This window comes from Alligator mississippiensis, chromosome 3 (genome assembly GCF_030867095.1).
Source record: "Alligator mississippiensis isolate rAllMis1 chromosome 3, rAllMis1, whole genome shotgun sequence".
NCBI lineage: Eukaryota > Metazoa > Chordata > Crocodylia > Alligatoridae > Alligator > Alligator mississippiensis.
The window spans coordinates 282,045,917-282,318,786 of NC_081826.1; the positions used below are offsets into that span (position 1 = coordinate 282,045,917).

Sequence of the window (272,870 nt, forward strand, 5' to 3'; positions counted from 1 at the left end):
CAGCGCTTTACTTTAAACTTGGTGTGCTCCCACGCTGAGCCCAGCACATGCCCAGAAGAGGCATGGCATTAGTTACATCTAGCTTTCCCAATGTCTGTATAGATTGAGCTTTTTAGTGGGGCTTTTTTGCCACTTTTATTTAATAGCTGGTTGAATCAGCTTTAGCTCAAAGGGCTGAAAAACCCTGTTAAAGTGCTGGATCTATGCAGCCGCTGCGAAGCCAGGCCAAACTGATGCACTGTTGCTTGCATTAAAGTGTATGTCTGTGTGTGCGTGTTGTTTTTTTCCCCCCCATGTCTGTCAGTGCCCTAAGTTGATAAAGTATATTAGAGGATGTAGTCTCTTCCAATTCAGCTTTCATGGTTTTAGTTTTATTCATGTACTGGTTTCACCTAGCACTAAGCACTGTTCAGACAAAAAATTAAGAGAAGATTGCCAGCCCAAATAGTTTAGCCTAAATATAAAAGACAACAGTTGGTGGCATGTCTAATGTGCTTCTCTTATTGAGTTAGGAGTGGGCAGGAGTGGGGATTGCTCAAACTGGGACAGGCAGCCTGAGTTTTCAGGACAGAGTCTAAAGGAATAGCCTGAGCCAGTGGTATTTGTTCACACTTTTGGGCCTGTGGACCAGATGAATGGGGTGGGGTGGGGTGGGGTGGGGCTGGTCTGTGGGCCAGATTGGGCCCCGTGCCACCCCTGTGCACTGGGATGGGGCCCTGGGACCCCATGCTGTCTCCACCTGGCTGGAGCCTAATCCCAGCCCATTAGGGCACTGTGGCACTCTGGGCATGTGGGGGCCAGGCAGAGGCAGTACAGGGCCCTGGGACCCTATTTTGACTGGGCAGAGGAGATGCAGATGCCCACACTGCCTTGATCCAGCTGGGATTGGCCTCCAGGGACTCTGCACTGTCCCTGTCTGGCTGGGATTGAGCTCTGGGGCTGCTATGCTGTGTTTACCTACCTGGGATCAGGCCCCCCAATTACCTCTGCCCAGCCAAGACTAGGCTCCAGGGCCCTGCGCTGCCTCTGCCTAGCAGGGATCAGGCACCACCCCAACCTGCCCCTGCACATCAGTATCAGGCCCCGTGCACCTGATCTAGTGCACAGGGCCACGACCAGCAGGGCTCCTCACAGATCTGTAGTGAGCCCCATGGGCCAGATTACATGGCTCCAAGGGCTTGATCTGGTCTCTGGGCCAGGGGTTGCACACCCTGGCCTAAGCTGCTGCTTCTTTGTACTAGCTTATGCTCTGAAAGGGTCTCTGAAGAGAGGAGAACCTCACCAGGAGATGCAGGGGACTCACAGGTATGGAAACCATACAACCAGTTCCACTGGGTTCATTGTGGTGCCTGCTTAGGCCACATTTGACATTCTGCTTGCTTGTTATGTGCTGCTCTGCTTGGAAATGCCTTATCCCAAGTGCAATATTTCATACATATTTTTGTAATTCATTCAAAACCTTTGCAGTTGTGGCAAGTAGCCACCCAGATAGATGTGTTTAGTCCAAAAAATAAGTGTTTGTAGATTATAAATAGCTCTTGCGCACACGGGGAAAGTATTCCAGAGAAACATGTTGGACTCATTGCCTGAAAGAAGAGCGAGTAAGTAAAGGCAGTGTAGGCCAATAACTATGTGCCAAGACATGCACTGCTAGGTTTCTTTGATAGTTTCCTCTCTTAGTCAGTAAAAAATGACTTATAATCATGACTGCCCCAATGTTGACTCTTTTTCTGTCATGCAGAGGTAGTATTTTAAATGAAGAAACTGACTCAACTTTTTGTGAGGTTTATTCGTACAGTTTCATAGGGGGAGAAAATCTTTCCCCAGACATCCCGTGTCTTTTTTTTTTTTACTTAATTTTGTTGCATCCTTGACCTGCTGAGAGGGGGAAGGCCATCACAAATGGTAAGGGGTGACATTTGCCAGCTGCAAGGGGATGGAAAGACTGAGGTCCACATCCTCCATTTAGGCATCTAATTCCTACGTAAGTGCCTAAATACCATTGGTTTCTGTGGGCGTTAAACCTGGGAGTTAACCTTTGAGGATCTATGTCTAAGACTTGTTCACATATACATAGAAACATGGAACTAGACTTGGATCTCATAAGTCATATTTGGCAAATCACACCCAATGTTCGTTCCCACTGCCCAGGAGTTAGTTGCATCTGAAAGTGGGGACACAAAGTACCTTATCCTTTTGTACACCAGCTGGTATCAAGGACCTGCACATTGGTTTAGGTGGCATAGTCCAGCATAAATTTTTACCATGTCTATGTCTTAGGTGCGATATCTTTTGTGGTAATCTTATAATTACTATATAAACCTTTCAAGAGGCAAGGATTTTTAGGGTGATATCTTTTATTGGACCAACTGTGTAGTTAGCATAAATTTAGACAAGCTTTTGAATGCAAGATGTTCTTCCTCAGGTCACCTTTGAGGATCTGTGTCTGAGAGACTTGTGACCTGAGGAAGAATGTCTTGCACTAGAAAGCTTATCCTAATTACAAGGAGAAGGACCTCTTGGAGGTGGGGGCACCACAGATCACCAGGAAAGTCAGGGAATGAGAAGAACCAGGTTTTCAAAGCCGGAGCCCCTTTTGAAGCCATGTTAGGACCATCTACAGGGGGTCCTTTCAGGAGAGGGCGATGGAATAAAGTGGCTTTTTGGAGAGCCCCAAGGAACTACTTTCTTGTTCCCCTTGAAAGGGGTGTTTGATCCTGCATGACAGGTAGGCCCTGCTGAAAGCAAGCCTCACTCAGGAGAGCCCCATAGAAGCAGTGGAGATTATACTCACTCATGCGCACACACTCACTCTAGGCACACAGACAGGACATTACTTGGTGACCATTAAATGTTGTTCTAGGAATTGTGTGCAGTGTTGGGGGCGAGCCCAGCTTTAACAGGCATAAAGCAAAATCACTGTTTGCGCAAATAAATTAATCTTACGGATAGAGAGCCCACTCTGAGTTTCTTCATACAAAGCACCCTAATCCTTTGTTGTGGCCTCCTAATCAGCCTCGCTGTAACAGATAGTGGTATCGCAAACTGGGGATTATGATACTTTCAGCTCAGCCTGAGAGCAGATGGAAATTAACTGTTTGAAGGGAAAGGTCCTTCTCAAAGGCAAGCTTTTGTATTTATCTTAACAACCCTATCTTAACAATTAGCACATCAATTAATGGCTTTTTCAAAGTGTGTTTTTGTTTATTTTGATATGAAGGAAATCTTTCCCAGGGTCTTCATGTACTCAAAAAACCCCCCAACAAAATCAATGCCCCAAAATACTGTTTGAAATCTCCTTGTCCACCACTGATTTTTGAAAATCGGCATGTTTTGAGCTAAGAAAGATTTTTTTTTCTTAAATCTGTAACTAATTTTCTCTTTATAAATTCCTTTAACCAACATTTTAAAGTTTTTTCTTGCCCTCAATCAGATATTTCAGGAATTTAGGCTGGAGAGAAAACAAAGGTCTTCAAATAGATTAAATGGATTACATTGCTTTTTCCATAAAGACAAAAGTTAAAGTACATGAACTACATTTACTACTGAATCTACAGGGTGGCAGAGAAATTCATTTTTGCAGAATGAAAGTTTGATAGTTACTAATTTTCAGATGATTTATAACTGGTTTATATTTGTAGGGGTCCATTGTTACAGAAAACAGCCTCTTGTTTCTGAGAGAACCAACAGGCTTTAATGGGAATGGACTCTTTGACTAAGGTAGTTTACAATCCTCTTCCCTTCTGACCCCTTGCTTTGAGATTTGATTGAATGCTGAGAGTGTTTTTGCAAGGAGTGGAGAGCAAATAAATAAGACATAATTGAGCTGTCACAAGTTGTAGAGTTATGGCTGTATTTTGCCCTGGCACTGGTTTTATGCTAGATTAATTCCAATAAAATGAGGTGAGTGAGCAGAATCCAGCTCATCTCTATGAAGACAGACATGTTTTACTGAAGGTCAGACTCTGTTAGCTTCAGTAACAGTTGACTTATTCATAATGCAAACAGGAAAACACTTGCACACTAATAAACTGGCAAGGCAATGTGTAGTGTGGAGATGAAAAGCACTTACTAATACTATTCCCTTGTTGTGAACGTACTGCACAGGGGGGTTAAGCTGTGACTTCTGCAGTCACCCTGTGTTCTCAAATACTTCAAACTTTCTGAATTAATCTGCTTTTCAGCCTAAATATCTCAGGTTTAGGTTTTCAATTTGGATAAAATCTTTTTGCCCATATTTTGAATTGCATGAGAAAAATAAATTTTTTAAAGTAGATTTAGAGGCTTTCCTTGTGTGAACCATCCTAACGAAGAAAGATAACAGACAGAACCATGGAAGAAGGTCACATAAGGGGGAAGACCATGGACAGATGCAGAATGTTTGCAAGTGGGCTGCAGGAGCAGCAACCTGCACTTCAGGGGTGGCTGCAGCCTGGTTCCCAGCATTTACCCTCTTTCTGGGCAGACCAGACCACAGCATTTACCTTCTTTCTGGGCAGACCAGACCACAGGAGCAGCAGCAGGGACTTTTTAAGTCCTTCAGGCAGGTAAGAATCTTCCCTCCAGCTCCCTTCTCTCCCTGCTCAGCTGCATATTCCCTTCCCTTCTCCCCACGCCCCTTCCCTGCCCAGTGCTGCTGCTGTCTTTGCCACTGTACCCAGCTGACTTGGGGGGGCATTGCTGGGGGTGCTCCACAGCCACTTCTGCACTGCTGCAGCTGGACTGCACATGAAGCCAGGCTTGGCTAGACAACCGTGGCATTGGGTGGCTTCCTTTCCTTTGTACCTGCTCCCAGGCCAGCAGGGAACTGCCCTGGGGGGACCAGGTAGGGAAGAACCCACTCACTCACCTGCTGCCGCTGCTGCTGTCCCTAGCTGAGACTGGTTCTGCATGGAGCCCAGTTAGAGTGGGCAGGAGCAGATCTGGAACTCCCCAGTGGGGAGCTGGAGACGGCGGCAGCAGTGGGTGGGAGAGTGGGGAATTCTTACTTGATTCCAGGATTTAAAAATAATTCCCTGGCTGCTTCTCCTGTGGTATGGTCAACCGAAGGGGGTGGGGTATGGAGCACCCCTGCATCACTGCACTGTCCTGAGGGAGACCCTATCTTGTGCTTTTTGAAAGACTGGGCAGCATGTAGTCGTACAGAACACAGACAGCAGTTTCAAGCCACAATCTGGCCATAATATGAGTGCTGGTTTTGTATATGTGGCTTAGAGCAGCCCTTTTACAGTGGAGTTTTGTAATGAGCCAGGCTTTTGACTGTGCAAATGAGGAGGAACTTCATGAAATGAGCACAGTACTGAGTTTGATTTTTTTTTTTTGCTTAAATGAGTAAGAACAAGTAAGAAATTACAGTTGCAAATTTATTCTGGCACTGTTGTTGTTTTCCATTTCAACGTTAGAAACCCAAAAGAATTGTTAAGCATCCTCAACCCCTTTACCACCATGAGCTTTGAATGCTTATCAACTAATTAGGTTCAAATTTCGAAGATAGCTGAGTCTAGATTTCCCACAACTTGTTAATATAAAAATATTTTTAAAGGTAAAACTGTCATTGCAGGGAACCTACAAAGGACAGAAGCATAGAGTTGAAAAAGACCTCAGATGTCATCTAGTCCAACCCCCTGCATGGATGCAGTAAAGAGATAGCATTGGGGATAGCGTGGGGGAGATCCAGTGTATAGAAATAAGAGATTTATGCAGTAACTCACTCCAGGCAAACTTTTGAAAAGTGGACACAGATGTTGGATGCTTCAGTTATTAAAAACCAGAAAAACAATAACCTCCCTCCTCCCAAAACCCCCCCACCACCTAGTGAAGATGGCCAGTGCATCAGTAATCACTTCTTAATGTCTGAGCCTAATTTTCATTTATCTTTAACTTATCTTTCATTTATCTTTTTTTTCAATATCCCTCAGAGAATAAGCATTATCAATATTCCTCAGGGGTCTATTTATTTGGCACTGCTTTTAGCTTTAAAAAAATCCATCAGCAGAATAAATTATCCATATGCCATATTTACAACTTTATTGTGATCTGTACAGTTGTATCAATCCATTACAATCTAAATCTGGTTAAAAGTTCTGTCATCCGACCAGAGTGGAAACTATAACATGGGGCCTATTGTGCACTACAAAGAGCGACCATTATTATATGTTTATACTTTTGTAAACACCCAGAGGACCAAATGAGATGAGGAGCCCATTAGGCTGCACAGATGCTAAGAGAGAGTCCTGGCCCTTAGAAAGTCTAGACTCCAGTAGACAAAATGGACAAATATTGGGAGGTTTATAATCCCCATTTTCCAGGCACTGAGCTATAATTTAGAGACATACCTTTTACAGATCTGGCCTAAATCTCTTGTCCAAGGTCACATAAGAATTCTGGAACACAGCCTGGAGGCGAACCCAGCATTCCTGCATACTAATCCAGTGCCTTCAGCTGCCACAGTTTCAAATATATATGCTGCCTGTGAGGGATTAATCTGTATTATTCTGTGAATGATGATTTCACAAGCAGAAATTAAAACCAGTTCAGAAACGAGCTGCCAGAGCAAAGTCCAAGCTATTAATTTTGGTTTGACACAGCCTATTCAGCTATATCTGGTCTTAACACCAAGCCTTGAACTCCAGTCACTAGACCATAGTGTGTAAGGCTCCCTAAATCCCTGGCAGTACACAAGTGGTAGCAAAATTCCTTCCTCATCTAAAATATAACAGTTTTTTCCACCATGCAGATGTGTGAGAATCTCCAGGACTGTGCTTCCTTTGGGTAAAACTTACACAAGAGCCATGCACACTATTAAGTGATGGGTACTTTAACTATGATACAGTTGGATGGAACATGGAAACTTAAGAACTTCTCCCAGGGACCTCATTCTATTAAGTGCAAGGCCTAGTTCCAAGGGGATGGTTTATCTTCCTGTCTGCACATGGCCAAAACCTTGTCAATGAGGGCAAGATTGATAAGAAGCACATGCGCACCTCAAAGGACATTGCAGACTAATAGTCAGGACATTGTGTCAAGATTTCACATTCTCCTGCTTTAATCTCTTATAACAAAATGGAATCCAAAACCCACCCCAGAGAAAACAAAACAGCTCTGTGTAGCATCATGCTCTGTCATGTGCATATCCATATTTATTTTTGGTGGATTAGAGCTAGTGTTTACCTATTTTCTGCCTATTCAGAAGTAATATTGTTTATGTGGATTTTAATAGACATTTATTTTTGTTAGTAATCTAAGATGAGCTCTGTAATTAACTGGGAAATGGAAAAAGTGTTCTTGTGTATTTCCTTTCAGTGGCTGTGATGGGCTCTAGAAGCAAGCTAGATGTTCTTCACTCAACATGTAATGCATCTTTGCCCAAAGATACCTAGCAGATGGGTGTGAAATGATCCTCGGTATATTTACTTTCATCATATTTACTTTACCTTCACTCACTATTAAAGGATCTTTAATGAAAGCGTCGCCAATAAAAGGCAGAAATAATTTTCCTTGAGCCTTAGCTGTTGTAATGTTATCAGAATGTTTATGGCAATAGTTGCTCCCTCTCTGCTGCTTGCTTGTTGTTTTAACATTTATTATTTGGTATATAGTAGCACTCAGTCACTTCAGGTAAAGATCATGCCTCATGGTGCCAGGCAAAGAGAGGAAAGTGTTTCCAGCTCCAAAAAACCTGCTGTCTTTGTCTTAAAACAACACAAGTTTCATGAAACAAGTAGGTAGATGGGGTAACTACACTTTCTCTGCCAAATATACTGCTCTCCCTTTATTCTCTATGTCCATTCTCTTTTTCTGTAGCTCTTCCCTTCTCTGCTTAACACTCAGCTTTATATCCCCCAGCGTGCATAATAACTTCTCAGCTTCACTTCCTATCAGGTCTCCTCAGAAAGGACATTTTTTTCTGTCTGTATTAACCTCTGGATGACATAAAATTAAACGGCAGAATTTAGCTACTTGTATTTTTCTCCTGTATTTTGCTATCCTCTCTTCAGCTTTCCCCCTCCTGTTCTCTCTCTTTTCTCCGCTTCTTTCTTTCTTGCCCTTCTTCTCTCTCCATTTATTTAGCCCTCCAATTCTTTTCCTTTTCTTATTTCATCTCTGCTGGCTCTCCTTTTCCCTAGCTATCTTTGCCATCTCTTTCCTCCCCATTCTACCAGCCATCTATTATTGCCTCCTTTGTTAGCCACTGGCTGCGAACAAAGTCCAGCTGACCTGCTTTGGCTGGTTATTACATAATGATATACTCAGGTTTCTCGTCCCGTTTTTCCCTAGCATCTAGTGCTGCTGCTGTCATAGACTTTGCATCTAAACATGTTGGGCAATTCCAACATTAGCCATGTGGGAAGGGTCACTTGGTGGTATAAACTTCTGGTCTGGAATGCTCCTTGGAACCATAAGTTCAATCTTTTTCTTTGCTTTTCTAAGACAAGGAAAGAAACACCTTCAACACCTGAAGTATGGGACTTTTTTCAGAGAAAATATAATATGCAAAAGAAATAGAATTGGCTTGTGTGCTTTTTCACAGATTCTCTGATACAGCAAGAAGACCTGAGGGTTTTTTTTCAACATGGTGTTTCTGTTTGTTTAAACATTCAGGTCTGTTCTGCCCTAATCTCCCCAGAAGGCTTTAGTGATGGTAACTGAAGCTCTGGCAGGATTACAACAGAGATACCAAGAGCAAATTAAACCAAACTGAGGGGACTGAGTGTTATTTGACTGTTAAAACATTTTTTAAAATCTAACACACAAAAATATCCCCCCCCATTTAAAGAATTGGCATACTCATTTCAGTAAGGGTAAAGAAAGTTAATGATCCACATATTTAAAGCCTTCCTTGAGACTTTCCATAAAAAAAACAAGGAAAAATACAAGGAAGACCATGCATGACTTTCATACTACATTTCAAGGTGTGTCTGCATGTATTCCTCTTTGTGCAGTGGAAATAATTACTTTTGTATACCATAAGCACTTTTAAACCTTCAATCTTTTAGGGCCAGCAAGTCTCATTCCATAGGTTTGCATAGTGCTTGGCACTATAGGCTCTGATCGAGGCCTTTAAGTGCTAGCATAATACAATAACGAACTAAGGTCTTGTGAGCGTGAAGTAGATGCAAAAGATTGCAGGGTATTTCCACTGAGCCAGGGTTTCTCTAGTATCCTCGCACATTTTACTTCTTTCCCAAGTGTGCAAGAGATACAATGGTTGTACTTTCCTATGCCAGAAATGGCCATCTGAAAGAGTGCTTATGTGAAGTTAACAGGGGTGTAGGTTGTAGCCTTGTCTGCCTATGTGAAGTTAAGGGATGTATGTGGTAGCCATGCTGGTCTGAGATGAAAAGAAATGCAAACATCTAGAACTCTTGGTTCCAAAATGATACCTTTTATTAAACCAACTGAGAATTTCTCAGTTAGTTTAATAAAAGGTATCATTTTGGAGCCAAGAGTTCTAGACTTTTGCATTTCTTCTATGTGAAGTTAAGCCTGTTTCTTAAACTACTTGTGAAATCCAAAAAATAGACTTTTGTATTGTCTGTTTAATCAATATTATCACTTATGCAGCCCTCTGTGGTAACTTGTCTATTCCTGCATGGACAACATTGAGGAAATTGCTGATATGCACCACTGCTTTGCTGAATTCCTCATCTCTGTTTGTTTTGAGAATACATATGACATTTTGGAGTAGTTTTATCAACTTTTATACATGCTTGGATTGTGCAAGTTAAAACCTAGGGTGCTGCGCTCCAAGACAACACATTTCTTGCACCAGAAAGCACTTTCTGCCTATTTACTGTACAAGGAAATGATTCCAGATTTTGCCTGCCTGGGGCAATTGGAACATTTCAGTGTTTCCTTAACTACTGACACACTTCAACACTTTTCAGGAAGTAACCCTTGTTCTCTTAATGGGCCTGGCTGCATGTCTATTAAAGAGGAGATGACGCAAAAAAGCCACATCTTTAAGGTAATAGGTGGAAATATGATTATTTGTTGCAAAGCATTGTACCGTATCAGCTAAACTTGTTTTTATATATGCCTGCTTGGATTTAAAATCTTGCAGATAACTAATCTTCATGCCTCTGTGTTGCAAAGATTTGCACACATGCTTAGCTTGACACATCCAAGCAGTCTTACTGCTACTAGTCCCTTCAGAGTGGGGCTTCACTATTTTTTAAAATAAAAAAAAGTAATATTACAAACTCTGCTACCTATGTGAGTGAAAGGTTGAAAAATAAGGGCAGATAGCAGAATGAGCAGCACAGGTACTGAATTACAATGCATCAATTTACTGTATGGAAGTTACAACAGTGACTTCTCTATTGTCCCAACTGACCTACTTACAATTACACCCCCCCCCCCCCAGATTAGAGACCTTCCCCCAGTGCCATGACATTTAGATATGGACTGGATCTAGTATAAAGATTGGGGTTGTTGTGGGGAGAGTTTGGGCCCTGGGCTCCTGTTATGAGCCTATTTCTTTAGGGAAAAAAAATCAAAACTTTTTGAGAAGAACCTAACAGCAAATGAAATACTCTGGCAAAGTGACTTACCTTCAAAGTTGGTATCATTACTGCTGTTTTACACCTGGGGAAAGAGAAGAACAGGAAAGGGACTGGTCCAGGATCTCCCAGTAGGCCAGAGGCAGCACTCAAACCTTAGGCTGCTTACAGACATTAAAAAAACCTTTAAAAAAGTGTTTTACTGAAAGAAACAGCACATTAGTTTGATCCAGCTGCTCCACAAAAGCCCCACTAAAGCACCTGATCTGTACAGATTTTGGGTGAGCTGGCTCCAACTAATGCAATGCCTCTTCAGGACATGTGCTGGGCTCAGCATGGGAGCGCACCAAGGTTGAAGTAAAGCGCCATCTTTTAAAACATCTGTAAGCAGCACCAGTCACCATGGCCCTAGTCTAGGGTTCTGCCTACAGACCTCATTGCCTCTCCTTACTGTAGGACTGCTGCTGTGGGGAAACACTCCTTGGTGTGAGCAGGGCTTCTCTTCATATTTAGGTAAAGGTGCAATGGGATCTAATGTGCCATCTACACAATCACATACCACATGTGTATGATGAGAGATGTGATTGTGGGATTGCATATTAGAGCCCATCAAGCACTATTGCTGGTGCAGGGAGAGACTGATCCTAGGATTGGGCTCCTCCTGTCCCCGGGAGAAGCAATCTCTTGTGGCTGGGAGCCTCCCTCAGCCTTACATTGCAGCCATGCCCCATAGCTGCCAGAAGGTGCACTACAGGGACCCAGCATCTGCAGCTACCAAGATCCTTGCAGCTGTGGGGCACTGCTGGGGCTGAGTCCCCTCAGCTGCAGGACTCCCAGCCCTGGCTGGGCATGGTGCACCCCTGTGCCTAGGAGCCCGGACACCTGAGGAGGCTCCCAGCCCAGAACCTGCTGCATGTACAAATTAAAGCTGGATAGCAACCAGGTTCAACTTCATAGCTGGGTGGACCTTTTATGGCCTGATACTTTCTGAGAGTCTGGACCTAGTTCCAGTTAATTGCACAATTAACCAATACCTACAAGATGTAGAGCAGAGGTTTCCCCAACTTTTTCTTCTTGCGGACCCCCTTCCAGCTGCCTGCGTACCCCTGCCAGGACGGGAAATGCCAATTACAGGCAGTCCTTGACTTACAACGTTTTGAGTTGCAACCTTTCACACTTACAATGTGTATAAATTGACACCCTGTTTCAACTTTCTGACATCAGTTTTGACTTTACAACACTTGATCCGACACGATGCCACATGAGAGAACAAGTTTGCTGCATCGCCCATCTCCCTGGAGAACATCTGTCCAAATTGCCTTGGGCACTTTCTTGAAGAAAGTAGACAAGACTCCAGAGAAACCTGCAGCCAAGACTCCTGAGAAGACTCCAGCCAAGAGCCCTTCAAAAAGTCCAGCAAAGTCACCTCAAAGAAATCCTTCCAAATTAATACGATTGCTATTTACAATATAAATACATTAATGTAGCTATGTTACTCATCTATGATTGATCGAGTACACAATTCTGGGTTATTTTTGGTGAAAATAGGGTATCCAGCCTTGGTTCAGCAACCAATCCCCCATTTATAACATTGTTTCCTATGGGAAAATCGTTTCCGAGTTACAATGTTTCTACTTAAGACTCAGTTTTCAGGACCCAATTGTGTCGAAAGTTGGAGGACGGCCTGTATCATCGTAACGACATACTAGAATGGCTCTCTGATTAATCTTACAATGACAATTCAATCCAGCGTGTCTCCGTTTCTCCCGCGTGCCCCAGAGGTGTCTCGCGGCCCGCGCCCGGGAGCCTGCTCCGCTCCCGGCCGGCTCGGCGGTGCAGCTCCGGCCCCTCCTGCTCCGCTCCACGCTCGGCTCTGCCGGGCAGCCGCCGGGGCGCCCGGACCAGCTCCGCTCCGGCTGGTGCCTCCCGGGGAGGCGGGACGCTCCGTGCGCCGGGGGAAGCCGCGGTCCCCGGGGCCGGGCGGGGAGCGCGGGCTGCGGGGACGGCGCCGCTCTCCCTGCGACCTCTTCCCCGTCTACCCCCCGCATCTGGCTACCGCAGTCTCCGCCGGCTCCGGCCACAGCTGGCTGCTGCAGTCCGCCCCGCGCTGCCACATCTGGACCGCCGGGGTTTCCCCCCACCCCCGCCTTCCATCCTCCCCCTGTTACCTCGGCCACATCTGGCGGCCGCATCCTCCCCCCTCACCCCCAGCGGGCCGCATCTGGCGGGCGCTGTCCCCTTGTCCCCGCCCCCGGGAACATCTGGCCGGGCGGGAGCAGGGCCGAGCGCCGCCGCCGCCGAGGCAGAGGAGCCGCCGGAGCCCCCGATGGTGCCGCGGCGCAGCCGGGGAGGTGCGAGGCGCCGCAGCCCGGCCCCGCTGCTGCTCCTGCTGCTCTTGGCGCCGGGGCCGGGGCACGCCTGGACCTACCGCGAGGAGCCGGAGCGCAGCGACAGGTGGGTGCCGGCGCGGGGCGGGCTCGGCTCGGCTCGGCTCGGCCCGGGCCGGGCTAACGCCGCCGCCGCTTCTTCCCGCAGGGAGGTCTGCTCCGAGAGCCACGTGGCCACCACCCGCTACCCCTGCGTGCGGCCCTCGGGCGAGCTCGCCACCTGCTTCAGGTCAGTGCGGCGGTGCGCGGGTGTGTGCATGTGTGTACAGGTGTGTGTATAGGTGTGTGCGCACGTGTGAGTATAGGTGTGTGCACGGTGCGTGCCGGGGGCCACCGCCCGGTCCAAGCCCCTCCCCAGAGCCGCCCCCGAGCACCCGCCTGGCGCCTGTCCGGGTCCGGGTCCGGGTCCGGGTCCGGGTCCGGGCCCGGGCAGGAGCAGCCCGCCGAGGCCGAGCATCCTTCCCCGGCTGCGCTTGACAGCGCCCGGCCCTTCCCCCGCCCAGCCTCCGACTGTTTGGACGGGAGGTCCCTTGCCAGGGCAGTGGTACTGTGCCTCCAACAGTGCTGCCTTAGGGTTGTTGGGGCCCTGGGCAAGAGAGTTATTTGGGGCCCCTTAGAGGCTTAATCTGGATGACCTATAAGCAAGCTGGACATTTTCGATTTCTATTTCACTTTGTCCTATCCATGAAACTGCAATGAAAGTTTCTTAATGCAATATCGATAATGCAAATATTCAGTGTAATTCAATTTTATAAAGTGTGTGGCCCCAGGCAGTCACCTGGTTTGCCCTTCCCTAAGGCTGCTATTGCCTCCAGTGTGCGGGCCCGAGGTGCAGCTGGCTGGCACTGCCTCCCCCAGCCGCTGGCTGAGTGCCCTGGCCAGCAGCCCCTGCCTTGGCCGGCTGGAGGCTGCTGGCAGGGGGCTGCTCTCAGCTGAAGGGCTGTTGGTCTTGACCGGCTTCATCTCTTTAACCCATGTGGGGGGTGTGCAAGGCCATCTGCTTCTGTATGCCTTGCCTGAGGTAATGGGGTGGGTAGGAGGTCATGCCTGTAGTTACTGATTAGAGGTGTCTGAATTCCCACTTGTTATGGGGTGGTTGGATGTGTGAGGGACGTCCTTTTCACTGCTCAGATTTGTACAAGAAAGTCTCCAAACCAGAATGGTCTCTCAAACTGGTATAACCTCACCTGCCTTGTTAAGGGAAGGGGAGCAGCTGTAGAAACAGACCCACCAAATAAGTAGGTACCTCCTCCCACTTCTAATATCTCTTGTTGAGTCCCTTACAGACCCCTGTGACAGGAGCTCCCTGTCCAGAGGTCAGTGCTGGGCGTGCGTGGGACGTACTGGATGGAATACAGCAAAGCACCTCGATGCTAGGGATCACCATTGTGGAAATTGATGATTGGTAGAAAGTGTAAAAACTGGTCTTTTTCTATCGGTGAACTGCTATTGTTCTTTTCACTGTGCTTCCTATTTAGTGTAAGTGTATAAATAGTTTGAATGTGCAGCTGTGTTCTGGGTACAGCTCAGTTGTGTTTCTTCCCTAAATGCATTGATGGCGTGGAGTGACGAAGCCTTGTGAGGGCAGAGCACTAGGATGTACATGACCTTTCTGAAGGTAAAATGCTGTGTCCCTTGCTCCAAGAGCACAAGGCCACACCTACTCTGCAGTCAATAACTGTCCATCCCAAGCTGTCCAGAATCGTGAGTTGGGCCCAAGTTATTGAGATTGTCTTCAAAATAAAGAGCAACTTTTGATTGCCTTCTGGTTTCTAAGGCTTTAGGGCTCCCTTGGGCCATGTTTTCAAGTTATCTCCACAACCACAAGAGTTCTTAATTCCTTTCTGTAAAAGAAAGTTGGATTCTCATGAAATATTTGTCTCCAAGAACTGGAGCACTATGTAACTGTGCCTAATATCACGGGACATGCAGAAGAGTCATGGCAATGCTGTGGAAGTTGAAGGGCACTGGGTAAGCAACTCCTTTATTTCAGTTTCTCTTAGCTGGTGGAATTCAGGTGTATGGGAAGTGGGGTAACATTAGGTCCCATGGCAGTGAGACCATGAAGAGCTGGTTAGGTTGCCCATTTTAACTTCCTGGGAGAATGCATCATCTTCTCTGGTGTGCTGCCTTTTGCCTTTTGTAATTAGCCCTGGATCACCAGTAGCAAATTGTATTGATATGGAATTCATGCTTAGTGCTCTCCTTCTTGGGCTCATCCCAAAGAGGTTCCTTTTTGATAGTGAGCTGTTCAAATTGTAAGTCCAGCTCCCAAAGAACAAGTTTCCATTTAAAACCTGGGAACATTTTCAGGTTAATGCTAATTGTGAAGCAGTATGGTACATATACTCCTAGGGAGCTGGCCAATGGAAGCTTGACGTGAGGTGTTTTGGTTGTAAGCATATGAATAAAAGCAGTTAAAATGTGGAAACTGAGTTTTAGTTTTCTGGGAAATTCTGACATGTCAAAAATTGGTCTTGTTCCAGTTTGGCATTTACTTATTTTCTGAGACACAGAAACTCCAGAAATTTTGGTTTGGGAAATTTTTTATTTCATAGTTCTAAAAAATCTATTCCAGGATTTTGATAAATATTGCTTATGAATTTTATTTTTGATATTTATGTTTTATCTCATGGTATGTTGGTAGTACATAATATAATATTTGAAATGTTTTATTTATAAATAATTGAGGGAAACTGCTACTTAGCTTATCACTCCTAGGTTAAAGGGGCTCTTGGTTGGAATGAAAGTCAGAGACTTCCACAAAACTATTGCTACGTAACATGTCAGTAACAGTACAATATGTGTTGTTACTACTGATGCCATCCAGTAACGTCAAAAATAAAAACTGAAAACATTTCATAAATTCAATACTAGGTTTTATAAATGGAATTAATTTTCCATTAATTTTCCATTTTATAAATGAAATTAATTTTCCAGAACAAAGAATTTGAAATATATTTTGTTTCTAATTTCAAAATATTTTTGAGGAATTTTCATTGAAACATATTTTCAAAACATTTCAATGAACATTTTTTTTTAAAATCTAATGAGTCTGTTTATTAATAAAGATAATCCAAAAGCAAGGCCAAGCCAATAGAGATGTTTTGGCATTATTTTCTTGTGGTCATAGTAACCTTGTACATAATTAGATGTATTTTTTTCTTTCGGTATGTGTACAGTCTAGCCCTTTGGCTCCGTTCAGCTATATGTTTTTTTAGATGTTGCCATTATTTATTTTCATAAGTGCATAGAGGAACAGAGGCAAAAAGTAGTTGGAGCTTGTACAGTGTGTTTTCAGTATGCATAGTATGCAAACTTTATAATGTAATAGCAAATAAAGTAGGATGTACCAGTAATTAGATCATTGTAGACAATACAATAAGCTCCAATCATTGTTAAGCGTTTAACACAACATTAAGACTTGACCTTGTATTTATGTATCCAAAATTCCAGTTGAAATAAATGGATATTTGCACTGCACAATTAAGATGGGTTCATTCTAGTGTTTAGATGTTTGGTTATGTGTAACTGCTAAAGCATTTATTGGTATGTCATGTTAAACAAGTATTGCTCAAGATCTCTTCTGTGTCTCCATTAGTTAATTTGTATTTGAGAAGTTATTTTACATATCTTGATTTGGCTGTTGCATTGGTCTGTACTCACATTCATAGTGATAGACCTAAGCACGCAGTGAACTTTTTTCACTGAGGATAACTTTTTGGGGGATAGTTTGCTTTCATTCATTTTAATTTCATTCAGAGATGTCCCAAGTTGTTTTCCTGTACTCTGGAGACATGATACATGAGTGAGTAGACTGTCACTCTGACCTATGATGACCTACTGCATGTTTCCATAAGAAGTAATAGCATATGGAATAGGCAATTTCTGTTTTATCTTGAGATAATGTAACTGTCTTCCCATAACAATACAGTTGTATTGTTGTGTGCTATTACTTCTGCAAATCTGGTTACTTTCAAGTTAAGAAGTCTGAGCCTGTAATTTAATCTAATGCCACAGTCATAGCAGAGAACATCATATTGCAGAAATGTATGGTGTAGTTGCAGTTGTTAGTTGTTAGTTTGTTGTTTAAAGACAGACAAAACCTGACCACATAGCATTTTTTTTAAGTTAGAGAAAAATATTACTTTAAGTTAAAAAAATTCTGTGATGAGGCTTGGTTTATCATAGATATATTTCAAAAAGATAGTATACAGGCTTGAGAGAGACATTTGCCTGTATGAGACTGTTTGCCAGGCACTACAATTATACAGTAATAGAAACTGCTGGCATAATAGAACTACAGTAGAAAAACACATTTTGGAAACAGATGGGAAATCAAGAATATTTGTGTACCAGAATCATGGAAACTGCTTGACATGCCAGAGACTTATTATGAGCTGTACTTTGTGAGGAAGGCTGTGAGAATAATTGAGTTTCAAGTTTGGTGGTTGAAGTGAAAGGCATATCCATTGTCTGGGGTCAGTTGAGACAAACAGTTTTGTTTTGTTTCCAGGTATTTTTAATAAAAGCATAAAGGATAAATTCACAAATCCAGCAAGAAGAGGGGGTAATGCCAGTGTCCCTGTATATCTTTATACTCAAAGTTTACACAGTCTCCTGGGAGGTGGAAGACCTTGGTTCAAATCCCTCCTCTGAATTAGCTTGAAAGGGCATTTAAACCTGTGTTTCTCCACTGTCCAGGTGCATAAGCTAAACATCTGCCCAGCAGAAGAAGGGACATCACCAGGTCCTTGTATCAGCTTTGAAATCTGGTCAGAACTCTTTTCTTTGGTCAAAACTATTAGTTGAAATAATCCTGAGTTAGCCATCCATTTTGTTTAATAAACAGTTTGTTGAATAATAAAAATCTTGTTTATGATGACTGGACTCTTTTCTAGAGGATACTGAGTGCTCTTTGGTCCCCACATCCTTCAACATACTAGAAGTAGAGGCTATGCCGTATCTAAAAGGGTTGGGAATTGTGGAACTATATTGAACCTTGCCTCAAATCAGTCATTTGAACCGGCATGACTAAACTGAACCCACCATACTTATAAGGCATCCATTTCTGGATCTGCTGTGTTCTTCCTTACTATTTTGTAGAGATAGTGATGCATATGTGATGTGGGAAGTATATTTACTGGTTAGAATTGGGACTGAGAATCTGGGTTCTTACTGTGTGACAAGAACCTTTGGAGTGTCCCAATGTTGAAGTGAATGGGAACTTTGCTGTTCATAGATTCATAGATGTTAGGGGCTAGAAGGGACCTTGTAAGATCGTCGGGTCCAGCCCCCCTGCACTTGGGCAGTAGACTCAGATGACAGCAGAACAGGGCCCTACATTTGTGTGTTCCCATTTACCTACCCATAAAATGTGTCCATGGGGTGTTGTAAGGCCTAACAAGTTAAATTTTGTCAAATGATTTCAGACTTTTGTTGGGGGGGAAAGTACTTTAGAAGTGCAAACCATTATCTTTATGGATAAGCTGTCTCATAAGTTTGGCAAAACTGAATAAACAGAATGCTGTGCCATAACCAGGGGCTGACCAATATTTATAATCTGGATTAAATATTAGCAATCACATATGAATAGTGTGATGAATTTTTAAAAATTGTTATCAGTTCCTTAGGTCCTATAGCATGCATCAGAATAGTTAGCATTTCCCTAGAAAAAAATGTCTGTACAGGTTAAACAGGACAGAATGGTTGTACAAAGGTGTAACAGGTTCCTTATCTTATAATTGTTTAACAGCTAAACATATTTAACAGAAGTCCATGTGGGATTATAGGTGCTGAATTCTGCCATGATACACTAAACTTTATAACAAATGTTAATTCAAACTGAAGGCTTATATGTATGCTTACAAACTAATTATTTATGCCAACTGAAGATCACCTTTAAGAAAAAAAAATCTGTTTTATTCTTTTTATTCTTATTGGTAGCCAAGTCCAATTTTTATAGACTGTATCCTTTTATACTTTCTTAAAGGATAAAAGTTATTGCAAGCAAGTTAGAACTGTGCAGTTCCACAAAGGGCAACACTTTCACTGATATGTCCCCTGAGACTCTCCTCAGTTCTTAGTTCCCAGCATCCCTGAAGACCATGTTGCATTGCTTTCCAGTTAATTTGACTACATACATTTTTGAAGCTTTCAGCCAGAAAAGGCAGAGGTGACATTTTATCTCAGGACACTTATAATCTTTCTAAGCAACTTTTCCAGTTTTGTTATCTTTCTAATCCAAAATAATGCTAGGTTTTAATTTCAGTGGAATTGATACAAACCCAGCTGTCATTAAAATATGATGCGGTAAACCAGGTAAACAGGACAAAAGAATACATAATCCCTGCTATTTTGTACAATAATATATGTTGGAAGTTTGCTGGGAATTCAAGAGCAGATTAGAAGTTCCTGGTTGTTTTATAGTATTTTGTTTTTATTTTAGAAAAGTAAACAGTCACAACATCTGTAACTCCACTTCTGCCAAGATACTTTCTTATGTTTCTGTTTCCATAAACTAAGAATTGTTACTTCACATGTAGTTTAACGTTAACATGCAGCGGGCTGAATGCTAGCTCTTTGGGACAATGATGTTTGTACTGTTCCTACATACTTTTGTGGCTGTTACTAGAAATCAGTAACAAATGTTATTTGGTTGTTGGTTTGAAAATCAGAATTAAATATCTTTGTTGTGTATACATTGTTTGCTGCTGTATAATAAAAACATTAGCTTGGGCCCATGTTCAGAGATATGCTGAGTTCTATGACATGGATTGGCATTTATAAATAGTCAGAATCTCTTTTTAAGATTTGGCCCATAATAGAAGACTTGCCAGCATAACACAGGAGCCAGGTTAGAGATTATACATCTCTGCTTCAGTTTGTCTGTAACATACATCTACACCCTTCATTCTGCCTGACTTCAGACTACCACAGCTGCTCATGGATTTCTCAACTACTTAATGAAAATGTGGTTCTATTATCTATGACTCTTTCTGCTGTCTTTCAATTTTTCTTACTATAGCTTGCCATCGTCAGGCTGAATTTAGTGCTTTTGAATCCAGACAATTTACTTTTTGTAGGAAAACAAAGCACATTACTTCTCCACAACAAAGATGCACCATAACAGTAGGAATACAATTTTCCATGCTACTCTGTCATTTTTCTCAATGGTTTTTCCCAATAGGAAGAGCTCCAGACCCATTCAATCCTTGACTTGGTGTCTTGGCTTTGACACGCATGAGTACTGATTGATGGCAGTTTGGGTAATGCAGTATGATGCAGACACTAGTCATTAAGGCCATATGCACCTTTTATGTAGACACCAAATTGCTGTTAGATGGTCAAGACTCTCCTTTGTTACTAACCTGAGCTGTCTTTTGGGGAATGACTAAGGTGCTGTCAGCACGCACAAATTGCACTATTTTAATTGTACTGAACTAGTTCAAGTGGTACAGCCGCATCAGTGTGGATTCAGTTCTGATACAAAGATGCTTCTGCCTGTACAGAAAGGAGAATAAGTGTAAGATGCCGTTATGTCTGTGTCCACACACTGTGTTGCATTGAGACAAATGCAATAATTAATGATTGCTTCTCTAATTAACATTGTGATACTGGTCCACAACTATGTGTCGACTTGGCCTAAACTTGCCAGTGACACCTAGCAACATAGTCTCCCTGTGTTTTATCTATTTTTCATTTACAAAATGTGGCCACCACCAAGCTCCAATTGCATGGGCAATTAAAATAAATAAATAACAATACTGCCCAGTAGATATGCTATTTCTGCTTAGTTTGGCTGGGTAGGTTTTGGAAAATCCCATATTTGTAGTATGTTGCTGTCTGTACCGAGGACATGTGACATTCTAGATAATCTTTTACTAGTCTTTTCTGACACCTGATAGTGTCTGACAAAGCAGTCTGCATCCTGTGAAAGTTTATGCCTTTCTATCCGAGTTAGCCTCTAAGGTGCAGCAGTCCTGCTTGACTTCAGACTGTAGCTAAAACTACCTCTCTACTGACACCTAGTGATCCTTTTGGATGGTATAAGTTTTGCCCATGAGGTGTTACTCCAGTGATAGCACCAGGCGTAGAAGTGTGTCTTATACATGACTAGTGCTCCTAGGCACTAGGGTGTTTATACATGTGTGCCAGGAGCGGGGAAGGGGGGCTTTTTAATTAGAGCGGCTCTGAGAGCTGCTCTGATTAAAGCATCCAGAGTGTCATGTGCATCAGCATCCTTCTGCTGAAAAGTGGCAGTGGAGGCACTTTAACTAAAGCTTGTTGAACAAGGTTTTGTTAAAGCACCCCCACCACCATTTTTCAGCATGGGGATGCTGATGCACATGATGCTGGAGTCTGCTGGAGCGCAGTAATTACCATGCTGCAGTAGGCTTGATTAATCAAGTCTGCTCTGACTTGCTGTAATTACAGTGCGTTGGAGCAGCCTCGCTGCACTGTGTAGGCGTGGTAATACAAGTTATAATCTGTAAAACTTGGGTGTTAAATTGGCCCATTACCTAGTATCTGAACATCTCAGAATCTTTATCAGTTTCATCCTCCTGATACCCTGTGAAATAGGGAAGTATTTTATCCTCATTTTAGAGATGGGGAGTTGAGGCACAGGGAAGCCTAGTTACTTGTTGAAAGTTACACACACGTTCTCTGGTAGATCAGGGGCTTCAACCTCACAAGGTCTTCTGAGTTGTAGTACTGGCAGTCCTTTCCCTTTGGGCCAGTCACAGATCAATGTGGGTAAGTAAACATCATAATGCTCCAAAAGTCTTTTTCTTTTCCTGCACAAATCCACTACAAAACCTTCTCTGCAAGAGCACTGATTCAGTGATGAACAATATACTAACCCTGGAGACAGTCAGGGAAAGCCAGCCTATGAACTTGTTAACACTTGTTAACTACTTCCCAGTATTCTCCTTATTTGTTGCATGGGTAAGAGAGTTTTTTTCATCGGTTCCTAAAAAAATTTGTATTTCCTAGAAAGGCAGTCTCCCTTAAGACCACAAAAGGTATCAAAATGTACTCTATGGTATGGATGAGCAGAAGATTTGGATTCTCTTTGAAATTAAGTTCATGGTACATAGTGTCATGAGTTGGGTTTGGTACAGAAGACTACGTGGTTGAGCATGAGATAAGATTTCCGTCATGCTCCTAGGGAGCAGTGGGAGCGAGTGGGGAAGAGCTCCTCAAAAGGGCCTTTTCTCTTGTAACAGTGGTTCTGAACATGGTGTGCATGCAAGGAAACCAGCAGCCACTTGGGAGGACAGTCGGGGTGGGAGGGTGAATATTTAGACTTTTCCTTGGTACAAAAATGTAATCAGCTATGTGCTGCAGTACAAGTGACCTCCCAGGTAGTTCACTGCTTTCCTAATGCAGCCATATGCCCCCATGCTTTTTATTTGCTAACATTTGCTTATTCTATATTTAAAAGAAAGCAAATACAAATGAATCATAGTTTTTTCAATAAGAAGGCTGACTGTGGACTTTTTTAAAGGAGCCCAAGGAAGACAGGAGACCAATTTCCAGTTAACTCAAATGGATTTAGGAACATCTAACTCCCTTGGCCAAGCTGCTGTTGCTGCAGTTTGATATTTTGCCAGATTGATTGAGGAAAGTAAAATTTCTGGGTCCCAGTGAATACATATTTTCAATAGCCCAAACTAATCTTTTGCATATAAAAGCAATGCCTTTTGGGGTTTATTTGTACACAACACTTCTTTACAAAATACCTCAGTATGGATACAAACAGTGGTAGTTTTTTGTCGCAGCTGGGCTGATGTTCTTAATTGGCGGGGACAAACGTTGCAGGGAGCTGTTGTCTTATGGGGTCAGGCCACTGCCATTCTTGGGGCTTCAGGGGCCCAATCCTGCCAGACTGTGGCCCCAGGTGACCTGGGGCACATGTCTGCAAGCTTGGAGAACTCCTCAATGGGGGTTCCCCACACCACACCTGCAGATGCAGGTCCTGGGGCAGAGCCAGGCAGCATGAAATGTGTCCCCTGCAGGGGTATTCCCAGGGCCTGCATCTGCAAGCCAGGAATAGGGAACCCTGTGTGGGGGTTCCCCAAGCTTGCAAGAGGTGTGCTCTGGGTTGGGGCCAGGCAGCCTGAAACACAGGCCTAGGGAATCCCTAACAGGATATTCCTGGGGCAGTTTATCACACCACAGGCATGCCGATGTTAAAAGCAGCAAAAACTAGGAATCATTGTGCTCACAGTTTGGGCATTTCTGGTGCAACAAGGGCCAAGGGCATCTTCTCCTGCCATAAAGCTTTTTATGTTGGGACAAGAGTGACATCTGTTTGCAGTCTATGAAAGCTTATGCATCTCTGATTCAGTCTATAAAGGATGTCTCTACTCTGCTTTATACCTCAATGTGAAGTGAGACAATATAATTAGGCAGGCAAGGTCCTTCTAGTGATATCCTTTATTAGACCAAGTGAGTAGGTGGGAAAAAAAGTTTTAGGCAAGCTTTTGGGCACAGTCACCCTTCTTCAGGCATAGGGAGTTTCTGCTGGTCTGAGACTCCAAGGACTTAGATCTGCAGCGACTCCCTATGGCTGAAGAAGAGTAACTGCACCTGAAAGCTTGTCTATAACTTTTTTTCCAGCTGCTCACTTTGTCTAATAAAAGATATCACTCAAAAAACTTTGCCTGTCTATGTCCTTAGACCAACACGGCTACAACCAAAAACCTACCAATATAATTAAGCACTTTCTGTGAGTTGTGTGATTACTGTGAGCAATGCATTGAAGCAGAAATTGTTACAAATAAAGGATCAGGTTTAGCAAATAGTTGTTCATGTAGACGGGAAGTTCTTGAGGTTCACATCAAAGGAATTCTCCAAATTTTAAAATTGGCGAGCTGTGAACTAACTGATAAGTGCCCTTCTTGGTGGCTAAACCCATAATGAAATCCAGGTGCACTGCATCCTGGTTTTGATCTGCAGCATATAGGGTTAAATATGAACTGACTTGCAGAGCATGTCATCTAGTACAAAGACTCCAGACCAACAAAATAGTAGCCCAAGGGCCTGCTTTATGTGATACAAAATATGTAATAAATGTAGGCCACTAGAGGGAATATGACTGTTAAAATTACACTGGGTATTATATATGCTTCCTAAGGTCAGATGCTTTGGTCCTTGAGAAAGCTGCTTAAACATTTCCTGTCTGAAATAAAGTAAGGAGGCAGTGTGATCTAGGTACTATTAGTATTATTAATAATATTTACATTACAGTAGGGTAGAGAGGCTCTAATTGAGATCAGGGAGTGTACATATACATAGGAGAGAGAGAACTGGAATTCAACCACTCCAGCAACTGCTACATCTTCCCTTTATAGCTTTTACAGCTTCCCCTCTCTTCCCCCCTCACCCCCAACTTTCTCTCTCCTTTACCCAGATGAAAAATCTTTTTTCCCTGCTGTAGGGTTGGGGGGGATGGGGGAAGGTGAGATTGTATCAGAGACGGATATTTGAATTGTCCTTCTTGACCTTTGCTCAGCCTGGTTTGCTTTGCTGTTCTCTGGTGTTCCTTACCATTAGAGAACAAAGGGCTAAGTATCATTCGCCTTCCCTAGGCAATGGATCTGCAACTCTTGGATGACCACCCACTGGCTTTCAAAGAAAACCCTCACTCTGATTCCACAAGTGATGGCAAGATAATTTAGAATTAAATGCAACTAAAAATTGTGACAATCATATAACAATAGAGCACCCTCTATGTTTTGTTTCTTATTTTATAACATGGGGAAAATTGTCAGCTGGTATACATTATTGGAGCTTCATTAAAGTTACATCAGGACTATGTTAAGGTATGAAAGAGATGTAGTTAGTCCTGTTAACCTGAAGGCAAGTAGAAGGGAGGGTAGATTTATACATTATATACCAGCCAAAGTAGATATAGATATAGCACATGGGATGAAGCAGTGAAGGTGTGAGAGCCAGTGAATCCATGGGGGAGTCACTAATGCTACACCAGCAGTTTACACCAGGTGAGGGGCTGATCCATATGTCTTGATCTTGGAAATCCTTGCTTATCTGAATTGATCTCTTGGCCACGGTTTAGCATTGTTACAGTCAACAGGAATTTAATCATTGACTTCAAAGTGTTTGGGATCAAGTTCCCTCTCCTGCCCCCACCACTCCATCAGTAAAGTTTCAGGGTTGGGAGTTTAATCTGAGTTAGTTCAATAGCCCTGATAAGATTTTTTCCCAATTGTATTTAATTGTGAACACTTCTATGTTAGCTCTGTTTCAGCTGGAACATGTTAGAATACCAGTGATTTGCATTGGATTCATTGGGTATTAATGTATCTATCAAGAATCACATAAGGAGCTGATCTCACAACCTTTACTCACATTGCTTATTCCTCTTACATGAGTAATTCCAGTTCAGGTACTATAACCTGTATTCTTACCTGTACAATTTCCTCATGTTGAGGAGGGCAGGATTGGGCATAAAGGTAAATAAATAGGTATTCATGGGGTTCACTCTTAGTCTGCTTTTTTTAAATTGCAGGTTATATTTTCCCTTTCCTGTCCATTTTCAATACCCATGTTTTAATTGAACCATTTTATAGCAGAAGCCATTAAGTATTTTGACAGTATTAGTTGCAAACATAGTTCTGTGGTTGTCCTTTGTTTTTCTTTTTATGCTATACCAATTATAATCAAACCAAATGGAGAACTGCATCTGCTGTTCTGGGGGGATCAGTTAGGATTGTTTCATATTGGAACAGAAAAAAGCCATTCACTTAATCTCCATATGGATGGTTCTATTTAAAATTTGCAGAAAAGAAACCAGTTTAGTTGCAGACAGTGATCTCAGAGCTAAGTTTTGTGTTCCGAATTAATTAAATGTTTTGAATATGGTCCAGGTACCAAAACATTATTATAGTCAAGACGTTAGCAGCAATCTAACAATTTCTTGTTATTAAAAAAGTTCTTAAGGATTTTTTGTTAAATATGAAGCCAGATGCATAAATGTCATTAGCAAGTTTATACTGACAGTTAAATTAGGTGGGGCACACAAAAATCATGTTCATTGTATTGGTATTAGCTGAAGTTCAATAGTAAACCCACATAAAAAGGACTGCCCCCCCTCCTCCCCCGCCCCCACTTTTCTTAATTGGGCTAGGACCTGAAGACATTGTGTATGCAATATTTCACATAGGCATGAAAAGCAAAGTCAAAGGAGTCATTTGAATTTTTAAAAAGGATTGTTGTTGGAGCATGAATGGGCTTATTATAAGTTAAATACAAGTTATACCAAAGGGGAAGCTTGAAGGAGTAGAGGAGAATATTCATGTTGGATTTGCAAGTATATAAAGGACAAAAGTCTTTTCTGTTTGGAAATTAGTGGTGCGTAGCCTCCAGTGTAAAACAGAAACATTCATGTTGGCTCTGTAGTCTCCATTAACCTCTGACTGAAGGTGAGGGCTGAAGATGTAGTTCTTTTAGGTAGTACACATTAAGTAATAAAATTTAATGATGAAACTTTCTCAGTTGATGCTAGATTGTACTTTAACAAAGAATTGCTGATATTTGCCTATAGGTCTTGAAAATATCCAGAAAGCTAGTACTTGTTGAGTGTGCTCATAATCTTTGTTTCTCCATTGCTTTATTAAAAAGAGCATAGGTGACTATTTAAAATAGAATAATGTCCTTGTTAATGTCAAAATTTAGCATGAAGCTGTAATTTTTCAGTGGAAAGCTAATATCCTTATGATTGTATTAAATAAATATATTGCTTGACATTTTGCTTATTCAGCAAGATAATCTTATCATCCTTGCTTGGCTTTTATTGTAAAATTTATTTTCATGGCTGCAGAAAGAAAGCAGGGCTGTTTCTGCAATGTTGTTTTCTGCAACTAGGGCAAAACATCTAGTTCAGAAATGGTTGCTTTTTGAGAGATTAAATTAAAATGACTTATGAGTAAAAGAGAAAATAGCTGGAAAGGAAGTTATTTTATCTGTATGATATATTGGTCGGAAAACAAGCGGGTGACATAGTAAACTAAGGCAGAAGGCAGGGTAGGCTGACACCTCAGAGACTGACTTGTTCAGCTATACAAGAGTTGTCTTGGGATCTTTTCCAAGTGCCATGGGATACCACAGAACAGTAGCACTGTTAGGTGTGCAGACATGATTCACAGAATAAACCCAGAGATTTCAAACTGTTATTTGTAGTGTTAAAAACAATCTGGTATGCTGTGGACTTTCTGAGTTCTTTACAAAAGAAGAATTGCTCTATTTTTCTGTAGTCAAAAAAGGAGTGAAAACAAAGAGCTAGCATTTTCCGAGGGGTGTTGTAAGTCTAATGAAGGGTGCTTTACATCTAAAAAGGCTGTGAACCACTGATCGAATGGCTGTATGTTGATAGGTTACACAGTGCGTGTGTACAGTTCTAGCCAGTGGTGTCCAACCTTTTCACCCCCCAGTCTGGATGGACAGTGCCAGGTCTGTCCTTGGGTCAGATCCAGTCAGTGGGCTCAGTCTGGTATGCAGGACTGGAGCAATGGGAGTGAGCATCCTAACCCTGATCTGCCCGATCTAGGTGCATGGGGGCGGGGGGAGGAGTGGAGTATTTCAGCCCTGATTTGGAGGTGTGGGTGGGAGGAGGAAATGGGGAGCAGCCTGGCCTGATCTACATGCACTGGGGGACAGGACAGGCTCTAACACCACTGTGTGGCCATGGCCCGGGTGAGGCTGAATTTGGTGGTGCGGCGCTTCCACCGTTTCTCTGCTGTCAAATTTTCCAACCAATGGGGATCCCTGTGGGCTGGGTGTCATGGCTCTACAGGCCAGATTTGGCCTACGGGCCAGAGGTTTAGCACCCCTGATCTAACCACTCGTTTCTGAGGCAAATATAAGACAAACAGTGCAAAACTAATTTGGGGCTATGTTTAACTTGTGATAGGTCTGAACCATCCAAAATGGGATGTCAGAGAGATTGAGATACTAGATTCACATGCAAGAAACAGGCTTAGTGTTGAAAAGTGTATTTGAGAGTTATTTATGGGAGCAACTGCCTTCTCTGTGCTAAAAAGTGTGGAGAGAGAAGAGGAAAGGGTTCAAAATGGAAGGTATGAAAAGGCTCAAAGGAAAGAAAGAGCCACAAAGTCAAACCCGGAAAGAGAGGTGGGAAGAACAGAGCTGCAAATCCAAAGGGAAGCAGGAGGTCATGACAGGAAGAGACCCTGATTAATAGTATCCTAAGCTGCAGAAATGTCAGTCAGGTTGAGAAGACTGCCAGGATAAGGTCCTGAAGACTCTGGTGAGACTAGCTTCTGTGGAGTGAGCAGGTGGAAAGCTGGGTCTAAGTGTCTGCACTAGTGAGTTGGGAGTAAAGAAATGATAAGAGCAGCTATAGTGTGCTTGCCCTGACAGATCTGGAGAGCAAATGGGAGAAGAGAGATTGAGCAGCAGCTCTAGGGAAAGTAGGGTCAAAGGTGATGTTTTTCAGGATGAAAGAGACCCGAGTAGCAAGAAACATTCCCTGAAAGGAAGGAAGAGGGGTGAAGTGTGGGCAAAGGACATTAGTTGGGGTTGGTGGGGGAGGTGGAGGATCAGTCAGAGGCCTAGAGAGCAATGACAACATAGTGATAATGCTACTTGCGTGAGTGAAGAATTCAGGAACGAGTTATACAGGCTATACATTACTTTGTGTATCATTTCAAACTTTGAGCACTTGGTTCCTCAGAGGGATGCATTCTCTCAGTTCCACTTGCCTTTGGTAGGAATAGGCAGAAACTGGCACCAGAGAGGATTGACTCCTGCGTTGGTCAGCACCTTCTCCTTTGAAATCGTGGCGTAACTCCTGTTGATCTCAATGGGAGTATCATCAGACCATTTGTCTGGCTCACTGGCTCACCCACCCTACAATTTAGAGTTGTCTCTGACTGCAGATAGCCTGGGGCAAACACATATTTATTGCATGTAGTAGCTTTCTGTAAATACACATCCATAGTAAGGAACATGTTGGTTAGTTGAAAAGTTAGGTAGACATTCAGTTAGATGCATAGACATTGCTTTGGTGTATAGTGTGTTCTGACCCAAACAGGTCACTGATTTTCCTTAACAAGAAGGCACACATTTTTCTAGAGCACCCCATTGATTTTGTAAACTGGAAACTTAGAGCTAGAATAAGAAACCACATTAGATTTGAAAACTGACATGAGTAGAGCCCATCAGAAAGTTGGGTTTTATTTCCTATTGGAATTTTTATTGGAAAAATTCCCATTTGAAATGTTTTCTATGGGAAATAATTCTTCTCTTAATCTTTTTTTTTTAACTTTCTCATGGGAGAACCATTTATTATCTGACTGTTTTCCAGTTAGAAAATGGAAAGAAATTATTGCAAAGGTTACTTTTAAAAATGAAAAATATTTCTTTCTCTACTTCCTTTTTGTTTCCTAACTTTTTCTAGCTGTGAAGTAGTAGGGAAGTGTTTTTTGGGGAAAATGTTTTTCCATAATTTTTTAAATTTTCATTGGGAATCCAGGATTTGCAATTGGGAAAGTTTTCTGAAAGGGATTTTTCTGACAAAGGTTTTCATAAAGATATTTTGGGTTTTCTGGTCAGCTTTTGTTAAATACCCTTGTTGTATCTGATCTTGAATTAGGCCTTTCTTGCAGATATTCTGGTATGCAGGTTTCTCTTTGAGCTCAATTAAACTTGCATGCATAAGTGTTTTCATAACTTGGTCCTTATTCAGCTTAATTTTACTTGATTTTTTTTTTTAATAGGAAGGCCACCTCTGTTAAACTACTGCATTTTTGTTCTCAGGAGCGGTTACTGAAGATGGTTTAAAGCCAGATTTTAAGCAGGTTTATAGTCATAGCTCTAGGCCCCCTCTACACATGTCGGTAAAAGATGATTGGATCTAATGCATGACTTGTCTCACAGGGGGGCCACACGTGCATGGCAGGAGGTGTGATTGTGGGATTGCGCATTAGATCCAGCCATGCCTTATTGCTGGTGTCTGATCCTGGGCTCCCCCTGCATCTGCATGAAGCAGGCACCCATGTCTGGGAGCCCTCTTTTCTGAGGTATGGAAGCCATGTGCAGCCAGGAACTAGAGTCCCTGCTGCTGACTGAGCTCTGGGATCAGGCTGCACCTCACATATGAGGTGTAGACAGAACCAAGGGTCTTGTGTGAGCCCTGGTGTGTGTTGCACCCCTGAGCCTTGGGGATCATGGCAGCCATGATTCCCCAGGGCTCCGGGGTTGCACCCCCACGTCTGGGAGCTCTGTCAGCTGGCGAAGCACCCAGCCATAGGGGAGACCTTGCTACATGTGCAAATTAAAGCTTGCTAGCAACCAGCTATACAGTTAGTACGTATTTTCAAGGTCTAACTCTATAGCTGGTTGGAGCTTTTTCTCGTGTAATAAGTATGTCGCACGTGTAGTTGGTCTCCAGGTAACTGTGTACTTAACAAGTTAACTGTGCAATATCTGTAGCATGTAGATGGGCCCTACTGATTTAATTGAAACTATTCCAGACTGAATCAGTTGAGGATTTCCCCTTAATTCTTTGTAATACTCTAAGGGGAAGAAATATGGAAACAAATTAAATGTGTTACCCCATGGATTCAAACTATCCATCTGACGTCAGAATGTTCCCTGGGCTGTGTTTGTGGGTCACATCCCGCTGCTGGGCCATGCTGTTTCTGCCTGCCTATTTAGAAAAGTGGGTTGGCTACCAGTTTCATTTAGCTTGTTCGAGGGAGGTTCATGATGCTGCCCTTCAAGACTTGCTTCACAGGTGGGCACTGTAATCTTCTTAGGCAGTATAGTCTAAGTTTAGGACTAGTAGGAGTTTGGGTCTACTGCCTTTTGTGGTGACTTGTTCTGTGTCCGGGGGCAAATCACTTACCATTTTGGGGCCAAATTCTCCCTTCTCCCTAGAGCTATGACTCCTTCAGTTAGAAGTGTTTCTGTATTTGTTCCTGATTTCTTTCTTATCTATAAAATGGAGGGATGTGTATTTGTCATTACCTTGTAGAGCAAGAAAACTGTTAAAAGTATATCTTTTTACATAGTATATTAGGTATAAAATGCTATGTAACTAGTAAGCATTTTTATTGCAGCAAAGAAGGTCCTTGTGAACTGAGTCTTAAAAAAATTGTTAAGACTTTTCTTATAATAATTACTATAATATCAATTCACTAAACTACGGCTGTTTCAGATAACAGAGGAAAATGCTCCATTTTTAAAAAAAATTTGGAATATAGTTGTCATATTCACAGAGACATAAATTATATTTTTGTGATTTGTTTTCTTATATTGCAAAACTATCCAGACTATTTCCATAGTGGGAATAAGCTAACGGTACATCACTGGAACATCTCCAGTGAAAATAGCTGTGGCTGAGTGAAAAAAATGTGGAAAACAAGTTGTCAGGGAAAATAATAGTGTTACACACAGACATGCACTTATTTACACATCTTCATTTGCAATGGAGTCTTCTGGGCATTTAAAAAGCATCAGAAAGGAGACATTTCAAGAATGACAGCTGACCTTCTGGTCATTAAAAATTAAAAGCTATGCCAGTAAAAAGAAAATTGTTTTACAAGGGTAGCAAATTGACCGACTGGAATAGAAATGAGGATGCCATTTTTCTGTGATCCACTCTTCCCTTGCCCTCAAGATCGTGGAGATCTTCTTTACTGCACAGGGCCAGGCATTGCTCTGTAAGACTATTTATTTTGGAAGTAAAGATTAAAACAAACACAACAAACCTGATTGTATTAAGAGAGCATTTTCATTGGCTCTTAGAAATATGACTTATTCATGATAAGGAAATTGTACAAAGTCTTACTAAAACCTGGGAGCAACCATAAAGTTACATCTTTGCAATGATTTAATATTTAGCAACTTAAAACCTACAGAATGTGGTATATAGATCTGTGTGTCTTGAGTAAGTTAGGCTGTAAATAGACGTCTTGTTTGAGATAGACCTGATAGTCCTGGGGTTTGACTCTGATCAGAACAGGCCTGGCACAGTCATTATACCCACACTGACCTTTAAACCTGCCTCACTGCTCCTCCATGAGATGTATGGCCAGTGCGTGCACACAGCTTGGTCAACTATTCCTGGAGTGACCTGCAATAACTGTACAGATGAACACAGCCATATCCTAGGGAAAAGTGTTAGCATGTTTTATCTTGTTTACATCTGAGGGACTTGAAGCAGGGCAGTGGATTTGTATGTCCATAGCATCCCAGGACAAATGTGACATCTATTAAAATCCAGTCTTGCAAACAATGATGGAGATAATAATTCTAAAAATAAATAAATAAAAAGATGGCATATACCATATTTCATGGTGTATGTCAGGCTTTGAAACCCAATTTTTGTGTCTTAAAAGTGAAACTTAACTTATACACCATGCCGCATCAAAAATTTGGAGACGGAGCTGGGCTTGGTTGGGTTCGGTGCTTGGCCCAGTTCCCTGCAAGTGGCACCACTCGCAGGGAAGGAGGCTGCACCAGCTGAGCACCAAACCCAGCCAAGGCCGTCCCCATTCCCTGAGAGCGGTGCCAGGCTTACAGGGGATGCGGCTGCACCAGCCAAGCCTGGCCCTATCTGCTGCAAGTGGTGCTGCTGAGTGCCGGGCCCGGTGCTGCGCACAGGGGACAGGGCTGGACTCAGCACTCCGCTGGCGCAGCCTCATTCCCTTGAGTGGTGCTGGGCTTGGCGTTTGGTAGCACTGCTTGCAGTGGTCCCATCTCCTGCAAGCCTGGCACCTCTCAGAGGGGACAGGGACAGGGATAGGGCTGGGCTCAGCACTCAGCTGGCGTAGCCTCATTCCTTGAGACAGCGCCACTCACAGGGGCTGGGGCTGCACCAACTGAATGCTGAGCTCAGCCCGTCCCTGTCCCTGTCCCCTTTGCTGCTTGCCGGGGATGGGGACGGGGCCAGGACCAGGCTTAGTGCTTAGCTGGTGCAGCTCCATCCCCTGTGAGTGGTGCCAGCAGTGCTATTCACAGGGGATGGGGCCATGCCAGCTGAGTGCCAAGCCTGGCCCTGACTTATACACCATGCCTATGAAGATCCTTATCTTTCAGATCAGAAAGCTGGGGGTCGAATTATACACCGTGCTGACCTATACACCGTGAAATACAGTAGCTCTTTTGTTAAGCATGATGGATATTTAGGGGAAGACTGCTTGATAACGGGTTATGAATATAAAACCTTATCCATAGGGATCCCACTAACTTAATGGGACTTTGTGCTATTTATTTAGTCTAAGGGTGGGGAGAGGGGAAATCTGCTACAAGTGCTTGCATCTTTCTAGGTTTCCTCTGCTTGCTTACTAGTTGTAATTGTGAAAGCCAAGTGCAACAGAAACCCCTCCAAAATATCAGTCGACATGGGGGTGGGTTTGTGGGGAATGGGGGGCCCCAAGCAGCCCCTTGCAGACTGGAACTCCGACAGCCTGCAAGGTGAAACCACGGTTTCCCATGTTTTTCTCCATTTTTAAAGTTTGTTTGCAACCTTTGCATATATTCTTGTGACTCACTTTTGGGTCATGACCCAAAAGTTGAGAAACACTGCCCTAGGCTACAAGAGGGATGGAGCCTGCTGGTGCGAAGGTTGGAGTGGGAAGTGGGAGAGCAGGGGCTGGGGGAGGGGAGATCTGAGACTGTGGGAGGGGGCAGGCAGGGGGGCAGGCCTAAGCAGGGGACAAGCTGCTTGACCTCCCCACGCCACCTGTCTGCCCACTGCCTGCCCCCGGTAGAGGGGGGGGGGAATTAAAGACGACTCTCCAAAAATTTGATTCTATACATGGAAAACTATAACAATTTATAAATTTTCCATGTTTAGAATCTAATTATTTAGGGGTTGTCTTCAATTCAGGATTGTCTTAGATTTGAGTAAATATGGTAATATGATCCTTACTCTTGAACAAAACCTGTGTGTTCACTTGACAAAGTGTTTGGGAATTGGGCCCTTGATGAATGGATGTAGCTGTACACAAAGATATTAGAAATAATGAACTAATAACTGAGAACCATCTCTCAATTTTGGGTCTCTTAGTGATTTATTTATTTTATTATTCTAGAAAGAAAATGTAAATAAATGTTTCCTAGGATACCTTTTCATCTTTCCTCCATGGCCTTTTCTTTCTTAAGTAAGCCTTTCTATTATGTCATTGTACAAAGTTTGACAATTAGAATTTTACACAAAAACCATTTAGTTGATGCAAGCATATTGTATTGGGCAGCCAAATGTACTGAAGTATCTGAAATACCAACCAAATCCTTCTGTTATTGGTATAAGCCAAGAAAATAACTTGTGACAAAATACCAGACACACAAAGCAAGGCCGCTTGTTCTCCTGCTTTACTTAGCCTAAATAGTTCATTTTCAGAAGGATTTTTGAGAGGGATGTTCTTCAGATTCAACGTTGAGACATCCCTGATTGTGGATACCTGTGAGATATTTGTCTGGGTCATTTACATTGCCATTTTGCTACTTTTGTATATGATGTCGATTCTGAATTTTCTTTTAGAAAAGTAAATGTGTCTAGATTATTGACAGTCACTTTGTCATTAGTAAGCCCCCATTCTGCCCTTAATTTTCCCCTTTTTAGTATATAGGACTGTATCAAAATCAGTGTGCCTCTTTAAAAAGGAGAAACTTACTGGTAAATTAGGACCCAAAGTGTTAAGAGTTGGATAATACCTGTTAATTAATGGGTTCCTCCCTCCATAAGGAAAGAATGTAATCTTTCCTGCTTAGAGGACTATTGGTGTTATGATGTTTGTAACTGTAAACTTGGGTTATAAGGAATATCTAGATAGATATAGGTACTAATTAAGCCAGGAAGTCTGTGTTAGGACAAATCTTGTATGATGTTATGCTTTGTGTGACCACACTGAAATCAGTGTGGTTACACAAGATGGGATTCATCTGGAATAGGGTGCAATGTGTACAGACACAGCTTTCCTTTTTTATTTTTATATATATATTTATTGTAGTGCTTATTTAGATAAGACTCTTTGTTAAAAAGACCAATTAATTTTGGTTGATCCTTCTGTTCATAAACCAGTTTATTTGTTGTAAGAAGAAAGTTTATAATTTAGCTCTCGGCTGCAAGCCTTTCTAGAATGTTAGCATCGTGTGCTTGGCTCGTTAAACTGTAGATATCTAATAACCACCATTAAATCTTTTGGCAAATATTCTTGGATTGATTTTTAACTAATAAAAAAACCCAATACAAACAATTACAACCCAATAAAAACAGTTACATTAGAAATCCTCACCCTTGCATTCCTTAGGGAATGACTGTGGTAGCTGCTGGCTGGGTCATCCAGGGGGAGAGGGTTGTGCAAAAGTAACCTGGTATAACTGTAGCTCAGAGGGACTGCTTCTTCCTCACCCTTTGTCTGGGCTGTGGTATGATGCAAGTTAAGCGAAAACCCCCAACTTAGTAAGAATCCCTGTGGTTCACACTCACTTAGACCTATCGGCTGCCTGTACATGAGCTTGGAGGTGGTAGTGGGGACGTATATTTAATTAGATTTGCTCCCAGATAGCCTTTCTAATTAAAATAGCTCACCATCACACGTATTAAGCCTCCCCCCCCCCCCCATTTCAAAATAGCTGACAGGGTGCTTTAACTAAAACTGATTTGACAAACTTTAGTTAAAGTGCCCACATGGCCTTTTTGAAATGCAGGGGTCTTAATACATATGATGATTAGAACATGGAGTAAACTCGATTAATTGAGTTTGCAACAATGTGTTCTATTTAGAATGCTAACGAGTACATTTGTAGGCATCCACTAGTGATGTGTGAGGGAGTGTAACTGGGCATCATTCATTGGCTGAGATACAGGAAAGTGGGCACATCTATATGTTCATGAATGAGCCATAATTAGAGTGCAATAAGTTTAGTACCTGTAATAACAGATACTAAGTTAACATGCTGTAATCAGCACTACCAGAGCTGTCCTGGGTGTGCAGAGCCTGGGGCATATCAGACTGTGCAGGACCAGCAGAGGGAGTGGGGTGGCAAGCAGCCAGACCATGGGGTGGGGGTGGAGGGGTGTGGTGAGAGGCCAGACCGTGGGTTGGGGGGGGGTGGTGGCAAGCGACTGGACCGCGGAGCCGGAAGCATGCAGCAGCTTTGGCAGGGCATGTACAGCACTGTCCGCAGGAGCCCCCAAAGCATGGGGCCCGGGGCAGCCGCCCCGCTCACCCACTCCTAGGGATGGCCCTGAACACTAATGCACATTAGCACAGATGAGCACTTTTTAAGTGATGTTAATGCACATTAAACTAAATCTGCTGCGAATTAGCATGGTTGTTGCCAGCCTCACTAATGCACAGTAGAATTAATCTGTGTATTAAATATCTTGTGTGCTAAATGATAGCAAGAAGAGCAAAACCATTTCTTGAGGTTAAACAATGACATCCAATTTCGTACTTATTATGTCATGTAGTTTGCCACACTCTAAACAGAAACTGTGCTTCTCCCTTCACAATGGAGCCACTGCTACTTTTCCATTATGTGAAATAAAGCATTTAACAGTGAAGCTCTTCCCACATATAACACCCATCCTCAGCTGCTAGCAAATAATTAGTCCTGAATACTGTTTTTTGATCATTGCAATAGCAATAAAAATAATTACCTAGGGTCAAAATCTGATCTTTTACAGTAAATTTAATCTGTAGCAAGTCCATTGGCTTTAGCTGAGTTTCTCAAGATGTATATATTGGTGGAAAAGGGGACAATTTGGTTTCTGGAATTCAAGTTTTTTGAAACAGTTCACAAGATTCTCTCAAGTTACAGGCTCAGATGCCTTCAAGATAAAGCAAGCTACCTGAAGTAACTCAGCAGTTATTTCATGTATAGGTTTAAAATTTTTTTTTCCTGTCTCCCCAAAGGTTTTTGAGTTATATTTGGTTTTGGCCTGTATAGGATTTTAAAGAGCTGGTTTGGTTGTCTGTAAGGTTTTTTTGTGCATGGGAATTGTGTGGTCAGCAGCTTCATAGTGTTTTTAAATAATGGCAAAGTAGACCTACATTCCTATGCAGTGTTGGACACTTAATAGACTAGTGCTCTTTTGGCTTTTCTTTGAGCCCTCTTCCATTTGTCAGCAGAATAATTCCAGTGGTGGTGGCACTCGTACCCAACACAAAAGGAATACAGTCTCTCCACTCCTGTGAAATATACCCCTCTATATATCCAGAGTTTGCAGTGGCGGCTCATGTTCAGCAGCAGATAAATTCCATGTCCCAGAAGTTACTTCCAGAGCTCCAACATAGCATCTTGTATCCTGCAAGCAGGACTTGCACTCTCTGTTCTTCAACACATGGATTTGTTTGGCCACTTTGAAACTCATATTGTCTTTAAGTTGTTCCAAAGTTTGTATTGTTGTAGTTGTTGTTATTTGAAAATGCTAATCTTACTTTAATACAATTTATTAATAGGGGAAAATAGTCTATTTTATCAGCAGTCTAGGGAGACTGGGTAAGTCTGTTAGAGGAAGAATCAAATAGATCCAGTAAGGGAGAGAGAATGCCACTGGTAGCAGAAGTGGGCAAGGTTATGCAATTGTATCTGTAGCTTTTAATATAAAATGGCATTGCGTTATGCGACCTGATATGATGAGATGAGTTGGGTAGAAAATTAAAGAAATAGATCTGACTGAAGAACAAGAAGCACAAAATCTGCTCAGAGAATGAGCCCCTGTTTCGCTTAATCAAAAGAGGCATTTCTGAAATGAACCAGCTGCCCCAGACATGCATAAACTGCTTTGGACATTCACAGATTATCCCGATTGTCTTTCATACGTAGAAAATCTGAACAGGGTTCTAAAAGCTTTGATTTCTTTCAAATAAAATTGTTCCCTTGCTACTAATGAGAGCTGCTGAGCTTTTTCAGAAAGCATTCCTTAGGAACCAGTCTTGCCCATATCAGTGGGGCTACTGGTGTGAGGAAAGGGGAAAAGACTGAGGTTTGTCTGCATGGGAAGACTGCAAGTGAACCATTCTAGTTTAACTGCTGTAAACCCCTGTGTCAGTACTTGTACTTCAGTCTAAGAGTGGCTTCTCTGGTTTAGCTTAAGTCAGCTGGGAGCCGGAGCAGCTTTAACATAAAACCAAAAGAATCTGCTCTTGCACTGTGTGTGTACCCCAGGATTTTATTTGGTTTAACTGTATCTGTTTAAAAACTAAATCTGTGCAAGCAAGGCCTGCCTTGTAAAAGCCTTTTGTCTTTAGAGAAACGAAGAAGATAATTTGGCTAATCTGCAGGTTGTGGCAGTTACATTGGCATGCTCCTATTGTGAGCATGGAAACAACTTTCCATGGTTTGTAACTGCTTTTGTTACCATTTGAACTGAAGATGGTCCATCAGGGAGTCCACTTCTTTTCTTATCTCTGTAATTTATGGTCCTGTTTTGGTGTGTAGTGATGAACATGCCCTATGTAAATCCCCAAAATCGGGCCAATTGTAAATCATTTAAGCTTATTTATAGAAAGGACCTGAATCTGAGCTCCCAAAAATCTCAGAGAATTTCAGATTTTGTTTCAAGCATCGTGTGTGGCTCTTATCTCTTTAGGGGCTTCTGATCCAAATCTGAAACATGCTGTTTGGGGCCATCTTGGTTGAATTAACTGAAGTCTAAAATCCTCTATCTTAACGAGCTGTACCAAATCTTGCTGAGCTTTCAAAAACCGTTACTATTAGAGCCTCCTGTCTATTTCCTAGAAGCACTAAAAAGAGAAGCTGCAGAAGCTGTAACAGGGAATTGTTTAGTGAAAATCTTTTCTCTCTTTTTACTCTTGATTAATGTGAAAATTGCAGTTTCACCTAGTTAGGCATTTGATTTAAACAATGATGAAATGGAAACTGAAAACTGATATATTTTTTTTTGGTCTTTTGATCATCCTTTTCTTCATTTATTTGGGCTCAGATTTTTTAGAATAATAATTCAAGTGCTGACATATAAAAAGGCACATGAAAAGTGTAAACCACAGGAATTTTTAATACCACTTTTTCCCTTCCCACAATGCTTTACTAGGGGCAAAATAGTAGGCTAGAGTGTAGAAGTACATGTGTTCACTTCCCAGTCACAGCAGAACATGGTATGGTTTCTTCTTTTCTCTAAATCTATCTAGTTATAGGTTTTGAGGGAGATGGTGTTATTCAAAAAATGTCAAAAATCTATCCTGAGCACAGTAATGGCTATTTGGCCTTCCTAGTTAAGACCTGTTAACTTCCATTCCCATTGACTAATAAGGAAGTCATTAGCTAGCTTCATGAGCCATCTTTGAGTCCTCAGCCTGAATGACCCAGTACTCATGTACAGTGAGTCAACTGTGGGTGTATCTACATGTTCATTAACGTGCCTTAGTTACTGCACATTTAGTTTAGTACTTGCTTAATGAAGTACTAACTAAATGTGCAGTAACTAGAGTTACTGCGCAGTAGTACCAGTACATGATTATTTTGTGACATTTACTGTGCAGTAGCCTAATAATACTGTGCAGTAGGCTATTAGCATGGTTTTTAACAGCTACGCTACTGCACAGTGTTATTAGGCTAATGCGCAGTAAGCATCTTGTGTAGATGTGCCCTGTATATGTAATATCAGGAAAACCCCCTTCTCTTTGACAGAAGCACAGGGGATAACATGAGAAATGGAACGAGAACATTCCTAGAAACTCAGCTGGAAAGGCTAGGTGTTGAAATTTTAATGAGACAGTTTTCTTAGAAGTGTTTTGACGGGGCTTGAACTGAAATTGTATTAACCAAAATAAAACCAGAGTGGCTTTAACCACCTACCTCAACTTTATCTCTTAACTCAGTTGCTCTAATTTTAGTCTTTTTTTCTTGTGATGTCAAAATCCCACTTATTCTTCAGTTGTCCACAGAAACGTCATCTCCTGTGCTTTGTGCATCTGCCATGGGACTTGGCAAACCTCTAGAAAAGTCAAGATCTAATATTCTAACATGCATTTCAAAGAAAGAAAAGGAACATTGGGTAAAGCCTCCTAAACAATTAAACCAAAAAACTGTTTTAAGGAAAAAGGTACAAAAACAGCATAAATGTATTTGTGTCCTACTTCACTTGTAGCACAGGGGAGACAAAACTAGTTAATAATTATTACACATGTACATGGTTAACATGGGTCTCACATAAGTTCAAGCATATGACTCAAGTAAACCTACTTGCCAGTTGTGCTTGTGCAAGTTCATGGCTGTTTAAGGCCTGAGGAGTTAATTTGTGCACACAGCAATGGCTTATTTGTGGAGGGAAAGTGAAGAAATCATCACTTCTAGGAGGGAAGCAGATGGTTCTAGAAAATTATTGTCCCTGTCCCAGGCACTGACACAGGAAGATCAGTGTGTTATTACCTTAAGACCTGGGACCTACAACACTATTATGTGGTTGGGGCAAGGCTTTCTTCTCTTCCAGAACAGAGATGTGCATAGGATTTTTGGATTCTCCTGGGAAAGATGATGTGGAGAGCTGCCAGAGTGGGGGGTCCAAAAGGAGACTTATTCAACTCTGCTGGGAAGTACAGCCCCAAGGAGATTTATAAAGACCTCTGTTGGGTTGAGGAGGTAAGGCTATGGGCTGAGAACACAAGGGCTAGAAGCATGTAACCCTAAGAAGCAGGGCTGTGAAACCCTGATCTAAAAGAGAGATTTTGGTTTGGAGGTGGTTAAGGGGCGAGGCTAGTAAATTTGAATAAATTTAATCAAGTCCAAAGAGCTGGACTTGTCTTAAAAACTAAGTCTGAGTGGACTACTCAAGACTTCAGAGGGAAACTGAGGTAGCATGGATATAGAGCTATCTTGAGCCTTATGGGGAAATGACTCTGCCTTGAGATGGCACCTGTCTATAAGCAGTTTGGAAAATTTGGTATATATTTGCTGAGCATAAATAGATTTCATAGATGTTAGGGCTGGAAGGGACCTCAAAAGATCATCAAGTCCAGCCCCCTGCCCAAAGGGCAGGAAGTCAGCAGGGGTCATAGGATCCCAGCAAGATAGACATCCAAATGTCTCTTGAAGGCATTCAAGGTAGATGTTTGAACTACCTCCGGTGGCAGGCTATTCCAAACCTTGGGAGCTCAGACAGTAAAGAAGTTCTTCCTCATGTCCATCCTGAAACGGTCACGGAGGAGTTTGTGACCATTTGATCTTGTCATCCCTTGGGGCGCTCTGGTGAACAGACATTCCCCCAGATCCTGATGAGCACCCCTGATAGACTTATAGGTGGCCGCCAGATCATCCCTGAGCCTGCGCTTTTCCAGGCTGAAGAGTCCCGTGGCTCTCAGCCTCTCATCGTAAGGTCTGTTTTCCTGACCTCTTATCATGTGCGTGGCTCTCCTCTGCACCCTCTCAAGCTTCTCCTTGTCCTTTTTGAATTGTGGAGCCCAAAACTGGACGCAGCACTCCAGCTGCAGCCTCGCCAGGGCCGAGTACAATGGGAGAATGACATCCTGGAATTTGCTTGAGAAGCATCTATGGATGCAAGCCAGCGTTTTGCTCGCTTTACTAGCTGCAGCATCACATTGAAGGCTCATGTTCCTCTTATGGTTAGTCATGACCCCCAAGTCCCTTTCGTCCGAAGTGCTAGCCAGTGTAGCACTGCCGAGCCAATAAGCATGCTACGAGTTTTTCCTCCTGTCACAACCCAAGGGTGTGATTTTGTTTGTGTGTACTTCGGCACTGCTAAATTATTTCCCGCCACTCGTAGCTTTCTTTGCAGGGTGCATTTCTAGGTTGCAAAAGAGAACTGCACGGTGCAAGGAGTTCCTGCCATTCGTATACAAATTTGTGTCCCACTATTGGCCAGTTCTAAATTATTCCCACATGGCAGCTAGCGATTGGCTTGCTAGCCGTATAAGAGGCTTGAGCGGTTTCTGCCCAAGTTGGAGGACTCCGAGGAGAACCCCGCAGGGGAGGATTCCACAACCATCTGGAGGAGGAGAACTTCACATCTCGTGAAGATCTCTAAGCACTGCGGAGCCTTTCGGACCCAGCGTGTATATTAAGAAGGCTATAGGGGTCTGATCAGCCTCTCGCCTCTCCCTGTCGCCGCCTGATCCCTCGACGTACCCTTCCCTGTGCACAAGTTCCACGGAGCCTAGCAAACTTTGTGTGAGTGTATCCAGAGCTCTGTCCGGGTTCGAGTCCTGCAGATTTATCTTCCCGTCGCCGAAAACCCATTGCGACGTACTCTTGTGTTTTGCATCTTCCCGTCGCCGAAAACCCCCTGCGACGTACTCTCGTGCCCTGCAGGTTCGAGTTTTGTTTTGTTTTGTTTTGTTTTGTTTTGTAACTGCAACTCAAGCAAGTTTTCCTGCCTGCACCGCGACCATCTTCAGTGTAAGTAAAATAATCTTAAATCAACCACTAAGCGTCCGTGCCTAATTCTAGCGTGCCGCCTGCCTTCCCTGACCCAGCGTGTCCGGGCTGCTGGCCACAGCCCACCGCGCAAAAAAAACCCTGAGGGCCTCGGACCGCTCCTGGCCCCGCACACCTCCCAAAGTTTGGTGTCATCAGCGAACTTGGCCAGTCTGCTTCAGACACCAATGTCCACATCATTAATGAAGATGTTGAAAAATATAGGCCCAAGGACAGAGCCTTGAGGGACCCCACTGGTCACAGCACACCACAACGTTTGAATTCCATCAACCACCACCCTCTGGGTCCACGGAGCCAGTTCCCCAGCCAGTGGATGGTGGAGAAGCCAAGGCCGCAGTTGACCAGTTTTGCCAAGAGGTGATCATGGGATACCAGATCGAAGGCTTTTTTTAAAGTCAGGATATATCATATCAATCACTTCCCCCTTGTCCAGGTGATAGGTCACCTGGTTGTAAAAGGAAATAAGATTGGTCAAGCAAGACCTACTTGTAACAACCCGTGCTGGGTATCCCTCAGGATGTTGCCATCAGCCAGTCTGTTGAGAATGGTCTCTTTGGTAACCTTTTCTAAGACCTTCCCCAGGATAGAGGTCAGGCTGATGGGCCTGTAGTTTGCTGGATCCACTTTCCTCTCTTTCTTGAAGATAGGCACCACATTGGCCTTTTTCCAGTCTTTGGGCACTTCACCAGAGCGCCAGGAGTTCTCGAAGATCCGTGCCAGGGGCTGGGCTATGACGCTCACCAGCTCCTTGAGTACCCTGGGGTGTAAGCTGCCAGGGCTAGCTGACTTGAAGGTATCCAGCCTCTCAAGGCTATTCCTTCACAAGGTCAGCATTGATGGAGGGTAAGGAATCTCCCTCACCCGGACCTCCCTGTCCCGTAATGGGCAGGGGCGTCCCTTGGAACTGGTGAAAGACCAACACAAAGTACCCAATTAAGAAGTTGGCTTTTTCATGGGCGTCGGTTGTCAGATGTCCTATCTGGTTTAGCCGGGGTCCAGTGTTGTCCTTGCTTTTCCTTTGGCTTCCCACATATCTAAAAAGACTTTTTATTGTCCTTGATACTTGTAGCCAGTTGGAGTTCAGTTGTAGCCTTGGCTTTCCTGGTTTGGTCTCTGCAGGTCTGAACCAGTGCAGAATATTCCTCCTTGGTGGTGGCTCCCATCCTCCGTCCTTTGTAGACCTTTCTTTTTTGACACAGGAGGTCCGCTAGTTCCCTGGAGAGCCAAGGGGGCTGCTGTGCCCTTTTGCTGCCTTTCCTCCAACATGGGATAGGCTTTGCTTGTGCATCAAGGATTGCTCCCTTGAGGAACAACCACTCATCCTGAACCCTCCTCCCCTTTGGGCTGAGGCCCTTTAGGACCTCACTGACAAGCCTCCTGAGCTTGTCAAAGTCAGCTTTCCTGAAGTCGAGGACTTCTATATTGCTGACTGACTTGCCAGCTTTACGGAGGATGGTGAAGGTGATCAGCTCATGGTCACTGTCACCCAGCTTCCCATCAATCACTAGGTCACTGATAAGGTCATCCCCCATTGCCAGTACCAGGTGGAGTAGTGCTTTACTTCTCATCAGCCCGTAGGCTTCTTGCATCAGATAGAAGTCATCTACACACGTGAGAAAACTTTGTAACCATTTGGATTTGGCCGAGCACTCTTCCCACGAGATGTCCGGGTAGTTAAAGTCTCTCATGACAACCATAGACTGGGAGCGTGTGGCCTCAGCCAATTGCTTGGCGAACTCCTGGTCAAGCTCTTGATCCTGGGTAGGAGGTCTGTAATAGACTCCCACCATTGTGTCCCCTGTGCTGTGTTCCCCATGGATTTTCACCCAGAGGGTCTCCAGTCGTCCACTCTGGATGACTGGTTGTTTGTTTTATATTTGCTTTACATATATCCTATACCAGTATTTTCCTGTAAGCATATTTATAATCTCTGGAATGCTTGTGTTTTTCTAACACTTTTCTCTGGTTGAGTGCCTTCTTTGAACACGTATACCCTGGGGAACAGGATAAAATAAATATTAGTCAAAACTTGGCAGGAATTGGTCCACAAATGGGACTAACCTATAACTTTTTGCTGCTCCATGATGTAAAGATGTATACTTCAAAAATAGCAGCTCTTTGGATATAAATTGAAACTATCTGAACCAGTGGAATATGTGAGCAAACTTAACCATATAGAGCAGCAGTTCATCTCTAGTTTGGTGTCTCATAAGTTAGAAATAACAGAAATGGGATAGCCCTTGGCGTATTTGTCTCTCACTAGATGACTGTAAGCCATCCGTGTGATGCAGCCATAAAAATGGTAGGTGTGATCCTAAGATTACCTTGATACTTGGGGCATTTTCATTAGAACTAAGGAAGGTACTAATGCCATTCTACAAATGCCTGCTAAGAACTTTGGATTATCTGGACTATCGTATACAGTCCTAGCAGGTATGTTTAACAAAGATGGTCTGAAACAGGTGAAGAGATGGGCTATTTGGGTACCCTAGGGAATGAAAGGCCCATTTTCTGAAAGGAAACTAAAAGAGTTTGGCTTGTTTAGGCTAGCAAAATGAAGGGCCAGAGGGGATATGACTGATGTGTATCTATCGGGGAAAATGCCAAGGCAGGAGGGAGGAGGAGGAGTAGTTATAGGCATCAGTTTGTCTCGTGAGATGATAGAATTATGCCAAGTGAGGCATCAGATCGCTGAGCATAATCCTTGCTTGAAAATAAAGTGAAGCGGGAATGACCTCCTCAGGGTGCAGACAGGGAAAAGTACCTTTTAAGTTAAAAGATAATGTTGGCATGAGAACAAATAGATATAAACTAGCCATGAAATAGTTTAAGTGAGAAATTAGAGGGAGATTCCTAATAATTTTAGCAATGTGCTTCCTGAACAGGCTGCCAGTGAGAGAAATGGGGCACAGAAACCTAATGGCTTAATGACCTTTCCGATGGAGCTGGACAGTCCAAGGAACAAATGAAGAAGTGGGGCTATACATTGGTTCAACCACTTGCGACTCTGGCACAAGAGTCTCAGACTATGTAATGCCTGCTGCAGTACCTGCTGCTTGAAGGCATGCATACGATGAAAGATCTTGCAAAGTACAGTAACCGAGCACAAGCATGCATAACAAAATGGCCAAATGTGTTGTACAAACACAAGGAGAGAATGGAGCTTAGTGTGTTTTATGAGAGGGATTTGATGACACGGTGCCTGGGATAACAGGAGGTAAAACTCGGTGACCTTGGGAGGTTCCTCCCACTCCTGCGTTCCTCATATTCTCCCATGGGGTTAAAGTAACAAAGTACGGTTATCCGTGTTTTACAGATGCAGAGAGTACAAAACTACAAAAAGTCTAAGGGTTTGTCTTCACTGCACGACTTGTGTGTGTGTTCATGTAGAGTGACTATGTTGTGAAAGTAACACTTGAGCTGCACAGATGGATTTTTATTAGTACCTGATTAGCTGTACTGCCTTGAGCTGCAGCATTTGCAACTCGCATATCAACAGCACTCAGAGTTCAAGTCATCCTTCTAATAAGTTATCTAGCTCAAGCCTAAACCATAACTTACCTTGAGCTAGAACCATTTGCAAATGGATAGTGTTAGGGTAGGTGCAACACAAGAGTGATACCTCAAATTAATACTGCAGTGTAGATAAGCTGCATATGACTTGCTCCAGCTCACGAAAGAAATGTTCAGCGGAGCAGAGAACTGAAGGGTCCTGGCTTAGTGCCCTAACACTGAACATCCTTCTTCTCTGGGAGTTTGCTCAGTTTCTTGATTTTGGTTTTGAATGTGAAAATCCTTATTTCTTGTGGGAGTGAATTCCATAGTTGTGGTCAACTTCCTGCGATAGTTGTCTCCTCATGAATCTCCCATGTCGGCTGACAGTGTCATCGTTGCAATGGAATAAACGTTCCTAGCAATAAAAAACACAGCAAGGGAAAAAAAAATATTTGCTTTATGGAAGAATTGTCTTAAAATATTTGGCAAAGTTTCTCATGAGTCAGTTATGTGGGTCCAGTTGAGGAAGAGCTTGTGGTATACACTGCAAAATGGGTTAAACCATATTTGAATCCTGGTGTTAAATTTTTCTTCTAGAATGTGTATCCTTTGTGCTAAAAGGATGATACATCTTTTTAAATGTGAGGACTGAATCATGTTGGTTTTTGGCATGAACTTATTTAAAGACTAAAATGAATTAGACCCTTAGTGTCATTTATGTATTTCTTTAAAAAATTACTTGATGGCTGCTTTTTTTTTTTTTTTTTTTTTTAACTTACCAGGACCCGTCCAGGACTAGACAGTGTGGAATATATACAAAGGAATATAGATGTTGACAGATGTGAAAAAACAAAGCAAAAATGCGCTTTAGTGGAAGAGGAAGCATGTTAATTTGACCCAGCTCCCCCGAGCCTGTGTAGATCAGGCACTTCAACATGGCTGTTTGGCTGATTCAATTAGTTATTAGATAAATGCCCCACTGAAGTCACCTGATCTGTACATATGTTGGGCGAGCCAGGTCAAACTAATGTGATGCCTCTTTTGGGCATGCACTGTGCTAGGTTCAGGTGCATGCCAAGCCTAAAGTGCCATTTTTTATGGGGGGTTGACATCTGTAAGCAGCCATAGATATTTTACATAAAGGTTACTGGTGCAAACTTGTCCCAAAGCCTGTTGGTGTCATGATTTTTCTCCTTTTTCCTCCAGCTAAGCAGAGTGAAAAAGTGAGTTGACTTGCTCTCCCCTCTGACTGTAGCTTGGTCATAGGAACTTGTCCAAGGAATAGTAATATGGACATTTTGTGGTACAGGAGAATGACCTAGAGATTGACTTTTCAATGACCCTTAAAATTTGAGTAACAGAGGAAACAGCAAGTTATGTCAAGTGAAGTTTGAAATGAATTTATGCTTGAGAACAGGTCAGTTGCTTATAATATGAAGAGTTTAATAGCACGGTGACAGGAGTGTTATTTCACAGACAGATGTAGCTGTTTTTTCAAGAGCCACTGGCTTAGGCCACTGATTTGTTTAACAGTACATGGAGGCTAAATGGGTTTCCTCTATATACTACAGCATAAAAGAGCCATCACCAGGATGGCTGAGGAAGTAAACTTATCCTTAGGCATCTCCTTATGTCTGTGTTTCCAAGCCAAAAATATGGAAAGTAACTTAGTAAATTAATGTACAAATGCAGATAATTTAGAGCTGAGTCAGTGGCCAGATGCTGAAGCTGGAGCTGTGCTTTTCATTGTGCACAAGAAATTGCTTAACCTTGAAATATTTTCTGATGAGTAATATCTTCTGCTGTAATGGCGAGCTAGGCCAACAGAGTAAAGTACATCTAAGAGAGTCCTGGAAATAAACTACAGTCAAGAACAGGGGACTTAAATTATTAGGCAGCAATATTCTCAAACAGTGTTGAATGTTATGTTGGAAGTTATGGCTTTATAATGTTTCTGTTTTGAAGTTTAGTAATAGTCCAAATCCAAATAGCCAGTTAAACTCCTAATTCAAAATGTCCAAGAGCCAATTAAATGCCAAATCCAAGAAATTTAAAGATTTTAATATTTTTATGTTGATGTTAATGGAGCTTCTCAAAGAGTAAGAGACTCTTCAGTGTAAGCAAGGGAGCAAATTTTGATCCCTAAACTATCTGAAGTCTTTCTAATTGTTTTACAGAGAAGAGACGGAGCTTGCACACCATTCTAGATGAAACGCAATGAGAAGTGGTGACTAATAGTGAGGAGGGAACAGAATAACAGACTAATCTTGCAGTAATACAGTCACAGGCCATGTACACACAATCATGGCTCAGCAACTTTAATGTGTATGATAATAATGAGAACTGAGCAATTCTGACTTCCCATTTCCAATCACTGGTGGAATTAAGAAGTAACATTTTATGTCATGTTTTAAATGGGAAATCTGACTAGATGATTATAGTGGTTCTTTTTGGCTTTAAAATCTATTAATTAGATATATAAAAAATATTAAAAAGTTAATGGGCTTTGAATTCACTTTACAGTATTTTTACAGAAAGTTGGGACACGGACATCATGAAGGGTATGCAGTGGAGCCAGTATTTTTCAAATTCATGTTTTCTTAATTAAACCAAATTGCTGTTTAATCCCTTTGTAGTAAATGGCCCATCTGCTGAGTTGCTGCATTGGTGGCTCTACTTGACATTAACAGCAGATATGTCTGCACAGCACCTCTGAACAAGTCAGGCTACTTTAAGGACATCAGCAGTTTTAACTAATACGTGCTGTTACTTAAGGCATTCTGATTCAGATCCAGATCAGTTTTCTGCTGTTGAATTAGAAAGTCTAATTTAAGAAAGAACAAAAATTCATGCATCCATTATGGCATCTAAAAGAAGAGCTCTGTGCAAATAGCCTATTAATGTCTCTAATTTAGGACTTAATGGATGCTGCCGCGCTTAAAATAAGGCAATGATCACATCTTTTCTTGATTTGGCAAAGGTCTTCAAAGGGGTACAGTTTGAGCAAGAATGGGTGGAGACTGCAAGAATCGTTAACTTGCTTGGAACATCCTGAAACTGACAAATCTAAAGGAAAAAACGGAGAGGATTCACATTCTTCAGGCTCCTACAGTGTATTGGGAGTGAAGAGTTCTCAGGCAACATGTCATCTTAGACATCTGTCAATTAAATTGGAGAGCTAAAAAGTAAAACATCTAGCATTTGGGAACCCTATGTGGGCTTGTGACATTTAGCTGTATCTATAATTTATGTATGGCTTATAATTAAACACTATTTTAATCTGTGATGGATGTAACTTTCTTCATCTTATTTAAAGGAAACTGAAGTAAAGGCCGGCACTGTTATAATAGTCTTCAGTTTCTATATTTAAAAAAATTCCTGTCTCTTGTTATCTAAATAGATACATCAGATCAGAACAATTAAGAGTAAATTCACTACTATATATGACAATTAATTAGGCCATTTTTTAGAGAACTCTGAGCAAAGTAGGACATTGGGGGCAGGGTGGGGAGGAAAGGAGGGGGCTCCCCTTTGGACAGCATCTGAATTCCCAGCTGGTGTAAAAAGGCATAGCTTCATCATTGGACCGTTTGGCCTAGTGCCATGGGACAGCTACTGCTTGTAACACAGCATAATGGAGCTTAATTGAGATCTGACTTTGCAAATAGTTGTGTGGTACATGTTATTTCTCTCTCACACATGCGCGCGCGCGCACACACACACACACACGTTTATACCAGGGACATAAAGCATTCTTGCTGTGGTCTCTCAACTGGAGCATGATAATGCAAAAACTAGTTATAGCATAGACAAACTAGCTGACTTAATATACCTATAAAAAGAAGTGTTGTGAACTTAAATCTCTAATGTCAATTAGTTTCTAAGTACTAATATATTTAATCTTAAAAGCAATTCTGTTTCATTCAGAAGGATCATCTTCCATCTCCTCTAATTTATATGACCTTTGTTACTGTGTCAGATGCTGCATAAAGGACAGTTGTACAGAAGCACATGGTTTTGTGAGGGTGTATGTATATATCGGTTATGTGAAAGTGTATATTATTTTCAATTACATTGCTAGAGGAAATGTTTCCATACTGTTGACTATGATGTGTTACGTAAATACTGTCTGGGTTAATCTGTTATGGAACATAACACTTTGGATTATCCATTAGGAAGGACCCCTGCGTTGGAGATAATGGTATACAGAGTGTGTGGGGTGGGCAGGGAGTTGTGAAGCGTTCTCAGATGTAAAAATTAACACAAGCCTACTTTTTAATTAAGCTAGAACAAGGCACCCAGAACAACAGCTTGTTACATTTAATTTTGGACAGTATCTACTGAGCATTATGAGCAGGTCATGTGGAAGACCCAGTTCATTGTGGGCCATTTCCTGGTTTCACGGCTGGTAGGGTCGGAAGGGACCTGAGACTGAATCTGCCAACCCCCTACCAACCCCCTGCCACGGGCAAGAAAGAATGCTGGGGTCAAACAACCCTGGCTACGTGATTATCTAGCCTCCTTTTGAAGCCTGCCAGGGTAGGAGGGAGCACCATTTCCCTTGGAAGTTGGTTCCAGGTCCTAGCCGCCCTGACTGTGAAGTAGCGCCTCGTGATATCTAGCCTGAATCTACTCTCAATCAACTTCTGGCCATTATTTCTAGTTACTCCGGGTAGTGCTCAGGGGAACAGGGCCTCTCCCATTGCCTGCTGGTCCCCTCTGGTAAGTTTATAGATGGCCACCAGATCCCCTCTCAGCCTTCTCTTGTGAAGGTTGAACAAGTTCAGATCCCATAGCCTCTCCTTATAGGGCCTGCCCTGCTTCCCCCTGACCATACAAGTGGCCCTTCTCTGGACCTTCTCAATGCTGTCCACATCCCTCCTGAAGTGCGGTGCCCAGAACTGGATGTAGTACTCCAACTGTGGCCTGACCAATGTCGCATAGAGGAGGAGGGTCACCTCCTTGGACCTGCTTGTGATGCATCTGTGGATGCATGACAAGATGCAGTTAGCCTTACTGACTGCGTCCTCACATTGGTGGCCCCTGCTCATCTTGGAATCAATAGTGACTCCAATTTCCTTTGACAAAACCTTTGGAGAACAACCTACTATGCTAATGGTGCTCAACCTTTTGGCCCCACGGGCCAGATGAGTGGCATAGGGCTGCTCCACAGGCTGGATCAAGCACTGCATGCCACCATCAGGGTCTGGCACTGCTCCCTTCCATCCCTGTATGCTGGAATTGGGCCCTAGAGGCCCACCCCCCACTGGGATTGAGACCAGTGTTGCCTCTGCCGGGCCTTGTACACTGGGATCAGGCATCCAATCAAGCATGCAGGGTCCAGAGCTCCCCTTGGGTCTAGAAATTTGGCATCGGGGGGCCCCATGGGCTGGATGACATGGCACTGCAGGTCAAATCTTCCCCATAGGTCAGTGGTTGAGCACCCCGTTATACAATAACCAGCACTACATGGCTTAGCTTTCTCTGTCCAACCCAGAAGAGCTGGGTGAAGAAGCTGGTACCAGAAACTGTCATCCATACAAGAAAAGAAGAGGTCTTGAGGTGGCAAAGTCAACCTTTTTTGGCTGTTATAACAAGTTTAAATCCCCAGGCATTTTTGGATGCCATTCCCAATGATTTATGCCTAACACCAGTAGAAAAAGTGATAGTGAGTAAAGGAAAACTGGGAGGGGACATATTGTTACACTGGGTTTATTCTGGAACCAGTGGCTACCATTATACTTTATTGCTGGGGTGGTCCTTTTAGCCTTTGCATTTAAAAAGATGCTGTACTGGTACCTTTTAGCCTTTGAATTGAAAAGATGCTGTACTGGTAATTAGTGCCAACCTCAATCAGCATTGAAAATAGTTGAATAGGTGAGCTATCGCGTACTGGGGATATTGAACGTCGTTTTTTGACAGTGCTGACAAAGCATTGTTACTGATTTGATCTGGGAAGTAACACCAAGGAGTGGTTGCTGTGGGATAAAAGTCTAAATTACTGAAGCTTTACTGACATTTTGCCAATGGACTTTTAAAACTTAGACCAGACAAGGGAAATGTTTCCCAGGATATATTGTCTCCTTCAAAAGCAGACTTTGAGGTTATGATCTAATGTTTATAGTTGTTAGAGTTATTGTGAGTTATTTAATTGAAGATACAAAACCCACACACAATAACATTTATCATTCATATGATTTAAAGCAAGTACTTTTTAAAACACTTGTGAAATGTAAACCAGTTGAATAAATTTAAATATCTAATGTGTTAAAGCCATGCACTTCATCAGGCGAGTGAAAATTAGAAACACTTCACATCCATTAGATGTGGTTTAAAGCACATCATTTCAGACTATGTTTATAGAAAAACATGAAAGGAGTTTTTAATGGGCTTTTAACAATTATTTAATTTTGCTTATGCCAATAACATTTTGGGGAAGTGCCACATAATTCTTTGGCTGCATTGCATGTTACGGACTTAATTATATTCTGAGAGGAGAATCTGCATTGCAACTCATCTCAAAGTGCTCTTAGTTCAGCAGTGCTCTTAAAACCCGTGCGTAACTTCTAGCATATGCATAGTCTCCTCTCTTGGGGGCCCAAGTGCACCAATAACACCCTTTATGTAGCAGATTCATGTATGTACCTGTGGCTGTGGAGTTTTTTAATGAAGTTGCAGATTTTGAATCTCACTTATTCAAGGTAAGTTTTGTCAGACTTAAGGTCATTTTTATCAGATTTAGCATACAGACTGAACTGGCATGTTTCAGAGTGGCAGACCACAAATCTAATGCTACACTGGAAGACTTTGTGTGATGGATGAAACACAATCAGTCCTGCAATCCAGACAGCATCTTATTTTCACATGGTTGGCTCAAGAAAAAGTACAAAATGATTTTTAGAGATTCCTTTCAGAGAGATTTATGCTTTTTTCCCCCTCCCTAAATGTTAAAGTTGAGAACTTTTTTCCCTAAACCTTCTTCTTTTTCAACATGTCCATTTTCATAAGGAAAGCATTTGGGAAAAGCTTTATAACAATCAAGAAACTGCGATAGCAGTAAAGACAAAGTTCACTAGTTTGGCATCTCAAACTTTTTTAAAAGGAAAAGTGAACAAATAACAAAGAAAATGTTTTTTACTTTTGATGGGGAACTAAAGGAAAAGTTTGTGTTTTTTAAATGGCTTCTTCAAAGACTCCTTGCCATACAGTCTGAATGCCTCACAAACATTCATTATAACCTGCCTGATAGCTGACTTCCCAGGTACTTCTCCACTATTCATCCCCCTTCTCTCCCCACACCCAGCCTGTCTCTCACCCACTGACTCCTCAATCTACATTTTCACTGACTGCCTGTCTTGTATGCAGCCCAGCCCAGCCTCTGGCTTCTTTACTTTTCGTTCCATCCAGAAAGAGCACACACCAACTGCTGAAACTTCCTTAGCCTGATGAAGGGTTTTGAACCCAAAAGCTTGCTTAAAAATTGTTCTCCAACTATTGAGTTGGTCTAATAAAAGAGATCAGATTCACCCAAAGAACCTTGTCTCACAAACTTTACAAATTCACCCTTGCACTTTAAGGCCTGGTGGTATTTCCAGTTTACAAATGCAGACGTTAGAGACAGAGAAAATAAGGACTGATCCAAGAACTACTGAAGGCAAAAGATGGTCAAACCACTTGGGACCTAAAGTCACACAGGCCATTTGGGAAAGAGCTGAGGTTTGAACTGAGTTATGCTGAAGACAAGTCCCATGCTTTATTACAAGACCAAACTCCCAACCTTCCTTCAGGCAAACTCCTTTGGGGTTTTGGGGGGAGGATGGGGGTTTAGGGTGGAGCAGAAGTTTGTCCATGTGAAGGGTCAGGGTCAAATCTAAGGTTTTCATCACATTGTGATCCCCTGGCTTTAAAGAAATTCTCAGGTCCTCACAGGACTCTAATCCAGAAACTCAAGAATGCTAAGATAAAACCTGGTTGTGGACAGTTAGGCTGCATTTAAAACGAGTGAGATTATTTTATTTGATTAATTTGTTCAGTCTTCCATTTGGGTGCAGATAAAGATTTCTGAACTGTTGTGAGTGATTTTCATGGGTTTTTTGGCTGACTGCTGAATTTGGTTCACTCGGCCCCTGGAGTGAGCTGGGATTGGAACTGTATGTTTAGTGAATGTCAGTAGTTTCAGTAAACACTCACTAAATAATAAAACATGCATTAATTTTTTTTAATATATTATTTTACAACTTTAGCACATTTGGTAATAGCGCTTCTTAGAACTAAATATTTGTCAAATGACTCCATAGTATAACTGAAAATAAGAGAAGTACTGGATAGGCTTTTAAGAATAAATACAGTATTTTTTTCACCTACATGTCCCCAAATAAGACAGACACCTTGTTTTCAGAAGCAGAATATACGGTGGGGGTGGGGAGAATGTTTCCAGTCATGGCCTAGAGATGGCATTTTCATGCAGAAGCTGTGCTGAAAATGACTGCCAGCTTCTTTCTGGATCAACAGGCAGGAGAGAGAGTCCAGTGATAACCTTATCACAGCTACTTTCACACTGGCAGCAATGTTGGTCTACCCATTTGATGGCTTAGCTAAAAACTATTGCTAATTTGACAGCAGCAATGAAAAGATTAACCCTGGATTCAGCCCCTCTTGCTTGCTATGGGGAGAGAAGCTGGAAGCCACCATGTATCACATCTCCATGCTTCTACGCCACCTAAGAAGAATCAGTGTTCTCATTTAGGATGCCAATTTTGGAGGACTGATTTTTGGAAAAAAAGGTGCATGTGATATTTAAGGAAATAAAGTTGGGGGGTTGTTTTTTGGAAAAGATCACTGAAATCTTTTGGGCCTCATGTGAAGCTCATCAATGTCAGCAGAGCTAGGGACAGTAGTTACACATAAACCAGTTTAAGTGATCAGAAACCGGGTTAAACTTGTAACAGAACAGAAGCTTAGTGCTTATAAACCAGTTTCAAAATGGCTGAAACTGGTTTAAGATAAACCTGGTTGAATGTAGTATCAGACTTAACTGATTTGGGTTAAATCACAGTCCCCCCACATCCCAGCATTTTCCAGCCCTGGGCTGGGCTGGGCTGTTTGCTCCAGAAAGCAGGGCTGGCCCTGCTGCTCTGCTCCCTAGCTGGAGCAGTGAGGGCTAGCCTGCAAAGGGACAGAAAGAGGACAAGCCTGGCTGGGGATGCAGCCCAGTTTACGGAGGGGCAGGGACTGTCTCTCCCCATGACAAACCCTGGTTGGGGTCTGGGGCTGGGGTGGGGAACTTACTGCTGGCTGCAGCTGTGGATTACAAATCTCAGAAACACCTGGAAGAGGAAGTGATGAGCAACACTGCAGTGTCCTGCTGCTGTAATTCTGGACTGCAAATCCCAGAGCCCTTGGGGGCAGCAGGAAGAGGAAGTGAACACAGTCAGAGAGCCTTGCTCTAGTACGCCCTCCCAGCTTCTGGCTGCCTTTCCTGTATCAAGGTAAATGTCTGTTCACTTATGTTTCAATTTAATCTGTGCATTTTAGTTTAATTTGCAAAGACTGAATCGATTCAGCATTGGGCTTCTTGACTGTCTGTACCTAGTCCAGGAGTCTTTTCATTCCCTTCAAAAAGGTTTGGAGCAGGCTGTAAGGTACAGGTTCTGATCCATCTATTAGGCACCTCTGTGGACTAAAGTGCCTGTTTGACTCCCTAAAAAATGCACTTGTTAATGCAGGGGCATCACATATCCGGCCCCCAGGTCTGTTCCATTCATCCTGCCAGTAGTCCAGAGGGCTATCAGAAATTGGGGGTGGCCTACTACAGAACTGAGGGGTGTAGCCTGTTATATGCCCCCAATCCATGTTGGCACCTGAGCACAGTCCTGCATTGCCATCTACACCTAAATCTATGGTGCTATCTGAACTCAGCCCCATGCTGATGCCTACCCCTAACTTGTGCTGCTGCCTGAATGCAGCTATGCACTGCTGCCTAGCCCTGGACCTGTGCTGCTGCTCGAACATGGCTCCATGCTGCTGCCTGGCCCTGGACCTGCAAAACCCCTGAATGTGGTTGCTTTTGATCTTGTGCATCTGGCCTGGGAGAAGTTCCTGCTGTATGGATCCATTCCGGAGCGTGGGGTGACCTTGACACCCCTGTGTTATTGCATCTATTTTTGTAAAATGTTGTCATCTTAGCTTTAAAGCTAAGTCACAAAAAGGCAGCAAGGAGGAAGAGAAGGAGGAATGCCCACTCACCTTTTTTATTGACAAGGTTTTTTTTCTAGGGACTCAATCAGGGTGCCACTGCTAGGTAGGCATCTAGTAGGTGTATGTGTAGAATCTGGCCCTTTGCATTTCCAACCTTTTGGACAATTCACAAAGATCTGGATCAGCTGGGAGTCTAAAATGCTTTGGCTGTGCATAGTATGCAAGACAGCTGCATGTCCCCCTAAATTGCCCAGAGCTCTGGGCAATCAGAGCTCTGGCCTGGGTAGACCACCATCTATCAAAGGAGCAAGAGGTAATTCAGTCTTTATGTTTGTCCAGTCACTGGCCTGCCTTTCTGTCAAATTACTATCTGTAGTGGTTTTGTGGTGTGGACTCTTGTACTCAAGGGACAGAGTAAAAACCACCCAACTCTTTTTACAGCCTTAGTTTCTAGTCTCAGATGTGTAAAGCCAGTCACTTTCCCATTTAAAAATCTGGATCCTTGCTTTCTATTTTTAGCTTCTGTTTCATAATTTAAAATAGTATCACATGCCTTTTGGGCTACATTGTCACAAAACTCGGATGCTCATTTGTGGCTTTTGTAGTCTTCATTGCTTCCTAAGCAAGTAAATGTGAAGAAGCTGTGAGTGAGAACAGGTTCATGCCATTCTCTCATGTAATAGCATGCCACAATCTTTAAACTGTGAGTGTTTTAAAACACTGTAACATCCCAATGCTTCATGGAGGTAAATTCTTTTCCATAGCCACAGTTTAGCTCTGCCTCTGCAGTTTTGTACAAATTACTGTACAATTAGGAAAACCACAAATGTCTGTGTACTTGCCCCCTTTTTTAACGGATCTGCAATGAGGTTTCTTCATCCTTTGGGAAACTAGCAAAATTTGCATGCAGTGATAATCATACCTTTTTCTGTTTCCATCAAGTCTCCATAATTCTGAGAACTTGTATGAAGATAAATATCAGTTATGTGTAAATGGATAAAAAAATAACATTATACATTTATATTGTTGGAAAACACTGAGGAATTGAGGGAAAGAACATTTTATGAGCAGCCTTTTAGTCTACTTTGCTACAAATCTGGAAGCAAAGTACAGAGAAGAAACTGTATGTTCTTTTCCCCCCTGATAAATATACTCTATGCACCATATTATGCTGCTTCCAAAACCATAACAGGCAAAATCCAAACACCACAAGATATTGGATTTATTTGCATATCCTATCCACCCCTTTCTCAGAAATCAGTCCTCAAACATTGAGGTATCTGTCTTAAGCAGGAAGGCTCATTTTTTCTTTGCTGGCATAGAAATAGGGAAACACTGTTGGAAGATGGCTGCCATACTTCTTCCTATGTTGCCTTAGGAGAGAGGTGGTAGAGTTTGCCATTCAGAGTCGGATCCTTTCAGTTCAGTACATCCTCATAGCCACAACCATTGAATTCAGGTTGCTCTGGAGTCAACATTCTGCCATGACAGGAAACATCTTTTTATTCTTCATTTCTGCCTTACCAAAACAAGTGCGTGTCTAATTTGGGTGGCATGTGCTATGTAAGAAAATATGATAAAATACTCTACAAAAACACACTTTGCCAAAATTTCTCATTCCTTGTTCTTAACTTTGCCAAAACAATAGTTCTTTCCCTTCTCCTACAGAGTGAGTAGAGGGTTTCTTTTCCCTTCAAGGCATCTAGATGTACTGTTTACCTCATCATGAATGAGAGAACTGGACCAAGCATATGAGTGACAGTATGTACGGTCCCTGAGATGTCTTTGTCCGATGTACATTTTATTATGAAGAAGTTTGAGAACCAACATTAACCTGAGAGAGCATCACACATGCCACTTGCTGTCTACATCTGAAGACAACCAGGGGATGACCATATTGCAGCAACCCATTTGCTGCATTTTGCCAGCGTGAGCATGGGTCGTTCTCAGTCAGCACTCACATTCTAGGTGGCTCAAAAAGATATATTTAAATTGGTAGGTTTGATTATGGGTCACTGCTTTAAACTCCTTAAAGATAAAAAAATAAAATAAAAAATGATTGGGTTAAAATCAGTATTCCTGCACCTATTCTCTTCTATGGCAATCCCCCATGGTCAAGGATGATTGTCTTATCTGTGGGTCCAGAGATGGCTGACAGGGCCTATCTGGGATGGACAGACTCAGTTGCAGTTCAGGCATGTGTTTCTGTGCAGGGTGGGTTGGCTCCAGATTCTTGATGCGGTCCTTAACATGCTGTTTCTGCCGCTCCCAATTTTCTGTCTCCTGTTGTCATTGTAAGGCTTCAAAATACTGAGATCCTTGTAGCAGACTCTTCCTCCATTTGGGTAGCCCTGGTTGAGAGTCTCCCTTGAGTTGATGTCAACATTGTACTTTTTTTCAAGTTGGCCTTGATAAGATCCTGGAAATGTTTTATCTGCCCTCCTCTTGAGCGTGTGCCTTGACTGAACTAGGAGAATAAAACTTGCTTTGGGAGTCTGGAGTTGGACATCTGGATGATGTGGCCAGCCCAGCAAAGTTTATGTTGGATGATCATTGCCTTGATGCTCATGGTGTTTGCATGTGAGAGGACATGAATGTTGGTGCATCTGTCTTCTAGGGGTGTGCGAAGTGGGCTGTATTCAACTTGGATTCAGATTCAGCGTGATTCAGGGGACAGTGATTTGATTTGCTGATTTGGATCACTGTCTTGATTCAATTTGGCCAAATCTGAACATTCGATTCTGATTTGGAGAATCAGCGATTCAGCTATAGATGCAGCTTTATATGTTTTTTGTATGTACCTTAAGGTACCAGGTACGGCCTGTGAATGCTGAGATGCTGGGGCAGATGGAGCATCCTACGGGAGTGCGGGGGCTTCCCCGCGTGCTCGGCAGCAGACCCAGAAGTGAACTGGAAGTACTTCTACTCCACTTCCAGGTTCACCACTGAGCGCATGGGTAACCCCCCGCCCCCCAAATGCTCCCATGGGATGCTCCATCTGCCCCACCATCTCACCGTTCACAAGTCGCACCTGGTACCTCAAAGTATGTAGAAAAAGCATATAAAGCTGCGTCTATGGCTAAGTCATAGAATCTTTCCAAATTGATTTGGAGGCTTCTGATTCGATGTGGAGAGATTAAAGGGTCTCCTGGTTTGATTTGGATTTGGAGATTTGGCTGCTGAATTGGGCCAAATCTCCTCTGAATCAAATCAGTGACTGAAGCTTCGCACAGCCCTACTATTTTTCCACTAGATTTGAAAAATCTTCCAGAGGCAGCATTGGTGGTACATTGGTGGTACTTCTCCAGCGATTTGAGGTGTCTCCTGTATGTTGTCCACATCTCAGCTCTGTATAGTAAGGTGAGGTTCACAACTGCTTGATAAACCATGAGCTTGGTTTCAGATTTGATGTTGTGACTTTTGAACACTTGTTTTCTCTGGCATCTGAAGGCTGCACTTACATATGTGAGGTGGTGTTGGATTTCTTCATTGATGCCAGCCTTCTGCCACAGTTGGTTTCCAAAGGATGGTAAGTGCTTGACATTCTTCAGAGTCTCGCCATGAATCTGAATTCATAGAGCTAGGGACTTCTCATTAAGAGCTTTTTGATGGAGGACTTTAGTCTTCTGAATGTTAAGCATCAGTCCCATTTTCTTGTATACCTTGATAAAGATGTTGACAATTGCCAGAAGCTCTGCTTCCAAGCAGTGGACACTAGGGCTGTACAGAACAGAACTGTTTTATTTTGATTTTTGTTTTGCCGTTTTGAAGGGACAGAGTTTCATTTTGCTGTTTTGAAGCACTGTTCCATTTCATTTTGTTGAAACTGTTTCGCTGTTTCGTCCACAGGCTATAATGGATAATCACAAAAATGCCTATAACTTTGTCATTTCTTGCCTGATTCAGAGGAACATTGCAGGGGTGGTAGCCCCTTCTGAGAGAATGAAGGTTGCCAAATTTCAAGGAGATAAGAGCAGGGGTTTCTGGGAAACTGTACCTCAAACTGTTCAAAGCAAAACTCTTATCACTTGCTGGCAGCACCAGCCTGCTGTCATCCCGTGCACAGATCGGGGACCTGAACATTCCCCCAGCTCCCGGTTCGATTCCCCCAGCCCTCTGATCGCTTCCCCCAGCTCTTCCCAGGGGGCGCAGGCCCCCGGATCTGCGCACTGGGTTTCGGCAGGCTGCTGCTGCAGGCTGGGGCCAGCGGCAGCACCACGGTCTTCCCAGTGTTTGGCGTGGGCTGCGCTGAGCAGCTGTCACTGGCCCCAGCTTGCCACAGCAGCCTGCTGAAACCCTGTGTGCAAATAAGGTGCCCATGCCCCCCGGCAAGAGCTGGGGAAATGATCAGAAAGCTGGGGGAAGCAATCAGAGAGCTGGGGAATTGAACCAGGAGTTAGATATCAATATCAGAGCAGTCCGCCCTGCTTCCCCCTCCCTATCTTTAGTTTCTGTTTAGCTGCAAGCAAGCCTGGCTTCAAAACTTGAAATGTTCGAAACATTTTGAGTGCCCACGTTTAGTTTCAAAGCTGTTTCAAAGCCTTTCATTTTGTTTTGATTTTGCTGTTTCAAACTCCAAACGCATCAAAACAGCTTTGAAATGAAACGCCCATCAATATTTTGCACAGCCCTAGTGAACACCTGTACTTCAGAAGGATCCTCCACAATGCTTCTCTATTGATAGAGTTGAAGACTTTCATGAGGTCCATGTAGAGAGGTTTATGTTGTTCATGACATTTTTCCTTCAGCTGGTGAACTGTGAAGATCATGTCAGTTGTGCCTCGTGATGCACGAAACCCACACTGAGATTCTGGGAGGAGCTCTTCAGCAATTGGAAGAAGATGGTTCAGGAAGGTTCTTACAGTGATTTTTCCTATGGTGGACAGCAAGGTGATCCCTCTGTAATTTTGACAGTTGAACTTGTCTCCTTTCTTGAAGATTATTACAATCATGGTTCCCTGAGTTTATCTGGGATATCTTCATCATTCCAAATCCTTAAAATGAGGTCATGGAGCTGTGATGTGAGCTCCTCTCCCCACTATTTGAAGATTTTGGTGGGGATTCTATCCACTCCAGATGCCTTGTTGTTTTTCATTTGCTTGATGGCTTTCCTCACCTCGTCAAAGGTTAGAGGGATTCTGAGATAATCTCTGACTGGGTGTTTGCAGGATGGAACTGAGAACACTCTCTCATCAACAACAGAGTCTTGATTGAGAAGGTCTTCAAAATGTTCCTTCCAATGGGCATTGATGGCTTTCCTTGATCAAATCTCCTCCATCCTTAGGTCTTAAGGGAGGTGGTCCCTGATGTCATGGCACTGAAAAAATGTGCATATTGTGACTGTCAGCAAAACGTTGAAACTGCTTCTCCTTGTCTTCCCATCATCTGTTCTTCATATTGTGGGGTCTCCTTTGGACCTCTGCCTTGGCTTGTTAGAAATTCAGTTTCTTTTTTCTTGGAGCTGATGATCTGCCTAGCAGAAAAGGCCTTACACTTGTGGTCGATCAGTTCTTGGATCTCATGGTCATTCTCATCAAACCAGTCTTGTTTCCTGGTAGAGAATCCAAGGGTCTCTTTGCAGGCACTGATGATAGTGGATTTGAAGGCACTCCAAGCACTGCTGACATTCTCCTGCTGTTGTTGATTGGATTTGTCAGTTTATATTGAGGCACTGGTGGAAGAGGTTTCACTTGATTGGGTCCTTGAGTCCTTCAGCGTTGATCTTCCATCAGCATTGCTTTTGCTGCAGCTGTCATTTGGGAGCCAGTTTGAGTGACCTAGTTGAGTGGATGAGTTGGTCGGTTCAGCAATTGTCAGCTCCTAGCATAGCTTGTGTGATGTGGACTTCCTTGTGATCCTGGGCACAAACAATGACATAGTCAATTGTGTGACGATGCTTAGATGACAAGTTTTGCCATGACGTTTTGTGCCTATTTTTCTGGTGGAATAGGGTGTTGGTGATGTCCATATTCTGCACATTTGGGCAAGAGGAGGATGTCATTGGAGTTGGCCTTTCCTGTTCCTTCCTTGCCAATAGTTCCATTCCAGAGGTTTGAGTTCCTTTTAACTTGAAATCATTAAGAAGAATAAGTCTGTCTCCTTCAGGAATGATAGAAAGGACATGGTCAAGGTTGGCGCAGAATTCCTCCTTGGTTTCATCAGCAGCATCCAGAGTCAGGCCATATGCACTGATGACAGTGGCATATTGCCTCCCAGCCAATTTAAGATGGAGAATCATGAGGTACTCATTACCGATAGAGAACTCATTGAATTGGTTTATGAGTTCATTCTTGATAGCAAAACCAAGTCTGTGAAGCTGGCATTCTCCTTCCTGTTTATCCTTCTAGAAGAAGGTATAACCATCCCCATGTTTTTTGAGCTACCCATTTCCTGCTCACAGGATCTTGCTCAGTGCAGTGACATTGATGTTGTCTCCTAAATTTTTGAGCCCCAGCTGCAGTGCAGTGCTCTTGGTGTTTGCTATTAGATTGTCCATAAGGGTCCTCATGCTCCAGGTCACAAAATTGATTGTGTTTCTTTGCTGATTTTGACTGCAGTAAAGGTGATCTCACTGAACACGGTTATCCATTCAGAAAAAAAAATAGGCCTACTGTGTTTAGGGCACTTTCCCCATGTCGGGTGAGCAGAGCAGATCCTGAAGACAGCTGCTCAGTTGTAGCTGGAGTTGCCAAATCATGTTCCTGTGTTGTCCAAATGCTAGATGACCTCCTTGTAACTGCCACTTTCATGCTAATTCATGACTAGGAGCTTCCAGATTTCACAATCCTTCTCCTGTCATGTTTCAGCTGGTCACCAAAAGGCCTGAAAAATGTGCTGGAAATCCATTTTCATGGGAAACGCCTATGCATGATTTCTTTTATCATGAAGAAGTTGCTGCACATCAGCTTCCAAACAGTTCTTGACAGAACAGGACCTGCACCTATATTAGGTATCTTAAATACTTTTTTTACTACAAAGCATAAGTTTCATTTTAGATTCACGGTTGCAGGGCTGTTTCATTTCTGGAATGTACTTTAATAACAAGTCACACTTCAAATAAAGACATTTTGTTAAGAGCAAGCTGCAGGAGACAGCTGTTGATTAACATCAGAAAGAGACAGTTGGAGTTTCTCAGGCACATTATGAGGAAAGAGGAAATTGAAAGTCTGGTCATAACTGGAAAGATTGAAGGAAGAAGAGATCGCAGAAGACAGAGGTTGACTTATGTCACGAGTCTATCTAAATGGATGAAGTAAAGAGATTTATATGCAAGACAAAAGTTGAACACAGCATGTTTTTCAGTACTATTTATAAACCCCCTTTTAACAATTTCTTGCAGAAATGGTGTACATTTAATTTTCACCTATGTTGAAATTCTCTGCTTATGGTTAGCAGTACTTCTGTCTGGATTTGAAGGAAGCTGTTTGAGAAATGCTAGTACTTAGGTATGACATGGATCCAAGTCATACAAAGTTGGTGCCTAAAGTAACTTACCAAAAACCATAGAATCATAGAAAGAAGGACTGGAAGGGACCTATAAGATCATTATGTCCAGTCTGCTGCCATGTGCAAGAGGTAATTGGGGTCAAATGAGCTCAACGAGGTATTTGTCTAGCCTCCTAAAGACTGCCAGAGATAGCAACAGCACCACCTCTGCTGGAAGTATGTTCCAGATCCTAGTTACCCGTACAGAAAAGAAGTTTTTCCTTGTCCAGCTGAAACTTTTCCTCAACCAGCTTGTGTCCATTGGTCCATGTCTTCCTGTGGCGGGGGGGGGGGGGGGGCGCACTTTTCTGAAAAGTTGTTCATCTAGGTCCTGGTGTTCTCCCTTGACATATTTTTAGGCGGCTATCAAGTCACCTCTCAGCCTTCTTTTGCTTAGGCCAAACAGTCCCAGATCCCGAAGCTTCTCCTCATAGGGCCTGTCCCCCAGGCCCTTGATCATGCGGGTAGCCCTTCTCTGCACCCTTTGAGCTTGTCCATATCCTCCTTGAAATGTGGTGCCCAAAACTGGACCCAATACTCCAGCTGTGGCCTCATCAATGCCGAGTAGAGGGGGAGGAGCACCTCTTTGGATCTGTTGATGACACATCTGCTGATGCATGCCAGAGCTCTACTTGCTCTGTTGGCGACTTCGTCACACTGGTGGCTCATATTCATCTTATGATCAATTTGTCACCCCTAGGTCCCTTTTGGATGCAGTGTCAGCCAATGAACCACCACCCATTGTATAGATAATGCGAGGGTTCGTCCTACCCAGATGAAGGACCCAGCATTTGTCCCTGTTGCACCTCATCTGATTTTGTTCAGCCCATAGGACCAACCTGTCAAGGTTGTCTTGAATCCTTGACCTGTCCTCTGATGTGCCCTCATATTTAGGCATTCATTTTTCAGCATCCACAATGCTCACTGAAGAATTTTGTATGTACAGTATTTATAGTACTCCTATAAATATTACTTCTCCAGTAGGAATTAGATTGGGACTACCAATATATTTCTTATGTCACTGAACTTAACGGAAGAGATAGCTCAGTATAGAATTTGACCTGTAAGTTGATATTAGTGGTCGTCATCATTGCAGTCCCTCATGGTCGAGTGTGATCACTCCCACAGGTCAATTAAAGAGTAGTAGGTGAGTCCGTTGATGACTAAGGCAGCCAATCCTAGAGCCACAGACTGTGGCAGACACCACAGGTTTAAAGGGAGGGTCAGACCACAAATTTCTTGCTTTTGTTTCATTTCCTTCCATGCCTGTTGTTTTTTTGCCTCCAGGGTGAGAGAGTTTTCCTCGAAGTAAGATGTACCGTCTCTCACAAGGCGTCACCATGTAGCCCTGTCCTGGGTCAGTTTTTCCCAGTTTGTGATGTCAGTGTCACACTTCTTTATTCACCTTGAGGGTGTCCTTGAAGCATTTCCTTTGGCCCCTGTATGTCCTTTTTCCTTGACTGAGTTGGGAGTATAGCAGTCGTTTTAGTAAATGTACATTCGAGTATAGCAGTCGTTTTAGTAAATGTACATCAGGCATGTGCACTAATGACCTGGCCACCACAGCTGATGTTGAATAATCAACTCTTCTATTCGGCATTAGGATTGGTGAGGACACTGGCATTTATGCAGCAATGGTTCTCCAAGTTTATGCCAAGGATCTTCCGGAGGTAGCACTGGTGAAGGCATTCCAGGCTTTTCAGCTGGTCTCTGTAGGTCACCCAAGCTTCACAGCTGTAGATAAGAGCTGGGGTTACCATAGCCTTGTATAATAGAAGCTTTGTTCGAGCCCTGATGTCATGATCACTGAACACACAATGATACACTCTTCCAAAGGCAGAGGTGGCAAAATGGATACTAAACTGGATCTCCTTGTTGATGTTGGCCTTCTTTGAGAGACCGGGGTATACAAATGTTCAGTGTTCTCCAGCTCCTGTCTGTCAATGAGGATCTTTGCTGGGGAAGTTGATTGGCTTTCTGAACCAGGCTGATGAAACACCTTTGTTTTTTCCAATGTTAAAGGTCAGCCCTAGGCACTGGTATGCTTGAGAGAAGCAGTTAAGGGCTGTTTATAGGTCCTCTCAGTTGGTGTGTCTGCATGTGCATTTACTGCACAGTAAGAGGCTTTTACATTGGCGTCTACCCCTGCAGAAATTACAGCACAGTAACGCTGTGTATGGACTGACTTGGGCCTGTAAGGGGGCTGTTAAGAAAGCTAAGACGGACATAGAGCTAGGACTAGCGTCCAAGATCAAAGATAATAAAAAGTCCTTTTTCAAATATATAGGGAGGATGAAGAAGGCACCGGGAAACGTTGGGCCCCTGCAAGATATGCTGGGCAATCTAGTCTTGCTAGACTTTAGGAAAGCTTACTTCAATTAACTCAGGCGTTTAGTCAAGGACGCACTGCAGAGTAAGAGTTTTAAAGAGCTGGGAGCCCAGGAAGGGTGGCTGTGCCTTAAGGAAATGATCCTTCGGGCACAGAGGGAGACAATCCCGATGCGGGGAAAAAGGGGGAAAGGGGCCAAGAGGCTTCCTTGGCTGACCAGAGAAATCCAGACCAGTCTACAGGCTAAAAGGGGGGCATATAAAAAGTGGAAACGGGGAGAGATTACTAAAGAGGAGTATACCTCCTCTGCTTGTGCTTGTAGGGAGGCAGTTAGACAAGCCAAAACTACCAATTGAGCTGAGGATGGCATCCCAAGTTTAGGATAACAAAAAATTGTTTTTTAGATATACAGGGAGTAAAAGGAAGGCCCAGGGAGGAATAGGACCCCTACTAGATGGGCATAATCAATTGGTGATGGACAGGGGGGACAACAAGGCTGAACTCCTAAATGAGTTCTTTGCCTCAGTGTTCCTAAGTGAGGGGCAAGACAAGGCTCTCACTGGGATTGTAGAGAGGCAGCAGCAAGACACCAGACTACCAAGTGTAGACCCTGAGATGGTGCAGAGGCACTTGGAGGAACTGGATGTGTTCAAGTCGGCAGGCTCGGATGAGCTCCATCTGAGGGTACTGAAGGCACCGGGTGATGTCATTGCGCAGCCACTGGTGGGAATATTTGAACACTCATGGCGCACGGGCCAGGTCCCGGAGGACTGGAAAAGGGCCAATGTGGTCCCCATTTTCAAGAAGGGGAGGAAGGAGGACCCAGGCAACTATAGGCCAGTCAGTCTCACCTCCATCCTTGGCAAAGTCTTTGAAAAAATTATCAAGGCTCACATTTGCAAGAGCCCGGCAGGAAAAATTATGCTGAGGGGAAACCAGCATGGGTTCATAGCAGGTAGATCTTGCCTGACTAATCTAGTCTCTTTCTATGACCAGGTTACAAAACACCTGGACGCAGGAGTAGGGGTTGATGTCATTTACTTAGACTTCAGGAAGGCCTTCGATATGGTATCCCACCCCATACTGGTGAACAAGTTAAGAGGCTGTGACGTAGATGACTACACAGTCCGGTGGGTGGCAAATTGGCTAGAGGGTCGTAACCAGAGAGTCGGAGTGGATGGGTCGGTATCGACCTGGAAGGGTGTGGGCAGTGGGGTCCCGCAGGGCTCGGTCTTTGGACCAATACTCTTCAATGTCTTCATCAGCAACTTGGACGAGGGAGTGAAGTGTACTCTGTCCAAGTTTGCGGATGGCACAAAACTGTGGGGAGAAGTGGACACACCGGAAGGCAGGGAACAAATACAAGCAGACCTGGACAGGTTGGACATTTAGGCAGAAAACAACAGAATGCAATTCAACAAGGAGAAATGCAAAGTGCTGCACCTAGGGAGGAAAAATGTCCAGCATACCTACTGCCTAGGAAATGATCTGCTTGGAGGCATGGAAGCGGAAAGGGATCTTGGAGTCCTAGTGGACTCCAAGATGAACATGAGTCGTCAATGTGATGAAGTCATCAGGAAAGCTAATGGCACTTTATCATGCATCAGCAGATGCATGACGAACAGAACCAAGGAGGTGATACTTCCCCTCTATCGGGCGCTGATCAGACCGCAGCTGGAATACTGCGTGCAATTTTGGGCGCCGCACTTCAAGAGGGATGTGGATAACCTGGAGAGGGTCCAGAGAAGGGCTACTAGTATGGTTAAGGGCTTGCAGGCCAAACCCTATGAGGAGAGACTAGAGCACCTGGACCTCTTCAGCCTGCACAAGAGAAGGCTGAGAGGCAACCTTGTGGCTGCCTATAAGTTCATCACGGGGGCACAGAAGGGAATTGGTGAGGCTTTACCCACCAAGGCGCCCCTGGGGGTTACAAGAAATAATGGCCACAAGCTAGCAGAGAGCAGATTTAGACTGGACATTAGGAAGAACTTCTTCACAGTTCGAGTGGCCAAGGTCTGGAATGGGCTCCCAAGGGAGGTGGTGCTTTCCCCTACCCTAGGGGTCTTCAAGAGGAGGTTAGATAGGCATCTAGCTGGGGTCATCTAAACCCAGCACTCTTTCCTGCCTATGCAGCGGGTCAGACTCGATGATCTGTTGAGGTCCCTTCTGACCCTAACATCTATGAATCTATGGTGGTTGCGCCAGAGGAGAAGGCAGCATTTAACAAATTCTTCACCTCTGTTTTCTTGTGCAGGGACTGGGACTCTCCCCCTGATTCAAGATTGACTCAAGGGGAACACCTCCAGACCTAAGGTTGAGGAGGACCGGGTTAGAGTGCTTCTGGAGGGGCTGGATGTGTTCAAGTCAGCAGGTCCAGATGCTCTCCATCCGAGGGTGTTGAGGGAGCTAGCAGGGGTTATTGCTGGGCCCTTGGCATGGCTTTACAAGCACTCATGGTGCTCGGGCCAGGTGCCAGATGATTGGAAGATAGCCAACGTGGTCCCCATCTTTAAGAAAGGGAGGAGGGAGGACTCAGGCAACTATAGGCCCATCAGTCTTACCTCAATCCTGGGGAAACTCTTTGAGAAGATCATCAAGGAGCACATCTGTGATGGGCTGGCATTGGGAATGATGCTCAAGGGCAGCCAGCACGGTTTCATTAGGGGCAGGTCATGTCAGACCAACCTGATTGCCTTTTACGATCAGGTCACAAAAGCATTGGATGCAGGTGTCGCCGTGGATATAGTTTTTCTGGACTTCAGCAAGGCCTTTGACATTGTCGACCACCCCATCTTCATTAAAAAACTAGGCGACTGTGGCATTGATGCCTACACAGTCAGATGGATTGCAAATTGGCTGAAGGGTCATACTCAGAGGGTGGTGGACAAGTCATATTCGACCTGGTGGGAAGTGGGCAGTGGAGTCCCCCAGGGCTTGGTCCTTGGGCCCGCACTGTTCAATTTCTTTATCAGTGATTTGGACGATGGGGTGAAAAGCAACCTGTTCAAATTTGCTGATGATACCAAAATTTGGGGTGAGGTGGGCACGCTAGTAGGGAGGGAAAGACTGCAGCAAGACCTGGATAGGTTGCAGGGGTGGGCTAACAAAAACAGAATGCGTTTCAATACTGACAAGTGCAGGGTGCTGCACTTGGGCAGTAGAAACCAGCAGCACACTTATAAGATGGGAAACTCCCTTCTTGAGAGCACGGAGGCAGAAAGGGATTTTGGAGTCATCATTGACTCCAAGATGAACATGGGCCGACAATGCGAGGTTACGGTCGGCAGGGCTAACCGGACCCTATCGTGCATCCACAGGTGCATCTCAAATAGGGCCATGGAGGTGATCCTCCCCCTCTATGCGACACTGGTCAGGCCACAGCTGGAGTACCATGTCCAGTTCTGGGCACCCCACTTCAAGAGGGATGTGGACAACATTGAGAGGGTCCAGAGGAGGGCCACCCGCATGATCCGGGGACAGCAGGGCAGACCCTACAATGAGAGGCTACGGGACCTGAACCTGGTCAGCCTTCACTAGAGAAGGCTGAGGGGGGACCTGGCGACCGTCTATAAACTCACATGGGGAACCAGAAGGGTTTGGGGGAGACGTTGTTTCCCCTAGCGCCCCCCGGGATAACAAGGAATAATGGCCACAAGCTGTTGGAGAGTAGGTTTAGATTAGACATCTGTAAGAACTACTTCACAGTCAGGGCGGCTAGGATCTGGAACCAACTTCCAAGGGAAGTGGTGCTCCCTCCTACCCTGGGGGTCTTTAAGAAGTGGCTTGATGCCTACCTGGCTGGGGTCACTTGAGCCCAGTTTTCCTCCTGCCCAGGCAGGGGGTCAGACTTGAAGATCTACAAGGTCCCTTCCGACCCGACTTCTATGACTCTAGTCCCAAGTCAGTCCACACAAACAGGGTTACTGTGCAGTAAAGCGTCTATACATGCCTTACTGTACAGCAACTACTCAGGTATACATTTGCTACCTGCATTATGCAGGTAACAAACTTATGCCCAAGCCAGCATGAGTCATCATAGTTACTGTGCAGTACAGGCATGCACGTGTAGACACACCCATTATGTGCAACAGCAGCACAATCATCAGCATATTGAAGTTTCACAGTTGAGGTCGATGTAACTTTGGTTTTGGCACAGAGGCAGGGGAGACTGAAAAGATTCCCATCCATCCTGTTCTCAATGCCATATTTAGGTCAGTGATACAGCCTCAAATGGAGGAATTATGGAGGGGTAGGGAGTACAGGCTTTGGGAATTAACGAAGAGATCACTAGAAATCTTGCTGAGAAAGCAGCTGTTGCAGTTCAGCTACACTGAAATCCAGTATGGAGCTGGCAGAGAGGAATATGTAGTAGTGAATGAGCATAGAATTTGTGTTTCAAGGTGAAGAGAAGGATGGAGATGGCACAATAGTTGGGAACTTGGGTGGGATCAGGGGGTCAAATGTGGTTGGTTGGATGTGAGAATACTTGCTTGTATTTTAAGGGAAGCAGGTCAGAAGGGGGAGTTAAAGTGAAGGTGAGAAGGTAACTAGCCAGATAGGAGGAATTCAAGGTAAACCTATGGACTAGTCCAAGAAAAGGAGAGGCTGTTGCAATGGAATGTTAAGGCAGAAAAGTACAGAAAACGGGTCACGATGCTTGGTCTTTTTTTTGTGGAAAAACTGGGAAAGCTTGCATGGAAAGGGAGATGATGATAGGATTGGACTGGGGAAGATTTTAAAGGTAAGCCAATAAAAAACAGATGAATAAATCTAGCCTCAGAGGCACGATTGTCAGTGAGAGCAGGGAAGTAATGCTCTTTGACATAATGGTAGCAGTAGAGAGTGGGGCAGGGCAGCACCTCAGAGCCTAGCTTGTCCAGAGAGGTGCGAGCTTTCATAGGCAACAACCATAAGGTTCTCATTTATAAGGGAAGACATAGATATGTACAACCATAGGAGCTATCCCTGAAGCTTTAGGCTGCACAGGAGCAGGAGCCCAGAAAGGTGATGTTTAGACATTGCTTGTTGATGGTGTTATTATGGGATGGTTTTGCTCAGTTTGCTTTTCTTGTTCACTCTCTGCAAAACCAAGTGCAAGTCCCCGGTGCTCGGATATGGGGGTAGCGGGTGCTGTATGTTCCATATCGCCAAACAAAGCATCTGGTAACCATGAGGTGGGCCCCTGTAAATCCATGAGGTTAAAAGGAGCTGGGGGCTTTGTGAGGACCTCTTTGAAAGTCCTAGCTGATCAGCTGTTTTGGGACGCTGTTGCTGCTTCTTTGGAGTCTACCCATGTGCTCATTTTCAGACAAGGTTCTTTGGGTAAATGTGATATCTTTTATTAAAGATTATTGTTAAGATTGTATTAAATCTTTTGGGGTGCATTGATAGAGATTTTGGGGGCTGATACTGATGGCTGATTTTTCATGAGCCATATCGGCCAATACCGATCCAATTGCTGATATGCAGGTCCAGCTGATAAGTGTGTTGTGAGGGAAAGGGTGAGTGGGGAGGGAAGGGGTGTGGGGGCGAGCAGATCGAGACCCCTGTGGTGAGGAAGGGAGTGGGGCTGTAGCAGGGGCAGGTGTTGAACAACTGGGGTGTGGGACTGCTGTGGGTGGCTTGTCCAGGGGGTATGGGGGGGGTGGCTCCTGCTGCTGCGTGCACCCCAGGAGGGCATGGGGGTCATGTGCCTCTGGATCTGCATGTGGTATGGCGCTGGGCTCTTCTCAGCCTGGCCCAGCCCCTTGCTGGGAAGAGCCTGGCAATGGCCCTGGCCTTGCCCCAGCCCACAGCAGCAGCCTGCCCTCACCCTGTGCGCAGATCCAGGGGCACATGCCCCCCATGCCTTCCCGGGGTGCATGCAGTAGTAGGACCCCCTCCTCCATACCCCCCCAGACGAGCTGCTTGCAGCTCCATCCTGCACCCTGCTCTGGTTGTGCAGCACCTGCCTCTGCCCCAGCACCAGTCCCACTCCCTCCTTCACTGTGGGGGCCTTGATCTACCCCTGTCCACACCCCTTCCCCCACAACAGATTTACCAGCTGGACCTGGCTGCTCTGCATGCTGCCGGGCTGTGCTCCTGGCCACCTGCAAGCTGTGCTACAGCTGCGCACATGCACGGGGCATTTATCAGCCACATCAGGCAAAAAACACCAATTACTTATACTGTCAATTTTCCTTGTAACGGTGTTGATCTGATATGGGACCAATGTATCAGTGCACCTCTATACTGGATACAAAAAATCACGGACTAAATATAGACATTGAATTTATGGCACATTTTAACTTGCCTGCCATCTGATAACCCCAGGTAACCTCTCTACATCTTGCCAGCTACATTTTGTCACCAAGTCAACATTTCTCCTTTTCCCCCTCAGGGTCACTCCGGAAATGCTCCTTTGTGCTCTGCTGCTATTTATTCATTTATTTTAAGGACAAGTCCTATTGCTGCTTTGGAGTCTTCTGCTATAATGTGCGCTGCAGAATTGGGTGTAGTGCCTCTATCCTGCTCCTCGGCCCTTCCCGAGCTTGGAGTACAATATTGACACGTGGAGAAGTTATACTTGCTTTACTTAGATGCGTGTATTCTCTTTTTTTTTGGAGTGGGACTGTTCTCCCTGTGACAGCCTTTCCAGCTCACTACCCTTCTTCCTCTACACACTTTGTGGAATGAGAAACAACTGTTGTGGGCAGCAAAGAGGAGATGGGGGAGGGTGGACTGCTAGCTCTCCTGCTGCAGTGCCTGTGCCTGCATGGACAGAAAGTAGTAAGGGCTGGATTAAAAAACAAAAAGTGCATCTACAAAGTGGGATTTAAGCTTAGAAATGACTCTTGGGTCATTGAGTCCAGGCCCATACTATTGCAGGCAACAACATTGTATAAAGCAGCTAAGCCCAGTCAGGATCTGAAGTTGAGTCATCCCTACTCCTGTCTCCCCATAGCAGCTCAGTCCACTAAGTGTGCTCTGAAACCACCTGTCATGTACTCCTACCTGATCAAGTTCCCCACAAATGTGATGGCCACCACTGTCTTTTTAAACCCTGAGGACCAGGAGGAAAGTGGTTGACCCCCTTGTATAGAAGGAGTTGGTTGTAAAAACATTCCCTGGGACCTAGTTGACTTGGGTTCAGTTCCCAGCCTCTGCCAGAGGAGATTCCTATGGCAGTGCCCTAACCAGTGGGTCATGCTCTAGTGTGTGCATATGTGGGGTGTGGGAAGGGTATTCTCAGGCTTTCTTGCTGAATTTGTCTATTTTGCAGGAAATAATTACAGTTTTGTTGTACCAGAATGGGGAGCAAGGGCACTAGTGAATAGGGTACTCACCTGTACATGAAAGACTAATGAGCAAACTGTTCTTGGAATGTGAACTGAGGGGCCAGACTGCCTTTTCTGACCTTGTCCAGTTTTCTCTTCCACCTGTCTTAAAAGCAATGGTTTCTCTCAATAGTGCTATAAATAATCTGTTTAGTGCTACTGAAATCTTGTATAACTCCACGGAGAAAGGTAATCGGACTAATGGCAAGACAATCAGTTGCAATCTAAAGGCATAATTTATTCTGGGGACTTTTTAACAGCTCTTAGGGAGAATATGGATGCCCTTCAGAGTGTAATTAAACTCCATTTACAACTTGAGCATAGAATTTATAAGGAATCATAAAAGATTAAATAAATCCCAGCTACACTTTGACAAGCGTGTTGCTTTCCAATAAATCATATGATCCATAATTAGTCTGTTAAAAGGTCTAGTTAGTCCCAGTTTTTCATTTAATATTAAATATCTTTCACGTTAAGATTGTATGTGACCCACTCAACATGGTATCTTTGATTGTATTTCTTGTTTTATTAGGAGAAAGCTTGGAAAGCAGTGGGACTTTGGGTAACAGGGATTTTGATTCAACATTTGTAACCCCTTCCTGAAGTGAAGCTGTTTTGTAGTAACACTTTCAGTTCAGCACACATTGTAGCTGCTTTATAAGCCTGAAGTCTCAAAAGCCTGTGTGGTAAAGTGCCCCAGGACAGGAGTTAGTGAGAGTCAAAGGCCAGCAGTGTGCGACACAGCCCAAGATTTAAACCTGTCTGAAGAAACTTCAAAAGAGCTTTAACATTAAGGTTTTTTGCTTGGGGCTCTTCATTCCACCTGTTGCCCTATGACCTGCCACCAATGAAACGGAGACAATCTCACTTCTTCATGGTAACTTGTAGTTTTCCCTATTCAAAGTAAAGCAGACTATTTTGAAGAACCTTTTGTTTCTTTACTCTAGCAACACTTTTAGCTTAGGCAACATTTTCCTAAGATGAATATATTTCCATTAGCACAATCATGCACCGACGTTGCTTGGTGCAATATATCACTATACATATGTAGGTATATATTGCTTAGGAAAAAAAAATCAACTGTTTCTCTTATCAAATGTTCTTTAACTAAGATTAACCTTTCCAAGCATAACAAATTGTGATGCCTGGATTGGGATACAAGATTTCTTAAATAATAAATAATAAACGTGTAGTTGATCTGTATGCATTTAACTTCTTTGGCTAACAGTACTTGACCAGGTTTATTTGGCTGCAACTATCCATTTTTTTTCATTTTAGACTTTTATTTTAGGATTCCCAAAGCATTTTCTGGTCAAAACAAAATAAATAAATAAATGTAACCTTGCATAGACTAATAACTTGCACATTTTCACCCAATTTTTAAATGTGCAGTTGCCAACACAGATGAAATTCCCTCTACATAATGCACTTGTTTAGATAAATGAACAATCCTTGAAATAGGAGTTCTGAAACTGTGGCCTCTGGAGACCTGTGGAGTCACGTGCCACTAAGCCCTCCTCATTCTCACCTGCCAAATACCATGAAAAGTAGCTTAAAGTTACATAGATATTTTCCTAGCCCGACTTTTACAGGCAGTTGATTTTTCTGGAGCTGTCAGGCCAGTGTCAGGCCTGATTCTGTCACACTTTTTTATGGTGAGTGATGCGTTGCTCCTTGGGCAGCTCCATGGGTTTTGGTGCATTTTATTTCTTTGTGATCCAAAACCAGCAGGAAAACCCACCCTCCCACCACCTCCCCTCAAAAAAAAAAAAAAGAATGGTGAGTTCATGTAAGTGCAAAGAAATGTAAGGGTCAAAGGGACTGACAATTCATTTCTGAAGCTTGTTTTGGATAGGCCAAATAAAGCCCTAATCAAGCATGCACTAATAAAGCCTTTGTTAATGTTGCATAACTTGTGCTTGTTCCATGTTGTGCTCTGTCTCCACCTAGTAATAACCAGGTTCTAGACATGGGTTATTGAGCTCTGGCTAACAGAAATGGCTATGTCATTTAGCTCAGGCACTTCAGGTGTGGAGCTACCCCAGCCCTGCTGCAAGTCCAGGGGTGGTGCAATGTGCCAAGGGCCGGACAGCGCCTGGGCCGGGTGGGACTGAGGTACCTGCTGTGGGCCGGACAAAGTCCCTCCACAGGCCAGATATGGCCGTGGGCAGTATTTTGCCCACCCCTGCCTTAACTTGAGGGATATGTCACATATATCTTTAACCAGGATAACTTCGCTATTTTTGCTAATACTTTTGTTTGGACCTAAAATTTTTCTTTGCCTAGAAGTGATAGTGGATCAGCAATACAGTATTAATGAAAAGGAAAAGACCCAACAAAAGTGGATCATCTTTAAAATGATAAGAGTTTGTGAATTTTGAACTTGAAGCATTCAGTGATGCATGGATATAAATTATTCTCACCAAAGTTTTGTGATTCTGCTATATGAAGCTGAGAATGACTTTAACAAATACTTAGCTGGCCACAAAGAATGTATGACTAGGCCAACATATGGTATATATCGTTGAAGAGTAAAGAATGCTTACTACTTTATTTAAAGATAATTTGTTCTAGGAGGTCATAACAATCTCTTTAAGCATGCAGTTAAATAAAACAAAGTTTGATTTATGAATGCAAAAAATATTGCGAAGAAATATTTTGAGTTAACAAAAAAGCATTTGATGTGTAAAGTGTACTTTTAACATGTGGCAAAGCTCTTTGTGTAGATCTGAAGTTATACCATTGTAGTTAGTTTAGATTTACACTGGTGTAATTTTAAGTTCAAAATGTGATGCACTGGGTGCGTCTACTCATGCCAATTTAAGGTGCTTTAGCCATTTTTAAAGTGCATTAAAGGAGTGGTTCTACATGTGTGTGCCCTTAATGAACCTTAAAAATGGCAATTTTAGGTTAATTGCACTTAAATTTAATACTGCTGCTCCAGCTGCAGTGTCTACACCTTGGAGAACAGCACCTACCACTACTTCTTCTTGGTGGCACCCAGTTGCAGTGTGGGGTCCCGTGGGCTCAGCTCCAGCCCACTCTCGACCAATGCTGGGGAGGCAGGAACACAGGGAGGGGTTTAGAGGTGGGGCCAGGGCCAAGCTGATCGCATCTGGGGGGGCCCTGGAGGCTCCCACCCCTGCAGCTGGTGCTGAGCTGCACTACCCAGCTACACAGCTGTAGGCCTCGGGGCACTGGCGGGCAGCCCAGTACCCCATGGCCAGGTCTGGCACTGGGTGCAGCTGCCTTGAGTCCCTAGACATGGCCTGGGGGCATGGATGTGCCCTCTGCTCGCTTGGAGCCAAGATGCAACCGGCTGTGGTCAAGCCAGACTCTGCAGCCCCCGGGCCTGCCCCACACCTTTCTCTGCACTCCCTGGCCAGGAATGCACTCATTTGCACTGCCCCCAGTTCCTTGCCCACCTGGCCACTGCCCAGAGGCCCCAGCATGGCTGTGGGTGTGGGGGGCTGTCCAGGGTGCTGCTCTGAGGCTTCCCCTGCTCCTGGGTCCACTGGGGAGAGTTGTGGCAGTGGATATGTTCCCCCTTTCCTGTGCCCATAGGCAACCCTGCTGGAGAGGGGGAGGGGAGGTGACCTTGAAGGGAGAGGCTGTCAGGAGGCAGGGGGGTGAGGGAGTTGTACCTACTTTGGGAACTCAGACAAAGTCCCCAGCACCTGCTGTCTCAGTGTAATCTGTCTGAGGGGAAGGGGGATGGGAGTGTGGCTACAACCACGCTGTGACACCAATCTCATCACCTGCATCCCTGTTTTCTAGATTCTTTGTCTGGCCATGAGGGTGAAGTACAGGTTAGTGGTGAAGTTGCAGGTGAAGTGTAAAATGTTCTATGACATTTTAGGGTAATGCCAAAAGTGTAGCGATAACCCAAGTAATCTTGCCGGCATACTTTCAGGTTTGGAACTTGCTCAAGGGTATCCCTGCTAGGGCCTGCTGCACTGAGGACATTTCCAGGTGTTTCTGATTGCCAGCTTTACAGCTTGGCACACAAACACTCTGTATGGCCTCAGCTCAGGAAAACACTTAAGCATATTCATAACTTGTATGGTACTGCTTTTCTATTTGAAGTTAAGCAGATGCTTAAACCAGGCTTCCTGGTTCAGGGACAAAGTGCCAGTTAGAATGGGTGCAGTCTAGAATCAAATGCCCAAATTTTAAAACAGTCCTTGATTTTTCTTAAGAATGGCTGTTAATTTTGGCTGCATAGTACAAGGAATATAATTGCCCAGTCATGTGTGACTCCGTCATCTTAATCTCTATAGGAATTTATTTCTATCCATTTAGAGCTAATAGAGTGCCCAGCCTTGCTGTCTGAGTTCCTGAATTCTAATGATATCCAGCGGGATATCACTAAGTGGGATGTGATCAGGGAGTTGTAGTGTGTTGGTATTGGCATGTGGATGGCAATCTCATGCTGACTGCATCTCAAGGAGTCGCTGCTTGCACTCAGAGTCCATCCCAGTGCAGACTGCATACCCATGTCCAGCTCCAAGTCTGCCAACTGCATGATGAGCTCCATGCAGCTGTACAGCTTCCTAGACAGCAGCCTCGGCACCTTCTCATGAGCATGGATTCATTTTTAAATACTCTGCTGGGATCCTATAGTTCTCCAGATTCTCCTGCATTAAATGTCGAGATGAAACAGATGAGCTGCTTAGTGCTGCTCATATCTAGAATTCCATCTGCACAGTAGGCTTATGTTTAAATGTTTGATCCTTGTGGGCATTTGAAGCACCTGCATGCTCAGTGAGAGGAGAATTGGCTTGTTTCCAACAGATGTCCTGAGCATTGTGCAGAACTAGCTGGGCTGAATAGCTGGGGGAACCCTGTTCGGGCATGGTGTTGTGGGGGAGGTCCTGTGCAGCTGTTTCTGCTGGCAATCTTCTCCCTTGCACGCTGCTGGAAGTTAGCAGCTGTGAGGGGATTGGTTGGCCTTTCCCCAGGCTCATTCAGCCATGCTCTTTTGGTGTGCTTTTGTAGGCACTAGATCCTGAACTCAGCATACAATTAAGGCAGCAATTGCCTTGGACCCTGTGTATGTGTGGCAGGGGTGTGAATAGGCCCCTGTGACCTCAGATAAATGAGCAAACTTAAGCCCACATAAAGAGGTTCAAAGCCCTGCTTGACACTGTGCTCACTGCTTTCTTTCAGCCTTCTTAAACCTGTTGAATTCAACCAACTTTAAATAATAGCACATACTAGTAATCCTGGGTCACTCCATTAACCCTGTAAAGCTAATACCCAGTAAATAGGACACTGGCTGGCTCAGAAGTTTTTTTTTAATAGTCTCTTGATCCTTTTAACCTCAGGTCAAATCCAGCTGCAGTCAGTTTTGGATAAAAAATATTATCCTGCATGGCTGTTCCTACAGCTTCTGTATGGGAAAGGAATTATAGTCTCACTAGTACAAATGCAACACGGGAACAACTGGCTGGACTGCAGTACTGCAGGAGAGGGCTTGAGGGGTTTTGGTGGATTGCAATCCCAATATGAGTCAACAAAGTGTTTTTCTGATGGGGTCAAAAACAAGGCTAATAGCAAACTGGGATGGATTAATAGGAATGTTGTGTGCAAGTTGCTTGGGGTGATTCTTTCACTCTATTCAGCACTGATAAAGTCTCATCTGGAGTCCTGTGTTTGACTTTGGGTGGTGCATTTTGAGAAAGATGTAGGCAAATCAGAAAGATTTAGAGAGCAGGTAAACTATTAGAGGTCTAGAAAGCATGATATTTGAGGAAAGATTGGAAGAATTGGGATGATTCAGTCTAGAAAAGCGTGGACAGGGAAGATGTGACCCATCTTCAAATACAAAAGGGGTTTTCTAAAAAGGATGACAACTATTTGTTCTCTATATTCACTGGGGACAGGACAAGAAGGAGGGAGCATAAATTGCAACGGGGGAAATTTAGGTTAAATGTTTGAAAGAACTTTCTAACTTTGAGGGTAGTTTAGTATGGGAACAGATTACCTGGAGAGGCTGTGCAGTCTCATTCCTTGGAAGCTTCTTAGTTTGACAAATATTTGTGTGGGGAGGTTTAGACAGGGATGATCCTGTCTTGTGGAGGTGGCTGGGTTAGATGGCTTCCTCGGGTCCCTTCCAGCCCTCTGTTTCTGTCATTCTAGTTCCTAGAAAAACTGTGATCACATTACAAATGGTTAGTGTGCGGGCCGGGAGCGGTCCGAGGCCCTTTTTTCGCGCGGCGGGCTGTGGCCAGCAGCCCGGACACGCCGGGTCGGGGAAGGCAGGCGGCACGCTAGAATTAGGCACAGAAGCTTAGTGGTTGATTTAAGATTGTTTACTTACACCGAAGATGGTCGCGGTGCAGGCTGGAAAACTTCCAGGAAAACTTCGCTTGCGTTGCAGTTTCACTTGACTCAGACAGAGCTCTGGATACACTCACACGAAGTTTGCTAGGCTTCGTGGAACTTGCGCACAGGGAAGGGTACGTCGAGGGATTAGGCGGCGACGGGGAGAGGCGAGAGGCTGATCAGACCCCTATCGCCTTTTTGATATACACGCTGGGTCCGATAGGCTCCGCAGCGCTTAGAGATCTTCACGAGACGTGAAGTTCTCTTCCTCCTGATAGTCATGGAGTCCTCCAACTTGGGCGGAAACCGCTCAAGCCTCTTATACAGCTAGCAAGCCAATTGCTAGCCACCATGTGGGAATAATTTAGAACTGGCCAATAGTGGGACATGAATCTGCATGCGAATGGCAGGAACTCTTTGCACCGTGCATTTCTCTTGTGCAACCTAGAAATGCACCCTGCAAAGAAAGCTGCGAGCGGCGGGAGATAATTTAGCAGTGCCAAAGCACACACAAACAAAAATCACACCCTTGGGTTGTGACAGTTAGTTTGTCCTGCTGGTTGTTAAGTACCTTGTTTTCAGACAGGTGCCTAGAGCAGTGGTCACCAACTAGTGGTGGCCACTAATCTAGATCCACTGGTAGATCTCAGAGCCTCTTGTAGTAGATCTCAGAGCCTCTCTGAGTTGATCTGAGGCTGGGGTGGGGGGCTGAGTGCCCGTGTGCATGCACACGCGCTCCTCTGCCCAGCAGGTCAGTCCATGGGGGAGGTAAGGGGCAGGGGCTAGATCGAGGCCCCTGTGGTGAGGGACAGTGCTGCAGAGGCAGGAGCAGGGGTAAGTTGAGCAAGGCCCTGGCTAGGTGGGACTTGCCTGCTGGGGAGGCATGCCCCCAAATACTTTTTTTCTCCCTCTGCCTCAGTCTGCCCCCCACTTCCCTCCCCACAAATTTACCTGCTGGCAGGGGGGATGGGGTGGCAGTGCACAGTAGATTTTGGATTGCTTTTAAATGCCCAAGGTGATCTACTTAAAAAGGTTGGAGACTACTGCCCTAGAGTCTTCCCATAAAATTTCCACTTGTATCCTTCACATGTTGAATCATCCACTTGTGCCTTCAAAACAAGAGAGTTTGGACTTTTTAAAAGTACTTAGAGAAGCAAATTTCCATCTAACAACCTATTCTGTATGTACAAATGCTTGTGTTTGGACAGCAGAATTGCATGCTTTGGGTACACAAGCAACTCATTTGGGTACAGCAGAGTCACCAAGTTCTTTGAATTTGCCCCAGCCTGATGCATCACTAGTAGATCATGCTCTATTCTTTAAATAAAAAAAATTAAATTAATGCCATGACCTTCATAGTTTAGTGTAAATATTAATAGTTTTTCAAAAGGGCTATGTAAAAGGAGCATTACATGACAGTGAGTATCACATGGAAGATCACTGCTGATGTAAGTCATATGTGTAATGGGAGTGTGTTTGCTAGAAGACATTAGGATTCTAAAGCCAGCTGTTGGAGGCAGTTGGAGTTTCTTTTGTGCTTTTTAATATCATCCTATTAATTCCAGGAATTATTCTTCTTCAGCTCCAACATAGTGGATTTTTTAAGTATTAGTCTTTTTAATTTCAGACTTTTGACTGTTATCCAAAAACTGAATCTGCAGTACTTTCAAAACAATCCTGTCATATCTGCCTTGTTAGTATAGATTTTATTTTCAACATTTGACTGAAGAAAGAGAAATAGACCTCATGGTCTGCAAGATTTATTTTTAAAAAAAAAGAGAGAGAGAGATGCAGCTTTTGTGACCTGTGCTTTTGGCCTGAATTCAAAAACCTTTCCACAGCAAACCCATCCATTACATTTTTTTCAAAATCTCTTGTAAAATTTCCAGTGTCTCTGGTTCTAATTTTACGGAAATGGGCTTTTGTTTTGTAGTCTCTACTCTAGAGCAGTAGTCTCCAACCTTTTAAAGTAGATCACCTTTGGCATTTAAAAGCAACCCAAGATCTACTGTGCACCATGCTCCTTCCTCCACCGCCTAGCAGGGAAGTCTGTGGGGAGGAAAGGGTGGGGGCAGATTGGGGGTGTACCCCCCCCCCCCGCGGGTAGGGCTGTGGGGGAAGAGGTTGGGGGGAGGGGAAAGGGCGGTGGGCAGGGGAGCGGGGCAGATTGAGGCCCGAGCGCTAGCCCCACTTCCTCCCTCACCACTGGGGCCTCGAACTGCCCCACCCCCTCCCCAACAGAGGTGAGGGAGGGAGTGGGGCTGGAGCAGGGGCAAGCCCTGCACAGCTGAAGCATGGGATGGAGCCATGAGCAGCTCATCCAGGGGTGGTGGAGCATGCACCCCGGGAGGGCACGGGGGAGCGTGTGCCCCTGGATCTGCATGCTGGCTGGGCTAGCTGCTGCTGCAGGCTGGGACCAGGGCTGCACCAGGCAGCACTCAGACTGGGAAGTGGTGGTACTGGGAGCAGGGGCTGCAGATATCTGAGAACTCATCATGGCCCTCCCATAGCCCCTGCTCCCAGTGCTACTGTTGCCCAGCTCAAGTGCAGCCTGGTGCAGCCCTGACCCCTGCCTGCAGTGGCAGCCAGATGAGCTGGCATGCAGATCTGGGGGGACATACCCCCATGTCCTCCTGAGGTCTGTGCCTCCCCTCCCTGCACCCCCTGGACAAGCCACTCGTGGCTCTGTCCCATGCCCCGACTGTGCAGGGCTTGCCCCTGCTCCAGCCCCACTCCCTCCCTCACAGCTACTGCAGCTGCCTCTGCTGCCTGGTGTTTGGAGGGGCCATGTGCCCCCCATCTGTATGCAGCAGAGGTGACTGCTGTTGTGGGCTGGGCTTTGTGCCCCGAGCCCTGCTGCAGCTGGCCCAAGAGCAGCTTGATGCCACGTGTGTCCCACCCTGGGCTGAGCCTCATCCCCTACCCTCCTGTTGACTGGATGCACATGACATTGGGCTGCTTCTGGGCAGGCTGCAGCAGGGCTCAGGTTGCAAAGCCAGCCTGCAATGACAGCCACCTCCACTGCACACAGATCAGGGGCACATGCTCCCCAGGGCCTCTGCCAGGGGTCTCCTGCCACTGTGCACTCTTTCCCCCCCCCCCCCCGGGTGCCCTTGGACAAGCCACCTGGGCTTGATCCTCCCACTACCCACCCAGCCAGGGCCCCACTTGCCTTACCCCTGCTCCTGCCTCTGTGGCACTCTGTCCCTCACCATGGGGGCCTTGGTCTGGCCCATGCCCCTTCCTGCCCCCACGGACTGACCTGCTGGGCTGGGGGTGGGACATGCGTGTGCATGCACACACATGCTCACCCCCCAGTCTCAGATCAACTCCAAGAGGCTCCAAGATCAACCGGCTGGTGACCGCTGCTCTAGAGGATACAGAGCATGAGGCAATAAGTGGTATCTTCAAGCTTGGGAGAGCATTTTAATTTCTCTTGTACATTTCTCTCTTGTGTTGGGGCATTTCCTTGTATGGGTTTAGATTCCCTTGGGATACACTTCTTACTTCATCCCTGCCATTATCTTCATTCATTCCTCCTCTTTTGTCTGAAGTAGCAGCTTTCCTTACCACAACGTTCTTTCAATCAAGAGTCCAAAAAAGCAGACTCAATTTGAGGCCATTGACAAACAATAGAGATCCACTACTGGGCCATGAGATGGTAAGCGCTAAGAGTGATGGAGCCTGGAGAAGCCTCCTACATAAATCATGGGGACCCTGAGAGGAATAGAGGTCCTGAGGCTGATCTATCAAGTCTGCTTCATCAAGTATAACAAGGCTGGGGGAGGGGGAGTTGTATGTGTGTCACTTAGATTTGAATAAAGTCATCATTAATGTTTTTTTGAAATGTAAAATTAATGAGACAATATCTGGGAAATATTGTTTGCCCAGCACTATAGCTATGATGCTCATGGCTACAAGCCTTTGTGCAGTTAGTGATGTAAAACACCATTAATATCTGTGCCCTTTTTACAAGAGCAAGGTGTATTCAGCAACCAGCACATCAAGCTTGTGGGGAGAGGGAAGGATGGACAGCTTTAATTCTGGATTAACTGAAATCCATTTGTGTCCCTTACCCCCTCTGTTGAACACAGCATTCAGCTCAATCAGCAGCATGAGTGACAGGGTGGTGGGAACAGCAGACCTAGGCATTGCCTTTTTGAGGAGAGGAGTGCAAAAATAGTTGCCATTGCTTAGGCTGTAACTGCCCTATTACAGCACTGAATTCAATTGCTCTGCTTTGTCATGAACATTTTAAAGACCATAGGCTAGCGACTCTCAACTTTTGTAGACTCATGTCACCACACAGAAAATGCCAGCTCTTAATTTTCACTTGTTTTTTGACTATAGAAAAATAATAGAGCAATTCTTCTGTGGCAAAAAACTGAGACCACAATATGTTAGAATATTTTAACACTATAGATTCCTATTTGAAATCTCTAGGTTTATCTTCTGAATCACGTTTGCACACCTCACGATGCTAACATTGTGTGGCACTCTGCAGCACCCTTGAAAGGATCTCCAGACACCCCAGGGTGCTATGGCACCCTGGTTGAGAATCAATGGGTGTGTCTACACATTCATTAATGTGCCATAGTTGCTGCACATTAAGTTTTAGTACTTGGATAACCAAATACTAAATCACTGCACAGTAACTCATGCTACTGCACAGTAGTGCTGGTGTATGAGTATTTTTGGATGTTAACTGCACAGTTGCCTAATCCAGCAGTGGCAGCAGTCCCACAAAGTTGAGGATGACGTCCATCAGGCTTGATGGGTCCTCAGTTGACTGAGAAGCCCGATTCTGGATGCACACATTCCTCGGCAATGGGGGCATGTTGTTGCATGGGGGAGTGGGATTCACAGCCCTGGGTTGGTCTCCTTCTCCTTCCTTTGCTGCCACTGTCCCACCCTGGTATCGAGTCGTTGGGCCTCGAAGTGGCATGTGCCAGGGTGGACCAGGTGGCACCATGCTGAATGGTCAGCAGCTTGCTCCTCCCAACTGTTGGTGTCGATGCCTCCATGCTTGAGAGTGACCTTGAGCTTGTCTTCGTACCATTTCCTTTGGCTGCCCTTTGAGCACTGGCTAACGGAGAGCTTGGAAAAGAGAATCTGGTGAGGGAAGGAGGCAGTCCTCAGACATCTGGATGCAGTGGCCCATCCATTGGAGTTGATTTCTCAAAAGAAAGGCTTTGCTGGTGGATGCAGCTTCATGGAGGATGCTTGTGCTTGTCTGGCGGTCCTCCCATTTGATCCCAGGATTTGACGCAAGCACTGCTGGTGAAAGTTCTCGAAGGTCTTAATGTGGCATCGGTAGATGGTCCAGGTTTCACTGCAGTAGAGGAGGGTGGTCAGCACGACAGCTTTGTAAACCAGGAACTTTGTCAACTTCCGAAGGGCTCTATTTTCAAAGACATGTTGTCGCAGCTTGAAGAAGGCGGCACTTGCGCAGTTGATCTGGTGCTGGGCTTCTTCATCAATGGTAGCCCATTGAGAGAGATTCATAGATTGTAGAGTTGGAAGGGACCACAATGGATCATCGTGTCCGACCCCCTGCCTCTGGCAGGAAAGAGGACCGAGGTCAGATGACCCCAGCCAGGTGACTATCTAGCCTCCTCTTGAAGACCTCCAAGCTAGGTGATAGCATCACCTCTCTTGGAAGCCCATTCCAGATCCTGGCCACCCTTACTATGAAAAATTTCCTCCTAATATCTAACCTAAATCCACTCTCAACTAGTTTACATCCATTATTCCTAGTCACTCCCTGGGGCGCCTTAGTAAACAGCGCTTCCCCTATTCCCCGTTGACCTCCCCTAATAAATTTATAGGTGGCCACAAGATCTCCCCTCAGCCATCTCTTGTGAAGGCTGAAGAGATTCAACTCTCTCAACCTCCCCCTGTAGGGTCTATCACGAAGGCCACTAATCATGTGAGTGGCCCTCCCCTGGACCCTCTCAAGATTCCCTGCGTCCCTCTTGAAGTGCGGCGCCCAAAACTGGACACAGTACTCCAACTGCGGCCTGACCAGTGCTGCATAGAGGGGGAGCATCACCTCCTTTGATGTATTGGTCATGCACCTGCTAATGCACGACAAGGTGCGATTGGCCTTGTTGATGGCCTTGTTATACTGCCGGCTCATATTCATCTTGGAGTCAATTATGACTCCAAGATCCCTCTCTGCCTCCAAGCTGCTGAGAAGGACACTCCCCAACCTATAGGTGTGCTGGGGATTCCTCCTTCCCAGGTGGAGTACCTTACATTTATCTTTATTAAATTGCATCCTAGATAGGTGGATGCTGAGATACAAAAAGTGCTCCACGTACTCCAGAGCCTCCCCATCTACGTAGATAGTGCAAGGGATGTTCAGCTGGCCTGGGGAGGGTTAGTGGAGAACCTTTGTCTTGGTGACATTCAAGGACAGGCCAAGTCTCTTATACGGAGTGTTGAAGTGATCTAAGGTCACTTGCACATCCTGTGCAGAGTGAGCCATCACGCAGCAATCATCCGCAAACTGAAGGTCATGGATGTCCTTGGTGGTGAGTTTCGTTTTTTCCTGGAAGTGCCCAAGATATCTTTTATTAGACCAACTATATAGTTAAGTGATATCACATCTACTCAAAGAATGTTGTCGGCCTAAACAAATGTAGCCTAAAACTACTGTGCAGTAATGTGTTAGCATGGCTTTTACCCAGCACACTACTGCACAGCACTATTAGGCTACTGCACAGTTTGCATCTCATGTAGACATGCTCAGTATCTTAGATGCTCTGATCTTAAGAGAACAGAAAAAAGCTGGTACACAACACATGCTATCATTCACCATCTGACAAATTTATACCGCTCATCTTGTTAGCTAACTGGAAAATTCATATTACAAAATCTGCAAAGGCGCATGATCACATGTTTGCCATATATTAATTAGCCAAAATCATGGAATTATGGATTTAGAAATAAAAAAGGGATGGGTTTACTTCCATTAGCCCCAGTAAAAATGCCATTACGTCCAAAGAGGCAATAAGCATCACTTTTTTATTGACTTGGCCTATGTGGAATGTCCTGACTCCTTCTCTAGCTGCCTCTGTGCCTACAAAAGTCCTATCCTTTTTTTCTGTATACTGTACACATCACTGTGTTATCTAAAGATCCTTATAGCAGTAGCTACAGTTCTGCTCTACCACTAATATTCCCTAGGGCCTGAATTAATCCTTTCCCGCCTCCACGCTCTGTGGGTTTCAACGCATCCTATGACAATGGCTTTGTTTTCATTCCTTTTCCAGAGATGGATTTCACTTTATATAATGCTTTGCTTTTTACTAAACAGTATGTGAAACAAACAAACATTGCCAGAAAATATGTTAATGTTGAGGCTTCAACCACAATAAAGTTAAGAAATTTCAAGTTATAGCAAACTGAGACTTGGCCGCATTGTGCTTACATTAAGGCAGTCAAATTGACACCAAGCTGAGTAAAATACAACACTACTTATGCACAAGGGGAGCTCAATTGTGGGAGTGGTGGGAACTGTGGTATTCAATAACTGTGGTTTTATTCGCTAAACTGGAACAGCTTCTATTGTTATTGTACTAAATGCTCTTCTGAAAAACTGCAAATGTCTATCCGAACAAATTTTCCTCTGCACATTTTGTAACTATCCTTTCTGCATATTGGGTTGTTGGTTGTAGCTGTGTTGGTCTAAGCCTAAGGACATAGGCAGGCAACATTTTTTGGGTAGATGTGATATCTTTTATTAGACCAGCTAAATAGTTATGTGATATCTTTTATTAGACTGACTAAATAGCTAACTATTTAGTCGGTCTAAGATATCACATCTACCCAAAGAACCTTGCTTGTCTGTATATTAACATTTATTTGGTGAAGGGAATGACAATACAGAACTCCCTGCCACAATGTCTCCCTCTCTAATTTATGTATGATTCTGTATTCTGGTTTCATTTTACACAGTTAGGGACCACTTTTCAGAAGATCCTAAGAGAACATACCCCTATTTTTGCTGAGGAAAAGAACCATTTGTAAATCTAGAGAAGAGCTTATGTCCACAGGGCCTGTACTTACCCATACAGATTTGTACCTGCTGAATACTGAAGACCATTTATTTCCCATAGGGAATGACAATGTTTTAGCAGCCCTGTAAATTGCTGTTATCCTCTGAAACCTCCTATGGCTGTATTTGTAAACTGTGGTATCTGAGGAAGCCAGACATGGCAGAGAGCTGATATTTTAGCCCTGCTCTGACTGCTTTGCACTGCTGTGGTGAAAATACCTTTTTGGAAAATAGGTTATCCACCCTGTCTGCCATAAACATTGCTCTTCTGTAACTTAGTATTTGTGCAGTGCCCTAAGTATGCATAGGATTGCATGGTAAAAAAAAAACACACCAGAAAAATCAAATTAAATCAGGTGCAAAATTGGAGACTCATCCAATGAGAACTGGATAGCTCTGAACAACCACATATACCTCTGCTTGACAAAAGCCTTGCAGTTATGTAGTCTTCTTCCATGCCGAAAAGAGAGAGCCTGGGTAACACTGAGCCATGTGTTGTTTTTTTTATCAGGTGTCCTGAAATGACTCTTTATTTAGGTAGATATCTCTAGCAAGTTGCGAATGCCATTTGGGTGGGAGATGACCAAGCAGATTGACTGTTCTCCTTTGGGGGCGGAGGGGATATAGTCTGAGGGGTGATTTTGGAAGGAGACACAGTATTTCTCTTCCTCAAGCTCTGGAGTCTAATGAATTTAGCACAGGGGTGGGCAAAATGCGGCCTGTGGGCCAGATGCAGCCCACCAGGCCATTCTATCCGGCCTGTGGAGCCCCTAAAAATTTTTAAAAATTCATATTTATCTGCCTCTGGCTGCCTGTCATGTAGCCCTCGATGACTTGCCAAATCTCAGTAAGCGGCTCTCTGCCCAAAATAATTGCCTGCCCCTGGTTTAGTAGCTGTTGCAATGTGTGGCATGTTTGTGCTGCTGCAACTGTATTGCCAGGCTGTCTGTTTTAGGAAGCCAGATGCTTAAAATCCAGGTGCTTTAATCTCCTTCTGTAATCCCCTTCTGTAGATCTGTTCTGTTGTATATCTGGATTTCTTGTGCCTGCCTGAATGCCTTCCCCTATATTTCTCTGGCTTTCTTATGATTATTTTAAATCAATAACACGGGTTCTCACTTTGTATTTCATTTTGCCTCCTGAGAGCATCTCCTTGGGGCGGAGGGGGCATTCTGTGTGGCACTACCTTAGCAGCTTCATGACAGACCAGCCTGGCCTGGCCTGGGCACAGGGAGCCAGAAGCAACCCGGGCACACCGCATTCAGATGGTGGTAAATTGTTGTGTTCATCGTGCAACTTGACTTTGGATGTGTCAAGGAGAAACAGCCTTGATCACCAATTAGAGTCTGAATTGCATATATAAAGTGAAAAGCTGCTACAGAGGCTGAAGGTTAGAGCAAGAAACAAATGACTACGTCCGCAATCTTTAAAAGAACCAGTGAAAGCAGTCTGATGAGAAGAGAGGCTACATTTGCACTAGTGGAGACATTCACAGCCACCAGTATTCCTCTGGAGAAAATTAATAACCCTAAATCAAGGGACTACTTGGACAAATGTGCCAAATGCTGGCAGTTTTCCATGTGCAAACAAGCTTCACCAAGATTATGTACCAGGAGTAATTGCTTTGCATGTTCAGTCTACAAATCTGCATTGACAGATTATGAATCTATCTTAATTGTAGCAGATGAAGCAACAGATGCCCAAGATAGTCGTGTACTGCACATTTTATTTGTAGATGGGAGCTGAACAGACTGTCCTGCCTGTTTTTCAGACTGAGCAGTTTTATCTTGCATCTGTCAATTTTTCTACCATGGCACAAGCTATAGTGAAGGCTGTTATAAACTATGACTTAGAATTTAATAGGATCTCAGACTTTTTGTCTGATAATGCCAATGTATATGTGCAAAGCTTTCTCCGACGTGCTCCATGGAATGATGCCCAGTGCAGTTCATGTCACCTGCAATGCACACATCCTTTCTTTAATAAGTGACATCTGGCATGCATGTTTTTCTGATGTGGGTAGTCTGGTTTCCTGTTTTAAAAAATTATTTAAATGTGTTCAGGCCCTGGGAATCCATGACCAATCAAAGCGGGGATCTACACGCAACCGTGTCACTTCCACCAGGCCCAGTGCTTACAAGGTGGACTTTGTGGTTTAACCCAGTTAGTTACCACACAAAGAATATCAAGTACTATCAGCAATTTGTATGTGAGAAGCTTGAAATCACATCCAGCATACAGTGCATGCTTAAACTACACAATCTCTTGACAGGGGGACATTGAAGATCAAGTTAAGTTTGTGTCTTAAAATGAGATCTAGGTCATGGAGCTTCTAATATGGTTTGAAAGTCAATGGGCTTTGATCCACCAAGCACACAACAAGCTGATGGATTTGGTAAGTTGTGTCAAAGACATGGTATCACAACAACTTTCAAACTGTTAGCATGAAAACCAGTGAAGACAAGAACTGTTCCAGGCAATAACTGCAAAGTTGTATCAGTACTACAAGTATGATCAGTCACTACCACTGTGGTTTAAACAACTGACTACCTCCTTTTTTAGTGCTGTTTGAATTTTTACCCCAATCAGGTGCCTTTTCTGAGTTTTGACCCTCAACTACTGAAATCAATCCCTGGATGGCAGAAAGAGCATGATGTGCAACATGCTGCTTACATGAACTTTGTCAAGAAGTGCCAGATGCCTTTGAGTGTGACTGTGGTTTAGGTGCCTGTTTCTGATTGGTTTCCATATCTCTACAAGTTGGCAAAATGCTGCCTTACCATTCCAGCCAATACAGTGGGAGCAGAACATATGATCTCAGGGTATGGACAAGTGTTCACACGGCAGAGACAGAGGATGTCAGCTGCAACTGCTGGTGGATGCTGTATACTAACATTTAACCACTAACATGAATTGTTTCTATCAAGGTTAACATTATTCAGTATTAGTAAACTTTTGGTAGAACTCTAATAATAACTTATGATATTAGTTACAATTCATATTGTGTATAAATTTATATTCACAATATATTAAAATTTATATTTAAATTTAATACTTGGATTCATAATAATGTGGTAATTTATCTGATGTTTCTGTGGACTTTGCTATACAGTTTTTGCCTCATGGCCCATTATCAGCGAGAAAGGGCTCACTGCAAAATACCACAAAATCAGTTCTGTGCGCTGCGAGCAGCCTGTGAAAATCCCTTTGTCCCTCCATGGTTTAGGCAGGTCCCTATGTATCCAGTCTCTCTACTTTCTTAGACCTCTCTGAAGTGCCTCACAATGCCCTCTGGAAATAACTGTCCTAAATACTTCGCCCTATGCATATATTGCCAGTTTACTCTTCATTGCTTCCTCCTGAGTAATGAATAAGCACAGATCCCTATTAGCAACTAATATAGATCACTGCCCCAACATTAAACTTCCATGAGTTGAAAGATGGCAGCTCTTTGCATGTTTGGGTTTTTGGGGGGGCTTTTTTTTCCCCCTTTCCCATTTTCTGATCTAGGCCAAGACTTTATCCCTCACCCTATGGCTAGTTAGTTACTTTAACAGCTTCTTGTAAAGGACTTTATGGAAAGCCTTTAAATAATCCATATAAATTATAACCATCAATTCCCCATTATCCATCATTTTGTAGATTCCCTCAAAGACTTTGGAAGGGGCACAATTATCTTTCAGCAGAAACCATGTTAGTGTGTCCCTTTCATAGCATATCCACCGAGAGTCGACACCTTATAACTGTACCTGTAATTATTTTTACATCATCATGGGGCTGCTTAGCCAACCTGTAATTCTGTGGCTCTGTCATCCAGTAGATTATAGGTTTAACTTGGAGGCCTGGTGAATGCTAAATTAATAAGCATGTTGTTTTTCTCCTTAGTTTACTTTGTGGCTTTCCTCCGTACTTGAATCGTATGTTGTTTGGTGCAGGGAATTTGTCACCTGTGTTATAAGGGGACTTGTGCACCTATAATGCAATATGAGTAATAGCAGTGCTGAGTTGCATGCTGTTTCTAATATGCTTTTCCAGCTGAACATACGTAAAGAATAAAACTGAAATTTCAGCTTGGCAGTATTTGGATAATAGCCCTGCAAATGGAATGAACATATCTTCCTTTATGAGATCACCTCATGTCAGAATTCCTTTGTGTCTCTCCAGTTTGGCCTCAGCAAACAATTTCTGGTTCTGCTTTGTTGGTAAATTTTGAAAACAGGAGGTAAGCCAGCTAGAAGGGGCTTTAATGAATGATTGATGAATGTTGGTGCAAAAGTAGTTCTGCTTTGTACCTGGTTCATTTCCTTGCTCCATTTACAATAAAACACATGTAAACTCGATTCCTTAGTGCATGCTTAAAATTAATTAAGATGACTGTGGTCTTCAGAGTGAGAGTTGAGCACATATGCTTGCAATTGAAATTTGTAATTATTTTCTCAAATCAGATTCCATGCTTTTTCTTGTCTCTTCTTTTTTATACATGCATTTCTTTTTTTCTTTTTTTTTTCTTTTTTTTAAGTTTAGCATGCATCTTGTGGAGGAAGTTTGGATTCGTTGTAGTAGATTCAGGTAAATTATAGCTACCTGCCCTGACTAAACACTTTGGATCATAGAGCAGACAAGGTTCTTTGGGTGAATCTGATATCTTTTATTAGACCAACTTAACTGGTTGGAAAACAATTTTTAATCAAGCTTTTGGGTTCAAAAACCCTTCGTCAGGCTAAGGAAGTTTCAGCAGTTGGCGTGTGCTCTTCCTGGATGGAATGGAAAGTAAAGAAGTCAGAAGGACCGAACCTCGCTAATCTCATCTCCTGCAGCAAACTTCCTCAGACCCACAACACACCAAATGGATCCAGACGGTGTCATGACAAGAAATGCAAAACCTGCCAACACATCTCCACCACCCCACAATTACTACTCCCCACAACAGAGCCATCAGCATTCCCGGATCTTACAACTGCACCTCCAGAAATGTAATACATCTCATCCAATGCACCAAATGCCCTGATGGAAAATCCGTAGGAGAGACCAAACAACAACTGCGCACCAGAATGAATGCACACTGGAAATCTGTCAAGGACAAGAACACCCAGTTACCGGTGGGGGTACATTTCTCACAAGAAAACCACACTCTCTCCAATCTCAGTCCTGATCCTCAAAGGAAACTTACACAACACTTCCCAGAGATGAGCCTATGAACTCCACTTAGTCAACCTCCTGGATACTAAAAATCATGGACTACATATAGACATTGGATTTATGACACATAACCTGCCTGACATCTGACTCCCCAATACTTCTCCATTTTTCATCCCCCTTCTCTCCCCCCAACCCAGCCTGTCTCTCACCCATTGACTCCTCAGTCTACATCTTCACTGACTGCCTGTCTTGTATGCATGCCAGCCTCTGGCTTCCTTACTTTTCATTCCATCCAGGAAGAGCACACGCCAACTGCTGAAACTTCCTTAGCCTGACAAAGGGTTTTTGAACCCGAAAGCTTGCTTAAAAATTATTTTCCAACTATTTAAGTTGGTCTAATAAAAGATATCAGATTCACCCAAAGAACCTTGTCTGCCTTCGTCCTTAGACTAACATGGCTTCAATCTACACCCCTTGGATCATAGAGGACATTCACCTCAATAGCACATATGCTCTGCCTGCTACCTTCCTCCCTGTCATGAACCTATCAGATTATAAGCTTTGTGAAGAAGAGATTTAGCTTGAATTTTCAGAATATCTGAGCATTCCCCGCTTCTAGTTGATATTAAAAGGATTTGGAGGGGCTCAGCAACTCTTGAAAATCAAGCCCGGTCTGTTTGGGAGGGAAGAAGATAATTTGCTTCAATGGCTGGGATATTGGATACATGACCCCAAGTCCAGCTGTACCATGTGCCACTTAAGTGGCCTTTCAAGCCATTTATGTGGACTTTAGATCCTACTCTCTCTCCTTCAAAGGTGCATGACTTCAAGTACGTCACAGTGGGAAGGGGAAGAAGGCCATTCCACTTTTATCCTAAGAATTAAGGCACTTGTCCAGGCATTGGGAGACCTGGGTTCTGCACCCAGTTTTCCCCAGAGGGGTTTGAGCCTACATTTATCAGTCCTAACTATCAGGCTGCGGGCTAGGAACTGTCAAGAGCATACTTCACCCCTCTTGTTGAAATGGGCCCTGTGGGACAAAAAGGAGAGCAAGCCAAAGGGGAGCTTGGCTTTATGGTTCAGAGCCCTAGGCACTGGCCTGGAAGGGAGGAGGACTTTCTGGTCCCTGCTACTCTTCCCTACAAGTACTTCTGCACTTTGCATCCCATGGTCGTTGGGTAAAATGCATAGACAGCTGTAGGGAGCAGGAGCTGCAGCCACACAGGTGAGAGATTCTGGGGAAATGTGTAGTTTGAGGATCCTGCTGGGTCTTTGGGGTCAGGATCAAAAGTGACTTTATGGCATCAGGGGGAGCAAACAGGGATCTCTTGAATGCCATTTGTGCCTCAGTGTTAAACTTACTAAGAAGACATTTAAGTGCTTAAGGGCTGTTGTGAATTTAACTCTTCAGCTTCTCAGGCTTCAGGGTCCCTGCATGATACAGAAATGATACCACCTTTTTAAGGTACTTTAACTTCTCTGGATAAAAAACGCTATGTCAAAGTGGGAGATTTGTTATTTACGAGTGATAAATAATAATTTGGCTCCTAAGCTGTTTAGCAAAACTGGGTATGGGCTACGGTGCACTTTGTCATTTCAGAGGGCTGAAATAACTCTTCAGATAAAGAGCAAAAATGCTTGGCAATGTTCTTCAAAGGTAGCCATAGTCCCCAAGGTGAGGTTTGCTTTTGTGAGGCATTTGCAGCAGTAAGTTAGAGATCCTAACAAACAGGGTCTTTTGAAGCCCAAGTGAACATTCATTCATTTGACACAAGAAACAATGAAAAGAGGGACAAGTAGGTGGAAAGGCTTACTCAAAGTGAAAACTAAGTCTGGCTGTTACCCAAAGTCACTCTGGTTACAAACAAATTGCTTCAGTGGAGGTAACAAAAGATACGTTATCCCACGTTTTAATAAGAGCTCACTTCAGGCTGCTGTTATTATCTGATGCTTGTTTCCCATTGCACACGGCCATTTTCTGTTGGGAAGGAGGCCAGAGAAGTAGATCATTTTTGGTGGAGGGTGTGTGGTCTATTCCCCATTAGTTGTTCTTATGGAATTGATAAATCTGCTTAAAATACCCACTTTCACACATTCGTCTTTCCCATTGCCATTGGGGGATTGGCTTGTAGTTAAGCCCCTACAAATGTTCATTGGACAGCAGAGTAAACTTCAGTGCATTTAATGTTGCTCCATCATACAAGAAGGGGGGTGACCTAAGAAAAATGATCAGGGCCTGATTCTGACACACTGTGAGTGCGTACAATTTTCATTGGAATCACAATGCTTAGCAAGATTGGGTCTTAGTTACTACTGACCTTACTTACCCAGAGCCTGGGCAGTTGATAGCACTTGATAGTTTGCTGTTGACATACAGGTTAGTATCATCAAGTCTGGCTCTAAATCTTGTTTGTCAAGCTACAGTTTTCTTTCTTAGTTTTAAACCATTTTTAAATAGTGGTTATAAAACTTTTTTGATTTGTTCCGTTTTATTTTGTTTTGTCTTTAAAGTCTCTCTGTTCTTGATGATGCATTTCTTACTATAAGACACATTAACCTATATGAAGAACCTCCATTAACTTTAGTGCACTTTGGAATGGAACCATACTGAATTTTCAGACAGTAATAAACACTGACACATTTTTCCGATCAAAAGCAATCATTTTATAACTGTATTTCCCTGGTGGAGCAGAGGTCTACCTTTGTAATGTACTAGAGCACATCCTTAGAGTGAAACGATAGTCATGCTTACATTCTTTTGTTTAGCACAGTAGAATATTTCTAAGGCTTAAGTTACAAAACGGTTTATTTTATATTAATCTGTTTTGCACCAAGAGTATATTTGGAAGTCACTCTAAATGATCTCAGCCAATTAACATAGATCAACATATATAGTTTTTCAAGGAGTTGCTTGTTTTGACATTTCTTAAATAACATCTTTTCTTAAAAAAAAAAATGTTCTGTGAGATCATTGTGGACACATGACATTGAGAAACTAACTCATTTATATCAATGGTTCTTATAAAATGTTTCACTTGAAAACATTGTCAAAACAATCCTAGGAAAGTCATTGTTGTGGACTGGAAAGAATGCTGCTTCACATGTGTTTAATTATTGAAAAAAAATTATGCTAGTCTTACATCACAAAAATCAATCTGCAATAACAGGAAATCCTGAGCCATTTATAGAGAGGTTTCTCTTTCATTGTAACTATCAATTGGTTCCAGCTTCTATAAAATGTCTAATTCTTGACAGCTACAATAATACTGCCTCAGCTGAATTATACTCAGCAATGTTCTGATCTGAGTCTGATTTAAAAAAAAAAATCATTAAGAAAAAAACTGTGGAAATGTCTTGTTGGTGTGCTTTATTACTTTTTGGTTCTAAATAGAGAGTTCAGTAAAAACATCAAAATGCCATCAAAATGAAGAAGTTGAGTCTTCTCCAATTTTCCACCCTAATTTTTAAAAACTTTTTTGTGCTTATGCTGATAAATGAAGAAATTGGTGTGGAAGAGGGAGAGAGACACTTAAAATTCTGTATTGCTGATGGCTGTGGCTTTTTTTATTACCATAGCACTTAAGAGCCTGTCACAGACCAAGGACCCACAATGCTACAAGCACAGGCACACACTTGCCCATCCCCCTGAACCAAAGTATTTACAGTCTTTCATGAAGGTCAACAGATGGCTACAGAAAAACAGCAGGAGTGGAAGGAAACACTGAGATGACTAGGTAGTAAAATAGACAACGCTTTCAGTGCGGTCAAGTTCTTTGTAGGCGTTATGGCAGAGGAGAGTTTTAAGGAGAGAGTTGAAGGAGGGGGCAATGCAATGAGAGTTCCTTGGAACTGAGCAGCTGAGGGTTTGAGGCAAAAACGGGGATTTTGATGTGGTCCTGCTTTTGTGACACTATTTGAAAAGGTTTGTTTTTGTTCCAGTGTGTGAAAATACACTTTGAAACCTCAAAAGTTGCCAGAAAATTGAATTAATTCTTCCATCTCATCAAATGGATTTCTTGTTTGGTGGTGGAATGGTAGGAAGGGACTCGGGAGGTATTCTAGTTCAGCCTCCTGCTTAAGGCAGGATCATCCTCATCTAAAACATCCCAGGCAAATGTTTGTCTGACTTCCACTTAAAAACTAGTGACTGAGATTCCACAAATTCTTTAGCCTGTTCCAGTGCTTAAGCACGCTCCTAGTTCAAAAATTCTTCTTAATCTAACCTTATTCTCCATTGTTAGTTTAAGGCCAGGAGTACTTGTCCTGTTCCTTCTGCTTGTGGAGTATAACAGATCAGCATCTTCCTTTATTATAGCCCTTTTTGTATTTGCATACTGTTATCAGATCCCCCTCAGTCTTCTCTTGTCCAAACTAATCTTCCAACCTTTCCTCATGCATCATTTTTTACCTTTGTTGCTCTCCTCCTGTCTTTTTCCAATTTGTCCACATCTTCATTGAGGTACATTTCCCAAATGCCGTTCTCTACGTGAGGTTTCACTAGAGTGGAGTAGAGTGGAAAAATCACTTCTTATTATTTTCATATGATATTTTTATTAATATACCCAAATATGCTATTAGATTTTTTTTTTTGCAAAAATATTACAAAATTCAGCTTGCAGTCCACTATAATTTCCAGATCCTTTTCTTCAGTATACAGCCTTGCCAGTCATAAAGCCTTGCAAAAGTTAAGGTATGTTGCACACATTCCTTCACCTGCTTCCAGTTCCCTGGGACCTGTCACCTTGTCATAGAAGGAAATCAGATTGGTTAGGCATGACTTGCTCTTGACAAGTCCTTGTTGGCTGTTCCTTATCACTTTGTTATTCTGTAGGTGCTTACAAATCAACTGTTTGAGATATTCACAATTCTTTCCTGGTTTCAAAGGTAGACTGATTGGTCTGCAATATTCTCTGGATTTCTCTTGTGGAGGCTTTCCATCCCCAGTCTCTTCCCTGGCTCTCCTGCTAGTCTTTTTTTCCTCTATCTTTGTCATTTTACCTGTCTATCACTCCAGGTGCTAAGCAACCAGATCGCCCTATGTGACCTGGACCGGGTGAGAGGGGGGTGAATCTTCTTCTCTGTTGTTCTAAGCAGAGACCTCATGGCCTGAGGGGGGCAGGGCTGGGAGCCCCTTTCACTCCACCAGGTAGTGATGATGCTTTTCAAATAGGTTGGCTAGCCCCTAACCACTACTGGCCTTCATTGGGCCCCTAAAGGTGATGTCAAAAGGTCTATATAAGGTAAGACTGCCCAGGAGGTGGGGAAGAGCAGCCATGATGAAAACACACACAGGAGCTGAAACATCTGCAGCTCTCTCTCTCAACATGCTGAAGTGAGTAAACTGCTGAGACCTATCTAGCTATATAGCTTGCTGTAAAGTAGATGCATGATCCAAGGCTACCAGCTACACTGTTTGCTCTGGAGTTATTCTGTAATACTTCTCTATTCTGCAACTTTCCCCAAGCTTTCCATCTGTAACCAATAAAGCTTTTCACTGTACCAAGTGTGATGGACTTGTTGGGAGAGGCATGCCCTTGGGACCCCTCAGCCTGGCTGACTAAGAGAGGCTACTTTTTGTGCTTCAGGCTAGAGGAAGCACCCCAAGTTCTTGCAGTGGGTCGAGCACCCTTCAGGTCTATAAAGCCTGTGTACCTCAAGAGGAACAGAGCTACTAACAGATTGGGACTCATGAGTGGTGGCAGCGTTACCCCCAGGCTTGCAGGTGTGCTCCAAGAAGGGGGCCAGCCAGATGTGAGGCACCCCAGGGAGCCATTTGGAGCCTGGAAGATGGATGGGCTCAGTGAGGTGGGTGGCTCAGAGCAGGAGCGCCCCCTACTGGCCCTCCACACCCCTCATCTCTATGTTTTAAAGATGGGCACTATATTTGCACTTTTTTGGTCATTTGGAACCTCATTTGACCTCCGTGAGTTCTCGAAGATGATAGTCCAGTGATTTTCAACCAGGGTGCCAAGTGCTGCAAGGTGTGAGGAGATGAGCAGGTGTAGAGACAAGTGCTGGCTCAGGCTTGTCCTCGCTTGGCCATTGCCCCACCCCCACTGCCTGGCCTCTATGCAAGGAAGTAAGCACTGTAATAAAGAAATTAGTTTCTGAAATGGGGGATTGCTCAATTCACAAAAGTTGTGGAAGGGTGCCTTGAGTCTAAAAAGGCTGAGAATCACTGATGTAGCCAGTGGTTTCTCTCAAGTTGTGGGTCTCTTGAGAGTACCTGCTAGAGAAGATCGTTTAGTAGCTTCATGAATGTTTTGGGTCTGGAGGATGCAGATGGGAGCAGGTGAAGTGGGGATGCTTGGGAATGTCCAACTGGGACACAGTGTAGCCATTGTATTAATATCCTAACTTGCTACACATGCATTTCTGCATGTGAGTTGATTTCAGTGAAACTACTTTTAGGGTAAGGTGGTAGCCAGCGTACTGAGCAATAATCAAGCTTTGGCTGATAGTATTGCGGTCACTTAGAGTAATGTTACACATTACTCTTAGACCACACTAAAGGCACTTGAAAACATGAGAGTCCTCGCATTAAAACTTGATAACTTGTGCTAAGTGTCATCTGAGCATCTCAAAGTTGCTGCTTTGGGTGAGAGTTAACTCTGGGCTGTGCTACCTAGCTCATGTTAGGGTAACTTCAGGTTTTTTCACAGAGATAAAATGAGCAATTTGCAGTTCTCCAGCACTGCTGCACCACTACCAGCCCCAGAGCAGAGATAGAGCCCAGGTATCTTGGCTTACAGCCATGCTCCTGTTCCCCAGTCTTCTGGCAGCAAGTTAGAGCTGGGCAGGCAAGGAACGGTATTAAGCCTTCACGTGTGATTGATCACAGCATGTTCTAACTTTAAACATTGCTTAATCTTCCACAGAGTTATTATGGTCTAAGTGTAACATATAACTTCACCCTAAAACAAGGTGCATCAAAATTCAGCTTGGCACTCAGGCATTGGCTAACATTTATCCCTGTATAGCAGCACAAGCACTTAGATCTTGTTGGCTTCATTCTTTGATTCAAATGACACTAAAATTTATGCTTAAAGTGAAGCACATATTTAAGTGCTTGTAAATTGTCATGTAGCAGGCACAGTGGTGAAGTTTAGATTGTTATGAGTAGAAATCTAAGCTACAGAGCTCTGGTTAAGTGCTTGAATGCTGGTTAGCTTTCTTGTCACTTGTCTTTTATTCTTTGAGATTTTGAGCAACTCGTGACAAGGACAGTCTGTTGTTCTGTATTTGCCCGAAGCAGAGCACACTGGGATCCTGGTCTATAACTAGAATGCTCAGAACTGATGCTAATACAAAAAAAAAACAAAAAACAAAACAAAACAAAAAACCAAAACCAAAAAAAAACAAACCCCCATGCTGAAATTGAAAAGGACCAGAGGAGGAGTAAATACAGATGGTTAGCAACAGGGAGTTAGACCTGAGGAGAGATTGCAGACTATCGGTTTATTTAGTTTTGGCACCAGAAGAGTTAGAAGGAACTTAATTGAGTTAGTCAGGTCCTGAAAAGTCTAAAAAACATTGATTGGTCATGCCCTTTTTTTATGTTGCTAAGTAAAAGAAACAGCTTTATTCCTATGGAGCTCAATCCTGATATCTATACACAGGGCCAGTTTGTCCCTGGGGAGTCCAGAGACAGCTGCAGTCCCTGGAGACACAAACTGGTGTAAAAGAAGTAGGGGAAAGGTGAGGTAATAGCCTGTCCATCTCTTCTTAGCAGTCATACTGAGGGGATCTGATTGTAGGCCAAAGAGCATCACTTGCAAAATTCCAGGCTCATTTTGTCTGAGTACGGGCAGACAGAATTTGTCCGAGTACAGGCAGGCAGAGAATTGGGAACGAGCTCGGGGTTTGGTCCAAGCAGGAGTAGTAAATATTTACTTTCTGGTAGCAGCCAGCAGCCCCTATCACATTTGAGGCTCTAATCCATGCTGTAAAACTGCCTTAAAGAACCAATCCCTGGTCTGGAGGAGAACAAGATATGCTTAGGCTTTTAATCAGTCTTATGGACTATTAAAAGCTGGGTTTAATTATTTGGTGTTAGGAAAACCATCCATTCACAAAATGCCCATGATATCAGTAATAGGTGCAAGGGGAAATACATATCCTTTGTGGTTGCCTTGATTGGCCAGATTCTAATGGTCTCTTTTCCTCTGATTGGTATTTTACCCCACAAATAGCTGCACTGAAATCATTAGAACTGTTTCTGGGTGATGTGCTACCAAGCACAGAGGCGGAAAGAGATCTTGGAGTCATTATTGACTCCAAGATGAACATGAGCTGCCAATGCCAGACCACAGCCAGCAAGGCCAGCCATACCTTGTCATACATCCAAAGGTGCATCTCAAGCCGGTCCAGAGAGGTGATCCTCCCCCTCTATGCGACTTTGGTCAGGCTGCAGTTGGAGTACTGCGTCCAGTACTGGGCGCCGCACTTCAAAAGGGATGTGGCCAGCCTGGAGAGGGTTCAGAGGAGGGCCACCCACTTGGTGAGAGGGCAGCAGGACAGGCCCTACGAGGAGAGACTGAGGGACCTGAACCTGTTCAGCCTCAGCAAGAGGAGGCTGAGGGGAGGCCTAGCGGCTGCTTACAAGCTCATCAGGGGAGATCAACAGCAAATAGGCAGAGCCCTTTTCTCCCCAGCACCACCTGGGGTGACAAGGAACGATGGTCATAAGCTGATGGAGAATAGGTTTAGGTTAGAGATCAGAAGGCAATATTTTACAGTTAGGGTGGCCAAAATCTGGAACCGACTTCCCAGGGAAGTGGTCCTCGCCCCTACCTTGGGCAAATTCAAGAGGAGGTTGGATGATCACCTGTCTGGGGTCTTGTGAACCCAGCATTCATTCCTGCCTGTGGCAGGGGGTCAGGCTAGATGAGCTGTTCAGGTCCCTCCTGACCCTAGCTATTATGAAACTATGAAGCAGGAGTAGACGTTCTGTGACCTACAATTCTCATAGAACAAATATCCAGTTGCATATTTTACCAGATGAATTATAGGAAATTCTTCTGCAGCTGAAGCTTTTCAGAGTCCAAATGCAGAGGCCTGAAGTAACACACAGCCTCCACTGCTGTTGGAACAGTTGTTTACAGGGAAGGAAGACTGAGAAATGAAGATTTATGGAGTTAGGTTTAAATATTGAAAAGAGTGCAGTAGACTCTGTCACACAGGCTGGAGGCCAGATTTGTTACAAAGAATATTCTTAATTCTCCCTGCGCAGAGTAACAGAGTTTAACCTCCTAGGCAGGCCTGCCAAAGACAAACTCTGTCCTTAACAGTGCTCCTATAGTGAAACCTCCCTGCCCTGAAGTTCATTCTGCCATCAGTGAGGAGAGGCAGACTCCCAGCTTTTCGTTGGGGACAGACAGAAAAGGCAAATTCTTTTTACAGATCCCCAGTGATGCCAAGTGCTGGGTACTCTGGAAACTTCATTAGGAAAAAAATGGCCATGGAGTGCGCAACAGTGATGATCTCAAACTTTGGATCATAACATTTATTATCTGATGCACAGTTTTGCAGCCTCCTTTTCAAGGCTCAGATACATTTCTAGAACAGCTAAAACCCTTACTGGTTATATAATTTCCATATTAATTTCATATCATGAATCAGATAGACCTTACAGTGAAGCATGGATGTATGCTGCTTGATTTGTGTGTCCCAAATCAGGAATGGCTTATTGCAAAGAGATGATAGGGGAGCTGAAGTACATAACCAGCTGTTGGTAGTGATATACTTAATACCTAATTAATACATGTTCACTAAATTATTTAATTCTAGTTCTTGTGGTAAACACAGTCTGTCTGTTCCTCCCCCCACCCCAAAAGCCTAAGGTGACTGGGAATGGTATGCTTTTCCTCCATGAATTATTAAAATTATATTTGTCTTTCATATATAAGTTTGCAAAGGCCTGAGATACAAATTCCACTGCTGCTAGTTAGTGTGACTGAAGTAAAATGTGAAATGTTCATTCATGCTTGCTGCTGTCCTGTGTTTAAAAGATAGCCTGGAATTGAGAACGTGAGGAATGATATCTGGCTGTAGAATCCTCCAATGCATAAATGAAGCATCTAGAGACTTAAAATATAGTATGGAAATAGACTTGCATCTGCCCGTATTAGAGCATTAACAAAAAAAAAAAAAATCACACTGAATGTGAACTGGCCAAAAAGCTACCAGAGGCCAAAAAATGGGAACAAACAGCCACTTTGAGGGAGTGGTTTGAGCCTATAGCATTTTGTTTTGCTCAATTCTTATAGGAAAAAGGAACTGAAAGGTTTGTTTGTAGAAAATGGATCCTATTTGTTTCATTGTTGTTTATACAAATGTTGCAGAATAAATGCCAAATGTACATTCCCTTAAATGGGAAATTTGGTGTTCGCCCCGAGTGCAGATACACATTATTGACACTGCTAACGTTGTGCCCATCCTCAAGAAGGGGAGGAGAGAGGACCCAGGCAACTATAGGCCAGTTAGCTTAACTTCTATCCCAGGGAAAATCCTGGAAAAATTAATTAAGACTCTGTGTGGTACACATGCAGAATGTAGGATTCTGAATGATAGCCAGCATGGCTTTGTTGTGGGCTGGTCTTGTCTTACCAATCTCATCTCCTTCTACGACCAGGTAACTCACCACCTGAATAAGAGAGAGGAGGTTGACATTGTATACCTAGACTTCCAAACACCCTTTGATCTGGTATCCCATGATGTTTTCACAGGAAATTGGAGGATTATGGGCTTAATTGCTCAACAGTCAGGTGGGTAGGAAGCTGGCTGTGGGGTAGGACCCAGAGAGTCTAATGAACGGATCTGTGTCATCCTAGTGAGAAGTGGCCAGTGGTGTCCCTCACAGGTCCATGCTTGGTCCAGTGCTTTTCAACATCTTTATCAATGATTTGAATGTGCGGGTGAAGAGCCCACTAACCAAGTTCACAGATGACACCAAGTTATGGGGGAGCATGGTCACGCTTGAAGATAGGCTGCAGATACAGAAGGACCTAGACAGCCTGGCAAATTGAGCAGATCAGAACCAGATTAAGATCAACATTGAGAAGTGTAAAGTTTTCCATCTGGGAATGAACAATTTCCAACATACTTACAGGCTCGGTGGTGCTAAACTGACTAGCACCATGACTGAAAGAGACTTAGGGGTAATAATGCACCGTAGTATGAACATGAGCCATCAGTGCGGTGCTGTAGCCAGCAGGGCAAACGGTACACTGGCATGCATCAATCGATGCATCTCAAGTAAAACCAAGGAAGTGATTCTTCCGCTTTACTCAGCATTGGTGAGACTGCAGCTGGAGTACTGCAACCAGTACTGGGCACCGTACTTCAACAAGGACATGGAAAAGCTTGAGAGAGTCCAGAGAAGAGCCACCTGTATGATCAGAAACTTGCAAGACAAGCCATACGAGAAAAGGCTGAGGGACTTGGGCCTCTTCAGCCTGAAAAAGAGAAGGCTGAGAGGGGACTTGTTAGCAGCTTACCGCTACATCAGGGGAGTACATTAAGGGCTTGGCAAACAATTGTTCACCAGGACACCCTTGGGGAAAGCCAGGAGTAATGGCCACAAACTCCTGGAAGACCATTTTAGGTATAACACTAGAAAAAAAACTTCACAGCCAGGGTGTCCAGACTGTGGAATAAATTCCCTCCAGAGGTGGTGCAATCACCTACCCTGGTGTAACAGGTTACCTAGTGCCATCTTCCCTGTTAATCTGCGCCTTACGTGGGGCACCCTTGGAGTCTGCTTTGCAGTTCTTATGTCCCACCCTCTACTTTCCTGCCACGTCTTGATGGAAATTATTGTTGATGTTCTTGCGAGCGGGAGACTGCCTATTGTATTTTGTATGTTGGGGTCTTTTGCCTACACGGGCATGACCCCTGTATTTCTCTAGCTAGGCCTCCCCTTCCAAAACCCACCAAACAGGGTTTGACTCCAAGGCTCTAGCCTTTTCTTGTGTTGGGCCTTGTTACAATTTGGCCCCCTGGTCCTGGGGCTCTCTGTGGCCCTGTCTCGCTCTGCGCCCTCTCTGGTGCTGGGGGCGGTACACCCCAAATGCTGCGCCCTCTCTGGTGCCAGGGTCCCCATGCTGCCGTGGGTCCCCTATGAGGCCTCCTCCATCCCCTAATAGCCTCTCCCAAGCCACTGGTATTAGTCAATAATCAAAATGGGAAAAATAATAACTGCTACCAGTCACTATGATCAAGCAAAGCAGCAGGTCAGCTTACATTCACAGGCTTCATGCTTTAGCTCCCATCCGTCAGCTACAGACCTTCTTGTGGTGCGGCTGCCATCTCGACACAGCTTCATAGTTCCCACCTTTGGACCGCTCACCCAGCTTCTCTGTGGAGCTCTTGGAGGTACTCCTTCCCCTTCGGCTGCTGTCCCCCTTACTGCCGCTCTGCCCAGCGTTTTTATAGTCCTGTCCCTTCCAGTCAGCTGACTAGCTGGCCAGGTTCAGCATTTAACCCTTTCCTTACCAGCACTCTGTGCCCAGAAAGTTCTGGTCTTAAAGGGGTGGGCCTGTCTTCTGGTGACAGGGTTAGGGTTCCCTGTTACACCTGGAAATCTTCAAGAAGAGACTGGATGGTCACCTTGCTGCGGTCACCCTGGTTGTCTTTCCTGCCTAGTGCAGCGGAGCTGGACCTGATGATCTTGCAAGGTCCCTTCCAGTCTCTTACAATCTATGAATCTATGAACCATAACTTTCTATGAGGAGCTGTCCTACTTTTTTGTGAGGGACAGGGCCTTTGAGACCTTCCACAGCTCTGGCTCCATGGGGTGGGAGAGGTGGGAGGAGCTGTTGGCAGGGACCCTCCTGGAGAAGGAGGTGCAAGAAGGCCCTGGGATGGTGGGACAACTGGGTGCCCAGGAGCCAGTCCCCAGAGACCAATGAGCAAGACCACAGCTGATGGATCTGACCCATGAGGCATTGGTCCCATTGGTGCTGGTCCCCAAAATCACAGGATATGGGAGCCAAGGTGCACCTGCAGCTGGAACTGAGCACACTTGGCTTCCGCTGAGGTGTGGCAATGAGCAGGAAGCATGGCACATGGGAGAATGCTCTGACAACACAGAAATTGGCACCCTATCCTGGAGTTCCAGGCTGTGCTCTCCATGGGTGACTAGTGCCTCCTGAGTTGGGGGGGCACTCGCCACCCCAGCAGCCAGACAGTCCCCTTGTGGCTGATCCCGCTGATCGGGGGGCGGGAGGTCCCCGCAGCTGATCCCACTGACCTGTAAGTGGTAGTGGCATGCCCAGGTGAGCGTAATCAGCCATGGGGTAGGGGGTGCTGCTTCTTCTGGCACCCCCACTCCTAGGCTGGCACTCTCAGGGGGGCACCAGCACTCTCGCCTGCCTGGGAACACTGGCTGTCAGGGGGTGCACCACCCCTGTGCATCCCCTATGTGTCACCACTGGTGCTCTCTACCTAATGGGTCATGCACCAAACGAGGACATCATGCAGCCTGGGAAGCTGCATGATGTCCTCCATGCAGAAGTGACAGAGACCTAGTCCGTACTGTTATTGCTGGCCACCCTCATGGGCACAACCCTCTTAGGCTGCTGTGGCCATGAAGCCCATAAAGGGGTTTGGGCAGTGGGGAGGGGTACAGATGATGGAGTTGGAGGAGGGTGACTCACCGAACCCTGACCACTTACAGCGCTGGGCCCCAGGTGCTCAAAAGCTTTCTGTCTTTCAACACTGGGCAGACCGGCCCACCCCACTCTCTTCCTGGAGTGTAGCTGTGGCACCAGGGCCCCTCCCCTGCCCCTGGTTTTGAGGGGTGGTGTAGATAGGTAAATACACATCTCCTGTTCCAACTTCTTAGGGACATGCTTAGCTTAACAATGCCCAAAGCACTGTTGCTGAAATGGCACCCCACCTTGCATTCAGGGAAAGGCAATAAAACAGTTTATTAAGATGTGCAGGCAATGTGGAAACCATTTCCCCTCAGGCCCCCCACCTACCCCTGCAGCTGGACGGACCAGGACTCAAGGGGATCCTGGTGATGGGAGGAACCCTCTAGGTGTGGGGCTTTCCCCATGTGGGTGGATGCTAGGCTTGGGGAAGCAGCCTGGGATGGGGGACTCCTTTCTCCCACCCACACTGAGGGACAGCAGGGGTTTGTGGGCAGATGCTGTGCAGCCAATCAGGCATAGCCCCTACTTGGCTGGGCTCAGCAATGACTGGCATGCTGGGAGGGTTGCTCAAGCGCCGTCTGCCTTCTGGCCCGTGCCAGTCTCTCTTTCTCAACATCTGTCTCTCTTTCCCAACTGAAAAGCAAATGTGAGTTCTGTTCATTGTTGGTCCAATCGGCGCAGCTTGAAGAAACCTATAAAGATTGGATCAATTCCACCTTGGGCTTTTTGACTACCTGTACGTAGCCTGAGAGATTCTAGTTCTCAAGCTGTAACTGTGAGTCCTCTCTCATTAGTCCTTCCTCCCCCTCCCAAATTTTCCTTTCAAGTCAGTCAGTTTTGGGTGCTCCAAAGATTCAGAAGTATTAACTCTCTTGGAGAATATATGTTCTTCCTATTAAGGGATTTTGGAGCTTTTCAGCATTTCTGTAGTGATCGGGAGAATGATTAATACAATGAGATTATGAGAGAATAGTTTGACTGACATAGATTAAATACATAGCATCAATTAACTGGTCCTTGGTTGTAAGGAAGATGCAAACAAATATTTGTGTCCTCTGAATTATTTAGGGCAAGGAAATTAATGAACTAGATGCTACCAAATCTAAATGATAGAGAACAAGATACTGCATTTCCTTGGCAGTCTGGAAATGCCTGTATTCTAAAGAGTGAAAAAAAAAAAGTTAATAAAAACTCCTTTGGTGTCTCTTTGAAATACTTAAGCAGTGGGATGCTTCTTTCTTTCTTTCTTTCTCTCGCTCTTTTTTTTTTTTTTTATTAAAAAAGCCTTATTAGTTTTTGCTTCCATATGGACTCATTTGATCACTTTCACAGTAAGTGGTGTTTTGTGAAAAAATCTGTTGTCCATAATACTTTGGCATTAGAGGAAAATTCTTCCCTGGTGTAACTTCATTGAGGATAAAGGAGTTATACCAGGGGTAAATGGGGAACTTGGCTTTTTATTTTAACCAATGCATAGGAGCTAAGACCCAAATCCTATGTCTGAATATTCTGGTGAACTTGCTGGTGAACTTCCTGTACATACTTAGCTTTGTTTCTTTTTGTTTAGTTTCCTTTTGTTTCCTTTCTTTCTTTTTGCTGCCCTTGGCACCTTGTTTGAGGCACTAGATTTGGACCTCTCAGAGACCACCTATTTTTTTTTTTTCTCCCATGCCAGGTGGCAGAGCGGGGTGTCATCTGCCTGGCCAACTTTTTGCTTGGTCAAGCTAAGATGGCCATCCTCAAGAGCTGCAGGAACTGCTTCGCTGGGGCCGGCTTTGATGATGCTCTGAGATTCTTTCAGTTCCTGGTCTGGGCACACCTGACACTGGAATTTGAACTTGCAGTCCTCCAGCGGACAGTACCCACCTTCAAGGCATGCTGGGCTATTCAGAGGGTGCTCTGCAGCATCACAGGCATCTGTTTAGTCCTCACGCTGTGATATTGCTTGCCCTTTCCTGGGGTACCGGCAGGGGTCTGAGCAGACTGTTGTTGGACTAGCTGTTTTTGTTTTTTTCCGACTGTGAGGGCAGAGCTTGCAGGCCATAGCCCTAGGCTCTGTCTGTTATAACTGGGCCTGTGCGTGTGCAGTGTTTTATTACTTTGTTGGGTTGTTACCCCCTTTTTCCTCTTAATAAACGTTTATAAAAAGTCAAAAAAGTCTGTCTGTCTTTCTTTCTGTCTTTCTTTCTTGTGGGAGCACATTCTTGGAATCGGATCCTTACATAAAGTCTGTGTCAAGAATTCTTCAGATGTTCCTGAGAGACAATAAAGAAATAGCCTTAATGTATTTTAAAATAAATACCATGTACCCATTCTTGAGGTATTTAAAGATTCCTAGAATGTAAGATACATATGTATGAATATATATACATGTATAATAGACAAGTTTGACAGTGTCAGAAAGCATCATCTTTGGAATTTTGCCTGCACAATAAAAAGTACATGTGTAGTATAAAAAATTCAAGGATTTTCCAGTTACTATTTTTATCACACTGTTTCTGAAAAATCTCTGCAACCTTAATATGTAACATGAAAAACTTACTGCTTCCTGTTTAAAATACTTGTTTTATTGTATGCAAGCTATACTTCCTGGACACTTAATCTCAGTTTGTTCACCAGTACTGCATAATGTTTATAGAAACATTTATACTAAAGATTGCTGATTAATGTGCACATGGATATGAATGTTGTATGAGTTAATATAGTCCAAATTTGGGGCTGGAATTCATGTAAGAAGACTACTGTATGGGACTGATGGTTAACCTTAGTGGACTTCACCAAAATGAAAACAGACACATTATAAAAAGTGCCAGAAAACTAAAAACAGTGTATGTGATACTAAATGAAATATCAAGCAGTATTCCTATTAGCTGTTTGGCTTGCTTGGATAGCCATGCAAAAAAGTTTTGTAAAGGAGAAAAACCAGAGTATTTTTTTAGGGAAGCATTGTAATTTGTTCCCTGGGGTTTTATTGAAGAATATTCTTTAGAGTTCTTATTTTTCATAGGGATAAGAAACCCCGTGAGTGTGGTACAGAGCTGTGCACATTTTGGAGAAAACATTTTTCCCTTGTTCTCCTTGTGATAAAACTTATTATTCCAAGCAAAGAATTTAGCCAGAGTTGGGGTTTAGACCCATGCTTCCTTTTAATGGCCTCTCAAAGGTTTGGGGGTATGTTGTGTCCATTGCAGGTTCTTCTTTGGCCCATTTGTAATGTTGAGAGGTAGTAACACTGCTGCATTTATTGGGTACTTTTGTCATTGTTGCGTATTTGCACATTGGCTCTCCCACTCATTAGGGTGCTTCACCTCTAAGCAATTTAATAGACTTAGAATTTCACCAGAGCAAGTATTAGTTTTGTTACTATAGTTTCACTGAGTTATTAGATGGTGTATTTTCAGCTCTCACCGCATCTTTGATTTTTACACCATACCTGTGCTTCTCCTGAAACTTGTGATATGTGGCTGCATTTATGTTTTGATCCCCATCTTAGGGAGAAAAGAGATGGGCTTGGTCCTGTATTTCAATAGTAAAGACCTAAAACAAAGCAGTCTTTAAGACAGTAATGATTAGCATCCAGAGGGGATGATCCCTGTCTGTTCTTACTGCCAGTCCAGGTCCTGTTTGATACTCTTCAGATGAAAGCTATTTCCTTGACTCCTCTGTTATGCAAACATGTGGTTTTTCCTGGTATGTCATGCTCAATAATTGCAATATAGCTGATGATTTGCTTTCATTAATCATCACTTGGAAGGAATGCTGGGGAGGGAAGTGTTTTTATAGTTCATTTTCTCCTGTCCTTGCTGATATGAGATCTTCTCACATTCTGTTATTAAAAACCTGCCTCCTATTTTATCGTTGTCTGAAGACAAGGTACAGCTGTGGCCAGCCACATAAATGGTGTGTACTTGTAAACTGCTTGAACTTTTGTTAAGGTGATTTGTCTTCAGTTGTTACAGATGACAACTGTATCAATGTCTTCACATTTTTTTCAGCCCAGTGCTGCACACCACAGTAACCACAGGTATCTCAGCTAGTGTGAAGTTGAAAGCAGAAGCCAAGGTTAAAGCTGAAGAGGAAGAGGAGGATGTAAATTCTAGGGCACAGGGTGTTTCAGTCTCAGCGAAGCAGCCGAGTTTGCAGTGAACGTGCTTAGATTCGCAATGTTCTACGAGTTGTGAAAATAGCTGCGATTTGAACTCTGCTCTGGGCCCTGAAGGCTGGTCAGCCCAACTGAACCCCATCTGACATTGGTAGCTGAGAGTGCTTGACTGCATGTAAGATCAGGCCCTACATGTGGTAAACACAGATGACAGACTTTTTTTTTCATTCTTATAGCATTTGGCTGCCAAAACAGAACTTTATTTGTAACAGATGGAGCCAGTCTGAAACTTCAGCATGCCTGCTCATCTCCTGAGCTTGACCTTCTGCGTGGAGCAAATATCCGAGAATTCCTAATAGTCATTTTATCAGTCAGTGACAGCCCAGCTGATTTTTAGTGGTAGCAAAAATATGTTTAAAACTGAACTCATTATAATCACCGAATGTGTTAAGCATTGAAGTGACTTGTTTAAAAGAAAATCTAATGATATCTTTTGAGTTTCTGGCTCTCTCACAATATAAAATTAAATAACTTATGCATTACAGTTAAGTTCCAGGCTGTGATACAAGATCTCAAAATCAGATTTTATGGTAAGGGTGTCCAGAATCTGGAATAGACTTCCCAGGGAGGTGGTACAGTCCCCAACCTTGGAAGTCTTGAAGAGGAGACTGGACAGACACCTTGCTGGGATCATTTGATTTTAAGCAGTTTTCCTACCCAGAGCAAGCGGGTTGGACTCAATGATCATTCGAAGTCTCTTCCAGCTCTTAATTTCTCTGATTCTCTTTGATTATATTAAAGGTTTTTTAAATGCTAAGAGTATAGAAATAAAATGGCAATTTGAATTGAAGGTTTGGGACCCCACAATTAGATATGTAGGTTGTGGGCAAAAGTTCCACATAAACTGGTATAAGTGATTGGAAACCAGTTCAGATCTGTAACACAACAGAAGTTTAGTGCACATAAACCACTTTCAAAATGTCTGAAACTAGTTGAAGATAAAGGTGGATGAATGTAGTATCAGACTGAACTGATTTAGGTTAAATCAGTTTGCTGAATTTCTGTCCCAGATTTCCTCCAGATTAAAGATAACTCACAGTCCCTCAGCATCCCGAGATGCTTTGCACCTTCCCTGTAGGGTAGGCAGGCTAGCCTTGGCCCAAGCTGTCTGCTCTTGCTGAGCAGGGAGGTATGTTTTAGTGCCCCCTCAGCTTCTGGCCTGGGCCACTGCTGGCTGCATTTCTGGAATCAAAAGTAAATGTCTGTTCACTTTCTTATTGGTTCAATCTACGCAGCTTAGACTAAGCTGTGAAGATTGAATTGATCCAGCTTTGGGCTTTTTGACTGTCTGTACTTGGCCCTAAAGACCTTTACAAATCTGGCCCATAAGCACTTTCAAATCAGCCCCAATCACAGATAGATTTATAACATAAAGAAAGAAAGCAAGATTCCTGAGTGTTGCAGTTCCTCTTTGGTCTGTAAATATCTGTAAAATACACTGGCAATGTGTATGTTCCATCTGCACCTAATGCTTGTCTACAGAGGATGACAACCTACTACTGCTGTCAGTTATTCCATTAGTTACTCCTCTGTAGTGTCTCTGAACCACAAGCCCAACTTGCCCGATGACACAAAGATGAGTCAGTATGATACTACAAAATGGAATTTCTTTGGTGTTTTTTTAAACCCTACCCCCACACAAATATTAAAGAACACTGCAAAGACAAGCACTTCAGAGCTAGGAAATTAAGGCTGCCAGTGCAATCTCAAGTAAGCCCCCTTGCAAATACACATTATGAGCCAATCTTTCATTACACAGTCATGTTCTATTTCTTCCCCAAGAGCTATGTGGCAGTCAGGGCACATGCCAGACCTGCTCTGGGGATGAATCAAAGATGTGCTTCATTTGTTGCAGAAGTTCAAAGGCATGATGTGGTAAATGAAGCAGGGGGCTGTAGGAAAAGAGAGAATTGTTTCAGGGGTAAGGGAGCTGGACGTTGCCTTGGAGACTTGGTTATTTTTTTATTGCTGCTCTGACACAGTTCTTGTGTGGTGCTGGACAAGTCACTTAAATTAAATGTTTCTGAGGTGGTCATTAATTGTCTGTACCCTGTTTTTGGGTGCCTGACTTGAGATCCTGAAGGCTGATTTACAGAAGGGTTGAGTGCTCAAACCTGCAACTCAGGTTAGTGGGAGCTGGGCTTTGAATTCAGAAAACATTGAATACACTCTAGCTGTCACAGATCAAGCCCCCCATGTTAGTGGATATGTTTTCCCTTAATCTTTTTTGCATGTGAGCTCCCTGCCTTTAGCATGAAAGTGCCTCTTCCTCATCCCACAGGGGCAATAGGAAAATTAATGAATTAATATTTGTGAGGTACTTGTATATACTGTGGTGAGCAACGTCATATAAAGAACTATAAGAAAAATCTTTTTTCAGAATAGGATTGGAATAACATGCAGGAGATGAGGTCTTGGGATCCCTTTTTGTTCAGTAGTTTTGGACAGTGGATCTTGGGGAAAGAGAAGAAAAAAGTTACTAAATGGTTGTATGTTGCCCTATCCTTTCTGTGTACTGAATGGCGCAACAGTCCTTTGGAAAAACTAGCCAGTCATCCTGTAACTAAGGACTATAAAGCATAGGCACAAAGGGATAAATTTGCATAGGCAACATTAATTCTGGTATTTGCTTTTAGTATGTAATTTTGCAACCGTAATAATGTATTTTAACTTATGAATTGTTCTGTATAATATACAAATATAGCAATATTCTCTTCAAATGCAGAGAAGACAAGATTGTCCGTCGGCAAGTATGTGACCTGAAGAACACTGAGAATCAGACCTGAAATACATCCCAAGGATAATATTTGTGCTAGAATGCAGGTAGACAACCAGCCTTTTGCATATAAATGCATGCACTAGCCACTTCCCAGATCCTTTCATTTTTTTTCCCTGTCACACAGGGGTGTATTTTCAGAAGCTCTTTTGCCAGTATGCCCTTCTGGGCTGTCCTCTGTAAATTTGGTAGAGCTGAGTTTAAAGCCATATTAGGACTACTATGCAATTTCGAGCAACTGAATATATTCCCTTCTCTTTCTTTTCCCCTTTCCTCCAGCAAGTAAAGTGCTGTTCTGCTTTCCCTCAGCCTTCCAATTTTTGTTGCTGAGGTCATGACACCACCTCAATGCATTTTAAATTCCAAGAAAAAAAAAGCAACGTAAAAATGCACTTAAGAATCCCTTCTCCTTGTACTAACCCAACCCTCTCAACACAGCCCATCTGGAACCTCCGCATGTCTCTTAGACATGTTTAAGAGCCTTTAGAAGAATTAAAGATGTTATAAGCTATCAAAATAATAAAAATAATAAACACCAAGTGGAATCAGAAGTCTGCGGCTAGTCAAAGGCCTGCTACCTGTGGGGTTTGATTGTTACGTTTCTGTTTTTTGTCTGTACAAAGGAGAGCCCCCTGGCCAGGCCTGTTTTCTTTGGCACCTGTGCTATCATGTGGTTGTGCTGCTTGCCAGTGGTCTTCCATGATTTAACCTTGTGGGTCTTAAGGGTCTAATGTTTTTAAGAATGGTTTTCCACCATTGATATTTATACACAGAAGAGTTTACGCAGCAAAAGAGTGGAAAGATTTATTCCTCATAATTTAAAGCTTGCCTTTGGAAATATTGGCATAATTGATTTGATTAAAGACCTGCTTTCTGCATCAAGAGTTTCTAATGATCCTTACAAAGATGACCTCTAGCGAGATCCTCCTTGGTGGAGAATGGCTGCCTATTAATATTTACTAAGTAGGAAAATCTTGTCACATGACTGCATTAAATATATAGCATAGTAGAGAATAGCTTTGTTTACCTGAAACATTTCAGGCCCTTCAGCGATATTCACACCATGAAGGATTGTAATTGAATTAATAAGTGGCTCCAAATATTACATATATTTACTTTTTATTCTTGGTATTTTAAGGAGTTTTTTATGATTGGCATTCTTCCTGTCTTGGAATGGGACGCTCATTAAGATGTAGCTAGTGTATTTGTAGTATACGATATGTGTTAACAAACTGGGTCAGCAAATAAAAGACTGGAAAATTAGTTAAGAAGAGCTAATTGAATGGTGGATGTGGGCAGCTGCTGAATGTATTGGATTCTCAGCACTTCGAAGTAAACATTAGATAGGCAGAAGTTTGATTTTTATTTTCTAGTCTCACACACCCTTGCCTGGGGCATTTTTATGCTGCATAAGCAGTGTAAGTTAAATATATTGGTGTCTCCAGCAAGGTGTCAGGAGTTGGAGGTACACACGGTGCTGGTTACCATGGGGTGTGTTTTGGGGGTGAGGGCTCAAGAAGACTGTGATGACAGCCTTGGTCTGATGTCCTTTGTTTGCCCTGATCTAGAATGACAGGTCTTGGGGCCCACATGGCTTCCTCAGTGGCATCTGACTATATGTATGATGGGCTTTTTAGTCCTGTCTTGCGTTTGCTCATTTACAAAGGAAGTAAACTTATATCAGAGGACATGACGCTGTGTGACAGTGGGTACATCTAGATGAGATGCTTACTGCGCAGTAGTGTCTCCGGGCATGAATTGTGACGTGATGCTGCTACACAGTAGTAACGAGCTACTGTGCAGTAGTAACGACTGTGCCAGGATGCTACTGCACAGTAACACCAGTTACCATGCAGTCATTTAGTACTTGGTTATGCAAGTACTAAATGATTGCGCAGTAATAACTAACTGTGCAGTGTGCATCTTGTATAGATGTGCCCACTGAAGTGTATGCAGCTGAATTTAATAGGTTTTCTCTCTTTCCTCTCATTCTGTCTGCTGTAGTTTCTTCTATTTACAGTAATGTATGGATATTGGAGTACAGAGAACCCCACCTGAATTTGTATGCCCATATGTTTTATGTCCAGCTAATATCCTGACTCTGTGCCTGGTTCCTCTGTCCCTGAATGGCTTTGATTTATGTGAGATAGGTTGTTTCCCAAGGAAACAGTTATGTTTGAGATTTGTTTCTCTTGATCTGTCTTGGTTGTTCTTATTTCATATTAATGTTTCAGTAATTCCTGGAGGTTAGGTCTTTGGAGGCTCATTTTACTAGCTGCCAGTGTTGTGCTGGCTGTTCCCTAGAATTTCTGCTGGTAACAAATTTCCATAACCATTGGAAATCTCTGTGGCAGGAGAAGCATGTTTTGGGGACCCTTATTGAAATCTGAGGACCCTAGCTATACCCACACATGTCAAGACACAAGACTTTGTAATGCATTAATTTTTGTTTCTTGTCAGTACAAAACAAACCTTTCTTTAATGTGAAGTTTTCTTGGCAGAACACCAGTGTACATCTATGTCTTTCAAGTCCACTGGGGTCCTCCTCACATGAAGTCATGTTGACTCGTTCCAACTTATCATGCAGGTGGGATAAGATACAAACCACAATCTGGTCTTTGCACAAAATATTTAGTGGCAAAATAAATACTGGAGTCGTTTCTAAATCCCCATGTATTTTACACCTGTAAGCTGAGTAGTGAAATGTAGTATTAGAAACAAAATCCATTACTTACTTCACACATTTTTTGTTGACAATGAAAGAACAGAAGTGGGCTGGTATCCATCCTTGCTGGAAAAAAACCCCCATGTCAAGCTTTCATGCCAGAAAAAAAACATTGGGGTTATTCTGTAAGCAAACTTAGTTGCTCCATAAGCTTGTATTAAGCTGTGCCAGGGAAACGTAGCACAGTTCATGGGAGAGATTTGTATACACCCTGCTCTTCAGGGCACTTCCAAGGTTGGGTAAAATGCAAGTATTTAATCCTAATCCTAATTTAGTGAGGAAAGATCATTTACCTTTCATAATGACATTTAACATTATTGTTGCTTTCACAAGAGAGAAATTCTGCTGTGAGGCTTTCCTTTCAAATTCAGTGTTGGTTTCCATTTACAAATGATTCTTGTAAATGGAATCTGTCTACTTCATCGTGACTAAAAGGCTTTTTGTCATAACACTCCAGGAGCTACTTTTATCTTGGCTCCCAAATGTGCTGAAATATGGAACTGCCCTTGTTTTAAATACCTGGGATTTACAACAGCAGTCAAGTAAGTCCAGGCAGAACTCATAATCTTGTGGCACTAACATTTTCCTGAAATCAGCTGACATACTGCTAAGATATCATGATGATGGGTGACTTACTAACATCCTGGATAAAATATTAACAGGTGAAAGCACAACAGGTGCACCAGAGAACCCCTAACAAAGGGGCTAATTGTAGGAGAATAGTGTTGCATGTGAGTTAGTGCCAGGTTGGAGTGAAGCAGAAGGACATTTTCTGAGGAGCAAAGCTTTGTCAGAAATGTCTGTACTTTGAGCCTAAAGTATTTAATTTGAAATATCTTGGATTTGATGAACTTTCACCTGGATTCCTGGCAGTTTTGCTGAAGCAGTTGGGGGAAGCTTCAGGGCCCCTGGCTCCAGTGGAGTCCACTTGTCCTGGCTAGGTGCTTGGGGTGGGCATGTCCTAGAGTTGAGGCTCCTCTGAGTCTCCTGCAGCTGTTCAGTCAAATTGATGTTGAGACTGTGATCTTAGACTAAAACTGACCAGAACTGTTTTTTTTCGCTGTGTGACTGCAGGGTTCATGGGACTTCCTCTTCAAAGAAATTTCAAACAGTCTTTGTTTTCAAAGAATCTTGACAGATTGGAAAGGTAAGCTAGAACTAATAGGATGACGTTCAATGCGGACAAAAGCAAGGTGCTACACCTCGGGAAGAATAATCAAAAACACAACTATAAATGGGTGACACATAGCTGCATGGCAGCACTATGGAAAAGGATTTGGGAGTCTTTGTAGATCACAGACTCAATATGAGTCTGCAGCGTGAAGCAGCCACACAAACCAGTGAATACATCAGTAGAAGCATTAGGTGCAAGATGTGATGGTGCCTCTACTTGGCACTGGTTACGCTTCATCTGGAGTACTGTGTGCAGTTCTGGGCTCCATATTTTAAAAAGGATGGGGAGAAGTTAGGGTTCAAAGGCAGGTAACAAAGATGATATAGGGCTTGGAAAGTAAGTTATATAAGGAGAAGCTGAAGGAGCTAGGCATGTTTGGCTTGCGGAAAAGGCACTTACAAATACTTGAAGGGCTGCCATAAAGAAGAGGGAAAACACTTTTTCTCTCTTGTGTCACAACCCAAGGGTGTGATTTTTGTTTGTGTGTGCTTCGGCACTGCTGAATTATTTCCCGCCACTCGTAGCTTTCTTTGCAGGGTGCATTTCTTAGTTGCAAAAAGAGAAGTGCACGCTGCAAGAAGTTCCCACCATTTGTATTCAAATTTGTGCCCCACTATTGGCCAGTTCTAAATTATTCCCACGTGGTGGCTAGTGATTGGCTTGCTAGCCGTATAAGAGGCTTGAGCGGTTTCCGCCCAAGTTGGAGGACTCCACGACTATCAGGAGGAGGAGAACTTCACGTCTCGTGAAGATCTCTAAGCGCTGTGGAGCCTATTGGACCCAGCGTGTATCTCAAGAAAGCTATAGGGGTCTGATCAACCTCTTGCCTCTCCCCGTCGCCGCCTGATCCCTCGACGTACCCTTCCCTGCGCGCAAGTTCCACGGAGCCTAGCAAACTTCGTGTGAGTGAATCCAGAGCTCTACCTGGGTTCGAGTCCTGCAGGTTTATCTTCCCGTCGCCGAAACCCCATTGCGACGTACTCTCGAGGTTTTTGTTCATCTTCCCATCGCCAAAACCCCATTGCGATGTACCCTCATGTTCTGCAGGTTCGAGATTTGTTTTGTTTTGTAACTGCAACTTAAGCAAGTTTTCCTGCCTGCACTGCGACCATCTTCAGCGTAAGTAAAATAATCTTAAATCAACCACTAAGCGTCCGTGCCTAATTCTAGCGTGCCGCCTGCCTTCCCTGACCCAGAGTGTCCGGGCTTCTGGCCACAGCCCGCCGCGCGGAAAAAACTCCCTGAGGGCCTCGGACCGCTCCCGGCCCGCACATCTTGCAGCAGAAAAGAGGATGCAATCCAATAGTTTTAAGTTGTGACAAAGTAAGTTTAGATTGGGTATCAGGAAAAAACTTCTTCACTGTTAGAATAGTGAGGCAGTGGAATAGACTGCCTAGGGGAGTTGTGGACTCTCCATCACTGGTGGTGTTCAAGAAGAGGTCAGACAGCCACTGGATGGGGACGATATAGGCATAGCTATGCTTCTATTCTACTACGGGTTTTTTCCATGCCTCTGAGCTTTGCTGGCTTCCCTGCCCCACCTCCTGCTCCCCTTTCTGCTGCAGGTGTCAGGGTGTTTTTAAACCTCTCTCAGACTCATTGGGTGTTGACTACAGCCAAGTCTGGGGGTTTTGACTTGGGTGTGCCAGTGCTTCTGCTGAGACTAAAGCTGGAGATCCCTTGCTGGAGTGTCTTATTGCTCTGGTCAGGGTCAGACCTATCACCTTCTTTTGGGTCAGGAAGGTATTTTACCCCAGGGTCAGATTGGTATGGACTCTGGGATTTTTGTTTTCCTCTGTAGTGCAGACATGCCGCTCTACCTGAGATCTCTTGAGCGTATATTGACATTTTATAAAGCAGGACATTGGCTTCCATGGTTCCCCTTCTTTATTTGTGGCTGGTTAGGGTGTTATGCCTGTGTTGTCAGGGTTGATGGTAGTTTTACAAAGAGTTTAGATTATGTATTTTGTAAGGATGGTTTGTATAGGGATGATCGTGCCTCAGGCAAAGGGTTGGACTAGATGAATTCTGGAGGTTCCTTCCAGCCCTACTTCTCTGATTTTGTGATTTAGACCAAAATCACATTTTTTAAAAGTCCCCCTGTGTTACAAACAGGTCAGCTCTGGTCAGGAGTCAGGGGCACTAAGATCTTGCTGTGGGCTTGACAGTGATTCACTTATTTGCCAAGTCATGTAAGCTCTCGTGCTGAGAGTTTATTTGGATATGCTCAGGCCCTGTACTTCCAGTGGCATGAGTGGGAGAGAAAACTGATCAGCAACTGGAAGAAAGCTTTTCAGACAGCCCCTTGACCTCTCTGTGACTTCAGTCTATCCATTTTAAAGTTGGATAACTACTGAGCTCCTTGTGCAACACATTGCAATTTAGCACATGAAGGTTTTTTTGGGTCCCCTGAGGAAAGGTGGAAGAAAATGCAGATTATTCTTATAAGAGCCTAATCAGATACTGGTGCTAGATCCAAACAGTGTGGTGGACCCTAGAGGCAGAAGGGCAGGGTCAACTACCTCTGTCAGCTCATGGATGGGATCCTACAGGAACAGAATGAACTGCCAGCATGATGTTTGGCCCACATACTTCTGTATCATAGGATGTACAGAGTAAGATGCTTTTTGCTCACTGAGCTTTATGGTGATCCAAGAAATCATTTCCTTGGTATGTTCCTTCACTGCCTGATTTCCTACAACTACAAAATTCGTAGGTTACATTTCTTTTTTTTCTTTATTTTTGCAAAGCTTCCACAGATAGTGTGGCTATGAAAGTAGAGCCTTTTAGCTAACTGGAATTTTCCATTAAGGGAAATTTGATTTTGAATCCAGATCCAAAGTCTGGCATAAGCACATCTCCAGAGCACAATGTAAAGGATATGTTATTTTTGTAATATGCACAATGTAGTTCTACACACAACCACACACATTGTTGGCACTCTTTGCTATACAAGTTGGGGTTTTTTGATACCACCGTACATTTTCCAAGTAAAATTTCTGCCCATCATTGTATGTTAGTGTCTGATTTGGTTTATCAAACTGGATTTGCTGAGTGAGAAACTGCCAACGATGAACTTTATTTCATAACTGGCTCTTTCTTTTTAAGTAGCCAAGAATATGTAAGGAATAATGATTTAGGGAGAGCTGGTAATGGAAAAATAACTAAAAAAAACCCTGATAAACATGCATTACTTTGAATCTCTCCTGGGTTAAAACTGCTCCTTGTAGGCTGATGGGAACGGGAAGATTCTGTCTTTGTGGGACTCCAGAAAATAGCAACAGATGAGACCATTTCAGTGCCTGTTACAAGTTACTTGTACAGAAAAAAAACAAGATAAAACTGTGAATCAAGATGGTAGGTGGAAGGATAACAGTTTTTCTTTGTAGCCAATCTCAAATATAAGTAATAATAAAAAATTAAAAATAATAAAAAATAATCAAAAATAAGTCTGTTCATGCCTTGTTTTCATTAAATATATTTTCAACGGAATTAACAGATTTTAAGTCCAGAAAAGGGACTGCTATGATCATCTATTTCAGTCACTGGCAATATCTTCTGTTGGCTGGTCAAAATGGCCCAGCTTGTGTCTGAGGCAGGCCAGTGCTAGGACCTGGCCGTGGCCATTGCTGTCATTTCTCCCTACTGCCCCCTTGTTGCTGAATGCTGCTAGGCCCCCGTTTCACGGGCTAGACCTAATGGCTCCGTGGGCCAGTTCCAGCCTGTGACTGTAGGTTTTCTGACCCCCAATCTTTTTAATTTAATGACTAACACAAAATGTATCAGTATGGGGAGATTAATCTCTGTTGCTGGAAATTGTATCAAACCTGTGGTCAGTAAGTAGAGTTGGTCTAAAAATAAGTGTTGTTGAAAGCTTAAACAATCATTCTCTAATTGGCAAATCTCAAGAGCTGATCCCACTTGTATACTGTGTGTTTATAATACATCTGCCTTGAGAGGTTCACTTGAACTCTCCTTTTTACATTATAACCACCAGACAAAATGGGTGGATGAAGTGGGTGACCCACCCCATGTAATACTGTTACATGAAATGAATGGTATGTCATCCTGAGATCGGCAGGCATGTCTACACAGCAGACACTCAGAAAGAAACCTTTTCCCAGAGCCCACATCAGCCTGCCTACCTACCCCAACCAGCTACTCTGGATATCATCATTATAATATAGGCCTTGTGTCCTTTGCAGCATGCTGGGTTTAATGATGCTTCAGGGTTCTTGGATTCTCTGCAGAGCTGTCAGCTGTGCTAGCAGACTCCACTCTCCTGTTTGGGCTGTGTGGGCTTTGCAGCTGGAGGGACATATCCCTCTTTGAGAGTTAGGGAGGTTGTGAGCAAGGCCACAGCAGCCAGTTGGGATGAACACCATGACTGCTATCCAGCAGGGCTGCCCTGAGGGAATCCTTTCCCAAGATACTTGACACTTTTATCATTGTGGAGCCCAGCTGGCTGTGGGGATCTCCAGAACACTGGGAAAACAATGCTAATAATGGCCTTTTTTGTTTCATCAAATACAATTGTATTTCGCCTCCACCTAAAACTTTTTATTTTGTTTACCTTTAACTTTTTATTTATCTTTCTTATGTTAAAAAAGAGAAAAAGAGGGGAAAAAGACAGGTTTGAAATGAAAACACCATTTCAAAACAAACGGAAACACTCTTTTTTTGTTGTTTCGTTTTGTTTTTACTTCTTCAAATGCTTCCTGCCCCCTCCCATCTATTTTTTTTTTCCAGCTAGCCACCCATTGCAGCTGGATTTTTCCACAGGCTCCATGGCTGTCCCTAAGTCCAGGAATAAGAGTTGCCAAATTCATCACAGTTCTCCAGTCCTTCAAGCACAGTTACAGATGGGTTAGTTAGCAAACTGAGGCTCCAAAGCTGTCCAGCATCATTGTACTCAGTTGCTAATTAGTTGACCTCAGTCCTCACTTTAGGAATTATGATAATACATATAAAGAGATGTTTATTCAAAATGAGATGCCCTGAGGGGTAAGAGCTTCACTGGTGGCTTGTAGGAATGGAAAGTAAAACTGAGGAAACATTAGGGCACTGTATTTTTTGGCACGAGATAATAAACATTTTTTGGTGTATGGAGCAAAGCGTAAAATTTATGGGCCAGCTTTAACAAGAGTGATCTTGACCATTTTACTACTCGTCTTACTGTTAGCTGTCAAAATGCAACAACAACAACCTGTTCAGAAATCTTGCAGCTGACATTTTTGTAGGTGACGGCAGATAACTTACTGGGCTTTATCTGTTGGGTATAAATCCATCATATTTATAAGATGCTGGAACATTTTCTTAACTACTTCGCTGCTGTGTGAAAGCAACATACCCACCCCTTGAGCGCCGCTGAAGTCCAGGGAATATGTCCATTGAGTGAAATGGAAGTTGCATCCATTTGTGTATGGCTGGTTATAAGGACATGCTATAGCTTGCATCTCCTTACAACAGTCATGTAGAAGCCTGAAGTTGCCATACATTTGCTACTGTATCTGTCCTTGAGCATATGCTGAGGTTTTGTGGGTCAATATATTTTGAAAGTCTAGGACACCTTTTGCACCTTACATCCCACCAACCATTTTGTCAAAAAAACCCTGGTCCCACCATGATAAAAAGCAAAACCCCACTTTTCCCAAGAAGTATATTTTTACATTTACATGCATTTTAGTATTATAGTAATCATTAATGGAAATTTTCAAATGAGCTGAAGTCTCACCTACATGACTTTTTTGTCCCACCAGTGGGACCTAGGATAAGAAGGGGGAATTTGCATTCTCCTCAGGAATATCTTCCCCCAATATTTTTCTCTTTGTCAGCCCCTGAAATGCTAGTATATGTTGACTGCTATTTTCATAGTAAGCCCAATGTCCTGCTGGCTTGGATCCCTTTCTTGAGCCTTTGGGAGGTACCAGGTGGCAGCAAGAAAAGACTTCTGGCTGATCTTCAAGTGAGTCCAACAGCCCTTACGCTGTTGTGCTGGCTTGTTGTGGTAGATCTGTTTGAGTGTTGGGGTTGTGTGATTTTTAAAGGAGCAAGAGCATGAAAGAAAGTGTTAGCAAAATATGTGATGAATTCTGTGAAATGTATAATTGGGTAGTGCATGAGAAACAGCAAGGGCAAAACTTGGGGCCATCAGTCATACCTTTACGGTTTATAACTAGCCTTTTTCTGGGAGAATTAACTTTAGGTATTCAGCATTTGCTGACAGACAGGAAAAGCTATAGAGTTAGTGGTTGTTTCTAGCTTTATTTTAATAAAGCAAATAGATGCTATAATATAGTCCAGCAAGATGGCATTGAAATGGTCTGCTCAGTAATAATTGTTTCACTTTACCTGACAAATAGTTACTGATATTTGAATACTTTTGATATCACTGCGCATCCAAGTTACTGTCATCAGTTACTGTCAGTTTTTTCATTCCCCCTATGCTTTTGCGGGACAACTGCATTATAATAAGAAACACTTGACATTAAGCCCTCACAACCTCATCTTGATGACCTAAGGAGCTAAAGATGAGGGCCTGAGATACTGGGGAGCTAAATGACTTTCCCAATACCACACGTGTCAAGAATTTTTCACTCCTGCTTCTGTCTTTAAGCACAAGAGATGCTTTATCCCACTGTTAGACAAGGCCCAAGATAGCAGAAGCACTGAACTAGAAGGGGGCACACAGGTTATCAAGACCAGGTGCTGCAATTATAGAAAACTATGTAATAAATTTGACCTGTTAAGATAAAGAACATCCATTTGGCCCCTTCCACACACATGAATTACAGGGCACCCAAAAACACTCCAGAGCAAACTTAGGATGCTTAGTATAAAGCAAATAGGAGGTTAGCTGCCCATTAATATGCGATGGATCACATGGTATAATGAAACCTGTGCCCATTTATGCATAGCTGAAGCGGTTCTGTACTGTTTATTGAAGAAAAGCATGTTTTTCCTAAGGAAGGAGCTCTAATAAAGAAACTCAGTGAGCAGATCTCATGTGAAAGGAGGTGGCACTTTTAGGTTATCTGAATATGTATGCACTTATTCTTATGGAGTTTTCTTTTTATCCAGTACAGAGATGCTGAGTACGTGCGGGAACCAGGGCTGTGCCCCCCCCCTCCCCCCCAGAAAGAGGGCTGCCACCTAGAATGCATTAAACCTTCCACATGTCCATCATCTTAGCTAGGGGCGCACTGATAGAGATTTTGGAGGCCGATACTGATAGCCGATTTTAAAGGAGGCATATCAGCCGATACTGATCCAGTTTCTGATACAGCTGTGTCCAGGTGGTAAGTCTGTTGTGATGGAATGAGAGAGGGGAGGGAAGGGGCATGTGGGGGCGGATCAGTGCCCTGCAGTGAGGGAGGGAGTGGGGCTGGGGCTGGGGTAGGCGCTGTCCAGCTGGAGTGGGATGGGACACGAGATGGAGCCACTGATCATCCGGGGGGCATGGGGAGTGGCCTGCTGCTGTGCACACCCCAGGAAGGCACAAGGGGGGCTGCCCCTGGATGTGGGTGGAGTGGGGTGGGGCGGGCTGCTGCTGCAGGCTGGGGCTGGAGCTGTCCCAGCGGGGGAGGGAGGGGCTATGCTACGCTGTGCTTAAGGCAGGTGGTGGCGGAGCTGGGAGGAGGGGCTATGGGGAGGCTATGGTGAAATTTGGGGTGATTGCAGGCCCTCCCCATAGCCTCCCTTTCAGCGCCACCGCCCGCTCACCCTCAGCACAGCCCAGCCCAGCCCTCCCACTGGAAAGATCTTCGAGCAGCCCCCGGCCCCAGCCCGCAGCTGCAGCCTGCCCCACCCTGCCCCGCCCCGCCCTGTGCAGATCCGGGGACACCCCCCCTCCCGCTGCCCTCCTGGGGTGTGCGCAGCAGCAGAAGCTGCCTCCCCATCCCCGCACCCTCCGGATGAGCTGCAGCTCCATCCCCCACCCCAGCTGGGCAGCGCCTGCCCCAGTCCCCTTTTCTCCCCCCTTCCCTTCCACTACAACAGACTTACCAGCTGCACACAAATTCTCCAAGCTGCTGGGCTGTGCTCCTCGCTGCCTGCGTGCTGTGCTGCAGTGCATGCACAGGCATTTATTAGCCAAATTATGAGTCACATCAGGCTGATTTCCAATCTTGTCAATTTTCTTTATATCTGTGCTGATCCAATATCAGACTGATGTATTGGTGCACCTCTAATCTTAGCACCCTCTCCCGCCAAAAATAAAAGTTGGTGCCTATGATTCAGTACGTCTTATATTTTACAGGTCTCTAGCTCCTGTCATCTTAAATTCTCACAGCACTCCACAAGCATTGATGAATTATAGTTACATTTCTCCAAAGAGAAATGTAGAATGCCTTGGATCATATTTGTTTCTTAAAGGTCACTCGGATAGTGATTATATTGATAGACTTCAGGGAGTTGCTACAGACCAAATCATCACTATATAACAGCTCTGGATAAGCTGCCTACAAAGCTTTGACAGACACATGGTTGGGGAAATGGGGCATCTAGCTAGAGAAATATAATGGGGAAAGAGTATAATTATTGTAACTCTTACTTCAGGGAGATCTGGAAATGAAGCCAGGGGGCAGCATATTGTCACTACAAGATGCAAAAACTGCATAATTATAAGTGTACAGTCAGGCACTCAAATGCCAGTAGTAAAGTTGCCTATTACTATCCTAATTCAGCCCTTACATATTTCTCTGTTATGATTCAGTCCTTAATGACATAACCGCATACTATTTCCCCCAAGGTCATGTTTTCAAGTTGTGCTTTTAATAACTGTTTCCTGAGAGGTCCCGCCAGAGCATGACATTACTTCTTGTTGTGAAGTATGAAATCATACAATCTAAGCAGAGATTCGCTGAAGCCAAACTGTCAAACTGCAGTTAAACTGTTTGGGATTGCCACACGTAGTCCTTGCAAGTGAAGTTCCTTTATGGCAAAGTTAACTAGAGGTAGATTTTACTGTATAAGGTTTGTTGTGGTCTTTCAGGGTTCTTTGCAGCAGAAGAATTGCTCTATTATTTTTCTGTAATTAAAAAACATGAAAACTAACACGTGGCACTTGTGCCTCAAGTCTATCAAGGGGTTGAAAGTCTAAAAAAGTAGAATACTATTGACATAAGCATTTGTAAACATTGGCTGGCTTCACCAGATGTATCAGATGCCACTGTTTATGAAAGCTTATGCTATGCATCTCTGATTCAGTTAGCTTAAATTTTGTACTGCCAACATGCTCATTATCATCAGGGAGAGTCCCAGAAAGCTAGGCCATTTATATACATGCTCTGGGAGTTGGGGAGGAGGGGCTCTTTAATTAGAGTGACTCTAAGAGCCACTCTAATTAAAGCGCTGCCGTGTCTCGTGTGTTCCCACATTTAAAAATGGCGGTGGGGCACTTGAACTAAAGCTCGTTCGATGGTCTGAAGAAAGGCTTACCCAAGCTACAATTGTTATATATTGAAATCTTTTTTCATTTGCGGACCCCTAAACAATTTTGAATGGAGGTGTGGGCTCCTTTGAATTGTAAGAAGGGGTATTTATATACTTTTGATTGATCATAGTCATCTTTCATGGACTTCTTAGACTATGGACCACAGGTTGAAAACCACTGGTCTAAATGATGGATTTTGATTAACATTTTGTTTGTTACAGTAGCAGTTCCTTGGAGATAAGTCAGGCATCTGGTAGAGATTCTTGGATTTAGGAATGCAAATGATGTGGATGCCGAGATACAAAACATATTATGCCCATTTGTATGGCGATGGTGATAAACAAGGTAACTTAATATTACAGCAGAGGAAAAAGAACGTAAGGTGTGGAAAGCTACAATAAACAGAGATTCTGCCAAATTCTCCTTTCAGTATATAGTTATCAGATTCAGTGTTCATGCATAGGGTGGGGGTGCACATGTGTGGGCTTGGTTCTGTCTTCTATGCTACTTGCCAGATCCCACTCCAAAATTATTTGACTTCCAGAAAGAATATTGCACTTCCAAATAACTCTGGATTGAGTGTGTTAGATTAATGTCTCAGCCTGTAATTTTTTCCTATCTAAGAGTGTTGGCAATAGAATTGAAATTGTAAGCAGAATCAGAAACAGAAGGGATTCATCCTCTGCAAAACTGATTCTTTCTCTGCATCCCAGTATCACCACAGTATTACGCTACCAAACAACTGTGACCAGCAGCTAAACTTGAAGACAGTGTAGGGGTTATGAAGACAGATGTGCATTGTAGGTAGGTAAATGGCTGTGAATCTGGAGGGAAGTCGAATCTGATGCGATATGCAAGTTAAACAGGAAAGAGGTGGTCTAAATTCACCATCATGCACCCCCTCGCTCCTGACTTTGACTTACCCTTGTGTCTGTATTGGGCCTATGGTTTCTTGAGGCTATCAGAGGCCAATGCTTTCTTTTCTATAAGTTGTTTACCCAGAATAGACACAGCATGTGTTTTCCAATGAGGGCCACATTTAACTTAATCATATAGAAGAGGCATGATGAGTACCCAAGTTAACACAAGTCCAATAGAAAAAAAATGCAGGACTCTCTTGTAGTCCAGACTTGCTTAGTGGCCTCTCCTGTCCTCATTAAAGGGATAGTGTCAACTTGAAAATCCCATGAATGCCTGAAAGTTCAGTAACTACTGTAGTTGTAATACATAGTAGGATTAAGACTTGAAAAACTTAATAGGAAAAGGAAGATCTCTAAACAAGTCTATTTGTTCATTTCTCTGTGCATTTGTCAGCCCTGCCCAAACACCCAGTGGCATTGTTTGCCCTTCACAGTCTATCATTTTGGTGCCACTCTTCTACATGCATTCACATGGGGAGCCACTACATACACATGAATGGCTGTCAGACTACTTGTATCTGTAAACTTACAAACCAGTCATGTGTTTAACTGTTTCCAAGATTTGAATCATAGTTTCTCCCCTGTCAAAAATGCCCCTTGTAAATTTACAGAAAAAGATATTTAAAAGCTCAGATTTAAATGGTGCTGTATTAGAAACAGAAAAAATATTTAATTAAATCTAACAGTCTAGGGGCATTTAAAACCAAGGGAAAAATCAGTCCCTTTATCTTTAATGGAGAGCTGAACTTCATGGGGTAAGTTTCCATTTTATGTTGAGCATGATCACAACATTAGAATAAAATAAAAATCATTAGTATTTTATTGACACTGCAGGCAACATAAGCTTTGGTTCAAAAAGCAATTGCCACTAAGTTAGATCTTAGACTCCAGGTGTTTTTTGTTGGTACTTGAAAAACTAGGATACAGTCCATGGGCGCATCCACACATGCAAGTACGTGCGCTTGCAGCAGCTCAAATAGAGGTGGTGCAAATTTGAGCCGGGGCTTTTTGCCTCAGTGCACGTGCTCGGACACGCACTTTGTTGAGGAGCAAATTGTGCCACTTGGGGCAAAATAACCCTGCCTGGCTCCTCCTGGATCTGCAGCCTGGGGGGAGCTAGAGCCCAGGTCCAGCACCCAGGTGCTGTCCCCAGCAGTATAAAAAACTGCCCTGTCCTGCCCCATCAGTACAAAAAGCTACCCTGTCAAGTAGCTCAGGGCTACTCGCTTTCAGGAGCTTTTGGGGCCAAGCCAATTGGTACCTGTGAACACTACCCCTTGTGCCAGCTGGACTGCTGAAGCAGCCCTGAGAGTTCCCTGCACCCTTTACCCACTGCAGCAGTCTGGCAGTGAGGGCTGCTGCCTGGCTGTGATCTGCTGTGCACCTGCCAGACCCAGATGAGGCATCTGCCCCTCTGCACCAGCTGTCAGTGGGCTGTGGCTGCAGAGTTAGCCTTTGTGCGGCACTACTACCATGCGTGTCCCTGCCCGGCCATCTGGGCAGCTATCACCCAGAAGATGTTCCAGGTGTGGTGGCCTGCTTTGAACTATCAAATCATGTCCTCCTGGCCCCATTTGGCTACTGGTCCAACAGCCAGCTGGGTCCAAGGTGCCAGCTCTGAGCAGGCAGGGTCCTGCCACTGACCTCCCTAGCAGGAATTCTGGTGTTCCCTACTGGAAAACTGAGAAATCCCTGATTAAAAAAAATCCCAAAGCCACTCTGTAAAATATCCCCAAATCCATGTTACTCCACAATTAAAACAAAAGACCACAATAGAGAGACAGAAAGAGAGAGAGAGTGAGACAGAGACTGCCATCAGTTAGGCAAAGTTTTATTGATATATCTACAGTGTTAAAGCAATTTGGAAGGCTATCAGTGTCTCTATCATAATACTAAAGTGAACTCTAAATACATGTTTCATGAATACATGAATATATATTTTGCTGCCCCCCCCACAGGGGCTTTGGCCTCCCTTACAGGGGTTACAGCTCTCCCTCAGGGGCTATGGCCCCTGTGAGGGGCTATGGCCCCTCACCAGGGGTTACAGCCCCCCCTCAGGGGCTATAGCACCCCACCAGAGGTTACAGCCCCCCCACAGGGGTAACAGCCCCCCAACAAGGGCCAAATGGCCCCTGCAGGGGCTACCACCCCCCCTGCAAGGCCCACATGCCTCACCCCAACCCCCCCGATTGCTGCCCCACCCCCTGCTGGCTGCTGCAGCCCTCCTGATGGCTGCCCCACCCAGCTTCACCCCCCCTTTCCCCAAACTCCCCAATGGCTGTCCTGCCCAGCCCCCACTTGCACCCCCAGGCCCCCATGGCTGCCCCCCCAACCCCAGACACCGGCACTTTAAAAGAAAAAAAAGGAAAAAAAAACTTCTACTCACCCTAGCAGCAGGGGTGGGGGGGCTCCAGGGCCTCCTGGCAGAGCCCCCCTGGGCAGCACAGGGCAGTGGCAGCCAGAGCGTCTCTATGGAGGACCCAGCCTCTGGTTGCCTCAGGGCACGGTCTGTGACTGTGCCCTGCTCTGGTTTTTTTACTCCCCTTTTTTTTTTTTTTTTACCTCTGGATATTCCAGGGGTCTAATTTTGCCCCCGCGCTGCAAACTTGCAGCAGTGGGGACCTTTTCCTGTTCCTGCACGTGCCTCTTGCAGCATCTCAAAGGAGTTTCAGATCCTGCAAGAGGCACATGTGGGCTCATCTGGATGCACCCCATGAAACTAGATTCATTCAAAACTTGTCTAGATTTACAGAAGAGAACTGTGGTAGCATGTAACAATCTTTGTGAAAAGACCTACAGGCAAGAAAGCAAGTTGATAGATGATTTTTTTTCTTCTCTGAATAAGACTAACAAAGTAGAATATTTTCTGTACATACTACACTCAAAATGTACGATATATAAAACTTAATAGAATTAATGTTGTTCAGGACTTCTAGCCCAGAGTAAAAATGTAAGCAACTTTTTGTGCCCCTTTCCAGTGCAAAGCATGAACTTTTCAATATTCATTTATGACTTCATGTGTAGGACACTGCTTTATGTTCTCCTTTTACAAAATGACTAAAAGTTTTCCTTTTGTAAACCATCTTTTAAATGTGAAAAATGCAGTGTGTTCCTTTCCTGTGGAAGCACAACTTGCTTATGAGACAGAATTTATAAAAGAAAGATAGGGAAGTATGAAGGAAATCTCCACAAACCAAAAAAATATCACTGCCATTCAAAATTCTGATCACCTGGGCCGCTTTTGGCAATTTGTCTGTTGTAGCTTATCCATAAGGTGAATGTTTCATATAGGCTAAGTACAGACAGTCAAAAAGCCCAAGGTTGTATTGATTCAATCTTCACAGGTTAGTCACAGCTTAGTCTAAGCAGCATAGATTGAACCAATAAATGAGTGAACAGACATTGAGATTTGATTCCAGAAATGCAGCCACATGCCTGCAGTGGCCCAGGCCAAAAGCTGGGGGTGTGATAGAGCATGTCTCCCTGCTGAACTGGAGCAGATAGTTTGGACCAAGGCTAGCTTGCCTGCCCTGTGACAGGGAGGTTGCAGGGGAGGTGCAAAGCATCCTGGGATGCTGAGGGGCTGTGAGTTAATTTGAATCTGGAGGGGATCTGGGATGGAAGTTCAACAAACCGATTTAACTTAAATCAGTTAAGTCTAATACTACATCCATCCAGGCTTATCTTAAACCAGTTCTGGCCATTTTGAAAGTGGTTTATGTGCACTGAGCTTCTGCTGGATTTCAGAGTCGAACCTGTTTCTGATCACTTACGCTGTTTATGTGTAATTTCTGTCCCTAGCCATAATGTTTTCATATGAACAAAGGCACATTTTACTTGAGGGCTTACAAGTATCTACTTTGTTGTCTAATGAACTTAGTCTGCACATTTCCAGCATTTCTGGAGTTAGAGAAGTTTAGACACTGAAGAACAGTGAATATTCCCATATAGAATATGGGCATGTATTCATAGTCTCAAAATTGTGTATCATGTCCTGGTGAGATATAGTACAGGTTCAAACAGTTTGGAATATCTGGAAATAAAATCTCAATGAGATTTCATTAACATTTTAGCTGTTCTGCTATGCTCATCCCTATTAATGTTACAGAAAAAAATAACCCTGGTGCTTAAAATATCAAATGTGTTGTGTTACCTCAGCTCCCTGATGGCTTTTGTCACTTTTTAAAGGAGGGTCCCTCTATCATTTGGGTGATGCTGGTCTGTATGGTGAGACTGATGCTGTACAAAATCCAGGGGATAGCATTCTAAAGCAATCTAAGATTTTTTTTTTTTAAATGTTGTTAGCTCCTAGGTCTCAACGAACTTGAAAGGTGTGAGTGAGTTGGTTTCAGAAAGAGGCAATTACATAATACCAATAAAAACTTTAGTTACTTCATTTACAATATGTGAAACCCAGTGTTTTGATCAACGCCAAGATTATTTAATAGTATCAAACACTTTTAAGATGATTTTCTAACCATATTAAGCATAATGTCACAATTGATTTCTAAAAGGAAAGCACATCTGGGTACATCATGAATTGGAACATGTTTCTGCAGCATGAATATGAAAGAATACATAACGTGGGGTTCAAACCTACAATAGGTATCAAACCAAATTATTCCAGTACTATAGTAGACATGTCCAGTGAGCGCAAATAAGCTATGTTCTGTCTTTTTTGCATTTGATTATACCTAGCTCTGTTCATTGTGGTTGGACTGCTCAGGCAGTAAGGAGCTCCTGCTACTTAGCTCTCAGACAACTTTCCATTTGGATATTTCAGGGTTGCACAAAGGAGTGGAATATGATTATCTTCATTTCACAGAGTGAGGAAGAGCACAGGGAAGTGAAGTATGGGCCCAAGGCTGCCTAGCAGGCCAGGACTAGAACCCAGATCTCCTAAGTCTCAGTCTAGTGCTCTGCTTGTTAGACCTCAGGATAAGTGTGAGGCAAAACCAGATCTAGTAAAGTAGCCAGCAAGCTCATGGTGGCAAAATAATAGTTTTTCCCAGTAAGAAATGTATAGCTTGTGCTGTCAATGATATTCACCCTATTCATTCAACATTAATTCACTCTTAAGATCTTGATAACTCAATAAATTAATTTAGCCATAATTTGGGCTTATTACAGGGGTAACTGAATCAAATTCTATGGCCTGTGATTACAGGATGTAAGACGAGATGATTGGTCTCTTCTGGCCTGAGATGTGTGTTACCATTAACCAAATGAAGGAGAAACCATCTACATTTAATGCTTCTGCTCAAACTAGGGTGAGGTGAGAGCAGCTAGAATGCCTCCGGAAACAAACCAATTAGGATGAAATTCTGTAACCAAACAAGGAAGACTTGAGGAAATGAGCCAAAACCACCCTCTAGGAAGAGAAATGGATCACTGAAGAAGAGACGTAAAAGGAGGATAAACAAAGATAAACCCCAGTGGTCAAAAAACCTTCCTTCTCAGCACAGATGATTTTATACTATGCTGGTGAAATGTAGATGACCTGCATAAATCCTGGAGATAAACTTCCTTTTTTCTTTGCTTATCCTCTCCATTAAGCAACCCAACAGTGCTATTTAAACAGTGGCAGAACAGTGCATGCAACTCCCCAGCCAAAATCTTAACTGTAGCCTGATCTCTGATAAAGTAACTTGTTGCAAAAAGTTTATTGGGCTTAGAGCCTAATTGTACAAATTTCTGAGTGCTGTTACATCAATAGGAGGTCAGCACTCAGTGGGCATGTCTACAGGAGATGCTTCAGTCCAGTAGCAATGAGCTGCTGCTCCGTAGCATTGCTGGGCACTAACCGTGTGATGGTGACACTGCCCAGCAGCAGCTCGTTGCTACTGTGCAGTAGGATTGGGCAAAAACCGTGCAGCGATGGTACTGTGCAGTTATGCCGGTTACTGCACAGTCATTTCGTACTTGCTTATGCTAGCGCTTAATGACTGCCCAGTAACAACTGCGCAGTGGGCGGCTCGTGTAGATGAGCTCAACGTTTCTTAAGAGGTGCCTCGGGTAATTGTGATATGATATTCTGTTGGGTGTAGTAATGCATTCAGTGAAATGGATTCTAAAAGCAGCCATTAGCTTAGGACAAAACTGGGAGGAAAACTCCTGTTAAAGAAGTTCAGCAACAATTGTATGATAACAGAAATGCAAAATGACTGATGTGATGCTGAATGTAATTGAGAGATTTCAGCCTCAGCCCATCAAAAAAGAGTTTCATTTGGAAGCAGAAAATGTAGTCTACAGAACAGGCATATTGTGGGTGAAAGCTGAAGGTTATCAAGAGAGAAGTATTCACACAAGTAAACAAACACGTGGCTGGCATCAAGTACCCCTTTACTCAGGCTCCCAGCAGGAAGCACGCCTTAGTCATGGCTCATAAACTAAAGGCAGACGGAACAAAAACCGATCACCAGAAGAAAACAAATATTTGAAAGTAAATTAAAAGAAGCATTGCCTGTTTGGATTGATCCACTCAGCCAGAGAAACTGCATTTCTCTACAAGGAGAGTTGTATGTTATGAACAACAAAGTCTATAATGAGGGGAAAATCTGACAATATAAGACAACTGGAAGGGGGGATAAATCCTTGAAGAAAAACACATTCCCCGACAAAATGAAAAAGATCAAACCCTATAAAGTTTAGCTCTTTCAAACTCTCATAAAATGCATACCAGGAGATCAGAAGCCAATGATCTTATCTCAGTGCCTCTTCTCACCTATCCTAGAATACTGCTAACACTTTATAACAGCAGCTCTCCACATATATATGATAGAGATGTATGATGCATGTGCATAAAATCCGTAAATATATCTATAATATATAATGTGTGTTTATGGGTAATCAGAAATCCTCTCTCATATTAAAGGGACCTATCTCCCTGATTCATATCTCACTTTTGCTTTTGATCATTTTAAATTTCTTTGGGCTAGCTTCTGAACTTATTTATACCAGTGTAAATCCAGAGTAACTAAATTTTCATCTGCAACCAAAATCTGATCAATTAGCAGCAGTGGAGTTGCTATGATTTGTCCTTGACCTTCACCAATTAAAAGACAATCTGGGTAAAGGGAGAAAGTTTCTTATTGTAAACAGTATTTAGTTTTGATATGATGTAATATGACAATAATGATGATTTTCTTGTAATGCATAAATAAATATAGCAACCTATTCAAATAGCTAGAAACATTATTACAGTACTACTATACAAGGGGAGCATTTTTGATAAAACAGTAAAAAAAATAAGTAACTTGCAGCAAGAAGTACAATACATCATCATAAGACTATAGGCTGTTTCTCTTTAAACAAGTGATTAGCAAAGTTAACACAGCACACATTGTGCCATTTGAATTTACTCTTGTATCCTTTGAGTCTATATAATGGCTTTGGAGGCCTTGAGGCTCCAAAGGATTCTAGGAAAACACCTTTCATCTGTAAGCATTTTACAAACAAAAATGACACATTAAAATAAGTTCACTCCTGCTTTAAAAGGGCACCATGATCTTACAAGAATCGTTCAAACTAGGATGTGAAGAAGAAAACTTGGATCCATTTTAACCATGGGGAGAATTCACTTGTTGACAGAAATTGTGCTCTTTTGTGTCTGAGCATTGTTAGAAATACTATACGGTGGGCTCAGTGCCTAAAAATGAAATGTTCCATTTCTTTACATGGCATGGAGATAGCATTCATGTTTGCAGCTACACTTTATTCTTAATTTGTCAAATTAAAAATATTTTCTCAATATAAGAAGCCTACCCCAGCAAACAAAGCGTATTACATGCCAATTTCTTAGGCAGTTTTCTTTGGTTAATGGACTGATCCGACTGAAGATATCTGTTCCTTCCCAAGCAGCCCATGCCCTGGAAGGCTGCAGGTCCTGACTGCGTGGCTTTTCTTTCAGAGAAATTATGGAAATTCTATTTAAAAAATGAAGAGAATTTAATTAAAAAAAAAGATGTTTGGTTTTCCTGAGCCAAGGGGAAGGCTGAAAGCTGTACAAAGTTGCTTCCAACCACTGTTACTCTTGAGATTTGCAATCTCGATTTAGACATAATCCCCATTAGCTCAGAACCATGAAGTCAGCACATTTTTGCCAGCAGTCTCGATTTAGATGGGATGGGACAGGCATAAGTTTTTGACCTATGTCCTTGATGTGTTTGGCTTGCAGTTTTTCATTCTGGCAATGAGGAGCTGCTAATTAGGGTGCTTCTTGGTTCTATTTTATACCAGACTGTCCTGTTTTTAAACCCTTTGTCCCTGCCCATTTCTAAATGAGGATCAAACTGCAAAAAGTCCTGTTTTTCAGTTAATTGGTGGAAAGACATGTCAGTCATTTGTCCTCATGATTCTATTGGCTATGCCAAAAGGTAGGACAGTGCACAGCCAAGAGGAGAGGGTTTTTGAGCTAGCCAGAAAGGGAGGGAGAGAGGTGGGAGTCCTTCCCTTTGTTGCTGATTGGCCAAGGGGCCACATGGCCTACCCTCACTGCTGATTGGCCAAGGAGGTGGTGGCCCTGCCCCTCGCTGCTTATTGGCCAGCGGGTGCTACCCATCCCCGAGGGCCTGTCCTGTATTCTGGGGATGCGTCAGTGGCCACTCTGCTGCTAACACTGCAGGCCTTTCTTGGTCTTAGCTGCCTCTTAATTTCCTGCTCGTTGTGTTTTGTTTCCACACTTTTCCCCTTCATGCTTTGCTGCTAGGTAACAAAGGGACAGCTCTTTGCTACATCCCAAAGAAACCAGCCATAACACTAGGAGAGTAGCTTAAAAATAGTTTAAAAATGGTTGGCATTGACTCTTCTCTTGCCAAGTGAAGTTAAAACTTGTTGCATACCTATGCTGAAAAGGAGGCTATGTTTTCTGGAGAATGCAGGTCACATTATGTCAATGAGTGGACTTCCAGGGCTTTCAAAGGGAGCTGTGATTGTCTCCTACCATTTTCATTTTAAACAAAAGATCTCCTGGAAGTCTGGATTTTAAAAGGCACTTCCTTCACCTAAGTTTCTATTGCTTGTTTATAGTTCCTATCTTCATTTCTCATCACTTTAGTTGCTTCTGTTCACTGTGGACCATAAACTGATGGCAGCGGTCTCAAATGCCGTTCACACAAATGGTACTATATAAATAACAGCTCGTTCCAATAATAATCATCAAAATATTCAATAGCTTCGTAATTCACTGTGCTTAATTTGGCCTGCAGCAAATAACCTGCAGGGAACATTTCTAAAAATAATGCTTGGCATTGAGACCACAGCATAACAACATTACATAATTCAGCAAACTTTCATAGTATGAAATCTTAAAAGCAAATCATTTTTTTTATCCCTTGAACTACTTCCAAGAGAAGTAATCCATCCAAATCATGACTTTTTTATAAGTAGCATATGTCATTAACATCTCCTTGGATAATAAGCATTCACCTGGCTTGTGAATATTTTATGTTAAAAATTATTTCTTTTCCCATCCAATTCATTAAGTCTGTATACTTAATAAGCAGTCTCAGCTTTATAGAGTCTTCCTGAGATAATAAAACAAGAAAAATGAAAGAAACATCTGGATCAATGAAACACACTTGAAATAAGTTTTTTCTTCCTATCTTTGTAGGGATTTTGTTTCTCACATTAGGCTTTTACATGCACCTAAACTTAATGTGCATTTGCCCAATGCGCATCAAGGCGATTTAGACACATGTCTACACGTGCATGCACTAAGGTGCATTAACGCAGTGTGTGGACTGACTTGGGACTTAAGTTATTCCCAAGTCAGTTGACATACACAATGTTAATGTGTCTTAGCTTGTCTATACATGCATTAAGCTGCTTTAGCTTTTTGCACCTAAATTTGATACCTGCTTTTGCATGTATTAAATTTAGGCGCAAATAGCATAAAATCACCATGTTTAAGGCACATTAAGACACACACCTTAAAAATGCACCTTAAGAGTGGCTAGTGCACCTTAAATCAGCACGTGTAGATGTGTCCATTGAGAACTTAATTCCACTGTTGCTACTGATGTTGAACTGTATTCAGAGAACAAGTTTACCCTAACTTCACTGCTTCGATATGTCCTATCTCATGATCAGACCTGGCCAAAATCTTTTCTTTGAAGGTATTTTGTTGAACCACTGCACATTTTGCCATGGAAAAGTGTTGAAGAAGGAGACAGAAAGAGGCTGGCAGAAAAAACCAAAAACACCAAAGCATTTTTCATAAAATTTTTTATGAAAACTTTTCCCACAGAAATTACAGTTTTTCAAGCATCTTTTCTAATGAAACCATTGCAGGCATGTGTTTGCCTTGAGTTTAGCACAATTAGAAAGTTAAGGTTTTTCTTAAGACTTAAAAAACAAAACAAACAAACAAAAAAAACCCGCACTCACTGGCTTCTGCCCAGCAGGGTGTGATCCCCACTGTCCCCCACTGCCCCGTGCTGTGTGGGGGGCTCTGCCATGAGCCCCCAAAGCCTTAAGGCCACTGCAGCAGTCGGTGAGGCCAGGGTTTTTTTGGGGGGGTTGTGTTTAAGGGCTGAGAGCTGGAGTGGGTGGGGCAGCCATGGGGAGGTAGCAGGGGGCAGTGGGGATCGCCCCCTGCCTGGCAGCAGCCAGTGAATAGGGGCTTTTTTTTAAATAACTGGGAGCTGGGGCAGGCAGGGCAGCCATGCAGGGGGCAGGGAGAGCTGGCAGAGAAGTCGGGGGCTAGTAGGTGCTCAGGGGGGCTGGGGGAGCAGGCAGGGGATGGGGCCTGGCAGGGGTCCCCCCATGGTCCCCTCCCCCCTCCTCCAGTCCCCCTTTCCCCCACCCCCTACTTACCAGCATGGAGTCCGGGTCCATCTCCCTGCTGCAGCAGGGACTGCCCAAATCACTGAAGCTCTCCGAGTCTTTTTCAAATCGGGCTGAATCTCCTCCGAATTTAATCAGCACCCGAAGCTTTGCACAGCTCTACTCCATATATGTATTAAATCTAGGTAGTTTAGACTGAACAATATGTTTTGATTTATGATGAATAGCAATGAATTACCATACTACTAACATTCATACAAAGTGTACAGGGCCCTTGCATGAAGGATCAATTTTATGGTTCCTGTCACTAGTCAGTATATAAATAGTGCCCAGGAGACAACTACTGATTTTATTTATTTATTTATTTTTATTAAGGAAGACTAGCAATGGAGCCATCATGATTTACTTTACAAAAAGCATATTGTCGAGGGCAGCTGACAGGTTTTTGATTCATAGCTGTCCTGATTCTTGGGCCTTTATGGAGAGCAGGGGCTGTTTGGTTTTGGTAGATGCTGAAAATATATTGTTTTTTCATGCTCACAGATTGACATGACTTAACAAAGAAACCTCTAGTATGGCACAAAGGAAAAACAGTCTAATACATTTTAAAAATTGAACTGGCAAAGCTTTGCTCACATGGATTTTAACTCAAATGATGGTTACTGAAGAGTAAAGTAATTCCTAGAAAATTGATTCAATTCTTGTTTGTTAGTTCAACAAAAATGTTGCAACTCACTGGGCATGTCTACATGAGATGCTATGTTGCCACAGCAATGAGCTACAGTGATGTAGCTTGTTGCTATGGTAATGTAGCATCAGTAGGTACTAATCATGACACTGCCCCTTCTGCACAGTAGCTTGTTGCTACTGTGCAGTAGGGTCGGAAATGACCACTGTTTCCTTTTGTTTCATCCCATTCACTTCTTGTACAGTGTTGTTGATTAAGTGTTGATGAATATTTGGAAGAAATGATAAACTCATTTATGATTGTTTCTAGTATTATTCTTATCACTGTAGTGTCTGAGTGCCTTTCAGTAATACAGCAAAATATGGGATTAACAAAAATGATGTGTTTTTATTCTTTCTTTTGTTAGTCTATTAAGGTGTAAACCTACCCTGCCTTCTGTGTTCTTTCTTTTGTCATTTCCCCAGGAGGAGAATTGTGTGCCCACAGTCTCAGTCCTGGAGCCTCAGGCAGTCATTTGGATAGCCCAGGCTCAGTGGCTTGTTTTCAAGATACTATCCTAAATTCTACCTTTCTTTGACAAGTCAAAATCAAATATCTGCTTCTGAAACAAGGCTTTCTGAAGTTGGGGGTTAGTGGTGGTGGTGGTATATGTGTGTGTGTAATCTCAAACCTGTTGAAGTCAGGGAGAGTTTTGTAGTTCCAAGATTTCAACCAGGTGCTCTTCAATTTATTACCACAAGTTACAGCCCTGATTTCAGGATTTTCAAATCAGTACTAAAGCAGCTACCTAACTCTAGTGTGCCCTTCAGTCTCATTCAAGTAAATAGCATATCCTTAAAGTTAAGCTCATGCTTCAGTAATGTCCTGACTCTTGGTCTTTGGGTCTAACTTTAATCCCATGGATGGCAGTGGCAAACCAGCCATTGACCTTAATGGGAACAGGATCAGACCTTTTGCAACAGCCTCCCCAATGAATTTAGAAAATGTTACTGACTTGTCTGTTAATGTTCTGAGATTTATGCCTTAATGGAAACCAAACTTTAGAAATCTGAATTCCTTGTATAATTTCTCTGATATGTTTGGGTGTGCGTGCGTGCGCAGACCATGCGGTTGCCTGTTATTGTTTATTAAAAGAGGTTTTATTAGACACTGCTTATACAGCATTTTGTGAACTTGTTGATGAAAGACGCTATATAAACTGGACTGGATTCAGTAAATCTAACCACTTGCCAGCAACTTATTACTGTTTGACTCTGGTGACCTAGCAACAGAACAGCAGCCAGCTAATGAGCCCAGAGTTCCTCATGGTCCTGCTTTGGCACTGCTCTCATTGCTGAATGGAATTTATGACTCTCTGCCTTGCATGTATATTTTGTAGGAAGCTGGAACCACTAAATGAAGAGTCATGAAAGTTAAGAATTCCAAGAGACAGGACAGATGTGAGGTGATTAGCTCTGTACTCTGGCTTACCTTTGTTTAGATAAATAGTTGAATGCATGCCATCATCAAAGCACACTGTTCAGAGTCCTGGAAAGAAATGTGGCTTGGAATTGTAAGCCACAGATGATGGGAAGAGATTTGTATCCTCTTTTCTTATTTTAAGTCCCAGATTCTTATGTTCATTTACAAAATGGGCTTGTATCTGGATTTGGAAGAGTGTTGTTGCAAAAGAAGATGCTCTTAAAGGAATAAATCACATGTTGTAGTGTGAAGATATATGCCGTGAAGAAGAATAGAATCGTTTTTGTATTTGATAGATATTCATTTATTTCCTTTACTCTCTCCTCAAACTTCACACCTACTAACTGTGCGGGCCGGGAGCAGTCCGAGGCCCTTTTTTCGCGCGGCGGGCTGTGGCCAGCAGCCCGGACACGCCGGGCCGGGGAAGGCAGGCGGCATGCTAGAATTAGGCACGGAAGCTTAGCGGTTGATTTAAGATTGTTTACTTACACTGTAGATGGTCGCAGTGCAGGCTGGAAAACTTCCAGGAAAACTTTGCTTAAATCCCAGTTTAAGGACTTGGACAGAGCTCTGGATACACTCACACGAAGTTTGCTAGGCTCCGTGGAACTTACACGCAGGGAAGGGTACGTCGAGGGATTAGGCGGCGATGGAGAGAGGCGAGAGGCTGATCAGACCCCTGTAGCCTTCTTGATATACACGCTGGGTCCAATAGGCTCCGCAGTGCTTAGAGATCTTCACGAGACGTGAAGTCTCCTCCTCCTGATAGTCATGGAGTCCTCCAACTTGGGCGGAAACCGCTCAAGCCTCTTATACGGCTAGCTAGCCAATCGCTAGCTGCCACGTCGGAATAATTTAGAAACAGCCAATAGTGGGGCACAAATTTAAATACAAATGGCGGGAACTCCTTTGCACCGTGCATCTCCTCTCTGCAGCTCAGAAATGCACCCTGCAAAGAAAGCTCCGAGTGGCGGGAAGTAATTTAGCAGTGCCGAAGCACACACAAACAAAAATCACACCCTTGGGTTGTGACACTAACAATATATATGATTTATGGTAATTCAAATCAACATCACCAGTTCAGCTAAATATAATCCCTTTCTTGATGCAAGTCTGCAAATTATAGAAAGCTGTTACTAAAAAGGGGCAGAGGACAAATCTGACAACATAAGTATAAGAAATCTTCAAAGACAATATTATTCAAAGTTTTATGTAATCATATCACTCCTTTCTGGCATAAAGTCAAATAATAAAATATGCACTAAGAACAGTAAATGAGAAAATAAGTGGGGGGTGGGAGGGAAAGAAGAGAAAAAAACCCAAGTTCTGATTATTAACCATGTGGTCTCTAAACAGATGGCTTATATGCACTTTGGTAGAGGTACAGAATTAATTTAAGCAGCAGCCCTCTCTGGTAAGCAGGATTGTCAGACCTTCTTAGGAGTTGCTTATATACGATATACTTGGAGTAAGTCTACATATTGGTTTTGCATAGCCACTTCTGGACAGCATCTTGATAGAATGTAATCAAACTATATATGGTTATTGCTGTTGCCATTTCATTTGTCACTTCTTGAGGAAGTTTATGCCTTAGTGAATTCTCAGACTTCCAGCATGTTCATCTTTATATTATTCTGAGGAATGTTAAGTTTTGGTAAATGGTAAGCATTTTTCAGATAAACTGGTTATTATCTCATCTCAGGATATTTGGCTACTCTGCTACTAGATCTTAGTGAAACTTCAGCTTTTATACTACTTTTAAATGCATCTTTTAAAAACTGATTCAATTTCAAGATTTCAGTGTCCCTCTGTGCAGCCAGTATCAGCCACCGAGGTCTACAATAGCTCTGAAAATTAACTCATCATTTTGTGATTTTTCAAACGTCATTTGTACAGTTGGAAGGGCAGAAACACAATTTCTGTTTCTGCACTGTAAACCTCCCTTTGCCCATAAAAGGACCAGATGAAATGGCAATTCAAATAGCTGAAAGAGGTGGAGTCAACTAATAACACTTTATAACAACCAGCAGCCAAACAATGTATAAGGCAGGGGTGGGCAATTATTTCAGATGGAGGGCTGCTTAACGAGTTTTGGTGAGCTGTTGAGGGCCACAAGGGTAGCCCCGCCCCTTGACAAATGCCCCTCCACCTAGTCACCATCTTGGAACCAGAAGTCCCACCCCTAACCTTTGCCACTGGGCATCCCTCCTCTTGCTCGTAGAAGTACTCCTTTTGGGAAGAGGGTTTGCCATCTTAGAACTGGAAACAAACCCAAATTATATACTAAAAATCAAACATCCATAACAATATATTTTAATTTAATTAAAAATTTAGTTTTGTCCTGATTTGTGTTTGTGCTGTATATATAGAAGTGATTGCATAATAGCTCAAAATGAAGTCTTACTCTTATATATTGTGTGGAGTGTGGTGGGGTGTGCAGGACATAGATAGGTGTGTATGGGGTTTGTGGGGAGCTGTGGGGGGTGTGGATGGGTGGGTATGGGGGGTTTGTGGGGATGTGTGGATGGGTGTGGATGGGGTTTGTTGGGGGCTGTGAGGTCTGTAGAATGGGAGGGTGATTGGTGGTGTGTTTGTGTGGGTGCTTGTGTGTGGTGGGGTGTGTGTGTGTAGCAGGGAGCTGGGCTCCCCAAAGAAGCAAGTAGGTGGGTGTGTGGGTGCAGCGTTTGTGGGGTGTGTGACTGTGTGATCAGGCTCTGGGCAGCTGCACCAAAAACTGTCTGCCAGTGGCAAGGGAGAGGGACCACTTTTCCTTGTGCTGAGCTACAGTTTCTGCCCGGCACTGCTGCTGCTGCTGCTCAGCTCGGACGGGCGAACCTGGAGCTGGCACTGAGGCATAGGCTCAGCAGTGGTGGTGTGGGAGAGAAACTTCTGCTCAGTGTGGGGCAAAAGCAGGCTGTCCCCCTCACCACTGCCTGGTGCAGCTGCTCAGAGCTGTTATGGGGCTGTCCTGTGTCTGCTCTGTGCTGCTACTGCTGCCACATGGGGCAGCCCAGAAGCAGCGGTGTTGCGGCAGAGATGCAAGGCAGCCCCATGTGGGCTCCAGGCGGCTACACCTGGAAGTGCCAGTGAAGAGGAGGAGCTGTTTTTCACCCACACTGATCTGCAGTTTGTCCCGTGCTGCCACTGCCCAACCCAGACTGGTGAGCCCAGAGCTGGTGCAGGGTCAGGGCTGTGTGTACTGGTCCCTGCCTTTACTGCAGCACTGGGGGCAGTGGCAGCGGCAGCCTGAAGGAGCTGCTAAGGCAGTCCCACCGCAGAGCCACCCTAGCCCCGCTGCTTGCCAATGGGGTGGCAGATTGTGCCATGTCTGGGCGGTGCCTCAACCAGGTGGGACCTAGGGACCTGCTGCGGGTTGGACATAGGCCCTCCATGGGGTGGATTTGGCCCATGGGCTGGATTTTTCCCACCTCGATGTAAGGGAATGTCTGCACTGCTTCAGTGGTGAGCCTGGGAATGCTGCTGAGAAGCACGCACCACCACTTGGGTTCAGTGCACATCGAACTCAGGACTGAGACGGTCTCACTGGCTTATCACAGCCTTGAGACAGAGAACCTGTGTGTGGCTCTGGGCAGGTGCTTAGGGCCAGGCTAAACCAGCTAAACTGCTTCATCTCTGGACTGTGCTGATCAGTGAACAGGATTGTTGGTGGAGCTAGGTGAAGTTACATTAGCCAAGGATCTGGCCCATGGCACATATACAGAGAATGAGCAGTCTCTCCAATTTTGGCCTTAACAAGAGCTTCACCATAACAGCATCTTGAGAAGAATATTAATCACTTGAGCTAAATGAAAGAGCAGGCAGAAATGTTTTGCTTTTAAAGAGATGGCAGCAATGTGCATTTCAGTTAAACTGATGAGTGAAATTGCTGGTAAGAATCATGCCCTAGATTTGGGCTCTTAATGGTCTGTTGATCTCTAGAAATCTCATTTTCAAGAAATCAAGAAGCTTTTGCGGAGCCATGTTACTTTCACATCGTGGACACCTCTGGTTTTGCTGGCAAAGGAGATCCTATTCATGTTGACTCAGTCAGAATACTCATATTACTTTGCAGTTAGTCTAAAAAAAATACATGTACCTCTTGGTCACAGCCGGCATGAAGATTTCCTAGCTAATACCAGGCATCAGCCACTTCTCAAACTATTCATTCTTATTGAAATCAATAAAAAGACTTCCTCAGAAGGGGAAAGCTGCCTTTAAAAATGGAGGTGGGGAGGGAGGAGTCCTTCTATCAACTATGATGAGAGATGGGACCAAATGAAGCATGACAGAGGAAGAATCAAACTTCTACCTCGACAAGTAAGATGTCCATGAAAGCTGGAGTTTACCTCTTTGCTGTGAAAGAGATCTCTGTCTCAAAACCATGGCAAAGTGCAAGTTCCTGAACTGCTGTCTATAGGGATGTTGTTGTCCTCTATTACTCAATATTTTGGTATGTATCCCAAGAAACAGTGAAGAAAAACAAAATGCATTGCTTCAGTTTAGATCATGTTATCCAGAACTTCATAAATCTTTGTGTGTGTGAATTATAGCTGAACTACCCACAGCTACTGAGTTATTTCCTTAACACACTTGTACTGCAGATGGGCCTTATTTTTTCATGCAGGTTTTGGCACACAGAACTGGACTTCACTGGATTTTCTATATAGTTTAAAAACCCCCCAATGGTGCTTTAAAGCAAATTGTTGGTTCATTGTTATACTTGGCTAATTGGTTCTTTGCAAGCTAAATAATTCTTTTTCTAGTATTATTTTTTTATGCAGTGCATATTTCTGAAATTTGGAAAGATCAAAGTACAACTACAGACAGTTGCAATATGCAGACTTTCTACATGTGTATAACAAAGGCTCCTTTGTGCTGCTAAGTACAACAGAGCTACTTATGGGCTTCTCTGAACCTCAGGGCTGTGAAATATTGCACAGGTTGATGCAAGTTCATGACGTGATATTGTTAGTTAAAAATTGATCTAAATTCTTGCTCCAAATCATTTTTTCAGTGAAACACTGGGCTAAGTGATTTTTTTCATGGAAAGTTTTTTTTTTTTTTTCCCTGGAAGTGTTGATTCATTTTTCATTGGAAAACCAATAGCGATCTTGATTTAATTCTGTTGTTGTTCAATAGTCAGTGTTCTAGTTCTGAATTTTGATGGGATTTTTTTGCCACCTGTATTTTTGGTGTAGGCAAGAAGCCTTCATAACATCCTCAATTAAACTGTTCATTTGAGGCTAATATAAAGCATCTCTGGGCCTTTTCTGACATCTTTTAATTTTGAAATGACCACTGTTTGTCTTTTCTAACTAATCGTCCTGTCATAGTTTCATTGTTGGCCTTGTTGGTTGAGCCAGTGTTTAGGTCATCTTAGGATTCTAGTAAATGGTTAATGTCTTAAGGGCCACGTCTACATGAGACACTGACTGTGCAGTGGCTTGTTACTACTGCGGAGTAGCTCACTATTACACAGTAGTGTTGCGTGCCATGAAGCATGGTGCGACTCTACTGCACAGCGGTAACAAGCTACTGCACAGTCAGTATCACCAAAAAACTGTTCGGGGACGCTACTGTGCAGTAACTCTGGTTACCATGCAGTCATTTAGCAATTGCGTCTGCTAAATGACTGCACAGTAACAACTGCACGTTAATAACTGTGCAGTTAGTGTCTCATATAGATGCGGCTAAGGTCTCCAAAACTAAGGTTTGCTTGATGGTCAAACCTACCCTGGATAGTAACAAGAAAAGTGTAGAGCAAACTAGAAGGACTGGGAATAGCCTAAACTGATGAAGAGGTTGGGAATTATTTCCTGTATAAACCCATTATCTTTTCAGTCAAGCCGTAAACAGATGTATCCTTTTAGGTGGTTCCGATTGTCCTGGGTTCTGACCTGCATCAAAAGAGGAGTGGCACAGCCATTTACACATGTAGCCCTTCCACCCTGCATTGCTGCTCTTCGGCCAGTAGGTGGACAGCAAGAGCACACATCCTGACAGGTTTGTCCCTGGAATGTGTCACAGTCACAAAATACAATGTTCCAGGGAAAAAGCATTAGCATGTTTTATCTCACATACTGGAGATAACAGGTACTGGAAGCAGCACAATGGATGATTGTAGAATCCTGGGACAAAAGATTTTCACCTGGGAATAATGCTATGTTTTTAGCATCACGGTGTATCTTTTTGGTTAATTTGGAAGATAATCAAGGAGCGTAGAAATAAATCAAAATGGTAATGTACGAAAATGCAAGAAAATATAATAGAAAAGTGTTACCTACCTGTGTGCATGTGTGTTAGCCTGTGATTGAATGGTTAAAGGAAAAGTATATGTATAAAGATGTATGTTTTCAAGGAAACTTTGGATTTGTGTACCCTGGCATTTATCCCTTGAGCATTCAGCTGACGGTGAACAAAGGCTATTTGGTTCATACTATTAAACCTGCAGCAGTAGGGCTCAAAGAAGGGTTCTTGGAAGTTTGTCTGAGTTAACTGAAAGCTATTAAAACCATCAAGTGTTTCAGAATTGGCTTTTCTCAGAAATAGCACTACCTTTGGTAGCTCTGCATGGAACTGATTTGCGCTGTGTAGATTCTGCTACAAGAACAGCATGGTCACAGCCTCTTTGGGTTATCTCTGCAGGACACGGCATTGTACTATGTTGGCATATGCTAAATTTCAAACATTGGAATCTGCTGCACTGCACTGCCTAATTGCTCTTGTAAATCTGGGCCCGAGTGTTTTCTGAGAGTGAAGACAGCAGGTTGGGTCACACACAAATGAGAAATTTCCAGGAAGCCAATTGTTGTAACATTTTGTGATAAGCAGCCCCTCTTACTAAGTGGCATGTGAGAAAAGCATTGTGCTCAGAAACAAAACTCACTAATAATGAAGCAAGGTAATTCCACAGCAGATTCACTAGGGATTTACATTCTGACATAGTTATATACTACTCACGGTATTTGAAGCATGCTCCTTTGTACAACTGCTAGTAATCATCATGAAGAAAGTTGTTTGGCGATTCAATAGTTCACTTAGCCACCCCTTTGTGTCTCGTTATCTAAAATTAGATAATCATTTTAATGTTGATTAGAAAAGCAACCTAGTTCAAAATGTCTAAAAATGTTTTAGCATTAAAATGCCCATGTTAATAATCAACTTAACTGCCAACGATTTTGAAAAATTTATTTTCAGGAATGTAGAATGCAAGGTACTGTAGTAATGTATTTACTGTTCCTTAACCCTAACCTGTCAGATCCCTTTGCAAAATCATATCATACATAGAGTTGCAAAGCAATGTACCAAAATGACCTGGTATCCAGAAATAAGGACTGTACAATTCTGAATTGGGATTTGGCTGCAGGAGGCCTGTTGGGGAAATGTAACTTCTAGGGCCTGCTCTTTTGACTCAATACATCCTTGGCACCACTTCTTCACATGGACTTAAAGCTGCCCAGAAGGGAAACAGGGCTAATTCTGAGAAGGTAGACAGGTACATGAGTTCTCCCTGTTGCTTACCACCAGGCCCAGGTGACAGTCAATGAAATTAAAAGGTGAGAAATTCCAAACTGGTAAAAGGACACATATATTGTTGTTCGGCTGTGGAGCTCACTGCCTCAGGATGTTATTGAGGCTGAGGACTTCTAATTCAGAAAGAACCAGAGTATCCAATAAGTATTTTCATTAAGGGCACAGACGGAAGTTATGTTTGTTGTACAATTGGCCTCTTGAAAGTGCTCTATAGTTGTGCCCTGACTGAAATACACAGCTGCAGAGTACTTTAAAAGTGCCAGATTGCGAGACAAATTAACCCTTATTTAATGAGTGTTCAGATAAAGGCTTCCCAAAGTGGAGTGCTTTAATTAACTTGTATTTGTCCTTGACTGGGAGCAGCACTGGGCTGATGCAGCCAAGCCCTGCCCCTGGTGCTGTCTTCAGGATGAGAGGGGTGGAAGGGAGAGGAGAGAGCTCCAACCCACCCGCCCCATCCTTCAGTGTAGGCTGTACAAACCCCAGGTGGAGTCCCCTCCCCTCCCATCCTGAGGACAGCACAGGAGCTAGGGACAGGGAAGAGTTTGAGGGTGGCGGGGCATAGCTAGGGGAGAGGCCAAAGGGCAGCCTCTCTCTGCTGGATCAGCTCCAAAGTGGAGCTCAATCACCTCTACTCCCGCACCAAGCAGTAAACATCTGTTGGGTCAGGGGATTGCTGTAACTCGTGGTGCTTTCTGTAAATTACCATGAGTTACAGTGAGGAGCTGCATGTCTGTCAGCGCCCTAAGTGACAACACATGCTTTGCAAGGAACACCAGACCTTTTGCCTTGGGGCATAAACCAGTCTCTAAAGGTGTGATTATCCCATATCTGTTCACTGCTGTGTTCCTGCACATTTCTCTGAAGCATTAGTCACTGCTGTGAATGGGATACTTCTGTAGATGCACCTGAGGTCTGATTCGGTGTGGTCTGAGGTCTGACAGATGTACCTAAGATCTGATCTGCCTGTTCCCTTACCCATGTTAAGGGAACCCTTTGTCCCATAAATTGTCACTGCTCCTTTGTTTCAGCATAGGCAATATATTATGAGGCACACCATGAGTGGGTGGGAGCTATTGAACCAAGTGGGGAAACTGGTTAAAAGAAAGATCCATGGGGGAAATATATTAGCTTTAGATTCAATTATAGTTTAGCCAGGTATTTGATTTAGGAGACTAGGACTCCAACTTGGGAGGTGCTGATGCATTGTTTTAAGCAGACACATGGCCCCATTTACGTTGACTACCGCTAGCTCCTTGTTCCTTCACTGGTAAATACCTAGCTTAGGATCCTCTTTACATTTGCTGCAAGGAGGCTGGTCTGTCAATCTCACCTTATCTTCAAGACGAAAGGAGATGGATGTGCTTTTGAAGAGATCCACCAGTGTGGCCTGAAGCATACAAACAGCCTCCCTGCTGCACCTTTGAACTTTTCTCCTTCATTTGTTTGTCTTGAAGATAAAACTCCACAGCAGTTTTTGTAGAGAAGTCTAATGAGGACCAGTGTTTGCATAACAAGGCAAAGCTTCCTCTTTGAATGTCCAAGCTTCATTAAAAATAATTTATATTCTAGCTAATCTTCGACAGTGCATAAGATGTTCAGCCAAAGTTTGTTTTTACATAGTTTGGAATAACATACTGTTTGTTTTAAATGGTCGCTTGCAACTGATAGTGGTTTCAAATGCAACACAATGATATATTGTGATGAACTGTGGGTCAGCCAGGGCATGCTTTTGTGTCATTGACTGCCATTGCTTTAACATTCACCTGGGTCACTTATGCAATTAAGGAAAAAAACAGAAGAGTGATTACTTGGCTTTCCAGACTTCTTTAGCCCCTACACAAAACATTCTAGAGTCTGTTATCTCTAAAATCAACAAGTTCACTGAAACCAGATCAGATTACTTTTAAATTTAATTTAATGTTATAGAAAATAGGGTGCCAGTTGACTTTTTTGCTTAAATGGTTCTGACAATCACAAGCAAAGGAAACATTTTAAAAGAGCAACCAACCTCTTCATTTAGTGTCTCTCAAAGGACTTTATCCATTATATACACCTAGAAATGCTAATGAGAATCTTGGAGGTTAATCACAGAACATAGAAATGAAAAAATAAAACCATATATTTAAATATGATTGCTGAGTAATGTCTAGGAAGCACTTATGCTTTTCCTGCACCTAGAACTTCCTTGTAGCTAACAGCTCCAAACATTTCAGCCCCTATAAAGATGTTTAAACTTAAATGTCCTCTACTTACAAAATCTTAAGCAGTATACTCATCTCTCTACATAAAATATGTAATTAATCTCTCCTCATCTCTTTACTATATTGGAAATGAAATGTAACATTTAATCTGCTATGTACTAGTGTCTGAGATTCAACCTCTTCGGTTAGTTTACCCTGTAGTGACAGGTGTGGAAACACCTTTTGACGTGTCATGAGAGTTTGTATGTAGAGCACCAAGGCGAGGGGCAGACATTCAGAAAGCCTGAGCCTGAATTGATTAAATCTTTGCAGGTTAGTTTAACCTGACTAGGCTGAGTCAGTTTGTAACTGGACAGACATTCTCTCTGGACTGAGAAAATTCAGGCAAATGCCTTCAGTGGCTCAGGCTAGAAGCTGGGGTGTGCTAGGACAGCCCTCCCTCCTTCCCAGGCCCTGGTCAGGACACTCTGATTGGGGAGGGCTGCCTGCACCATCCCAGGCTTTTCCCCACTGGCTGCTTAAAAGGCAGGAGTGTTGCCAGTCTCCAACCCCCTGCTAGCACTCTGAGGTAAGCGGGGTGGGGTGCAGGGCATGCATCTGTTGATGATACTACTCTTTGAAAATTTCCTTCCCTGCTTCTTTATACTGTCTGCAGCAAACTGACAGGTGAGCAACCCAGCTGATAACAGTGTTTAACACCTCATTAGCAAAACAATAGCCTCTCTCCATTAGTTCAAACTCTTTTAAACACTGTACCAGCAGACCTGTTGATTAGCTCCAAACAGCCCTAAGCAGTCACTGTTCTGTCTGCCTGTCCCAGTGAAATTGGAGACATGCACACACAGAGACACCTCTCAGCATTAGCTAGCATACCACATGCCTAGGGTACAAGGGGCTAGGATCTGTGCTGTGGGAGATGGGGGTGGGGGGAATTCCTGCTTGTCCAGCAAGGGGGTGGGGGTAGGGCAGGGGGAAGCCAGGCAGACCCTGCTGTGTCTGCAGTCTCTGCCAGAGCTCTGGCCAGGGAGCAGAGGGGAGGGGCCAGTTCTCTGTGGAGCAGAGAGCCCTGCCCAGCTCAGAGAACATGCCAGGATGCTGGGGGTATCTGGTTTATCTTAAACCAGCAAGGGGTCTGGGACAGACATTACATAAACTGTTTTGAGCCAAATCAGTTAAGTCCGATACTACATTCAACCATAGATTCATAGAAGAAGGGTTGGAAGGGACCTTGTAGATCATCAAGTCCAACCCTCTGCCCTGGGCAGGAGAGAAAACTGGGCTCAAATGACCCCAGCCAGGTAGACATCAAGCCTCCTCTTCAAGACCCCCAGGGTAGGAGCCATCACGACTTTGCTTGGAAGTTGGTTCCAGATCCCAGCCGCCCTGACTGTGAAGTAGTGCCTTCGGATGTCTAATCTAAACCTACTCTCTAACAATTTGTGGCTGTTATTCCTTGTTACCCCAGGGGGTGCTAGGTGGAACAGGGTCTCTCCCAAACCCTGCTGGTCCCCCCTAGTGAGTTTATAGATGGCCACCGGGTCCCCCCTCAGCCTTCTCTTGTGAAGGCTGAACAGGTTAAGGTCCCATAGCTTCTCTTTGTAGGGTCTGCCCTGCTGTCACTGGATCATGCGGGTGGCCCTCCTCTGGACCCTCCCAATGCTGTCCACATCCCTCCTGAAGTGCGGTGCCCAGAACTGAACACAGTACTCCAGCTACAGCCTGGGCAGTGTCACATAGAGGGGGAGGATCACCTTGTTGGCTTTGCTTGAGATGCATCTGTGGATGCAGGACAAGGTTACGGTTAGCCCTACTGACCGTGACCTCACATTGTTGGCCCATGTTCATCTTGGAGTCAGTAATGACTCCAAGATCTCTTTCTGAGAGAAACCAGGTTTATCTCAACCTGGTTTTGGCCATTTTCAAACTGGTTTATGTGCACCTAACATCTGTTCTGTTACAGGTTTAAACTAGTTCCTGATCACTTAAACTGGTTTATGTGTAATGTCTATCCCTAGCCCAACAGTGTGCATGTGCTTTCCATACATATGAGCCTGGTTTTCAAAAAGACTAATAATTTTTCATGAGCCACTTTCTGTTCAGGTGTCCATTTTAAATACCATAAAAAACACTGATTTTTTAAGAGACTGGTGGACAGAACTTCAAGAAAATGACATCTCTTTTAAAGTGTTTTAAATTAAAACTCCTCAAACTGTGTCTAAAAAACCTGCCTTGGAGAGGCAAACTATTCTTGTTGGACAAAGCAGTATCCCTTTTTTCATCTCAACTTTCTTCAGTTTTTTTAAGAGAGTCCTCTACAGTTCCTCACTTCTCCCTACTGTATTTCCTATAAACACGGTCCTTTTAGATACCCATTCATCCCATTCAAATAAGAGCCAAGGAAAGCTCTGAGTGGCTGAGTGGAGAGACGGGATACTGAGGGATCTGGAGCCCTAAGGACTTTTTTTTGCTCTTGGATATCTACATATCAAGGGTGAACCAGGCCTCTCATTCTGAGAGTTACTGCTTAGTGTTTATTCTAATACATTAGATTTCAAATCCCTACACATATCCATGAAGATAAATCACTAGGTTATGAATCAGCCTTTTGAATTAATTGTGCTTATTTTTTTATGTTGCGATCCCTTCTCAGATGTAACTTGAAAACCCTTCTCTGACTTAGAAAGTGCTTTCTCGTCTTATTCATCTCTGTGATTCACACTGATATTTTAAAAGGTAGATTCTCCTTTAAAAAACATTTTTATATATTTATTTTTATTTATTGTCTTTCAGGAAAAAATGCTGTAAGGGTTATAAATTTGTGCTTGGACAATGCATCCCTGAAGGTAGGTTACTTTCTTGTTCTTACATTACATAACTCACTTCTTATTTCTTCTGTTTTCTGCACTGTTCATTTGGGAAAATAATGACCAAACACAGACGTGGTTGTATGTTGTGTACCCATGAGGAAATTGTTTAAAAAATAATATCAAAGTTTGTCTCCAGCATGTTTCTTTTGGGATATTGGGTCTTAATTCTACCTAAATACACTTGGTTGCAAAGATCTTGCAATACAAACAAGTTGCTCAGAACCCCTGATGACTTGCCATTTTCACCTTCATAATCAAGTTCTCCATTATCCACATGAAGCGCTGGTAAGACCCATGACAAAAAACAAGTCCCGAGAAACTCTTAAGTTTGCCCAGGACAAGACCCAGCACAGTGAAACAAAGGATGACATTTACTTGAGATCACTGCAACAGGGGCTGCTTGTTTCACTGTTCTGCTTTGAGCTCTGAGCTGTTGTTTGTGAGTAGAGCTCGTGATTAGCCTTGGAAGGAGCTCCTATAGCCCCATGAACTTCAGTAAACTTTCTCTGAGGGCTCTGGACCTTTATAAGCTCAGAGAATTACTTTCTTATGTAAACTTATTTACTAGCTGAGGTTCCCAATATCCAGTTCAGTCACCGTTGTATCTCATAGTTTCATAGTTGGTAGGGTTGGAAGGGACCTGAGCAGGTCATCAACTCTGACCCCCTGCCATGGCAGGAAAGAGTTCTGGGGTCAAACGACCCTGGCAAGGTGTTCATCCAGCCTCCTCTTCAAGACCCCCAGGGTAGGAGCCAGCACGACTTTGCTTGGAAGTTGGTTCCAGATCCTAGCCACCCTGACAGTGAAGTAGCGTCTGATGTCTTGTCTGAATCTACCCTCTGCCAGCTTGTGACCATTATTTCTTGTCACTCCTGGTAGTGCTCAGGGGGACAGGGACTCCCCCAATGCCTGCTGGTCCCCCCTGACTAGTTTGTAAACGACCACTAGATCCCCCCCTCAGCTTTCTCTTGTGGAGGCTGAACAGGTTCAGGTCCCATAGCCTCTCCTCATAGGGCCTGCCCTTCTGCCCCCTGATCATGCGGGTGGCCCTCCTCTGGACCCTCTTCATGTGTCCACATCCCTCTGAAGTGCGGCACCCAGAACTCCAACTGCAGCCTGACCAGTGTTGCATAGACGGGGAGGATCACCTCCTTGGACCTGCTTGAGATGCATCTGTAGATGCATGACAAGGTACAGTTGGCCTTCCTGACCGCGTCCCCACACTGTCAGCCCATGTCCATTTTGGCATCAATAATGACTCCAAGATCCTTTTCTGCCTCTGCACTGACAAGAAGGGAGTTCCCCAGCCTGTAGGTATGTTGCTGGTTCTTCCACCCTGGGTGCAGTACCCTGCACTTGTCAGTGTTGAAACCCATCCTGGTCTTATCCACCCACCCCTGTAACCTGTCTAGGTTCAATTGCAGCCTATTCCTCCCTTCTAGCGTGCCCACTTCCCCCCACATCTTAATGTCGTCTGTGAATTTGAACAGGGTGCTTTTTACCCCCTTGTCCAAGTCACTGATGAAGATGTTGAACAGCGCGGGTCCGAGGACCGAGCCCTGCGGATCCCCACTGCCCACATCCCTCTAGGTCGAAAAAGACCTGTCCACCACCTGTCCATTAAGCTCTTTTCAATCTGACCTGATTTCATAGATTCATATATTCATAGATGTTAGGGTCGGAAGGGACCTCAATAGATCATCAAGTCCGACCCCCTGCATAAGCAGGAAAGAGTGCTGGGTCTAGATGACCCCAGCTAGATACTCGTCTAACCTCCTCTTGAAGACTCCCAGGGTAGGGGAGAGCACCACCTCCCTTGGGAGCCCGTTCCAGACCTTGGCCACTCGAACTGTGAAGAAGTTCTTCCTAATGTCCAATCTAAATCTGCTCTCTGCTAGCTTGTGGCCATTGTTTCTTGTAACCCCCGGGGGCGCCTTGGTGAATAAATCCTCACCAATTCCCTTCTGTGCCCCCGTGATGAACTACTAGGCCACTGCAATTACTGTGAGAGCTGACAGTCTGGGGCTGTAGTGTATGGATTAGAAATCTTGGGATTCAGTGAAGCACTTGTTACAATTTACTCTGTTAAAACACAGAACTTGGCTCCCCTTACTTGGGTTCAGCAAGATCCTGACAGGATGAGCATATGAAATGCACCTTACCTCCTAGGCATGTAAATATATTGCTGCTGTTAGTTTCTTTATTAAAGTATGTCTGCACCCTTGAGCCATTACTGGCAAATCAGAGCACTGGGAAAGCAGTTGTAGCACCGTCCTTGTGATGAGCAGTGAGCAGAAAGAAGATGGGCCTGGGACCTGCTTGCCTCACCTCCTGTATTATCTCTCCCCCTTTGTGGGAGGTGCCGTTTAAACAGTCTGTCACCCTCAAAGGTGATGGCATTGCCACTGAGCTGTATCAACATCCTCTTTATGCTTTATTTTCCCCATCCGTAAAGATGGAAATAATTAGACTTGACAAACAGAACTTCAGAAAAACTTAGAAATCATCTCCTTCACACACTCTACTCCCAAAGAAATCACTTCAAGAAGGAAATCAACACATGCTACAAGCACCTACAAGAGATGAATCCAGCTGCCTTCCAACACATTATACAATGTATACAGCAAGACTATGAAGGATTCATTACAGTATCCATCCAACACAAAACGAAGAAATGGAACAAAGTACTACAGGAACAACTTTCCCAGCCACAAAACAAGCCTCCGAAGGACACCGCCAGCACCGTACGACATCCAACATCAGACTTGATGAAACAGAAGGAATCAGTCGACCCTCTAATGTTATCAATCTCTCCACACATACACTTATCAAAGCTGAAAAACCTGTCCTCTCCAAAGGCCTTAATTTCTGTCCAGAAAAACACCCAAATAAGATGCTACAATGTGGAGAGCTAGAAGAACGTTTTCAATGTCTCCATCTGAAGGAATATTTCCACAATCAAAAGGAATCCACTTTCAACACAAATTCATCTGGTGACAACATCAACAAAAAGATCAATGACAAAAAAGCCCAGAACACCTCAGATTGGACACCCAAATGTGGACAAAATTCAAACCTTGATCGCTACACTGACTGCTTCAGAGAAAGAATGAACAATGAAATACTGAACGACAAACACCACTATAACAACCTCTCCCTCTCAGAAAGAAAGGCCATAGGATCTTTAAGATCCAACCACCAAATAGTAATAAAACTGGCAAATAAAAGAGGAGCTATAGTTATATTAACCATGAAGACTATGTACAAGAAGCCAAGAGACAACTCTCTGACACTACCTACTATAAAAAACTAAAGGAAGATCCTACTCTCCTTTTCTCCTCAAAGCTCAAAACCATCGTCACATCATTTCCATCAGAACTACAAGAAAAACCTCAGACCCTGATCCCTCCACTACCCAATCCAGGGACTTTTTACCTGCTCCCTAAAATCCACAAACAAGGAAACCCCAGCAGACCTATCACTTCAAACCATGGAACCTTAACAGAAGAAATAGCAGGTTTCATCAAATCCATCTTAAAACCACTTGTCCCCCAAAGAGTTGAGTTTCATTCAAGACACAACTGACTTCCTGTGAAAACTCAAAAACACAGACCACCTTCCCAGCGATACCCTTCTAGCCACCAACATCCCATACCAGGATGGCCTCCAAGCCTGCCTCAAATATCTACAAGAACGAGGTTACAACTCACAGTACAGACCTCAGGATATCACTAAACACATAAACTTCATCCTCCCACACAAAAACTTCAGTTTCAGACAAGGTTCCCTTTAAGCTGCGCATGTGCATGGCTATGCACAAAAAAAATCTTGCCACGCATTAACTTTTTAATGCCGCACACCTGCCCAGAGAGGAGCTGGGCTGTTGATTTCTGGAAACCCGGAGCACGGCAGAGGCACCAGGGCCAGCGTGGGACATTTACCAGCAGTAAGTTACTGCTCAGCTGCTCTCCACTCCTCACTGTGCCGGCGTCCTTGCAGGGAGGGAGAGAGGCGCAGGACAGGAAGCGGCTCCTCCCTGAGGTGAGGCAGGGGTGGGGACAGGGGCTGAGGCTGGGACACAGCTGGACACCGCTGGCTCCAGGGAACTGCTCAGCTCCCCAGCCCCTTCGGGCAAGTTTTGCCCCAAGCCCCAGTGCCATGTACCTCCTTGCTGCCTGGTCCGCCCAGTGGCAGGATGCATGCCACTTTAAAAGGCTGCAGAGGCACAGAGGCAATGTTGATCATTTTTGAAAGAGTATTGAAATCTGCCTGATAGGGAAGAGGAGTAGCTAGACATGTAATTGTAACATTTCTCAATAATACATTTCCTAGTGTTCGATCCAGTCTTGATTTAAATGTCCCAGACAACTGGACTATATATAGCGATGTACTATTCCATTTATTCTATTCTGTTCTTCAGTGTTTCACTGAAGAAACAGAGCTTTACAGAGTATATTAAATGAGAGCTTTACAGAGTATATTACATGATGTGATTTGTCTGTCACATGCAATCCTTTCTCTTTTGCATGCTCTCCTCAGGTGGGGAATTCTACATAAACTTTTCTGTTTTGGTAGGGTTTTATATTTAAATTTTTTTACTGTACACCTTGTAGCTATCGGAGAACAACTATTGCAAACAAGAGAGGCATGCACAAAAAAAATCTGCTTAAAACTACGCAGGTGGAAGAGAGCTGCTTAGATCAGAGGCATAAATAAAATGCTAATCTTTATGTATAGTTTAGTATTTCAAGACTCTTTTCTTCCAAATAATGATGTGAGCATGCTAAAAGGGATCAATTTGTGAATGGGTCAAAGCAGCGCGCTCACGGACCGAAGCAGGATGCTCGCAGACTGAAGCGGCATGCTCACAGATTGCTATGCCTTAGAGGGAATATTGGTTTCAACAACCAACACTTCCTCCAGGCTATAGGCACAGGTATGGGCACCAAAATGGCCCCACAATATACCAACCTTTTATGGCTCATCTAGAAGAAGACTTCTTCAGGAAGTGCACCATCAAACCCTTACTATACCTGAGATATATAGATGACATCTTTATCATTTGGACTGAAACCCTGCAGTCTCTAATAAATTTCCACCAAAAATTCAACCATCATCACCCCTCCATCAGACTATCACTTCAATACTCTAACACAAACATTTCCTTTTTGGACACCATGATCACTATCCAAGATGGTAAAATTCAAACCACCATGTATAAGAAACCCACAAACCAACAAACATATATACACAGAACCAGCAATCACCCTAAATACACCAAGAAGCTGTAATATACAGCCAAGCTCTCCAGTAGCACTGAATTTGCAGCGAGGAGTATACCTGTGACTACCACCTCACAAATCTCAGAAGAGCCTTCAGCCAAGAAGGACCCTTCTCCAGAGAGAGAGATTGTACTTGAAAGAGCCACCCAGATACCGTGTGAAGATTTGCTGCAGTACAAAATGAAAATCCCTACAAATTGCAGACTGTTAGTTATGACATATCACCCTTCCCTGGAACCTACACAGAAAATCCTCAAACAATTGCAACCAGTACTAGAAGATCCCTCTCTTAAAGAGATCTTTCCAGAACTGCCCATCCTAGCCTTTAAACAGGCACTGAACCTCGTTAAATTCATCACCAGAAGCAAACTCCCTATGACCCAAACCACATTGAATGGATCCAGACCATGCCAGGACAAGAAATGCAAAACCTGACAACACATCTCCACCACACCTACAATAAATACACCCCACAACAGAACCATCACCATTCCTGGATCTTGCAGCTGAACCTCCAGAACTGTTATATATCTCATCCAGTGCACCAAATGCCCTGATGGAAAATATGTAGGAGAAACCAAACAACAACTGCACACCAGAATGAACACACACTGAAAATCTATTAAAGACAAGAATACCCAACTACCTGTGGAGGCACATTTCTCACAAGACAATCACTCTGTCTCCAATCTCTCAGTTTTAATCCTCAAAGGGAACTTACAAAACATCTTCCGTAGACGAGCCTACGAACTTCGCTTCATAAATCTACTGGACACCCAAAGTAATTTAGACAAATGGGATAAGTTCTGTTGCTTCCCGAAGAAACATGTTTTCAAACATGCTGCTGCTTCCTGTTTGGTGTCTCTCCTTATCACCTCTCCACTCTTCAGTTCATCCAAATGCTGTGGCTAGGATCACATGTTCCTCCTATTTTTCCACTCTTTGAACATCTAGTAAAAATGCTCTTCTCTGTGTGTGAGGTGATTTCCTTCTGCTGCTTCCTAGCTCTTCTCAAGCCCCACTTCTTTCACACAAGACTTTTTAAATGGGTGGGCTGGGGGTTGAGAGTATTGAGTATGAAAGGAATATATGCCTCCCAGCTCCACAGAGCACACACAAGAAAAGCAGTGAAGCCTGTCCATCCTACTAAACCATGCGCACATCACATCTGTATTGGTGTTAAACTAATTTAGGTTAAACACTAGGATTTCCAGGGCCATGTTATATGGTTCTTAATGTTGCTCTACTTTATACATTGTTTCACAGGGTACTGTAGGAAAGCTTGTCTATCCTCTTGTGAAGAAATCTTGGATCACCTCACAATTAATTCACTTGCAGCTTGGCCTACACCACCTTTCAGGTCATGTGGAATATGACTTTACATGCCAGTGTAAGCTAGTCGGTAGCTTCTGGTGAAAAAGTCCAGCCCTGACCCGCAGCCCAGGAGTGCAGCCCGGTCTGGCCCAGCCTCGCAGCCCAGGGGCGTAGGCAGCGAGTGACCCACAGCAGCTTGCCTCAAGCTCCAGGCACCACTGCAAGCAGGTGGTGGGTGACAGGTGCCTCACCTCTGCCTGCTGCGATGGTTCACTCTGCCACCACCACTGGGAGACAGAGGGGTGGGCTGCCATGGGCCGGATGCTGCCTGTGCCCCTGGGCCGCGGGCTTGGCCGAGACCAGGCTGTGGCGCTCCATTGTCTTCCCCTGCTGCTGCCCACACCCCTGGCCTGCAGCAGCCCACCCTAAGTGCCCGGTGTTGCCATAAGCAGAAGGTGGGTGACAGGTGCTTCACCTCCACCTGCCGTGATGCTTTGCTTCGCTGCCTGGAGAGGCAGTTAGGCAGGAAGCTGCACTGCAATTGCAGCCCACCTGCAACCCATGGCCCCTGCGCAGGGCTGGGGGCGGGAAGTGGCAGGCACTGACCTCCACCCCCTGGAGCTTCCTCAGCCTAAGCTGTGGTGCTGCAGTGGGAGACAGTGGTAAGTCAGACTCTGTAATTAGCCCTGGCTTCCCCTCCTCTGCAGCCAGGTCACATCCCCCCTCTCCACCCCCTCCATGTGGCCGACTGACCGCTCCTTGGAGGGATTCAACCTAGGGTGCCATGTTGGTGCCCACGACACTGTTGCCTGCAATGGGGGGATCCACCCCGCTTTCCCCTCAAGCTCCTGGTATCTGGCTGCCACAGCCCCGGGTGCATGGACCTGGGTGCATGAGCGGGGCCAATCTGTACCAATGCCACCCCCCACCCCCGCAATGGGGGGGATTAAACCCCCACTTCACCTCAAGCTGCCAGGGCCTGGCCCCAGCCCCGCACCTGATGCTGCAGCCGTGAGGGGGTTGTTGGGCTACAGATGCCTGGCAAGGGCTGCTGCCCCCTTGCCAGGCAGACCCGGCAGCACTGCAGAGCAGGGTTTCCCAGCCCCACCCCTTTCTCAGCTGGCCGGAGCGGCAATAATGCTCCAGCTAGGGGGGAGAAGGGCAGGGCCAACCCTGCTTGGCTGGAGCAGACAGCACAGACCAGTCCAGCCCAGCCAAGGGCTGCAGAGCATGCTGGGATACTCCCTGCAGGCTAATACTTTCTTCAGGCCTTGCACCTGTGAGCTCTAGAGAGCTCATCAGCCTGTGTCTTCTCACAAGCTCTTTCCTTCCACTCTTTAATGGAGGACTTGCTCCCAGGTCCGGTCTCATTTTTTCTAAGCCTCCAGTTGCCCTTATATCCCCACAGGCCAGATTACACCATGATAAATCTTATACTGAGAGATGAGCAACACCTGACCCCTTTAGGGGGGTCTGAGTCATACCTCACTCCATTTTCACTCTGGTGGAAATCCCATTGACTTCAGCAGGGTTGGTGCATGTACTGCATGGCTCTGAGGTCAAAATCAGATTGGGTTTCTCACTGGTTTTGAACCTGTTTCAGGCACGTTGTTTCCTGTTTATACAGTAAATTCAGGCAGTGCTTCATCAGTTACTAGTCTGTACCTTTGCCTCAGAGCTGTCCAGCTGGTGGCCACTGCCCAGCTGCTGCTCCTTCCATCCCTCTAGCTGCAACTGCAGGCAGTCTCCAGGCTTCTCTGGGTGCCTCTTCCTGCCTTTGCCCCAGGGGGCAGGGCAGTGTGGCAGCACAGGGAGCTGAAGGTGAGCCTGGGGTACACAATGCCGCTGCCAATACGGGGAGTTTTGGTTTTTTGGGGGGGGCATAGACTCAGTGCAGTGGTGGGATACCTGCACAAGAGTATACCAATGGGGGGAGCAGTCACAGGTGCAGGTGCATGGTGCAGCAGTGGTAGAAGCGGGGTTGAGGATGTGCAGTGCAGCAGTGGGGAAAGGTCACGGGCACACAGTGCAGTAAGGAAGGAGGGGAATCCATGGTGCATACACCTCCTGGCTGCTTGGAAGCCGGACTGCCCTGCTTTCCATTATTAGGAATGGTGATCACTTATTAACTGTGTTCTGGTTCAGTCGGTTGTTGTTTTTCCACAGTGTGTGTGATTTTAATTATTTTTCTAAAAGCCTGTTGATTGTTATGCTTAGAAAGTTTTAAAGTATTTTATGCAGGTGATGTTGTTACTGTCATTTATGAAGTTAGGGTGGGAAAAACAAATTACTTTTATGTAACTGACATTTAGCTGACCTTAAACCCTTATTTGGAGCAATAAGAAGAGTATGTGCGAGTGCTCCTTTCCTAAATTACTTGATTTGTAGAAAAACTGAGATTAGGAATTACAGTTTAACAAAATAAACCAGATGTGTTTCAGGACAATATCACTTCCATGTTTTGATCCATTGTGATAATGTAATAATACTTTGTTAATTAATCTAAGATGAACTACAATAGCAAATCAAGTTCCTGTCCTTGACATGTGGCAGCTGCTACCAATATTTTCCTAAAGCACAGTTTTCTTTCTTTAGATTATGATGTGTGTGCAGAGGCTCCTTGTGAACAGCAGTGCACAGATAACTTTGGGCGAGTTTTGTGTACATGTTATCCTGGATACCGGTACGACCGTGAGAGACATAGGAACAGAGAAAAACCCTATTGCTTAGGTGCGTAGAAGGGGTATGTCAAATTTGTCTCCCAGTAAGAAAAGTGTCCCGTTTCAGGGAGAATTTACAGTTTCTTTAGAAGTTGGTTTCTCAGAAGGTGAATGGTGCCAGGCCCTTTCCTTTTTCTTCTTTTCTATGTTGAATAAGTTTTTTGCCTTGTTAATTCCTTCTCTGCTTCCTTCATCCCCCATAGACTCTAAGAAGGCTTCAAGCTATTTGGCAAGAGAACTGAGGCTCAATTCTCACATCAAAACTAAATGTGGGGAAACAATGTTTAACTGTGAAAACAAACCTTGGAGGTTCAATACAGATAGTAAGCACTTAATTCAGGCATGAATCCTTTACATGGGTCCCTCATGTAACTAACTTCAGCTAACTCAGTAGTATTACACTGCATAGGCTAGTATTCATGCAAGCAAATGTTTGGTGAATCAACCCTTGCCTGTAAGCTCCATGAAGGAAAACTCATCAAGCAGTGTTCCTCTGTAAGGTGCTGTATGTGTTAATACACTACTCATGAAACTCAGGCCCAGCTCCCCAGAAGTTTTATGGTTGCTGAGAATAAGAAGACCCTTAAGAGAAGTCATTTATTTCATTTGACCTCTGGACCTCTGTAATTTTTGGGTATTCTTGACATTTGCTTAACATCAGATATTGATGAGTGTGCCACAAGCAATGGGACTCTCTGCTCTCAGATCTGCATCAACACTGCAGGCAGCTACCGGTGTGAGTGCCATGAAGGCTATATCCGAGAGGATGACGGGAGGACCTGCACCAAAGGAGATAAAGGTATATGTTAGCATGTATTAAGTATCTTGAGCCAAAAATAGCCCAAAGAATGTGGCCCACCATAGTGGTTGTGGAAGTTTAATTCAGCTAGTGTAAAACTCAGTTTCACTGGTGTAACAGAACTGATCTGGCCCATCGACTTGGGTTATGAAACAGGAATCAAACTGTCCAAAATCTGTATTATATTTCCATCACCCCCTATTAATGGTGCTCCTGGGGCAGGCACACTGTGGAAAAGCCACATGGGTGGCCTTGGCCTCCTGTTGACTGCAAAGTATCCACTGGATTTCAGTACTCACTGTTTGTTCTGCAGGAAGGCAAAGCACCTTTAGCTGATTGAATGATTGGGAGAAAATCCCAAGAGGAGAACCTCTTGGTGATTTAGTCTCCCTTTGCCATGGGAGAGGAAAATCAGGTATAGTCCCACACAGAGCAATCAGATGATAGGTGCACCTCATTCCATGGGCTTGACACAGTGCTGATAGAAGTGTTCATATATTGATGGCAAATCTTGGTTCCCAACAGCTTGACTGCTGTGTTTGGGGGCTAAATAGCCTGTGCTGAGCTTAAACCATGACTGCCTCTGAGTTAGTGGACCCTTGAGCCCAGGGGGCAATTTTGTGGCTTGTTTTGGCTGTACTTTCCCTTGCCACTAGTATATTTGCTGCAGACATGTCATACATAGTAAATCAGTTGTCACATCTGCATGTGAGGAGGGAAGAAGAGGGAGATGTCCTAGAGAGAAAGAAAAGTTGAATAACAAAGCTCAACCTTATAATTTTTGTAACTACTTTTTCTGGGTCATTGACAAAAATAGAAAATATAAGTAATGTATTAAACAAGGATCCTGTTTTCCTCCTGGTTAAAGTACTGTAAATCCAGTGTAGATTCAAATAGTACTGTATCTGAAAACAGGACTTGTCCCACCTACTGGATTTCAGAAGAAAAATGGACCATATTTCATTAACATAACTGGATTTGGTTTACCCTGCTGAAGCTGAAATTAGCCTGTGGCCCAATGTTAGCACTTTGAAGTTTTCAGGCACACACTAATAGTATCCTAGAGATTCAATTTACCTTTTAAAATAATCCAAATAGGCTAAACCCTGATCAGTGACACTAGCACACTTAATTCTATGGAATTAGAGTTCATTAGATGGTACTTTTTAAAGTGAGGCCAGAATTTTTTCCAATAAAGGTAGTTTTTTTCCCAGTTTCACCATCATTAGTAAATATAAATATCGGAATGCATATGAAGATTTTTTAATTTTCTACCATCATCCAGCATCTTTAAAATTGTGAACATAGTTATAGCAAGTGAGTAACAGATGGGAAAAAGATTCTGACCTAAAAACCCACCAACTCTTTTGCTGAATGGCAGGTTACAGTTACTTCACCTATTAATGACTGGAAACAGATATTACACATCAGCTTTTCCCAATCCCAGCTGGAAGAGAGGCAAAAAACATTGTGTAATTTTTGTTTTCCTCTTTGAAAACATGTAGCTGGAGCCACTCTAGCAATTTGTTTTTGTTCCCTTTAGCTTTCAAAGGATTTAATTCCTTTATTTATAAAGACGTCTTTAAGAAAACCTGAGCACTGCAACTAATTCCTTTTCAGATATTTTTATAATTAACATTTTTGGAGGGAGTTATGTCCCATGGCACTCAGGATTATTGTCTGCACAAAGCACGCTAGGCATTTGTAAATAAGCTTTGCCTATCTGTAAAACAATAATTTGTAAACTAAATTTACATGGCAACCTCAGTTATCTGTTTGGTGAGGAATCCATCTTCCAAAGTATTCAAAACATTTATTGGTGATGGGTTAAGAAGCAGCAGAAGGGCTGAATAATGCTCTTTTGCACCAGTGTAAATCTAGAATAACTTCATGGACTTCATCTGAATGCTCTGGATCTGTGTAAGTGGAAGCACTAATTTTTTATTAGTGCTATTGAGCTTGCAAATTCCAGCCAGTAAGCAGAAAAATGGGATTTCAGCAGCTGATTCTCCTCTGTAAAACATGCTAGTTATGTGCCACCTTGTGGTAACTTGCAGTTCCTGAAGCATTTTAAATCATAAAACTCAATACAGATCTAAGCTGTAATAACTGTATGTGAAACCACAGGCAGGCTCCCTTCAGCTTGGTTGCTGGAATTCTTAAGGCAGAATTTCTGATAATATTTGGTATTAGAGGTTGCAAATAAAATAAACAGAAATTTAGCAGATCCCTCTAACTGTAACCCAGTGATTTTCAACAGTGGTGCTATAGCACCTCTGGTTGCCATGAGATACTTTTAAGGGTGCCATGCCACTGCCAAGTGGAACTGTCTCACCCTGCCTCTATTTCCTGGAAATATTGTGTAGGACTGGACCAGGGAGTGGCTGAGGAAGGATGGGGCACCCCACTGCAGCCTAGTCTGACTGGAGGCCAGACAAGATGTGGTGTCACCTCTATCCTGCTGGATTCATCTAGGTTAAAGCAGCAGTGCACTAGACTCCAGTGCTGATTGCCCCGGCTGCAAAACAGGACCTTGACCTTCTCATAACATGCTGGGCAAGCTGTGCCCTCAAGTGCCAGCTGGGCTGCTGGGCAGGCAAGACCCAGGTGACATTTTGCTCTGGGAAGCTTGGCTTCCCTTTGAGCAAGGAGCACCAGCCCAAGCCCTGACATGACATGGCCCCTGGTTCCTCACTTGCCCAGCTCCATGGCTCTGCAATGCCAAAGCTGCCTCTGTCTTGGCCCTGCCATCTCCCCATCTCTTGAGAATCCTGTGGGACCCCCAAGGTCAAATCCATGAAACCCAGGGCAGGTCACATATGGGGTACCACTAAATTTAAAAAAGTTACAGAAAGGGCCTTGAGTCTGAAATGGTTGAGAAACACTTCTCCAAACTTGTCATAGTTTTCATGGAGAATTAACCCTGGTGTTCACTGAGATGTTCCAGAAGAACTGTCTGTCCGAGCTGCCTGCGGAGGGTTTGGGATTGAAAGTATGGTTGGGGGTAGAAAGGTAAGAAAGGTTTATTGACTTAACAAAAACACAGCTACGCATAATAACAAGACAAACGATGACAGACAAGAATAATTCACATCGACAGCTTATTGGCAGTCCCCTCTGATGCCTGATGTACAACAAGTTTATCTTTCCACAAAGCTCAGTAAAGTCAGGCATCCCTGATCAGTGCTGTCCGAGGGGTACCGGGAAGGACCCTGGTATTCAGTCCTTAGGCTCCTCGAGATCCACGACCCACTGATCCAGGTCATCAGCTAACTAATCCTTTTCACAGAGCTATATCTTCCTTCTGAATGATTTCTGGATGTTTTAGCCCATTTATAATTTCTGAGCTGTGGTGATAAGTTACAGCCATTCAGATTCTTTTTACTTCAACTGTCCTTAGGCTGACCAGTAGCAGTACAAGCCTTGCATTCCTTTGATAAGGTTAATTTTAACTACGCCACAGGGCCTTACTACTTCAAGGCTTTGCTAAATTTACTGGGCCTTACTTTATACAAGGCCTTACTACATCTTAAACTTTAATTAGGCTCTTAGCAACAACATATAGCTTAATATCTGAACAAATACAGAAAAACACTTGGTCTAATCTTCATAGAGCTTTCAGCAAGCACCTTTATCACACAGACATAGTTTTCAGCTGTCACATTGCCAACTGCCCCTTTTGGTCCCTAACCTGCTACAAGGAGGTTGGGCTGACCATGTAGTGGGTTTGAACACCAGGCAACAGAACTGACCCATCCTTGTTGCTTCAGCAATTGTTTTGCATGTTACAGAGACAGGACACTTACATATTCCAAGAAGACAAACTAAACCTCTGCACTTCGAGCCCAGATAATACAACACAGATGATAAGCTAAATAATCTCAGTGAAAAGAATGCATGCTGAACAGCTCCCTGTGGAGATCTCCTCCTGGCAGTACCTCCCTGTCTTCCAGCATAAGCAGGACACTGTCTTCAACCATATGCTAAGCAAACAAACTGCCTCTCCAAGCAGTTTTCTTATCAATAGCAGCTGCGAGACTCACCAGTGAGTAGGTAAAAGGGCCTGAAGAAGACAACAGAACATTATGCAAGCTAGAGTTAGCTGTCTATGTACCAGAGGGCCACATAAAATGTATTTAAGCCATGGCATTCAGGATTGCCCTCTCTGTACAGGGTATTTAAAGGGACAAGTAGTTTTAGGCCTAAAATTCAGGCCTCGTAAAATAAAAACCAAGCTTTTTAAGGATCTTGCTCAAGTGTTTGCTTATTATAGAGTTGCCAGGATTTATTTGATATCTGTTCGAATGATGACTAGAACCTGGTTACCCCCATGACCATCATCAGCTCATGCTAAGACAATTCCAGCTTTATTCATAAGTCTTTTGGGTTTGATATGTGACCAGGCTGTGCAAAAGCAATGTAGTAATGGATGACTTTTTTCCTGGTCAGATCATTACCTCCTTCTGGCTTGAGTCAGGAGAATCTTGCCTTGCTCTTAAGAAATATCAGATCCCCACCAGTGTTTTTATGGGTCCAGAGACTAATCAGTCCAGCTGGATTTACAGAACTCCCTGCAGTATAATACAGCCAAACCCATGATTCTCAACCAGGGCACCATAGCACTTTAGGGTGCCCTGAGATCTTTTCAAGGGTGCTGAAGGGTGCCACACAATGTTAGTATGATTAGGTGTGCAAATATGAGTCACAAGATAAACCCTGAGATTTCAAATAGGAATTCATAGTGTTAAAAAACATTCTGACCTGTTTGGGACTTTCTGAATTCTTTGCAACAGAAGAATTCCTGTTATTTTTCTGTAGTCAAAAAAACGAGTGAAAACTAAGAGGTTTAAAAAACATTTAAAAAAACATTTTCTGAGGTATGCCGAAAATCTAATGGGGGTGCCTTGAATTGAGAACTACTCGCTTATCTATTAGATGACTACAGTGTTGACCCCATTGTTATATCCAACTTATGTCTATGGATATCATTATACTAGCCTGTTTTCCACATCCTTTTTGGGGATAGATTGGATTAGATACCAGAACAAGGGGCCAAATTCAGTTGTTTCTTACACTCCACGTAATTGCGCTCATTCCCAGGAGATCACACAAAGCTTAAAGACATCAGGAAATCTGGCAGTTTGTACATTGCTTTCAGCAACATTTCTCAACAATCTGTTTCTCTCTTGAGTGAACTCATTTGGATAAAATATAAACTGAAAGGCACGTCGGTCTAATACTTGTATCAAACCCACATTTTAGCTTGCTTTTTATGTAAGCAATTATATGTGCCTCTGTAATTCTGGCTTTCATCTAGAGTTAGATGCACCAAAATACTCATGTTTTAAAAAGAATTTTGATGAATTGGAGCAGGTTCAGAAATGAATCCCTGAAACAATTTAAGGGTTGGAGAAAATGCCTCACAGTGAGAGATGTAAGATGTTCAATCTGTTAATTTTTCTAAAAGAAGACCAAAGGATGATTGATTGTGGTTCATGAATTCCTTTCCAGGAAGAAAAATGCCAGGTACTGACAAAGTCATAACAAGAACCCTGAATAGAATTTAATGCCAGATAAACTCCAACTAGAAATAAAATGCACATTGTTCTACTATGTGTATTTCCCATGCTTCTGGGCTTTGCTGGTGACGCCTGTCCCCCTGATTTCTGTTACGTGTCAGGGTGTTTTTAAGCCTTTCTCAGAGGCATTGGGTGTTAGCTGCAGCCAAAGCTGGGGATTTTGACTGGAATGTGCCAATGCTCCTGCTGGGACATAAAGCCAGAGGTTCTGGCTAGAGGGTCTTGCCACTCTGCGAGGGCAAGACCATTTGCCATATTTAGGGTCAGGAAGGAATGTTACCCCATGATCAAGTTGGTACGGACTGTGCAGGGTTTTGCCTTACCCTATAGTGAGAGACATGGCCCTCTACCTGGCATCTTTTGAGTATACTGTTTTCCCTCACTTTATGCTGTACATGTGTTCCTGGAAAATGGTGCATAACTTGAATTTGCATAAAGGGAACCCACTTTACAATGTAACAAATAGGGATACGTTCCAAGACCTCGACTGTACTGACCCCAGACCCATTTCTACCACGTTTACAAGGCAATTTTGGTACTCACCAACAGCAGACAGTACACACAAGCACCCAGGACACTATCATAATGGGGATGGCAACTACAGAAACACATGTCACAGACAATGAGTGAGGAGCACAGGTCCACACAGGAGACTATATTTTGGTGCACATCACTCCCACAGTGCACCACACAAAGCAGCTGACTGCGGGCTTCCACCACACCAATCGCATAAGAGTGAATTTATCTTGCATATAATAAATTTTTGGTATAAAAAGGGTCATCACATAAGAGCGAATTCACACATACAGAACCCGCATGAAGTGAGGGAAAACTGTATATTAATCAAATGTATAGAAACAGGTCGTTGGCTGCTGTGGTTCCCCCGCTTAACCTGTGGTAGATTAGGGTGTTATGTCTTGTGCTGTGTCAGGGCTGACAGTAGTTTTACAAAGAGTTTAGATTATGGATTTGTTTAGGATGGGTTGGATAGGAGTGATCCTACATCAGGCATGGGGTTGGACTAGATGACCTCTGCAGGTCCTTTCCAGCCCTATTTCTCTATGATTCTGTGACTTTGAACAAGGAGGGTGATGAACCATGAGAACAAACTGCTAAAGGAAAAAGTGAACCCTTCCTCTCTCGATGTTTTCAAGTTAAGACGGGATGCCTTTCTTTCTAGAAGATGCACTGTAGCCAAACACAAGTTACTGAGATCAGTGCAAGGTCAGCTGGGTTAAATGCTATGGCCAGTGTTATCCAAGGACTTGTAGTAGAGAAGATTTAGTGGTCCTTTCTGGCCTTAACTCTCTGAATCCATGAAAGCACCATGTTGGATGCCATTCTTCTGGCACTAGTTTTTGGATGACATTTAAAAAGCACTGGAAAGCTCACAAAGAAATCTAGTATTTCAAGCCTGATTTTTAAACTAAAAAGAACTGACTGAGTTTGAAGGTAGTATAGGTGAGTTGTTCCAGTATTCACAGCAATCAGCTAAAAGATTCCCCTTGACAACACTTGCTGTATCAGGCTCTTAGTAAGCAGCTGAATGCTCATCTGTTTTCTTAATTAATCACTAATTCTGATGTTCTTAATGCTCCTGATGAGTTAACTTTGTCTTTCTTTATACCATCTTTCTTCTCTGTGTTTAACAGAGGTTAAACACAGAGAGGCCATGAAGTAAAGGACATATGTATGATCTACATACTAGGATAAGAGAACTAAGTCCCTACTCTAAGAGGCAGAATTACTATTCCAGTGCATCTGAAATAGCTTTCTGGATACGGATGACAGTAGTACATAGACATTGATTAGCTGTGAATCTGTTTGAACATCCTGGCATATTACAGAAGGATATATAAGAATGAATACATAAGGAAACTGTATGAAATTCACTGCACTAAATCCAGTAAATATATAAATGTCAAGCACCAAGAAATGTCTGTAATATTAACACACAGACTGTTTTACATAATGCTATATATTTTTCAAAAGCCATATTAATTTATGAAAATGACCCAAATAAAGATACTAAAGTGTATATCCAAATGGACAAATATTCCACCATGGCTAAGTGCATGGTGGGTGGTCCATTTAGAGGATAACAGCTTGCTGTTATGCCAAGGAATGGAGCTCCTCCTTTAACTCAAGTAGCACTAATCTGTGCCATGGTGCTGAAGAGCTGGTGCGTGAACCTTTTTAATGAGCCTTGTGGTCGATCATTCTTCAAACCTAAATGTTGGCTTGACTTGTTTAAGCTATCCAGGTTCTTCATGAACTGTATGTTTTCCAACAGCAAAAAGAAGAAAGGTTGTTTCCTACAGTTTGCCAGTACGTTTCTCCGTGGGTTTGGGAAACTTTATTTCCTTTTACTAGGACATCTGTTAAAACAATGTTTGTTTGTGGAACAAAAGTGACTAGCTCCATTTGAGACCATAAAGAAAATGAGGTTCTGATGCTTGTTAGTTCCAGCATTATGGCACCGATTCCTCAGCAATGTCATTTCCATATCCCTGCCAGTCCTCTACCTTCAGTGTGATACCTTACCATGAATCTCATTTTTCAACCCTTTTTCCTCTTGCAGTCTACTAGCATGGTAAAATAATCAGTGATGATAAAGGCCCATGTTGTGCAAACTGAAGGAGAGAGTTGCTTTGCCTGGGATTTTCTTGTAATTTACAGCATATGAAAATTGGCCATTGAGGAGATTATAAATCAGTTGGGAGCTATAAAGCTGCTATACTGTAAATGGACAGATAAAAGCATGGGCGTGAACATTTTCAGGTATAAGAAAGTAGAGAGTCATTAGGGACTGCTAACTGGAAACAGCTGGTTTTAAAATGTGTGTAGGATTGTCTCAGTAAAATTGTCTCAGCTCTCCGTGGTGATTCACAGTTGCAAAGTTGGTAATGGCATGATCCCCTCTGCCTTTCACATTATGGGAAAATATAAAAACCTCAAAGGCTATTCTATGGCTTTTTGCTTTTGCAGTTGCTTATTCAATTACTTTGTGGGATTCTTTCCTTTTGGATTTTCTGCCTTTCTTATGTTTGTCCTGGAAATTGTTTTCTTTCAGCTGGGCTCTCTGAGAAGGCCGACAATGCAGTGAAACCAGGAGCTTGCTGTGCCTCATGCAAAGAGTTTCACCAAATAAAGCAGACAGTTTTACAATTGAAGCAAAAGGTATGAATCAAAGGTCATCTCTTTTCCAGAACGATGTTTTTAAAAAGACCATTTGAGACTAGAAACATATTTTGTGCTTCTTAAAGTATCTAACTTTAAACATACAAATGTTGTGTTGTTGTTGCCACGCGAAGCTTGTGTTTGAGCATTGTGTAGCAGGTGTTTAAACCATGTGTGAATGGCAGTGCTCTTGCCTTCATCTGAGCAGAATGCGAACGTGTCAGATCCTGTGGGAAATGTAAGATATGGCCAAGGGTCAGTCAGGATTTGAGCCTAGGTTTCCTGTCAGTCTTACCCTTGTATTTAATTAATTCTAAAATGTTTTTGACAAGGTCCTTCACCAAAGGCTCTTGAAGGAGTGAAGCTGTCATGGGATCAGAGGACAAGTCCTTTCATGGAATGAAAATTGGTTAAAAAATAAAAACAAAGGGTAGAACTAAATGTTCGTTTTTCACAGTGGAAGAAGGTCAACAGTGAGGTTCCCTAAGGATGTGTGCTGGGAACTGTATTGTTCAACATTCATCAGTGATCTGAAACAGGATGTGAATAGTGACGTGACAAATTTTTCAGATAACACAACATGAATTGTGATAGTCAAATCCAAAGAAGTGTCATAGAAAGGTAACAGAAAGATCCATCATAATTGAGTGAGTGGGCAACAAAAAGGCAAATGAATTTCAACACGGGGACGTACAAAGTAATGTGTATGTGGCAAGAAGATAAACCTAACTATGTGTGATGGGCTCAGAGTTATTACCGGGTTCAAAAAGGATTAGACAAGTTGATGAAGAATAAGTCCACTGGGACTATTATACATAACATTTTTGGCTGTGACCTATTGGTGGTGACTAGGAAGGAACAACAAGGCATGGGTCCCTCTACCTTGTTTCTTACACTCTTCCTCTAAAGCAACTGCTTGTTGCCACTGCTGAAGACAAGATACTGAGCTAGATGGACCTTTGGTCTGGCCAGCTCTTCAATTCATGGATACTCAATATTTAGGGCTTGATCCATCATGAAATAAGGTTAGCCTGTGTAAACATTGCATGAGGTAAAGGATGTAGAAAAGGGTGAATCTGCATAAATGAGAATGCTGATGCATGACCTTCAGGGTACACTTGCCTAGTTGAAAGTATAATGTTTAAGAGTGACTACATCAGTGGAAGACTTGTTTATTTTGACTCAAAAACACGTGCCTCCAAATCCATATTTTCAGTGTATACTTATAGGTAAGGGAGCTAGTACAAAGGTGGATAAAAGCCAACTATTAAAAGCCTGGTGTTTTAACAGTATTTGCACTCATGCATAGCTGCTTCTGCCATTGGAATGCATCAACCTTGAGAATCAGACAAGGATGTGCCAGCTGGGGTTAAAGAGAAAGTTGAAAGAATTTCAGTAGAAAATTAAACTGATTTGAAATTACAGTGGGTTTTTTTCAGTATTATTCTAAACTAAGGGTGTTCAATCTCTGGCCTACAGCCCAACGGAGCCACTACATCTGGCCTGCAGGGCTCTCCACAGGTTGGGAAAATTGGCAGTGGGGGGCAGTGGCCATTAATACAGCCACCCTCCTCCATATCAAATTCCCAAACCCCAAGCCTTGCACAGCAGGTTGGAGCTGGACCACTCCTCTCCCTTCCCCCAGGCCCCATGGAGCCTGGTTGGGGTCAGACTGTTCCCTTTGTGCAGCAAGATGGGGCCCACTGCACCCGCCCCAGGTGCTGGATTGGGGCCAGCAGCCAGATCTGGCCCACAGATGAACTGGGCACTGCTCATCCAGCCTGCTGGGCAGAAAAAGTTGAGCATTACTGTTCTACACAATAAGGCAAAATCATTAAATTTTGGCTTTTCATTTCATTTGGTTTTGAAATTTTTAAAATAGAAGAATTGTGGTATGTAATATTTAACATTATATATATCAAGTATATGTTATTTTGGCATTATGAAAACAAAATCATTCACCATTATTGAAATGGATTGCTACAAAGTTTTAGAAAAACAAAAAGTGGGGGAATTTCCATTGTGTGGAAAATATTAAAATTTCAGCTGCTCATTCTGATTTGAAATAAAGCAGTTTTTGAAATGTCAGCATTTCCATATACAGAAATTCTGTTTTCCAGGTAACTTCAGGTAGAAGCAATATTGATTTATTGGGAGTACTAGCAGATAGCAATACTGGCTATAGATAAACAAGTTAAAAATGAGAAGTCTATTCATGGTGTGCCACTACATACTGTTAATTACAGTAAATAAGGTGCTCTGAATGTGTGTGAAGGCTCAGCTGTATCCTCCCCAGTGAGATATGCAGGATTAAATTCTTCACTAAGAATCCTGCTGTCAAATCCTGGTAGGAATTGGAAATGCTGTGGAGCTTTTGAACTACAGCCACAAAAGGACTGTTGCTTAAGGTACCTATATCCAAAATGTACATCTGAAAAACCTGTTGAGCTGAAACCTAACTTTGGCAGCAGCTATTTCCCTGGCCTTCTAGGCTTCTGCCAGATAGTTCTTAGAAAGTGTCTGCAGCTGGTATGTATGGAGCCACCTGCTGACAACCATGAGGAGTTCAGTGCCTATTTCATGTCTGAGCCCCACTGACCACCAAAAACCAGGAGCTTTCCCCACTTGCCTCACTTTAACACCCTGATCCAGGAAGCATTCTTGGACCACACCTCCCAGATCACACACATACTAAACAGAGCCCGAGGAGAAAGTAGTGCCCCAGTGGCCAAAACACTCATCCAGGATGGGAAAGAGCCACATTCAAATATATCTTTCACCAGAGTGTCTTAAACACCAGGGTATAGGGTAGTCTGGGGTAGGTTTCTATTGAGTTTTTTGCTTTACAAGGAATGATTACATATTTGGTGGCCTAGGGAATGAGTATGTACAAGTGATCCTCCTCAAAAAATCCTGTAAACTGGTGGGTAGAGTATTCTTCTGCAAGGGAGGAGACCTGGGTTCACATTCCTTCCAGATGAGAGGGAAACTGAACTGCAGTCTCATCCCAAGGGAAAGTCTTAACCAGTAGGCTATTGAGTAAAAGGACAAGGAGCAATGACACCTCCTTCCATTGTCATATTGAGAGAAAAGATTGGCCTAGAGAAAATAAAAGCTTAGCAAACAGGAATAAAGGTAGTAGAAGCAAGAGCTTTTAATGCTTAGAAAATTGCTAACATTGTCTATACCTAACTGAGCAGAGGTATCAAACATACAGCTCTCAGGCTTTAGTGACCTGTTTGCCTCCTGAGATCCCAGAGGGAATGGGAATTTCATGGTGGGGCCTGCTGCAAAAACCCAGGGCATAGAGGCCTACTGGGGACTTGTCAGCAAAAGGGAGTTAGCTACAGCTACATTAACCCCCATGACCACTGGTGCCACTCAGCCTGCTGCCACTGCATCTGAATCCAGCCTGCAAGGAGCCCTGTGGCCTGGTTCCAGTTAGAAGGGCAGGGTGAGTTTGATACCCCTGCTATAGAGGGTTGTACCACTGATGGTAGATCCAGGAAGCAGGTCTGCTGGGGATTGAGATGAAAATGCCACTGTGGATAAGTCTTCCAGTGGGTCTTAATGCCTCTTTTATCTAATAGTGCAACAGAATGGCCGTACTGACCCTGAACTTTGTACCATACAGGAAAGCCCCAGTGAAACTGGGAGGAGTGGTAAATTGAAAAACTAGACTGGCATATCCTGTATATGAAAATGTAACAAAACCATTAAGCAAGCCAGTGCATGGGATCAGTGCAGTGCAGTGGCTCATGTACAACTGCTCCTCCTGGCATTTCATTATTAGAAATCACCATAACAGATCATTCTAGTCAAGCAATGTCCAATAAGCTAAACTACCATTCCCCTAGGAACTCCTGAAATTTGAAGGAGGCAGCATGAGAATGAATATTTGCTCTTATTTCTAGGACCACTCTTCCCATACAACTTATCCACACAAATCTTTACACACATGTAAAATAGTTCTTTTTGAGGAAAGGTTGAATTTTGACATACGGATGGAGAAAGCAAAGGTCATTTTTGGACAATGATCCCAGTCAAGCTAAAAGGTGGAAAAAAAAAATAGGTCAGTGAGTGCAGTTAATCCCAAAAGGATTATAGTCAGCATTGAAAACACATGGTTTGGCACCAGTTTGTGTGACAGATGCTTTCTAGCCAGCAAATATCAAAGAGCACTGAGCTAGACCATTTGTGGATACCTTTAAGGGTGTTATGTATAAATTCTTACATTGGCCCCTGGATTGCAGGAGGGACCCAGAGGGAACAGCAGGTCAGTAGGCTAAGAAGGCTTTCTGAATAAACAACCTTTATCGTTCTTTAAATTTAACTTCTTGGTCTTTTAAAAATAACACAGACCAGAACTGGGTTATTTGTAATGAATAGTACATGTCTTGGACCCAGCTGACTCAGTGGGGAGGCATGTGTGGATGCTGCTTCTGCAGCTATGTGATTTTTTTTTTTTATTTGCTAAGTTATGTGTTAAGCAGACTTGTTGGCAGCACATGCTATTTTCTGACTTACACAGCAGAAAAGAAGAAACTTTTAGTGCTTGTTCATGTTGATCCTTTGGAATTAAACATAACTATTTATTTCTGCATGGCCATTTTCAAGCTGAAGATTAAAGTGAGATTTGGAGAAGCACTTAAGATGCTTTAAACAATATTTAGATGGATGCCAGGGTTTCTGTCCAAAAATCAATCCAGGAAAACCCTTCCATGAAGACACCTACATTCAATTAAAGCCTCAATGTAGCTTCCTACATATGCACAGAGCCATCCCAACCTGAACAGCCAGGTGCTTTATTCCCAACTAAGCTGTAAAGCAGGGGTGGCCAAAATGGTGGATCCGGCTGACAGGTGGACTCCATTTCCCAGCTGCCCCTGCCTACATCGCTGTGGCCAGTTTCCAGGGTGTGTGGCTAGGTGGGAACTCTTCTGGGGCTGGGCCTGGGATCTTGCAGTAATGCCAGTGTGGCCCGGAGCCAGGGCAGAACCGTGATCCACATGCCCCTGCCTGAGGTCAAAGCTCTGCTCCGACTCCAGACCACATGTTCACTGCTGCAAGATCCAGCCCTGGAGCAGCTCCCCACCCAGCCACATGCCCTGCCAGCACTGCTGGGGTCAGTCTCCACAGAAACCCTGGCCCGCTGCTGTCACGGCCCTGCTGCTCCTGGGGTCTTTATGGAAACCAGCCGCAGTGACATGGGCAGGGGCTGCTGGGAAATGGAGCCTGCTGTGGGCCAGATCCAGCCCGTGGGCTGGACATTGCCTGCCCCTGCTCTAGAGATATCTTGATAAAAGACAAGGAAAGTCCTGAACTCCACCTGTGTTCCCAGAGGGACCTAATCTGTCATCCCACACAGAGCATGCCTCAACAGCATTGAGTTCACTGCAAAACACAGCAGTTCCAGTCAAAGTCAAAGCCAGTGATAGCACAAGAGGTAGTGCATAAAATCTTTTTTTACATAAAAGCATGGTGGTTGGGGCAATGTGAGAGTAGGAGACACAAATTCTTAGCTGAGGGGCTTCTCAGCTGAGAGGATTCACCTGATAGTTCTTGCAAACTTAGAGACTGTCCCAGTCATTTAAGTTTAGAATGGGCTGAGAGGGCCATGCCTTTCCCTTCCTATTGAAGTTGAGCCACTTAGCAGCCAAAAGTACATGTTTTTTGTCAGGAGAAGAAGCTAGAAGTAACCTGTCTCCATAATGTGATGCTCAGAGCACCCAGCTGGGAGTCGGATGGGGAGGCCTAGGTTCTGGTCCTGGCCTGCTCAGTGCCTGTGCTCGGAGTCACCATTTGGAGGTGAACAACTCTCCACACATACTGGGCACATCTACAAGAGAAGCTTTGAGTGCAGTAGACTAGTTCTACTGTGCATTAGCATGGTGGGCAAAACCTGTCCTAATGTGTTAATGCACAGTAGATTTAGTCTACCGCACATTAACATCATAAAAAGATAATTTGTCTGCACTAATGCACAGTAGTGCTGATTACGGCACATTAATTTAGTACCTGTCACTACAGGTACTGACCTTGATGTCATAATTACGGTGCATTAATGAATGTGTAGATGCGCCCACTGTGTAAGGTGTTTAGGCAACTCACCCTGTATTTTTGAATCACTATCCTGAAGCCAGGTGTCGTGACACCTAAGTTGGAGGTGCCTCTTTGAACCTTGATCACGGTTACTGTAATTTAAGTATCATGTGGCATTTATGTCTAATGGGTGGGGCATCTTAAAAGAACTCATAATAGTTGCCAGATTACAAAATTAAATAAAATCTATAGAGAGGAAGTCAATTCACTGGTCACTCAGGTGCAATGACACCTGGGGTGAAATACTCATTCTTTTTCATCTCTGCAATAAAGGCTACATAGCTTCTTAGTCCAGGTGAGATCTGAGGTGGCCAGCATTTTGAATGTCCAGTAGTCACCTATAACAGTCTGGCCTAAAGTGCCAGGGACAAGGAGATGGATACAAGTGGTCCATAGACCTTAGCTTGATGGCTGAGGCCAATGATGATATCCTTGGCATCTGTTAAACAGCTCTTGAAGCTGTTCTGGAGCATTGATTCTATACAGGGATAGAACCAATAGAAGAGTTTCATCAAGTAAATTGCCATTGTCATGTCTGGTACTAGTTAGGTGTTCCCTGAACATTCCCACTCATGTGCAAGCACATCCCTGCTCAGACTACAAGAGAGATCACAGCTCAAGTCAGCCCACTGATCCATATGTGTTATGCATCCTCTCTGTGCCCAGTCCACAGGTGACATGGGTCTTTTACAGCCTCTAGCTACACTGTTCAAGCTGTAACAACTTGTCTGCTTGTCTTTTGGCTTGGTCCTCAGAGGGTGGCACTGATGCTCTCAGCCATCACAACAGCAGGCCATGAATGAATTGATCATAGAAGAGCAGCTGTGTTGATTAAGAAAACAAAAGATAGAACTACAGTGTGTCCAATCCAGATCAAAGATGGTGTCAGAGTGGGTTTCTTAGGAACCATACCAGTCACCTGAACATCAGAGCCATTCAAGTATCTGTACAACCTAAGTATCTGGGGCAACTATGAAATCCCTGCCTATGAAATGTGACCACTCAGACCACCAATCTCACTAGCCAGAGCTGGAATCAGGGCATGTCTTCAGTGGAGAATTAACTCAGGATTGAGCAGCCACACTGCAAAGGCAGAAACTAGTGCATCTAGTTGACTGCATCCATAGCCTTGATTGTTGCACTGTTCCATCTCCCTCTGTCTATTTCTAGTACCAGTCACTGTCCCAGACTTAAAACCATTAATGCTTGTCAAATCCTTGGATCCTCTTCATGAAGATCTAGAGCTATATAAGTAACTGACTTTTTAGTTCCCTGGCAAGCCCAATTTTTTTTTTTAAAGAAAAAAAATCATTTCTGGTCAACCCAAAACTGGAATATTTTGTAATTTTTGGCAAAGCAAAAAGATGTTTTGATTCAGTGTCTCAGTGAGTGAACTCAATATTTTGTCTATTTTATGTCAGCCAAATGCAACCTGAATTGCCCCAAAAGTGCATTTTCAGTGAACTTTTTCTCAGCCCACATGTATATGACAAGTGTGAAGTATTATCATGCCCGGCATTGTGGGCCTTTGGTTTACACCATTGGCAAAAGAGTGTATCTCAGCAACTGATAGAACTACGCAATTTCTGGAAAGCAGTGATTCAGTGAATTCCAAAGGGCTGATGAAAATATTGCCAAATAATGAGAGTCATGCTTTATATTCCAGTGCAAATATGATGTACTCTGACACTAACATAGTAAGCGGGTCGAATTAATTCAGGAGGTCAACAGAGTTACAGCAGGGGTGAAATTACCCTAAGCATCTTTGAAACATTACTTACATTCTGTTTGGCAGAGCAAAATTTCCAGCTTTACTTGTGGCCACTCACTTCAAATCAGTTTCTCTGCCAACTGCAGATCAGTTTCCTGGCTTGAGATCCTATTGGCCTGACACTAGGGAGCTAAAGGATTTTCAGAACATCTTTAAATACAGTACATTGTCAAATGTTATTTAGGCAAATGAGCCTGATGCTTAAGGCATTTCTGCATTTCACATACAGAGTTCACCTCTCTTTAAAGTCCAGCTTTGCTTTGTTTAGTTTGTTTCCTATAGAGTGTCTCCAGAACTCACTTCAGAGTTAAGTCCTACAATCACAGAGTTAACAATGGGCAGAGAGGGAGAGGAAGAGACACAGGGTAGGTTGTATGGCTGTGTGAAGCTTTGGGTTCTGATTCGATTTGGAGGAGATTCAGCCCAACTCAGTGGCCAAATCTCTGAATACGAATTGAATCAGGAGACCAATTAAAAGGTCTGAATCAATTCAGAAAAGATTCGGAGAGCTTTGGCGATTCGGGCAGTCCCTGCTCACCGCTGCAGGGAGTTGGACCTCGACTCCGTGCTGGTAAGTAGGGGGCGTGGGGGGGGGGGGGCTGAAGAAGGGGGGAGAGGAGCATGGAGAGACCCCTGCTAGGCCCCATCCCTTGCCTGCTCCCCCAGCCCCCCCGAGCACCCCCTGACCCCTGTCTGCTCTCCCAGCCCCTCCCCATGGTTGCCCTGCCCACCCCAGCTTCTGGCCCTTTAAAAACAAACCAAAAAACCCCCAGGCTCACCGGCTGCTGCAGTGGCCTTGGGGCTTCAGGGGGGCTCATGGCAGAGCCCCCCATTCAGTGTGGGGCAGTAGGGGGTATCAGGGATTCCCCCCTGCCTGGCAGCAGCCAATGAATGGGGCTTTTTTTTTTTTAAAGGCTGGGAGCTGGGATGGGTGGGGCAGCCATGGGGGCGGGGAGGCTGGGAGAGCGGGCAGGGGTCTGGAGGCTCATGGAAGAGCGCCCCCATGCAGCATGAGGCAGTGGGGGGAAGCGAGGATCACCCCCCAACCTGGCAGTAGCTGGTGAGTGGGAGCTTTTTTTTAAAGAGCCAAGGGCTGGGAGAATGGGCCAGGCAGCCATTGAGAGTGAGCTGGGAATGGGGCCGATTCAGAGATTTGGCTGATTCGGCTGCAGCCAAATCTCCGAATCAGATTCGACCGAATCGATGCAGGACAGTGATTTCAATCACTGAATTGAATCACTGTCCCCCGAATCAGCCAAATCCAAAGCGAATAATAGCCTCTTCGAACAGGCTTAGCAGGCTGGGGAGAAGGAGAATGTTTCCTGATGAGATTGGAGACTTAATAAGTAATCTGGGCCTGGGTCATTCCCTAGGAGTTCCTTTATCTTGCTTCCAGGACCTCCCACACCTATGCAAGCATGGTAGGGGAGATCACTATTCTGTAAAACCTTCCGCTCCTCAGGGGGGAGAGGGATTATCAGTCTCTGGGACAACACCCCCTCTAGGGCCACTTGTCACAAACTAATACAGCTCTGAGTTTTCTTGACCTGCTTTGGGCCTCCTCCATGCCTGCTACCATGTGTTTGTAAGAGGACCCATATAATGGGTGGTCTTCTTGGGGCCATGTTGCTTGAGAGAAGGTTGGACCCTAGATGGGCAAGATTCATGTAAGATTTGTAAAGTGTCTTGTAAAAGTTTGGATTTGATTAGCTATGGTAGTATCACTGGTAGTTTAAGCACGATGGCCCATAAACATCCATATGCCCATCTGTGGAACTCAATCCATAGTGTGACTCCATCAAAGTCAAAGGTACACCAGGGCTGATGTTAGTCAATTAATTAAGGTGACTGGGAGCAGGATTTGGGTTAATGCATTTTTTTTTTTATTATTGTCTCACCCACAGTGTTTACTCTGAAAGCCGTTTGTCAAAACAGGCAGCTGGGAAGATTTTCCTTTAATTATCTATTGCCACTTGTCCTAATGCTGTTACAGAAATGGAGAGTGATATCCAGCCCAAGTTCCAGTAGGCAAGCTGTATCTGCCAAAGATAGAGGGCTCAAAATGACCCCTAAGTGACAGAAGAAAATGCAGAGTAAAGCAAACTTAAATAATTGTTGTTTAGAATTTGCACTAGCTCCCAGAGGTGCCCCGTGGAAGTGAGGTTCCATCATTCCAGATACAGCCTCAAAGAATTTGCAATCTAAGGCAGCAAGCAGCATTCAGAAGGCTAAGAAAGGAGACTCTCGGGTATAAACACCCAAATTTGCTGACTGGAGGCAATTTTGCATCTACACAGTCTTTAAAATCCTTTTCAATCAAACGCTGGTTTCAAAATTAGATTAATGTGACTTAGATATGGGTAGCCTCTACCAAGCTGAAGATAGGGCACAAAAAGATTTTTGCTTTGACCTCTGCAGCCTTCATCAATCAAAGGAATAAGTGTCTTGCATGTGACTAATTAGCACAGGCTTAGATGAGATCAGTCACTAAAGGATCAAGCAGGGAAAATAAAAGGCAGAATGAGTACAATTGGTGCATTGTCATCATATGAGATAATTTTCATGCAATTGATGGGGAGAGGGTTTTACCAGCTAGCCAAACTAGACACAGCATGGATAGAGAAGGCTGTGTTGTTGCAGTAGGAATGCTGAGGAGCACTGCACCTGAAGCACGACACCCGATGGAATATGGAGTACTTGAGGCCCTGTGACATTATGCCCCTTTATGAATCCATGCTGCATCCAAATCTTGAATACTGTGCCCAATTCTGGTCCCCACACCTCAAAAAAGATTATAGAAGAACTAGAGAAGGTATAGAGAAGGGCAACAAGGATGGAAGGGCTCCTGTATAAGTTGAAACTAAAGAGACTAGGCCTATTCAGTTTAGAAAAAGGGATGCTTGAGGCAGGACATGATAAAGGTTTACAAAATGCTAAATGGTGAAGAGAAACTACATATGGATTTATTGTTTACTATCTCAGTTTATTACTATTACTTTTCTTATTACTATGTCTATTATTACTATTATTTTATTATTTCTATTATATACCATCTTTCATAATACAAGAAGTAGGGGCCATAACATGAAGCAACTAGGTAGCAAGTTTAAAGCTAACAAAAGGAAGTTCTCCACACAGCATACAACTAAAGTTAAAGAAAAATGTTAGCAACTTCACTGGAAAACAACTACTGCAAAAATATGCAGGCTCATTGCCATACAATGTTGTGCAAGCTGACAGCTGAGATGGATTCAAAACTGGTTTGGACAGATTCTTGGAGGAAAGGGGCATCAGTATGAGGAACTGAGCATGGGAGTGAGTGGGCATAGCCTCTGTGTCAGAACTTCGTAGACCTTAAATGCTGGAGGCTGCAAGTGAGAGAGGAAGAATGGGGAAAAAAACCCTTTATGATCCCCAGTTCACTCTTCCTTCCAGCCTCCACTCTCTGCCACTCTGTGACGCATGATACTGGGCAAGATGGACCTATGATCTGACCCAGCAAATGGTAGTTCTTATGTTTTTACGTACATACTGGGCGCGTCTATATGAGTTGCTAACTGTGCAGTAGCCTAATAACACTGCGCAGTAGCGTGTCAGGCAAAAACATGCTAATATGCTACTGCACTGTTAGCTTCTGTAAAAACCCATGCACTAGTACTGCACAGTAGCGTGAGGTAACCAAGTACTAGACTTAATGCACAGTGACTATGAATGTGTAGATGTACTAACTGTGATATACTGCCCTGTCCTTTACTTTTGGAGACCTGACCAGTGGTGCAACTCCTGCACAAAGCAAGCTTTTGTGAATTCACTTTTTCCATTGTGAACTCCTCAGTATTTACATCTATTCTTTTTTTCCTGTCTAGGAAGCACATAGCACATTGTGGGTGAAGGCACAGACGCACAATAAAAATAATATGCAATTTGAACCACTTTCCAGTGTTAGTTGGACTCTAGGAAGACTGAGTAAGATCAGATGTTAAGGAAAGATCCAGAGAGGCACTCTAGGTGTCTCTAATGGTACTTAGGTGCCAAAATCCAAAAGAGTACTTTAGGAAACTCTTGCTCAGTAGGCATCTCTACTTGGAAGTACCTAGATTTATTGGTGTCTCCATCTTGGATGGCAGAATTCCCTGGACACTTAAACTCAGGCTCTGATACATGCACACAGTAGGTGGGTATCTAACTCCTGCCTAGATTCTCTTGCAATGTAAGTTACCGAAGAGGCCCAATCTATTAGGTGCGCTCTGAGAAGGCCTCCCACATGTCAACAACATGGAGGTCACTACAAAGTCTGTTACTTCCTTTCTGAAACATGGTGGAGGTGTCCCTGCTGCTAGCTTTTGCTTAATAGACTAGTGTTTAGAGCACTCACTCACTGTAAAATTGGGAAACCTTAGCCTTGGGCACTTATCAACCTGAGAGGAATCCAGCCCATGACTGAAACTTCCTGGGGATAGAGCAGTATGGGCTAGTATCCCTCCTATGCAAACTGGGGCTCTGTGCTGCAAAAATGCAGAAATCCTAAGGCCAGAAAAAGAGCAAGCAAGCCTGCTTATCTTCATGGATAGAGCACACAGCAGAGAGAGAGGAGTCCCTAATTTCAGTCTCTGCTCTCAGGACTGTTTATATATTTCAAATTGGATAGTCACTGGAATTAAATCAGAATTAATGGACAGGCCCAGAATGAGGGCCTTCCTCCTCATTGCTGAGTGTCCTATTCCCTAGACTACAAAGTCAGCCCCCCTTTGTTTGCTCTTCTTTGATGACTTTTGAATTCATAGTGGAAGAGTGACTGAGCTCCAGAGGTCTCCTAGACTCGTCTATATGCCAGTGGTTAGGGTAGTCTCCCGGGAGGTGAGAGTTTTAACTTTTTTCCCAATGGCATGCTGGCAGCAGCACCAGATAGCAGCAGGAGGGGGCTCACTACATTCCCTTCCTCCTCCCACCAATTCCCACCTGAGGACTTCATGGCATATTGTCCCTGAAGTCCACTCTCCCTCCCTAAAATTCTTCCCATAGGTTTGTGTAGGATAGGCCTGGCCCTTTGAAAAGGCTGTGGAAGCCTAATGAAAGGAAAAGGCTTAACACCAACAATGGTGGCTGTCAACGTACATGGGACAAGGCGTGCCCTGGCTGCTCAGCCATTTTGCCTGGCCACCGAGAGGGCTCCAGCACCAGCAGCACTAGGGCAGCATGGTTACTGCTTCTAGTGCAGCCTGCACTTTAGAACTGTTTGCAAGGTTGACACTTGATGTGACAGGAGTGGAGAAAGAAAGGGATCGATGGTGCTGAAGGAACTTGCTCATCTCAGCATTGGATGGTCCTGGCTTCAGGTCATATGTTATACTGAGCAACAGACTTTCCAGTCATTTGCATGTGACACCAGACAGCAGCAGAGACAGAAACACAGAGCTCTGGGGACCTCACAGCCTCACATATGCAGGTACAGAGAAGGAGGAAACCATCTACATTAATATGTATTTAAATGAATTAGTGATGTGCAGTAAGGGGGCATTTCAGGAGAGACTGTTCAGAAATGGGGGAAAAACACGTACATTGATGGATAAATTAATAGCATAACAATTATTGACCATCAGTTCAGAGTCACCTGAGAGTATGGGGAAGACCTACAGGAAGCACACAATGGTTGTTGGTTGATAGGGAATAATTTCAGTGACAAGTCTCCAAAGATATTTCAGGTGTTTGGAGCTGTCAAGCTACACACTTTTCTTCTAAGTTTTATTGTAGTAACTCTCTCCTTCCCTACTGCTTGTTAAGATCACTTTTTTGTGTGTGCTGTTTAAATTAAACCTGGTTCCTCCAATGCATGGGTTCATAAACACAGCATACTCCTCATACAGAGCCCCAGCATCCTTGGTGCTCCCCACCTTAGTATCACTGTCTGGTCTTATGCAGTCCATTGCAGAGCCCATGTCTTTAGGTTTGTACAGTACCAGGCACAAAGGATACCCTGTCCTGACTGGGGCCTTCAGAAAGGATTTCTTTGAGACAAATGTTGATTATAGTAATCATAATGGAGTTTGCACGCGACCCGATATTTAGATTACCACACAGTTTGTTTACAGAAAAATTTAATGAGGAATTCATTGATTCTATGAAACTCTAATGCTTTTTTCCCCTTCAGGTTGCTTTGCTACCAAACAATGCTGGTGACCTTAGCAAACACATCACTGGTGAAAAGGTGCTTGCTTCCAATGCCTACATACCAGGCCCACCTGGCCAGCCAGGGCACCGAGGCCCTCCAGGTAAGACACAAGCTAGGAAAAACAAAGTGTAATGAAATAGCAGCCTCAATAAAAAAAATCCTATCCCTTTCCATTGAATATGGTCCAATGTGCAATACTTATCTCTTCAAAATGGATGTCTTACTGTTCTCAGCCTTTACCAACCCATGACATCCTAATCTTTCTCATTTTCTCTTCATCAAACATTTCCTTACCCATGAATGTTATATTTCCATCTCTCCCACATCTTGTCTTTTTTAGTTGCCAGTTCTCATTTTTCTAACTCAATCTGAAACATTCCTCATTTCTTTTTTTTAACTATATTTATTGTTGAATCCACCTCATCAAGTAACAAATTTCATTTCATTGCAGAAATGCCTGGTATTTCAGCCTATTGTCATTAAACAAGGAAAAATGCTTTCTGTTTTCAGAGATTTGTGCAAACTTATTTTTCTCCATGCTAAGACTCTGATTGAAACGTGCTGCTTATTATCTTAAAATCATTCTGTTAGGTCTGACTCCCTGTACTTCTATCATCTAGTCTCTCAATGACCTGAGCTGTCCAAGGTACTGTAGAGTTGTGTTTTTGTACTTGAAAAACATGTCTCCTAATCTCCTGGGCCGTTAGCAAGCAGACACAATGAGATTTTTCTATGAGAATATATCTTAATTTGTTATTTGTACAGTAAATGTCAATCTGGGTTATTTGGCTTACAGTTATTGGATGAGTTTGCCTCTTAAGGTGCATCCACACATGCAAGCACATGCGCTTGCAGCAACTCAAATAGAAGTGGTGCAAATTTGAGCCAGGGCTTTTTGCCTTAGTGCACATGCTCGGACATGTACTTTGTAGTGGAGTGAATTGTGCCACTTGGGGCAAAATAACCCTGCCTGTGGCTCCTCCCAGATCTGCAGCCAGGGGGGAGCTAGAGCCTGGGGCCAGCACCTGTGCTGTCCCCAGCACTATAAAAAGCTGCCCTGTCCTGCCCCATCAGTACAAAAAGCTGGCCTGACAAGTAGCTCAGGGCTACTCACTATTAGGTGCTTCTGGGGCCCAGCTAATTGGTACCTGGGCACACTACCCCTTGTGCCAGCTGGACTGCTGCAGCAGCCCTGAGAGTTCCCTGCACCCTTTACCCACTGCAGCAGTCTGGCAGTGAGGGCTGCTGCCTGGCTGTGACCTGCTGCGCACCCGCCAGACCTGGATGAGGCATCTGCCCCTCTGGGTCAGCTGCCAGTGGGCTGTGGCTGCAGAATTGGCCTTCGTGTGGCACTACTGCTATGTGTGTCCCTGCCCAGCCACCTGGGCAGCTATCGCCCGGAAGATGTTCTGGGTGTAGTGGCCTGCTTTGAGCTGTCAAAGCATGTCCTCCTGGCCCCATTTGTCCAGGAGGTCAGCCACAGCCAGCTGGGTCCAAGGTGCCAGCTCTGAGCAGGCAGGGTCCTGCCACTGACCTCCCTAGCAGGAATTCTGGTGTTCCCTATTGGAAAACTGAAAAATCCCTGATAAAAAAAATCCCAAAGCCACTCTGTTAGATATCCTAAGATCCACGTTGTTCCACAATTAAAACAAAAGACCACAATTGAGAGAGAGAGAGTGAGACAGAGAGACAGTGATCAGTTGGGCAAAGTTTTATTGATATATCTGCAGTGTTAAAACAGTTTGGAAGACTACCAGTGTCTCTATTATCATAATAAAGTGAACTCTAAATACATGTTTCATGAATTCATGAATACATAACTATATATTTTGCTGCCCCCCAACAGGGACTACGAGCCCCCCCCCCCCCCACAGGGGCTACCCCACCCCCCTACAGGGCCCACATGCCCCCTCCAGCCGCACTTGCTCCCCAAGCCCCCTGGATTGCTGCCCTGCCTGGCTCCATCCCCCGCTGGCTCCTGCAGTCCCCCCGATGGCTGCCCCACCCAGCCCCACCAAATCCCCCAATGGGTGCCCTCCCAACCCCATCCCCCACTTGCACCCTCAGCCCCCCATGGCTGCCCCAACCCCAGCCTCTGGCACTTAAAGAAAGAAAGAAAGAAAGAAAGAAAGAAAGAAAGAAAGAAAGACTTTGACTTTTAAGAGACCTTTATTCCCCGGAGGGTGATGACTCGGAGCCAGTCAAAAGCATGTACAAGGACGCCCAAAGCTCTGGGCCTCGTGGACAAGGCCTGGGCTCATGGCCTGCAAGGCCTGCCCGTACACGCTAGACAAAAAAACACCAACCAACACAACAAACATAAGGACTATTTACAGTATTTACAGTTCTGCCAGCAGGGATACCCATGGAGGCCTCCGGGGTCGACCCGCACGAGCAAAAGTCCAGGGCCTCGGCCCGCTCGACGCGTCTCTGCGGCTTGAGCAGCCGGTGGCATCACAGAGCGAGGATCAGGCGTCCCGCCTCGACCCGGCACAGCACCCCCTCGAGGGCCCAGCGCTCCTCAAAGGCGGGCACCGTCCGCCGGAGGACAGCGTGCTCAAACTCGAGCGAGAGGCGGGCCCGCACCAGCAGGCGGAAGAGCTGCAGGGCGTCGACCATCCCGGTGCCGCTGAGCTGGTTTCGCCGGCTCTTCAGGGTGGCCATCTTGGCCTGGCCCAGCAGGAAGTTGGCCAGGCTGACCGTGGCCCGCTCGGCCGCCCGGTACGGAAAGGAGTGGACGTAGGCGTCTTCGGAGAGGTCTCGGCCCAGTACCCGAAGCAGTGCGCCCAGGGCGGCAAAGAGAGGCTGCAGCCGGGGGCAGTCGAGGAAGGCGTGGAAAATGTCCTCGTCCAGCACCCCCGGGCAGAAGGGGCAGGCCGCCGAGGCCGCTGGCTCCAAGTGACGCACAAAGGTGCCGGTGGCCAGGATGCCGTGCACGAGCCGCCACTGCAGGTCGCCGGTCTTCTTGGCGATGGGCGCCTTATACAGCGTGCGCCACGCCGGGGTCCCGGGCCGCGCCAGGCGCCGCCGCCACGCAGTGTCAGGGCGGCCGGCCAGCACCTGGGCGTGCCGGGTGCGCACCACCCACATGTAGAGGCCCTTGCGGGGCAGGGTGCCAAAAGGGCAGCCCGTATTGCTGCTGGGGGGCACCGGGAGCCTGAGCAGCGTGTTGGGCCGCTCGGCCAGCTCGCCGGGTACCGCTGGGATGACGGGTAGCGGTGGGAAGGCGTCTTCTGCGGCGTCTGCGGTGGGGAGGGGCCGGCGAGTCTGGAGATGGGCTTCCAGGGCGGTCGCTGCCTCCGTTGGGAGGGCGGCCCTAACGGCCTGCAGAAGCCGCCCCGCGGTGCGGACGGAGCGCATCGCCAGCCGGGCAGCCAGGGCCTCGGGTGACAGCCAGTCCGACCGAGCGGGGTCCAGGAGGTGCTCCAGGTGGGTGGAGCGCGCCTCGACGAGAGCTGCCGTGAGGCTGGCGGAGGCCAGGCTCGGCACGACACGGTGCAGGGCCGGGTTGTGGACCAAGGGCTCTCGAAGGAGCTGCGGGAACCGCAGGTGCCTGGCCTGGGGACAGAGATGGAAGGCCGCCCGCCAGGCCCGCACCATGCTGCGGTAGAACGGGGGAAGGACCGCCCCGTTCAGGAAGGTGAGGTCCAGTTGAAACAGCTCCCGGTCAAAGCCGAGGCCCCCCACTCGCCGCAGGAATCGGCACGCCAGCTGTCGCCACGGGAGGTGGCCTTCGGTGTACAGGAGCCGCTGGAGGGCCTGCAGCCGATAGGCGGCCACCCTGCTGGCCAGATCGATCAGGCCCTGGCCCCCCTTGCCGGTGGGCAGGTAGAGGGCAGCTCGTGGGAGCCAGTGGCGTCCGTCCCACAGGAAATCGACCAGGAGCCGCTGCAGTCGCTCCAGTAGCTCCGGCGGAGGGTCCAGCACCGCGCAGCGGTGCCACAGGGTCGCCGAAAGAAAGACTTTGACTTTTAAGAGACCTTTATTCCCCGGAGGGTGATGACTCGGAGCCAGTCAAAAGCATGTACAAAGACGCCCGAAGCTCTGGGCCTCATGTACAAGGCCTGGGCTCGTGGCCTGCAAGGCCTGCCCGTACACGCTAGACAAAAAAAAAACAACCAACACAACGAACATAAGGACTATTTACAGTATTTACAGTTCTGCCAGCAGGGACACCCATGGAGGCCTCCGGGGTCGACCCGCACGAGCAAAAGTCCAGGGCCTCGGCCCGCTCGACGCGTCTCTGCGGCTTGAGCAGCCGGTGGCATCACAGAGCGAGGATCAGGCGTCCCGCCTCGACCCGGCACAGCACCCCCTCGAGGGCCCAGCGCTCCTCAAAGGCGGGCACCGTCCGCCGGAGGACAGCGTGCTCAAACTCGAGCGAGAGGCGGGCCCGCACCAACAGGCGGAAGAGCTGCAGGGCGTCGACCATCCCGGTGCCGCTGAGCTGGTTTCGCCGGCTCTTCAGGGTGGCCATCTTGGCCTGGCCCAGCAGGAAGTTGGCCAGGCTGACCGTGGCCCGCTCGGCCGCCCGGTACGGAAAGGAGTGGACGTAAGCGTCTTCGGAGAGGTCTCGGCCCAGTACCCGAAGCAGTGCGCCCAGGGCGGCAAAGAGAGGCTGCAGCCGGGGGCAGTCGAGGAACGCGTGGAAAATGTCCTCGTCCAGCACCCCCGGGCAGAAGGGGCAGGCCGCCGAGGCCGCTGGCTCCAAGTGACGCACAAAGGTGCCGGTGGCCAGGATGCCGTGCACGAGCCGCCACTGCAGGTCGCCGGTCTTCTTGGCGATGGGCGCCTTATACAGCGTGCGCCACGCCGGGGTCCCGGGCCACGCCAGGCGCTGCCGCCACGCGGTGTCCGGGCGGCCGGCGAGCACCTGGGCATGCCGGGTGCGCACCACCCACATGTAGAGGCCCTTGCGGGGCAGGGTGCCAAAAGGGCAGCCCGTATTGCTGCTGGGGGGCACCGGGAGCCTGAGCAGCGTGTTGGGCCGCTCGGCCAGCTCGCCGGGTACCGCTGGGATGACGGGTAGCGGTGGGAAGGCGTCTTCTGCGGCGTCTGCGGTGGGGAGGGGCCGGCGAGTCTGGAGATGGGCTTCCAGGGCGGTCGCTGCCTCCGTCGGGAGCGCGGCCCTAACGGCCCGCAGAAGCCGCCCCGCGGTGCGGACGGAGCGCATCGCCAGCCGGGCAGCCAGGGCCTCGGGTGACAGCCAGTCCGACCGAGCGGGGTCCAGGAGGTGCTCCAGGCGGGTGGAGCGCGCCTTGACGAGAGCTGCCGTGAGGCTGGCGGAGGCCAGGCTCGGCACGACACGGTGCAGGGCCGGGTTGTGGACCAAGGGCTCTCGAAGGAGCTGCGGGAACCGCAGGTGCCTGGCCTGGGGACAGAGATGGAAGGCCGCCCGCCAGGCCCGCACCACGCTGCGGTAGAACGGGGGAAGGACCGCCCCGTTCAGGAAGGTGAGGTCCAGTTGAAACAGCTCCCGGTCAAAGCCGAGGCCCCCCACTCGCCGCAGGAATCGGCACGCCAGCTGTCGCCACGGGAGGTGGCCCTCGGTGTACAGGAGCCGCTGGAGGGCCTGCAGCCGATAGGCGGCCACCCTGCTGGCCAGATCGATCAGGCCCTGGCCCCCCTTGCCGGTGGGCAGGTAGAGGGCAGCTTGTGGGAGCCAGTGGCGTCCGTCCCACAGGAAATCGACCAGGAGCCACTGCAGTCGCTCCAGTAGCTCCAGCGGAGGGTCCAGCACCGCGCAGCGGTGCCACAGGGTCGCCGAAAGAAAGACTTTTGACTTTTAAGAGACCTTTATTCCCCGGAGGGTGATGACTCGGAGCCAGTCAAAAGCATGTACAAGGATGCCCCAAGCTCTGGGCCTCATGGACAAGGCCTGGGCTCGTGGCCTGCAAGGCCTGCCCGTACACTCTAGACAAAAAAAAACCAACCAACACAACGAAACTTAAGGACTATTTACAGTATTTACAGTTGTGCCAGCAGGGACACCCATGGAGGCCTCCGGGGTCGACCCGCACGAGCAAAAGTCCAGGGCCTCGGCCCGCTTGACGCGTCTCTGCGGCTTGAGCAGCCGGTGGCATCACAGAGCGAGGATCAGGCGTCCCGCCTCGACCCGGCACAGCACCCCCTCGAGGGCCCAGCGCTCCTCAAAGGCGGGCACCGTCCGCCGGAGGACAGCGTGCTCAAACTCGAGCGAGAGGCGGGCCCGCACCAGCAGGCGGAAGAGCTGCAGGGCGTCGACCATCCCGGTGCCGCTGAGCTGGTTTCGCCGGCTCTTCAGGGTGGCCATCTTGGCCTGGCCCAGCAGGAAGTTGGCCAGGCTGACCGTGGCCCGCTCGGCCGCCCGGTATGGAAAGGAGTGGACGTAGGCGTCTTCGGAGAGGTCTCGGCCCAGTACCCGAAGCAGTGCGCCCAGGGCGGCAAAGAGAGGCTGCAGCCGGGGGCAGTCGAGGAAGGCGTGGAAAATGTCCTCGTCCAGCACCCCCGGGCAGAAGGGGCAGGCCGCCGAGGCCGCCGGGTCCAAGTGACGCACAAAGGTGCCGGTGGCTAGGATGCCGTGCACGAGCCGCCACTGCAGGTCGCCGGTCTTCTTGGCGATGGGCGCCTTATACAGCGTGCGCCACGCCGGGGTCCCGGGCCGCGCCAGGCGCCGCCGCCACGCGGTGTCAGGGCGGCCGGCGAGCACCTGGGCGTGCCGGGTGCGCACCACCCACATGTAGAGGCCCTTGCGGGGCAGGGTGCCAAAAGGGCAGCCCGTATTGCTGCTGGGGGGCACCGGGAGCCTGAGCAGCGTGTTGGGCCGCTCGGCCAGCTCGCCGGGTACCGCTGGGATGACGGGTAGCGGTGGGAAGGCGTCTTCTGCGGCGTCTGCGGCGGGGAGGGGCCGGCGAGTCTGGAGATGGGCTTCCAGGGCGGTCGCTGCCTCCGTCGGGAGGGCGGCCCTAACGGCCCGCAGAAGCCGCCCCGCGGTGCGGACGGAGCGCATCGCCAGCCGGGCAGCCAGGGCCTCGGGTGACAGCCAGTCCGACCGAGCGGGGTCCAGGAGGTGCTCCAGGCGGGTGGAGCGCGCCTCGACGAGAGCTGCCGTGAGGCTGGCAGAGGCCAGGCTCGGCACGACACGGTGCAGGGCCGGGTTGTGGACCAAGGGCTCTCGAAGGAGCTGCGGGAACCGCAGGTGCCTGGCCTGGGGACAGAGATGGAAGGCCGCCCGCCAGGCCCGCACCACGCTGCGGTAGAACGGGGGAAGGACCGCCCCGTTCAGGAAGGTGAGGTCCAGTTGAAACAGCTCCCGGTCAAAGCCGAGGCCCCCCACTCGCCGCAGGAATCGGCACGCCAGCTGTCGCCACGGGAGGTGGCCCTCGGTGTACAGGAGCCGCTGGAGGGCCTGCAGCCGATAGGCGGCCACCCTGCTGGCCAGATCGATCAGGCCCTGGCCCCCCTTGCCGGTGGGCAGGTAGAGGGCAGCTTGTGGGAGCCAGTGGCGTCCGTCCCACAGGAAATCGACCAGGAGCCACTGCAGTCGCTCCAGTAGCTCCAGCGGAGGGTCCAGCACCGCGCAGCGGTGCCACAGGGTCGCCGAAAGAAAGAAAGAAAGAAAGAACGCTTCACGAATTGAAAGAAAGAAAGCTGCTACTTGCTGGGGTTTGAGATGCTGCAAGAAGCATGTGCAGGCTCATCTGAACATGCCCTTAGTGGCTACACTAGATATGTTGTTATTGGACTCAGGTTCTCTTTGATACAGAGTGAGGGAGCTGTATAACAGAGCTACGTTCACGACTAGAAATAAAATGGCTGAACTTTGGGCTAACAATAGAGAGGAAAGCAATAGAAAATTGACCAGCATTCACATTACTGTTCAGGAAAGAAATCAGAAGTGAGAAGGGTGGTAGGTAGTTACTGTGAGATATGTGAATGTGGTAAATCTGTATGTATGAATCTTAAATTACTTTCTGTTACTTTTTGGTGAATCAGCTCATATCAATGGATGCAGAGTTTACTTTGTGTTTCAATTTATTCTGTGCCTGTCCGAGAAATATTACTAATTGCTAATTAGAAGGCAGTTCAGTTAGTTGCCTTGAATCCAACATTTCTACAAGTTGCCTGAAGCTTCCTTTTTCACAAGAGTATTTCCTTAGTCCATTCGGCTGTACGTTTTGGGTTATTGTTTATACAACCCTGCTCTTTTTATTCCCCATTCTTGATTTCCCTAACCAGCCTGATGGTTGCAAATTGGGCATTCATAAGGTTAAGTAAAATTTGAGGTACTGGGGAAGTCAAGAGCATTGATATTGCTCTGACCATTGTTCTTACAACGGTCTCCAGAGTATACTGCTTTTGGGGAATTATTGCAGCTAATTAGCCAGGCATTCCCTAAAATAAAGGAAATGGAATGGATTCGCAAAATTGTAATCTCTGCTGCTCAATCTGATGTTCTAATCAAAGTATTTAGCTGGGTAGTAACCTTCACTCGGCCTTTTTGGATTACAGGAGCCCCAGGACCAAAGGGAAGCCAAGGATTTCCTGGATCACCTGGACCGCCAGGTGAACCAGGTCCTCGAGGATCAATGGGCCCCATTGGACCATCTCCTGACATATCACATATTAAGCAGGGCAGACGAGGCCCGATGGTCAGTATTTTACCTTCCTGACAAAAATGTGTAGTGTCCATTTCTCCTGCCTCCCATCCCTCCCCTTTCCACATGCAACTCATTAGAACCCTGTGCGTATTGTTCCTTGCAGGGTCCACCAGGAGCACCAGGGAGAGATGGCAGCAAGGTGAGCAGAGAAGTATTGTTCCCTTCCTGAATATGTGCATGTGCTCATTCAGTGTTACTCCTCTCTGTCTGGTCCTATAGACAGTTTCTTCTGAATGCTGTGATAATTTTTTTCTCCTGCTGATTTGAGGATGGCATGGAATCTTTCAGAATCTGCACTTCTGATTTGTCTGCTTGCACATGAATTTCAAGCTTTTTAGATACTCCTTCAAGATGTTCCACACATTTGCCTTGTACTTTTGATACTCTCACTTCAGGTGCTCTGCAGAAGCCTACCTGTTAGCTGTTACTTGTGCCTGTTCCCCTTATTCTCTGTTTTGGACTTGTATTTATGTTTCTTTAGTCTGGAGAATGCTTCTCCTTTCATATGGCAAGTACTTCCCTTGCTTTCTCTATATCCCTCAGTAAATATCTTTCTACAAAGTGAAGTACTCTGAAATGCCTTCTGTGCTCCTTCCCATTTCACTTGATAGATCTTCAATTGGCATTACACTAGGTATGACTTCACCTAATCTAGTAGAGAATTACCCTAAGAGTCAGGAATAAGCCTTTCTCAGTGTCACTTAAACTGCTTTTTTCATTAGTGGACTCCTCTGGAAATTTTGAATGGAGGTTTGGACCCCTTTGAATTATAAGTGTGGATATTCACATACTTCTGATTGATCATAGTTGTCTTTTGCATACCCCTTCGACATAGTCTGCAAACCCGCAGGGGTCTGCAGACCATGGGTTTAAAACCACTGACTTAGGCTATTTTAGGTAGCATCTGTCTATTTCTGTCCTGAGGTGGTGTTGACTTCCACATGAGAACCAAGAAAGGTTTAAAGAGCTAGCCCACCACAGTTAAGTACTCATAAGACTTAAGTTTTTAATAGCAAATTCAATAACAAAATACAGAAAATATATAAATGACTAAATAGTTCAGATAAGCCATATCACATAGATTCATAGATGTTAGGGTCGGAAGGGACCTCAATAGATCATCAAGTCCGACCCCCTGCATAAGCAGGAAAGAGTGCTGGGTCTAGATGACCCCAGCTGGATGTTCATCTAACCTCCTCTTGAAGACCCCCAGGGTAGGGGAGAGCACCACCTTCCTTGGGAGCCGTTCCAGACCTTGGCCACTCGAACTGTGAAGAAGTTCTTCCTTATATCCAGTCTAAATCTGCTCTCTACTAGCTTGTGGCCATTGTTTCTTGTAACCCCCGGGGGCGCCTTGGTGAATAAATCCTCACCAATTCCCTTCTGTGCCCCCGTGATGAACTTATAGGCAGCCACAAGGTCGCCTCTCAACCTTCTCTTGCGGAGGCTGAAAAGGTCCAGTTTCTCTAGTCTCTCCTCGTAGGGCTTGGTCTGCAGGCCCTTGACCATACGAGTTGCCCTTCGCTGTACCCTCTCCAGGTTATCCGCATCCTTCTTGAAGTGTGGTGCCCAGAATTGCACGCAGTACTCCAACTGCGGTCTGACCAACGCCCTATAGAGGGGAAGTATCACCTCCCTGGACCTATTTGTCATGCATCTGCTGATGCACGATAAAGTGCCATTGGCTTTTCTGATGGCTTCGTCACACTGCCGGCTCATGTTCATCTTGGAGTCCACTAGGACTCCAAGATCCCTTTCCACCTCTGTGCCACCCAGCAGGTCATTCCCTAGGCTGTAGGTGTGCTGGACATTTTTCCTCCCTAGGTGCAGCACTTTGCATTTCTCCTTGTTGAACTGCATCCTGTTGTTTTCTGCCCACTTGTCCAACCTATACAGGTCTGCCAGCAGCTGTTCCCTGCCCTCCGGCGTGTCCACTTCTCCCCATAGCTTTGTGTCATCTGCAAACTTGGACAGAGTACATTTCACTCCCACGTCCAAGTCGCTGATGAAGACATTAAAGAGTATCGGTCCAAGGACCGAGCCCTGCGGGACCCCACTGCCCACACCCTTCCAGGTCAAGACCGACCCATCTACCACGACTCTTTGGGTGCGACCCTCTAGCCAATTCGCCGCCCACCGGACTGTGCAGTCATCCACATCACAGCCTCTTAACTTGTTCACCAGTATGGGGTGGGATACCGTATCGAAGGCCTTCCTGAAGTCTAACTATACGACATCTACCCCTCCTCCTGTGTCCAGGCGTTTCGTAACCTGGTCATAGAAAGAGACTAGGTTGGTCAGGCACGATCTGCCCGCCACAAACCCATGCTGGTTTCCCCTCAGCATAATTTGCCCTGCCGGGCTCTCACAAATGTGAGCCTTGATAATTTTTTCAAATACTTTACCAAGGATGGAGGTGAGACTGACCGGCCTATAGTTGCCCGGGTCCTCCTTCCTCCCCTTTTTGAAAATGGGGACCACGTGAGCCCTTTTCCAGTCCTCCGGGACTTGGCCCGTGCGCCACGAGCATTCGAATATTCCCGCCAGTGGCTGTGCAACGACGTCGGCCAGTGCCTTCAGCACCCTCGGATGGAGCCCATCCGGGCCTGCCGACTTAAAGGCATCCAGTTCTTCCAAGTGACTCTGCACCATCTCAGGGTCTACGCATGGAAGTCTGGTGCCTTGCTGCTGCCTCTCTACAACCCCAGTGAGAGACTTGTCGTGCCCCTCGCTTAGGAACACTGAGGCAAAGAACTCGTTGAGGAGTTCAGCCTTGTCCCCCCTATCTGTCACCAATTGTTTCTGCCCATTTAGCAGCGGTCCTATTCCTCCCTGGGCCTTCCTTTTACTCCCAATATATCTAAAAAACAATTTCTTGTTGTCCTTTACTTGGGTTGCCATCCTCAGCTCCATGGTAGCTTTGGCCCACCTAACTGCCTCCCTACAAGCACGAGCAGAGGAGGTATATTCATCTTTAGTGATCTCACCCTGTTTCCACTTTTTATGTGCTCCCCTTTTGGCCCTTAGGCTGCCCTGGATTTCTCTGGTCAGCCATGGAAGCCTCCTGGCCCCTTTCCCTCTTTTGCCTCGCTCGGGGATCGTCTTGCTTTGTGCCCGAAGGATCGTTTCCTTTAGGCACAGCCACCCTTCTTGGGCACCCATCCCATCAAAACTCCTACTCTGCAGTGCTTCCTTGACTAATCGCCTGAGTGCAATGAGATCAGCTTTCCTAAAGTTTAGCACTTTTACCCTACTAGTTACCTTACCCACTCGCCGTCTTATGTTGAATTCTATTATAAGGTGATCACTGTCTCCCAGATAGCTACCGATCTGGAGGTCCCCTATCATATCATCTCCCGTTGCCAATACCAGATCCAGTATGGCATTCCCCCTAGTGGGACCATGCACCTCCTGTGTCAGGTGGAGGTCCTGTACACAAGTTAGAAACCTGCGTGAGCGATGGGACCTTGCTGTCTGCGTCTCCCAGCAGATGTCCGGGTAGTTTAGGTCCCCCATGACTACCTCCTCTTTAGCTTTTATGGTCTCCGAGAGTTGCCTCAGGAGCCCCGCATCTATTTCTTCCCCTTGGTGTGGGGGTCTGTAACAGACCCCTACCACCAAATCCCTTTCTCCTTGCCCCCCATGTAGCCTAACCCACAATCCTTCTACTTCCTCAACCTCGGATTCTGTCTTGATGAGGGTTGATGTGTATTGCTCACTGACATAAAGTGCAACCCCCCCCCCCTTTCTTCCCCGACCTGTCCTTTCTATACAATCTATAGCCCTCAATATGTACCGCCCAGTCATGGGATGAATCCCACCAGGTCTCTGTTAGCCCCACTAAGTCATAGGTGTTTAGTGCAAGCAGGAGCGCTAGTTCATCCTGCTTGTTCCCCATGCTCCTAGCATTAGTATATAGGCACATAAGTGATTAAACTTTATAAAATGCACATTTATCTCAAGGCATGACAATCTTATTGATATTTGAAAGCAGTTTAATCTTAAAATTTCTAAGCCCCAAAGTCTTAAAGACTCTAACAGATGGCCAGCTCTTTAGGGAAAGGACCTTCTTACCTAGCTTTCAAAAACAAAATTGCTACATAGCACAAGCAACTACACTTGAAAGTGGGCAACTCAGCAAGAATCGTAGTTCAGGACTGAAGAGCAAGACTTCCAAAGTAGACCCAGATTTTATACTCTATTGCTTGGCTAAAATATCAAAAACTTTATAGGGTTAAAAAAAAACCAAAGAATTTGTAATAAGTGCTACCTTAATTAATATTCATTAAGCCTTTGACATTTTCTATATAAGCTAGATCTTATCTAAAATTAACCTTGTCTATCACCAAGCCGCTAAATGTACTCGAGGGAACCTTTTTTCAATCTATCTTCCTGGAGTTTTCTAAAATTGTTCACGTCTTATGATATTCTTTTGCCTGATCATTTCCAATACCTGTCCTTCTCTTAACCAAACTATGATCAAGCAAATAAAAGTAACTGTATTATGCTATCCTAAGCAGCTTAAGGCCTATTGTAATCTACAGTGGGCATTTGCTAAATCCAAAATGGGCTGTCAGCTGCTCCTCTAGATGGTAGCACACATCTGCCCATACTTGATCTCAGTGTAATTTACATCGGGATGCAAACCCTATGTAAATTATTCCAGAGCAAATGAACATCTATCCACATCCTGGGTCACGGTGTCAAATGTATGACCTGTGAACCAGATCCAGCCCAATGAACCCTACAATCCAGCCCCAGATGCTGCCTCTTTTACTGCACCAGACCAGCCTTCTTGTGCAGTGCCTGAGACATGCACTGCCAGCTGTGCTAGCTCAAACTGATCCCAACTTGTACTGCCCATGCCTCAGCAAGCAGTGGGAGCAGCGCAGCTCATGAAGTGGCCTGAGTGAGCAGCATGAGAGGTGCAGCTAGGGATCAGCAGCAAAGATCAGCAGCAGTGCAGCTCAGGACCCAGCCTACTGAGGCTGGGTCCTGTGCTGCACTGCCTGCTTGGACTGGTCCCAGGCAACGCCACCCACCAGAGCCAGGTCCCAGGTTGCAATGCCTGCACCTCAGCAGGTGGCATGGATGGCACAGCTCAGAACCCAGCTCCAGCAGTGCAGCTTACTGGGGCCAGGTCCCAGGCTGCGCCACCCAACCTTTCTGGAGTGGCCTGGGTGGGTACTGCCTGTGCTGGATCAGGTGTGGATGGGGGAGCAGTCTATGGGCCTGATCCAGCCCATGAACCAGCCCCATGCCACTCATCTGGTCTGCAGGATCAAATAAATTTGATCCCCCTGCCTTAGGTCATCAACTTGATTGTCCTGTTATATGATTTGCTTCACTATTGTAAGAGAGAGGGTTAAAAAGGACCAGCATTTGCACACTTCTGCTTCTATTGGAGGCAATGGAATTTTACACCTGGCTTTTGTTGGCAGCAAAAATATACCAATACCGAGTACTTTTCAAAACCAATCTTGAAATTCACATATTTTATAATTCCATTTCTCACTAGCACTTTCTCTGGTGTTTTTCTGGAGAGCCCCTGCCCCTTACTCCTTTTCTCCATCATGGATCAAGATATCTGGGCCACATAACAGAAAAGTCACTGTCTGTGCACAAGGGGCATCATAGCTGCAACACCTCAGCCTGTGCATTTTACTCAGTGCTTCCCCCAGCAGGTGTAAAGTAATATGTTATTTCAGCAGGGTTAATTTTTAGTAAAATAACTGCTGCATACATGCGTTTCTATTTATCCATCATCACTGTTATGAACATGCAATAATTAGAGCATACATAAAGGTTTTCTTAGCTTAAAAATACAATGTTGTCATAAGGACAGAACTGGGGAAATAATCCAATAAATAAATGAATTTTGACCACTCTATTGTCTTTTCAGGTTCCCTTTTCCTGAATGTTTCTGTAGTCCATTTCACTACCATAACAGGCAGCGAAACTTGTGATACCAAATTTCAAAATTGGTATCACAGTAAGGTGCTCCAACTGGGCTCCATGTGCTGCACACAAATACAATCCAGAACAATAGGTTCCAGAGTTTTTTGCTTCTGGGCGCACATTCAAATGGTGCGTCCAGGAGCAAAAAACTCTGGAGCAATAAATTTTGGAGTTTGTTTGTGCACATTAATTGCACATGTAGATGCACCCTGTTTGTCTCAGAAGAATTGACCTGCTCTTCCATTCAGGGGAGAAATTATGCTGGATATTTGCTGACCAATCTCAAGTACCAAACACCAATATTCTTTAGACTGTATAATAATCGATTCATCCCATAGGTCAGGGCTGGCCAAGTGGCAACCTGCAGGCTGCATGCAGTGAATTAGCAGTTAACATGCATCTTGTGGGATGCCAATTGAACAGTTCTGCCCTATGGGGTGGGTTGATTATACATAGTCTAAAGATGATGTGAACATGCAGGGCGCTTGTGCGCATGATGGGGTTTTTAGTCATTAGGCTGCATTCTATGCCCCCTAAACTGAAATGATTAATTTTTCAATTGAAAAAGTGTTTTATTTTCCTGTCATTGTCTATATCTTATTGTCCTAGCAGCTTGCCAGGCACCTACTGAGGGCAGAAGTGGTGAGGGACCTGATCCTTTTTCTTCAGCGGAGCCTGCCTACCTGTCCCACAGCTGGGGGGCCATTAATCTGTACCATTAATTGGTCAGCTCACCCCACAGCTGTGGGAGAGGCAGGCAGGCTTCACAGAAAAAAAGGATCAGGCCCCATCACCACTTATACTTTCATCAGGCTCCCATGGCCGGCAGGACACTGGGGGCACCCAGGAATGGGCTAGCTTGCCCCTGAGGCAGCGTGGGGAGGCAGCAGGAGGGTAGCTGGGTGTGCTGGCAGCTGGAGAAGGCAGCAGGGGTGGTGCATGGGGTGCTGGAAGCCTAAGTGGGCTCGAAGAAGCCAGGAGCCTGCCTGAGTGGCCCCGCTCCCCATGCACTGTACCTGTCACCTTCTCCAGCCTGCAGCACACCCAGCCGCACTCTTGCCCCCTCCCCATACTGCCCCAGGGGCAAACCAGCCCATTCCTGGGTGGCCCCAGACATCCTGCCAGCTGCAGGAGCCTGCCAAAGGGAGAAACAGCGAAGAGCCTGATCCTTTTTTTTCTGTGGCGCCTGCCTGCCTCTCCCGCAGCTGGAGGTTGAGCTGACTAATGGCTGCAACTTTCCAAGTTGCAATGTTGCAAACTAAGCTATATTGGGATGTAGTTTAGTTTGCAACAATGCAAACTCATTTAAAACCCCCAAAACTCACATACATATAATGTGTGATGCCATTAAGCCACACAAAGGGAAATTTTTATCAGGTGTACATCATAATATCAACATGTGTACAAGCGCCCATAGTCTGAACATGCAGGTGAGTTGGATAACCCTACCAAAGTGCAAAAAGCTATTGGCAAAATAAATTGGATTAATGTATGTGTTTGTATGCAAGAACTAGCGCTTTGCTCAGATAAAGAGGCTGCATTTGTTAAATAAAATTATTTGCTGCACATTTTTCACTCAGTTCTAAGCAGGGTGATAATAGAATACTAGAATCAAATACTTCATCAGGTCTTTGTTGCAATCACTATCAAACCTGAAACACAACTTGAATCACTGTGATGTTCCCTAATGATGTTCCACATTTTAGTGCTGTGTGGAAAACTAAGTTTTTTCAGTTCAATTTTTTTATTTTCAATGGCATGTTAACCCCCAGTGCTCCACTACCAGCATGGTGCCACCAGGAAGTGAGAGCATGGAGCCTGCAGAAGTATGCTCCCCAGGCTCCATGCTCTAGCTGCCTGGTGGTTTCACCCTGGGAGCAGAGCCACCAGGGGTTAGTTCCTAGCAAGTGTATGGAGCCCTGGTGTATGCTGTGTGCCATGCAGTGAGCATGCTGGTTCTTAGCCCTGTGCCCTGGCTCTGCCTTCCTTCCCCTGCCACTGACCAGCCCATACCACCTGGGCCCAAGATGGGACCACTGGGACTTGTGGGGGAAGGGGGAGGCAGGCAAGACCCCCCCCCCACCCTTGCCAAGCAGCATGAGCTAGCAGAAGTTGCTAGGTTTCAAGGAACCTGTGGCCAGGCGGCACAGAAGAAATTCAATTAATTGCATGTATTCCCTGCAGTGGGTGAATTGAATTTTTCCACTGTCTGGAACAGGAGCGCAGCCTGGGCGATCTTGTGCCCAGGTGAGCTCAGGAGAGTGACTGGCTCAGCAGGATTCCTTAGAGGAGGCCTCCTCCCCACCACTCCCCCAGCCAGGACATCTCCCTCATCCCAGCTACCACAACCTCTGTCACCCCTGTAACCCAACACTCCCCCTGCCCCCTCTCCCCCAACCCAGTCCCAGTCTAGTGAGACTCATGTGCGATTTTGATCCTTTTTTTTTTTTTAATTATTACTCTTTTTTTCACTCCTATCTCTTTACTTCTTCCCCCCTCCCCTCCACTTTACTTCAAGCAGCTTTTCAAGATTTCTCCCCTCCCACTGCAGCTCCAACTTAGCTTTTGCTGTTGTGGAGGGAGGGAAGCTGCAGACCCCATGCTGGCTTTTCTGCCTCTAAACTACATGGCACCCTCCCACCCCCTTGTCCCCCAAGAGAGGAGGGATAGAGTCCTGGTTTCTGTCCATACCCCTGCTCTCCAGGCCCTCTTGTGGCAAGTCACATTTGTCAGATCTAAATGGCATTAAACCTTAGCCTGGGATTGCTCCTGAAACCGTTCTAAATTTAAGAGGGCATAATATTCCACAGATTTAGAATGGCTTAAAGGTAACCTGTAACAGCACCCTATTAGGTACCTAATTACCCAAGTCCACTGACTTTCAATACAAAGGGATACATAAACAGCTAAGCTTCTTGGGACTCAAGCTTCTAATCATGTGGGTGGTTTTTAAAAATTTGCCCTGAGGCCTCAGTAATAGTAGGCCATAGATAGCTTCAGGTGATGTGAATCAGTTTAATTCAGTGAAAAGCCATGGAACTCCTTTAGCTTACATATGTCCCACAGCTTTAAGCCATTTATTGGTGCAAAGTTTGTGTATCTAAAGAAAGCAGCTAGCTTATGACACAAATGTTGTAGCATATGGCCGCAAAGTGCATGTTCAAGGCGGAATAGAAAAAGGTATAGTTAAAATGAAGTTTCCTACACCCATATTTTTTATCTGGTAGAACATAGAAGTAGTCCTAAATGTAATTCTTTTTAATGGGAGGGTCACCTTAATGTATGAGTGCATATCAATACATGTCTATATATCTATCTCTGTGCCATAAATAGCAACGTGTTTTAGGAAAGATAAACAAAGGACAATCACAGCTCCTTTGAAGTACTAAGACAGTTGTCTTCGTATGCTCTGCTTATGAAACTTCTCTTCTGCAACCCCAGTTGAAAATGCCTTATGTCTCTCCCACTTCTATTATCACACATATGAAATGTACTTAACTCTGCTTACAGATTTCTCATGTCTATGCTCCTTCTTGTGCTATCCCTGTCTGCACCACATGATAGATCCAGGTCTTCTAACTCTGAGCGTTGTCAACAGGAGCTGCTGCTTTCTTCTGCAACCTGTTCTCTGCATGACTGTATCCTTCTGATTTCATTTTCTGGGGCTTTTTGTTTTGATATTTCAGCCTTATTTCCTTGCATGTTCAGAGCCCAGGAAACTGGATGTTTCTTGTTGATCTCAATTGTTGCAGGAAAAAATGTACTTTAGTCTTATATCTAACAAATGATAATAGAAACTAAATCTTGTAGTTGGCTGCTTACCCAATGCATCAGCTCTTCAGCCAGACAACTACACTCAGAGCTGTGCTGAGTGGAGAAAAAGCTCTGTGGCCTGTACTCTTGGCTTGGGTGCGTATTTTATGTTGGGCTTTGTTATACAACCAGCAGTGGTTTTGATTGGAAATTGTTATACATTTATTTTACATCTTCAAGCTATTGGAGAGTTAATCCTACAACCATTTAAAAAAACTGATTATTTGTGTGCACGCATGTGTGTGTGAGAGAGAGCGAGTGAGAGAGAGGGAGAGACTTTTATTTTTGCCAGACAAGGCTTGAAAGTTTTGCCTTGGGGCTACATCAGTAATCCTCTAATTTACCAGTTGCTGAATGTGGCTATGGAAAGCATGGAAACAGAAGGCAGCAATGCTTACACTTGCTGATTGTCCTCAGTGCCTGTACAGAGAGACTGGTGTCTAATGTGAAAAAATCTGAACAAAATTCTGCACTGAACTAAGGGTTGTGGAGTTGGGCAAGACCAAGAGAGAGGGTATGACCATGGCATACATTCCTAAAACCAGTGTCTGCCAAAAGGTGACCACTTCTAGGAATTTCAGGACTATAATGCTTCCTTTGATCATGCTTCAGAGCTGAATGTGAAAGAAAGCAAGAGCTGGGACAGTCATGAAGACCAGTTTCTGATAAGGAAACCTGGCTGAAGTTTCCACACAAAACAAAGCTGTCAGATCCAGCTGCTAATTCCTTCATGGTATACATTGGGCAGACTTTCTTCCTCACCCATGAGCCTGCAATGTCTGCTTAATACACTGGCAAGTGTGTGTTATGGACCCTGTTCAGTGCTACATACACAGAGAGTGAGAGCTGCACGGCCCCAGCTAGGAAGCTTTTGCTCTTCAGTTCAACCTACGTCTGCTTGTGGAGATCCCAGTGTGTCAGATGAGGTGGCAGCTATCATACTAGCTCTCCTTAACTTACTTGCTTTATTGGATGAAGCCAGCAGGGGTGGTATGCGAATAATGGCAAAGCAGTATAATTTTCTGTTGGCTTTAATTGCAATGCATTCATGAAGCTGGTTTTTATTACAGGGGGAGAGAGGAGCACCAGGACCAAAAGGGACACCTGTAAGTGTCACTTCTAGCCGTAATGTACCCACCTGGCATTTCCACTGTAGAGAAGGGACTGGGAATAGTGTCACAGTCGGATAGCAATGGGAAAAGCAACTCTTTGTACTGTAAAGAGGAGCTTGTACTTGTCAAAAGGTTTATTACACAGAAAATAACTTCATTATTTCCATTAACAGAACACTTGTCAATCCACTCACTCTCTTCTCCCTTCACTGGACGCATTGAAAGCAAAACCTGCATGTTTTTCTAGTTCATTGTCTTTCCAATGGTACTAATTAGCTAAATGATAGTAAATGGCAGTAACAAACCTAACTGGGACAATGCCAGCAAATGGTTTCCTTAAGGGGAGAGACACATTAGGCCAGTGAAAGGGTATTACCTGGTGCTTGGTACAGTTAATGAATACAAATTAGGAGAGGAAAAGATGGAGATGGGGAGTGGTGAAACCCACTTTTTTTTGTCAGGGTGAAAATCAGCCTTGGTGTAGCAGGCCTGTACTTCCACTTGTATTCACGCACCTTCATGTCTTTAAAAGTGTGGTTTTCAAGTCACGGGGACTGTGGTGGGATTTAGACCTTGTACAGTTCATCTAGGCAAGGCTTAATTCTATTATTTTAAGTTTGTTTTCTGAGGTAGTCCAAGGCTTATTTAAGGGGAGACAATTTATTTCAATTAGACAGTAGTAGGCAACCAATGCCCGAATTACCCCCCGGGAGGATAATTATATCAGTGTGTGTTCAGTGCATGGAAAGCGTGAAGCACCAGATGAGTGCTAAGTAATGAGTATGAATAATGACTGTACAACATATTTGCAGGGCCCTCCAGGCTCATTTGACTTCCTGCTGCTGATGATGGCAGACATCAGAAATGACATTGCTGAGCTGCAGGAAAGAGTGTTTGGACACAGGACTCACTCATCAACGGAGGAATTTCCCTTACCTCAGGAATTCATGAACTATCACGACACGGTAGATTTGGGCTCTGGAGAAGACTACAGACAAAGGACTGCACCCAGGGACCCCAGGACAGAGAAAGCAGCCCATCATTAGCCAGGCTTGGTTAAACGTGCCCAAGAAAACTGTGTAGAGCTGTACAGAAAAAATGCACTGATGATATAAATCATTACATTACTGTCCAGGTTTTTTTTTTAAACAGAACAGGAGAGATACAAGAGAAGACACAAGAGCAAGAAGAGCTGGAGAGGAAGAGCAGGCATCACTGAGATGGCTTAGCTTGTTATAAACAAAATCAATCACTGCTTGACATAAGCGGTCTGATTCTGATCCCACTTTCATTGGTGCTGGGCAGGGTCAAAGGAGTACAAAGGACAACCTTCCCTCCCCCCATGCATGGCACCCTCCTGCCTTCTAAGCAGAGAGGGAATCATGTTTGCAAGTGGGAATGAAGTATTGAAAAGGCATTCATTCCTTACATGTCTCTACACTGAAAAGTTGGCATCACAGAATAGATTGCACTCCACTCGTATACAGTATCTGTTTCAAATTGCTGAAGCTGAGGGTGTCTTTGCCACCATTTTAGTCTAAATACCATGTGAACAATTTTTCAGTGTAGTAAGCACATTTTCCTTCAATGTCGTATTTTGCATGGCTCCTGTTTTACAGCACGTTTAATGTTAAATTCCCTGTAAGAAATGCATAGGAAAACCTTTTATTCTCCATTTTATTTTCAGGTATTGAACACTCCTCCAGGAGCAAACTTGAGCAGTGAAACAAACAAGTCTTTCCCAAAATCTCTGTTTAGTTTTTTAATCACTTTCTTGCCTTCTTTGCAAGAGAACAAATGCTATAATGTCTGCACCTATAGCACTGTCCTTGTCATACAAATGGTGCAGATTAGGCTCTAATGCTGACTCGGCATGATGTCAGCAGGGGAGCCAGCATACTCAGAAAAGCTTCCTGAAGTTCGTGAAATCTGGAACTCTTGTGTATATTTTCTTTGGAGGACATTTCAGTTCCTCTAACCGCGTTCCAGTTACTTGCCACCTGTATGTTTCAGGCAATGTTAATAAGTAAGGTTATTTCTTCACTCTTGTTCTCTTGAACTTAAATGTGTGTCGCACATTAAAAGGAACTGTGTGATTGTTGCAGATTAGACTAATTACAGTGGTTCTTATGCTGTGGCTCAGAGACCTTCAATGTTCTAAAAATCTCTCTCTCCTGAGTTGCTGATTCCAGTAATTCTGACAACCAAGGGTTGGAGAGGTAGTGTTTTGGAAGAACAAAAGTGTGTCCAAGGGACAAATGGACAGCAAAATGCAAATAACCTAAAGCACCAGCAGTGTATGTGGCCTAGTTAGCTAATTTCTTGTAAGAACTGCATATGCATGTCATATTCATAGACTCTAAATGTACACATAGGTACACATTTAACACAACCTGCTGGATCAGGTTGATTGTTTTTTTAAATACAGACTAATGGGGAATCATTCAAGATTCCCTCCCCCTGCAAATGTGATCTGAAATTGGACACTGATTTTTAGTCTTAGGCTTTGCTTTTTCAGGTGTATCAAATAATGCATGAGAAGCTTCCTCAGTTTGGGTTGACCAGAGAACTCAAAGGGACAAATTGCCTTGTTGCATAGACACACCTGATGGAAGCGAACTCTCGCCCTGAATCGAGATGGTGCCGAGGCGCATGCCTGACAGTAAGAACATGAGTAGTTCCACTAAAGACAGTTGGGATTGATTATGTGCTTAAAGTTACCCCCATGATGAAATCCATTCCTGAAACAGAGCTGTAGTATTTCCATCATGTCATTCTAGTGCTGGAGGGTGTGGGGTCTAAAGGGCTTTGTCCCTCTATGGAACAAGCATGGCATAGGGTTTAAGGGGAGTAGCTATTCCCCTTAGTCCTGTCCTTCTGTGTCCCTCCCTCCACATGGTCCTCACACACACAAAATGCCCTTAGTTGGATCCTAGGGACTGGGCCTGGTGCAGCTGAAGCAGGTCTCCTATTTCCACATGGCAGGGAACCCCCTTCTGTGCAGACCTGCCTTAGGTGATCTAAATGTGGGCATGTTTATAGTACAGATATGGTTTGTATGGACCATTGTTGTTATGTTTTCAATTGACCTTATGGTAATTTTCACAATAACTGAGCTATATCAGAAATCATTTCATTTAGGATAGTTATATAGGCACAAATCCTCAGATAGAAAGGTAAGCCATGTTCTTTTCTTCAACTAACCTGAAACTTCGTATAAATGCAGAAGTATAGCTTCCAGATTCCAGCTGGGTCACTGGGAAAGGGGTTCTTTGGCTGTAAATAATTTTTCATTATGGCTCTTAAAATTATAAGAAGCAAGAATCCAACATATGAACGTACAAACAGCTGCTCTTACATCTAGTATCATTATTTAGTCTCCTGCACATGACGGCTTTGTTTTGTATAATTAAATACTATTATAATTTTATTAGAAAGAAATAAGTTAAAATGTTGAGTTATAAACAGAATGATGATAAAGAGTTCATTATTTTATTAATGTGGGATATAAAAGATATTTAATGGAAACATCTGCAAAATTGTGTAGTGGTGGAGAAAATCATAATACTTGTGGGTTTGTGTTTATTTCTAAGAAAATCAACGAAGCTGGTGGAGTTTTCCCTATACAAGCTATTCTCATAAATTTGAAATACTGAAGTAAAACAGTCACCTGAAAGCTGTCCTTGTAACCAGGGTTATTCTGAAAAATAGGGGGGAAAGTTAAGATTAAGTGGCCTTAGATTAATCCATGCAGAAGTCATTGGTATTTCAGGTAAGGGTTTCTAACAAGTCACTGTCCAGTTGTATTTCATAAATAACATGTTAGAATCCAGTCGGTATCAATGTAAGATGAGGACTGGGTCTGTGAATTTGTTTTTCATTTGCCAACAGGCACACAAGTTTTGTTATACATTTTGATAATTATACTGCTCTCTTTATTTATAATAAGTATATGAAATACTAGATTATGTATAAAATGATTGTGATTATATGAAGTATTCTTAATAACAAAGATATTTTTCTTATGCTGGTAGTTGTTGCTGTTTTTTAAAAACTCTTTTTTGTTGTTGAAATTTTCCAGATTTAACGTTGTAAAAACAAAATGCTTGGGAGTGGCACTGGAACATCACCCACCTGATGCAGGCATCTCCGCCTACTCTGTTGTTCCACATATAACCAAGCTATACCTATACAGTAAAGTGGCCTATTCATATCAAAATAGAGATTTGGGGCATATCTAGGCTGCCTTCATCCATGGTACAGAATGACACCATTAAACGACTTTCTGTCCACTCGTTCCTGCTCCAAACAAGCCAAATGCATCAAAATGTAACATAGCTGCAGCTAGAGAGGTACTGTGTCCTCACCAGTAAGCCAGTCTGAGAGCTTGATGGGGTGGCGCCCAGAGTGCCCTCAGTGCATTTCTGACGCCCACTCTGTTCATTTTTTGGCTTGGTCTATGCAGAGTGATAGTAAGCGGGCAATCCATCATTCATAGATTCATAGATTCATAGATGTTAGGGTCGGAAAGGACCTCAATAGATCATCGAGTCCGACCCCCTGCATAAGCAGGAAAGAGTGCTGGGTTCAGATGACCCCAGCTAGATGCATATCTAACCTCCTCTTGAAGACCCCCAGGGTAGGGGAGAGCAACCACTCCCTTGGGAGCGCGTTCCAGACCATGGCCACTCGAACTGTGAAGAAGTTCTTCCTAATACTGTCCTCATACCCCTAGTCCCTCCTGCAGTCACTCTGTAGGCTGGGGAACCCTCTGTGCCCAACTCAGCCCCTTGTCTGGACTGGTGGGCTCTGCTTCATTGCTCAAACCTGTCTCAGGGCTGGGGAACCCTCTGTGTCCTGGTCATCTTCCTTTTCTGGGCTAGTAGGCACTATCCCCTTGCCCTCTACCACCACTCAGCCCCTTCTTTGGGCTGATGGGTTCTGCTCCCTTGTCCAACACTCCTCTGGGATGGGGAACACTCTGTGCCAAGCTCAGCTCCCTTCTCCAGGCTGGTAGGCACTATCCCCTTACCCTCCATCCCCACACATCCCCTTGTCTGGTTTGGGGAATTCTCTATAGGCTTTGAGCCCATCTCCTGCAGGGCTCAAGGCTTGCAACTCAAACAATATTATCAACATAAAGCAAAGGCCCCTTGCCTGCATAAAACATTTTCTTCTCTGCCCCACGCAATATTCTCTAGTTCCTAGGCTTGCCGTCTTTCTGCTTCCCCTACTTTCTTAGGTCCTCTTAGGCCCTCAATCCATCAGAAAATTTTTGGTGGAAAGGTTTTGGCTGAAAATTTCAATTTAGCCTCCAGACTACCTCAGGAAGCTACAGTGTGAGCACCTTTTCTTGTCTGCCTTTTCGCTTTTTGCCTCTATAGGCTCTATTCCCTAATCAGGCTACATGGTGTATAATGCATCAGGCTCCCTCTACTTGCTGAGATGCCACAGTGTGCCATGACAATCCCATAGGTGTGGTGCATCATGGGAAGTTTCCTAGGCAAAACGAACAACTTATTGGCTTTGGCAGGTTCTTTTTTATTGAGGAAAAGGTTCAAATATTCCACAAAAAAGTATTTTCTCAAAAAATACTTCACTCAGAAACCCAGTTTTCCACTGAAAAAGTTTGGATGTAAAATTTCGCGCAACCCTATTACTTATGTCCTTAATGCTTGGTGAGTTTTTAAGGCTTTATCTGCATGAATACCTTAACAGTGAGCTGTTTTCCCTACAACATGCAAGACCTGTTCATTTGTAACAAATGTGCCTGCCTGCTAAGTGCCATACTGTCCCACAGGAACCTCATTTCATTCTCCTTGACTGCTTTTGTCAGTGTAACTTTGTGTGCCTATGACATATTTTGGTCAAGCTTGGTGCAGGCACAGTCTAAATCCATTTTCTGTGTTTGCCTTTAGAACCACCAAGAAGAGTCCTCATGATGGTGGCTTTTAGGTTATCATACTAACCATTCTAGCCCTGTGGTGGAGAAGTGCTCCTTGCAAACCCTGACACTGCACCATGGCCATGGGGAGCCATCTCTATTATGATTAGTTATGACTGCAATGACGTCAGAAAAAATGGAGGCTGTTGCTTGGAGAATTAGCCACATAGCTCCCAAGGACACTAATGAATAGTGATGTGAATTAAACCATGAACAGGGTGCTGAGGGAGTCATAGTGGGGCCCCTGGCACGGCTCTATGAGTGCTCGTGGGGCACTGGCTAGGAACCAGAGGATTGGAAAAGGGCCAATGTTGTCCCCATTTACAAGAAGGGGAGAAAGGAAGACCCCGGCAATTATAGGCCAGTCAGTCTTGCTTCAGTTCTTGGGAAGACCTTTGAGAAAATTATCAAGGAGCACATCTCCAAGGGCCCAGCAAGGGAGGTAATGCTCAGGGGCAATCAACATGGGTTCATTGAGGGCAGATCCTGCCTGACTAACATGGTTTCTTTTTATGATCAGGTCACCAAATCCCTGGATGAGGGTGTCGGGGTGGATGTCGTCCTTCTGGACTTTAAGAAGGCCTTTGACACTGTTTCCCACCTAATTTCCTCAAAAAAACTAGGTTACTCCGGCATTGATGCCTACACAGTCAGATGGGTGGCAAGCTGGTTAGATGGTCGTACCCACAGAGTGGTGGTGGATGGGTCGTTTTCGACCTGGAGAGATGTGGGCAGTGGAGTTCCCCAGAGCTCGGTCCTGGGGCCTGTACTGTTCAACATCTTTATCAGCTATCTGGATGTGGGTGTGGAAAGCACGCTGTCCAAATTAACTGATGACACCAAGTTTTGGGACGAGGTGGGCACGCTGGAGGGGAGGGACAGAATCCAGCTAGATCTAGACAAGTTACAGAGGTGGGTGGATGAGAATAGGATGGAATTCAACGCAGACAAGTGCAAGGTGCTGCATCTAGGGAGAAGGAACAAGCAACACACCCGTAGGCTGGAGAACATCCTTCTTGTCAACACAGTAGCTGAAAGGGATCTTAGAGTCACTGTTGACTCCAGGATGAACATAAGCCGCCAATGTGAGGAAGCAGTCAGTAAAGCTAACCGCACCTTGTCATGCATCTACAGATGCATCACGAGCAGGTCCAGGGAGGTGATACTTCCCTCTATGCGGTGCTGGTCAGGCCACAGTTCTGGGCACTGCACTTCAAGAGGGATGTGGCTAGCACTGGGAGGGTCCAGAGGAGGGCCACTCTCATGGTCAGGAGCAACGGGTCAGGCCATACAAAGAGAGGCTAAAGGGGCTGAAACTATTCAGCCTCTACAAGAGAAGGCTGAGAGGGGATCTGGTGGCCGTTTACAAACTCACCAGGGGGGACCAGTGGGAATTGGGGGAGGCTCTGTTCCCCCAGGCACCACCCGGGTTTACTAGGAATAATGGCCACAAACTGTTAGAAAGTTCAGGCTGGACATCAGGAGACATTACTTTATGGTTAGGGCTGCCAGGCTCTGGAATGGACTCCCAAGGGTGGTGGTGCTCTCTCCTACCTTGGGGGTTTTCAAGAGGAGGCTGGACAGATATTTGGCTGGGGTGATATGACCACAGCACCCATTCCTGCCCGGGACAGGGAGTCAGATCTGATGATCTGTTTAGGTCCCTTCTGACCCTGAACACTATAATATGATACTATGATACTATGCATAAAGTACTGCAAATACAAAGGCATAGCTTGCTAGACCTAGCTGTGATATAAACGGCACATCATTTTTTATGTAGAGAACCATTAATTTTTCAGGAAATGGGAGAGTAGGCCTGCTACAAGAAATACCAATGTTCACTTGCTCTCTGTTGTTCATAGTTGTGTAGCAAGGGCCAGGCCTAAATCCAAAAGCAGACCGAGGTGCTAGAAGTTGGACCGAAGAAGAATTTATGTATTTAAGCCCAAAGCTGTGTTCCTGGAAAACTCTGCTCAACTGCTGTCTAACCCTAGAAGTGCCTAACCTCCCTGGACACTTTGTTACTTTAAATCTCTGCGGGTGCCTGAAAGTGCTCCTGTGTCTCGTGCTCAGAATTGCTTCTGTTTTGACAGAGCTAAGAAGATCACATAAGCCTGATCAGGACCCAGAAATGTGTTTCTGCATCTTTGTCCCTTGCGGGGTTTCATGTGTTGGTGTTCTCAGACTGGCAGCATTGCAGCACTTGTACATTTGTTCTAATAATAGCATTTGCCCAGGATTTGAGACAAGTGTTCGCTTCCTTCCTTTGCGTGAGGGGAAAAACTACCCAGGAGAGTGCCTAACCCTCAGACTGGAGGGTGTGCTGGCTGAGGGCAGCATGCTTCACTCTGGTTGAAACTGTATCACTGTGCAGAAGAGCACAGAGGATTTGTTAGTAAAAAGGGAGCAGGACTACAGCCTATTAGTTAAGGCACTCACCTGGAAAGTGGAACATCTGGGTTATGGTCTCTGTTCCCAGGATGGTTTCTGTGTTTTACATTAAACACTGGAAAGAATACTGACATAGTTCAGAGGATCTGGGGGGAGGCAGGGAAAGGAAAGAGAGGAAAGTGGCTGTATCCAGATTCCCTCCCTCCAGAGAAAGTACTCTAACTAGTAGGTTACAGAGCTGTGCTCCTGCTTGGGCTCTGTTTCTGGCTGAACAAATCTTACATTTTTTCCTGTCAAATGGCCTAGCTTCAAAAGGAGGAGTGGAAGGGCACCACTAAGTGAGGGAATGACCCCCCGTCTCCCGCTTCCCGGGCAAGTCCTCGAACCATTAAGATTAACCAGAACAAGAAACTATCACCCCTCCACAAATCTTCAAAGGGAACTTACAAAACACCTTTCGTAGATGAGCCCACGAACTTCACTTCATAAATCTACTGGATACAAAAAATTATGGATTCAATATAGACATTGGATTTATGACACACTACAACCTGCCTGACAGCTGATTCACCAGGTACCTGCCAGACCTGGCCTCTTACACTTTTCTTTCCTTGCCTTTCTCCCCTCCCCTCTCCTACTTTTCTGCCCTTTGTCTTCCTAATTTCCAGCTATTTCATTTTTCACTGACAGCCTTTTCTCTTCCTTGAATTACTATTACTGTAGAGTCTCCCTTACTCATCTTTGGCTCTCCCCCCCAACACACACTTCCCTCCACCCCTTCCCTGCTCTACCTTCTGTTTTCCTAATTTCCACCTATTTACATTCTCACATTCTCACTGACCTGTCACACTTTTAGCGTCTCTCATTCCTTCGAGTCTCAGAACAGCAGAGACTCCCAATACCTGAAGAAGGGTGATTGCACCCGAAAGCTTGCCAAGAACTTTTTTCCAACTACTCAGTTGGTTTAATAAAAGATATCACATCTATTCAAAGAACGCTGCCTGCCTCACTCCTCCACAAATATGCACACGTGTTCCTTGCTTGCAGTTTAAAAGAAAGAGTGAGTCCAGTTCAGATCTTTGAAAGAAGGGACATGAGAGCCTGTCTTCAAGACCAGATTCCATGACCGAGGTCCTAGGTAGGCAGAGACCTCCCAGCAGCTCTGAGTGTGGTATCCTGTGTTGGAGCTGGATTGAGGATTTGGCATCTCCTTATTGGTTTGCTCTTTCCCACATATTCTGACTTCAGGTGGTTCCCTGCTTTGGATTTCATTTTGGATGTTCCTAAGTCTCCCCATGCATCACATAAGGAAGCTACACAGCTGGCTCACTCAGGATCCTGGATTCTACCCCAGTGATCAAGCACATATAAGGTAGGTCCAACTTTTTAGTCACCTCAGGACATTATTGGATCTGGCCCCTGGATACTGTTCCTCTAGTTGAAGCTAGGTTTTAATAAATCCACTGGAGTATCCACGACAAGACAATCTGTGTTACACAAGCTGAGAGCCCCATGACAAATAGTCACTAAATAAAGAACGTAGCACTGTAGAAAGTTTTCTCTGTGACACCAGCACTCAGACTTCTCCTGCATCTACCTTCTAAGTGTGCCCAACCTGCTCAGGAAACTGCATACCTCAAGGGACTTTAACCTCAGCTTCCAACATTTTGCTGTCTCCTTTCAGAGCTACATGGCACCTGTCTGCTCAGCGAGGGGGAGAGGGTGAGAAGCAGTTAAACAAAACTACTGAAGCCCCCAAAGGAGCCTGCATTTGGTTTTATAAATAGATTGCAGAGTGGATGAGGCAAGGGAATGTCTTTCAGCATGTCAAGTTAAAGACATTCCAGAGTACTTTCTTGGCTACATTGTCTATTCCATTTCTTTTTGCTGCAATATGATATTGTGCTCAGTTCACTGAACCCACACTGACTCAGCTTAATGACTGACAGTGCCAGGTTTTTATTTAGCAATGTGACACACTCAAGGCCAGTTTTTGCATTCAGTTTGTCATGCATAAGAGTAGAATTTGGCCCTCAGTACCTCAGATGCACTCTTGCCCTAGCTGCGGATGAAACAGTCGCTGTCTAGCTTCTTTTTTTTTTCATTCCACTGCAGATTAGTTTGTTTATCTGCTACATTTCAATACTGACAAATAGGCATTTATAAAACCAGAAAGGTCCAGACACAAGTAGTTTCCCTTCTGAATGTCTAGAAATGTGCAAGTTGCACAAATTGTATTAGTTAGGCTTTATCAAAAGAGGAAATAACAGCTGGAAAACATTTTGCAAAGCAGTGATTTCTGAAGTGGTTGCTAGTGTTTGGTTCTTTCCAAACACTTAGGACACATCAAACCTATTTTCAGATTTCTCTTGCATTTTGTTAACTAGCCCATCAACCTCCTAAAGTCCTAAGAAGCCTAGGTAGCTTGTCATATTCATTATACAATGTTTACACAATATGTAAAGTAAATCATTTAATGTAAATTAATTCACTTCATGTCATAATAAACGTAATTAGACACATGGTCTCTTTAGTGTTCTTGGCATATCTAACATGGTTTACATTTGGCTAAGGCATATAGAAATGAGAGCTATATTAGGCGAAGTCTGTGGTTTAAAATGTTGATGTGTGCGGAAAAGATTGTTAAATAGTGGTTCAGGAAGGAGATTGACACTCCAGACTGCTGTCTTTGACCCTGCACGCCATCTGCCTGGATTCAGTCATAGACACAGCTCTGTCCCTTAGCTTCCCAAGCACATTAGGGTGGATATGGGTTGTACCTGACATGGGGAATTAATAGCAACCCAGGCCCCTGGCATACATTACATTTAAAATGTGACTAACAAGTTAATCACATCTTAAATAATAACCTGGGCATACAGTCATGTAAATTTAAGGCATGATAATGAAATAAATGAGCCACAAAATTAGTTCACACGTAATATGTAACAACTTTGTTGCTCATTTTTGTCCTGCTTTAAATTGAATATGTGGCGAGTTGGGGCTGGCCTATAACATATCCTGATACTCAGCTGAGTGTTAGGAACCAGCATGGGACAGCTCCAGGGTCTGGGACAAAGCTGTCCCCTACACAGCTGCACTGAGGGAAGAATCTGTCCCAGGATCCTGGGACCTGTAAAAGCCCCGTGTGCTGCCCAGCTAGGCAGCACACAGAGTTTTACTCATAGCTGGGCACAGGAAATGCAGCCCATCTGACAGCGCAGGGGTTTTTTACAGGTCCTGTTGCACAGGGACCCTATAACAGCCTCATGCACTGGCCAGCTAGCATTGGCGATGCATTGGGGAGGCATGGGAGGCACTTGTCCTCCCAGATTTCTGTTCTGCCAGCGGGGTGTGAGACTGCAACCTGGACAAAGCTGGGGCCTGGCAGCAGTTGGGATCAGTGGTGGCATGATATCTGCACCGATAGTGGGATTTGGGGCGGTAGCCTGGCCGGACCCAATGTCCAGCAGCAGCAGGGGTGGCAGCACAGAGTAGTGCCCCTCTACTGTGGTGGTGGTGCAGGGCTGTGCCCCCACAGCATGAGCACTTACATGTAGCCTATGCCAGCTGGGATTTTAACAATCAGCTGATTGCTGGCTGGGGCCAGGGACTGGGCTGGACTGGATGGGGTGGGTTCCAGATCCTGGTTCAGTCCCTGGCCCCAACTGACAATTAGCTGATTGTGGGCATTCGAGTTTTAACTGGTCGGTGCAGGATGAGCCTGGGTTCATGATCCTGGGTTCCCCCGGCACTGGTAAAGAAGGTGTGATGGACATCCTGCCATGCATACATGCATGCTTTAAAATGTACATCTGTCACACTCAGATATGTGTTTCAAGGAGACTCCATCCAAACAGATACTCCAGGAACAGGCTGGGAGATGCAATTTGTCCTCAGAGTCTAGGACCATGGGCTGAGGAGTATTTTCTGTGTGCCAATTTGCCATTTGCTTTCCATGGCCAAGAGAGACAACTCCTCCTGGAAGAAGAGGACTTGGCTGCCCGGGCCTATGGTGGTTGAGCTAACCAGTCTCAGCCCCTCATATGTTCTTAATGGGAAGCTGTCCACATGATGCCTTTTCTCAGCCTCTACTATGATGCCTAGGCAAGGAAGTCCACAAAAAGGTTTTATTTTATTTGAATTTCATTCTAAGGATCCTAAGTCTCCCCGTGCAACCCATAAGGAGGCTGCACAGCTGGTCCACTCAGGAACCAGGTGCTATGTTTCTCTGTCTTCTCCCTCAGAGTTTGCTCTATAACTCTGAGGTCCCATTGCTCTAAGTCCTGTTTTCTCCCCTCCAAAGTCCTCCTTTCTTTTCTTTTAGTCCATTGATTCGTATGGCTGAAATGTGAAAATCACAGTCTGTGAGGCAGGGGATATCTTGTGTTGTGTGCTCTCAGTACTGTAGGGTTATATATAATATATGTCAATTTAAAAGCCTGAGTTGTCCAAACCTAGGAGGCCTTAGGCAATGTTTGTCCTTATATAGTCCTGTTATCCTGGTTTTAGATGTTTTTTCTCCCCTGCCACTGTAAAAGAACCGCACCAACATCAAAGGCAAGTGACTGGGGGCCTTGGCTGTTGACTGCAGGACTGCAGCCTGGAACACATGCATTGGGTTCACTGAGGTTCTGCCAGAGGCTTAACTGGGTGCTTGAGAGCCCTGGGTGGCACATGGGATAATGGCAGTGGATGAGCCGGCAGCACAGCTGCTGCTGTGTTTGGTCTGCCCCCAACCCTTTCATTTTGCCATTGGGTCTGCCCAAGCAGACTCAATTCAATTGTACAATCATTGCCAAATCCCCAGCACGTGGTGACAGGAACACACAGTGCATGGAGACTCTCCTTTAATAGAGGTGCATGAAGCATGGTCTCTGCCTGATCTTCCTGCTGTTCTAATGGATTTCCAGCCAGAAACCTGTTCCTAGGTAATAATGACTAGGAGAATTCAAACTGTCAGACTTTATGCAGGCTGACCTGATAAATGTTTACTATCCAGTTTAGGCCCCAGAGAAGATCCTTCCATGTATCTATCACAATAGAATACAGCTTCTAGTTATGTGCTTGACCCTTGTTGCAGGACAGAGAATAATAACGGTGCTATTCCTAGTCCTTTATTTGGAGGGAGAATGTTCATCATTCTGTAGTTAGATTTCAGAGTTGTCAACCTTTGTGATTCTTACCACTGCCTTCTAGATATATGGTGTTTTTCCTGAAGCCCAAGCTCCCAGACTTGGAGGAACTTAGCTGTCTTTTCCTTTCCAAGTAAGTTCTTATCAGAAGAAAGCTTGAAGATAAGGACTGTCTCTAGTGGGTTATGGAATAGAGAAAATCCCACACAATTTACTGATTCGTTTTGATGCACTGGTTGGGGGAGTAGTTAACTGATTGCACGATTTCACAATGATTACACACTTAATTTATACAACACAATTTTATTTTAAAACTCTTTGCTACGCACATAACACTGCTTAGCTTTAAGAAACACCACAAACATTAAAAACACAATAATTACATATATCAGAAACAATGCTCCGAATGCATTTCCTTCCCAAACAATACTATAAGAATTAGTGTTACAAAAACAACTACAATTACAACTAAAAGTTAAATTTGAATCAATACTATTATTTTTCATATTATACTTACAATCCTAGAATTCCAAGAAGCCAAATACCAAAATATGGTTTCATTCCTCAGTAGTACGATTTAATGGGTTGGCCTCAGTAGTACGGTTCAATGAAATGGGCTCAGCAATACAATTCAATAGGCTGGCTTCAGCAGTGATAGGACTAAGTCCCCTTCCTTCAGTCCCTTTCAGGTGCTCCACGGCTTCAGCGTGAACTAAGAGATTTGTGTTCACGGAGAGGGTAGTTCAGGTGATCAGTCTGGACCCGGGCTATACTTGCGATTTTTCCTTCGTTGTTCTACAAGTATAGTCACCTCCAAATTGGGACAGTAAGTTACGGTTTTTATTGAGCGAGCTGCCGTCAGTGGGCTCCTCCTACTCAATATATCACTGCTCCCAAATTTGGGTTCGGATCTTACTCAACAGATTCTTTTACCTTTGTTGAGCATTTTAAATTACCTTTGGGAAACTTCCATATCACTGCAAATGCCCTTTTCTTACCAGCCTGGTCAAAAGGCCTCAGGGTTTGATCTCTTGGAATTCAAGATATTTGCTCTCTTTGTAAAAGATTTCTAAAAGATGAAATTTAAATTAAGACTTTAAGCAAAGTCAGGACCTTTTGCACGTAGTCCCCAAAACAAAGAACTAGATAAGGAGATAAATCTTATCTTCTTCCTGAAACTGGCTAATGGGCAACCTTTACAAACATTCAAACTATTTCATTCAATATAACAAGGAGCTGGGAGATTCCAAATCCAGTGACTGAAGAGAAACCCAAATAGAGCATCCTTTGACGTCTCCAGATTTTTCACAGGTCTGACTCATGCTTTATGAATGTTTTGAGTTGGCAACCCTTGAAATGTATCCAGGATTTCCATAGAAATAAATAATCTCCTTTATTTTACATTTTCTCTGACACACTTGAAAAATACATTATGCAACTAGAGTATTCCCAGAACCACCCACTCTCTTGACTTCATAATGAACATTCGTGATAATGCAGCAGCTGAAAGCATCTCACAGCCTCCCCCCTTATTGTGTACCTGGAAGGTGGGTGAGCTACAAGTGTTTTGGACCAAGGAGACGATCAAATTCCAAAGCTGAGGGGCCTTTACAGATGCCGCCTTCTTAGAAAAAGGGGATTCTGGTATATTTTAGTTGTAGCCATTGATCTTTCACATGCTTAACAGTACAGGAAGGAGAAATTACCAGTCCAGGGCTTTATTTCAACAAAGACTGTGGTAGAGTCATAGAGAAGTAGGGCTGGAAGGGACCTCCAGAGGTCATCTAGTCCAACTCCAACCCCCTGCCAGAGGCAGGATCATTCCTATCCAAACCATCTCATACAACCATACTCTAAACTCTACATAAGACTACCCTCAACCCTGATACAACATGGACCTAACATGCTAACCTGCCACAGGTAAAGCAGAGGAACCATGGCAGCCAGTATCCTGTTTCTATTAAATGTTGTCAATATATACTAAAGAGATCCTGAGTATACAGCCATACCCACCACTACAGAGGAAGGCAAAAAACCCAGTCTAGGGGTGCACTGACAGAGATATTGTGGGCCAATACCAATGGCCAATTTTTAACGAGCCAGTACTGATCTGATCACCAATATGCAGCCCCGCAGCGTGGAGAGTGGTGACAGACTGGTAAGTCTGTTGTTGGGGAAGGGGCAGGGGGAGGGAAAGGGCATGGGGTGGGTAGATCAAAGCCTCTGCAGTGAGGGAGGGAGTAGGGTTGAGGCTGGGGCAGGGGCAGGCGCTGCCCAGCTGAGGCGGGGAGCCAGACAGAACCACAAGCAGCTCATCTGAGGGGTACAAGGATGGGGGATGGGTCCCACAGATACGTGTGCCCCAGGAGGGCATGGAGGGCATGTGCCTCCGGATCTGCGTGGGGCAAGGTTGGGTTGCCACTACAGGCTGGGGCCAGGGGCTATGCCGGGCTCTTCCTGGCGGGGCTGGGCTGGGGCTGCACTCAGGGAGGTGGGGGCAGCCCACAGCAGCAGCCCGCCCTCGCCCTGCGCTCAGATCTGGGGGCACCTGCCTCCCATGGCCTCCTGGGGTGCATGCAGCGGGGAACTGCCCCACCCCCCTCCCCACACCCTGCAGATGAGCCACTCATCCTGCAGCCTAGCTGGACAGCTCCTGTCCCTGCCCCTGCCCCAGCCCCATTCCCTCCCTCACCATAGGGGCCTCAGTCTGTCCCTCCATGCCCCTTCCTTCCACCCCATCCCTTCCCTCACAACAGGCTTACCAGTTGGACCCAGCTGCTCTCCATGCTGCTGGGCTGCGCTCCCAGCTGCCTGCATGCTGCACTGCAGCTGCACGCACGCACGCAGCATTTAACGGCCACATTATCGGCCACCTCAGTGAAAAAAGTTGATTGCAGATACAGTCCACTTTCCTTATATTGGTGCTGATCCAATATGGGACCAATGTATCCATGCACCTCTATCATAGTCTATACCAATCTGACTATAGGACAAAATTCCTTCCAGACTCCAAATATGGAGCTTGGTCTGACCCTAAGTGGAGGGGTGAGACCCTTAAGCAAGGAACCTCTGGCTTTGCTCAAAGCAGGAGAATCAGCACACCCCAGTTGAAAAACTCCCCAGCCTTAGCTGTAGCCAATACTCAATGCCTCTAGGGAGGTTTAAAAACCCCATGACACATGAAGCAGTAAAAGGGGAGGAGGAGTAGGAGCAACAAGCAACACCCAGAAACATGGAAAATACCCATGGTAGAAAATAGGCATAGCAATGCATAGATCATCCCTGACCAGTGGCTGTCCAGACTCCTCTTGAACTCCTCCAGTGATGTCTACAACTCTCCTAGGCAGTTTATTTCACTGCCTCACTATTCTAATGGTGAAGAATTTTCTCCAGATATCCAATCTAAATGTACTTTACTGCAACTTCAAGCCTTTGGTTCGCATTCTCCTCTCTCTAACAGCAAAAGAGAAAAGGTACTTTCCCTCTTCTTTGTCAGCCCTTCAAGTATTTGAAGACTGCTATCATGTCCTCTCTTAATTGCCTTTTCCACAAGCTGAATATGCCTAGCTCCTTCAGCCTGTCCTCATATGACTGGTTTCCAGGCCCTTGATCTTCTTTGTTGCCTGCACTTTGTTCCCCATCTGTGTTAGAATGTGCTTTTATGCCCCTTTGACTTTAATGGGATTTAAGCACTGTTTAAGCACGTCAAATACCTCCTTCACAGCAAATAGGAAACCCATCACTGGCTTAGTGTTTTATTTTTTTTTTCCAATTGATCCTTGTTTTTAGGCAAAGCTAGTTCTGAACTTACTTCCAGCCAGGCTGTTATAAGAGAACCACTTGTGGAAGAAGTATTAAATGTTTACTAAAAGGATTAAAAAGAAGTGTATTGGGACAGAGTAGGTGCACCGACCCTTTCTGGAAAGGGGAGACGTATGTTTATCGCAAGAGTTGATCACAGCCTGTGCTAACATACCCAGGTTAGCTGGATGCACAGGAATAGGAATGGTGGGCTTTAGCTGGCTAGCAAGCAGCGTGCAAACAGGGTTGCCTGCCAATGCCAAATCCTGTGCTGTTGCTTCTTTGCTGCTTTTGACCTCTGTGTTAAGTAAATTACATTGCTACAGAGATGCCAGCACAGGCTATAGTCATGTCCCTCCATTTTGCTGTGCTGATCTTCCCTATTGGTGGCACATCTACACACACACCATGTAAAAGGTATGGATCTTTCCAGAGGAGAAGGACTAGGAAAGTGGGGGAGGGCAGTCAGTAAGCTGAGACAATAGGACTTTTGCTTCCTGCCTGCGGGAAAGGTGGGAAGTGTTCTGGAGTCAGCGGTAGGAGGGGAGTTGTTTCCATGGCTTCTTCCAGTCATAGAGATCTGCTCACAGTTTCCCAAGCTCATAACCAGGTCAGCACTCCAAGGTCCCTGTTTGCACTATCCTGCTGAGAGAATGCCTCAAGGTCATGCTGCAGCACTGTTAGCATCTTCTCCCTTTATTGTGTTTGAAATCTGTCTTTCCCTCCTACTTTGCATTCAGAATGGACATAGGGAGCTTTCCCACAGACACTGGGCACTTGCAACCACCATTGTTTTCACCACTGCTCTTGGCACTACTCAGTACCCAATGTCCACTCACATCATCAGTGCCTATATAGGATGGCTTATCCTGCAAGTTCCCACTGCTACTGCTTCCACTTTAGCATTGGTTGCAATAGCATGCAGGGGAGTGTTTGTGTAGTTTGTAAGCTCTTGAAGGCGAGGTGTTTGGTGTTTGTACCGCACATAGGGCAATATGGTCCTGATTCATGACTGGATCTTGTAAGCACTACTTTAATACAGGGCAGTCAATGCTGCTTTAATATTCTGTCAGCCACAAAGGGCCTAGACAGTGCAGTGCATAAAATACAGGTAGCCAGTACCACCTTTATGCAACTACTAACATATTTCCCACCAGTGGAGTTGGGCTACTGGTAGTAACTATGAGAAATGTTATGGGAAACAGTCTCATGTAGGTGAGACCTTTACCAATGTAATGCGGTTTGATATATGGTTCTGCCTTCTTTCCTACAGAATAACACCAAGCATTTTGTACAGTGGTGTGCACACGGTAACCAAATTTCCACTGTGCATGTTGGGTTGCTCCTAGAGGATGACTATAGCTAATACCCTGCATCTGGTTGGTTTTTAGCCAACTGGTAAAGAATATCAATTGTACAGGATCAGAGACTTGTCGGAAAATGTAATAAATTCAAGAGTAGCTCTTTATCCTTCTGATGTACAGCATTCTTCCATCACCAAATTTTGAAAACATCCAAAGCACTTTCCCAGAGAAAATAAAACCCCCTGTCATGCCCTGACAATATTTCACAACTAAAGCTACCTTGGGGAGCACATATGTAGAAATCCAGACAGCATCAAAAGAATTGGTTGAACTGTTAGGAAAGTCAGGAAATTAAAGACACATGTGACAAATGAAGTATTAGATTTGTATTTTATTTCATAATGTTATGAAAAAAAAAGCAAACAGTACAGCTTGTCCTTTGGCGCACACACGTTTTTAGATTCATTTTGGTGGAAAAGACTGAGTTAGCGTCGTTTGCCCTAGTTAACAAGAGTGTAATTAGAAAGAGAACTTTTGTATCTTTGGGCTAGCTCTGATTCACTGTCAGGATTTTTGGAAAAGGAAATGACTAATATTTCACCCCTTGCAAAATTCTTTTGACTTGATTGTGTGCCCTGGGTCTATGACATTTTTACAAAGGAACGTGTTTAATCAGTGGCTGTGATTACTTCCCATACAACTCCAGTATGGGAAGTAATCATTGGAGGAGAGGGGAGAAACCTGCAGATTTTGGTTATGGACCAGTAATGTAATTGGGGGGGGGGGGGGGGGAACCCAGGACATCAGTCCCAGGCACCATCTTCAGGAGTGGGCACATACACAGCTGCTATCATGGTTGGCAGCTTGACAGCCACAGTTGCCCAGGGCAGGGAGCTGCCATGCTGTGTCTCTGCTCTGAACCAAGGATCTTTCACTGTGTTTCTGGTTTGGACATACAGCACCTTTAGATTAGTACAATCATATTTTCCAGTAGGGGGAGAGGACCCACAATGGAACTTGGCATTCATTTACCCTAGGAAATGAGGGGCAAAGCTACATCAGTGTAATTGTCATTTGTCTACGGTAGCCTTAGGGTGGCCATTTGCTCATCTGCCACCTAGTAGTGAGACACTGTAATTGTGCCTACTGCTAGCAGCTACTCCTGAATATCTGCCTACTCATTTGCCCCCTCCCAATCCCAGTATAACTTGCATGAGTGTTCAAAACTATAAATGACATGTTTATAAATGTGTTGTGTGTCCAGATCCTCAGTCCAGAATTAGTCACATATCGTACCACAGTTGAACAGTGATTCTCAACCGGTGTGCCGCAAAATACTTGCACTGGTGCTGCAGCGGCTGGCTCCTGTCAGAGGAGGTAAGAGTGTCACTTGTTCTTCCCCCTAACCATCCTGGAGTCCTGCAGACTAGGGGCACCTGTGGCTATCCCCTCTCACTGTGCTGGCCACTCTGAGCGGTGTGCTCTGTCACAGGTAGATGTAAAGCCACAGAGCTGCGCTTTCAGCTGAGCTCACCCCTGTGCTCCTTGTGCACTCCTGGGGTTGGTGGGAGGGGCTGTGGGAGCAGGGCACTCTGGTCTGTGGTGTGTGAGTCTCTAGAGGAGCAGCTATGATGGTGGGGGCTACACTTGTCCCCAAACATAGACCGGGAATGGGGAGAGGATCCTCCTCCTCCCTCCCCACATAGCCTCATTTGTTCTGTTGCCAACCCCTCCCTGCACCTCTTCCCCCCTCAGTTGCCCCCATGTGCCAAGTCTGCAACCCATCTCTCTTGGCCTGCTGTCCTTGGGTTCTATCCATGTGGGCCCCGGGGCTGGAGTTCAGAAGGGATTGCCCTGGGATACTTAAGGACTGAAATTGAACTGCTGGTTTCCAGTCCCTAGTGGGGACTCCCATGTTTAGGGAGTCCAGGTGTGAAGTCAGAACCAAGAGAGTGCTTCCCACCAGCAGCTTGAAGAGGCGAATGTTATGCTATGCTATGCTAATAGGAGGCTTGTCAGTGAGGGCCTAAAGGGCCACAACCCAAAGGGAAGGGGAGTTCAGGATGAGTGGTTGCTCCTCAAGGGAGTGATCCTGGATGCGCAAGCAAAGTCTATCCCGTCTCAGAGGAAAGGCAGCAAAAGGGCACAGCAGCCCCCTTGGCTCTCCAGGGAACTAGCGGACCTCCTGCATCTTAAAAGGAAGACCTACAAAGGATGGAGGACTGGAACCACCACCAAGGAGGAATACTCTGCTCTAGTCCAGACCTGCAGAGAGCAAACCCGGAAAGCCAAGGCTGCGATGGAACTCCAACTAGCTACAAATATCAAGGACAATAAAAAGTCCTTTTCTAAATATGTGGGGAGCCGGAGGAAAAGCAAGGGCAATGTTAGACCCCTGCTAAACCAGATGGGACAAGTGACAACCAATGCCCAGGAAAAAGCAAACGTGTTAAATGGGTATTTTGTGTCAGTTTTTCACCAGTCCCATGGGACAACTCTGCCCACTGCAGGACAGGGAAGCCTGGGTAAGGGAGATTCCTTACCATCCATCAAAGCTGATCTCATGAAGGAACACCTTGACAGGCTGGATGCCTTCAAGTCAGCTGACCCTGATGGTTTACACCCAAGGATATTCAAAGACCTGGCAGACATCATAGCCCAGCCCCTGGCACGGATCATTGAGAGCTCCTGGCGCTCTGGTGAAGTGCCCGATGATGGGAAGAGGGCCAATGTTGTGCCTATCTTCAAAAAAGGTAGGAAAGTGAATCTGGCAAACTACAGACCCATCAGCCTGACCTCTATCCTGGGGAAGGTCTTGGAAGAGATTATCAAAGAAGCCATCCTATACAAGCTAGCTGAAGGAAATATCCTGAGGGATTCCCAGCACAAATTTGTTGCAGGTAGGTCTTGCTTGACCAATCTCATTTCCTTTTATGACCAGGTGACCTATCAACTGGACAAGGGGGAAGAGACTGATGTCATATATCTTGACTTTAAAAAAAGCCTTTGATCTGGTGTCCCATGATCACCTCTTGGCAAAACTGGCTAACTGTGGCCTCGACCTCACCACAATCCACTGGCTGGGGAATTGGCTCCGTGGTAGGACCCAGAGGGTGGTGGTTGATGGATGTCAATCGTTTCATAGTTTCATAGTAGCTAGGGTCAGGAGGGACCTGAACAGATCATCTAGCCTGACCCCCTGCCACAGGCAGGACTGAATGCTGGGTTCACAAGACCCCAGACAGGTGATCATCCAACCTCCTCTTGAATTTGCCCAAGGTAGGGGTGAGGACCACTTCCCTGGGAAGTTGGTTCCAGATTTTGGCCACCCTAACTGTAAAATATCGCCTTCTGATCTCTAACCTAAACCTATTCTCCATCAGCTTATGACCATTGTTCCTTGTCACCCCAGGTGGTGCTGGGGAGAAAAGGGCTCTGCCTATTTGCTGTTGATGAGCTTGTAGGCAGCCACCAGGTCACCCCTCAGCCTCCTCTTGCTGAAGCTGAACAGGTTTAGGTCCCTCAGTCTCTCCTCATAGATCCTGTCCTGCTGCCCTCTCACCAAGCTGGTGGCCCTCCTCTAAACCCTCTCCAGGCTGGCCACATCCCTCCTGAAGTGCGACGCCCAGTACTGGACACAGTACTCCAACTACGGCCTGACCAAAGTCAGATAGAGGGGGAGTATCACCTCTCTGGACCGGCTTGAGATGCACCTTTGGATGCATGACAAGGTATGGCTGGCCTTGCTGGCTGCAGTCTGGCACTGGCGGCTCATGTTCATCTTGGAGTCAGTAATGACTCCAAGATCCCTTTCTGCCTCTGTGCTTTCAAGAAGGGAACTCCCCAGCCTGTATGCATGCTGTGGATTCCTTCTCCCAAGGTGCAGCACCCTGCATTTGCCTACGTTGAACCCCATCCTATTCTCATCTGCCCACTGCTGTAGTCTGTCTAAATCTAGTTGCAGCATCTCTCTCCCTTCAAGTGTGTCCACCTCGCCCCACATCTTAGTGTCATCAGCAAACTTGGACAGCGTGCTTTCCACCCCCTCGTCCAAGTCACTGATGAAGGTGTTAAACAGTGCAGGCCTGAGGACCAAGCCCTGGGGTACCCCACTGCTCACATCTCACCAGGTTGAATACAACCCGTCCACCACTACTCTCTGGGTGCGCCCCATCAGCCAGTTTTTTACCCATCCAACTGTACAGGCATCAATGCCACAGTCACTTAATTTATTGATGAGGATGGGGTGAGAGACAGTGTCAAAGGCCTCTTAAAGTCTAGAAAGACTATGTCCACAGCGACACCATCATCCAAGGATTTAGTTACTTGGTCGTAAAAGGCAATCAGGTTGGTCTGGCAGGACCTGCCTTTGGTGAACCCATGCTGATTGCCCCTGAGCATGATCTCCCCTGTTGTGGTGCCCTGTTACCAGTGGGGTCCCTCAGGGCTCTGTCCTAGGGCCCTTACTTTTTAATATCTTCATCAGTGATGTAGACATTGGTGTCAGAAGCAGGTTGACCAAGTTCGCCGATGACACCAAGCTCTGGGGTAAAGCATCCACACCTGAGGACAGGAGGGTGATCCAGGTGGATCTTGACAGGCTCATGAAATGGGCGGATGAGAACCTGATGGTGTTCAACACCAAAAAATGCAAGGTTCTCCACCTTGGGAGGAAAAACCTGCAGCATCCTTATAGGCTCGGCAGTGCTACGCTGGTTAGCACTACAAATGAAAGGGACTTGGGGGTCACGATTGACCACAACATGAACATGAGCCTTCAGTGTGATGCTGTGGCTAGTAAAGCGAGCAAAACAGTGGCTTGCATCAATAGATGCTTCTCAAGCAAATCCCGGGACATCATTCACCCATTGTACATGGCCTTGGTGAGGCCACAGCTGGAGTACTGCATCCAGTTTTGGGCTCCACAATTCAAAAAGGATATGGAGAAGCTTGAGAGGGTGCAGAGGAGAGCCACGCACATGATCAGAGGTCAGGAAAATGGACCTTATGACGAGAGGCTGAGAGTCACGGTACTCTTCAGCCTGGAAAAGTGCAGGCTCAGGGGTGATCTGGTGGCTACCTATAAGTTTATCAGGGGTGTTCACCAGGATCTGGGGGAATGTCTGTTCACCAGAGCACCCCAAGGGATGACAAGATCGAATAGTCATAAACTCCTCCGTGACCATTTCAGGCTGGACATAAGAAAGAACTTCTTTACTGTCTGAGCCCCCAAGGTTTGGAATAGACTGCCGCCAGAGGTGGTTCAATCACCCACTTTGAATGCCTTCAAGACACTTTTAGATGTTTATCTTGCTGGGATCCTATGATCCCTGCTGGCTTCCTGCCCCTGGGGCAGGGGGCTGAACTCGATGATTCTTTGGGGTCCCTTCCAGCCTGAATGTCTATGAAATCTATGAAATCTAAATCTAAAATACAATTAATAACATAAATTAACAATGTATTCATAATGTTTGCATGTTATTTATACTGTATTTATATTACGTTTTTTAAATGGGGTGCTGCCAAATTCTGAAAACTTACAGAGGGTTGCCTGAAGTCTAAGAAGGTTGATAACCACTGCAGTAGAAGCCCAGGGGACAGGCAACATGCAAGAAGGGGATGAAACTTGCAGGGTAGGACAGGGTTCAGGGGGCAGGAGGCTGGGAGAGGGTGGGAGTTGGAGCAGCACATGGAAGATGGAGCAGCACCTGGGCAAGGCCCATGTAGGTGTCCCTGAATTCAGTGTTGCCATGTTCCAGTGGTGATGGGATGTGGTGGCCCTGGACGATGAAGGTGGCTATAGGGGGCACTGACTACCCCTGCTGTTGCGGGTACTGACACCTCCCTCTGCAGTGTCTCCTGTGGCCTACTGGGGTCTGCACCCAGGGCACAAATCTTACCTGTTATGCCTCCACCAGTAAGGCACTAACAGACATGAAAAAGAAGGTGCAGTGGGGTCTGACACAGTCCCAACAGTTGTGCTTCCTGCAGTGCCACATGTGCGTAGCAGGAGACAAAATCGTGGGACTGAGCATCAGATCCCATCACGCCACATTGCTGCTGCAGGGCAAGCCCAAAAATGATAATCTTGGGCTCCCTCTGCCCCAGCAATCTTCATTCCTGGAGCTGGGAGCTCCATCAGCTAACAGAGCTCCCAGCCATGGGAGCCACAGGCGGCCAGAAGCCCCATCAGTGTTTGGCGCTCCCAGCCATGTGCTCCCATGGGTGGGAGTCCTGACAGTGATCAGAGCTCCCAGCCATGGAGTGGGGGCACCCTGCGCTCCTGCAGTTGATTGGGGCTCCCATGTAGGAGCATTCACTGTGCCCCCAAGCTGGGACCCCTGATCAGCTGACCACATGCTCAGTTAAATGTGTGATAGGAACCAGAGACAGTTATTCATGTATTTTGTGTAAGAACTTTGTCACTTATATCTGGCTTTTTCATACCATTAATTTAATGAATTTGTGGCCAGATCATTAATTGAGAAGTGATTAACCACTTAATCACATCCTAAACATAATGTGTGTGTCAGGGACCTAAGAGACATCACCAAGCAAACCCTGAATGATGCATAGTCTGGACCATCATGGCTACTGCAACACTAAAAAAAAGTGTTGCAAATGTGAAATATTGATTTCTCTGTGAAATCCTATGAAATATGAACTTTCATTTCTACCCAGGAGAACTTTAACAAACTTTTGTCCAATGCCTGATGAAGGGTGTTTGTTCCCGAAAGCTTGCAATTAAATATTGTTTTTGCAAAATCTTGTTGGTCTAATAAAAGATATCATCTCTACCACGAGTCCTGATGGCCTTTTGCAAACGTGATGCACTTTCACAATTTCCCAGCAGGTGGCACAATTGAATCATTAGCAAAATGACGTGTCTGCACTTGATCAGTTTGCATTTACATTCAGATTTCATTTCATACTCCACAGAGAGCATCACAGTGCTAGTAACTCCAGGGGCTATGAAAGGAGTGAAAGGATTATGAATTCTTAGTTAGATAGTGTCTAAAGTAGGTGATAAATGCTGTGGTTTCTGCTGCTCAAATACTATTGTGGTAAAACACCAAAGAAAAGCCTCCAAGGAAATTAATAGCTCTGTTATCAGAGCAGGGCTTGAAAGGCAGGAAGTAAACGAAGTCTGGAGTCACAAATTTGAGTAGTGAGGAGAAAATAAAATGCTAATCAGCTGTTCATTAAGTAAGCAGTGCTTCTGGGCCCAGAGTGAGGAAAGGGCTTGTGTTCATGTATTTAGACTGTACCAAAAGGTACACAGACAAGTGATCAAAGTAAGGTTTGACAAATAACCTTCATTCCTGTCTTTCTGACTTATTGAGAGCTTGACCTGACAACCTCTTTTCCTCTTTCCTTTTTTTTCTTTGCACCCACTTTTCAACTACATCCCAGTATATGTCTGCAGCTGCTGGTACTGGAAGATGCTTGCAGTCCAAAGCAGAGTCTTAGACCAGAATGGGCAGAAGACCCTGGGCTGGTGGAAGTGGGGTCTGGGGCTCCCAAACTTCAGTGCCAGTTGAGCTACTAAGGTGATGCTTCCTCAGGAACCTTACCATGCTTGCCAGGGGTGTCCAAGGGCAGGCTTTGCTATTCCAGGTTGAACGCCTCCTAAAACCAAAAGAAGTATAGCCGTGCCTGTGTGGTGCTGAGACCAGACTAAACAGCTTGAAGTCTGACTAACTAGTCTTCCTGAAGTGCCCCATGAATGTGGTTATACTGCCTCTGACTGCAGAGGCAACCTGCCCAGAGCAGCATGGTGTGCTTTGAGGTTGCTGCCACCAAACATAACAATTTTAGCACATGGCTATGGCCTGAGGCTCAATGTCATGGGGCTTCACTACAGAACCCAATCAGTTCTGCTGGGAGTCAGTCTTTTGTTTGGGTTGAATTATCTAATACATTAAGATTCCTAAAGATGCAGACAGATGGTCACTGAGGTTCTCAAAACTGCCCAGTGCTTTGATGTTGGTCCTGTAGGTGCTTCTGCATTTAGATCCTAGCTCAAGAAAATGGCCTGTTTGCTTGAGTTTCCGTTTATAATTCCTCTCTCAACTCAGTGAGATTAAAAGAATAGTCCCACTTCAGTGCTGGATACTTTAATTTTACTTTAAGCACTGCCCTTATTTTCTGAAGTTAAGGTAGTTCTTTTACTAGGCTGATTTCACACTCTTGATGACTCTCAGTTTGAAAAGAAAAATCTGTGGTACAAAAATGCAGCAGAGAGTTTCTTGTGTGCACTCATCTCAAGCCCTCCCTCCAGCTCTCCTTGGGGAATTTTAGGAAAGGGGGCTTGTTTTCTGCAGGTATTTTATTTAAAATGTGTATCCCTTTACCTCTTCACCCTGACCGTGTACAATGACCCTGCCAGGACCCCCTGCATTCCAGTGCCATGAAAGCTGGGCGCACTGACACCCCAGGTCTCCTGCAATGGTTCTGTGCTGTGCTCGTTCATCCCCCACTCATTCCTTTGAAGTCTGCTTATGTCACAGCTCCTCTCCTAAATCACCAAGTCCCACTGCTGCCGCTGTACTCCCACTTGCTACCATTGTAAAGCATAGTGCTGGGTAGGGACAGAGAAGGGGAAGGAAGAGGAAAGTGACTGATGGCAGCAGTATCCAATTCAGAATGGTCTCTGATCCTTTTATTTGATTTTTAGTTGTGATCTTTCCTGGCTCTGCCCACCTCACCGTCTGTGGCTGTCTCTGAAAGCATGTCTGCTTCTTTAAAGGAAGCTTTATTTAGCCTTAAATAATAAGCTCATGTGACAGCTTAGGCATGCAGCCCTAGTCTCCTCATTCAAGGTACTGGAGTTTCTTGTGCCTCTAAGACAATGCTCTCCCAGAGCACCAAAAGCGCAGTTGGTCTGAGTGTTTTAAAAACATTAACCCCTGCGCCTGTCAGCCATTTTACTTCTTTAAAATCAGGAGCCACTGCATCCCTCCCTGAGGTGAATCACCCTCCATTTCAGTCTTCACCCTAAACAGTAGCTAGCCACATTTACCCAGAAGAGCTCAAATATTTGCTGCCTTTACTTACTCCCATAGACTTCTCCGGATGGAGGGGAGAATCAGCTCCTCTCACCAATGGTAACTGCTTCCCCTAAGCAGGTCCATGCCAGTCCAAGTGGTTGGGTTGGCTGGACCCCAGCCCTATAGTTTGGCTCTGCTCCTAATTTGCTGCACACTTCATTAGGAAGCTTAAAGAAACAGCACAGTGAGTATAACTAGAGCGCCTTTAATCACTATTAATCAGCTGATCAGGCTAGCTGCCATAGGGGACTTGCACAGGGGTCAAGTGCTATAGAACAGTTGCATCTTTTATAGGTTTGCTATAAAATGAATACCTAGGGAAACCAATCCAATTTGGATAATTTCACAAGAAAACCAGTCACCAGTTACTATGCAGAGACCCAGACAGATCTACCCCATTTCACTAGTTTGGTATGTTTACCAATTAGTTGTCCGCTCACTGTTGAAGATCCCTTCAAACCTCCCTTTCTTTCTGGAAGATGTCTCACTGGACCTAGCATCTTTTAGGCGTTATCTACAAGGATCTTGAAACTTGTTATATTTTTGGGAGCCCAACTAAGCCTAGTGTTTTCTTCCAGGAAGGCAGAGGGAAAAGAGGAACTTGGCTGAAAGCAGAGAGGAAAGAGGTGGTTAATGGGAGAGGAAGGCCTGCTAGAAGCGGAGGCCTTGTTGAGCCAAAGTATTGTTAAGCCTTAGTAGGACAGTGTCAGGGCCACAGGGCCTGCGTGTCACTCAGCTGTTGAATGCTGGGCACTTTTAAATCCCCCTGATGGACTGACATTACAACTTTTTAGAATTCCTCTAACATTAAAAAAGTTTGGGGTTTTTTCTCTCTCCTGTTCTCAGCCTTTAAAGTCCCAGAGGAAAGGATATTAAGGTGGGTGATGTACTTTGTAATGGCTCATTGCCAGCCATGTACAGGACCCAGCTAACCTGTTTATTTAGAGCAGGAAAACCTCTCTTGCACTGTTTGGTCCATGACATCTCCACAAAGAATTAATTCCCCTTTTTTTATATGTATTTTGTTCCCATGGGCCTTCATCATTAGTTTCAATTGCTTTCTGGTGACACACACCTGAATCCAAAAATGTATATTATTCCTAGTGAAGTGCTCCTTCAGCTAGCAGCTTGATTACACCAGAATCAATCCATCAATCAATCAAGAATCAGTCTTGATTACATAGATTGAATTGAGCACTTGTCCAGGTACTCTGCATATGCACAGGCCAGACTTACGAATTTATCAGTGTGGGGATCGCATGCAATAAGTGCAGCAGCTGCATAATCCCCTGTGAGGCATTGAGGGTAGAGGACATGTTATATTATAGATAGAAACAGGAAAAGATGGAGCAGTGTTTATTGGCCAAGGTTGATTTATATTTAATCACTCTTTGGGGTGTCCCCCACAGCAGGAGCAGGAGAAAAGTAAGTATGCCCAAATAAGAATAGTCTCGTGACCACAAACAGTAAAGGGCAGACTGCAAATATTCACGTATAACTCAACCTGAGCTCCTAATTTTATCAGCCTTCTCATTTTGTGAGGACATTTGGCTAAATATGGCATATCCTATCATTCAGGCTGCAGGCTTCACCTTTTATTGTAGCATTTCCCAAGAGGGAACCCTAGAATGATTAGAATAAAGAGTGGGTGGGAGATCTGTCTATTCTGAATATTTAAGTCATCCATATCTAGCACCAGCACCTACGTACTACATCAATAGGCTTCTTCAAATGCCCGTAGGGAGTAGCATTCAGAATCTTAATATGAGCAAACATTATAATCCCTGATAAATTATGCTGTTTTTAAATCCTATTTTTTTATCCTTTCTTAGAGAATGAGAGAAAGCAATACAACAGCCTTGACCTCTGTGAGAAATGCATCTCATTCGATTGCTGCAAACCACAAAGAGCAGCTGGGTTTGACATATTTGATGGTGAAAGGGATCATCAGATTTTACCCTTGCGCTCAGCTGTATCCAAGCCTGGCATATTACAGCTAGAAGAAAGATACATTGTTTTGTTTTGTTTTTTACCCCCGAAGATCAGGAGCAGCTGAAAACAAGGAAAGTTGTATCTATCAGGTAACTGTCATGTGGATACTTTTCTTCACTTCCTTTAAATCTCTTTGATGTATTATAATACTGTAAATAGCTGATATGTATTTCCATGATATCTTGGTTCCTTGTTATAGTTCAGGTTATGAAAACACAGAATAATTTCTACCTACACTTTCTACTGTCCACCTTTTTTATGGGGGGGTGGGAGGGGAATGGAGGGAGAGAGAGATGAGTGCATTTCACTTACTGAAACTCCTCACGCATATATTACATAAAACACACGTGTTCATTCTGAATTAGTTCTTTACGGTTTTCCTTAAATGCCTGAAGTGACTTGTGTCCCTGCTTAGTTGCATAGGCTATTCATCCATCCTTTCATACATCACTCTCACCTTTGCATCTGACAATTGCCTTTCCCAGCATTGGGTCCTTTGACCATTCTCTTAAGGCTAAATATGAACACAAGGGGGCAATGGCACACTGCTCGGCTCCCCTGTGTAGATTACTTTAGTTTTATGAAGACTCTTGTTGCCTTAAACCTGAATGTTTCCCACTGACCTACGATGTTTTCATCTTTTTTACTTCCATTTATCCCTCTTTTTCATTTTTATACTCTTATGGGAATTAAAATTGGCCCAAAATTTCAATTTGCATGGGTTTGGGTTGGCTTGCAGATTTCATCTCTTCCCATTTCTCTACCAGTAACCCAGTTCAGATCTGGTTCTTTGTTTTCATTTACAAGGAATCTAAACCTTCTTTCTTAGCCTAGAGGTACTCATGCCTCAAAATATGTCCTTTGTAAGCATTACCTTGTCCTGAATAGATCCCTCAGGCTCATGTCAAGTTTGAGAGCTCCTCTTTTGATCACAAATCCAAGAGTTGAATTATCGGATCTCTACAGCTATGTAGAGTTTTTGGACAATTTCATATTTTGCACGGGATCAGACAAAGGACATTCACGAGAGAGAAGGGGGTCCTGGGTTCTGGTTTCTTTATCGGAGTCCTAGGATCAGGGATCAAACACCTGCTTTCCCTCTGCCCAGGAAATGCTCTAACCACTACATTCATAAGTCATGCTCCTTCTTGTCCATTTATTCTAGACAAATAATTTTTTGCAGCATGGCACAGTTTTAGAGGGAAGGGTGAGAAGTCCCCACATAGCATATTTCACAGCCTGATGGTTCAAGCAGCTCCTGGGAGCCTGGAGAATCCCCTCAGGGAATGGACCCCAAGTCAGCCACTTCTTGGGTGAATACTTTAAACACTATCCTGTAGTGTAAAAGGTGGGCAATGGTGCTGCATTTTGTGAGGGCCTATCAGACCTGATTTGATAACACAGGGGTTAACCAGGATGGATTGGCTCCGCAGTGGACTTAAGTGGAAGATCACCTTGTGCCTAGATATTGATCAAGCTTAGGCAGGAGCTAGGTGCCTATTTGCTCAGACTGCAGATGCATAGAAACAGAGCTGCAGGGAACAAGAGAATTTAAAGCTCAACAGGGAGGCACTTAGTGAAATGTGGAACCTGAGGTCTAAGGGAGCAATTTAGTGGTGGTTTTTCATATAATTTTGGGATTAGACAGTGCCTCGGTTCTGCCTACACTCTGCTTAGGTGCCTAAAGGTCTGGGCGGAAAGAAAAATTACACCAAGATAAAATGGGGAGGCAGGGGGGAGGAGGGATGACTTACTGCATGCCAGCTGCTCTGTCTCCGTGCCTATCCAGCAGAGAGTAGAAACTAAACCAGCACAGATTTCTCCTGAATGAAACAATTGCTAAATTATTCTGGTTTAATTTCTACTTACTCTGGGACAGAGCAGACATATGAAACAGCATGAATCAGATGATATTTGGCAAATACTCTACCCCCTTTCTAACTTCATATAATTGGTTTCCCAATCAACACTTTTAATGAATAAAATTGCATAAGTAGACTTAAAACATCTTAGATAATGCTCATGAAACAAGAAAGAGAAAAGAACATGGATTAAAGTCCAGCTGTATTTCTTTACTGTAAATTTCTAGCACAAACAAGTGAGTTTGTCACTTTGCACTCACAGTTAAGTGTGGGCAGAATTAAAGTCACTTCTGTTATCTTCAGAAATCAGGCTGTCAACTATCAGAATAACCGTTTATTGTTTCAGAAAACAACTGAATAAAAAAGGTGCAGCAGTAAATAGTTAGAGCCATAAAAATGTGTGCAATTATTTTCATATTTTGAGCCTCAAGACTGAAGCCCTGCGAAGCCCAGCTTGAAAATTTGGTCCAAAATGCTTATGAGGACAACTCGCAAAACTTCTTGTCACTGAACATGTCTTCGTTGAATTAAATTTCCATGCTCTGAACCCCATGCTGCACTTTTAAAAGACAGTGGTGTTTCTAAATAACAAAACCCATTTCCTATTACTTAAACATGTTTGTATCCTTTTTCTAGGGATAAAGTAGCAATACTATTTAGTGCGTAAGATACACCACTTAGAAGAGGTGAAATGCTATTCACCAACATTAAACAAATATAAGGAAATTAAGAAGTAACCTCCCTGAAGTTAGAAGTTTGGCTCAGCACTGATAGAAATAGAGGCAATGTTACAGGCACTTGGCGCATTAACTACCCTTTTGCCCTCAGAAGTGATCTCTCCAGACAAGTTTAAAACATGTTGGGGGAGGGCAGCTAGCATTGTTGCTATCTAGGCTGGAACTTTCTCATGGGTAAATAGAGGGCTTCATTCTCTAGGAAGGCCCAACCAACCTCTTATACAAGTTCACACACACAGATGTAATGCAGAATCGCATTCATGTCTATGTGCAAGAAAATATTGCGGTAAAATTTGCTTCCTACACCACCACCAAGCCAGGTTTTAAAGTACGTCATCTCTTTTATTTGATCGGTATTTTATGAAGCTGTGCATTTCATGCACTTGCCAAAAGTTTTGCTCAAGCCACCTTTACCAAGGACTTTGAGACCCGGGGATGAAAAGCGCTATAAAAGCACTGAGTATCATTACTACTAAGAGGGGGAAAGGGGAAATGCAGGCTGTTTGGCCAGACTGGTGAATTTCTGCTTGAAAGTTCATTTAGCTTTGATTTTCAGCTGTGGAGCTTGCAAATCAGGGGCCCTATCCTGTTTTTCCTTCTGTAGGCACGTTTCCCAATGGGCTCTGCATGGATTTCATATGAAACACAAGTGTAAGGATGAGGATTCTGGCTAGCCGTAATAGCCATGTGATGAGGTCGAGACAGGACAATGGGAAAAACTGAACTTGGCTGCAACTGAAAGCCATGTTGATAAACGCAACTCCGCTGGTTTTTATAAACAAAAATTAAACTTAATTTGCTTCACAGTGGTTAAGGTGCTGTTAATTCAAAAACCACAGAATTACCCGCTGGACGCAGTTAATAGTCAGCAGACTACATAGGCCAGAACTTGAAAGCATTTAATATTCACTGAAGTGCTGCTTGTATCCAATTATAGCTCACTACTTGCCATCTTAATAATTTAAATCTGTCCGCCCTTTCTGAGAGAAAAAAATTCACTAATCAAAGACATGAATGCACCTTTTGCTTTTGACAGCATTAAATTAAAGCTAAATGGTAGATCTTGAATGAGTTACTGTGCAAGAATAAAGGCATTAATGAGGTAATTTCATTATAGAGGCTCATCCAAGCCTATGTGAAAACAAGGGGAGTAAATGGAGAGGAAAGCTGCTGAGGAAATTAGGGTTCCTTCCACACTAATTAATGTTTTGGGGCATTTAGTACAGGCACCAAATTAACTGCTCCAAAGAACTCTCATTGAAAAAAATACATTGTTGCCCTCCCATGTAATTAGAAGACAGTACAACTAGAACACTTAATGAGTATAAAGCCGGCCTTTAACTTATTCTGCCCAGCCACTGAAAACATGCCATTATTGAAGCCTAAGTTTAAGGAAGCACTAAGCGTACAATATAGGATTGTTTAGGTCCTTCTGCTCTGTGAGCTGTAAACAGGTAGCCCCTGAATGAGGAACTATGAGACTCCTGGGAGGCCTGTCTTCCCAGCAAAACAGTCTTAAATGCATCCAAAGGAAAGAAAAAAAGGTGAATAGGCCCGGCACAGTTAGCACAGTGAATGCTCAATGCTGTCTTAAGTGATTACATGATGTTATGCCACCCCCTCTCATTGAGTTATCTTTACACTGCTTTTGTCTCCTCTAATTGGAGCTGATGAGGTGCTAATTGGTTGCTTTTTTAAAAAAGCACTACTTAAGCACTGGCAAACAGAGTGAGACAGCGTGAGTGGAGTTAATGAGGGTTTAGCCAAAAAAAAAAAAAAAAGAAGCAAGAAGTATTGAGGTTTTGGACATAGGGAAATGTTTTATATAAATGGCTTTGGAAAGTTAAATTTTGTAAGAGATAGGACACAACCTGTCATCCATGCACCCCCCCCCCCCCACTACCCTTCACATTCTTCAAAGACACTGTAACCTCATTATTATCTTGATAGGCTTACAGAAAAGAACCCTCCAGGCAAAGCACTCGAAGCAGATAGGTCTCTCATCTACCTGAATGAGGGCTACAGCCACTTTCATTCAGTTGTTAGACCTTCTTCACTTCCCTGTTTGCCAACAGGCCTTTGACAGATGATGCCAAAGCATTTCATTTGTGTTTATAACCCTCAGTGCATCCCAGTGTGTTGGAACACTTCGCTGTCCTGTATGTATTTACTTAGACTGTGACATCTTTGAAGCAAGACTTCAAAGATGTTATGTACAGCTAGACCCAGACACAGGCATGGGTGAACCAAGCAGCTGCCCAGATCCCGGACAGAAAAGGGGCCCAAAAATGGGGAGGGGGAATTAAACTTGCAAAAAAAAAGTTTTAACATTGTGCATATGCATAAACCTAATCCCGTGCTTTTATTTCCACAAATTCAATCATTCAATGATTGAAGCAGTCAGTAATTTTTTACCATTGTCAGATTATTATTATCATTATCTCTGGCAAAGAGGGGCCTGATACTAAAAGTTCACCCGGGGTGTACAGCACTGTGTACAATGTCTAGCATAGTGGGCCTTTGGCTGTTACCACAGCACAAATAACACCAAAGAATCACTAATGGATTTTGAGGTATAACAGTGTACAGCATGAGCCCTCATCTTCTCCAGGAAATCCACAGTCTTAAAGATCAATACTATAGCCTTTAGTTTCTACTAGTTTTCTGGGATTCATTGTATGAGAGGGCTGGTGCTGATGCAGTCACAAACCATACTATACAGACACATCTAATGTAGAGAATGACACCTCTGACCCAACCATCAGAAATCCTGAAATCTGGGAGACCTCCCTGTTGAAGGCATTGTGAGAAGTGTGAATTTTAAGAAGGTATTTTACAGTCATGTAAGAGTGTTGTGATAGCAGTAATGGTCCAGCAATTATGTAAGGCAAGGATTTCTTAGGGTGATACCTTCTATTGGACCAACTATGTAGCTAGGATAAAATTTGACAAGCCATTCGTCCTCTGATATTTTTACATGCTGATAAAAAGAGGGGGCACAACCCTCAGGATTTTCCCTTAATGTGACAATTGATTCCTTAAGTGAAGATGCTTTCATGGGGCCACTCACATCACTAAAGCTTGCAGAGTGAGGCCCAAAATGTATATTTTCGTTACTCCTGTGGACTCTCTGGTTATAAGGGAGACATCAGTGGAAAGACCATGAGTGAGTTCAGTGAGAAGTATAAAGACAATTACAGTATTTTACAACTGTATACACACAACTCAGTCCCTGGTAAAGAAGGTTTCTAACAGCAAATCAGCTTCTCTTATTCTAAGTTTGCAAATAACAAGAAAAAATTGAAAAGATGTTTTATTAGTGAATTGCCCAAAATACATCCAGAATTGGCATGAATCTAGGAACAGAAGCTGGCTGACATTTTTTGAATGAAAGTATTTTTGTCCAAAAGGGACAATGTATTTTTTTTTTATAAAATAACTTTCAAAAAGATTGTCATGGCTTAGAAAAACTAACATTTAAATTTTTTCTTTTAATATTTTGGGTGTGTACATGGTTCTTTAAATTTGGATGCAAAATATCCATTGTTTTGATGACAGTAAAAATTTGGATACTGAGAATTTTTGGAAAAACCAAAAAGACATTTTTAATCCAGTAAAAAGAAACAATTTTGGATTTTTTAAAATGTATCCAGGCTATTAGCAGAATACTGTCATAATTCAAGTCCAGGAGGTTTTTCAAATATTTTTATGCATGGGAGTATGCCTAATCTTAGAAGGAAAAAAATTGAGATCTGGATTTACCAGCTGTATTGGATGCTTGGACAATTTCTTTAGGGTCTGATCCGAAATATGTGGTCTTTTCAAGGATTTCATTTACATCAGATCAAACCCTCCTCAGCTGAAGAACACTAGGAGAATATTACAACTTTCCAAAAAAACAAACGTTTATTCAGGGTGCTTGGGGACAGCTCACAGCTGTGCCCTTGCAAGAGTATTCAATCAATGGATTCAGCATCGGCATCTAATAAATTGGTTATATACTGAGCACACACAAACAGAATCCTCTCCCAGTTGCATTTTTCCAACCAGACAATACAGTACTTACTGGATGGTGTGGATAGAGGCACTGGAAAGAGAGTTTCTTCTTTAGGATTAGAACCACCAGGTGATGCTCTAGTTCTTTTAAAGCTGTCCTTTTAAACAGCAGAGAAAAGACTGTTGCAAGAATTAAAGAACTATCAATAGAAAATACATAACATACTGCAAGATGATTCAGAAGTATTTTATTTATGTTGCTGTGACATTAACATTAAAGGCTTAGTTACTGCTAAGTGCACTTGGCAAAAATCAATGAGTTTGCAAACAGCTGGACACTTAGCTAAGTGTTTATTCCAGGTCATTTGTAGCCCCTATTCATATTCTAAAATTGGGAGCTAGTTGCCTTCAGATTCCTTTGAATCTGTGCTTGGGCACTTGGTTGTCTTTCAATTGTCATGAAAATGAAGGGTTTTCTACTAGGTGGAAAACGAAAACTTCCTAATGAACAAGTAACAATTCACTCCTCTAAATTTGTGTTCCTTGCTTGCTCTAGCAAGAAGGCAAACAGAAAACTCTGCGTCAAATCCCTTTCTCTGCCCAGTCCCAAAGCATCTAGAGCTGAGACTTACAAATTGGTTTCTTATGCTAAGCTTTTAAACATTATGCTGCTACAAATTTTAAAATGCTTCCCAGACACGTTAGCTCAGTACAGTTGTGTCTACAGGGATCTGCATTATCTTCATTTGTGTTGGATAACCTGCTTGTGTTCTCACAAAGCGAAGGCAAGAGGTAATCCTTCTGGCTTCCTTTGTGTCCCCTGGAAATAATAGCTTCTGGTTACCACAAGGCAGTGTGCCATAGGATGTAAAATCGCATGCTGTGCTATCCTGGGTCACTGCTGTGTGTTTCCCACATCCAAGACATGATCTGGAGACATGTGCTACACCCCCTCATTTGCCTCTTGCCCTGTTCCTGTCCTTAAATGTGTTTCATGTCACCAAAGTGCTAAGAGCATGGTGGATTACACCACTGTAAACTGGAGTGACTGTCATTCTCTAAAAAGGAAGGCTGCTCTTGGTGGTTTAGGCACAGAAACAGGGAGGTAGGTAGCTCTGGTCTGCTCCCAGCTCTGCCATTGTCTCATTGTGTGGCCTTGGGCTACTTGCTCTGGCCCTCGGTTGTGTTAGCTATAAGGTAGAGCACAGACAGGCCAAGGGAGGGTACATGTACTGTATGCCATGCTTCTTCATCCTCAGGGCACATTTCTCTCCCAGTTGCGCAAACCCAACCCAGAATTATGCCTTTGAAGTCACACTGGGGGTGTCCCCCAGTGCTGCTCTGGACACCTCTGCCTCAGGTGGGGTGGCGAGCCCTGGAGGTGAGAGGGGCAGTGTTCTAGCTTCATATCCAGGTTTAACATCTCCATGGGGGACTGGGATGACTGTGCTCAAGAGCAACACTCTCCAAGATACCTGGAGTGTCTATAAAGTACATAAGGGGTTCCGAATGGATACAGGCAAAATATTTGTTGTTTGTATTATACTTGCAAAACAAGAATATTTCTTGGTTCCCATAGCCAAAGTGTGGTTTTAGATAACTTTTCTCTATGAGCCTGATCCAAACTCCATGGAAATCAAGGAGAGTCAATTCAGTAGGCTTTGAATCAAACCCCTTGTGTATGATGGGCACATGACTTATGCATGTATGGCTTATCCTCCACCCTCACACAAGGGAAAAGATGTCCACAAAGTAGTTTGTTACCCAGCAGTGACATAGCTAAGATTCCCAAGAAAACAACCTTGGAAAAGGGCAAGTGAACATACCCCACTTCCCCTTTCTCCTCTGTCTCCTTTCTTTCTCCCTTCCGGTGCTCTGTCCATTGAAGTCCAACACTGGCACTTCCTCATGTTGTTCATTCTGGAAGTGCTAGTTCAGCACAAATTCACTTGGGCTAATGTTAAATAATTAAGTCTTCTCAAAGGAAGTCAAGCCTATTTACAAAGTTCCTGTAGAAGGGAAGGGTACAAGGGTGATATAAAGGGAAAGTGACAAAGAGGTATTGTAACCTAAGCCAGGCAATTCTTGAAAGAGAAAATCTTACAATTGCCAAAGGAAATAACTCAAAGGTATTGAGGAGGGCTGGGGAAATGGACCAAGTATTTCTTGGAGGAAATACTCTTTCCTAATGAAGGATGGGCTGTTTCTTATACCATCTTCACTTGCTTCCTTCTTTTGTGCGGGCAATATTGGGAATCCAGGTGGAAAAACAACTCTGAAAGTAGAGGGGTATAGTTTATCCTCGTCAAAGTGAGAGAAGCCAGGAATGGTTATTGCACTGAGAAGGGGGGCAGCAAAAATTTGCTGTCAAGTATGGTGGGATTTTTTTTTTTATTTAAGGAAAAATGTTGAAATACTTTATGCATAAATAGGCAAAAGTAGAAGAAATGATAGAACAGTAATAGAAATCATCTGATTTTCAGTTTCAGTTTCTATTTTGCAAATGTACATCTCCATGCACAGAAATCTAGACATGAGGGACTGGCACATGCACACAGGATACTAGAATCCTCATATATGCAATGCCTTTTCTGTCCCTGGAGGATTAAAATGTCAAGAAAGTGCCTAAATGGAGACTGGGTTGTGGCTCCACTGGAAACCAGTCCCAAATGTGTCCATTTTGCAGTGTCTTGCACTGTACCATCAGCAATCTGCAAAGAACTTAGCAGTGTCATGGGTGAGGATATTCATTTTTCCTGAGCAGTGCACTGAGGCAGGCTTCACTGGAAGAACCCTGCCAGAACTTGCCAGCTTTGTTGATGTGGCATTTCAAACATGCCTGATATTCTACTCCTTAGGGATTTTTTTTCTGTGGTTGGAAACAAACTATTAAAACTTGGACTACAGCCAGCAGCCAAGTAGATGATTCTGTGAGATACTTAGTATTAAGTACAAGAGGTTGAACGCCAGCAGTTGAGGGTAGAGCTCCTTAAGGCATTCAGCATCTCACAAAATGGAACAGGCTCCAAGAAAGGACCAAAGGAAGCAAGGTCATCTATTAACTTCAAGGTGACCTTGGTTAATAAAGGTTAAAAGATTTCAGTGTAGCTCTGAGAAATTAATGTGGCTTTTATTAAAAAAAGGCTGCTATCACCTAGGTAATTGCTAATGCCAGATAGATAGTATGAAACATACAAATCTAAATAGAAATAACAGAATTTAATTTACTTTCCTATGTAGCAGCTAAAGGAAAATGTGTGTAATATACTTTATTGACAGCTGGAGAGTAACACTTCTCATCCTTGTCAAGGACAAGTTCTGTTCTACTTGATAGCTGCCTCTGTATGGTGGAGCGTCAAATTACAAAAATTGAGATTCCAAGTCTTACTTTATAGCAAAACCTTTACAATGTGCCATATTTTGTTTCTGAACTTGAAGGGTGGGAGCTTAGTGAGAGCATCTACATGAGCTGCCCACTGTGCAATTATTACTGCACAGTCATTTAGTACTTGCATAAGCAATCTGTGTTCTTTTTAGAGAATAAAAGCAGTATTGAATTTTGCCTACCAGAATGGGACCTTTTCTAATGTGGATAGTTTAGAATTAGGAGGAAAAGAAACCCCATTTTATGATTATTATTATTATTGTTATATTATTATTATAAATATCCCTGTGAAAAGGCATATCCTCATCAATGGCACTGCTAAGTTCTTTGTGGATTGCTGATGATACAGTGCAAGACGCAGCAAAATGGACACATTTGGGGACTGATTCCCAGTTGCTTGTGCAAATACTAATTGACTGCGCAGTTAGCAATGTTACTATGCAGTATTGTTGCTGCATTGTTTTTGCCTGACGCTACCACACAGTAGCAATGAGCTACAGTGTAGTAGCTTGTTACTACTGCGCAGTGCTGTCACTGCACAGTTAGTGCCTGGCAACACTACTGCGTGGTAGCAATGACCTACTATGCAGTAGCTCATTGCTACTGTGGTGTAGCGTCTTGTATAGACATGCCCAAGTGAATCTGATTTACTCCTTGGCTTATTAATTGTAAGGAACAGACCCTTGACCTGTGTACATTGTTGTAGCTCATTTGAAGCCAATGAATCTACAGTAATTTGCATCAGCTGTGTATATGGCCCCCAAGTTATCCTTGCCTCTCTTCTGACTGTTTTACTGAATAATTCCTAAGGTTAATTAGCTAATATTTGTAAAATGATTTGGAGAAGAAAATATCCCACAGGGAGTTTAAAATAATAATATAACAAAATCTGGTTTCTTTTCCTCCTAATTTAAACTATCCACATTAGAAAAGGTCCCATTCTTGTAGGCAAAATTCAATAGTGCTTTTATTCTCTAAAAAGAACATAGCTCTCTTAGATGATTAAAAATCTTCAGTGGCTACACATCTGTTGTAGCTACTAATTTAAAATGGTTATAACTCAAGGAGCAGGAAGTTTTCTATTCAGTTCTGAATGCCTTAATGTAATAGTCTGCCTAGTTAATGAGCATACACCTCAAAGTTATCTGCGCTGCAGAGGAGATGACAATTACCCAGTGCTAGCGACAAAATTGTTCAGTTCTTTTCATGAATCATAAATGTACCTGTTTTATTCAGGTGTGAAAAGAATCTGGGCTCCAGGATCAGTTTTCAGAATAATTGGAGTACAGTGAGGCTTTGCATAAGGCAACATACCCAGCTTCTCTTAAATGCCAATTGAATGACAATGTCAACAGGACCCACAACCCATTGACTTTGCTCAAAGGTGAAAAGAAAGATTGTTGTCCTTTAGTTCTTCAAATCCTCAGTTTTCCTTGCTAGGCTCAGTAGGCGTGTCATGGAGTGAAAAAATAATACCCTGCTAAAAGCCAGCCCTTGCTTTGTGAGCTCTCTCTTTACTTCCATACTTATCGTAGATAAACAGGATCACCAGAAGCAATGGAAGCTAACATGCATGCTGCTTACATTTGAATAACTTCAGTTATACTCAGATGCCCCCACAAGAATTTGCTGAAAACTTGGAATAAGCTTTTTTGGGCTACGTTAAAAGGATACACTCATCTTTACCCCCCATTCAAACAGGCACTGTGTGTACAGATGTCAATCACACTTGCACTGATACAACCTGCTTACATGCATTACAAGTGCAACAAAGGTGTCTGCTCTTTTTGCTAAATAAATCTTTCTGTCTATTATATTTGAAATGTTGTTGGCTAAGAGAGGCTTCACATAGATACTTAACCTAAGTACAATTACCATAGTACATGAGTGCCTCAGACTATAGGGTACCCTTTTACATATGATGAAAAGCAGAGGCAAACAATATTTCTGTGTCACAATATTGTACTGTAAAGTGACCCAAGTTAGCTTGAACCTGTATCTTGAGCAGGTTTTGCAGTTCCATGCTGCTGCAGTTAGAAACCTAGTTTAACACTAGATCTAAGTGGTCTGCAGTGTAAATAGATGCAAAGTCTAATGTTCAAATGGAGCAAGAATTGACCCCAGGTTTCCATATCTGCAGACTAGTCTCCTATCACTGGACTGTCCTTCCTGTGCGAGGTTCCATATCTATAACGGTCATATAATGTTACTCTTTCATAACTCACTACCATATAAATCATCTAGGGCCAAATCCTGCACTTTCCTCTTTAGCCAGGAAAGGCCCAGACTAAAGAGCTGCACCTATTCTGCTGTGGTAAAAGTGGAGCAGGATTTGGGGCCCAGATAGACCTCTGTCCTACAGATCCTCCCTGTGCTCCATTGTTCAGGGTGGTGAATGGTGGGCTGAGAACAGGTTGTTCATTTGACAGGGGTTGCTGTGAACTTGCTTGGTAGTTCTGTGAATGGGGACTGTACACACATCAGCTGAGAACCACAATGACAGTGCAAAAGATGTTGCTGGCCTGCCAGTTGTCATGAAGAAGCTGGGTTTCTTGGTAGCTTTGAAGGGAAGATTCTGTCCTTCCCTTCTTCATTCTAAAATTCCCCAGAGTGCAGCCTGGCTCATATGCATGGTAGAATACATCCAATTTAAAATCTTTGCTCAGGTGGGGACAGGACAGATGGAGTCCTTTAAAGATGGCTTCTGAGGTTCTCTTCTCATTTTCTTTCTCTTTAATCCTTCAGGTTTGGAAAGAGTTTGAAACCTCAGGTCCTGCTCTGCCCAACCTTTCTAGATGGCAAGCAAGAGCAGGAGGACAGCGCTCTTCAGAGCACTAATGTCTGTGTTTTGTGGGCATTTGGTCAAAGGGGCTGAAAGGCAGCAGCTGCTTGCTCTGAAGGGAATGTCAATCACATGTAAGTCAGGAAACAGCCCTTTCTCTCTTCCCTACTAGCAAATTACACATTACCAGCTAACATAATGACCGTAGGAGACAGGGGTAATACCATAATTACAAGTACTGGAGAAACTCTTTTTAAAACAACTTAAAATTAGCTATTCATTTCAACATGTTCAATTTCTTTCCCTCCCTCCCTTCTACTCCTGTGTATTTCCTTTCTGGACTCAGTACTCAAACTGACCGCATATACACTGGCATGAATCAGTAAAGTAATGGATTTAGTGAGATCAGAATCTGGGCTACAATGGTGTCTGCTTCCCTATTTCTTTCTTCCCCTTGCTTCTAATTACTGCTTGGTTTCTTGTTAGGCTCATTCCCTATTGTTCTCCTTGTTTCTTTCCAGACGTACTTATTTGATCAGGCTTTCCAGACATGCTTATTTAATCAGGCTTTGGACTCACTGTTAATGGTGGTCCAACTGACAGTGTGATTGGCTGCGCAATTGCACAGGAGTGCAGTATTGGTATACTTTCATCGGTATGTCTTTGTTGATTTAGAGCATGATATAAAGCTACTGATGTCAAACACGTTGTGAGATCTATGAAACTCATGGGCAAGGTTCCACTATAATATTTTTCTCTGTTCTCTTTGCTTTTGTCTTTTTACCTCCTCTTGATCATTCCTTCTCTCTCAGTCTATGCTTCCTTTTCCACCTGCTCTTTCTCAGTCACCTATTTGCTCATTCTCCTTATCTACCCTCACCTGGGAAGTCACCAAAAGTTCTTAATTTGACAAAAAGGAGCCTCTGCAGCAGGAGGCAGATAGTACAGTTTTTAAGCAGAGAAGCAAGGATAAGGAATGGTGGAGGGGTTCAAATCACAGACCACTGCCATCCAGCTTGTTCAGCAGCTGGGCATCTGAGGTGGATAGCAGACAACCGTCTGGGCAGCTATGTGCCCCCACGGAAGTGAACCAACCTCCCAGAGAGAGACTTACCCACAGAATGAAGATACCATTGCCCAGGAGCTAAGTACCTGTTTAGTTCTACCTATTACAGAAAACTGGAAAACCTACAACTTTCCTCTTGGCTGATTCCTCTTTCTCTCATCCTTCAGCCTTGTCTGGTTTTTTGAAGTGTTTAACAAGTAACAATAGCAGTGAAGACAAATGGATAGCTTTTAACCTCTGCCAGGAGCAGAGAATTATAACAAGGGTCCTTGGAGCTTTTTACACTACTTGCTAGCACATGGTAAAATCACACAGCAGTGCATATCTCCTGCCATTGCTTCCTGTGCCAGCATGAGTATGCTAGCATGCACTACTGCCACATCTTCATTTTACTGAGCGCTTAGAGTGTATACACTAAGTGCATGTGGAGTCAGACATATGCTGTCAGGGCTGCTTTATATACTTATCAGACAAGGGGCAACTTGTGGTTGCTAAACCCTGATGGCTCTGATGGGATTTCTAAACCTAAGGAACCACTCCAGTGAAGACTGTTTGCATGGAGAGGGATTGACATTTTCTTCTACATAGTATTAGACCTTTTCCACAGAATGCTAACACTTAAACACTACAGTGCCTGAGACATGCACAGAGACACAAGAATCTGGGGCAGGAGAAAGGAAGGGTCAAGTTTAACTATAGGGAGCCGAAGAAGGGAATTGGTTGCATAGGAAAGAGAAGGGAACTCCACGGGTCAGAAGAGAAGTCAGGTGAATCATCCTGAACTCCACAGGGTGAGTTATCCTGAAGTCCACAAAAACCTCTGACCCAAGCCCAAACAATACTCAGCCATGTGGGAAAACTAAGACAGGGACAAATATATATATTTGTCAGGTGGGTGGCCACGGTCAGGTGGGTGGCCAACTGGCTTAGGGACCACACCCAGAGAGTGGCGGTGGATGGTTCCTTTTTGGCTGGGAGGGAGGTGGGCAGTGGGGTCCCGCAGGGTTCGGTCCTTGGACTGATATTATTTAATATCTTCATCAGCGATTTGGACAAGGGCGTGGAGAGCACCCTCTCCAAGTTTGCTGATGATACCAAGTTATGGGGCAAAGTTAGTACACCGGAGGGCAGGGAGCAGATTCAGGCCAACCTGGACAGGTTGGATCAATGGGCAGAGAGAAATAGGATGCAATTTAATAAAGATAAATGTAAGGTACTCCACCTGGGAAGGAGGAATCCCCAGCATACCTATAGGTTGGGGAGTGTCCTTCTCAGCAACTCGGAGGCAGAAAGGGATCTTGGAGTCATAATTGACTCCAAGATGAACATGAGCTGGCAGCGTAATGAGGCCATCAACAAGGCCAATTGCACCTTGTCATGCATTATCAGGTGCATGACTAATAGATCAAAGGAGGTGATGCTCCCCCTCTATGCGGTACTGGTCAGGAGAGCTGAATCTCTTCAGCCTTCACAAGAGATGGCTGAGGGAAGATCTTGTGGCTGCCTATAAATTTATTAGGGGAGGTCAACGGGGAATAGAGGAAGCGCTGTTTACTAGGGCGCCCCAGGGAGTGACTAAGAATAACAGGTGTAAACTAGTTGAGAGTGAATTTAGGTTAGATATTAGGAAAAAAAATTTCACAGTAAGGGTGGTCAGGATCTGGAATGGGCTTCCAAGAGTGGTGGTGCTATCACCTAGTTTGGAGGTCTTCAAGAAGAGGCTAGATAGTCACCTGGCTGGGGTTATCTGACCTCGGTCCTCTTTCCTGCCAGGGGCAGGGGGTTGGACATGATGATCCATTGTGGTCCCTTCCGACTCTACAATCTATGCATCTATGAATCTATAAATATTTATATGTAATATATTGTTAAAATATTGCTTGTTCTGGCTAAAGTACAGAGTCATTCATTTTTGGAACGCTTACAGCATCTGTATGTCTGTTTGCCTCAACTTTCCCATGTCCCTGAAAAAAAGATTGTAGTCCTAAAGCTTCTGAGGAGTCTTAACTAGTTTCCAGATTGTTCTGGTTCTTAGTGGCCAGCTAGGTGGCAGGGGTGGCTAAGAGTGCCTTCCACCAACTCTGGCTGTTGAGAAGATTGTGACACTTTCTTCCAGATTCAGATCTGGCCATAATCATCCACGCTTTTATAACCTTGAGGCTAGAATACTGCACTCTGTGTGGGACTGCTCTTAAAGACCATCTGGGACCTGCAGTTGGCACAGACCACAGTGGCGCACCTTCTGATGGAGTGGGGCACCGGAAGCTCATTATCCAATGCTTAAGAATATGTATTGGATTCCGGTAACTTTCCCGGTACAATTCAAAGTGCTGGTTTGTGACCCTAGGAACTGCCTCTTCCCTTATGTTCCACTGTGATCCCTCAGGACAGCCAAGAGCAACCGTCTGCAAGCACCATCTGTGTTCTAAGTTCACTTGGCAGAAACACGTTGGAGGTTGTTCTTAGTAGTTCCTCTGCTCTGGAACTCCCTCTCTCTTATGGCCCATCAGGGTCCAAGCCTGGACCTTTTCTGGAAATTATGTAAGACATTCTTATGTGGACAGGTTTTTAGCAGGGAGGGGTTAAGTGCTTGCGGAGTTTATTGTTTATTACACATTATTCTATTTTAATATTTTTCTGTTGTTATAATTGATCTTGTTTTTATAGTAAACCACCCTGAGTCTTTAATCTAATCCAGATTATATTATAATATATTAATCTAATCCAAACATACATACTTCCTGGTGGGGGGATGTGATTTACTAGGCTTAATGTAGAAGAATGTTCTGACTGCATATAACAGGTATTATAATGTCTCATCAAAGAATGGAATTGCTATTGAAAATTTTATGAAACCTATACTGTCAGATTTGGATCCCTATGTAGCGATATCTCACATACACAATTAAAGCCCTATGCTCTATCTATATTATTTTTTTTCTAAGAGTTTTATTTCCTTGAGCGGCATATAAGAAAAGCAACACACTACAGTAGTTTTGTGTAATTCACCCCATGTGGTGTGGGTTATGCCTGAGAACGTCTGGCATGATAAAGCTAGAAGTTGTGTTGTACTACAGCAGGAATCAAGCATCTAAATAGAGATTCTGGAAGCTAAAGGGGAGGAGTGAGGAGCTGGTATAAGGAAGGAGAAGAATGTAATTGAAGGAAGAAAAGGAAAGTGAGGGATAACTTGGGAATAAAGGAGGGTAGATACTAGTAACTGAGATAAAAGGGATGTAGGGGCTATAGGAAGCAAAGAAGGGAGATGTTTGGGTTGTAGTTAGATATGGCTAAAAGCCAGGCAACTGAGAGCAACAAGGAATTCTTAAGTAACCGAAAATGAGAGAGAAGAAAATCTGTTGTTGCAAGGGAGGCAGCCCTGTGGGTCACATGAGGTACTCCCTCAGTGGGATTCCTTCTCTCGGGTGTATTCTAGAAGTCAAAGTTCAAAGCCTGGGATGCTTCCATGGTTTTCATGGTTCACTTCTAGGTCATTTAGTTAAAAAGATTCTAAAATCTCCAGCCTTTAACGTTCTAAGAGGTTTAGATGTTTTCAAATCAGTTCAGCTCATCCCTGCTTGAAATAAACATGAACAGGTCAGTTGTTCATTGTAATAAAATTTGACTTTTTGACAACATCATTGTCCATAGCTGCAAGAGATGATGATGCTCTAACAGAACAGGAATGCCTTTGGTCAGAATAGATTTTTTACTTTCTTCCCCATCCCCCCTCCCCCCCCCCCCAAAAAAAAGGAAAAACAAGACAGAATTCCTAAAACTTGGTTAGATGATATAAGTGGGAAATGTATTTGTTGATGATTACTGAAATTTAGAGATCCTTGTGAGAGTTGCCAACGTAAGAAATTATTTTACTGACAATGTGCAAGACTTTTTATTGATGACCACAGTTTTTTACTGACTTTTTTACATAATGTAACTGTAACTCTTTTGTCTGGCCCTGGACAAGGGTGGGTTTAAATTTACAATTTGATACCAACCATAATCAAAAGGTTTGGCTTTCAGTAATAAATTGGCGGATTATCAGTGAAAAAGTTTCCTTGTGTTGGCAACTCTGCTTGACTGCAGCAATGGCTTCACTCCATGCTGTCATCATCCCAGGGCTTCCCTACTCACCACCATACCCTGATGTCCCCAGCTATACCCTGCACCATTGGTGATGCATAGGGGGTGCACACGGGCTCACGTGCACCCCCTGTGTGTGGCAGTGCACCCCCTGCAAAAAGGTGCTGCTGACACTGTTGGTGGTGCCTACGGGCAGTTACCACTTACCACTCCCCCCCCCGCCTTGCTTCAGACACCACTGGTGGCATCTGTGGGTGGTCTGTGGTTGCTGCTGGCCACTGCAGATGCTGCCAGCGGTGTGTGTGGGTAGTCACGGACTACTGGCCATCACTTGCCACCCCACCCCACCACCGTTGCCAGCACTGCGGCTGCCCGTGGCAGCTCCCCACTTGCCTCCACCATTCTCCCACTGCTGACAGTGCTGTCACCGGCTGTGGGAGCTCACCATGTCCCCCTAGCCTCCAGGGGTATGTGGCATTCATGCCCTGGACTGTGCTGCCTTTTAACCCATCTGCCCTGTTTACCCCCGCTGGCTCCACCTTCCATTCCCAGCATGGACCCCAAAGAATGACCACTGTCTGCCTATCTGCAGCAATGTTATAGGCAGGGACACAGCAGCAGCAGGGGGTGGAAGGACCATGGGCTGCAAAGCCTTCAGAGAACATTTCCTGCAGGGTGCTGCACTCCCACTGAAACACCAGGTTGTACTGCTCTGCTTTGTCTGTCCTTCGGTGTTTGTCCCTGGTGAGGGATCTTCAATCAAGTTCTGGTTGCTTAGTATTCTTATGGCTAGCTCCATTTGTTTACAGATTTTATGGATATCAATTTTTAGGCTTGTATCTTATGGTCTGTCTTTAAATTTATGGACAGTTGGCAACCATATTACAGCTGTAGTATCTTCCCTGCTCCCATTTTGTGATTTGTATTTCAGACCTTGAACATCATTATCTGTCAGGCCTGAAGGTGAGTAATAATGTAAAAAGTGCGGAAGATGCAGGAGACAGGCAAAACTGAGGTCCATAACTGTCTCTTAGGACCATAGGAAAAAAGAGCTGAAAGGGACCTCATGAGGTCATCTAGCCCAGCCCCCAGCTCAAGGCAGGCTCATTCCTGAATAAACCGTTCCAGCCAAGTGTCTGTCTGACTTACTCTTGAAAATATCCAGGGATGGAAATTCCACAGTTTCTCTCCACAGCTTGTTTCAACACTTGACCACTCTCAGAGTCAGAAAGCTCATCCTAATCTCCAGCCTAAATTTCCCCTCTTGCAGCTTCATGCTGTTGCTGCTAGTTCTGTCCCCTATAGACACAGAGAAAAGCACATCTACATCCTCTCTGTAATCACTTCAGGTATTTGAAGACTGTTATCAACGCTCCCCCATCCCTCCCCATCAGTCTTTTCTCTTCTCCAGACTAAATACCCTAGTTCCTTTAGCCTTTCCTCATAAGTCTTGTTTCCCAGACCTCTAATCATTTTGGTCGCTCTTTGTTGGACTCTTTCCAAACTGTCTACATCCTTCTTGAAGTGTGGGGTCCAAAACTGGACATACCACTCCAGGTATGATCTTGGCAAGCTGAATAGAATGGAAGAATCACTTCCCTTGATTTGCAAGTGACACTCTTGTTAATACAACCCAGTATGCTGTTGGCTTTCTTTGGAACAGGAGCCCATTGTGTGCTCATATTCAGCTTATGCTACATTATAACCCCACAAGAAATTATTTGTATGGGATATTTCCATCTAAGCCCCTCATTAAGGCCAAGATGGGCTTCCAAAGTTTTAACCCATACTGCAGCACGCAGTTAGGAGTTCTGAATTTCAAACAGGCTGAGCACCTGGCAACTCTCTTATTGAGGTACCTATGGATTTAGCCTTCTAACTGTAGTGACCTTTTGAAGACGCTGGCCTACCATTCTAGGAAGATTATAAATGGACCAGTATGCTTTATTAATAATGCTAGTTAATAGTTTGTTAATAGAAAGGAAACTTCTCTGACCTTATTCCTGCTTTGTGATTCATAATTAGTAGGTTGTGTTCCCTATAAATAATTAAGTACTATATTATCTTTGCATTTCTGGTTCAAAAGGTTGTCTCTTGCTTTCAGCCATTGAATTTAACCTTAATTGGATATATATATATGAATTGGAAAGATTGTGAAAAAGAAAACTGTATAAGTTTACTTCCTTTTCACAAAGACGTCTGCACAGTGAAAGGCTTTGGTTTCCTTTTCTATGGAAACATCAAGCATTAGTACAGTTTTCCTTAACAGAAATGCCAAAAAGAAAGAGACCAGGGTCATTTGAGAAATCAAGTGTTGGTTTATTGAATACTGACTGTACTAGCATGCAAATTGCTAATTTATTTAAATACATGAAGTACCTCTATTTGTGCTACAATTAATTTGTTACCCTTGGTAAAATTTTTGGGAGACACATTTGCAATAATAATGCTGAATTAAGACTTGCCAGGAATCACGTTAAGTTAAATGTCTCCATTGTGACTGACTATTCAAGTTGTACTGGGATTTTGTCTGATTAGACCAATAACCTAATGGTAAAGAAACCACCAAAATTACTCTGCAGCCTGAAATCAATTAAAGAAGTCAACAGTTTGTTGATAGTTGTTCAATATCTACAGAATCTCAAAACAGTATTTGGCACAATTTATAGGTTTACTTATTAGATACATATAGCCAAATAACACTCACCAAAAAAACAATGTTATAAACAATTCACACTGGACTGAAAAGTTACAGCATTGTTTTCTGAAGCAGAAGACTTTACCTTGACAAACTTGGCATTGGTCCAGTTTTGGGGAACAACTTGAATCCATTGTATTAAAAACTCTTTGTTGTTGTTGTTGTTGATTTACTCACTCCTTTTGAAGTACTTTTGATTCTTGCCAACCTCGGTGATCCAAATTAAAGTTTCTCCCTGCCTATAAATCTGTAGCACTGGAGAACTTGTACACTGAATGGTTACCTGTAACACTGTGAAGCTGGACTGCAAAAACTACTTAAACCTGAAGCTACATTAAATACTTCAGTGATATGCTTAGCCCAGCTGTATCAGAGGTAGGGAGTGGTATATTTGACCAGTTGCCCCTTTGTTTTTAGGTTTTTTAATGTCTCCTCCTTTTTATTAAAATAATATTTGGAGAACGTATGTGTACTAAGTAAGGGGGCTGCCTCAGTGCCACAAGGTCCCCAAATGGAAACAGATATATCCTAAGCTGTCAAGGGATTCAGGGAGCTGCTTATAAGGACCATTGGAGGTCACATGGTATTCAGATTTGTCATGATAGATGCACCCAACATCAACGGACACTTTGGAAAAATACAGCCCAGACATTAATTTACATGTGTCCTAGATCCTATATGTACCCTAAAGCATATTCTATGACCCCTGGTGTATATTAATAATGTCACTGGTAGAGAATATATGCTTTGTTTGCTTTTTAAAAATCCTTTGCAAAACACCTGCAGATTTTCAGTAGATCTGAGGAGATAAACTGTTGATACAAGTGAGCTAAGGAAACATTTTAAACCTAATATATCATTTATACTCTTAAATTCTATACTTTAATATTACTATTGTGTTGCTTTATGAAACATTAATCTGATTCCCAAATGGATAAACTAGAAGAGCAAATTGTTAGTCTCAACAAGAGACCCAGATTATTACAGAGAACAACAGCATCCTCTATTACTGTTACTAGGCTTCAGTAAAAGCAATGATAACAAAGAAGCACTATTTTATCTCTACAACTGGGGTTGTAGAGAGGCAGCAGCAAGGCGCCAGACTTCCATGCGTAGACCCTGAGATGGTGCAGAGTCACTTGGAGGAACTGGATGCCTTTAAGACGGCAGGCCCGGATAAGCTCCATCCGAGGGTGCTGAAGGCACTGGCCGACATCACTGCAGAGCCACTGGCGGCAATATTTGAACTCTCGTGGTGCACGGGCCAAGTCCCGGAGGACTGGAAAAGGGCCAATGTGGTCCCCATTTTCAAGAAAGGGAGGAAGGAGGACCCGGGCAACTATAGGCCAGTCAGTCTCACCTCCATCCTTAAGTCTTTGAAAAAATTATCAAGGCTCACATTTGTGAGAGCCTGGCAGGACAAATTATGCTGAGGAGAAACCAGCACGGGTTCGTGGCAGGCAGATCGTGCCTGACTAATCTAGTCTCTTTTTATGACCAGGTTACAAAACGCCTGGACACAGGAGGAGGGGTGGATGTCGTATACTTAGACTTCAGGAAGGCCTTCGATATGGTATCCCACCCCATACTGGTGAACAAGTTAAGAGGCTGTGACTTGGATGACTACACAGTCCGGTGGGTGGCGAATTGGCTAGAGGGTCGCACCCAGAGAGTCGTGGTGGATGGGTCGGTTTCGACCTGGAAGGGTGTGGGCAGTGGGGTCCCGCAGGGCTCGGTCCTTGGACCGATACTCTTTAATGTCTTCATCAGTGACTTGGACAAGGGAGTGAAATGTACTCTGTCCAAGTTTGCAGATGACACAAAGCTATGGGGAGAAGTGGACACGACGGAGGGCAGGGAACAGCTGCAAGCAGACCTGGACAGGTTGGACAAATGGGTAGAAAACAACAGAATGCAGTTCAACAAGGAGAAATGCAAAGTGCTGCACCAAGGGAGGAAAAAAGTCCAGCACACCTACAGCCTAGAAAATGACCCGCTAGGTGGCACGGAAGTGGAAAGGGATCTTGGAGTCCTAGTGGACTCCAAGATGAACATGAGTCGGCAGTTTGATGAAGCCATCAGAAAAGCTAATGGCACTTTATCATGCATCAGCAGATGCATGACGAATAGATCCAAGGAGGTGATACTTCCCCTCTATCGGGCACTGGTCAGACCGCAGTTGGAGTACTGCGTGCAATTCTGGGCGCCACACTTCAAGAAGGATGCGGATAACCTGGAGAGGGCCCAGAGAAGGGCCACTCGTATGGTTAAGGGCTTGCAGGCCAAGCCCTATGAGGAGAGACTAGAGAAACTGGACCTTTTCAGCCTCTGCAAGAGAAGGTTGAGAGGCGACCTTGTGGCTGCCTATAAGTTCATCACGGGGGCACAGAAGGGAATTGGTGAGGCTTTACTCACCAAGGCACCCCCGGGGGTTACAAGAAATAATGGCCACAAGCTAGCAGAGAGCAGATTTAGACTGGACATTAGGAGGAACTTCTTCACAGTTAGAGTGGCCAAGGTCTGGAACGGGCTCCCAAGGGAGGTGGTGCTCTCCCCTACCCTGGGGGTCTTCAAGAGGAGGTTAGATAGGCATCTAGCTGGGGTCATCTAGACCCAGCACTCTTTCCTGCCTATGCAGGGGGTCGGACTCGATGATCTATTGAGGTCCCTTCCAACCCTAACATCTATGAATCTATGAATTTTGAAAGATTATTGAGAACAGTAACAATAATATATTAATAAAATAAAAGTATCCTTTTTTGTGCCGATATGGCGTGTTAAGACTATGGGGAGAATTTTCATAAAGAAATGTACTATTCAATAATATGTGCTCTTTTTGATTAGGACAATAAATCATACTGTCATTTTCACTTGTTATAATCTTTATTATGTTTCTAATACAATAAAAGTGCTGAAATATCTGGATTACAAATAGTTCAGGTAATGCTTAATTTATTTGCTGCTAAAAAGATAACTCTTTGGGAATAAAATTATTTCATAAAAACTAGACCTGGTCAAAATCAGACAGTGTCTGATTTTGGGGAAAAATCATTCTAAATCAGATTAAAAAGCTAAAATTGCCTGTGAAATGAAAATTTGAAAGAGCTGATTCAGAGCCTTCTAAAAGTTTCATTTTTTTAAGTTTAAATATATTTAATTCCTATAACATCAGTTCAATTTGACTCAAATCCATTCAAATCCATAATGAAACAATGTGTATGCATATCCTAAATTAGTGTTTTGGTATAGCAGTCAAAAAGTGACTGAAATGCTGAAGTTAAAAGTAAGGTGTTCTGACATTACCTAAACAAAATAAGAAATTCAATATAAAATATCTTTGTTTCAAAAATCAACAAGTTCTTCTGATGTATTTCAAACTTAAGAAAGCAGCATTTCTGATGGAAACTAGTCTGAATTTTTTTTTTTAGCAGCTGTGGTAGAAACCTTTCTGTTATCTAAATCACTGGGTTGTTTGATTGTTTCTCCCTCCATAGGTTAGCCTCAAAAGAAACTAGTCCCATATGCTGAGCAGAGGCAAAATCTTTACAACCAGCACTACCAAATGCCACAGTTCATTATTTGGTTCATTATTAGGCTAAATTCAGGCCCGGAAAAAAGAAAACTGTCTGAGTCAAAGAGAGTTACACCTGCTTTTACTTGTAGTGAATTTGTCTCTTGTTGTGGATCCCTTTGATTAGGCGTAGGCTTGAGACATTTTAAGATCAAAGGTCTGCGTGAAACAAGTGGCCCACTGGGTTTAAGGCACACCAGTTTCCGTAGCCAGTGGCACACAAGGGATTGATGTGGCTAGAGACCCGGCCTCCTTATTCAAATGACCCGGCATCCATTTACTGCTGGCTTACCTGGGGAAGCCTTCAGTGCAATTCCAAACTGAGGCTCAGCCTCACCTCTCTGGAGCTGTAGTAAGATTTCTTAACATTTCTACTGAGGGATCTTAAGGGAAGTGAAAATATGGGATGTATGCACTAAGGTGAAGATGAACATAGTCTTTGTTCTATGGACATAGCTTTTTTACTACATGAACATAGCCTTTTTTCATCCAAGCAGCCAACCATATAAGAATAATTGGACTCACAATGTACATTCAACTGCTCATTGCTATTTTGTCTGGTATTATAATTAAGATGACAGTCTCCTATGAGCTTTGCTGCATGTCCTTTTCATTCTTCCATTAGACTCCATTGTTTTGAATGTTACTATCCTGTATCGTATTGATTTAGTGTTAGTTAAGGTTTACCATGTGCCTCTCACACTGCTTGCTTACTTCCACTTTATCCATGTTCTTTAACGACATGCTTGGCTTGTGAGATGAGTCTGGACGCCTGTTGGAGTCATACGTAGCGAGCACTTGGAAGCTCGGTGGTTTGCTCCCAGTGTCCTAAAGCCCTCAGGCTGATATTGCCCCGGCAGTTGCACAGGTAGCAATCTCCACCTGATCTAACCTTGGGATGAAGTGAACGTCCCGTATTTAGTGCATGTGTAAACTTTGGCAGCTTACGCAAACACGGACAGTTTCACACTGAGACTGTAGTGAAATCCATGAATGACGACTGAAGTGATTTCAGTTAAAAAATATGAGCTGTGCTGCACGTCATTGTTTTTGACTTCTCTTGACCTCACTCAGCATAATGCCCCCGTGACAGCAACCTTTGTCTCCAATATTTTCTGCGGTAACCAGCTTGGCTAGCATTTGTTTTCTATTATCAAATAATTAAATGGTAATGTAATTGTTATTTCCATTTCCCTGGTTCTAACATGTTTTGCAGCCAGTAACCATTCCCAGTTCATTAACTGACTGACCTCCGCATTAACACCCCCTCCACTGGGGTTGCCTTGGAAACAAAGCTTCCTGTGCATAATCCATGATTATCTAGCTCTTTATCCTACATGTGACCCTTAATTACTTGCTAAATTAGAATGGTTTTCTGAAAATCACAAGAGGAGGTTAATATGTTCTTCCAGAGCTGGTCAAGCTAAGATGACATTAAATTCACAGGGAATTCAAATTACATGATCCCTGAAGGCGTCTCTTTCAGAAGGAAGATGAACTCTCCCAATGGGAGGCAGTGCGCTATGATAATGCTTCTGTCACTCACTTCCCGTGCCCTGCTTCTCCTGCTACAGCTTAATCTGGTATGGATGATGTCCTACGTAAATATTGGGTTGATTAATTACAGTGTGAGATCCAGTATCCATTTGTCTTCTGTAATTAACATCGCACTTGAAATTAAGCAATATACGTTGATATTGCTGAGCTAGAAAAAGCAGTAGGGCAGAACCCTCAAGGGTACGGAAATTAGGGAAAGTCTAATGTAGAAGTCAAAATGGTCTTTCTCTCCATGCAAAAAAACAGTGGTTTTTAAGATGAGAAATAAACCTAACATGAAGAGACAGCAACTGGGCATGGCACACTGTGAATGTGGGGAGCTGGTTTGAGAAGGATTGACTTTGGAAATCCAGACATTTTTTTCTTTTCATCAAAATGATAGATTCATAGATTGATTCATAGATTGTAAGGCCAGAATGGGGCCTCAGAAGATCATTGAGTCCAGCCCCCTGCACCAAGCGGAAAGACAATTGGGGTCAGGTGACCCCAGCAAGGTGAGCATCCAGTCTCCTTGAAGATTTCCAGGGTAGGTGATTGCAACACCTCTGGCGGGAGCTTGTTCCACAGTCTAATGCTGAGCCTGAAATGGTCTTCCAGGAGTTTGTGTTCATTACTCCTGGTTTTCCCTTTGGGTGCCCTGGTGAATAGTTGCTCACCGAGCACTTGATGTACTCCCCTAGTGTAGCAGTAGAAACTAAAGAGATCGTGATTCTGCCAACAACTTCCTGCATGCCTGGATAAGTTGCTTACTCACTCTTTGTCTTGCTTCCTTATGTGTAAAATTAGGTGATAAAACTTTCTTCCCTTTTTTTCCTTGCCTGGTTCCTTCTAACAGAGCTGCCATCAAACCCAGGTTAGTGATTTTTTATTAAAATACTGGAAAGAGAAGGCCTCACCAGACCTCACTCAGCCCTGCTGCTCTCCTTTGCACCAGCTATCTCAGCAAGTCTCAGAGGGCATTGCTGCAAATTAGATTCATAGCAAATTTCTCACTCCTTTCAGCAAATGCCAAAACAGGGGAAGACCCAGGAGCACTTAAGATGCTTAAGCCTACTCTTACCTACTTGGAAACAGGCCACGAAGATAAAATCACTCATACCTATCAGACAGCATGTTGTTATATCAATGAAGAGAAGAGGTGCATGTAGGTACCTCGATAAGACAGGGGACATTGGTGAGCTATTCACAAGTAATTTTCACAATGTCACTTGTAATACTTTTTCTGTTCTTATATTTTGTTATTTCAGAGTTAGATACATTCAAGATGGTGCTAAACCGCTGTTATAACACAATCTAATTTATTGTCACTTGCCTTCTCTCCTTCCCTGATTATAGGACAACCTGTATTCCCAGAAATAGTCTTTATGGTCCCACTATCTTTCAAGGTGTGTCTACCAGGGTCCAGAAAGAGCTCTCCTGGGTGTGTGGATGAAGGCTAGTGAAGTGCAAATTATTTACCTTCACTTCTCTGTGGAAAGGCCCCTTTTTCACATGGATCTACAAAGAACAGCAAATAGATACCAAGGTAGTAAGAATTACATGAATTTCTAGAGATTGACTGATTACATGGAACAGGGATGATCTGGCCTGCCATCACGTACTAATTATTTGTTTCTGTCCCTTCTGATAGCCATGTCTCGCCTCCACCAAGAGGGGTCTTGCTGATAAGCTTCTCAGTAGAGGAGAAATCAGTTACATGGAATATAAGTGCAATTTGTTTTATTTACACATACTACTCACCAGCGGGGGTGGATGGGGGGGGCAGAAATACACTGGTACACTTGAACCCCACTTTGATTCCTGATCCACCCAAAGTTTAAAACCAACTGCCTGGCAGTGGCAGCAGCATTTCTGTTCAGGCAGGAGCAATTGAATTCATGGCTCATTAAAATCTACCTAATTCTTATGAACTTTTCATTCCACCGGTGTTAACGATCATCTCTCCTTTTTAATGGTCTTGACACTCCACTAATCAAGCTAGTCTTTCTTCTGCAATTGTGCTGTTTGTTAGCTGCTCCTGGTAGCTCCTATTTCATGGGCCTGCATACTGTTTTAAACTCATTCCAGTGAAATTATATTGTTTGCTTCAATATTAAACTGAATAAAGCAGCCCTAGATCCCTAGTGTTCTAGTAAAGCTTCTAGTTTCTTTTTACCTGAAGAAAAATATGTGTTGTGTTATACGTAATGATGCACGACACCATCTGCACCTCCCTTTTCAAAATCCTAGAGCTGCCCATGCTTACCAGTCTTGGAATGGAGGTCATCAAACAATATGTAAGCCAATCACTTCTTTCAGAAATCTCAGACCAAACAGTAGTGCCAAGATCCTGGGCAGCAACTCTACATCAAAAATTAACTACAGTCAGAGGGCAAACTCGCCAGCTGCTTACACAGCTCCTGCACCGAGGACTGCTGTCTCTATATGGAAACTTACATAAAAACTAACAACACGGCATGTATTCCCAAGACTGAGCATTTGCTTGTTCTCTCAGAGAAAGAATATTGAAATGTACTTTACTTCTATGCACATCAAATAAGTATATAATACATTTACCAGCATAATACTACACAAGTCCCAGTTTTTGCCCATTGTTTACATTATAACAAGCATCAGTTAGCTGCATGTTGGTTAAGTGTGTACACCACTAGGTGCATAGCTTCTTTCAGTTCCACTGCCTGCTTTGTAATGCATGTGTTCTCTATTTAACTGAATAATAATTGATTGCAGAAATGGTGAAGGGGAAGCAGCTGTCAGAGGACTGCTATTAGAACTGTTGAAATTGTTGGAAGCTAGTCAGCTTTGGAGCTACTAATGCTGCAGCACTGACAATGCTGTGTACTTAATGAACATCGCTTTCATTAAGTTTGGGTAAGTACATAGTTTGCATAAATAGATAGTACAAGATTGAGTAAGTCTTGAGGCTATGCACTTAAATTACATATAGTGTATATGGTAACAACAGGCACCTACAGACTACCAGTCCTAAGTGGGTAGACAGGGATTTTGTGGATCGTTCGCTCAGAGTTAAACATTAGGGCTGTGTGAAACAGCACTGTTCCGCTTCAACTTCAGGTTTGATGAAACAGTGTTTCGTTTCAAGTTTCATTTTGTTTCAAAAGCACTGTTCCGTTTCGTTTCGTTCAAAAGAGTTTAGCTGTTTCGATGCTGTTTCGATGTTTTGCCCATAGGCTATAATGGGGGAAGCATGAAACTGCCTATAACTTTCTCATTTCTGGTCTGATTCAGATGAAACTTACAGGGATGGTAGCCCCTTCTGAGGCCATGAAGCCTGCCATGTTTCAAGACTTAGGTGCAAAGGTTTCTGGGAAACTGCATCTCAAGAAGTTGACAGGCAGGAGCCAGGGAGTAGGAACAGCCTCCTGTGATCCGGGAGGCAGATCGGGGACCTGCACCCCCGGGAGGAGTCCAGCACTGCTCCCCACTCTGGGAGGAGTCTGGCACAGCTGCACTCCACTTGCCATCTCTGGGCTCAGCTCCCAGTGGCTCGTAGCCCCGTGGAACTCAGCCCGGTGGTGGGGGGCAGAGTGCAGCGCCGGCTCTGCCTGCCTCCCACCACTGGGCTGAGCTCTATGGGGCTGACGGAGCTGATCAGATTGCAGCCTGGTGGTGGGAGGAAGGCAGAGCTGGGATTGTGCTCCAATCAGCTCCACCAGCCCCACAGAGCGCAGCCTGGCGGCAGGAGGCAGGGAGAGCCAGGACTGTGCTCCACGCCAGGCTGAGCCACATGGGGCTGCAGAGTTGCTCAGAGCACAGCCCTGGCTCTCCCCTGCCTCTCACCACCAGGCTGCTTTGAAACTCAAAACGTTTCAAAACTTTCAAAATGTTTTGAGTGCTCTCATTTCGTTTCAAAGCTGGTTTGATGCTTTTTGTCTCATTTCGATTTCACTGTTTCGAGCTCAAAATGCATCGAAAGAGTTTCAAAATGAAACACTCGGTGAAATTTCGCACAGCCCTATTGGACATATCAATTCTGCCTTAGTTGAATTAAGTATAAATCCTTTTTGGATCTAGCCCTAACTGTTAAAATATATTTGTTTAATTGTGCCAGTCATGACCTTAAAAAGTTACTTTTTCAAGAGAAGACTTACAACAAAATTTCTTGAGAAATTAAAAAAAAATCCATATTTTTAAATTTACTATGAACAGTTTTCCATGTTTTGATGAAAATTTTTGTTTCACTGTGTATACTTTGAAAAAAATCAAATACTTTTAAAGCCATTTCCAATTTAAAAACAAGTTTCAATGAAAAAAATGATAATGGGTAACTATTTATTAAAAGTTTTTAGGACTAACATAACTTTGAACATGAATGTTTTTGGGAATATTTTCATCCGGAAGAAGGGGGATTGCTTAATTAATTAAATCCATGGGCATATTACCAAAAGAGAGTTATACCTTCTGTTGCTTAGTTGGTTCTATGATGGCTGAATCACCTCAATTGGTAGGGAATATGCATGCTTTTACCACACGGTCCTGTTAATTAATCTCCACTCAAAGGGTAAATTCTAGATGTGAATGGATATAGGGTACATTCTCATTTGGAACTTAGTTTCTCTGCCAAGATATCCAGAAAATACAGTGGGTGTTTTTTTCATTGACATCAGCTCACTAGGAAATATATCCATGAGGTCTATTCATTTTACCCTTAGAAACAAATTGTTAGTTCCTACTGAGCAGGATCCAGACCAATGGACCAATTCTGCTTCCACTGCCCTCAGCAGTCCAGCCCTTTCCCTTTAATATATTTGAATACAAGCTTAATCATCTGGACAGGATACAAAAGAATTCTTACAACCAAGGAATATTTTCATATCCTGAGTGAACACACTCACTTACGGGATAGCTCCATTTCTTGGTTGCTACGTTGCATAATGAGGGAATTGGACAGGTGGTTGTCTGCATTTCAGGACAAACTCATTTAGTGGGAGAAAGGGCAATTTAAAAAAAATACATGCACAGTTCTGAAAATTTCAAAAAGTGTTTCATGATTCATTGGGGAATGGCAGACATATCACAGCCTCCTTACTGGGCAGCTTCCACTGTTTTTTCTATGTCTGGAAAGCAGAGTTTTGAAGGTGTGAATTTCTTTTTTTTTAATGAGCTTTAAAAAAAAATTTTGTGTGCACAATTGTTAATGGGTGGCTGTTTAACAACCCCAGTAATATCTTTGGATGGTATCCAGATTCTTGATAGCTCCCTAGACACTCTCCCTCACTTAAAATGTTATACTTTACACATCATAATGTCTTTAGAAGGGTGAACATTTCTCTTTTATTGCTAGGGGTGGGTAAGCCTCATAGAACTGTGGTGGGGAGCAAGACTTTACAAACATCTTGAACTCTCTTGGTATCACAAGGGCTTCTAAAACTCTTTCAAAATTAATGGAGGGGATTTCAACTCCTCTTCTTGCCTAAATAAGGCATGGTAGAGATCCCCTGGAATCTCCACATCTCACAATGGAAGAACCAAATTAATTCAGTCTAGCCTCAAGCTTCCTCACTCCTTGCACTAGGCCCTGGTCTTCCTTTTCTTACAATTAATGTGTTTGGGGGTCGCAATAGCCTACCCTGTCTCTTTCTCCTGGAGCAATAGTAGGCTGTGCCCTACCCATCTTCTTTCTTTGTGGAAACAGCCTCACTACCTTCAAAACCCTGCCTCATCCAGTGTAGAAGTCAGAAAGAAAATAAGTTTCTTCACAGTGTTGTGTTGCCTTTTTAAATGCCAATTAAATAGGCTGTTTGCAAACAGGGAAAAAAACAAAATACAAACAGCATTTTACTTTAAACACGGTGCGCTCTCATGCCGAGCCAAGCACATGCCCAGAAGAGGCAGAACCTTAGTTGCACCTGGCTTTCCTAACTTCTGTATAGATAGGGCATTTGAGTGGTGCTTTTTTGGTGCTTTTATATAATAGCTAATTGAATCAGCTATTAAATAAAAGTGCCAAAAAGCCCTGCTGGAGCGTCCAATCTATACAGACGCTGCAGAGCCAGGTTGAAGTAATGCGTTGCCTCTTCTGGTAAAGCATGTTTGGAGAGGGGGAGGAGTTCCATGTCTGTCCATGCCCATGCCCATAGAGACCACTTAGAACACAATTGGATGCAGCAGGGGTGGGCAATTATTTGGGCTGGAAGGCTACTTCACGAATTTTGTTGAGCTTTTGAGGACTGCATACACATACACACAAGCTCCTCGTAGGTCTCCTTGCACCCTCTCCTCCTCTCAGAGTCCCCAGCATACAGCCAAGTCAGTCAGGAGCTGCACCAGCTGCACCTACATGGCCTGAAGCAGTGCCTGGAACAGAGTATGGCACTGGCCCAGCCCAGCTGCATGCTGAAGACTTAACGTAGGAGTGTAGAGAGAAAGGGGCCAGGAACCATGGGTTATCCAGGCTGGCTGAGCTGGTATCACATTGTTCCCCACTTCTCCATGCATCCCTTCCCCTGCCTTGGGCGGCTGGCACACACTGTGTTCCTGTGTACCACTTCAGGCCATGTGGGCACAGCTGGAACAGCTGGTGTGGCTCCTGCCTGACCCAGTCACATGCTGGGGATTCAGGGTCAGGCTAGAGCCTGGGTGCTCTAGCTGCTCTAGCTGCTCTAGCTGCTCCAATATGGCACAGCCCAAAGCAGTGCATGGGAACATAGTGCAGCACCACATTAGCAGATCCTGCACCCCTAGCAGGCCTCAGCCCAGCCCAGCAGGGCCCGGTAACCTGTGGCTCTTGGCCCTTTTCTTCCTGCACACCCTATCCCACCAGTGGGGAGAATCATACCTGAGCTCTCACCGGCGGCCTGGTTGTCTAGCCTGTGAATGGCCACAGGGTTGGAGCTATGTGCAGACAGCCTTGCTGGGCAGAAACCTATAAGAGGAATGGTTAATTATGGGGACGTGGTACCTGTGGTCACTCAGTAGTCTTAGTGTGGTTGAGTCTGCATTGGTCTTCTATGGGGCTCCTCCTTCCCTACATCCCACCCCTTTCCACTCAGGTGTTGCTGCTGGATCTTGATGGTAAGTCTGGTCTCTGCTTGGTTCTTTTTCTTGTAAGTGCTATATGTGGTTCAAGCCTGTTCAGCACAGCACCTGTGCCTTCATTTCAAAGGATTATAACAGCAAAAGGTAACTGAACTTAAATTGCTCAGGCTAGTTGGCTGGGCAAGGCACGGATGCCTCAGCATTAGCTGAAATCCTTATTGGGATAGTGAACTTAGTCCAGGATGCCTTGGGGCACCACTTCCAATTGCCCTTGTTTGGGCTCACTACATCTGTTGGCAGGCTTCACCTTGTCTGCAGGATCCCCTTACCTGTGTCCCTTTCAGAGAGTTTGGTAGGGGTTGTGGTTTGGCATTGTCTGTGGTGGCAAGGTCCTCCTCTCCACCAATGGGGGGAACATGTAGGCTCTCCCCTTGAGTCCCAGCATATCTCCTGTTGCCTTTCTTCAGCCTGTCCTTTAGCCCTGCTCCTCTGGGCCAATCAGTGTGCTTCTTTTGGCTTGTGTGGCACCAGCCATTAGGATTGCAGCCCATGCACCTGGGCCTGGATTGATCCAAAACAGCTGGGCATGCATTCCTTCAAGCAGGGCCACATGCTTTTCTTTTTCTCTGTGCTCATGCCAACCACCAGCCTGGTAAATAGATGACTTGGGTGGGGCCCTGTCACAGGAACCACAGAAATTTAGGTACTGAGAATTAAAGGAAATATCTGAAAATACTGGTCCTGTTGCTTCTCTCCCCTTCCCCCCACCCCACATTTGAAATCCCTACATGAAATATTGAAGGCCAATTTGAAAATAAATTCTAACTGCCCCACATGGTTGAGCTGTGTAATTTTAGTACTGAATAAGGTAAAAATCATAATTTGGTTCATTTTACCTATGGTCCTATGATGTTACATTAACTCAGTTGCAAACAAATGCCTTGTTTCCTCCTTTAGCCCTGTCCCACGGTACAAAACAGTGAAGGTATGTTTTGCAATTTTGTAAGTTTTTTTATCTGAGGATCTGAAAATGTGAGATACATCTTCACTGCATGGGGTATGAACACATCCATTTGGAGGCATTTCAAAAGGGCAGAAGCTGTTATGTTCTACTTGTTACCTGTGGACAATCCAGAATTGATACAAATATAGCATCTAATGTTAAAATTGGAGTGGTTTTGCTATATTTGTATTGTTCCTTCCTTGTCCATATATAGCAACAGAAATGGAACTGCTGCAAATGTTGAAATAGTTCCAACTATAGATGTGTCCTTATCCACAGAGATTAGTTTATCCATCATTGATTTGCAACACTCTCAGGGTTATGACACACAACCTTTTTAATGTCCTACAGCAACACTTAAAATAATTTAGGACAAGGAATAAGAAGTAACAAAGCAAACTGAAACTGCCTGAGGGTCATACATAGGCAACATATGCATTTAGCCCTTCAATTAGTACAGCAAGGTTAAGCTACTCCTACAAAAAGTGTTATGGATCATCAGACATATTTTCCTAGGTAAAGCTTTGCTTAATTATATAGTTGTTATACTGTGTATATCTATTTTCTTTCTGAAGCATCAAGGCTTTGCCTACTATCAGTGGCAGGTTAATTTGCTACATTAAGCAGTGTGCTTACTTGACACAGTGTTTCTTTCTTCTTTTATCTTTTTCTTTATGGTGGTATCCATCTGACTTCAACACAAATATACCCGTAAGTGTGTTAATACATTGGTAGTGAGCTTCACTGATGCCATTAAAGCCAGTGACTTCATGGGGAACATGAGCAGGTCCACTGTATTTTTTAATGCTGTTGCATTAATATTATTGTTGGAGTGTTATTAGGAGCTTCTCATCCAAAAGAAAGTATATTAGTCCTGTAATTAATGTTAAGAGTTAAGGTTTGCCAGCTCTGAGTCATAAGAGCTATGCTTCTTTGAATGTCAAGGAACCTGCTAGTAATCTAACTGGCAAAGATTGCCAACAGTAACACATAGGCCAATTGAACAAAAAGGTTGCTATACAGATAAGAGAGACGTCAAGAAACATGACAAAGATGAAGTCATCGTATGGAATTTAAGTATAGAATTTGACTCAAACCTCTCTTTCTGTCTTTGTTTTCCTCAGTCAGCGCAGAACATATCAGGGTGCCAGTGCGACCTCTCTACTTGGCTTGTGTCCGAAATGCTCTGCAAGGTATATTGTATGTCTTGTGGCCACTTAACCTTTTCTTGTGCCAACCACTTGCTCCTTTCTTCTCTGTATCAGGGACATGCCAACTTGTTTGTACTGCTTTCCACTGGTGCCTGGCAGTGGGCTATTCACCAATGCTTCTTTCTGCCTGGGCTTTTTTTCATCCAAAACTTATTATTTCATCCTCTCATTGTTATTTTTATTAGTAGGTTGAAAGGTGGGGGAGCAGAGAAATGTCTCCCTGAGTGTCATGGGGTATTAGAGCAGCTTTAATTCTATTTAGAAATGTTAGTTACACAAATCTGATGGAGCACTTATAATTGTGGAGCTCTATGTGAACTAGAACCCACCCCCCACCATGCTGTAACTCAGACGTGTCCGAGTGAACGTTCCATCTGCAGACAAGGTTTCTTGGGTGAATTTGATATAGTTTATTAAACCAACCCAAATAGTTGGAGAAAAGTTATTAAGCAAGCTTTCGGGTTCAAAAACCCTTTGTCAGGCTAAGGAAGTTTCAGCAGCTGGTGCGTGCTCTTCCTGGATGGAATGAAAAGTAAACAAGCCAGGGGCTGGGACCCCTGTTCCATCTGCTGGCATTTAAGACTGCTTGGCTTAGCTCTCGAGGAGGGACGTTAAACTCATGTGGCCCCACTGGCCCAGTTGAGACCACAGGGCTTCTCACAGCTTGGACAACTCATCTCCAGCATCAAAACAAACAGCAGCCACATTGAGTCCTGTTGGGGACAGAGCCATTGTGTCAGCACAGCTTCAGAACCCAGGGGTTTAATGCCACTACTTGCCCCCTCTTCTTTCCTGCCACTGATTTTAGTCATCAGAAGCAACCAAAACCCCCAATTTTAGTGGCAGGTAAGGGGAGGTGGATAAACAGCAGTGACATGAACCCCCTGGGTTCTGGAGAAGCCCTGTGGGCCAGATGATCCACCTGTGTATGTCAGATTGGACTTCCAGGCCATACATTTGACATCCCTGCTCTAGAGCATAAAGCATTTAACACTCACTCTTCATATTTTTCTTCATTCACCTGAATCCTGCCTACCTCCTGAATCCACCTACAAAACCAAGGAGGTGATACTTCCCCTCTATCGGGCGCTGGTCAGACCGCAGTTGGAGTACTGCGTGCAATTCTGGGCGCCGCACTTCAAGAGAGATTTGGATAACCTGGAGAGGGTCCAGAGAAGGGCTACTCGTATGGTTAAGGGCTTGCAGGCCAAGCCCTATGAGGAGAGACTGGGGCACCTGGACCTCTTCAGCCTCCGCAAGAGAAGGTTGAGAGGCGACCTTGTGGCTGCCTATAAGTTCATCATGGGGGCACAGAAGGGAATTGGTGAGGCTTTACTCACCAAGGCGCCCCTGGGGGTTACAAGAAATAATGGCCACAAGCTAGCAGAGAGCAGATTTAGACTAGACATTAGGAAGAACTTCTTCACAGTTTGAGTGGCCAAGGTCTGGAATGGGCTCCCAAGGGAGGTGGTGCTTTCCCCTACCCTGGGGGTATTCAAGAGGAGGTTAGATAGGCATCTAGCTGGTGTCATCTAAACCCAGCACTCTTTCCTGCCTATGCAGGGGGTCGGACTCGATGATCTATTGAGGTCCCTTCCGACCCTAACATCTAGGACTCTATGAATCTACCTCCTAGACTCTTGAATAGTACCTGTAATATGGGGAAATTAGACCAAGAGACTGTAAGATGAAAGTTTGCATTTATGGCTCCCATCCCCTTAGGTAAATGGAACTCTTTTGCTAGTGTCCTGCTACTCGTGTAAGGCCTAATTCAAAACTCTTCCAGGCAGTGGGAGTCCTTGCATTGATTCTGATGGGCCCTGTCCTGAGTTCAGTGAAAATGGGTGCAACTCAGCACTACGAGAGAGTTCAGTACTTCTTGAGGTCAGGCCAGCAGTAAGGAGTGGGTTATCCCTCCTCAGATGCTACGGTGATCCTTGGCTTGTTAGTAGAATAAACAGAGGCTGTGAATCTGCTATAAATTCCTCTCTACTTCTGCGTGTCTGTAGAGAGCTGTTTCTTTGCTTTCTTAATGCAACAGACAAAGAGCAACAGTGGGCCTGATGAATCGCGTATTAGGATCAACCTTTTGTTTTCTGTCAGCATATAACCGTTGATTAAATCCTACTTAATCAGGATTAAACAGTTCCTAAAAGAAAGTCTAGGATTTATTTGCTAGAATCGCACTCAACAGTCAGAATTGACTTCTGGATACAAAGAGACATTTCCAATGCCTGGGATGCCCTCAATTTGCAGGAATATCTTCACTTTGATATTAGCTTGTGGGACTACAAGAATTAACTAGTGTTTGACTAGTTTGATAGCTGGGGATCTGAAGGCTAGTTTGCTTAGGGCACTGATTCTCAATCCTGGTGCCACAGGACCCTTGGTGCTGCTAGATCCTTTGATAGGTGCCACAAGGTACAAAGAGATAAGCAGATAAGCAGTCTCAGACTTGTCCCTGTCTGGCCCTTCTGTAAAGAACTGACTACTGTAATATATAAATTAGTTATTTAAATTGGATGCCACTCAATTCACAAAAGTTATGGAAGGGTGACTTGAGTCCAAAAAGGTTGAGAACCACTGGCTTAGGGAAGGGACTGGCAGAAAGATCTTCTTCTTCCTAACCACTGCATGATAGTGTAAAGGAGAGAAGGTTGTTTTTTTATGAGCTCTTGACATTAAGTACTCAAATTTTAAATTATGTCAGCCAATTGCAATTGCTCGTATAGGCCACGTAGTAGATTTTCTACTTTCTGACTGGGTGAGTATTCACTTCAACAGGAGAAGAGACAGGAAAAGCTATGAGGAAACTGCTC

At 44.3% G+C, this 272,870-nt stretch overlaps 1 protein-coding gene and 1 long non-coding RNA gene across 3 annotated transcripts; both read left to right on the forward strand.

Annotated features, from left to right (window-relative positions):
- The first annotated feature begins 4,201 nt into the window (after nucleotides 1-4,201).
- LOC109285295 (uncharacterized) lies at nucleotides 4,202-7,501 on the forward strand. Its single transcript, XR_002093007.2, has 2 exons — nucleotides 4,202-4,547; nucleotides 7,303-7,501. It is a non-coding gene; the product is annotated as an uncharacterized LOC109285295 (long non-coding RNA).
- A 4,950-nt stretch (nucleotides 7,502-12,451) lies between these two features.
- CCBE1 (collagen and calcium binding EGF domains 1) lies at nucleotides 12,452-209,506 on the forward strand. 2 transcript variants are annotated; one of them, XM_059725254.1, is made up of 12 exons: nucleotides 12,452-12,956; nucleotides 13,038-13,118; nucleotides 152,967-153,019; nucleotides 162,235-162,369; nucleotides 163,021-163,158; nucleotides 171,811-171,917; nucleotides 185,939-186,059; nucleotides 194,450-194,589; nucleotides 194,702-194,737; nucleotides 204,367-204,465; nucleotides 205,440-205,475; nucleotides 206,294-209,506. In XM_059725254.1, exons 1-12 carry the CDS (start codon nucleotides 12,829-12,831, stop codon nucleotides 206,525-206,527), a joined length of 1,308 nt encoding a protein of 435 aa, XP_059581237.1. In that variant the 5' UTR covers nucleotides 12,452-12,828; the 3' UTR covers nucleotides 206,528-209,506. The 2 variants fall into 2 exon arrangements, with proteins under 2 accessions (XP_059581237.1, XP_059581238.1); XM_059725255.1 differs by lacking the exon at nucleotides 204,367-204,465 and having other exon boundaries at nucleotides 12,458-12,956.
- The last annotated feature ends 63,364 nt before the right edge of the window (nucleotides 209,507-272,870 follow it).

Excerpts from the sequence above, each read along its gene's own strand:
- CCBE1 (XM_059725254.1), top strand. The coding sequence starts at position 12,829 with ATGGTGCCGCGGCGCAGCCGGGGAGGTGCGAGGCGCCGCAGCCCGGCC. Across the intron at positions 194,738-204,366 it reads CAGGGAGAGATGGCAGCAAG|TTGGCTGCTTACCCAATGCA; the intron begins GTGAGCAGAGAA and ends TAAATCTTGTAG. Across the intron at positions 205,476-206,293 it reads CAGGACCAAAAGGGACACCT|GGCCCTCCAGGCTCATTTGA; the intron begins GTAAGTGTCACT and ends ACATATTTGCAG.